Source organism: Schistocerca gregaria, chromosome 6, assembly GCF_023897955.1.
Source record: "Schistocerca gregaria isolate iqSchGreg1 chromosome 6, iqSchGreg1.2, whole genome shotgun sequence".
Taxonomy (NCBI): Eukaryota; Metazoa; Arthropoda; class Insecta; order Orthoptera; family Acrididae; genus Schistocerca; species Schistocerca gregaria.
This window is the reverse complement of record NC_064925.1, coordinates 305,525,179-305,813,536: the sequence shown is the minus strand read 5'-3', so window position 1 is coordinate 305,813,536 and position 288,358 is coordinate 305,525,179. Positions and strand designations below refer to the sequence as shown.

Sequence of the window (288,358 nt, the reverse complement as noted above, 5' to 3'; positions counted from 1 at the left end):
ATGTTGGATTTGCTTTCTGTTGTGTGTAGGACAGGCAACAGTTACTGCTGCATGTGTCGATGTTTCAGCTGTTGGTCCTGCCACTGATGATTCTGCACTTTTGAAGATGCTACTTCTCCCGCTGCTGAGACTGGTACCAAACCGGTACATGGAATTTTGCTGTTGGCTCTCTCTCTGTTCACAATGATTTCATTTATCATTTTACACACGAAGCTTTTTTACTTCGTAATTTAGATGCATTCCATCTTTTGTATGCTGATATCAATCCAATTTGCCTATATCAAGGACGCTATATCAACCAAACAAAGAACACATTTGTTTTATTTTAATGTTGGTTTTTCATATTTCTTTGTTGACACACGAGTGATACATTAGATCATATCCATGTGTGAACTTTGCAACTATTGTATTTCGTTGTTTATTGCGTTCCAGGAACTTTTTTAGTTCCATTAGGCAGTTATTTGCTTCATTTTTTGCAATATCATTTGCACCGCTATACACACGACATGGTCATGTTTCCCCAACATTTTATAGTGTGAGTCGACACCAATAATGTTTTTCGTTGTTGCTCCTGGCTTCACAATACATGTTGCATCGTATTTTTTGCTTTCTTTGAAAAGTCTCATCATGTTTTTGCTGTGACTGTCCGTTAAAAATAATACACTACTTTCGTGTCTGCACTGATCTACATTTTTTTCTATCTCATGCGTTCCATTACTTTGTGCAAGAGATGGCATGCTCATTTTCTCACCGTCACTGTTTGCCTTAATTCTGAACAAGAGCTGGTATCACCATTCTGTTGATAAGGTTTGTTGAAAAGCTCCGGTCCCCTTAAAACTTTATTGTAGCTGTTATTATTTATTTTACAGAGTTACTAAACAGACTACTTCTTGACGATGCAAGAGCACTTTGTTTACTTTTGGAGTTTCTATAATTTATCGTAGATAACCCATCACAGCTGGTATAGGCATGCATATTCAAATATAGAGAGGTGTAAATAGGCAGAATACGGCACTGCGATCGGCAACGTCTAATAAGACAACTAGTGTCTTGTGCAGTTGTTGGATCAGTTACTGCTGCAACAATGGCAGGTTATCAAGATTTAAGTGAGTTTGAATTTGGTGTTATAGTCATCACACGAGCGGTAGGACACATCATCAACGAGGTAGTAGTGAAGTGGGGATTTTCCCATACGAATATTTCACGGGTGTGCCATGAATATCAGTAATCCAGTAAAATGTCAAATCTGTAACATTTCTGCGGTCAGTAAAAGATCCTGCAAGAAAGGGACCAATGACGACTGAAGAGAATCGTGGTATGTGACTCAAGTGCAACCCTTCCCCAAATTGCTGCAGATTTCAGTGCTGGGCCATCAACAAGTGTCAGCATGCAAACCATTCAACAAAACATCATCGATATGGGCTTTTGGAGCTGAAGGCCCACACGTGTCCCCTCGGTGACTGCCTGACACTAAGCTTTATGCATCACCTGGGCCCATCAACATAGACATCACCTCGGCCCATCAACATAGACATTGGACTGTTGATGACTGGAAACATGTTGCCTAGTTGGACAAGTCACGTTTTAAATTGTGTCAAGCAGATGAATGTATATAGGTATGGAGACAATCTCATGAATCCATGGACCCTGTGTGTCAGCAGGGGACTGGTGGAGACTCTGTAATGGTGTGGGGCATGTGCACTTAGAGTGATATGAAACCCCTCATATGTTTAGATACGACTCTGACAGGTGACACATATGTAAGCATCCTGTCTTATCACCTCCATTCATTTATGTCTACTGTTCATTCCAATGGACTTGGGCAGTTCTGGCAGGACAATGCAACACCCCACAATTGCTACAGAATGGCTTCAGAAACACTCTCTGAAGTGCAAACACTTCTGCTGTCCATCAAACTCCCCAGACATGAACATTATTGGGAATTTGTAAAGCATGGCAGTGTAACATTTTTCCTGATAGGCGTTTGCGACCACAGTGACGCAAATTGCCAAGTTGAGAGCTAGTGGCAGAAAAAGGAAAACTCCTGATGTAATTGTGGATGAAGGAAAATCGCTGGTTCGAGATGTTGTGATGCTTGGAGGTGTCAGATTCCTGATGAGCGAGATTCTGATTCTCTACTACGACCACTGTCCTCCGACATACTGTGACAGTATATAGCAGTATGGCTCTCTAGATGGTGGTTCATGCTATATGGGAAGCATACCATTCCCACAGCTCAGCTAAACCTGATTCACCATTAGTATCATTTGGTGTTTTGTTCAATTGGCCACGGGAGTTTTTAAATTAATCATTGGGTTGTAACGGTGTGCAGCAGGGATACAGTAGCCATCCCTCTGCTTGCCTAGCTTGTTAGTTCTCGTCAACAATTAACTCCTTTTCTTTTTTTGTGGAATGCTGAGACAAATACTTTGTAGTTGATTAATACAGTAACTATTCGGTTTATGTTTCATTTGCGTTTTTTATTTGAAGGTGCTTCTAGTTCCTTTCAAGTCAATGATTTATTCTATTTATTGAATGGATAGATATAGTAGGATTATCGCAGTTTCCCACCTTATCTTTCTGTGTTAGGGCTTTTCAAGATAGCAGTACTGTGTGTTATTAACAGCTAACATGGAGTCTTAAGGGGAGTGTGACAGAGACTGGATAGGTCCATTACTCTGGTAGGTCTCAGAGTCTCACACACCACAAGATACTGCATAATTTGGTGACCTCTGCTCATTGTTCATTCTTTGGGAGATTCTGTGATCAGTCTAATGTTTTCTTTTGCTCTTATGCAGTCAGTCAGCTGTTCTAAGGTTTGTTTCATTTAGTTATCCAATTTCACGATTTGTGGCAATATTCCTTCATCGCTTCAGTTTTACATGTGCTGTGCTGACACTGCCATTTGTGTGTGTGTGTGTGTGTGTGTGTGTGTGTGTGTGTGTGTGTGTGTGTGTGTGTGTGTGTAGGCTACTAAGATGGCGATGTTATCATTATTATGTATCTTTTAGGGAATCACTCATTATGTGATACTATTGCATTATGCTTCATGTTTGGCAAACATGTACATTAGTTTTCTGTGTGCATAATTACGTGTGGTAAGGCATGGGAAGAAATTACTGTAATATAAGTGGATGCAATGGCAGATGTAGAGGACAGACAAGCTGAGAGTGTCGCCAACACGGAGGAAAATCGGGCTGTCATTCCTACAGTACAGCCAGTCTCACATAGGATTTCTATCACGCGGCTCAGTGGAATCAGATCCAAGTTGAGGCCGATATCCACCACTGTGGCATTGGCGTAAGAGTGCACAATGATGAGGTCGCATCATGGCCAAATTCATGCACATTCTCACTCAACAGTAGGGTCACAAACGAACAGAGCGGGGACGATTTGTTTTTAAAAAAAATAGAGCAAGGGCAATAGAGTGTGAATGAGAATTTAGGAAATACTAAAAAATGGGATAAGAGAGTCAGACAAAAGCGCAAAACATTGGGAAAAAGAAGCAGAGGACAGGGCAGTGAAGAGAACAACATAGGGCACAAGTAGTGATCGAGAAGATTAAATTGGAAGCCAAAGAAGAAGGCAAAAAGACCCAAACACTGATTGTGCGTGCCTTGAAGGAGGTACAAGGAGCTATACAGTGAGCAATTACAGTAGTCAGAGAGGGGAAGGAGACTCACACAGCGTTCAAGACATTAAGAGAGCAAGGTCGCGATATAAAGCAAGAATTAGGTAACGCGGAAATGAAATGTATCGTCTGTTATGACGAAATTGCGTATGATTTTGCCAAACTGTGGGAGCACATGAAAGAAGTATCACAACCCCCTGCTGGTCTGGGGGTTAGAATAGACCTGAGGTATTCCTGCCTGTCGTAAGAGGCGACGAAAAGGAGTCTCAACAGTTTTGACTTTTCTGTGATGGTCCCATGTAGGGTGTGACCTCCATTCTACAAAATTTGGCCGAAGAGCGAGCCAGTTGGGGAAGGGTGCCTTACATGGCGCATAGCGTCTATCATGCACTGAGATCTTTAGTGTACTTTGTTGTTGTTGATTTACAATTCCGCTCATTCTCCAGCCATTTCCTGGGTGCGTTTTCCTCTATCCACTGTGCTGTGTCGTTTTCTGCACTGATGATGATCATAGACTTGTTTGCACTTGATATACAGCATGGTAGCCAGTCCATTGTAGTGGGGTCGCCATGTACCCTACTGGCTATAGCCCCCTGACTACACAGGTATGGCTCTGCTTTTGCTTGCACTGTTAACTCCCCATGTATGACAACGAGTATATGCCTGTCTGTCTGCGGCACTCCTAGCAATGGCCATCCTGCCATACAGCTCTCCATTTATTTACTGAGTGGGAGCTCCTCAGCGCCCTAGCTCATTGCCCCGGCACAACTCCTAGGCCAAATCGGATCCATGCTCAGATGATTAAACATCTCTCACTACCAGTGACATGTACTCAATATCATCAACAGCATCTGGAGCGATGGCATGTTACCATTGCAATGGTAAGAGAGCACCATTGTTTTAGTGCTCTAACCTGGTAAAAACCTGCTTGATGTGTAAAGCTATCAGCCCATCAGCCTCGCTAATGTTCTTCGTAAGTTGCGAGAATGGAGTTGGCAGTTGTATTGACTGCTGTAGTCATGGGACCTATTGGCTCCATGCCAGGGAGGTTTCCACCAGGGTTGCTGTACCGCTGAAAATTTAGTGTCTGCCATATGAACAGCCTTTTCAAGACGTCACCACCTGGTTGTCGTCTTTCTTGATTTAAGAAAAGCTCACGACATGACCTGGTGACACCATATCCTAGGCACATTATATGAGTCAGGTCTCTGGGGCCCACTCCCAATTTTAATCCAAATTTTCCTTTCGCTCCGTACTTTCTGTATCCAAGTTGGTGTCTCCCATAGTTCCTCCCATACCCAGGAGAGTGGGGTCCCGCAGAGCTCAGTATTGAGTGTTCCCTATTTTTAGTGGCCATTACCATTCTGAAGAGGGGCAGCAGCCTTTTCAGTAGTTGCAGGGGCAACAGTCTGGATGATTGACTGATCTGGCCTTGCAATATTAACCAAAACGGCCTTGCTGTGCTGGTACTGCGAACGGCTGAAAGCAAGGGGAAACTACAGCCGTAATTTTTCCCGAGGACATGCAGCTTTACTGTATGATTAAATGATGATGGCGTCCTCTTGGGTAAAATATTCCGGAGGTAAAATAGTCCCCCATTTGGATCTCTGGGCGGGGACTACTCAAGAGGATGTCGTTATCAGGAGAAAGAAAACTGGCGTTCTACGGATCGGAGTGTGGAATGTCAGATCCCTTAATCGGGCAGGTAGGTTAGAAAATTTAAAAAGGGAAATGCATAGGTTAAAGTTAGGTATAGTGGGAATTAGTGAAGTTCGGTGGCAGGAGGAACAAGACTTCTGGTCAGGTGACTACAGGGTTATAAACACAAAATCAAATAGGGGTAATGCAGGAGTAGGTTTAATAATGAATAGGAAAATGGGAATGCGGGTGAGCTACTACAAATAGCGTAGTGAACACATTATAATGGCCAAGATAGATACGAAGCCCACGTCTCCTACAGTAGTACAAGTTTATATGCCAACTAGCTCTGCAGATGACAAAGAAATTGAAGAAACGTATGATGAAATAAAAGAAATTATTCAGATAGTGAAGGGAGACGAAAATTTAATAGTCGTTGGTGACTGGAATTCGTCAGTAGGAAAAGGGAGAGAAGAAAACGTAGTAGGCGAATATGGATTGGGGGAAAGAAACGAAAGAGGAAGCCGCCTGGTAGAATTTTGCACAGAGCACAACTAAATCGTAACTAACACTTGGTTTAAGAATCTTGAAAGAAGGTTGTATACATGGAAGAACCCTGGAGATACTAAAAGGTATCAGATAGATTATATAATGGTAAGACAGAGATTTAGGAACCAGGTTTTAAGTTCTAAGACATTTCCAGGGGCCGATGTGGACTCTGACCAAAACCTATTGGTTATGACCTGTAGATTAAAACTGAAGAAACTGCAAAAAGGTGGGAATTTAAGGAGATGGGACCTGGATAAACTGAAAGAACCAGAGGTTGTTCAGAGTTTCAGGGAGAGCATAAGGGAACAATTGACAGGAATAGGGGAAAGAAATACAGTAGAAGAAGAATGGCTAGCTCTGAGGGATGAAGTAGTGAAGGCAGCAGAGGATAAAGTAGGTAAAAAGACGAGGGCTGCTAGAAATCCTTGGGTAACAGAAGAAATATTGAATTTAATTGATAAAAGGAGAAAATATAAAAATGCAGTAAATGAAGCAGGCAAAAATGAATACAAACGTCTCAAAAATGAGATCGACAGGAAGTGCAAAATGGCTAAGCAGGGATGGCTAGAGGACAAATATAAGGATGCAGAAGCTTATCTCACTAGGGGTAAGATAGATACTGCCCACAGGAAAATTAGAGAGACCTTTGGAGAGAAGAGAACCACGTGTATGAATATCAAGAGCTCAGATGGCAACCCAGTTCTAAGCAAAGAAGGGAAGGCAGAAAAGTGGAAGGAGTATATAGAAGGTTTATACAAGGGCGATATACTTGAGGACAATATTATGGAAATGGAAGAGGATGTAGATGAAGATGAAATGGGAGATGTGATACTGCGTGAAGAGTTTGATAGAGCACTGAAAGACCTGAGTCGAAACAAGGCCCCGAGAGTAGATAACATTCCTTTAGAACTACTGACGGGCTTGGGAGAGCCAGTCCTGACAAAACTCTACCATTTGGCGAAAAAGATGTATAGATAGGTGAAGTAGCCTCAGACTTCAAGAAGAATATAGTAATTCCAATCCCAAAGATAGCAGGTGCTGACAGATGTGAAAATTACCGAACTATCACAGCTGCAAAATACTAATGCGAATTCTTTACAGACGAATGGAAAAATTGGTAGATGCGGACCTTGGGGACGATCAGTTTGGATTCTGTAGAAATGTTGGAGCACGTGAGGCAATACTGACCTTACGACTTATCTTAGAAGAAAGATTAAGAAAAGGCAAACCTACGTTTCTAGCATTTGTAGACTTAGAGAAAGCTTTTGACAATGTTGACTGGAATACTCTCTTTCTAATTCTAAAGGTGGCAGGGGTAAAATACAGGGAGCGAAAGGCTATTTACAATTTGTACAGAAACCAGATGGCAGTCATAAGAGTCGAGGGGCATGAAAGGGAAGCAGTGGTTGGGAAAGGAGTGAGACATGGTTGTAGCCTCTCCCCGATGTTATTCAATCTGTATATTGAGCAAGCAGTAAAGGAAACAAAAGAAAAATTCAGAGTAGGTATTAAAATTCATAGAGAAGAAGTAAAAACTTTGAGGTTCGCCAATGACTTTGTAATTCTGTCAGAGACAGCAAAGGACCTGGAAGAGCAGTTGAACGGAATGGACAGCATCTTGAAAGGAGGATATAAGATGAACATCAACAAAAGCAAAACAAGGAGAATGGAATGTAGTCAAATTAAATCGGGTGATGCTGAGAGAATTAGATTAGGAAATGAGACACTTAAAGTAGTAAAGGAGTTTTGCTATTTAGGAAGTAAAATAACTGATGATAGTCGAAGTAGAGAGGATATAAAATGTAGACTGGCAATGGCAAGGAAAGCATTTCTGAAGAAGAGAAATTTGTTAACATCGAATATAGATTTATGTATCAGGAAGTCGTTTCTGAAAGTATTTGTATGGAGTGTAGCCATGTATGGAAGTGAAACATGGACAATAACTAGTTTGGACAAGAAGAGAATAGAAGCTTTCAAAATGTGGTGCTACAGAAGAATACTGAAGATAAAGTGGATAGCTCACGTAACTAATTTGGAGGTATTGAATAGGATTGGGGAGAAGAGAAGTTTGTGGCACAACTTGACTAGAAGAAGAGATCCGTTGGTAGGACATGTTTTGAGGCATCAAGGGATCACAAATTTAGCATTGGAGGGCAGTGTGGAAGGTAAAAATCGTAGAGGGAGACCAAGAGCTGAATACACTAAGCAGATTCAGAAGGATGTAGGTTTGAAGTAGGTACTGGGAGATGAAGAAGCTTGCACAAGATAGAGTAGCATGGAGAGCTGCATCAAAGACTGAAGACAACAACAACAACAACATTCTAGCAGCAGCTATGGGGCTGTCTGTCACACCTTCTCTGTATGCAGACGACTTTTGCATTTCCTACTGCTCGTCCAGTGCTGGTGCTGCTGAGCAGCAGTTACAGTGAACCATCCATAGCTTCCAGTTTTAAGCCATGAAGTTGTGTGCCATGCACTTCAGCATCATACCATTCATCTGGAACCAGAACCTTACCTTGATAACGATCCACTGACTGTAGTGGGGACATGTCGATTGTTAGGACTGATTTTCTAGACTTGATTAACCTGGCTTCCTCATATTCATCAGCTTAAGCAGAAGTGCTGGCAGCACCTCAATGTCCTCCACTGCCTGAGCAACACCAACTTGGGTGCAGATTGCTCTACACTGCTGTGGCTCTACAAAGCCCTTGTTCAATCCTGCCTTGACTATGGGAGTCTGGTTTATGGTTCGGTGACGCCCTCAGTGTTGCAGTTACTAGACCCAATGCATCACTGTGGAGTTTGACTAGTGATGGAAGCTTTTAGGACAAGTTCAGTGATCAGTGTACTGGTGGAGGCTTGTATCCCTCCACTGCAGATCAGATGCCGACAACTGCTTGGCAATTATGTCATGTGCACATTTGTAGCTCTCCTGAGCATCCAAATTAGCATCTTCTTCCCCAACCATGGCGGTTCATCTCCTGCATCGGCAACCCTGATCAGGGATTAAGATTGTGGTTCGTGTCCGATCCCTTCTGTCGGAACTAGAGTTGTTTCCTTTACCATCTCTCCTCTGGGTCCATTTGCGTATACCTTCATGCTGTATAGCTAGACAGCAGCTTTGTCTGGACCTTTCACATTGCCCTAAGGACTCAGTTCCTCCTGAGGCTCTCTGCTGTCACTTTCTCTCAATTCTTGATGTGTCCTGCGGTTCTGAAATAGTTTCCACTGACGGCTCAATGGCTGATGATCTTGTTGACTTCTCCTTTGCTCACACAGGACATACTGAACAGCACTCCTTGCCAGATGGGTGCTGTGTTTTCACTGCAGAGCTGGTGGTCATATCTCATGCTCTTGTGCATATCCAGTCATGCTCTGGCGAGTCCTTCCTTGTAGGTAGTGACTCCTTGAGCAGCTTTCATGCTATTGACCAGTGCTACCCTCGCCATCCTTTGGTAGCGACCATCCAGGAGTCCATCTACCCCCTGTAATGGTTTAGTCTTTCAGTTTGGTTTGTCTGGATCCCAGGACATGTCACAATCCCAGGCAGTGAACTTGATGACAGGCTGGCCGAACAGGCTACTTGAAAACCACTTCTGGAAATCAACATCTCTGCAACTGATCTATGCTTGGTATTATGCCACAAGGTTTTTAGGCCCTGGGATATGGAATGGCATAACTGTGGTATGCGCAATAAACTGTGTGCCATAAAGGAGACTATGAATGTGTGGAAGTCTTCTGTGCTGGCTTCTCACAGGGACTTAGTGGTTCTCTGCCACCATTGCAACACCCACACTTTGGTGACCCATGGCTATCATCTACACCACGATGATCCACCTCAGTGTTGGTGCAGCAGCCAGTTGATGGTGGCCCACATTCTGTTACGCTGTCCTACTTTGGATGTCCTGTGACATAATCTTCAGTTACCGGACTTGTTACTGTTAATTTTCACTGACAAAACCTTATTGACTGATCTGGTTTCACGTTTTATACGTGAGTTAGTTTTTTATTGTTCTATCTAAGTATTAGCATGTGCCCTTTGTCACTCTGTGTTCTCTCCCTAGTGCATTTAGGTCAGAGGTTTAAAAGTGTTGCAGAGTGGCTGACTTATCCTTTTTAATTCTCGTGATCAGCCAGTCACGATCATTTGCTCTCATGTTTTAATGCCTTCTACCTGTTTCTTGTCCTATTTTGTCCATTGTAGTGTTTATTGCCCTTCTGCCATTCTTGTGGTCTTTCTTTTCTCTCGGTTTTGTACAGTAAGTCTCGTTTGTTTTATTGTTTCCCTCATGGACTTGTTTTATAGGAACAAGGGACAAATGACCAAGTAGTTTGGTTCCTTTCCCTCTCCCCTTGAACCAACCAACCAACCAAACAACCAACCAACTGACCGACAAGTATTATGAGACCATAGAAAGACAAGTGGTATAAACAACTGCGTACCACTACACAGAACTGAGAGTACACCAGCAATGTGGGGAGTCCTGTACTAAGCAATGCAGGCATCATGAGTTCACAGTCAATACCAAACAGTCTTTCAGGTACATCATTATGCAGACATAAGGACAATAACTTCGATTTCAGAAACTTTGTGTCCATCAGGAAATTTCAGAACTACAGAGACAATGGAAATATCCTACACCTGAAGCTGTTCATTTCTCAGTTTGACCTCTCGCTACTTCCACAGTGGGCTCTCGAGTGCAAATTAGATATTGTATGTGGGTACCTCAAGGGAAGTATCACAGAAAGAATGCATATGATTGTAGCAACATGCTCATCATACAAAGAGTTCAGGGATGCGTTCTTGGCAAACTATTGGTCAACAAAGATGCAGGAATGCATTCAGCATGAAATTATGTTTAGGAAGGATCTAGTCACCTCAGGATTTAAGAGCCCTGTGAAATTCAAGGCGCTAGTAAACAAGAACAGGTTCTTCAATGACCCATGCAGCGATTCCATAATAATCCACTTCTGCCATATGAAGCTCCCACAACACCTCCAACAAATATTGATTGGCAAGTGTGGTAATGATATAGAATCATTCAAATATACCCTGAGTCTGAAATTCACACAGGATGAAAAGAGCGTGGGGGAATGCTGACACAGGCCTGATTCTAGAGACAATAAACATCTGCAACATTATGAAGAAAGGCACGCTAATGGCGATAGAACCACAGGTGATAGAGGACACAACTGCAGCCATCCTCGCCAAACTTGATGGTGGAATGACCAGTTCTACCACCATAATGATAATGGGAGGCAGTGGTGGTGCCAAAATTGCCATCTGACCTCATAATCAGGGTAGATGACTTAAAATAACAAAAGGCTGTACTCGCTCTTGGGAGATGTGTGTTGACATCATATGAGAACTTGATGCAATCATTAGTCACACACTGAAAGAGAGAAGTACAAGCTATGTAAACAATATTTTGGTTGCTGAAAACATGTGGGGGGAGAGTAACAAGGTCCTGAATGAAATATTCTCCACAATAAGGACCCATGGTGTTACTTTCAACATGGAGAAATCACAATTCGAGACATCTGAGGTAGAATTCCTCAGCCACATCATCTCTGGGAAAGGTATTGCTCCTTGCCCAGACAAAGTACACGCAATATCCAAATTTCCAATGCCATTCATGAGAAAGCAGTTAAGATTGTCTCTTGGTCTCATTAACTTCTATAAAAAGTTCATAATGGTTAGGTCACTAGGAAACCCATGGCTATTAGAACTTACTGGCAGAAAGACACTTTGGGTGTGGAATACACTGCAGAGAGTGAGTTCTTAACTTTGAAAGACGCTCCTTTATTGTCACACCCCGATTTTTCACAGGAGTGCTGTATGGCGACTGATAGCTCCAAATCAGTAGTGTGAGTTTGGTCTTTCAACAGTTCAAGGAGAATGGTGTACTAGTGCACTAAACCATTGTTCTCGGTAGTCGAGTTCTTACCAAATGTGAGAGAAACCACTCGATCACAGAATTGGAGGATCTAGCCCTCGCCTGGGGCTTTAAGCAGTTTCGATACTTCATGTACAGTCACAAGACACGTATCTTCACTGATCATAGTGCCCTGGAATTTCTCTTGACTGCCAAGTTAAGCGTGAAAGGCTAATTAGATTGGTGTTAGCGTTGCAGTAGTTCAATATCAAAATTACTTATGTACCAGGAAATACCAACATAATTGCCAAAGCACTCTAGCACTCTCTGACAGGTCTGGTGGGTTAGGTTCATGGTGATTGGAAGAAAATCATTTCAGTGTCTTCTACATCCATAAGGTTTGTATTGGAAAGTGAAATTACCCTAACAATGAGAGGCATTGCAAGGCAATAGGACAAAGGTATAGCTCCTGTAAATTTGAAGAACATGTGAAAAGACAAGAGCAAAGAGCACATCAGGCAGTTTTACCTCCTGACAAAGGGTATTTGTTTTACCACAGGAAAGTGGTTGACTCTATGTATGTACAGTGTATCCCTGACAATCTAATAAACAAGATAATTTGGTACGTGCATCACAGCTGTGTGCATTTCGGTCCATGGAAATGCCTTGTCAAATTAAACACATTGTGCCACTTCAAAAATATGGAGAGGTGCATCAAGAAGGTATTATCTGTATGCAAAGGTGACAGGACACACTGTCTCTGAAGTATTATGCAAAGACTTCCTCCAACACATTGCTCATATCTGACAATGGCCCACAATTCAGTCCCTAGAAGTGGAAGGAGACCTTACAACTCCATAAAATCAATCGAGTCTCCATATCAGTCCATTATCCAACATCACATTGCATGTAATGGATCAAGAAGGTACTGGGAAACTACGCCGGCTCTACTGTGTGAAACAGCACACATCTTGGGACATCTTTCTTAAGGAATTACAAGACGCAATGAGCGAGTCACCACATTGCATGACACTGTTGTCTCCCATTGCTGTGCTCAAGAATCAACATCCACAGAATAAACTGAGAGAGATTGTGTGTTAGCTACCCAGAGCATTACAGTGATATGCTGATAGTGGACCAAGTATAGTGCAGAATCCAGGAAGCATCTCTCGAAAGAAAGGAGCATGTTGACAAGAATGCAAGGATTCAGCTGTATCAAATGGGGAGAAAGTGTTTTGTAAATCCTTCTGCCTTTCCAATCCACAAGAACATGTATGCCACAAATTTTTCCCGGGATACAGTGTTGTGTTATTCATACATGGGTTGTACATCCAAATGTGTATAAAGTGGAGACACTCAAGACTAGGAAATCCATGGGAATTCACCACACCAGCCACCTAAAACCGTTCATCAAGTAGTACAGTGTTGGATTGTAGGAGTATGTAGTATAGCATAATTAGGCTAAGAGGTTTATTGAATGATTTTGCATTGTTTTATATAGCTTTGCATTATTGGATTATTATTAGGTAATCCATGTAAATACAGTTGTGTGGAAACAGAAAAAAAATGTGTGTACATAATTCATGTGTCCATGTGCTTAACATTGAGTTGGCTGTGATGGAGGGTGAACCACCTGATTCTGGGAGAACACTGAAGAAACGTTTGTGTCTACTGCGGGTAACAGGTCCCATTATCAGAAGTATTTTTTGTTTGTTTGCTTTTTTTGTTATTGTTATTTGTTGTGGTTGTCTGTGGCAGTTGAGCATTCTCAGGATGCCACTTTGATTTATGACAAATCCGCATCACTGTTGCATGAATCCATATTTGGAGGGTGGAGATTTTCTTTTATTTTGTGAAGTATGATACCAGGGAGCATTTGCACTTACCACATGGATTAGAACTGGTTTTTATGTCTATTGTAGGTGCATAGAGTATGCAGGATTGTAAGTAATGAGACAAGGCCTACAAGTAGAAATGATAACACCAATGCTTACATCTGCTTCAATTCCAGGAACAGTTCATCCTTTTGTACAACAGCTTAGGTTAAGACATTTACTAACGAGATTTTTAACACACATTCTATTTAGGTTCTTCTGCAATAAAGTCTGAACTAAAGACAAGACACCAACAAGGTTGAAGAAGAAGTAGTAGTAGTAGTAGTAGTGCATTTTTCCGTCTGTAACCATATAACTCTCATTTACAGGGCCACTTTACTATGCCACTTTACTATTTTAATTTGACTGGAAAATAGGTAGTGGCACATTTTTGTTAAGTATTCTAATGGTGTGAATGTGTTGCATGCATAGACATGAAGATGTATTAGGTAGTCACGGCGTAATTAAGGATGTAGTTGTAGAATTAGTAATGACGATTTTGTTTATGTTAATTCTTGTGTCTTGCGTCATGTTGTTGTTCAGCCATGCATAATCGGAATGCATAGCTGTAGTATTATGCAGGTTTTGCCAGACAGCACTGCGATGAGGGCAGTAACCTGAAAGGTGCGCTAATCCGGGTTTCACACACTTGTGGTGGACAGACAATGGACAGAAGCCTGAATGCATGCTGATACTGCACTGGCAGAAAGGACAAATGCTTTTGGCGGCCAACTAATGTAGGTCACCTGACATGCTGCTTGCTGTGTCAAGGGCAGTGTGTCTCTATTGCAGGTGCTGAGGCATGATGCTGGAATTGTGCTGTTGTCTTTCTTCCTTTGGAGAGCATTGTAATAGCCAAGTTGTGGCTCTGCAACTTTGGGCTTTCCAGGGAATTTACTTATTTGTCTGTCCGAGACCTCTACAATGGTTATTTCCAATAACAGTTCCTTAAATGGGATGCACATACGTTTACCCTACTCTACTTCATTTCATTTGTTATTGCTCATGATCTCTCAGCAGTTCTATGTCTCAGTACAGATGATGTAACCCCATAGGTGTTGCCAGCCTGACCAGAGAATTATCCTGATGTCCATGCCGGCTGCCACGACTGACAGATGCAGCTACGCAGGTGCTGCCTGTGATAGTGCTGGCCTAGGATGTGCCCATGGCTGTCCAGCCCTTTGCGTGTAGTACAACATAGTAGAGACTATGGGACTCGCTCCATTACTACATACAGCAGTGCATAACCCTCTGACTCATCAAATGGTGTGAAAGACACACCAAGCTAAGTGTAGTGAACCATGTCCTTAGGTGTGTTCGGGGGGACAGACGCAGAGCTCCAGCTCTAATCTCCTTGATACACTTGACAAATGCCTCAGTGCACATTAGTATGAGGATTGCTCAGAAAGTAATGCTTTGCATTTTTTTCCCTCAACAATTCTTTACTGAACATAATGAGAATCACCACATGAAAGAATGGTGTTTTATCTACACAGCCTATTTTTCCACATAATCTCTATTCCATTCTATGACCTTCCTCCAGCGCAAAACTAGGGTGTGTGTATGCCCTTTCAGTAACTACCCTTGTCCAGATAGCGGGGCCAGTGCTTCGCTGTGTGAATCATCTCCTCATTTCCCTTGTAATGTCTTCCGTGAATGGCATCCTTTAATGAATGACAGCATTAGCTCACTACAACGTGTCAGGTGTGACAGTCATAGATGACTGCTGCAAATTGTGGAGCTTTGCTGAGTTGCCTTCTGATGATCTCACCCTCTGTTCCCAGCAAGTAACTGTATTTCTGTATTTCTGTCGACAAGTGTTTGTGAATATTCCCTACTGGTTTTTTCTCTGTAGTGAGAAATTCAACATGCTGCTTGTAACTTACATCACATACAGATGCTATTTTGGAACTGTCCTGCAACTATGCTATCTGTTGGAAGTGATGGAAACTTGGCACACTCACTCAGGAATCTTCAGATAATACATACTTAATGTTTTATGTTTTGCATTTTTAGAATTGTTATTGGTTCAGAAAAAAATGCAGTGCATTACTTTCTGGGAAATCCTTGTACTTTCATTGTGTTCTCTCTCTTTTTTTTTTTTTTTTACAATAGATTCTGCAAACTGTACAGTTTCCCTTTTATCTAGAGTACTATAATTGCTTTGGCACATTGTTCATAAATGTAGCACATTAGTACATGAGAGTGCTCATGTTGTGACGTTCACCTGCTTTATTTCTTCATTGATTGTCCTAGGTGTCAGCGAACTGTGTTGCTACACTGACTGAAAAATGGGGTTTATAATTTCGACACTGAATACTGTAAATAATGTAGCCGACAGGTGCAGAGTTGCGTTTAACTTTCCATAAGCCTCAGTAATAGTTTGCAGGCAAACATCCACATACTACTACAATAATTTACTGTTGAACATCTATGAGCAGTAAAAACCTGACCAGTCTTTCAAATATTTTGGTACATATTGTACAGACATTGTCATTGTTTTAATGTAGAGCCTAATTTTGTTACACTTATTTCACAGTTAAGTTGATACATTGTTGTTGTTCTAACCAACACAGGTTCTTGTCTGAAACTCGGGACCAAAAATTGGACTCTTATATATCCTCACAATAATAGGTACTGAAACTACACATTGTTCAATGTTAAATTTTTAGAAAGTACAATTGAAACTTAACTCTTTGAATTAACTGAATACATCAAAAAATTGGTTCTTTTTAACAGTTTCTGCCACTGCAAGCATTAAGTCAAATTATTTGTTTAAATGATGGAATTAATATATATAGTTAGGTAAACAATACTTTGAAAAAACTGTGAAATACTTTGGAATTAATAAAGGGCTGGCTTTGCTAACATGTTTCGAATAGAGCCAAATGGATACTTTAAGACTACTAGTAATTCATCTTCCAAATGTTTATAATTACTATAGAATTAATATTTATTTATAAGTCAACAATAGTATTTATGTTACCAAACAATGACTGATTTCACCCTATAATGAAAGTATTAACTAGGAATAATCAAACTAAATTACAAAATCCATTACATACATGAACTAAGCACAAAATTAGATCTGGTGTTATATTATTTTAAACGAGAGCCAACCTTTCTCTTTTATGAAAATGCAAATTATCTCATGTTTGTTAATGTTAATTAGTTAAAAGTTAAAAAATGAATTTAAGGAGGCAGATGGCAAAACAAGAGGGGAAGTAAAAATATCCCAGCTTGCTTCATCACATCACCCCCTCATGGGATTGAGCAGATAGATATTGCAAATAGATAACTGTGCAATACAATGACCGCAAGTGACCCCAGGACAGACACAAAAAAATATTACCTAAGAAATCTTACCAAAACTACAGTACATATATTTACACTTACACGAACTAGCCACATGAAAATCCCCATACAAAATACTTACAATATCCACAAGTTATACTTTTAACAAAAATTATGCATCTGCATCATAAGTGATGTCCTTTTTGGGTAAACAAGAATTACATTTAAAGATACATATCATTTTATACAAGTCCTGTCTTGCTTTAAAAAATAAATCCTCATGGGTTGAAAAAAGTTAAATTACACTGTGCACTTCAGTTCACTTTTTTAGACAGAAAATTTCACTTTCTCAATGTTTAATATTATTGAAAACAGATGTGTGTTCACTGAACACAGACATAGGTTCATTGAAAATGGAAATGGGTTCCCTAAATGAGAAATCTGAAAAATTACAGCTTAACTGGGAAGAACAATTAAATGCTATATTTGAAGAATTTGAAACAAAAATATCCAAGGATATTAATGATTTACATTCTAAAATTAAAGGAAAAGTAAATGAAGTAGACAGTAAATGTAATATTATTTGACAAGGGGATACCGATTTATCAAACAGTCAGTAGTTGAGAAACTAGTTGTCTGAAAACCGGTGTGCAGATCGAAGATCTGTCAGCAAAAATGACAGACTTCGAAAAGGATACATGTAAAGGCATTGATAAGTATTTAAAGGAACAAACTTCAAAATTGGAGGAAGATCTTAAGGAATGGAATGAGGTTAAAAGTAAGGAGGTTGAGGAGAAATTTAATAACACTCTCAAAGTGAAACAGTCCGAATTTATTGAAAGGAAACAGTTGGAACACGACGAACTTGTTAAATTGTTTAGTGCTGAATTTCAGGTAATTAAAGAAAGGAGAACTGCCGAAGGGGCAAAATGACACAAATTTTAAAATGTCTGATTTAGGCTGGAGGTCATCACAAAATGTTTTGACTGATGATAATCATTCAATGGACAAATTGAAAAACAGTAGACACTGTAGTGAGAGTAAATGTAACTGCGGTACCACGGCACCTGATAAATCTTCTGAACGTTATGAGAATGGACATGATCCATTTGTACAGAGAGGGTATCTATCATCTCTAAAAATTAAAACTAGCATATTTAAAAGCAGGCAGTTTCCGACATTTTTGTCAGAGGAAAACATCCATCCCAAAATTTTCGTAAATAACTTCAAGCATATTTTTCCACATAGTTGGTCAGAACATAAGCTTCAGTGCATCGTATGCAAAATTACAGGTGAAGCAGCACTGTGGGCTGCAGAATCAAGTGAGAACTGTAGTACTTGTGCAGAATCTAAGCAGCTTTTCTGTCAAAATACTGGTCAAAGGGCAATCAGGAACAGTTGTGTGAGGAAGTGTACCAACCTGTATATTATAACAGCAAGTAAAGTTCACTGTAACAGTATTTCGAAAAATACGTTGAAGAAACAAGATACTGGAACAAGCCCATTTCACATCGCGAAGTAATATACATTCTAAAGGGAAGATAGCCAATTTATATTCTTGAGAAACTGATAAATGTTCATGATTGTGGTGTGGAATAGTTTTGTCTGTAGCTGGTTCTATAGATCTGATTATGGAGGATGCCAGTATTTGGAATAATAACCAATGGTCCATACATAGCGTAATGATGCCGTTATTAATCGTGGTGATGGTTGTAATGATGACAACAGAGACAAGAATGCTAAACCTACACTAACAGAAGGAAAGCAAATGATGCACTATGACTATGATAAAACTAACAATGAAAGAGATCAATATAAACATGATGCTTGTTACACTAAGAAAACCTATGGCAATAATGGTAATCGTGTAAATTATGTCTACAGAGGAAAGCCTAATCTTAAATGCAGACATGATAGATATTCGGAAAAAGACCCTGATAGGATACAACTGTGGGCAGATTATCGGCAAGGTAATGCCCCAGCATCACAACTGCAAGGACCGATACCACTGAGTGGTAAACCAATACCGAACTCTGAACACAATATTCGTATAGTGGAAGTTCATGAACCAACGATGAAGACATCCACCAAAAGGTTAAACTGAAAACGGTCTCCAAAAGCCTTCCTAGAATGACGGGGGATGGGAAGGAGGGCAGGCATCATTTTTCAGTCAATGTATTGAGATATCTACATTTACATCTACATCCATACTCCGCAAGCCACCTGACGGTGTGTGGCGGAGGGTACCCTGAGTACCTCTATCGGTTCTCCCTTCTATTCCAGTCTCGTATTATTCGTGGGAAGAAGGATTGTCGATATGCTTCTGTGTGGGCTCTAATCTCTCTGATTTTATCCTCATGGAGATATATGTAGGAGGGAGCAATATACTGCTTGACTCTTCGGTGAAGATATGTTCTCGAAACTTTAACAAAAGCCCGTACCGAGCTACTGAGCATCTCTCCTGCAGAGTCTTCCACTGGAGTTTATCTATCATCTCCGTAACGCTTTCGCGATTACTAAATGATCCTGTAACGAAGCGCGCTACTCTCCGTTGGATCTTCTCTATCTCTTCTATCGACCCTATCTGGTACGGATCCCACACTGTTGAGCAGTATTCAAGCAGTGGGCGAACAAGTATATTGTAACTTACTTCCTTTGTTTTCGGATTGCATTTCCTTAGGATTCTTCCAATGAATCTCAGTCTGGCATCTGCTTTACCGACGATCAACTTAATATGATCATTCCATTTTAAATCACTCCGAATGCGTACTCCCAGATAATTTATGGAATTAACTGCTTCCAGTTGCTGACCTGCTATTTTGTAGCTAAATGATAAGGGATCTATCTTTCTATGTATTTGCAGCACATTACATTTGTCTACATTGAGATTCAATTGCCATTCCCTGCACCATGCATCAATTTGCTGCAGATCCTCCTGTATTTCAGTACAATTTTTCATTGTTGCAACCTCTCGATACACCACAGCATCATCTGCAAAAAGCCTCAGTGAACTTCTGATGTCATCCACAAGGACATTTATGTATATTGTGAATAGCTACAGTCCTACGACACTCCCCAGCGGCACACCTGAAATCACTCTTACTTCGGAAGACTTGCCTCTATTGAGAATGACATGCTGCGTTGTGTTATCTAGGAACTCCTCAATCCAATCACACAATTGGTCTGATAGTCCGTATGCTCTTACTTTGTTCATTAAACGACTGTGGGGAACTGTGTCAAATGCCTTGCGAAAGTCAAGAAACACGGCATCTACCTGTGAACCCGTGTCTATGGCCCTCTGAGTCTTGTGGGCGAATAGCGCGAGATGGGTTTCACATGACCGTCTCTTTCGAAACCCATGCTGGTTCCTACAGAGTAGATTTCTAGTCTCCAGAAAAGTCATTATACTCGAACATAATACGTGTTCCAAAATTCTACAACTGATCGACGTTAGAGATACAGGTCTATAGTTCTGCACATCTGTTCAAATGCCCTTCTTGTAAACGGGGATGACCTGTGCCCTTTTCCAATCCTTTGGAATGCTTCGCTCTTCTAGAGACCTACGATACACTGCTGCAAGAAGGGGGGCAAGTTCCTTCGCGTACTCTGTGTAAAATCGAACTGGTATCCTGGAGGCCTTTCCTCTTATGAGCGATTTTAATTGTTTCTCTATAATATAATATAATGATGATTTGTACTTAAGGGAAGAATTGAGTGAAGATGTGTTGAATATTGCCAGTAAATGTGGACAAATGTTACAAGCTGTCATGCAAGCAGTAGTAAATGGTATCGATATTGAGATCTTGATTGACACAGGCTACTATAGATAGTACCTCCCTGATTGTTTCGAAAATGGCCGTACCCTGTGTTTGGGGTCTTGATTTTTTGTGTACATCCAGAGCGATAATTAATTTGAAAGAAGGGACGTGTACTTTGAACTCCAGAAGTGAGATTATGACAATTCCTATGATGAAGAGGCAAGTAGTCACAGAGTAAAGTTGTATAAAGCTAATGGTTAGCTATATTGGTGTTAAGCGCGATTCAGCAAATGAAATTTATTTTATTGAATCTTCTGAAGAAGAGATAGATCAAGATAAGAGAGAGTCTATGAATCCAAATATCTGGTGTCAGATCAGAGGGAAGACTTACTATGTTTGTTAACTAATTATGCACCAGTATTTAGTAAACGTCCAGGAATCATAAAAGAGTTCGAGTTTAATATTCAAACCAATCCTCATGAAGCCTTTTGTCTCACTTCATACTCTATTCCGTGGTCTAAGCGAGAGGCAGTGAAAAAAGAAATCACTAAGATGTTAGAGTGGGGGATATTAGAGCCCTCTAATTCATAATATTCAAGCCCTCTCTTGGCTGTCATAAAATCGAATGGTGATGTAAGATGGTAGAGAAATTAACAAAATTATTATTTCAGTACAAACGAGACTCGAGAATTTAGAACAACTTATTCAGAAGTTTAATGGTGCCCGCTTTTTGACATCTCTGGATATGAGGTGCTCCTATTGGCAGATGAAAATATCACCTGGATCACAGAGGTACACTGCTTTTATCTCTCTTGGGAGGAGGTATCAATTTATGGTTATGCCATTCGTCTTAAGCATCAGTGAAGGAGTATTTATTTCCACATTAGATACCGTACTGGGACCGGTCTCCTTGACAAAGTTACTTTGTACGTAGACGACCTTTTGATCGTCACTACAACGTGGGAGGAGCACCTCGATTTGTTAGAGAAAGTATTAATGAAATTCGCAGAGTACAGAGTTACAGTGAATCTGACAAAGTCAAAATTCACCAAGAATCAAATAAAGTTTCTCGGACATACAATTACGCCAGACGGAATTATGCCCAACCCCAAGAAGATAAACATTATCAAAAAGTGCCCATATCCTCAGAGTAAAAAAGAATTAGTCCTTTTTAGGACTTGCTTCATTCTTAGGCTGGTTTCTACCTGACCAAATAATTAGCCAAGACTGTTAACTATAACTACTGCGAAAGAATGTTACTTGGAAATGGACCAGGAATGCAGCCAAGCATTTGATAAAATCCGGCATGCTCTGATGAATGCACAATTTCTGCACAATCTGAATCTTGAACAAGAGGTATTGCAACGGATGCTTCAGAAACAGGTTTAGGTGCCACATTGTTTAAAATAGATGATCCCCATGACCTGAACACCATCAAAATTAAAGGGTTTGCAAGCAGAGCATTGACCAAATGTGAGAGAGCATATTGTACCACTCGATTAGAGGTTTTAGATGTCATTTGGGCAAACAAGAAGTTCAGATATTTTGTTTATGGCAAGGGGACTGCGATACACTGTGATCATAAGGCTTTATCATTTATCTTGACAGGTCAAATGTTTCTTTCACGGTTAATGACGGGCCGTGTTGTTACAGGAATACAATATTTCGATACAATACATAAGAGGGAAAGACAATGTAATTTCTGATGCTTTATCTCGACTACCAAAAGGGAGAATGAGGATGATAAACTATCTTTAAATTTTAAAGTAATGGACATATCAGTAAATTATCATGAAGAACAAGTTTCAGAGCTATGTCAGAAGCTGCCACAGTTGCAAGAAGACCTACATTGGAAGCCTATTAGGGACAAGATTAAGCACAAAAATCCTACTAATACTAAGTATTAATATACTCTACAATCTGAGGTATTATTTAGGAAAGAATCTACCAATACCAGCTGGAAAGTTTGTGCCCCACAGGGTTATATAGAGCCATTTTGGTATACTCATTTGAAGTGGGGACATTTTTGGCCTTCTAAATGCAAAGCCAAGTTGGGTGAATATTGCTATTATCCGAACTTAGAATGACTAGCGAATAATATGCTGGTGAAAAGCAAAATATGTCAACAGACCAAACCCATAAATTATTGTTGAAGAATCTACTACATCCCATAATTCCTCACCAACCTTTAACACTAATAGCTTACGATATGTGTGGTCCGTGTCTGACTGCATGAGGAAGATTTAAGTATATACTGACTTGTTACAACATTTTTTTCAAAATATGTCAAATTATATCAGTTACATTACTGATTATGGTAAACTGAAAATGATTCTGACTGACAATGCAGCATATTTTACTAGTGGATTGTGGAAAAGGACTATGAAGGAACATAACATCAAACATTTATACATATCCCAGTTTTATCCTTATGGGATAGAGAGGCTATTTCGGGAATTAAACTGCTTTTTATGGGCACATACACCACAGTACAATACTAATGGATTGATTGGTTGCCAGAATTTGGGAGGATCTGCAATAACCTGCCACATGGTTCTGCTGGATATTCGCCAAACCAAATAATGCGTGGAAGAAATGAATTTCAAGATTGGTTAGGGAATTGGCACAGAATTCAAGATGATGATCATATGCAAGGTGATAATCTGCAAAACGCTTATGAGAACCTACAACGTCAAGCTGAACTATGGAAAGCAAAGTTTGACATAAGTGTAAAGAAAGTAATCACATATACAGTTGGTGAGAAAATACTATTAAGAAATCATCCAGAACCATCCAGCAAGAAGAAACTTAACAAAAGGTGGCACTGTTTGTATACCAGGCCTTACAAGATAATTCAAAGACCACATGAAGGAAGTTGCATATTAGCTGATTGTGGCTCAGATACCATAAAGGGGTTGTTTCACCATACAGAAATTAAGAAATACTTTTAGAATTGAAGGACAAGAACATGGAAATAAACTGCAAGAAAGAAAAAGAAAGAAGGAATTTAATACTGAGACACTATGAATGCAATGAAGCCTTATGAATGATACAAAGACATATCATGAATGCTATTGTGTGTTGGTAATATACAGTTAAGAAGAGTATTTTGTTTTTGTTATGAAAATAGTATATGTACATAGTAGGAATAAAAACAAAGGTGCTTTAATTTACCAAACGAGAAAGCATTGGTATGTTGATAGACACAATAAAAAAAACACAAACACACACACAAATATTCAGGCTTTCGCAACCCCTAGTTGCTACACACACACACACACACCCACACACACACACACACACACACACACACACACACACACACACACACACACACACACACTAAATGCAAAGAGCCTGTGTGTGTGTGTGTGTGTGCCCTGTGTGTGTGTGTGTGTGTGTGTGTGTGTGTGTGTGTGTGTGTGTGTGTGTGTGTCTATCAAATTACCAATGCTTTCTCTTTTGGTAAGTTAAAGCATCTTTGTTTTTTATATATATTTTACCCACGTGGAATGTTTCCATATTTATGCAAAGTGCGGATGGATATGTGTGTGAGTGTATACCTGCCCTTCTTTCCCCCCTAAGGTAAGTCTTTCCGCTCCCGGGATTGGAATGACTCCTTGCCCTCTCCCTTAAAACCCACATCCTTTCGTATTTCCCTCTCCTTCCCTCTTTCCTGATGAAGCAACCGTTGGTTGTGAAAGCTTGAATTTTGTGTATATGTTTGTGTTTGTTTGTGTGTCCATCAACCTGCCAGCACTTTCATTTGAGATAATGTAACTTACCAAACCTGCTTGTGTCTTTATATGTGCGGATGGATATGTGTGTGTGTGCGAGTGTTTACCTGTCCCTTTTTCCCCATAAGGTAAGTCTTTCCACTCCCGGGATTGGAATGACTCCTTACCCTCTCCCTTAAAACCCACATCCTTTCATCTTTCCCTCTCTTTCCCTCTTTCCTGATGAAGCGACCGTGGGTTGCGAAATCTTGAATTTTGTGTGTGTGTGTAGTTTCCAAACATGTTATTCAGAGGAATGAAGAATTATTCAAGATATGTAAGTATTTTTCTTACATGTTTTCTGTTATGAAGAATATGTTATTGATAATAGTATTAAGATGAAAAATAAGTTCATGTGTGTGTTTAGTGGGAATGAGAAAGAAAAAGGACAGGACTCGATAAGAAGGAACATGTCTATGGAAAAGGAAAATAGATAATTACCATGGAGAAGATGGCCTGCAACAGATCATATAGGAGAATCCATTGTCAATTAGAGTGAATCTGGACACAAGATATATTTAAAAAATTCTATGCACAAAAAAAATATTACCTAAGAAATTTTACCAAAATTACAGTACATATATTTTTTTCAAATTTATACTTATACAAACTGGCCACATGAAAATCCCCATACAATATATTTACGTATAGTGTATTGTACAATGTCAAAAAATATCCACAAGCTATACTTTTAACAAAAATTATGCATCTGCATCATAAGTGATGTCTTTTTTGGGTAAACAAGAATTACATGTAAAGATACATATCATATTATACAAGTCCTGTCTTGCTTAAAAAATCTTCATGTGTTGAAAAAAGTTAAATTACACTGCGCACTGCAGTTCACTTTTTTAGACAGAAAATTTCACTTGCTCCATGTTTAGTATTTTTCACAAGCACTTTCACACATTTAATGAGCTTTTACACAGTCTCTCACCACGTTGTCCATGCCTACAATAGGTCCAAGTTGAAGCTAGTAAGGAAATGCACTGCTATCAATTCCCTTGGAGGTGATTCTCCTCCACCACATTACATGAAAAAATTAGATAAAATACCCTACTTTAGTACACTTACTTCTACTTCTAACTTAAGCCTAAAAAATTGTACAATACTAATGGTAAATGATAAAAATTACATAATAAATAAATACATTACATAGTTCTCATAAATTTACAATAATTAGCACTAAAATTGACTATAGTATGAAGAGTGGTGACTAGAAAAAATTTAAAATAAACTTCATTGCACTACAATACATTGCTCTAAGTCATAACTGTCTGAAACTGGTTAAACCTGAAAGACTTTTGTTTCTTTCCCATTTCCAAAATTGCGAAAACTCAAGATGTGCAGTAGCATAGATTTACTTATCATTACGTTATGAAAAAAGAATAGTGTCATCATTACATAACTTAATTACTACTCAAATCAAAATTAAGGGGATGGAAGTTGTGCCAAATCCTTGACCTACTTCTCTTCTCAACTCTGCGCACTACTCTCATTCAACCAGAAAATTAAATCCTCACAAAACCAAAAAATATTACCAAATAGTTGACCTGTCAGAAATATTCACATCTGTCTAGCACCACAGTTGTCAGTTCATCAGCAAAATTACTGTTCTTCATCCCATTATTACCAACACAAATAGAAGTTTTGAGATAGCCTATCAATCCAATGATGCAGCATTATATGACTTGTACCTCACTAAAATATTGCTATTTTTGTTAAGCTCTCATTCCCAGCTGCAGTGTCATGAACTACACAATATAAACAGTACCCAATGTTGCCTAGTTCACAAATAGATCATCAACATAGTTACACCACATTTGCTTGTATACAGTTATCTTCTCCATTACTCAGCCATGTCTGTCAGCTTCATCATTTTACTTACATTCCTTACATTGTTGGATAGTGGAGTGCATACTCAAAAAATATTCCTACTGCAAACACAGGCTCCCTAACCATTAAGACCTTGACATTATTCATTAATTTATTATTTCATTATTGCTTCATTAAGTAATAAATAACCACCTGCTCTGCTTATCCAATTCAAAACTGGTTGTACTGAAAAACTCTCCACAGAAACAGGTCCTTATGCGAAGGCAAACTTAACCCTCATTACTGACCAGACAAAATTTTCACTTTGACAAACTATTATTTCACTGTATTCCATTAAATTGCTTGATATTCTAGACTGAAGGGTGATATACATACCAATTGTGCTTTTTCTTTCCACACATATTACTCTACATCTACATCTACACCTACATCCATACTCTGCAAGCCACCTGACGGTGTGTGGCGGAGGGTACCTCAAGTACCTCCATTGGTTCTCTATTCTATACCAGTTTCATATTGTTTGTGGAAAGAAGGATTGTCGGTATGCCTCTACGTGGGTTCTAATCTCTCTGATTTTGTCCTCATGGTCTCTTCGCGAGATATACGTAGGAAAGAGCAATATACTGCTTGACTCCTCAGTGAAGGTATGTTCTCGAAACTTCAACAAAAGCCCATACCGAGATACTGAGCATCTCTCCTTCAGAGTCTTCCACTGGAGTTTATCTATCTTTCATGATTACTAAATGATCCTGTAACGAAGCGCGCTACTCTCCGTTGGATCTTCTCTATCTCTTGTATCAACCCTATCTGCTACGGATCCCACACTGCTGAGCAGTATTCAAGCAGTCAGCGAACAAGCATACTGTAACCTACTTCCTTTGTTTTCAGATTGCATTTCCTTAGTATTCTTCCAATGAATCTCAGTCTGGCATCTGCCCTACCGACGATCAACTTTATACGATCATTCCATTTTAAATCACTCCTAATGCGTACTCCCAGATAATTTATGGAATTAACAGCTTCCAGTTGCTGACCTGCTATTTTGTAGCTAAATGATAAGGGATCTATCTTTCTGTGTATTCACAGCACATTACACTTGTCTACATTGAGATTCAATTGCCATTACCTGCACCATGCGTCAATTTGCTGCGGATCCTCCTGCATTTCAGTGGAATTTTCCATTGTTGCAACCTCTCAATATACCACAGCATCATCCGCAAAAAGCCTCAGTGAACTTCTGATGTCATCCACAAGGTCATTTATGTATATTGTGAATAGCTACGGTCCTACGACACTCCCCAGTGGCACACCTGAAATCACTCTTACTTCGGAAGACTTGCCTCCATTGAGAATGACATGCTGCGTTCTGTTATCTAGGAACTCTTCAATCCAACCACACAATTGGTGTGATAGTCCATATGCTCTTACTTTGTTCATTAAACGACTATGGGGAACTGTATTGAACACCTTGTGGAAGTCAAGAAACACGGCATCTACCTGTGGACGAATAGTGCGAGCTGGATTTCACACAACCGTCATAGTTGACTCCATACAACTATGTTTAGAGTTCTATTTCTTTAATGTTAGAAGAGGCTGTACCATGACACTTCTATGGGTAAATAGTTATCTCAATATACTGACTGCACTCAACACAAACACTTCTATTATACCACAATTTTGAGATGGTATATACTGCATATTATCTCTATCCCCATGAGCTGATTACTTCATATGTTAATTATCGTCCACATATGCCGATACCTTTCACTTTCTGTTTACCTTACCTCTTTGTTTCACAGAAATTCTTGAACCATGATACCAATTTGCTTTCGTCCATGGAGAATCATTTTCTAAAATGTTCTTATACTAAAGAATCCTACTGTACAAAATCATTGAAAGTCAAAGATAGAATGTTTCTGATTCACTTATAAACTACAGATAGTATAGGACAAGAGTTTGACTGTGTCAGGAAACATGAAAATTGAGACAGAGATCTGGGGTAAGCATTATTGCTATATAATGAATCCAACACTGAATGTTGAAGTCCCTACTTGCTTGCCGGTCATACTTCTGGTTCAATGCACACTCCATTCTCCTAACAAAATCAATACTACCCAAGCTAACAAACATTTTAAATGGCTGTGGATAAATATTCAAACATCTAATTGGTGATAGATAGGGTTTCAGGTCAATAATGTTCTTTAACCCAAAAATGCTGTTAGTTTTTGTGTAACTAATTCATAAGAGTTGTCATGTGCAATGTGTATTACTCTGAAAGGACCATGATACACATGCAAAAATTTCTTTATCTCATCATTTACTTTGCTAGATTTTTCTTTGGTTTTAATTAGGACAGATTCATTCCTGCTGCTTTCTTTTTCATCATCTCTTTTGCCAATCTGATCTTTTTGCCCTGTGCTACTTCACTTTTGAGGGAAATCCACTTCTTCTCTGATGATGTTGATGGGTCTCTCATTGAACATAAGCTCACATGGGGCATATCCTGTTGATTTGTTCCGTAAGTTGTTGATAATGTTTTCAAAATGCTTAATGTGAGCCACCCAAGCAGTGTGTTTCTTACTACAATAAGTTCTGCACAGTTGATTAATCTACTTCATAATCCTTTCACTTATGTAACCTTGTGGGAAGTAGATAGAAATCTTCATGTTTCATCTTGTGTATTGCCATACAGGTTCAAACCTCTCTGAAATGAACTGTAGACCATTGTCAGACAAAAGTGATTTTGGTACCCCTATATTGAAAAAGTAATCAGATGTCAACTTCTCAGTTGAGGAACTAGTATTTGCCTTCTTAACTGGAAACAGTTTTACATATTTTGAGAATGTGTCCAAACCAACAAAAATATATTTATAGCCTCCTGTAGATGCAGGCAAAGCTCCTAGAAGGTCCACTGCTCTAGGCTCTTTAGGTTTGCTGGGAAGGACAGAATGCATTAAGCCTTTTGATGGCACACCAGTTGTCTTTACTGGCTAACATTTATCACACCTTTCTAGTCTCTGCTTAACCCTTCTCCAAAAGTTGTTAAATATTACTGTCTCCTGTATTTTAGCTACTATTGTCGTGGTCCCATAGTGCCCGTAACTGTCATGCAAGAGCTCAATAAATTTATCAACATGTTGATCAGAAAGCATAACTTCCAGACTTGACCATTCAAATTTTTCTTCCTAAACAACAGCCTTTGGCATGCTGTCTGAATTGTAATACTGTTTAACTAACCTTAAATTTGGATCCTCATTCTGCTCCCTTCTCATTTTCTTGCAAATCAACCTAATAAGCTTCTCATCCTTCACGTCCTGCAAATAAAACAACCTTACTTGTTCTTCACAGTTTTCAGTACTATCAGTATCCTTCTTCCCTTCTAGCATCCTAGATAATGCATCAGCCACAATATTGTCTTTTCCTTGTACATACATCACATGAAAGTCGAAGCCAGAATGTTTCTGATTCACTTATAAACTACAAATAGTATAGGACAAGAGTTTGACTGTGTCAGGAAACATGAAAATTGAGACAGAGAGCTGGGGTAAGCTCCAGTTCAAATTGTTGCAAATACAAAGCCCACCTAGTTAACCTGGTGTGTTTCAGCCTGAACTTCTGAAGGTGATTCAAAGCCTTATTATCTGTAGACACTATGGTCTTATGTCCAAGCAAATTGTACTTGAACTTTTGAAATCCAAAAATAATTGCCAAAGTCTCTAATTGTGAAATGTAATAGTCCTTTTCATGTGGCTGTAATATTCTACTATCAAAAGCAATAGTTTTGTTTTCAACCTCCATCTCAGTAGGTAATAATTGGAAAATATCTACCCCGAAGCCACAAAAACTTGCATCTGTACTCATACAGAAAGGCAGTGAAAAATTTGTATGTCCTAACATCTTACTATTTACTAATTCTTTTCTCAAACTCTGAAATGCCTCTTCACACTCCTCTGTCCAACTCCACACCACATTCTTCTTCAACAAATTACCAAGGCAAGGACAGTTAAATGACTGATCTGATACAAAATATTGGTAGAAACCAAACAAGCCAAATATAGCTTTAAGATCCTTCTTGTTCTTTGGGGGTGGGAAATCCACAATAGCAGCAAGATTTACTGGATCAGGCTGTATACCTTCCTAATCCTGTGACCCAAAAATGAAATTTCCTTCTTTACAAATTCAGATTTTCTTAATTTTAGTTTCATACCTCATCTACACATAACTCTCACTACTCCATTCAGAATCTTACAGTGCTTGAACCATTCTGCACTCGCTACTAGCATATCATGTACATAGACCGTTTCTTCATTGATTAATATCTCACCTAGCACCTTGTCAATAGCTCTTATAAATGCACATGCAGACAATTTCAGACCAAATGGCACCACACAGTATTGGTAACAATTACCTTCATGTAAAAATGCTGTACATGACCTAGATTCCTTTGCAAACTGATATTCTAATAGCAACATGTCCCATCAAAAGAAGTCAGAAATGTACATCCATGGAACTTTTGCAAAATTTAATCTATCTTAGCAGATCTGTCACCCTCTCCTATTACAATTTCATTCAACTTCCTGGCATTCAGAACTAACCTGACACCATCATTTTTCTTCTTTATACCCACAAGTGGGTTATTATACCTTTTGGTTGACCTTTCTATAATCCCCCATGAGACCATCTTTTGAATTTCTTTCCTCACACTTCCTTTTTTGAAAATGGAATAATATAAGGTTTTCTGAAAAATGGTTCATGATCCTTAAACTTTAATTTGCACTCAAAATCTTTTAACAAATCTGGCCTGTCTGAAAATGCCTTGAAGTTGCTCAGGAGAATACTTTTTAATTCCTCCCTTTGACTATTTGTAATACCTTCAATATCCTCAGCTCTCCGTATTACCTCCAAACTTAGTCTCTCCTCCTCCTCCTCCTCCTCCTCCTCCTCTTCCTCAGTGACCTGCTCCATGGTCAAAACTCTTAATGGCAAATCTAATTCAGTTTCAACACACTTGTCCATATGTTCCAAAAATGATACTTCATACCTACTTCTGTTGTACTTAAAACTAAACTGACCATTAGCAAAATCAATATTTACACCCATTTGCACAAGAAATTAGTTCCAAATATTACATCAATGCTGTGATTAAGAAGCACCAAGAAATTGCACTCCAACAGCTGTCCTGCCAATTCCACAGTTAATAGTACCTCTTGTATCTCTTCAGGCTTTCCTGGTGATCTAATAACATCTTGGGTTGCCGGGTGGTCTGCTGGACCAAAATGACAAAGACTGTACAACAATTAGTTAAGATGTAAACAGGCAATATATTGTAATAGAATCTCTCATCTTCTGCATGGACTGAATGGGAGAGGAACCCATGACACTGCATTAGGCTCTTAGGTAGTCTTCATTTGTCATAAGTTGATGATCGTTGCCATTTGTAGTTGGGATTGTAAAAGGTGTGTAAAGATTTTAATTGTTTCTGTTAAAATATACTTATCTTGTGAAATCTGTTTGTCACAATTACTGCATCATTTGTGCCAGACATTACCCATTTTATTTAATAAATTTTAGCATGTTATTGGACATCGCTGGTGGTGCGGAACTGCGCTGTGAGCGAGCAGTCTGCAGCAGCAGCAGATTTAAATATACAATCACAATACGACCACATCCTAAAAATGGTACAGGTAGAGGTGAAGGAAAATAATAAGTGTTTCATTTCACAGCATTCCAGATGCAGAATAAGAAGAGAGAGTAGATTTTATCTTGTGCATTCACAGGTGGATACAAACTGCAGCGTTTGTAAATTTTCATTCAAAAAAGTGATAAATTCTGAACATATCATAATGCGTATTTAAAAGTGGATAATTTTCATGAGAGCTTAGCAATATAAAAAAGGTAAACATTTTCATGTAGTAAAGATAGTCTTATGCTTCAAAGCTAGTTGGGGTATATTGAGTTAAACAAAAATACACTGCAACGTGAAAATGTTTGCGAAGTTCGATGGACAATAATATTTTCATTCTTGCACAATAAGCTTTAGTACTCGAATAAAAGTAAAACTTGAATCATTATTTTGGAAAATTTAAAAAAATTCATTTTTATTAATCTGCAACAGAATATTTCACACATGTATATGTTAAGTTCAATCTCAACGGTTTCCCAATCATATTAAACACAAAAAGCAATAAAAGTTTGAAACCAGACGGTCAACTCCCAAATAATTAAAACAGACAGAATCTCATTAAAGATCCCACGCTCTACCAAGCTGGTACCCCATGTTGCGATTCATGAGATTGTCAGTTACTTTTATCTCTAGTGACTCCCTTATAACACTGTCCCAAAATCTGGTTGTCTGTGCTAGAATCTTGATTTCATCCAAATTCATGGCATGATCTAGTTCTAGACAGTGTGCAGCAATGGCTGATTTCATCACCACATTGACAAGGTATATTGTAAATGCCTGGTTTCTATAACCCTAAGTCATCTTTAACATTTCACACCAGTCCCTCAATATTGCTGGGTGGACAGAGAAAGCACTTGATGTTGTCGTGAAGGAGAATCCTACTGATTCTGCCAGAAATAGACCAGCATAGATCAGATAGGCCACCCTCTTTGCTTCATCTTGCTCTTTTTCTGGAACCTGCAGTGTAGTGACTGGTTGATGGTATATCTATTTGTTGCAGAACACTGTTTTAAGATGCTCTATTTCCGTTGGTAGACTCTCTTGGTCTGACAGGATACATGCTTTATGGACCAATGTCTTAAGAACCCCATTCTTCTGCACAGGGCAGTGATAGCTGATGGCCTGCAGATATAACTAACTGTGTGTGTGGGTTTTTGATACACACTGTGGCCAATTAAACCATCTGCTTTCCTTTTAACTAGTAAAACCAGAAACAGCAGCTGGGCATTCTTTTCCAGTCCTATGGTGAACATGATATATGGGCGGCAGGAGTTAAGATGTTGAAGGAACTCATTCAGCCTGTCCTTCCCATGAGGCCAGATCACGAAGGTGTCGTCCACATACCTGAAGAAGCATGTGGGTGTATATCTGGCTGTCTCTAATGCCCTCTCCTTAAATCTCTCCATAAACATGTTGGCAACGACAGGAGACAGTGGGCTGCCCATAGCTACACCTTCAGTTTGCTCGTAATATTGGTTCCCATACAGGAAATACATGGATGTTGGTGTATGCCTGAACAGGTCCAACAGAGCACTGCCAATATGTCTGCAATCAATTCTAGCAAGTCTGTCTGTGAGACCTTAGTGAACAGTGATGCCACATCAAAACTAATCATGATGTCCAAATCTGTGATGCGTAGTTGCTTGAGGCATCACAGGAAGTCTTCAGAGTTTCAAATGTGGTGAACACATTTCCCCACTTACGGAGACAGCAGATCTTTTGAGTACTTGGCTGTTACACACATAGGTGCCCCAATATTACTGACAATTGGACATAGGGGCACGCCCTCCTTGTGTATTTTAGGAGTTACCCAGAGTTGTCTGACAATCTTATCAGACATCCCCATCTCCTTCAGAAGAGCCCTGGACTTCTTGTCCATCTTGTCAGTGGGGTCAGACTCCAAGGCTTTATATGCACAGTCCCTCAGAAGTTGGCATATTTTCTCATCATAATCCACCCACTGCAGAATGACTGTAGAATTCCCTTTGTCTGCTGGCAGTATTACACACTGTTGTCTTCCTGGAGCTTCTTGAGTGCACGCCTCTCTTCAGTTGTGATGTTTGATTTTGGTGGCCTGGCATTGGTGAGAGCCCTGCAAATATCTCGACGGACTTCCTCTGCCACATTAGATGGAAGTGTGGCTGCAACTTGCTCTATTGCACTGATGAAACCTGAAATGGGCATATTTCTAAGGGGCATTATGAAGTTGAGACCCTTACTGAATATCTTTAAGGTTGGGTCATCAAACTGTATGCCACTTAGGTTCATCACAGAGTGAGTCTCCTCCATCTGATGTACTTTCCTGCTCATGCAGTAAAACTTTGTAGATTGGCAAGATGAGGCATTCCTTCTGGCACACTCCGCTTAAGACCAGGAGGTGCAGTCTGCCCGGTTCCAGTCCTCCTGTGTTAAGGAGGCTGAAAATCTCATGAACCATGGCATGGGGTACCATCTAAGGAGACCCTCGGATCTTGCTTTGGAATTGTTAAAGGATCAATGGAGACAGCTGCAGCACTCCATGAATAGACGAACTGAAGGCATGTATATAAAAAACGATCCCCAGACAGAGTGCCAGGCTCTCCAGACCAAAGATGGTATGTCCGGGAGCAAGTCTGACAGGCGAAGACTGCAGACAGAACACCCATAATTGCAGCAGACCTGAAATGGAATGGCGACACTCCAGAAGATCACAGCGAGTAGGAGAGGACCAGAGGGAGAATGCCTGGCAACCCAGACAGAGTTCCATATGCACCAGGCCGAAGATCGAACACCCAGGAGCAGGTCTGGTGGTTGTAGACCACAGAGGAAATGCCCAGAACTGCAGCAGATAGAAAACGGAACAGCAGCACTCCAGCAGGTCACAGCAAGTGGGCACATACTGTAGAGGGAATGCCTGCAACCACTGGTGGAGGGGGAAGGCTACAGATATAAATACTGGACCAGGTTCACTTGAGGAGCAGTCTCCGGTTGCACCTGATGGAGGTTGTGAGCTACATTACTGAAATATTGTGCAAGAATTGTGCTGATATCCCACAGAACACCCAACAACCCAAAATATCAGTGGTACCCGTTGTTTCACACTCTTTGATAGCTTACCAGTAGCATTAATGATTTTTATTTCAGAAACATGCATCACTACAATACCCTCTGTGTTCTTAATAGATTCAAAAAATGCCTGTGAAATGCCATTCAAGTCACTACCACTGTTCAGTAAACACTTAACATGTATCCGTTGTAACCTTGCTGCTATTATGGGGTGCTACACTTCCATTTTACTTACCATATGATCTTCATACAACAAATCCTCATTAATCCTTTCCCTGGAAAACTATCATCCTGCTTACCCAAATGATTATCAGACAGTCAAATAACAGATAGCATGCTCCTCATCCTCATTGCCACTCTCATACTCTAACTTTTCATCAGGCCTAACCTTATCTTCCTTTTTTCTTTCTTTGCTTAACACATCTCAATCATCATTAATTATAAATTCAAATACCTCATCCTCATCACTACTGGATTCATCATTGCTATTATAATTACAACTGCTGTCAGAATCAGACCCACTTTCACTTTCTCTATGCTTTAGATTTTGTACGTCTTCCACATTTTTCTCCATTTCAGCCAATTTTGAACCTACATTTTCATTTACTTTTACCAGTTTTTCCTCTACCACTACTGCACACTTGGTTTGTATCCCAGTTTTTAAATAACTTTTAATCTAATCGATTTGGTTCTTAAGTTTAACCCTGTTTCCAGCACAAAATATCCTGGCAGCTTTGACTTCATCTTTACACAGTTTTTCAGAAGCCTCTACCCTCCTACTACAGTCATCACAAAGCTCCTTTCTCTCTTCTACACATTTACTACTCAATAATGTTAATATCTCCTTAGTATTCTGCTCTACTTTCCTTATCTTTTTGTCACAATCTTTAACTACCACTTCAATCTTCTTACTTAATTCTAAAATGTTAGAGCTGACTACCATAATCTCTTTTTTAATTTCTTTCTTCGGTTCATCCTTTAAGTTAACCATGTCAGTTCTAATGCTTTCAGTTTTCTTTTCCACCCTGCTAATGTCTTTTTTCATACTGCTTTCCACCCTACTAATGTCTTCTTTCCTACTACTAATGTCTTCTTTCCTAATACTAATGTCTTCTTTCATAGACATACTACTCAAACTACTCATAATTTGCATTAGCATAGCTTCTGCTTTTTCATGTATCATATAGTTTTGCCCTTGCTGAATTTTGCTACTAGGTTCCTCCTCCTTAACCTTAATGATTTCATCCAATTCAGTACTGTTTTCGTCCATTTTGCCCAAATCACCACACAATGTAGATGACACTTTAATCATTTCATCTACAATAGGACTTTCGTCTCCATCATTCAAAGTTACATTCATGTCTGATTTATAACAAATATCATCTACAGGACCAGTGCCACTTAGGTCTTTATGTTCATTTAACAACTTAACCTTTACAGCTTTGTTCTAAGTCACACTGTCTTGTTCATTAAGGTCACTCATTATGTATCAATACAAAATAGCTTTTGCTATGAAATAACCTTATTTTTAATCACTCATCTCCTCCTGCTGCTGTTGTCATCTCAACTTGTCGTCTGCATGGCTGTTGCAAGTTTTTACTCTCAGCGATGCATCTTGTTTACCCCAGTCACCTGTGTCCACCTGCATACTGCTTGTTTGTTCGTGTACTGAATGACGGGTTCCATAGAATCTGCTCACTGATTGGCTGCTGTCCTACTGTGGCCATGAAACCCCAGTTCTGATTGGCTGTTGCATCTCCTCCACTTAAAACTGTACTGTAAACCACTTGAGTTCACTGTTCAAAGTTCGAGAGTTCTAGTTTATTGTGCCTACATACAATATTCCTAACAGAGGCCACCAAATGTGATGTTCTCCTGCTTTATTTCTTCGTTGATTGTCCTCAGTGTCAATGTACTGCATTGCTACAGTGGCTGAAAAATGGGATTTGTAATTTCGACTCTGGCTACTGTAAATAATGTAGCCAACAGCTACAGAGTTGCGTAGCACAGTTCTTTACTTTCACTGTTCACAACCCCCCTAAAAACATACAGTTATATGGTCAGTGAACTATTGTTTAACTTTCGATAAGCCTCAGTAACAGTTCACAGGCAAACATCCACATACTGCTACAATAGTTTACTGTTTTTATTTATTTATTTATCCCTCTTTAAGCATTTACATGTAATCGATATCATCATGAGTAATGTACAATTCACATATTAAGAAATATAACTATTGTGAGGTATCACACAAAGCTAAAATATACATTTTAAAAGAACATACATAATAAAGGAATACATTTGATACATAAAGATATTCTACATAACTAAACTGTGTATTTTAAAGAATGTGCATAATAAAAGAATACATTTCATACATAAGGATTTCTCCACATGTTTAATAGTTAATTGTAGAATTGCAGAGAGCTACAGAGAGAGAGCGAGAGAGAGAGAGGAAAAAAATACCAAGAAAGCTTAGGAAGAGGTACAAACAGAGTTGTAAGTTGTTTCGTAAGTCAGGTCTAATTTTGAAGAGTTTTAAATTCTTTAACACTCTAAAAAGCTTTGTCTTTCAGCCATTTTTTAGTCTTACTTTTAAAGATATTAAGAGAGACACAATGTGTCTGCACAGGTAATGTCTTGAAAAGCCTTATTCCCATGTATTCATAACTGTCTTGTGTTTTCTTGAGTCGAGTTGTTGGTATGTCTATCTTAAATGTTTGACGAGTGTTATGACTATGAACGGACTGCCTAAGGTTGTAACTGTTAAGGTTTTCTTTTATTTACAAAAGGCAGCTGTATATAAAAAGAGAAGGGACTGTCATTATCTGTAATTCTTTGAAGTATGACCTACATGACATGTTATTTTTGGTAATCCCAGAGAGGCCGGCCAGAGTGGCCGTGCGGTTCTAGGCTTTACAGTCCGAAACCGAGCGACCGCTACGGTCGCAGGTTCGAATCCTGCCTCGGGCATGGATGTGTGTGATGTCCTTAGGTTATTTAGGTTTAATTAGTTCTAGGTTCTAGGTGACTGATGACCTCAGAAGTTAAGTCACATAGTGCTCAGAGCCATTTGAACCATTTTGATTTGAATCCCAGAGATACTCCTTTGAACATCTATAAGCAATAAAAACCTAACCACACATTTCACAGTCTTTCAAATATTATGGAACATATTGAACAGACACTGTCATTGTTTTAACACACAGCCCAATTGTGTTACACTTATTTCACAGTTAAGTTGATACATTGTTGTTGTTCTGACCAACACAGGTTCCTGTCTGAAACTCGCTGTGGACTGACTGTCTCGGGACCAAAAAATCGGGCCCTTATATATCCTCACAATACTAGGTACTGAAACTACACATTGTTCTATGTTTAATTTACAGGAATTACATTTGAAACTTAACTCTTTAAATGAGCTGAATACATCGAAAAATTGGTCCTTTTTAACAGTTTCTTCCACTGCAAGGGTTAAGCCAAATTATTTGTGGAAATTATGGAATTAACATATATAGTTAGGTAAGCAATACTTTTGACGAAACTGTGAAATACTTTGGAATTAATGAATGGCTGGCTTTGCTAACATGTTTTTGAATAGAACCAAATAGATACTTTAAGACTGCTAGTAATTTGTCTTCCAAATGTTTATAATTAGTATAGAATTAATATTTGTTTATATGTCAACAATAGAATTGAAGTTACGAAATAATTACTGATTTCACTCTGTCATGAAAGTATTAACTAGGAATAGTCATACTAAATTATAAAATCAATTACATACATAAAATAAGCACAAAATTATATCTGGTGTTATATTCTTTAAAATTGAGGGCCAATAATTCTCTTTCATGAAAGTGCAAATTATACTTATGTTTGTTAATGTTAATTAGTTAAAAGTGAAAAAAATAAATTTAAGGAGGCAGATGGCAGAACAAGAGGGGAAGTAAAAATATCCCAGCTTGCTTCATCACAATGCCTATAACAAGAATCTTACCAAAATCAACTCTAACCAATGCCCATGATCGATACAATGTGACCATATCATATCCATACTGTAAAACAAAATTTGCTTTAGTGTGGTGCTGATGTCCGTATGTTTTGATGTAACCTAAGATGTCTTTACAATATTAGTTTAATAATGTCTTATTTATCTAAATGAAATCATGTGCACAACATCAATCATCACAGTCACATTTGTGATATTTTTCTGTTACATACTAGATAATTTGCCTAACATCATTTTATGCCCACAACTTAACACTCTTTGATGCAACTGGTATCACATTTTTCTTCATAATGCACTTAACACAAGCCCATTTTGTTTTCCAAGAATTATTGTTCATCATGTGTGTGTAACCAATCCAATAGCCAACTCATTCTTTATGCCTATCATTCCAGTGGCATGAGATTATATAGATCACCTCCTTTAGTAAGCAATAGATCTGACAGCTTATCAGAAAAATTTTCAGTCACTTTTCTACTTGAAAGAGACAGAAATTGTAACTTAATTAAAGAAAAAATTGCTTGGATTATGAAGTCCTGTAAATAGATCATCTGCCACCTTCATATACTATACACATATTTACAAAACAATAAACATACAATAAGGGCAGAGTCCTATTACATTGTGTTGAACTGTAGTACTAAGCAATTACTAATTGCATTGGTTTTGTAGTAACTGTTAAGTCTGCTGGTGCAGCTACTGTGTGCCATCAAAATTAGGCCAGCTTATATTTATTCCAATTGTGAGCAGGAGAGGCCCTGAGGTTGAACATGGAATGTTTATTCTGCTTCCATTCCTTTTACACCATTTCATGCTGCACATTTCAGTGTTTTGGGTGGGTGCCGTGACAAATCTTGGTAGGTGACAGTTTTCTTTTTTTCTTTCAGAAATTTTGCTTGGCGTTGCATGCTACCATGCTTCAGTAGGTCAACTCCTGCCCAAAATTCTATTAAAAGGAGAAGGTTATAGAAGGTTACAAGCCATCTGGCTTGCCATATTCCATGCTTATTGACCTGTGACTGATGACATTCAAGGTTGGGAATTTGTAAAATGTGCCACTGACACGCTGTTGGCAGAAAATAGTAACATTTTTCCTGACTAGCATTTGTGGTTAGTTTGGTGCAAATTTCCAAGGTTACAAGCCATCTGGTTTGCCATCTTCTGTTTATACTAAATTTCTCTGTCCCTTTTAAAGACTGGCACCAGGCAGGACACTTGAATGCATCCACTTAAAGACTCATTATATTGATTTATTACAGGTAACTATATTTTTATAAAAATTTCAGTGGTAGTCAGTAATGGGGCTGATAGTTTCAGTCTGTGAGTACATGAAAAATGTACAGCTTACATTGCTCTAGATGTGACAGGCTTGTCATGGGCACTCAGAGACTCATACTGGATTGCATGTGTCAAGTGGTCATCAATGGAAGCTTACAGAATCTACCAGTCCTTTTCACAAATCCAGGGTTAGTGGCTTGTGGCATGATTCACTTCTTAAGATGGCTGGGGGAAACAGTTCCATGTGCTTGCTGGGACACTACAAACCACAATTTATGACAGAAAAGAACAAGTATGGGAATACTGGAGCAAACCATGGTGAGAACAGGGACCTCGGGAAATTCAGAAGTGTTACACAATGCTCTGACTTGCCCATTGCTGGCTGACATCTTTATTTGAATCTAGATCTTGCTGGCATTATGTTTACTTTTGGAAAGGCAAATGGCAGTGGGTGGTGAGCAGCAAGGTTGTATCAGGAGTCCTATATCCACTGACAACAACCACAGCATTCAATGTTTGCAACAGTGTTTTGCTGTTTGTCTGAGACAGGGTCATTTCAGGAAGCATGAAATCGTGAAGGATGTACATGAAATGTTTGTACACCACACTTGTGAGGCAAATATGATTAACACTGTGGAAGTGAACCACTGTGTCAATATCAGGTAGTTGGCTCACCAGTTCAGGGTAAGCCAGATGACTCTGTGGAACATTCTCTATGACAATTGTTATTATCCTTATCACTTGCAGCATGTGTAGGACTTACTAGTGACAGACTTTACATGTCAGGAACAGCTTTTTCACTGGTTTCTTCGCAAGGCAACCATGATTCCAGAATTTGTGTCATCAATCTTATTAACAGTTGGGGGCAGTTTTACGTGGAGTGGTATATTCAACTTTAATAACAATTATCTGTGGGATAGCATGCAGAACCCCCGTGATATGGTGACAGCAAATAATCGGCATCAGTGCATCCAGAATGTGTGGTGACTGTATTTTGGGACCAGTCTTCCTTCCACATTGCCTAACAGGCTGGAATTGTCAGTGTTTCTTGTGAGTGGCTTTGACTCCCCTGCTGGAAGAAGTTCCATTGATGATTCAAAGGGTTTTTGGCTGCTAAATGATGGTGATCCATCCCACTTCGCCATTAATGTCCAGATGCATCTCAGTTGTGTCTTCCCTGGTCAATGGATTGGATGAGGGGGTCCATTTGCATGACCTGCTCATCACTGGATCTCAACCTGTGCGACTTCTGGTTATGGGGCACCTCAAAAGTATCATGCATGTAGAGCCCGTTTTAGATGTGGAGACACTGAAGCAACATACTCATGGTGCCTTTAACACTGTTTGGATGCAACCTGGACAATGTGGAATGTGTGATAACAGAACACGCATCAGCACATACACCCATGTGTTGTGGCACATGGAAACGATTTTCAACACATACTGTGACTGTGGCTGCATGGTACAGTGCGTATTAGACCACAGTCTTTGTAACTATTTGTGATTGAATAAATGGTCTTTAGCATGGCAACCATGGATTTTCAGACATAAGATCATAAGACCTTTTTTGTTCTGTATCCTCTTAGAGTTTGTACATGGTGAAAAAAATGTACTTGTATATCAGTAGGCAATGTGCCATCTTCAGTCTAAAGAGAATGGTAGGGACAAGAGTAAGAAGTTTTAAAGCAAAGTAGAAATAAAGTACGCTAAGTAGAAGGGGAAGAGAGTCAAATGGATTGAGTTTGGGAAGGCAGTGGTATGAAAGCATACAATGGATTTCTAGTTGCAATCCTGGAAACTAAATGAAGTCTATTCACTGCAGAGCAGGTCTAGTATATCATTACATATTACAAGACCAAAACTTTTTAGTGTTGTATCAGAGATTTTATTCACTCTATAGGAACTTTTACTTTTGAGTCATGGTGATCTTCCTTATTTCAGATGGGGATATGAGACTAATATTTATTTCACTAACTTTCCTTCATATTGCTCCTTCAGTGTGCTGTTCTTTTCTCTTCTGAAGTATTTGCACCAATTTTCTTGCCTATTTTTTTTAAAAGTAATTATTAAAAATATCTGCTGCACCTAAACTGTCTTTTTACAATTCTCTCTTTCTCCTTAGCAGAAGTAATGTCATGTTCTGTAACTTTTGGGGATGCTGTGACACATTAATCTTGCTGCCTATTGATTGTGGTTTTTCATGCAGAGGTTCTTTGGGGACTGGGAGCATGCTTTAGTTCAAACTATGGGCGGCTCCTGAACTGGCATGGTCATGTATTGTGGTTATTCAAGGAATAGAGAAAGTGATATCTCATTTAAGAAAGTATTATCTGTCACCCTGATGCAATCCGGGTGTATGGTACTACATCAGTGACCCACAATGACTGTGACCTGATTAATTTTGATGTCCATTTGTATACTATGCATAGACAAACCCACCATTGTATGCTGCAGTTCACTAGACAACACACTGAAATCAGTGTCATAGTGCACAGTACTCCGCTATTGACTCTTCAGCAACCCACAGTCATTATACGTGAAAGTGACACTCATCAGTGCAGTTCTCCACCAGTAGACAATAATGTCAAAAATGGTATACTACAGAAGACTTACTATATGACTTTGTTGTCACTCCCACTTTACACAATTTCTGGCACTTACTGAGGTAAAGCAGACCAGTCAGTCATATTCATGATCACCTACTCTGGCTGATGCCTTCTGGGCCATATGTGAAATTGTTTGATCTGGTGCTGGTGCAGCCAGCTGCATAGTCTTCGGACACTCCTGCCCCACTGTGCTTTAAACAGCAATGAAGTATCTGTCTGCTGTACCTCTATGGATGTCATCCTGGCAATTGGCATGACTGTCCACCAATGTCATCTCCATCCAATTTAATACACATCCTAAAGAGCCACCATTTCACCCAGACCAATCCACTGTCTGGTTCATGATAGTCCTCACCACATATGACATCACTAATGATGGTGCTAAATTTGTTACACTGCTTAGTTTTTTAGACGAACATGCGGATGTTATAAGTGACATTATCCCCTCCCCCTCCCCCTGCCCCCTCCCCTTCTCATCCTGCAGATAACACGAACAGTGCAGCAAAATTGGCTCTTCTTGAACACCCATCACTGACGCCAGAAGAACAGCTACATTACGTGATTTACAGTGAACAACTGGGCAACACAATTTGTTTTGCACCTTGTAAGTGTTCAGGCTTCCATTTTAAGTGCAACTCGCCATGATCGTCCATGAAGATGAATTGTTCGATAACATGTTCAAATTAGAAAGAATATTCACCATACTCAGACACCAACAATAAATCAAGACTGTTGACAATAATACACTGTACGTGGACCACAGCAACAGCCTCAATGTGCTCGCTTTCTCACTTCCTCGCTGCATCCTAGACCTGCTGACAATGGCCAATCTCCACAGACTGTGACATCATGGCCCCTGCATGGACAGTGACCTTCATGCAAACACAACCACTTCCCAGACAGCTGAAAATTGCAACCCTAGAACCACCATGCAACTGTGTTGGACTTGCACACAGTGTGGCACCACTGTGCATAACTCTCACCCACCTTGTAACTACCGAAAATAGTTGCGTGGCCTGCGATACGTGCACCTGGCTGTGGAGGCTTTTGAACATGCCTCATTTTTCACAACATTAAGCCAGCTGATGCCGCAAAATGGCAGCAAAATTTACATCCTCAACCATTCTTCCCAACAATATTATCTCACTGATGCTGGCTCGATATGAGTTCCACACCCTCATCTCTCCCTCTTACGTCAAGCAGCAGTTCCGTTATACAGCTCCACATGGTGAATGATGCTGTGTTCAGCATGTACAGCTTTGAGCCACATACAGGATTTGGAACTTAAGATGTACTGAAATGAAACTTCCTCATCGTGGAATGAGGATAATGAAATGTTGAGCCAGTGCACCCGGGAAATGTTCACTGGGTTTTAGATTTGGGATCTAGCTTGGCTACTCCAAAAGTTTGATTTTTTTACCTGAAAAGAATTTTTTCGAATGGCCAAAGGTGTGTTTTGAATCATTGTCCTGCTGAAATATTCAATTATGTGGCGTATTCTTTCTCCAATGAACCATTCTTTTTTTTTCAAATCAAATGTTGCCATACAGGAAGTGATCCATTTTGCATGCTGTATGGAGTAGAGGACTAACCTCATGTCTAGTAAAAATCACTATGCCATAGCACTGGCATTACTGAGCTTCATGGTCAGTATCTGGTACTTTTTGCTGTTCCATTCGTTTTTGGTTGACATATATATTGCACACCATCAGAAGAAATACATTAAATTTAATTTCATCATCCCATAAAACCTTAGACCAATCTATAACAGAACATGTTGATGTTTCTTTGCAAACTCTGACCTGGCCTCCCTATTTTTTTGAATTTGTGAGTGGTTTACATGATGGTCATCTGCCATTTAAATCACTTGCTACTGGGCTATGTTTCTCAGTAGAGACATGTAGGTTCATTCCATGATGCTCCTCCAAATCATCCATAATTTGTCAATTTGATTTTCTTAGATTAGCAGCTGACTGCTTACAAATCATTCAATCCTCCCTCCCTGTTGGTTGTTTTTAAATGATGGCCTCACAATGGCTTTTGGCTGCTGTTCATTGCTGTTTTAGCCATTGACTTTGCACAATCATTAGTCCCTGTGATATGCCATAGTCTCTGGCAGTGCTTGACTGCAACTTATTCACAGTACACTGAGGTGGATGCTCGGGTGAGATGAACCAAACAACACCTTATAATCAGGAGTTCATTTATTCAAACCTTCACACAAGAAAGAATTACACGAAACTGGATGGCGGAACTACACAAAGAAAATGTTTTGCTTAGTCCAAAGATGAAACTAATCTTGATACTGGTGTCAATCTCATCGGTGCCACATAGCCCCCCCCCCCCCCACCCAACAGTGTGGAGTACTTCTGAGAGGCCGGAGGGTGGGGGATGACTAAGGCATCGGCAGGGTGGTCCGCGGGAGCCAGACCACAGTCAGCTCGACGACGTCGTCGGAGAGCTATGTGGGTAGATGTCACGAAGGAAGGTCTGGCCACCAAACCTGGAAGTCATTGAAGCGTGCCAGGCATTGTACTGGGTGCGCTGGTCGTGCGGCAACAGCTAGGGCAGCGGTTGGTGAGAGGAACGGAACGACGATGACAGTATGTCTGGTGGGTGTGGGGGACATACGAAGCACGTCCAGGTCAATGTCGGGCGAGAGGGGAACACATTTCACCAGGTGGCAGGGAATGTTGGAGGTAGTGTCATGAGCCACCGGATGAAGGGAAACACACAATGAGCAGTGTGTCATCGTGTAGTATTATAGAGATGTCGTGGATTATGTGGGGACATGTACAAACACCTCGAGTGAGGGCATGTGCAAGATGGGGGGGGGCATGAGAAACCTTGTCAGGGTGAGGCAGGTGACGAGGGAGTCGAAGGGACCAGCAAAGGGGCTGGCGGCGAGGGCGTGATCGTAGGTAAGCTCGACGTGGGGAGCACGTTGTCACTTGATGGAGTGCGTGAAACCAGAGTAGAGGGCGAGGTCAGAGGAGAGTTGGATGATTGGAACTGGAAGTCACTCGACGGAGCGTGTAAGTCTGATGTGGAGGGAGTGGTCGGAGTATCGTGAGCCGCGAGGGTGAGTGGTGTGCTCTTGGCCTGAATGGGGATAGAAGAAGGCTCGACATGAGCAGGCTTAAGCCTGTTGAGAGAAACTGTAACAGCTGAATCTTTCATCTTGGTGTCATAGGTGTTGGCTGAGCACCGGAGAGCTTGGTATGGGCCAGTATATGGGGGTTGGAGGGGACCACAGAGAGTGTCATCTCGGAGAATCACATACTCGCAATTGTTCAGAGATTTCGGGACATGAAGCTTAGGGCGGGAATGGCTAAAGGGCAGAGGGATGTGGAGGTTGATGAAGTGGTGTCTGACATGGTCCACGATACCCATGACTCAACGAATGCTCGAGCAACAGTTTCTGCCATGATATTAGGGAGGGGAACAGTCTTGACCCAGCGAGTTGTTTGGTCAATACACGAGAGAACATAACGAAAGCCGTTAGAGAGGGGGAGAGGGCTGACAATGTCAATGTGAATATGCTGAAAACGCCCAGGAATGATCGAAAAGGTGCCGAGGGGGGGTGAAGTGTGCTTGTGTACTTTGCAGCGGTGGCACACGACGCAGGAGCGTGCACATTGTTGACAGTTCTTATTGAACAGCTAGGGCAGCGGTTGGTGAGAGGAACGGAACGACGATGACAGTATGTCTGGTGGGTGTGGGGGACATACGAAGCACGTCCAGGTCAATGTCGGGCGAGAGGGGAACACATTTCACCAGGTGGCAGGGAATGTTGGAGGTAGTGTCATGAGCCACCGGATGAAGGGAAACACACAATGAGCAGTGTGTCATCGTGTAGTATTATAGAGATGTCGTGGATTATGTGGGGACATGTACAAACACCTCGAGTGAGGGCATGTGCAAGATGGGGGGGGGGGCATGAGAAACCTTGTCAGGGTGAGGCAGGTGACGAGGGAGTCGAAGGGACCGGCAAAGGGGCTGGCGGCGAGGGCGTGATCGTAGGTAAGCTCGACGTGGGGAGCACGTTGTCACTTGATGGAGTGCGTGAAACCAGAGTAGAGGGCGAGGTCAGAGGAGAGTTGGATGATTGGAACTGGAAGTCACTCGACGGAGCGTGTAAGTCTGATGTGGAGGGAGTGGTCGGAGTATCGTGAGCCGCGAGAGTGAGTGGTGTGCTCTTGGCCTGAATGGGGATAGAAGAAGGCTCGACATGAGCAGGCTTAAGCCTGTTGAGAGAAACTGTAACAGCTGAATCTTTCATCTTGGTGTCATAGGTGTTGGCTGAGCACCGGAGAGCTTGGTATGGGCCAGTATATGGGGGTTGGAGGGGACCACAGAGAGTGTCATCTCGGAGAATCACATACTCGCAATTGTTCAGAGATTTCGGGACATGAAGCTTAGGGCGGGAATGGCTAAAGGGCAGAGGGATGTGGAGGTTGATGAAGTGGTGTCTGACATGGTCCACAAAGGAAGGTAAGTCAGACTGAGGGAGAGAAGTGGAAGGGCTCACAAGTTCGCCAGGGAGAACAATGTTCTGAACGTATACAGACTCGGCTATTGTGCCTTTGAGGTCTTAATTATAGACTGCACAAATGCCAAGTACCACAAGGGGAAGGGCCTCCATCCAAAGAGGGTCGTGGCATCAAAGAGCCGCCTTGAAAGTGTGGTGCCAGCACTCAACTAGCCCGTTACTTTGCCGGTGATATGCTGTGGTATGGATGTGCTGGATGCCACAAATGTTACAAATCTTGTTGGACAGGGCCAACTCGAATTGTCTGCCCTGGTCAGTTGTGATGATAGATGGACATCGGAAACACGATACCCATGACTCAACGAATGCTCGAGCAACAGTTTCTGCCATGATATTAGGGAGGGGAACAGTCTTGACCCAGCGAGTTGTTTGGTCAATACACGAGAGAACATAACGAAAGCCGTTAGAGAGGGGGAGAGGGCTGACAATGTCAATGTGAATATGCTGAAAACGCCCAGGAATGATCGAAAAGGTGCCGAGGGGGGGTGAAGTGTGCTTGTGTACTTTGCAGCGGTGGCACACGACGCAGGAGCGTGCACATTGTTGACAGTTCTTATTGACGTTTCTCCACACAAAGCGCTCTGCTACAAGGCGGGCAGACGCACAAACACCAGGGTGGGCTAAATTATGCAGTACGTTGAAGACAGCTGAACAAAGTGTGGTTGGAGGTTAGGCAGTACAGAGAGGTCTAACAGCGAATGTACGGCATTGACTCGTGAAAGGAAATCGGCAACTATATTGTTGGCACCCTTTATGTGTTTGACATAGCTGGTGAACTGAGATATGAAGTCCATGTATCTGAAACGGCAAGGAGGCTGGTCAGCTGGCGGGTTTGAAATGGCCACAGCCAGGGGCTTGTGGTCTGTTGAAACATAGAAAGGGCATCCCTTAACATTGCTCTTAAAATGCTTGATCGCTTTGTAAACCACAAGCAACTCCCTGTCAAACGCGGAATATTTTCGTTGTGCATTGGTGAGCTTGCGCTAGAAGAAAGTTTGTTCATCGACTGTCTGGCTAAGGACAGCGCCAATGGCAGTATCGTTTGCATCTGTGGTGATGAAAAGCTGCGCATTGGGATGAGGATGCGCAATGGTGCAGGCCTTGGCAAGAAGAATTTTGAGGGCAGTGAAAGAGTCAGTCATAACAGGGGTCCATGGAATGAGCCGAGATCTAGAAGTGTTGGTGCCTGCCAAGGCGTCTGTCAGTGGAGCCTGAATCTCTGCAGCGTGAGGTAGATGACAGCAATAATAATTAATCGTCCCCAGAAAGCGCCGGAGCTCTTTGAATGAGGAAGTTCAGGGTAGGTTTAGTATTGTTTGTACTTTGTCAGGGGACAGTGAAATGCCGTCAGCAGAGACCCGAAAAGAAGGTTAAGTGACAGTTGGTTGATGTAGCTGCAATTTGTCCTGGTTGGTCTCAATGCCTGCTGCCATGAGAGTGTCCATAACAGTTTGCACATGTCAAATGTTGTCCTCAATGGAGGAGCTGAACACAAGAATGTCATCAAGATGTGCAAAGCATAATTTTAGTTTGAATAGCACTTCGTTGATGAAGCGTTACCGGGTCTGGGTTGCGTTTTTCAGACCGAAGTGCATGAATCGAAATTGAAATAACCTGATTAGGGTGGTGATTGCTGTATCCTCAATGTTTTCAGGAGCCAGGGGGATCTGGTGGTAGGCCTGTTTGCAATCAATGACAGAGAACGTGGTCGCACCTGCGAGGAAACTGGTAAATTCGGCAATGTTGGGTATGGGATAGGAGTTCATGATTGTTCATGCATTTAGTCGACGGTAGTCTTCGCACATGTGCCAGGAACCGTCTTTCTTGGGTGTCATATGAATAGGTGTAGACCAGCTATTGGCAGAGGGTTCGATGACGCTGGAGCTTAGAAGTTCAGAAATCTGCTTTTTAAGGTCGGAGAGGCACGCGGGACAAAGTCGACGTAGTTTACTGGAGATCAGGAGGCCTGGCATGAGGCGAAGCTTGTGAACTGTGCTGTTTGTGACAGCGTAAATGGTGCCGGTGTCACAGGAGGTGGTTTGTTTACAATGTGCAGCGGGTGGGTCAGGCGAGGCGAGGTCGTGGTGTTCGGAGCCACTTGGCGGATCCAACAGGAGCCGAGGCGGCAAAGGGTCCCAGGAGTCAACATGATTAGAGGGCCGCCAGCGCGAAGCAGTGGCACCGTGGTCAGGTGAGCTCCATAGAGCTTGTGAAGCATTAGTGAGTCTGTTGTCTGAGGGCATGGCCTGTGGCAGCACGGTTGCGGGGGGAAGTGCCAGACACGAGTGTACTCTCTGTGTTGTGAGTGGCAGTCGCACAGTGGCGCGCAGGAGCCTAAGTTGCATAGTTTGAGGTTTCTCTAAGTTAGTTCAATGAGTCTTAATTTGTTGCATCATTGACAATACCATGCAGCCTCCTATGGATGAATGGGTGAAGGCAAAACTCAACTTGTGCTTTTCTCAAATTACATCATCCTGAAACTGATGGATCAAGGCAATAGGGTGAATGCAATATTTCTTGATTGCAAACAGTATTTCACTTCATATCACATTGCCATATATTAGTAAAGCACGATTGTACAGCATATAAACAAAATGTGACTGGATTGGGAGTTTCTCGGTAGGGAACACATTATGTATTATTTTGGATGGAGACTCATCAATAGAAGTAGAAGTAAGAGTCAAACAATGGAAACTCCAGGTAGAAATATCAACAATATAGGAAAAGACAGATTGCTACTTACTGTAAAGAAGACTGACGAGGGCTGTGGCAAAAAACTTTATGTGAGTGTCTTTTAGCTTTTAATTGTGCCTTTCTGCAACCTTGTGTATCTTCTTTACAGTAAGTAGCAATCTGTCCTTTCCTATATTGTTGAAGTAGAAGTAAATTTAGGCATGCCCCTGGAAAATGTGTTGGGGCCTGTGTTGTCCATATTGTATGTTAATGACCTGGCAGACACTCTTAACAGTAATTACACACTTTTGCAGATGATACTGTTATCCATAATCAAGTACTAGCTGAAAAAGTTCCACAAATATTTTCAGATGTTGAAAGGATTTCAGAGATGGTCAACTTTCTTCACCTGTTCATAAATGTAAAACTGTGCACTTCACAAAACATAGAAAAGTAGTATCCTACAACTACAATATCCATACGTCACAACTGGAATCAGAGACCCATACAAATACCTGGGTGTAACAATTTGTAGGGATATAAACATAATCATCATATAAGCTCAGTAATAGGTAAGGGAGTTGGCAGATTTCACTTCATTGACAGGATACTGGGAAAATGCAGTCAGTTTATGATAGGAACTGCTTACATATCATTTGTGTGTTGCAGCTTATGATAGTGCTCAGGTGTGTAGGACCCCATCCAAAATACAACTAACTGCACACATTAAAGTATACAAAAAAGGATGGCATGAGTGGTCACAGGTTTTTTGACTCCTGGGAGAGCATTATGGACTTGTTGAAAAACTTGAAATGTCAGATACTTGAATGGAAGACACCAAAGCCTACGTACACAGTTCTGAGAACCAGAATTCAGTGAACGATTTAGAGATATTTCTCATCTCCCTAGATCTCTTTCCTGCAGGAACTGTAAAGAGAAGATTACATTAATTGTAGCTTGCACAGAGGATTTTAAGCAATCATCCTTCCTGCACTAGTTATGTGATTGCAATGTGTAGAAAACCTAAAATCTGGTATCATGCTAAATACCTTCTGCCACAGACTTCATGGTGGTTTGCCAAGCACATGTAGACTTAGCAGCTTCCTCTTAGCCCTGTTTTTGTATGAATCTTTGCTGTTACTTTATTGAATGGAGACCAAATTATGTTATGACACTATGTCACTACTAGAAATAGAATATAAAAAACAAGACAGCACAAAGGGCATATGACAAAAAATTGTGTATTTGGTACTCACCTTTAAAATCGGTGCATGTTGGACAGTGATTCCTCATTCACTGAGTAAGATTTTAGAATCATTGTACAGACCAAATATCAGTAATAATATACTGTTTTGTAGAAGTATAGAAAGAGCAAATCAGAGGAATGAAATGTGCAAATTGTTCTAGTCTCCCTTCTTAGCTTACATTTTGATAAGGAAATTTAGTCTTTATTATTTCTTATGATCAATGGTCATGACTTACCACTAATATTAAGTATTAGTCTGTTTGTTTTGTGTACAAAAACATTTAATTTGTCTTTAGCAATGTCACTACACATCTTAACACACTGTGATGATCCAGATGTAAAAATTCAAGACAAATATAAAAGGCACATCATAATACATCCTCTTTGTGTAGAGTACAATGGTACTACAGCTGAACTGATGTAAGCACACATCATGTTACACTTTCATCATACTTGCAACTCTCATTCCTAAAGATTTTAATTTACATTTATTGAAAGAACATATCTCAAAATATGACACAAAATTTGAAATCCATGTAATCATATATATTTTACAAGCACAACAATCTATCAACAAGCTAGCTAAAACTGTTTGGTTTAAATATAATTCTCTAGACATTAACTCCCACTGCCACAGCTGTACTGAGGTGGTTTGGGGGTATATTTAACATACATGATAAAACTCTTCTAAACAGCTTCATTATCCCAGTCTTGAAGCACTAGGTACATGAACCTTTCAATAAAGTCATCAACAAAGAGCACAGCTTCTGCATTTGACAGCAGTAAAACAATTCTTTCAATAGATTGGCATAAACAAATGTAATAAATATAATGTATAATAAAACTATTTACAAACTGAATAATGAGTCTCGAAACACTTCCACGTTGGACAAAAGAGGTGATTGGGAAAGTTCAGTCTGTAAATCAAATACTGAAATTAACTGTAACTGTTTGTTTAAACAATAATTCTGCCTGTACAATTGCCTTTGTCTTATAATTTCAATGAAAGAATATAGAGAAATGAGTAAACTAGAACGTCCAAGGATGGCAAATGTTGAAAGAAAGCTAAATTTCATAACAGTGTTGGCTTAGAATGAGTAATGCACTTTATAACAGTACAGAGCATATTAATATGGGTTGTTTGGAAAAATACAATTAAATAATGACTAGGGTAAGATTCTTCCCCTCCCCTTCCTTCAAACCCCAAATTTTTATTAGAAAATTAACAGAAAAAGAGAAATTTACACTTCTGAGTCTTTTCATGCCCAGTACTCAGCAATAATACTTTTGAATTGCCCTTTATCATAAATGTATTTCAATGTTGACTGTAAACAAATAGCAGGAAGATACTAAAGGCTTGGAAAAAAATCTTGATTTTTAAAAAAATTTCATTACGTTTTATTGTGCTCACTAAATCAAATAAGGTCAGTGATAATAGACTAGGTAGAAAACTACAGCCTCGCTGGCTTCAGTGAATCTGGCATGTCCAAACCTTTCTACGTACTGTCTAATGTGTCATGACATATTATCAGTTTTAAAAGTACATGCTAATCATGGCACATACACAGTTCTGTCAATCAGTTGTACTCTGAGATAATAACTACAAACAGAGCACAATGAATTCACCAATGAGATGTATTGTGTTAATGAATGAGGATAGCTGCAAACTGAAAAATAATTATGGAAGCTCACACAAAAGCAATCTTTTGGAACATGAATGGTCATGTCTGAAAACCGATGCACATTATCACAGAAAGTGTCATACTGTGTCCATATAACAACAGAAAAGAATGCAATATACAAAAATGATTCAAATACATGTCCAGTGAACAAATTTTAACAAAACACACATTCACAAAAGTACATTTCACTCACGTATATGCAACAGCATGCATTTTGCACAAATTATTCTGGCTGAGGACAAGGCACCAGAACCTTGACGAACGGCAGCAGCAGAATATGCTAAAAGTATCTGCGATGATTGTGAAACACTACTTTGCACATTCCCACAACAGTCAATACTAATCACAGAAACAGAGCAATGCATCTATCTGTAACTTCCAATACTGGTTCAGCACAACATTCTAAAAAAAGTGACAAGCTTTAGTAAAAATTCACTCATGTAATGTTCCATGTCTACTTATTCACACATCAAACAACTGCAATTACACTGGGAACAAAGCAGTCTTTATATGCATGCCAGGCTGAGTGCACCATTATGCACAAATGAAAATCGGCACATACAAGGCACAATCACCATGTAACTGAATGTATTATGATGAATAGCAACAATTAGTACAAAATATTCATCTGGCTTAAATGGACATCCTTTAAAACATGGTCCACAATGGATACCATTACAGTTATGTAAGAACAGTCTTCAGTAGCCAGTGAACATTTCTCACAAAAAAGAGGCATAGATGCCAATTGTTCATCTCTAGACACATGTAGTGTATAAAGCAATTCAGTTACAATTCCGAGCGTGGCTCTTCTTGCTCAGAAGACAGCATGGGGACAAGAGTTTGCAGAGAGAAGTACCGACTGCGATCGCCCACCTCCACACTTGTGATGTGCTGGAAACAGCAGGGCTGTGAGATGTGTGACTTCGTTGGCAGCGGAGGAGGGGGTGGCTGCGCAGACCGACGCCCTCGTGATGTTTTACTGCGACCTGGAACCAAGTATCATGTAAAGTCATATAACAAAGGTACTACATTACACCAAGTACACAATGCAAGATGAGTAGCCAAATCATTTACTTTCATTAGCATCTCATATAACAGAAGGGTGTGAAACACTACCTTTTATTTATTACTGTAATTATTAGCTATTGCTTAAAACTGTACAATGGACTACTGGTAGATTACTGACCAACAACATTTGAAAACAAATAATCACAACCATAGCACAGTAAAGTTACAAATTACAATTCAGTCACAATCAACTAGGGCAAGATATTATGTTTCAGCGAGTTGTAAGATAGAAATTACTCTTACTTGGCCATAAAACTAAACTCTGCATTTGCACATTTTGTCCATTTTTTTTCAATTGTCATGTATTTCCTGTTTTGATTTAGATGGATACCATTTTTAGATACAATTTTTATAATCTGGACCCAATGTACCTAGGGAGACACCCATCAGAAACCTCATTGTTGACATGACATTGAACACTTATCTCCTTCTCCCTCCATCAGAGAGGATGAGACATAGATTGCTTTTATGACAGTGTTGTAACTACAGATTGTGGTATTTTTGTTGTGTTTGGAAAGCTATTTCCAGTTTTCTGATTCTTGCTTTCAATCTTTCTTTATATGTTCCTTCTGAATCCATTCGATCCATTCGCCCAGACATTTAAAGCTATTTATGTTTTGTTGTTCCACATCTGGTGTTTAACTCGCTTGTATTGTCCATAAATTTGACACTAATTACGCTTCTTCAACAAGCTCCTAATGAACCTGGTTGTGGATTACCCAGCTTGCAGGTCATGCATGATTATTTCAGCAATTTTTGGAAAAAAATTGTAGATTCTACATTATTCATGTCTTTTGGTTAGCTGTGCAGTCTCAGATCTGCATTAATGTGGGAGTTATGTATGTGTGCATCGAAAGGTTGAGGCATCGCACCTGGTGCAGACAGGCTGATGTTCTCCGGCGACGAGGTGAGGCGTTCAACGCGGCCTGCCATTTCATCAGCAGCACGCTCCGAGTCGAAGCTGAGGCCGACGAGTGTGGTGTGGTCAGAGGAAAGGTGCATGGTGTGGAAGGCACGCCCAGCCACACGGTAGTTCGTGAGGTTGTCAATGGTGTCGCGCCACAGTGCAAAGCATGTGCCCCGTTCAGCCAGTACAAGTTGGATGCGGCGCTGAGTGCGCGCGCGTGCCGCCCCCAGGTCCAGCAGCAGCACAGGCACACCTGTGCTCTCGAGTCGCCACTCGTCACCACTGGTAGAGCCCAGGTACAGGTTTGCTAGCGAACCGCAGACGTACACCTGCAACCGACACCAGACCACACCGTCACATGACAAGCTCTGCTAACCTACAGTATAAGTGGCAATGGAAGGAAAGTTGGCAAAAATAAACCAAGTATCACCTTCATTGGGTTGTATACGGACTAGTTCCCAACCTCTGCAGACATGATGGCTCATGCAGAAAACATATGAACTTCAGTCATGGGAAAAGAATCATAACACCATGAATTAATGTAGAGAAATGAAATTTATGGACTATGTTTATATGGGTAACATATGTATGTGATTAACAGTTAAATACCACAGGTTAATGTAAGTGTGAGGTAAGCCATTGCAAATGTGAAATGCTGGTACATTAATAACAAGTGTAACCACTGGAATGTTGAACACAAGCATGCAAATGTGCATGCATTGTGTTGTGCAGGTACTGTATGTCGGTTTGTGGGATGGAGTTTCATGTGTCTTACACAAGGGAGATTAATGCTGCCGGTGGATGATGCTGGAGTTATTGTCTGATGATGTTTCATATGTGCTCGACTGGAGACGTATCTGGTAATCGAGCACACTGTGGCAACATGTAGTTACAACACTGATATCTGGCCAGCATTATCCTGTTGGGAAACACCCCCTGGAATACTGTTCACAAATGGGGGCAGAACATGTCGAATTACGAGACTGACATACAAATTTGCAATCAAGGTTATTCCATAACCCCGAAAGTGCTCCTGCTATCATGCAAAATCCCACCCCAAACCATAATTCCAGGTGTCAGTCCGGTGTGTCTAGCACACAGACAGGTGGGTTTCAGGCCCTCAACTGGTCTCCTTCTAACCAACACAATGGCCATCACTGCCACTGAGGCAGAACCATTGTTCATCAGAAAACACAACAGACTGGCACCCTGCCCTCCAATGACCTTTTGCTTGACACCACATAAGTTTAAAATGGTGGTGGGTTTGGGGTCATTGGAATGCACACTACAGGGTGTCTGGTTCGGATCTGCCCTCGAAGTAAAAAAACTTCTAACTATTTGTTGTGTCACTGTGGTGTCAAATGCTGCTCATATTGCTGCTGCATTGCAGTACAATGTGCCAGAGACGTATGTCGAACACCATTGTCTTCCCTCCTGGTAGTACCACATGGTTGTTCAGAGACTGGTCGTCTTGTGACCGTGGATGCACACAGTCATATGCAATGGCTACATTCCTGCCCAACATTTCTGCAACATCACAGAAGGAACGTCAAGCTTCTCATAGCCCTATTGTATGACCCCGTTCGAACACAGTGAGGTGTTAATAATGGTGTCTTTGTCATCTTAAAGATGTTCTTGACTAACATCAACTCACCACATCCATTCCCAAAGGTAACTAATGCTTAGGATCACTACAGCGTGTATTTAAGGCAAACCTGATTTGCATCCTTGTAGCAGCACTACTTATGCCACTCATGTGATTGGAATTTAATCTGGAGAGTCATCCTCTCACAAACACATCTACCAACTTTTGTTTATGTAGCAAAACTTTTTTTTGGTGCTGCGATTTTTCTTTTTTTTTTCTGTCAGTGTCAATGCAACAAGCATGATATGCAGGGAGATTTTATCAAGTGCTGCTTAGCATATGAATTGATTTGGAATATATAACTACCAGAGCAGCTTAACTTTAATTGTGTTTTACACTATATCATATTTTACAGAGTTATATTATGCCACCATGTATCTTCCTACAGAAACCACTCATGCATGCCATGAATACTTTCAGTGAGGGATAGTGAAATTCTCTCCAGTAGTTACAAACTTTAGCTAACAGGCAACAACATGTTTATTGAGAATAACATGCCAGTAAAAAGATGATCTCAAACTCATTTACAATCAACATTTCAGCAACTCTGCATGGTACTTTTGCTCTCACTGTTGTAGACATCCTAAACACCGAGTTGGCTACAATCAGAAAAGAATCAATACTGGTCAATGTCTTTTGATTTTATGTGTGACTAAGTACTACTGGCCACTGAACCAAGTTCACATGATGATGATGATGATGATGATGATGATGATGATGATGATGATGATGTCTCATACTCCGAGGAGCGTAGGGGACAATGAGGGGGACCCGCACCACTGTACTAGGCAAGGTCCTAATTAAGGTGGTTTGACATTGCCTTCCTCCAACCATAATGGGGATGAGTGATGATGATGACACAACAACACTCAGTCATCTTGAGGTAGGAAAAGTCACTGACCCCACCAGGAATAATCGAACGAGGGACCCCATGCGCAGGAAGTGAGAACGCCGCTGCGAGACCGTGAGCTGTGGACAAGATTCACACAGAACTGCGCAAATATTAATGTCATGATGATGTAGTCTTTCATCCCAACTGTTCAGTTAGTGCATCGATGAAGCAATGATGTAGTAGGATTAACAGTCAGGGTGAAAGGATAGCAATGATAAGATTGGTTGTTGGCATTGCTATTGTCAGTGAGATTGAAGATGTGCAGGAACTGTTGAATGGGATAAACCAGTCTAATGTGCATTGAAAGTAGAATGAAGAGAGACGAAAAACAAAAACTTACATAAAAATTGAAGACTATGAAGTAGCCAAAATACACTCAACTGATAAAAGATATGGGATAATGATATGCACATATACAGATGGCAGTAGAGTCACATGCACAAGGTATAAAAGGGCAGTGCACTGGTAGAGCTGTCATTTGTATTCAGGTGATTCATGTGAAAAAGTTTCTGATGTGATTATGGCCCCACAATAGAAATTAACAGTCTGAATGTGAATGGTAGTCGGAAATAGATGGATGAGACATTCCATTTCAGAAATTGTTAGAGAATTCAATATTCTGAGATGCACAGTGTCGAGAGTGTGCTGAGAATACCACATTTCAGGCATTACCTCTCACCGCAGACAATGTATTGGCCAATGGTCTTCCTTAATGACCGAGAGCAGCGTTGTTTGTGTAGAGTTGTGAGTGCTAACAAGCAAGCAACATGTCATAAGCTAAATCTGCATATCTGTAGTGACGTTTACATATTGAACAAAGTGCGTGCACGCCATAGTTTGTAACTAATTTAAGTTTTTTTTTTCCCCATAGAGTTCAATAATTTTCACGCTGTACGTAAGCGTGAAACTCCCTAAACGTCATCCAAGTCAAAGGTGCAATAACTGTTGTACAGAAATTCGCCAATATATGTGGAGTAAGATATATCGGTAATTACAGAAATGTGCGTGTTTACAGTAAAGTCACCAGAACAAAGCAGCAGCTCGCACATCGCAAACATCGCGCTTAATATGGCATAATACACTAAAAATGTACTTCTTATTTGGAAATTATTTCCGGGAACCCTCGTCCGGCCACTACAAAAAGAAAAAATTTCGACTGGGAGTAGCAAATGTCACTGTATGGCAGAAGACTATATCGTTTAACGTGACGACGTAAAATACTGCGGCTCAGTTTTCAGTTGGCTTCTAATACGGCGGCGCCTCGGCCAGTCTATGTTGTTTATGTAGGTCGTTTTCTCTCGATTGAGGCAAAAAAGTCAGCCGTGAAAAATGGGCTTTGACAGATGAGACTAGTTCAGGAATAAAACACCAGGGGTGCTGCAGTAGGCTCACTTCCCTCGAGTCGATCGTTTCGAGACTCGCGAGGTGACGCACCTGGGTCTTGAGGCTGCGGAAGGCGGCCTCGACCTGGAGGCGCTCCTGCTCGCTGACGGAGGAGTCGTGCTGGCCGTCGTCGGTGTCTGCGCTGCTGGCGCCGCTGGAGGAGGCGGCCTCGCTGCCCGCCACGGAGTCCTTGCGCGAGCGCCGCTGCAGACGCCGGTCGCGGCCCTCCAGCTGCGGGCACGACCCGTACTGCCCGCTGCCAGCGTCAGCCAGCGAGCTCCGCATCCTGCACAGCACACCACACCAGCGACGCGTTGCGGAAATCAGTGCTCCAAACCAACTACAATAATGTAATATGTTTTTAATATTTTAAACGACAGGCCCATTTCGGTTTATTGCCATTATCAAGTACCATCTACAAATGCTGGAACACCAGGGGCGCGAAATGCTAGAACACGTGAGGTAATACAGGCTCTACGACTTATCTTAGAACATAGATTAAGGAAAGGCAAACCTACGTTTCTACCGCTACAGTCGCAGGTTCGAATCCCGCCTCGGGCATGGCTGTGTGTGATGTCCTTACGTTTAAGTAGTTCTAAGTTCTAGGGGACTGATGACCTCAGACGTTAAGTCCCATAGTGCTCAGAGCCATGTGAAGCATGTGAACCTCCGTTTCTAGAATCTGAAGACTCAGTGAAAGCTTTTGACAATGTTGACTGGAATACTCTCTTTCAAATTCTCAAGGTGGCCGGGGTAAAATACAGAGAGCGAAAGGCTATTTACAATTTGTACAGAAACCAGATGGCAGTTATAAGAGTCGAGGGACATGAACGGGGAGGAGTGGCTGGGAAAGGAGTGAGACAAGGTTGTAGCCAATCCCTGATCTTATTCAATCTGTATATTAGGCAAGCAGTAAAGGAAACAAAAGAAAAATTTGGAGTAGGAATTAAAACCCATGGAGGAGAAATAAAAACAATCACCAATGGCATTGTAATTCTGTCAAAGAAAGCAAAGGACCTGGAAGAGCAGCCGAACGGAATGGACAGTGTCTTGAAAGGAGGATATAAGATGAACATCAACAAAAGCAAAACGAGGATAATGGAATGTAGTCGAATTAACTTGGGTGATGCTGAAGGAATTAGATTAGGAAATAAGACACTTATAGTAGTAAAGGAGTTTTGCTATTTCGGGAACAAAATAACTGATGATGGTCGAAGTAGAGAGGATATAAAATATAGACTGGCAATGGCAAGGAAAGCGTTTCTGAAGAAGAGAAATTTGTTAACATCGAGTATAGATTTAAGTGTCAGGAACTCGTTTCTGAAAGTATTTGTATGGAGTGTAGCCATGTATGGAAGTGAAACATGGACGATAAATAGTTTGGACAAGAAGAGAATAGAAGCTTTCGAAATGTGGTGCTGCAGAAGAATGCTGAAGATTCGATGGATAGATCACATAACTAATGAGGAGGTATTGAATAGAACTGGGGAGAAGAGGATTTTGTGGCACAACTTGACAAGATGAAGGGACCGGTTGGTAGGACATGTTCTGAGGCATCAAGGGATCACCAATTTAGTATTGGAGGGCAGCGTAGAGAGTAAAAATCGTAGAGGAAGACCAAGAGATGAATACACTAAACAGATTCAGAAGGATGTAGGTTGCAGTAGGTAGTGGGAGATGAAGTAGCTTGCACAGGATAGAGTAGCATGGAGAGCTGCATCGAACCAGTCTCTGGACTGAAGACCACAACAACAACAACAACTAGTTGGAAGTGATGGCAATATCGATCTATATTTGTGCTGGTGTAAGCTGTTGCATGCACAGTGGTCAGCAAAGATGTAGTGAGAAGATCGATAGTAGGTGCTGGATCAAGCACGCCTGTCACGAGAGAGGCCAGAGACACACCCGCAAGCAACTCGCCACCAACGCCCTCTCTACAGCAAGTATTTAGGCCACCGCTGCTGACCGGAGGACCTCACTGACTCACTCTTCCAGTTTGTTGTCTGTCAGAATATTTGCTGAGCAGGCTCACTTCACGTCACAGGTTACGACAGCATATAGCGACCACATTAGTGACTTTAGCGAGCTTTAAGTTTGTGATATCAAGATTGTCGATATTGTCTGCAAGAGGACTATTACTGATGAGCTTGTGCCACAAGACATGAACTCTATTCAAGTTAAGTATGCAGTACAAGTAAATAAAGAACTGGGTTGATCCAGGTGTGCATTTGTGTTGTGGAAGGATACTGGCCACCGATAGCAACGTCCTCTCTCTTGCTTCCTTGCAGTACAAGACCACCATAAACTCTTTCTGGTACGTCTCAGTAAGTATAACACTTCTTCTAGTTACGAAGCGTAAAAATACCTTTTTGTCAAATATTTTGACAGCTCCTTGCTATGATGCTCCCCTCCTTCGCCGCGCGTTGGGACGGAGCGTCATAAATTAAAAAAAGGGTATAGATTGTTCATAAATATGTTTTCTGAAGAGTTTGATAAGTGGGGCATGTGTCTTCTGGTGTCGGGTGTGCCGGGGTGGACAGCTGCGCCCTAGCGCAGCACTGTTTTGGGAGGGAGGGCATCGAGCCTGGCGTCCTGTGGTGCCTCTCCTGCTCCCACTCGGCGAGCAATCACGTTAAAAAAATATCACCATTAACACTCTGTGGGATTATATGTGATTGCGGGAATAATAACTCTTCACAAAATATGCATTCTTTGTCGCCAGTTACTTGACAACTTTCTCTTTTGTGTGATTATTTAAAGTATATGAAGCATAAAACCAGTAAAGACAAGAGACAACCAAAGACACTACACTTTTCTTCAGTCCTTACGTCCGAGCATTTTTTTCTCTCTAATCTTGCTACAGCTTTAAGGCCGGTTCCCACTAGAGCGCGGCAGCGCGTCGTGCGGCAGCCGCAAGCGTTTTCTACTTTGACGCGACGGCTCACGGAATTGGCGTTCCCATCTGGAAGCGGCAGACGCTAGCGGTAGCCAATGACGGACAGCCACTGAGGTACGGGGCGGGACCCACTCAAACGCCCGGTGCGTTTGATTAACTATATCTTACACCTACATGATGAAAAGACGAAGTTGGCTGAAGACATACCAAATTTTCATTTTCATGTTTTCTCATTCCACCATAAACAGATTTCATGACTACCATTCATGATTGTTCACTATCTCCTAACACATTGAAACAATGTACGACAAAAGAGATTATTCAGATGGTTAAGAGAGACAAAAATGTAAAATGTGATACGGTAGCATGTACAGGGAAACAGTAAGAACACAAAGGCTTGGGGGAAGGGATGAAAGTGGAAACCACCTGATAGAATTTCGCACAGAGCATAATGTGATCATCGCCAGCACCTTGCTTAAGAATCGTGAAAGAATAATATATTTTTGGAACAAAGTTTTCGAAACCAGATTTTAAATTATTATACATATCCTGGTGCAGACGCAAACCTACAATAATTTATTGGTTACGAACTGTGGTTTACAACTTAAGAGACAGTAAACAGTAGCTAATTAAGGAAATGGGACTTGAATAAATCAAGACCCACAGTTTTTCGATAACCTTAAAGTTACCGTAATGCAACGACTGACAGAAACAGAGGAACGAATCCGCTAGAATACGAATGGATATCTTTGAGAGAAGAAGTTGTGAATGCAGCAGAGTATGTGAACAGGAAGAAGGTACAGTAGAAATCGTTAGATAAAACGTGATATATTACATTTGACACGAAGAAAAAATATAAAAAAGTAGCAAGTAAAGTAGGCCGTCGGAAATAGAAATGTCTAAACATGACGTTAACAGAAAGTCCAAAATTGCAATGCGATTTTGCTCTTGGAAAACATAGGGGAATGAAAACGAGAAAGAACAAAGAAAACTTTGCTCAAAGGAGAAGCAACTGTCAAGAACTCATTTGGCAAAGCCAGAACTAAGCAAATGAGAGAAGGCTAGAAAGCGGAAGGAATATATAGAGAGGACAGGGGGAGGGGGAGGGGTTGTAGAAACTAACATAAGCGCAATGTTAGATTCCTGTGAGATGTCTGAACGCGCAAGGCAATACTTATACTACAACTTAGCTAAGTAGACACACTGAAGAACTGCGAAACTGTGTTTATAGCATTTCCATGTTTAGAGAAAGGTTTTGACAATCTTAATTAAAACATTCTGCTTCATAAAACGAAATAGGTCTTTCCAATGTTGCTCCAGTTGTAACACGTGTCCAATAACTGAGACTGTTTTAGCACAAATGGTCATTTTTATGTACCTCAATTACATAAATAACATAAAATTCATTAAGTACCAATATCAAATGCCAAGCCTTCTGTCGCCGAGCAGTGCGTCAGCAGTGCTCAAGTAGCAGCAAATGGCTTATTTAGCGTTCATGTAAGTGTAGTAGTCAAGTTGAAAATTTGTTTGAGTGTTCTTAGCGCACTCGTTTAGTTAAATCCGTCAAATCATTGTGTAGTTTCGTAATTAGCAGGGCAGATTTGCATTTTAATATCTGTGACGTGTAAAGTCGCGTAGTCGTCTGTCATTTGTTTCTTTCTTTCAAATAGTGTTTGTACGTTACTGACCGTATAGTTAGCCTTCTGCCGCCGAGCAGTGTGTCAGCAGTGCGCAAGTAGCAGCACTACTGCATTTACTAGGCAGTCTTGTATTTTAATAACCGTTTAAATTTTGTGTCAAATTGTTTGTGCTCTCTGTAGATTAGTTCAGACGTTCTTTGCACAACAATATTTACCATAGATAGGGACTTCTACTGCTGTGTTCGGATGTTGGCTGAGTTGGCATCCCTTCGCTCTCAGCTTCAGGCAGTGTTGATTTCAGTCACACAGCTTGAGGCTGTTGCCAGTGGGCATCACTGTGGGGGTCCGGATGGGGGTTTGTCGGGGACGGCCAGCTCGTCCCACGCATCCCCTGATCGGACTACGCCTGTGGCTGTCCGGGATACTGACCACATTGAGGCTGATCCCTCATCTGTGGTAGAGTGGGAGGTCGTCTCGAGATGTGGCAGGGGGCGAAAGACAGTCGGGAGGGCTAAACGGAATGCCTCTCCAGTTTGTCCGATGAACCGGTTTCAGGCTCTGTCTCCGGCTGATACTAATCTTCGGCCGGACATGGCTGCTTGGCCTATTCCAGAGGTTGCCCCTCAGTCTGCAAGATCCGGACGGTCGCAAAGGGTGGGCTTACTGGCAGTTGGGAGCTCCAACGTAAGCCCCTTAATGGGGCCCCTTAGAGATATGGCTGCAAGGGAGAGGAAGAAAACCATTGTGTACTCCATGTGCATACCGGGGGGAGTCATTCCAGATGTGGAAAGGGTCCTTCTGGATGCCATGAAGGGTACAGGGTGGACCCATCTGCAGGTGACCACTCATGTCGGCACCAATGATGTGTGTCGATATGGATCGGAGGAAATCCTCTCTGGCTTCCGACGGCTATCTGATTTGGTGAAGACTGCCAGTCTCGCTAGCGGGATGAAAGCAGAGCTCACCATCTGCAGCATCGTCGACAGGACTGACTGTGGACCTTTGGTTCAGAGCCGAGTGGAGGGTCTGAATCAGAGGCTGAGACGCTTCTGCCACTGTGTGGGCTGCAGACTCCTCGACTTGCGCCATAGGGTGGCGGGGTTTCGGGTTCCACTGGATAGGTCAGGAGTTCACTATACACAGCAGGGGCTACACGAGTAGCAGGGGTTGTGTGGCATGGACTGGGCGGTTTTTTTGGCTGATGGCCTCGGGCAAGTACAGAAAGGGCAACAGCCTCAAAGGGTGCGGGGCAAAGTCAGGACATGCGGGGACCAAGCAGCAATCGGTATTGTAATTGTTAACTGTCGAAGCTGCTTTGGTAAAGTACGGGAACTTCAAGCGCTGACAGAAAGCACCGAAGCTGAAATCGTTATAGGTACGGAAAGCTGGTTGAAGGCAGAGATAAATTCTGCGAAATTTTTATGAAGGCACAGACGGTGTTTAGAAAGGATAGATTGCACGCAACCGGTGGTGGCGTGTTTGTCGCTGTTAGTAGTAGTTTATACTGTGGTGAAGTAGAAGTGGATAGTTCCTGTGAATTATTATGGGTGGAGGTTACACTCAACAACCGAGCTAAGTTAATAATTGGCTTCTTTTACCGACCTCCCGACTTAGCAGCATTAGTGGCAGAACAACTGAGAGAAAATCTGAAATACATTTCACATATATTTCCTCAGCATATTATAGTCCTAGGTGGAGATTTCAATTTACCAGATATAGACTGAGACACTCAGATGTTTAGGACAGATGGTAGGGATAGAGCATCGAGTGACATTATACTGAGTGCACTATCCGAAAATTACCTCGAGCAATTAAACAGAGAACCGACACGTGGAGATAACATCTTGGACCTACTGATAACAAACAGACCCGAGCTTTTCGACAGAACAGGGAATCAGTGATCATAAGCCCGTTGCAGCATCCCTAAATATGGAAGTAAATAGGTTCAAATGGCTCTGAGCACTATGGGACTTAACTTCTGAGGTCATCAGTCCCCTAGCATTTAGAACTACTTAAACCTAACTAACCTAAGGACATCACACACATCCATGCCCGAGGCAGGATTCGAACCTGGGACTGTAGCGGTCGAGCGGTTCCAGGCTGTAGCGCATAGAACCGCTCGGCCACTCCGGCCGGCAAGTAAATAGGAACATTAAAAGAAAGGGGGGGGGGGGGGGGAAGAAGGTTTATCTGTTTCGCAAGAGTAATAGGAGGCAGATTTCAGACTACCTAACAGATAAAAACGAAAATTTCTTGGCTGACAATGTTGAGTGTTTATGGAAAAAGTTCAAGGCAACAAGCCGTGCGGGACTAGCCGAGTGGTTTAAGGCGCTACAGTCATGGACTGTGCGGCTGGTCCCGGTGGAGGTTCGAGTCCTCCCTCGGGCATTGGTGTATGTGTGTGTGTGTGTGTGTGTGTGTGTGTGTGTGTGTGTGTGTGTGTGTGTGTTTGTCCTTAGGATAATTTAGGTTAGGTAGTGTGTAAGCTTAGGGACTGATGACCTTAGAAAATAAGTCCCATAAGATTTCACACACATTTTGATCAAGGCAACAAAGTTAGGAAACTACTGCGAAAGCAAAGAGAGCTTCACTCCAAGTTTAAATGCAGCCAAAACCTCTCAGACAAACAGAAGCTAAACGATGTCAAAGTTAGCGTAAGGAGGGTTATGCGTGAATCGTTCAGTGAATTCGAAAGTAAAATTCTATGTACCGACTTGACAGAAAATCCTAGGAAGTTCTGGTCTTACTTTAAATCAGTAAGTGGATCGAAAAAGCATATCCAGACACTCTGGGATGATAATGGCATTGAAACAGAGGATGACGCGCGTAAAGCTGAAATACCAAACACCTTTTTCCAAAGCTGTTTCACAAAGGAAGACCGCACTGCAGTTCCTTCTCTAAATCCTCGCACGAACGAAAAAATGGCTGACATCGAAATAAGTGTTCAAGGAATAGAAAAGCAACTGAAACCACTCAACAGAGGAAAGTTCACTGTACCTGACGGGATACCAATTCGATTCTACACAGAGCACGCGAAAGAACTTTCCCCCCTTCTAACAGTCGTGTACCGCAAGTCTCTAGAGGAACGGAAGCTTCCTAATGATTGGAAAAGAGCACAGGTAGTTCAAGTTTTCAAGAAGGGCCGTCGGAGCAGATGTGCGAAACTATAGGCCTATATCTCTGACATCGGTCTGTTGTAATATTTTAGAACATGTTTTTTGGTCGCGTATCATCTCATTTCTGGAAATCCAGAATCTACTCTGCTGGAATAAACATGGATTCCGGAAACAGCTATCGTGTCAGACCCAACTCGCTTTGTTATCTCAGGAAAGGGAGGTAATGACAGTCGCACGTAAAGTGCCCTCCGCCACACACCGTTGGGTGGCTTGCGGAGTATAAATTTATATGGGTAGAAGCGTATATTGCCGCTGCCGGTGGTTATTTTGAATATAATCTGTGATGGTCAGTTATCTCCTTACTGGTAGCAATCTACATAATTAGAGTATGCACTTGTTTGCTACCACAAGTATTGTACAAGTGTCGGTGTGGGGGCGTTTCAAAATACAATATCTCGTAAACGAAACGCACTGCAATACTGCAACAAACACAACTCACATTATATTTACCCTTATTTTAGTTTGTTAATGTCAGTAGGCACTGTTCCATTTAGAAAGGCTTATGTTTACACAAAAATACCCGTTCTAAGTATTATTACAATCTGTTGGTTAGCTAGCAATACGAGCCCCTGACTACCAATCCATTCTGCGAAAACCGCACATTAATAGTACTTTCATTTCCGCATTATCTACGATTCAAGTTTTAGGGGATTCACCCCGTAAAATTGTAAAATGGTCACATATCTTTGGAAAAACAATCTTTGTACAAATACAAACTCTCGCTGACGCGTGGATTATCTGTTTGAGCCTTAGTTGGATGAGGTTCGCCTAGAAAGTAGAAAGCTGGTTCACAACGAAATATAAATTAAATGTTATTGCGGAACGTCAGTATTGTGTATTTCAGTTTTTAAATTGTTATGTTCCTCATAATACCGACGGAATATTACATAATTAAGAAAAGAGAGATTAATGCACGAACAGATACAGTCATTTTTCTTTCGCTCAGTATTTCGATGGAAGAGAGCATAAAATCGATGATACTGGTATTTATCCTCCGCGTGCGTTGTGCAGTAGCTTGCGTAGGATACACAGGGTCAGTCATGAGAAAAGGTACACGCTTACAGGTAAATGCTATTAGGGGTGATAGTGATTTTGAACAAAAAGCTTCATATTGACATAAGCATTATTCCGCATGGCTTCCAAGATAGAACACATTTAATATAACTTTGTGATTTTTTCTTGAATAAATCGAAAACCACATCCTCCATCGTAAACGTGTTGCAGTACAAAATTAAACTACAGTAAATTTCCTACAAAAAATATCCTATTCATTTTCTTCTAGGACTAATAATTTGCGCGAAGAGAGCGCAAGAGTACTGAAAATCTCGACTGACGGTCATGCGCTGTAGCTTTGGTAGGTTCTGCAGGCCAGTTTGAGGCACTTTCCCGATTGAATAGAACAAAAGTGTCCTGTATCAAATTGTTAGTCTCAACTACATTACTGTAGTACGTGGTAAACAATGACAACGTCTTAATAATACAGAAAATACATAACAATTTACACTGAATGTCTTCTAATTAGGAAAACTTCCAGAACAGGGCGTATTTCCATATGTGATTTTTCGCCGAAAATCTACTATCAACCCCGAGAGCACGTATCTGTCCTCTTGATTCACCCTATATGTAGACAAAGATGAGCTTGTGGCATTCAGAGTGCTCGCCCTAACCATCTGGGTCATACTTCGCACAAACAAGGACTCATTAAAGTTAGAAACACGGCAGAACGCGACCATATTGGAGTTGTGGCTGCGGAGACGCAGATGTGCGACCTTGACGCGAACGGACGTCAGAAGCCCATGTTGGTGCTAAAGCGAATCTCACGCTGAATAGTGCAAATAAACTGCTTTAAGTATACGTGAGGGCGTGACTCATCGTTTGCAGCACCCAGTCCTGCGCGGAAAACCTTTTATGATCACTGGCGACGGCGGAGACACCCGGCGCGCGCACTCATTCACACCAAACATACGCAGTCGGTATAACTCCTCGACAGGCCTCAACAACAGCCGACAACAGCGTGTCTCATTATTAATTTTATTGCTGTTACATGGAACTGTCCATTGACTTTCACGCCTTACTCCATTTTTTGCCCCCTTCGTCTTGAACAATGGTCATCATATTGCGGCCCTCTGGCTGTATGCGACCCTAATCAAGTATTCTCGTGGCCCGCGACTCTCAGCCGTATTTTATAATGATATGCATCTACAGTGAAGCGCCAAAGAAACAGATATAGCCATGCGTATTCAAATAAAGAGATGCGTAAACAGGCAAAATACGGTGCCTCGGTGGGCAAAGCCTGTATAACACAAGTGTCTTTCGCAGTTGTTAAATGGGCTACTGCTACTACAATGGCACGTCATCAAGAGTTAAGTGACTTTGAACTTGGTGTTATAGTCGGCGCACGAGCGATGGGACACAACCTTTCCGAAGCAATGATAAGTGGGGTTCTCCCGTGAGACCAATCCACGAGTGTATTGTGAATATCAGGTCCGGTAAAACATCAAACATCTCTGCGGAAAAAGATCTTGCAAGAATGAAACCAACAACGACTGAAGTGAATCGTTCGACGTGACAGAAGTGCAACCCTTACGCTAACTGCTGCAGATTTCAATGCTGGGGCCATCATCAAGTGTCAGCGTGCGAACCATTCAACAAAACGTAGTCGATATGGGATTTTGGAGCCGAAGGCCCACTCGTGTACCCTTGGTGACTGCACGACGCAAAGCTTTACGCCTCGCCTGGGCCCGTCAACACCGACATTGAACTGTTGATGACTGGAAACATGTTGCCTGGTTGGCCGAGTCTCGTATCAAATTATATCGAGCGATGGACGTGTACGGGTATGGAGACAATCTCATGAATCCATAGACCCTGCATGTCAGTAGGGGATTGTTCAAGCTGGTGGAGTCTCTGTAATGGTGTGGGGCGTGTGCAGTTGGAGTGACATGAGACCCCCGATATGTCTAGATACAACTCTGACAGGTGACACGTACGTAAGCATCCTGTCTGGTCACCTGATCTATTCATGTTCATCGTGCATTCCGACGGACTTGGGCAATTTCAAGAGGTCAGTGCGATATCCCAAACGTCCTGAATTGCTACAGACTGGCTCCAGGTACACTCTATTGAGTTTAAACACTTCCACTGGCCACCATACTCCCCAGACATGATCATTACTGAGCATATCTGAGATGCCTTGCAATGTGCTGTTCAGAAGAGATCTCGACCCCTCGTACTCACACGGATTTATGGAAGCCCTGCAGGATCCACGGTGTCAGTTGGCTCCAGCTCTGCTTCAGACGTTACTCGAGTCCATGCCACGTCGTGTTGCGGCACTTCGACTAGCTCAGCGGGGCATGTCTACCAGTTTCTGTGGCTCTTCAGTGTAGCTTGTTAAGACTATCCAGTAACAAACAACAATACTTAAGAGACAGTAGATTTTACGGTGAGCTTAATTTTAACTGACGTTAAGCTAACTAAAGTTTGTCGCTTATGTCAGGGCGGAGGGGTAAGTAGCGTAGGCGCTGTTGGATTAGAGAATGTGAGGCGGAAAAGTTTTATTGCCTTTAGAACTGACAACTCAGGCGAACGCGACTTGTACCGATCAGCTGCTATGGTATAAATTGCAATCGGAATTAACTTGGATTCGTCAATGCGTTTTATAGAGAAGATCACCTTCAAACGCGGTATATATTTGTATAAAAGATTATGCAGTTAAAAGAAAGCTGTTGCAATATAAGGCATGAGCAGATCACAAACGAATTTTAAAACATTTAGTAAATGTTTGTGATCATGACTCATATTGCAAATGCATTTTATTATAAATACAAGCACTGTTATGAATCAATTAATCATCTGCTCACACAACCAACTAAACAACACTTCGTCAGGTAATTACAGTGTCGCAACTTTGAGGTCGCTGAAGGTGGCAGAATCTGCAACAGAGAATAGTCGTCCAGAAGTGTTCCGAATGGTGCCGACTTTTAACCTTCAGTACTTGGAGGCCAGCGGCCAACTTATCGCGCCATGACTATAGCTAGTCAGTTGGGGGCTCGTAACACACTAATTATTGAGGTTTCCAAATAATATTAAGATCAACACATATCCGACCCGAAGTGCCAGCCTACTCTGCCAGTATTGGCCCTTCAGCAAAATAAGTTTGACGACGATTAGTCAACAGTTTCCTATTTCCAAAACTCCATCACGCGTTCTCTGGCCTAATTTGTTACACGTACAATCCACATCTACACCTCTCAAGAGAATAGTCAATATTCAGGGATATGACAGGAACGATCATTCGAAGCAATAATTTGCAGTAAACATGGGCCCTAAAATGCGTGCCTTAAGATATATGAGCACTTGTTCATCTTAGATACTGTGCAACAAATCTTTTCTATTGCAAGCTCTTTGCTCTCTATATTTTGAGAGGTGGTGGTATGGATGAAAACAAGAAAAAATGTTCAGTAAACATGGGCTCTAAAGTGCTGTAAGTTCTTGTTCATCTTCACTACTGTCCAACACTTCTCTTTTATTGAGCAAGTTCTCACAGCTCTTAAAGTATGCATTTCAGAGCCCTTGTATACTAGATATTTTTTTCTTATTTTGATCCGTGCTGCTTCCTCCCATAATATTGGAATCAATGAACTTGCAGCAGAAGAGATTTGTTTCACAGCATCGTAGATAAAGAATTGCTCATGCATTTTAGAGCCCATGTTTGCCAGATTTTTTTGCTTCGAACGATCGTCCCTGTCATACATCTGGATATTGACCACTGCTCCTGCAACACCCTGTATAAACTCAGTAAGCCACTGTTAGGTGCATGGCGGAGGGTTCATCGTACCGATAGTATCGATTTTCGTGTTTATTCCATTTGTGCATCGGACGAGAAAAAAATGAGTCTATATGCCTCTGCACGACACCTAATCTATCTCCTCTTATTCTCATAATCCCTTCGCGAGATAAATGAGGCTTGCAGCATAGTAGTCGCACATTCTTCTTTGAATAAAACTTCTCCAACTTTACCCAACTGGGTTTCGCTACAAAATTGTCGAGCATTTCTGCTACATCTTCATATGAACTAAACGAATCAGTTACGGTCATTGAATGGCGTATCTGAACTAGTTCGGTGCCAGTTGCTATGCTTGCTCGATAATGACCCAAACGTGACGTCTCCCAGGGGTGATTAATTTTTTTGTGCTCTGTGTTGCTATACTGAAGAGCCGAAACTTTATGACCGCCTGATTAACAGCGTGTTTGTCTATCATTGCGACGAAATATAGTAGCGATCCTGCACGGAAAAATATAGTAGCGATCCTGCACGGAATCGAGTCGACATGTCCTTGGTAGGTCCTTGGTACGTTTCCGGAGGTATGTGGCACCAAATGTTTACGCGTAGCTCACGCGTTTCTCGCTAATTACTGGCCAGGGGTTTGCATGCGTGGAACTGCCGTACAGTTGTATATGTCCCAGAAGTGTTCCATCGGGTTCACATCAAATGAATATCGTGGCCGAGACATCATCGTGAGTGCACTATCATACTCCTCAAAATAATGCAGCACGATTTTGGCCTTACGAGACAGACAGGTATCACGTTGGAGGATGTCATCGCCGTCGGAGAAGACATCAAGCCTGAAAGGATGGACGTTTTTTCTAATCATGTTGCTGTAGTCCACAGCTGTCTTCGTGTCTTCGATTACCATCAGAAATTCCGTAGAAGCCAGGTGAATGTCTCCCACAGCATAATACTGCGCCCATAAACCTGCGACTGTGATGTGATGAATGTTCAGAGAAACCGTTCGCCTGGATGACGCCATACCCGCAAATGATCGCCGACATGGTGTAACAGTAAATGTGGTTCACCCGACCAGGCGACAAGTTGCTGTTCCGCGGTTCACTGTCAGTGATCGCATGCCCGCTGCCGTTTGTGCTTCGTACCAACATTGCATGTTTTCTGTTATGTTTCATTCGGTAAAGAGCGAGGTTAAAAAAGGCTGTCCTTACACGCGCATATCTCTATTATCTTATCCTCGTAATCCGAACATGACGTATAAGATAATGGAAGCATCAAATGTCGCACATTCTTCTCTCCAACAGGGATTCGCAATAACAAACTCATTTTCGTTTGACAGGTCTGTATTTAAGTCTCCTCAGCATCTTTGTTAAACTTTCCTTTAGGGTATTATGAACCTAGCCCCCTATCTCTTAATTTGTTCGATGTCTGTGACACGCATTCTTAATAAAAACTCCGGAAGGTAGGGTAGTATCCTAGAAGAAGTCGTAAGGGCGCATCATATGCGATTTCCTTTACAGGTAGAAGAATACTGTGAAAAGGATAGTTGCTACTCATATAGTGGGGATTCTGAGTCGTAGACAGGCACAACAACAAGACCGTCAGAAACTGAGCTTTCGGCCAACAACGCTTTCGTCGAAAATAGACAGTATACAAACACATACACACTCAAACGCAACTCACACGCACATGATCACAGCCTCTGGCCGCTGAAGCCATCCTGGGTTTTCCAATGTTTGACTTTTCCTTTACAGATGCATTTATTTTTCCCAGAGGCCTTCCAACGAATCTAATTCTTCTTCCGATTTTACGTAAAACACCTATTTTATATCACTTCTTAGTGTTACCTCTAAATATTTTATCGTTGCGTCCGACAACGTGAATTTACTGCTGATTTTGTGATTGGACTCTGTTCTCATAGGTCTTTTTCTCTTTTCAGTTGCATTTATCGCCATTCAAAGGGAGTTCTTATTCATTATGGCACGTAGAAGTTTTGGGAGATCTGCATTTTCCGCGCGAACTCGAAACAGCACGTTTGGATATGGTACTGTATCTAGTTATCATTTATGTGTGAGAAAAATAAATATAATTCTATATGGCTACATGCCGCAGTGCTCACACCGGTTTCCGTGAGATCACCGAAGTTAAGCGCTGTCCGGCGTGGCCGGCACTTGGATGGGTGACCATCCAGGCTGCCATGCGCTGTTGCCATTTTTCGGGGTGCACTCAGCCTCGTGATGCCAATTGAGGAGCTACTCGACCGAATAGTAGCGGCTCCGATCAAAGAAAACCATCATAACGACCGGGAGACCGGTGTGCTGAGCACACGCCCCTCCTATCCGCATCCTCACCTGAGGATGACACGGCGGTCGGATGGTCCCGATGGGCCACTTGTGGCCTGAAGACAGAGTGCTTTAATCTTTAATTCTTTTTATATGGCTATATGTTCTTTCGTAGATGCATGTCCGAAAGAACAGACACCACTGATTCGATCAGGAGCTGTATTCAGGACATGACGAAAGAAATATCCGACATTTAGCTGCAGTGGGGAATTGAGCAGAAGAAATTGGGTTTGTGCGGATGCATATAGACAGTCTTCTTTCCTTCGCTCTCTTTGCGAGTGGAACAAGAAGGGGAGTGCCGTGTAGTGGTACAGGTTACCCTCCGCCACGCACTCTACGTTTGGCTTACGGGGTATGTATGTAAATGTAGGTAGGCGAAGGCGAGTTCGGAGATGATGACGCAGGACCCGCTGGCGCGTATAAGGAGACTTTACAGAGCTCGTTTTTGGTCTCCAGTGGGCAGCCGTTCTAATGGCTGGGCTCGTCAGCGTACGTAAGTAAAGCGCCGCTGTTAAAGAGAGCGCGGAAGTGCAAGTCGTGGAGCACAGCGGCCGGTGGTGCCCCTCCCCTCCCCTCCAGCCCTCCCCCTTCCCAGCGGCCGGTCTCATTGCTCGTGTTTGCCGTCCGGGGCCAGGTCGATCCCCCCTGTTGCAGCGGGGCCCAAAAGGAACGCGACGAGACGGGGAAGCACAGGCCCACAGAACAGTCCCCGGGGGGCGTGCTTCACCTTGGACAGCCCAAACCTACCTCAGCAGCCACGCACGTCCCACGCGCCTCTCTGTCGTCGATCGGCGGAGGAAAAAACTCTGGCGCCTCGCCATGAGCTAGAACAGGACCAGGTTCCTATCACGGTGTGGGCCGCCTCCGTAGCTCCGACGAAGGACTTAGTGACAACAAACAAGCGGGAAACGACAGGGAAAGCGGAAGCACATTCCCTGTTGAGAAAAATACATCTGCGACGCAGACACGAGAACCGACTGAAGAACAGACCGATTGCGATGTCGGTCGAGACCCTCCGATGCCTCCACCTATCGAGATATTCTCGACCGGCGGGCAGCGTACAAAACTGAACGCAGCCAAATGTCACTACACAACGGAAGAAAGACAAGAACAAAGACTCCAAAGGTGTCAATACTGACGCTCACGGAAAGAATACCAGCCTGAAACTCGATGGAGATGGATTGAGACTACGGTCCTTTAGTCAGCATTACTGAACTTCTCTTTATCTCAAACTTAAAAAACACTCACCCTGAATATTAATATAATAAAAACCTAAATTCAAAATCTGCATCTGTGAGGCATTTCGATTGTGACTCAGAAGCTGATACAATTACGTTACAGATTACTATTTTCATTCTATCAACAACTGGTTTTAAAATAATGTCCAACATAGCACCTGTACAGAGTACAACTGCAGCTGTCTTATTAAGAGATTGCAACCATTACACAACATCGAGACTTTAGATTCAGGTCGAGAGATAGGTTGTACTATTTATGATGTCACTTTATGTGGCAACATCAACAACGTAGAGAAATCAACTTTAAACAAAGAAAATATTCCACTGTCGTGTCAATTAATGTAACCACTTCTCAAAGGCCTAAAAACGACCGTTTGCAGCGCAGACTACCGCGAGGAGTGCAGAAAAAGTCAGTGAGGTTCTGAATGGTACCAACAGAGAGGTAGGGCCACGCCCACTCCAGTGCCGTGGTTAGCTCCACTAGGTTTCTCGGTTCTTGCGCGAACAGCCCCATTGAGTGGTCACACATTTTCTCAGTTGGGTTTAGATCCGGGGAGCTTGGTGGCCAGAGGGGTACGACTCATCCTGGTCCTATCTGAACCACACTAGTACACTGCCAAATGGTTCAAATGGCTCTGAGCATTAAGGGACCTAACATCTGAGGTCATCAGTCCCCTAGAACTTAAAACTACTTAAACCTAACTAACCTAAGGACATCACACACATCCATGCCCGAGGCAGGATTCGAACCTGCGACCGTAGCGGTCGCGCGGTTCCAGACTGAAGCACCTAGAACCGCTCGGCGTACACTGCCAGCTGTGCGATATTTTGCCTTGTCTTACTGGTAGTTGCCAGAGTACCGAGGAAAAATGAACTGCATGTACGGAGTCCCTCAAGGATAGATGAATACTTGTTTTCATCCATTGTGCCTTCCAGAAGACATCACCCAGAGAACGCCAAGAAAGTATTCTCCAGACCCTAACGCTCTCTCCTCCTGTCTCGAACCTTCCGAGAATTGTTCCAGGGTGTTTGCTTTCAAGTCCCGTTCACACTAGACCAACGAACAACTATCGACCACTTCTCTGGCCGAAATTTGCTTGGTGTGAACTGACAGCAAAGTGAAGCTAACAAAGCGGTTAGCCTTGGTTACGGTTCGGACTGCCGGCGGTAACATCAAAACGCTGGCGTTGAGTTGGGCTTCCATTTCCTAGATGGAAGGCAGGGTCCAAAGTTCGTTGGTTCAGTAGTGAGTTGCGGTTGTTGAACGGGTATTTATCTATTGAGTCTAAAAATATTGGAGTATTGAGTAGAATACAAAGACAGCAGAAAAGCTGATAGTTTCGTCGTGAACAAAATATTTATGGGGTCCTACGAACTGCGATCGTAAAAAAATTGAGTAGATTAGGCGCTTGGAGGGAAATAAGTGATCTGTTAACAAGTAATGTGTACAATATGGAAGAGGAAATGGAATGCTTATGGGTATGTTTTTACTGTAGATACAGCTCTCCTAAAAGAGATGTCATCTTTGGATATTTTAGGGCCTACAAATTCCAATAACAATTCGAAATCTGTAGTTCTCATTCGCAAAAAATTTATGAAGTCGTCTATATTTCAATTCAGCTTTAGTGTAATACACTAATTTTGTCCCATCATTCTGCTCCCTACTTTTTAAAAGAGAGGTCGACCACCAGGGTCGTTTCTTCTTCTGTTTCTTTTCTGATGATCAGGTTCTTGCAGTAAAATAAATGCAGCACATGCGACGATTGTTAAATCTTCCCTCGTAATATCGGCTGATGAAAGTGTTATTAAAATGCTAGATTATAAGAAAACAGCCGGCCGCTGTGGCCGAGCGGTTCTAGGTCCTTCAGTCCGGAACCGCGCTGCTGCTACGGTCGCAGGTTCGAATCCTGCCTTGGTCATGGATGTGTGTGATGTCCTTAGGTTAGTTAGGTTTAAGTAGTTCTAAGTCTAGGGGACTGATGACCTCAGATGTTAAGTCCTATAGTGCTTAAGCCATTTGACCATATAAGAAGACAACAAAACTAGAGTAGAAATTATTAGAGCCAACTACTATTCCATGTGGCTGAATCCCTTGGTCCGTATGCTTTGCTTTGGAGAGGATAACAGGCCGAACGCCAATGCGTTGGCAACTAATGATCTGTCAAATCTATTGGCCATCGTCAGTTTGCCTTCGTTGGGCTAGTGTGTATGCGCCTTCAGATGTTTCATGCGGTGCACGCCAATGGCCATCTGTCATCTGAAAAGACTAACTGTCGCCATTCGGTGGGTATTTACTTGCGATTTTCGCGTGCAAATTTCAGCTTTCGCCACCGATGGACAGCAGTTCATCTGGTCGGTCAGTTGCTCAACAGTTGCGCGTCTATTAGCCCGTGCACATCTCAGTAGTCGCGTTCAGCCCTGTTGTCAGTGACCCATGCTGCATCACAGTTGCCTTGATGCGGTTTTGGATAACACCATTTTGCGACGCGCCGCTTACTTTAACCACGGCAGCACGCGAACACTTTTAGTGAAGTTAAGTTAAAACTTGAAAGCCTTTAACTATTTAGTATGATTCTCTACTGTTTGTTTCAGTTCAAATGCTCACGTAGTCTTATATTGATGAAAAAAGTGTGGGTGGCATTGTGGGAATGCCACGCTGCCATCCAGGACAAGGTACTAGTGATACTGTTTTTCTGTTTTCTTGTCCGAGCTGTTATGAAGTACCAGGCATTTATATGTTACGCGTTGATCACTGTGATAGTGCTTTGACTGCGTATTATGTCTGTTGTTACGGGTGGAAAAACAGAGAAGAAAGTCCAGTGCTTAAATATAACGTACAGCTCTCGAACAGAACCGCTGGGACGCTGAGTTTAACGGCTCCAGTTAAAGGACGTATCACCCACAAACACATTCCCCTCACTCCCTGCGGTGACGTTTGGAGGTTATGACAGAGCCGCCAGCCTGAACCTGGTGGTCAGGAAGTTTTTCCATGTCCGCTAAACAGTGATGAAACATCCTTCCGCTTCCCAATTCTAATCCTGCGAACCATACGCGATTGGTACAGGAAAGGGAGGTAATGACCGTTGGGTGGCTTGCGGAGTATAAATGTAGATGTAGATCTCTAAGTCAACTTAGAAATTAACAACTTTCAACCTTGTAGAAAGCTGAGAAGCCTCCTCTGAAAACAACACCGGTGTAATAGTTCTGTCGCAGTCATACAGATGGCACTAGCAGCGGCGATTCAGCCAAGTACAGCCTTCTTTACTCCTGACGAGTTTTCGTTTGTCTCCATTTCCGAAGATGATTGAAGTTACGTTCCTCCGCCTTTACAGAAGAATTAAGTAAGGGTGGCGGCTGAAGGACGTGGGTGAGCACGGCGGTAATTGCGACGCAGATGGTCAGACCGGCACTTCTTCTCAGAAAAGCAGACGTCAGCTTTTCCTCGCTTCTCTTCTCCCGACAAACAGTCACGCCCAGCCTAGCACATGCGCACGGTGATGTCATCGTGTTTGTTTCGAGGCAGAGCGCCCACTGCACGTTTCTTCTTCGTCTTGAGACCACCTGCCGAAAGCCGCCTTAAGCCAGCCATGTGCGGCCAAAAGAACAGAACACCAGACAGCCGCAACTGGACTCAGTTCCCAAATAAAGGGAACTAAAGGGGCGGATAAAAATATGGAAACGCCACAAACACGACACATTACCACGCCTAACACGATGCAGGAAAAACTTTCGCATTCCAATCAGCTTCTAGTCGTCTCGGAGTGGATAAATACATGTTCTGTATGATTTCCAAGGGAATCTTATATCATTCTTCCGGCAAAATAGTGGTAACGATGATGGAGGTGGATAGCGATCAAGCACTTCTCTCTCCAAACTAGACCACAAAGGCTTAATCATATTGAGAACCGGTGGATGTGGTGGCCAGGACAGATGGTACAGTTCATTTTCGTCCTGACAAAATTAGTGCTGGGTGATGCGGAGCTATAGTGTCTTGGAACACAGCATCACTATTGGGAACGAACACTGTACCATGAGAACTTATCAGCTTGACTTCAAAATGCTTCAAATGGCTCTGAGCATTATGGGACTTAACATCTGAGGTCATCAGTCTCCTAGAACTTAGAACTACTTAAACCTAACTAACATCCATGCCCGAGACAGGATTCGAACCTGCGACTGTAGCAGTCGCGTAGTTCCGGACTGAAGCGCCTAGAACCGCGCGGCCACCACGGCTGGCAAAAACTTATCAGCTAAAATGGTCACATAATCGTTGGCAGAAATGTGGTCTTGCAGAGCGATCCTGCGGCCCAGTAATGTCATGAATTACCGGTAGTATTGGTAGCTTTGGTAGTGGAAGAAGCATAAGTAAATGTGCGGGAGAAAAACAGGGAGCCGACGCCTTCTCTTTGATTTGTTTGTCTGTTTTCAGTTGAAACTTCCCGCCTGAGAGGCCGTGGTCTATGTATAAAACTTCTACCTAACGTTTCGTCTCCCGCAGATGAAGACGAAAGTTAGGTGGAAGTTTCATACATGGACCACGGCCTCTCTAGCCGGCCAGGTTCGCATCCTGCCTCGGGCACGGTTGTGTGTGACGTCCTTAGGTTGGTTAAGTTTATGTAGTTCTTAGTTCTAGGGGACTGATGACCTCAGAAGTTAAGTCCCGTAGTGCTCAGAGCCCAATTTGACCACGGCTTCTCAGCCCGGAAGTTTCAACTGAAAGCCTACATTGTACATATGTTTTTTTTTTTTTTTTTTGCAATGAATTGCATTTTATAAGTAAATAAAATATTTGACCAGTAACTTCTGCACTTTTACGCATCCAAAGCAATATCTTCTGATGGAGGTACCGTCAACATGCCAAACGTGAAAAAATCTGCAAAATTATTGTTTTTTTTTTTTGTACTCAATAGAAAATTCTTCACCATGATCCAGTGCAAGAGTTTCTTGTTACTATCGATAAATGCAAAAGTTGTTTATGAATGCCAGAAACATGTTTTATATAAGCTCGACGAAGTATTGAAGCAATGTGTGTGATATGCTTTTGTTTTACGTTTTTTAAATTTTACCACTTTTCATGGAAATTCGTTTTCTAGTGCTACATGAAATGATTTTTTACTACAACATCTCTCTGTTTCACGTCACAAATTAACACTGTTCGAATTAAAGCCGAAATAGTATTGACGATTTCAATTTTGCCACACATACTGTTTACTTTTCAGTAATCTGCTGGAGTATAACTATGCAGAGCAAAAATAGTCCTTAGCTTATAAGGATCTTAATTTATACTCATTCAGATTGCAGACGGTTCACCGCTTCCCATTTCTTGGGAATCTAGATACTACTCTCGTCCACCGCAATCGACCCTTACTTATGATATCCTACAGTAGTTTTACAACTCTACTGAGAGCTAAATGCTACCATAAATGGCAGACTAAAAAATCCGTCATCTCAGTGGACTCGATAATGCGAATTTCTGTTTCCACCGGGCGCTGATAACCTCGTTGTTGTGCGCCCTAAAACACTAATCACCATCTTCTGTTTCCATGCCAGCATTGTACCGCGAGACCACCAGGCCTAACGTCTGGAGTTGTGGCGGCTGTTACTTTACTGTTTTTCTTGCCAGACACCACTTCCTCTGTAGCTGATCGGCTCATAGCTGCAATCATTGCCACGAGATGTCACTCCAAACGCCAATTAAATATGGAAAACATAGCAATACATGTATTACACACTGATCTTTACTCAGAGGTAATACATTATTTACATAAACGTTCCTCGTGAATCAGTCTTATGGAAATCCCTGCAGCAGTTTTTGAGATTAGCCTTCGCATACATACAGAAGCAGGAGCATGGGATTTTTAATTTACAACATTTACAGATATTAATATAATTATCTTTCTCAGGAACACTTTTCTTGCTATCACCAGTCGACATTCTATATCCTTCCACTTCGGCCGTTGTCAGTTGTTTTGCCGCCTAAATAACAAAATTCCTCTATTATAATGAGTGTCTCACTTCCCAGTCTATTTCCCTCATCATTGAAACAGTCTGACTACACTCCACTGCAGTTCTTTTAATTTTGTCGATATTCATTTTATAACATTTTTTCTACACTGCATTCCGTTTAGCTGATCTTCCAGATCCTTTACTGTGTCACACAGAATTACAGTGCCGTCGGCAAGTATACTGTATCGAATTTGTTGCAACCTGTTAAGGTCAGGTCTCTAAACGTTCTAGCACTACATCATGGCGCCTGATGTGGCTTCCTGCGTTCTAACGCCACTGTCGTGGTAGGGCTTGCAATTACTTGTTTGTGGAGACGCGGCGGATCCGGTTGAAAGCGACTCTTGTTAAGTGGAAACGTTTCGGGTCGAGACCACGCGTGCTGCGACAGCACGGTTTCCGGTGTCTTCAACGTCCACATTCCTGAGCTCATCAAAGGGATGTAACGTCCGCTGAGGCACTTTTCTTGTCACTTGCTGACTCACTATGACTAGAATGAATCACTTCTTGATGAACAATAATCACTGTACGAGGAAGATTAGAAGCCCATATTTGTGTACTAAATAAGTAAACTCGCTCCTACTGTGATCGACCCTGTACAAAGCATAAGCTGCTACAAAAAAAAAAAAAAAAAAAAAAAAAAAAAGCTACCCTAGACACAATGATCTTTGCCAACGACCAAATTATATTAGTTGGAATTGAAGATGATTTCAGTGTGGACTGTACCTGCTTGTGAAAGTAGAAAATGCAAATACGATGGCATTTAGAGGATGTGAACCAGTTAGGGCGAAAACAGTCATTAATTACCAGCCGGTTAACAAATTCCTGAATACCAGCTGTGATACTTCTTGGATATCGAATAATATGAATAGAAAGCTACAGAAATTCCTGCACCTATGCGGCACAATCAAATGATATTTTAAATGTTACCAGAAGAGATACGTTGCTTAACCTGTATGAGTAGTGGCAAGACCAGTGTTATTAAATGGATGTAAATGTTAAGACACTTACTAGACAATTCAAAGAGATAGAAAACGCAGAGGGGAGATTTCTAGGAGCAGTTACCAGATAAATAGGTACGAGGAAAAAATTAAACACATTTAATCTGAACTGAAAAATAGTGAGGAACTAAAGGAAAAGTCCGTGCCACAAGAATGAAAGAAAGAGAACAACAAAGCCACATTTGAACTGTAAAGCTAAAAGGAAGATGGGTCGACGAAGGAAAAAATGAACAGAGCATAATACTTGAGGGCGAAACAAATTAACAGATGTAGGTAAAGGTGTCCTCGGTTTGTAAGTCGGTTTAAACACTACAATCTTTTTCTAGGCACAGTTCTATTGTAGGTGATATCCCCTTACCTTTCTCTTACCTTTCAACTGAATTATCATCTGACGTTTTAAATTAATTATGCAACAGGTTACAGAACGATTCACAATTTGCCGTGGGCCCCGAACAACAGTCCAACTTATTTTTACCACCAACAAACTATTGCCAGAGATGAGAAAAGCGATAAATGGGAAAAAATCCTTGGACCGACTGTTGACTGAACCTGATATGACTAAATGACCACTTATCGGCTGAGACACGTATTCACATACAACTGTCCAGAAATATGACCTCATAGTTCATACTGAGCCAAATGTTTTCCTGGGGTCAGGAAATACTGCAGCTACCTGTGTTAATTTCTGGAAGTTCGTGCGAGAAAAGCACAATTTAGGTTTTGTATTTTGTATTTTTATTATTTATTTATTTGTTGGAAACCAAACTGGTCGGCATGCAGAATGGCATTTTTTATTCGAAATATCTCATTTAATTTGAGCTCATGATGAGTTCTTGGAAAAAAGGGCAGATAGGCAGGTAAAGGAGATCGTGACTGCCGCGCGACCAGATGAAGTTGCCCTCCTGCGGAGCGGTCAGAACTGTAATTAAGAACAAAGGACTGTCGTTAGCCGCGGTATCGCTGACGCGCCGCCTGTGAGGCGCACGTGCGTCGGCGCTGTCGTGACGGTCGCGGCGAGTATCGATAGTCGCCGGCGCGGCGCGGCGCGGCGCTGTGGGCGGACCGGAGCTCTCAGCTCGCCTCCTCACATCACGCAACGTTGCCAGCCCTGACGCCGCACACGGGGACTTTCCCCCGCCACTCTGTGCTCACCAGCGAGCGGCGTTTTCCTGCTCCCTGGCCGCGTGGATCCCCCGCATTTCCTCCTAGTTTTCCTTGTGGCGGCACAGATTATACCACCAATTACCAACTGCGCTTTCAAAGGACGGTTGAACAAAACAGAATGGAGAGGCAACACATGACCGCTGCCCACAGAGAGGTTCAATGTCGCCTCAAGCAGCTGCAAGTACGCTACGCGGCAAGGAAGGTATGTAAACACTGCGCCGCGTCCACACTGGACGCTCCGCACTCGAGTTGCGCTCTATCAAAACTAAGGTTCGGTAGTTTTGGTATATTACATGAATCACGTAGTAGCCGGTAGTATTGGTAACATTGCTAGGAAAAGAAACATAAATGATTGTGCGAGGGAGAAACCGGGAGCTGACGACCTCTCCTTGCATTCAGTTCTTTTGTTTGTTTGTTTTGCACATAATTAGAACTGCACATCATTATATGTCAGACGGCTGTGCATTTTATATCGTTACAGAATATAAATTACGTTTTATAAATAATAAAAATCAGACGCCGGCCGGGGTGGCCAAGCGATTCTACGCGCTACAGTCTGGAACCGCGCGACCGCTACGGTCGCAGGTTCGAATCCTGCCTCGGGCATTGATGTGTTTGATGTCCTTAGGTTAGTTAGGTTTAAGTAGTTCTAAGTTCTAGGGGACTGATGACCTCAGAAGTTAAGTCCCATAGTGCTCAAATCAGACGATTGCATAACTTCTCACTTATGTGTAACCAAAGCAATTACATTTCATGAAAGTACAGTTTATAAGCACAAATATAAAAAAAGTCTGTATAATCACTATAGTCATTTTGTGCTCAGGATCTTCATTGTAATCAATATTTATAGGTGCGAAAGTCGTTTATGAATAACAGAAGCATCTCTTAAATAAGCTCGACAAACTACTGTAGTGATGTTTGATGTGCTTTTATTTTGCGTTCAATTCTTAGGAAACCGTTTTCTACTGCAACACTCTGCGAATAAAACATGAACTAAACATCGAGTTCTCTATAAATACTGTCTACTTTTAAGTAAAAGAGGGATAACTACGTAAAACAAAAATGTCTCATAAGTGACACGGCCCATTGTATATCATCACTCAATTTCTAGACGGTTTACAGGGGAATCCGCTGATGACCTCGATGTTGAGCGCCCATAAACCCCCCCCCCCCCTCCCCCCTACAGGGGAATCTAGTAAGAGACTGATCGCATACGCAAACAAAGTGATCGAAATGAGGTAGTGCCCGAAAGGTATGCAACATACCTAACGTACCAGTAACACGTTTGCGATCTTAACCGATCAGGACTTGCAGAAAAATTGTAGTAGTCTTCCCTTATTATAAAAGTCTACACAGCCAACGACAATTTTACAACTCTACACCGCACCGCGCTGTGAACAAACGCGCGGCACAGAGCAGCACAGAATGCTCCAGATTATTCGTAGGTGTACGTACAAGAGTTTACGCGCTCGCTCGTCAGTAACAACAGAGGCGCTTCAGTCTGGAACCGCGCGACCGCTACGGTCGCAGGTTCGAATCCCGCCTCGGGTATGGATGTGTATGATGTCCTTAGGTTAGTTAGGTTTAAGTAGTTCTAAGTTCTAGTGGACTGATGAGCTCAGATGTTAAGTCCCTTAGTGCTCAGAGCCATTTGAACCATCCAGTAGGAGTTGGGGTGGGTCATGAAAAAAAGCCCGGACAGGGTGATACCAAAGATTCTCTATTGGGTTTAAATCTAGGGAGTTTGGTGGCCATAGGATTACAGTGAACTCATCCTGGTGACCTTCGAATCTTGTACGTACACTGTTACCTGCGTGACACGCTACATTATACTGCTGGTAGATTCTATTGAGCCGAGGAAGAATAAACTGCATGTCGGGGTGGGCATGGTCCCTCATGGACAGATGCATACTTGTGCTGGCCCAGTGTGCCTTCCAAAATGACGAGATTACACAGGGAATGACACGAAAACATTCCCCAGACGATAACGCATGCAGTGTTCGCTTTCAGATGTTTCACTCCATAGTACACGCCAACAGCCATCTGTTTGGTGGAGCAGAAAACGTGACTCATCTGAAAAGGCCACCTGTCATCACTCAGTGGACGCCCAGTTGCCGTACTGGCGTCAAAATTCCAGCCTTCGACGCCGATGAACAGCAGTCAGCCTGGGTGCGTGAACCTGCTCCGGAGGCCCACACACAGCAACATTTGCTGAACGGTCGTTGAGGAGACACTTTTGGTAGGCCCTTGGGTCGTGTGGGAGATATGTTGCTCAATATTTGTACATCTATTCGCCCGTACACATCACGCAGCCGTCGTTCATCCTTGTCATCTATGGACCGTGCTGCACCACAGTCGTCTCTGCAACGGTTTTGAATAGCGACCTTTTTCCATGTACGGTATAGTTTAATCACGACGGAAGTGAACAGTTTACAAACTGAGCCGAAATAAGGATTTCTACTAGCCCTCGTCTTCTTACCTACTCGATCCTCTGCTGCCCTCACTATTTCATCTTTCAAAGCTACCCATTCTTCTTCTTCTTCTGTATTTCTTTCCCCCGTTCTTTTCAATCGTTCCTTAATGATCTCTCCGAAACTTTCTACAACCTCTGGTTCCATCAGTTTATCCAGTTCCCATCTCTTTACATTCCTACCTTTTTGCAATTTCTTCAACTCTAGTCTACAGTTCATAACCAATAAATTGTGGTCAGAGTCCACATCTACCCCTGAAAATGTCTTTCAATTTAAAACCTGATTCTCTCTTACCATTATATAATCTATCTTAAATCTTCTCGTGTCTCCAAGCCTCTTCCACGCATACAACCTTCTTCTATGATTCTTAAACCAAATGTTAGCTATTGTTAAGTTATGCTCTATGCAAAATTCTACCAGGCGGCTTCCTCTTTCATTCCTTACCCCCATTCCATATTCACCTACTACTTTTCCTTTTCTTCGTTTTCAAAACGAGGATCATGGAATGTAGTCGAATTAAGTCGGATGATGCTGAGGGAATTGGATTAGGAAATGAGACACTTAAAGTAGTAAAAGAGTTTTGCTATTTGGGGAGCAAAATAACTGATGATAGTCGGAGAAGAGAGGATATGAAATGTAGACTGGCAATGGCAAGGAAAGCGTTTCTGAAGAAGAGAAATTTGTTAACATTGGGTGTAGATTTAAGTGTCAGGAAGTCTTTTCTGAAAGTATTTGTATGGAGTGTAGCCATGTATGGAAGTGAAACATGGACGATAAGTAGTTTGGACAAGAAGAGAATAGAAGCTTTTGAAATGTGGTGCTACAGAAGAATGCTGAAGATTAGATGGGTAGATCACATAACTAATGAGGAGGTATTGAATAGAATTGGGGAGAAGAGAAATTTGTGGCACAACTTGACTAGAAGAAGGGAGCGGTTGGTAGGACATGTTCTGAGGCATCAAGGGATCACCAATTTAGTATTGGAGGGCAGTGTGGAGGGTAAAAATCGTAGAGGGAGACCAAAAGGTGCATACACTAAGCAGATTCAGAAGGATGTAGGTTGCAGTAGCTACTGGGCGGTGAAGAAGCTTGCACAAGATAGAGTAGCATGGAGAGCTGCATCAAACCAGTTTCAGGACTAAAGACCACAACAACAACAACAACATGCTGTTTGTAGTAGCTTACCCGCACTCCTACTTTTTTATTCATTATTAAACATACTCCTACATTATCCCTATTTGATTTTGTATTTATAACCCTGTATTCACCTGACCAGAAGTCTTGCTCCTCCTGCCACCGAACTTCACTAATTCCCACTATATCTAACTTTAACCTATCCATTTCCCTTTTTACCCTACCTACCCGATTAAGGGATCTGACATTCCATGTTCCGATCCGTAGAATGCCAGTTTTGTCTCTCCTGATAACGACGTCCTCCAGGGTACTCCCCGCCCAGAGATCCGAATAGGGTTATTTTACCTTCGGAATATTTTACCCAAGAGGACGCCATCATCATTTTAAAGAAATTGATGATATCCTTTTGGACGTCTGATACACCGCTCTTTTACCGCATTACGACTTCGACTGCATTGTTTCCCGCGTCTCGCCCCCCCCCCCCCTCCCTTCCCTTCACTGCTAGTGTTGCCACCTGTTTTCTGCGAATGGTTATTGCACGTTGTTGTGGAACATAGGCGGTGGTCGCAAAAATGTGACTGAATCCTGTACCTCCCAATGATGAAAACTTTGCGCAAGCCTTTTCGCATTTCCTTACCGAACGTCCAGCAACGACAATTTCCTGTAGACAACATCAGCGTCAACGAATAATCTAACTGACGTTTTCAGATACACCGGGTGTCGCAGGGGGAATGGTCAATATTCGAGGATATAACAGTAACGATCATTCGAAGCAAGACATTCTAGTAAAGACACGCTTTAATAGCATACCTTAAGAAGTATGGGCCGTTCATCTTCGGCCCTGTGAGGCACGTCTCTTCTACTGAACAAGTGCTCATAGTTCTTCAGACAGTGCTTCCCAACCTCCACGTGATCACCTGAATGCTATGAGATATCACCCAGCATCATCAACATTAGCGCCTACTGAACTTCAGAATGAGAAACAATGTTATCTCGAAAGTTTAATTTCTAAAATGACGAAAGACAGATGATATTTAGTTTTTCGAGGTGCTTTATTAACCTACGAACCAATGAGTCGGTGAAACATTTGGTTCTATCTGTTTCTAACAATCTTGTTTTTCTAGAATGATAAAGCAATTCTCAGTGTATCTAATAATTGCTGGACTTCTTAACTGGTAGAAATTGGAAGACTTCAGGCTCCAAATGCTTTGTGTCTGACCACTGTCACTATTCATAATAATAATAATAATAATAATAATAATGATACGTAGCTCCTACAACAGGGTAGTAGCCACTGGTTCTTCTGTCCATAAGTTCGTTTATTTGTTGCAAAGTGAAAAATGAAGCAATATCTGCTCCACTGTGGGAACCATCTACAACTCTGAGAAGGCACCTTACATGAGATATTTAAACATAAGTGATGTATATGTCTATAATTTACTGTCACAGATGAGTGATACGAAATACGGAAGCAGGTGTGTAGTGGGTGGACTATGTGAAGAAGATGATATTCATACAATCTTTTCGCAAGCTATAATTTGCATCACGTTGTGCCGAACGTTAATGTTAGCATTTAAAAAAATTCCTATCTTATGTAATCAGAATTATAGCCGTTCGAAATAGTGGTGACAGGAATAATTTCTTAAAAATAATTTAGTTTCGTGAGCGAAACGCAATCGACCCTTTTGGTTTTACAGGTTGGAAAATTACCTTTCACCGCTCAAGGAGTAATTGCCCCGGGTTGGGAACCACTGTCATAAGGGGGTATGCGTTTTAGAGCCAATGTTTACTATACTTTTTTGGTTCGAGTTCCTGTCATAAACCTGAATATTGATCATTCCTCCTGAGACAACTTGTATTGACAACATCAAGAGTTCCTATCACGCTTCCCTAGGACACACACCCAATATTACTTTCATTTATGTTGAACACGGCCGTCCTGTATCGTGTACGGTGTTGTATTAGTGAGAAGTTCATCGAGCCAATCGCATTCACTGAATCTTGGTTATTGTCGACAACAGAGCTAACAGTTCACCTACCTGTATCTCTTCTTGGCAAGAAATCGTGTATCACTAAAGCAAGTTATGTTTTAGACAAGTGGTTTTTCCCGATGCAGCGCTGCAGGCAGAGTGCTTGGTAGCGCCAGGCAAGTAGCGCGGAGGAGTTGGCAGAATTGACTGCCAGTGTCGTATAGCACAGGGGTGGTAAGTGTATAGATGGGCAGGTGACATGTTCTCCGCGCAAACAGTGAGTCACACACACAACACAGTCGGCGTGCAGGTGCCAGCTGCCTGCAAACGAAGCCCGTTATCGCCGAATACATCAAACCGGGTGTTTTAGCGCCTCATGGAAATTATCGTCAGATAAACGAATGAGTCAGACGACTTATCACAGGCGTTATGCGCCATTGCCCAAGTGTTGAAAAGCAGATCCTTGCGCTTCCAGTCCTCTCAAAACAAGTATTTTCATCAGTTACCGCACGAAAAAAATTGAAACAGTACGGATTATGAAGATATACACATAAATAAATGTACATTTCTTCCGCAAAATCGACCAGTAATTGAGGGCCCTGCAAAACCTAACCAAGAGTAATTAAGGTAAAATATCCCTTCCATTCCTTGATCCACTGTGAGAATCGACTTTGTTTTTGTGGTCTTCCATTCGACAACAGGTTTGCTACAGCTCTTCACGCTAACCTATCCTGTGCAACCCTCTTCCGTTCTGCGTAACTGTCGCAACCTACATTAATTTCAACCTGTTAGCTGTAGTCTCTCCTAGGTCTCGCTCTACAATTTTTACGCCCCACATTTCCATCCATTACCAAATTTACAGTTCCTTGATGCTTCAGGATGGTCTCCTGTCAACCGATCCCTTCATTTCCCCAGTTCGATTCGGTAACCCCTCATTGGTTATTTGATATTAACAGTCTAATTTTCATAATTCTCCTGAGGCGCTACATTTCAAGAAGTCCTACTCTCTTCTTGTCTGAACTGCTTGTCGTCCGTTTATTACTTCCGTAGAGGGCTATAATCCAGACAAATACTTTCAGAAGTAGACTCCCTAACACTTAAATTTGTTTTAAATGTTAATTGATTTCTCTCATACACAAATGCTTTTATTGCTATTGCCTGTTTGCATTTTATATCCTATATACATCGACAACCAATACTCATCTACTATTTTTTGCGCCTCATTTTCACATTTTATTTCCTCAGAACTGTCTGATTTAATTCGATTACATTCCATTACATTCGTCGGAGTTCCGTACGTCAACTGGTAAATACGGAAGCCAAATAGGGTAACTTTGTTGTCCGTTCGTCTTTCCGTTTGTTAAGACCCCTGTTTTTCAGGAATGGGTTGACATAATCAAGTTGAAATTTATGTCACATACTAAAGTCTATGGTTCCTACGCGGTGTGAAAAATTGAAGCTTCTAAGTCAATGCCACCAAGAGTTACGGCCATTAAGTCACATATTTTTATGCTCGCAAACTCACATATCAAAACCTATAGTGTACTTCCCGTTGGCCTAGAATCATGACATATTGCAACGTTTTACAGTACGACGAATGGAAAAAATCCGAGAACTGTAAATCTGTAATGTTTCTTTTGACATTTGTTACCCAACGTCAAAATTGAAATTTAAATGTTCTCGAAAATCTTGGAACCCCTGAAATCGATATCTTGCCAGTGTCAATCTCGATAACAGGTATAAATAGTCGTGATTCTCGACTCCCGCACTGGACGAACTGTCTTATATACATAACTAAGTGTGAACAGGACCCTCAGTGCACAAGTCCGATTCACATCTGGCCATTTTTTACTTGATATTCATCTTCCTTCAACTATATTTATAGGTCTTAATTGTAATGCAAACGATTTCGATGTAATCTTAGTCCTACACCGTCACGGGATACCAGTCGATCATAAGGGTACAGTACATTTCTTAGAGGTTACAAGAAATCGATGTTCAGTGTGCTGAGCATGTTGTCCTGTATGTGGCGTGAACGGTAACAAACCGTCAACTGAACGCGAGTCTGAACTTTAACTTCGTTTCCAAATTTCTTCTTGGTTTCCCTTCTTGTTGCTCAATATGCAGACTGGATAACATTGTGGGCAGGATACAGCCCTGCCTCACTCCCTTTCCCACCACTGCGTCCCTTTCACGTCCTTCGACTCTTACAAGTGCACTCTGGTTTCTGTACATCTACATCTACCTACATCTAAATGACTACTCTCCAATTAACACGTAAGTGACTGGCAGAGGGTTCTTCGAACTACTACAGACTGTTTCTCTACCGCTCCAATCTTCAAGAGCGCGTGGGAAAAATGAGCGCTTACATCTTTCCGTATGAGCTCTGATTTCATAACAATGATCATTTCTCCCTATGAAGGACGGCGACAGTAAAATATTTTCACATTCAGAGTTGGTGGTCGAAATGTCATCAAAATATCTCGTCGCAACGCAAAACGCGTTTGTTTTAATGATTGCCACTTCAACTCGCGTATTTATCCATGCACTTTTTCCCGTATTTCGCCCAAATACAAAACGAGCTGCCCTCCTTTGGGCTTTTTCGATGCTCTCCGTCAGTCCCATCTGGTAAGGATCCCATCCGCACAGCAATACTCTAGCAGAGGACGAACAAGCGTACTGTACGCAGTCTCTTTAGTAGACTGTTGCATGTTCTAAGTGTTCTGCCAATAAAACGCAGTCTCTTATTTGCCTTTACCGCGACATTATCAATGTAATCGTTCCAATTTAAGTTGTTCCTTATTATAGTTTCTAGTATTTATTCGATCTGATAGTCTTGAAATTTGTGCGATGTATTGTGTAACAGAAATTTAAAGGATTTATTTTCGTACTCATGTGGATGACCTCGCAAGTTTTCTTATTCACAGACAATTGCCACTTTTCGCATCATGCAGATATCGTGTCTTTTGATGTCACGGTGACTCTATTAGATGGTAAAAGACATCATCGTCTATACAAATTGTAAATAACCTTTGGTTCTAAGCATTTTATCGCTTATACCTTCGAAATTTAAAAAAAAGTCTATTTTCGTACATATTATCAAAGACTTGCTCTAAATCTACAAATGCTGCAAACATACGTTTGCTTTCTTGAACTTATGTTCTAAGATAAGTCGTAGGGCCAGTACTGTCTCGCGTGTTCCTCAATTTCTCCCGAACCCTAACAGATCGTCCATATGTCGTCTTTTACCAGGTGTAAGTATGCTGTTTAGGTTTTTATGTTGGTAACGCCACGTAACGCTCTGTATGAAAATCACTGTCTGTGCTGCGTGCAGTCAGTGGCTGGTTTGCATTGTTGGAATTTTTGCTATTGTAGTGTTTGGCAGTTGGATGTGAACAGCGCGTAGCGTTGCGCAGTTGGAGGTGAGCCGCCAGCAGTGGTGGATGTGGGGAGAGAGAGAGCAGAATTTTGTGAGCGGACGATCTGGACGTGTGTCCATCAGAAAGAGTAAATTTGTAATACTGTATACCATAAACTGGTGTGTGTGTGTGTGTGTGTGTGTGTGTGTGTGTCTGTGTGTCTGTGTGATGACTTTTGAATATTATTAAGGCAAATACATTGTTTGTTCTCTATCAAAATCTCTCATTTGCTAACTATGCCTTATCAGTAGTTAGTGCGTTCAGTAGTTAGAATCTTTTATTTAGCTGGCAGTATTGGCGCTCGCTGTATTGCACTAGTTTGAGTAACGACGATTTTTGTGAGGTAAGTGATTCATGAAAGGTATAGCTAATTGTTAGTCAGGGCCATTCCTTTGTAGAGATTATTGAAAGTCACACGGCGTTGCGATAAAAATATTGTGTGTCAGTTTAATGTTGATCAGAATAAGTAAGGAGAGAAATGTCTGAGTACGTTCAGTTCTGCTCAGCTGTTTGAACATCAAATAACCTAAGAGGCTTATCAGCACAGTAACTCATAAATTTTTCTAAGGGGACGTTTCACAGGTTTTCCAACACTTCTGTAAATTATTCGTGTCTGTCAAAACAACAACAGCAACAGATGTTGAACGCGAGAGACAGCTGGTGTATCGCGTCTGAGGACGACTCCGACCGGAACAGGCGCACGCAGTGTTTTTTCCGGTAAACATTGCACTAGCGGAAACCGCACCGCTTCCGCTGGTGAACTCCGGCCTGCTTTCGCGGCGGAGCAGACTGCACGGCCCCTATGGTCTCGCTGTCAGCGAAGCCGGCAACCCGTTCCTCCCGTACGCAGCGCTGCGCTATGCGTGAGTCACGCACCGCAGGCGTCACGCAGTAGCCAGGAGCTCGCTGCGTACCACCTTCCTGTCCACTGTCCGGGAGGTCATCGGGAGCGGGTGACGCATGCTGCGTGCTGCGTGTCTCCCCACTGCACCTCGCGCAGAGCCGGTCGTCACAGCTTTCACATTCGCTCTCGCTCTCCCGTTGCTGTCTCACATAGTTGCAGCCACGACATGCAGTGGGCAAGGAGCCAACGATAGACATCTGGAGCAGCGAGCCCGTGGAGTTCCCAGTGTGCTCGTAAAGCCGCGGTCACAGGGCCGCCGACATCGGGGCGTTTCGTCGACTACCGACATCCGCCGAAGACGACCGATCTTTTCACACCAGTACGCCAGTACGCGCGCAGTCTCGGTGCAACTCATCTCAGCGCCCAAACATACAGACTTTAGACGACGGTCGGCGGAATTCAAATCAGTTTGTTTTTTCTGTCGAATCGGACCACATACCCACATGCAAAGCAGGAATGCCTACACTTTTAAGTTTAGTATAATAATGGAGTTTGTGGCAGCCTAATAAAAAGAAAAATAAAAGCACGAATATACATTAGTGGCGATTAAAATTGCTACACCAAGAAGAAATGCAGATGATAAACAGTTATTCGTTGGACAAATATATTATACTGGAACTGACATGTGGTTACATTTTCACGCAATTTGGGTGCATAGATCCTGAGAAATCAGTACCTGGAACAACCACCTCTGGCCGTAATAACGGTTTGATACGCCTGGGCATTGAGTCAAACAGGGCTTGGATGGCGTGTATAGGTACAGCTGCCCATGCAACTTCAACACGATACCACAGTTCATCAAGAGTAGTGACTGCCGTATTGTGATGAGCCAGTTGCTCGGCCACCATTGACCAGAAGTTTTCAATTGGTGAGAGATCTGGAGAAAGTGCTGGCCAGGGCAGCAGTCGAGCATTTTCTGTATCCAGAAAGGCCCGTACAGGACCTGCAACATGCGGTCGTTCATTATCCTGCTATTAAGTAGGGATCGCAGGGATCGAATGAAGGGTAGAGCCACGCGTCGTAACACATCTGAAATGTAACGTCCACTGTTCAAAGTGCCGTCAATGCGAACAAGAGGTGACCGAGACGTGTAACCAGTGGCACCCCATACCATCACGCCGAGTGATACGCCAGTACGGCGATGACGAATACACGCTTCCAATGTGCGTTCACCGCGATGTCGCCAAACACGGATGCGACCATCATGATGCTGTAAACAGAACCTGGATTCATCCGAAAAAAGGACGTTTTGCCATTCGTGCACACAGGTTCGTCGTTGAGTACACCATCGTAGGCGCTCCTGTCTGTGATGCAGCGTCAAGGGTAACCGCAGCCATGGTCTCCGAGCTGATAGTCCATGCTGCTGCAGACGTCGTCGAACTGTTCGTGCAGATGGTTGTTGTCTTGCAAACGTCCCCATCTGTTGACTCATGGATCGAGACGTGGCTGCACGATTCGTTACAGCCATGCGTATAAGATGCCTGTCATCTCGACTGCGTGTGATACGAGGCCGTTGGGATCCAGTACGGCGTTCCGTATTACCCTCCTGATCCCACCGATTCCATATTCTGCTAACAGTCATTGGATCTCGACCAACGCAAGCAGCAATGTCGCGATACGGTAAACCGCTATCGCGGTAGGGTACAATCCAACCTTTATCAAAGTCGGAAATGTGATGTTACGGATTTCTCCTCCTTACACGAGGCATCACAACAACGCCGATCAACTGCTGTTTGTGAATGAGAAATCGGATGGAAACTTTCCTCATGTCAGCACGCTGAAGGCGTCGCCACCGGCGCCAACGTTGTGTGAATGCTCTAAAAAGCTAATCATTTGCATATCACAGCATCTTCTTCCTGTCGGTTAAATGTCGCGTATGTAGCACATCAACTTCGTGATGTAGCAATTTTAATGGCCAGTAATGTATCTCGGAATCTGTGACCTGGAATCGCTGCTTTACTGAAAACCAGAAGTTTGGACCAAATTAAAAATTTAATAATAACTAGCTAACAAACTCGGCATTGCCTGGGTCTCCATTTTGCCACTTTTCTATTGGAAACGAAAACAAAACAAACAAAAACTGTATTTGTAAAGTTTTACTGAAAACTTTTCATTTCGATGTATTCGTTAAAACACCTTTAAAATTACGAAACAGTTGTACAACGAATGTATAAGTGCACTATCTCCAACAGTTTTTGTATACTGTGCGCAGCTATCTCGGGTGTCAACAACGCTCTTTTGTAAACGTCTCTAAGACAGGGACTCTTCATAGCTGTAAAGGCGGCTGTTCTTTTTGCCTACAACCATTAGTGCTACAAGGTGTCAGAGATTTCCTAATGTATACTCGACAGTAGGAGTGTTTAGCAGTAAGGAAGAAATATATTAAAAATTCATACATGATGCGACATTTTTTCACTCGTCTCGGTGTTTATGACGTCATACCTGTTGACTATGTGTTGTGCAATGATATATTTGAGCAGGTACATTCAGCGGTATAAATGGTACTGTCTACAAATTGTGTTGCGAATAGTGTTAGTACAAAAGAGTCAAGAATATGAACGTTGTGCACAACATGGCAGTTTTTCACGCATCTCAGAGTTTATGACGTCATATTTCTTGAACTATGTATGGTTCAAATGGCTCTGAGCACTATGGGACTTAACATCTGAGGTCATCAGTCCCCTAGACTTAGAACTACTTACACCTAACTAATCTAAAGACAGCACACACATCCATGATCGAGATAGGATTCGAACCTGCGACCGTAGCAGCAGCGCGGTTCCGGATTGAAGCGCCTGGAAGCTCTCGGTCACAGCGGCCGGCGAACTATGTGTGGTACCATGATATACTTTTGCAGGCGCATGTAGCAGCATATGTGGATATCGCGTGCGAAATTTGTTCCTAACACTGTTAGTAGCACAGAAGTAATAAATTTAAATGTCATGCATGATGCTGCATTTTTCACGCGTCTCATTATTTATGACTTTATATCTCCTGAACTATGATAGGCAGGTCGTCGTTACCCTGGCGGCTGTGGTTGCCTGACAGTAAGGGATATTCGTACCAAGTTTGGCTGAAATCGGTCTAGTGGTCTAGGTAGGGATGTGGAACACACGCACGTACATACATACATTTTTATGACATATTTGAATTTCAATCACTAGATGTGGCATGCGTAATAATTTTCGTCAGATGCTAGTTTCGTGGTGGTTTCTCAGACAAACGTTGATTTCACCGTAGGAGCTAAAGATTGGATTAATAGCATACAATGAAAATCTCTCTCTCACGTACTCATACGCACACATTTTTGGATTAATTGAACGTTACCTTATATTACATCAGACATGTTATGTTCAAAATTTCACCCTCGTGTCTATAGTTACGCAGCATGTCCTCTGCAACACAAGCTAAATCTGTTTCGGAAACTTTGGGCTTACATTGTAGGCTTAAGAAAGAATGTGTACATGTGTGAAATGTCGTATGTCGGCTTTGATGCTTAAAGTTACTGTAGATCTTTTTGTGCTGTGCTAGGTGGGCATTTGCTGCGACGAATTATTATTACTGCTTAATGCTGTGACGGTGATTCTGTTACATGAGGCGGTTTGCAAATATGGCGCATGCGTTCGACTTTCAGTCACTATCTTATTCTAAATTTTATGTTCCTTTTTCAAACATATGCTGAATGATAGGCATAGAAAGTTAATTGCTTTGCTGAATTTATTGCAGTAATGCAGGCTGACTGTAATCTTGTTTTCCAGTCTCACCAAGAATCACCTCGAGTATGTAATACAACGTTTCTCTCTTCATCTCACATATCCGTAAAACGTGTCTGGTTAGTCAGTGACTGATAAAAAAGTGTCCATTGCTCGCCATGTCCTTTTCTACGCAGATTAATCTCTTTCACTTGCATTAGAATAGATTCTAATCACCTTGATCCCGCCAAATGCTGAGGAAGAAGATCGGATACACAGTGACTAAACTGCTGTCGCCCGATGTTATTGAGCTACCGTTGTCGGTGCTACTGTGATCGCAACCCAAAACCCGTTAAAATTGGAGTGCTGTTTGTCAAAACGCCATGACGGCGAAGGAGGAAGCCCTGGGAAACTTAGCAGACCTGGAATTCGCCGTGCTAGTTGAGCTGTTGTCATTTCAAGCTACCAGTTGTTTAATTTTACTAGGAATGTCAGATGGACGGGGTGCCGAAGCTAACAATATAGGGTTTTCCTGACGTTTTCTGTTCACTCTTGTAACTTTTTGGCTCGCAAGTTTATTTTTACACCTCTTATAGTTTCTGAATAGCGGCGTGCTAAAATTATGAAAAGCTGACACATTTCCTTCTCTCATTGTCTCATTTAAGCTATATAAGTTCCATATAAATCTAAACAGCTCATTTACGGGTGAAGATCCGGGCATATCGCAAGATGTTGCATAAGAAAAAGGTTAAATTGCAAGATGGAACATAAAATAAATTTTGATAACAGATTTCGAAAAAGATATTATTTTGTTTAATCGATAGATTTGAATAACATTTCTTATTTACCGAAGCAATATTCCACCAAATTTTAGCATGCGATTATTATGGGTATAATCTTCATAGTCTTTTCGTCTTTGATCCTTTCCTGCTATTTAATCCAGGAGAAGTTGCTTTATTATTTCGAAGTGGTAGGAGGATGAGATAGGAAGCTATATTCGACGTAAAAAATGTTTGTTGGTACTATTTTTAATTTCAGTTAGCGACTGAAAACAATATTTGTAGTCCTGTGTGGATGTACTCTTTGCCCCTGCCTCTGCGGCCGAAAATTGTGATGGTGAAGGAAATGCATGAAAAGTACGTTATGTGGGGTTGCATGAAATTAGGCGAAACTTCGCAGCGTTCACGCATACTTGGTAGAAGACATTACTGTTCTAAGCATCTTTACGTGCTCACTGTGTGTTCAGAACTGAAAATAGCGACGTGATTCGATCGACAGGCATACTAGAGACACTGCCCAACACATCTGTGCAATTTTCTGTCATTTCCATTTCGCGATCTATTGGACCTTATTTTCCGAATAGCCCTCGTATAATTTCCTGTACTGAGCAGTCACGAACTAACTTCATACATTGTGAGTATACCAGGCAAAGATTTTACTCCTAGACAGGCGCTCAAGTAATGAAAAGTGCGGCTATTTTTGATTCTATGATGTCTGTATGCAAGAGTGAAAGAAAATCAAAGATCAAAGTGTGTTGTGCAGTTTTCATTGCAGGTCACTCATAATGACACTTAGCCGATTTTCATTCCGCCACGAATGTCCGCCCGTTGCCACGCTCATGAACTTCTGTGCTCGAGCCGCAAGTTGCTCGCTGCCCCATTTGGAACAGCTGCCAAGGTCGCGAGTAACGAGCGAACTTTATGCGCTTGCTGGTGTCTTATCGCAGGTTGCTGCTCCATCGCTCTTCGTGGCTACGAGATGCGACATTGCAGCTACGAACCTACGGGCTAGACTGAAGTCTGAGATCAGTGTCTCCAGTCGATTCACACCGTCCGTCAAGGAACGCAAAGGGATGGAACAATTAAACATTTCGCAATGCATTTCAAATGGCGATATTCACACAAACTTAAGGGGGTCATTATTTAAAAGCCGCATCAGATTTACAATTTTGAAGATGCGACAACGAAATTTTGTACCATACTTGGCATGAAATTAAAACATTTACTGTTAAGTTACTTTAAACTTTTTTATGGAATTTAAAAATATAAATACCTTTGTTTCAGAAACTATTCGTGAGAGTTCTACAAAATTATCTCTATTTAATCTCTTTGCATGTAGTGAGCTTCTTTTATCAACTTTTTTTAAAAAATATGTAGAATACACCTACGTGATTACTCTGCTATTCACAATAGAGTGCCTGGTAGAGGATTCAATGAACCACCTTCAAGCTGTCTACCGTTCCACTCTCGAACGGCACGGGGGAAAAACGAGCACTTAAATTTTACTGTGCGAGCCCTGATTTCTCTTATTTTATCGTGATAATCATTCCTACCTATGTAGGTCGGTGCCAACAGAATGTTTTCGCAATCGGAGGAGAAAACTGGTGATTGAAATTTCATGAGAAGATCCCGCCACAACGAAAAACGCCTTTGTTTTAATGGTTGCCACTCCAATTCACATATCGTCTCTCTGGTACTATCTCCCCTATTTCGCGATAATACAAAACGAGCTGCCCTTCTTTGTACTTTTTCGATGTCATCCGTCAGTCCCACCTGATGCGGATCCCATACCGCACAGCAATACTCCAGAGTAGGGCGGACAAGCGTGGTGTAAGCAGACTCTTTAGTAGATCTGTTGCACCTTCTAAGTGTTCTGCCAATTAATCGCAGTCTTTGGTTTGCCCTACCCACAATATTATCCATGTGATCGTTCCAATTTAGGTTATTTGTAATTGTAATCCCTAAGTATTTAGTTGAATTTACAGTCTTCAGATTTGTGTGACTTATCGCGTAATCGTAATTTAGCTGATTTCTTTTAGTACTCATGTGAATAACTTCACACCTTTCCTTATTCGGGATCAATTGCCAATTTTCGCACCATACAGATATCTTATCTAAATCATTTTGCAAGTCATATTGATCATCTGATGACTTCACAAGACGGGAGAGGACAGCATCATCTTCAAACAGTCTAAGACGGCTACTCAGATTGTCTCCTATGTCGTTAATATAGATCAGGAACAATAGAAGGCCTCTAACACTTCCTTTGGGAACGCCGGATATTACTTCTGTTTTACTCGATGAAGAGAATTTTAATAATTTTTTATTGTAATTCTGTAAGTATAATATAAAATTCATGGAAAACTCGAAGCACTTTGCACCATATTTGTCAATTTTGCTCTTATCTAGCCACGGATCGCCGGCTGATGTGGCCGTGCGGTTCTAGGCGCTTCAGTCTGGAACCGCGTGACTGCTACGGTCGCAGGTTCGAATCCTGCCTCGGGCATGGATGTGTGTGATGTCCTTAGGTTAGTTAGGTTTAAGTAGTTCTAAGTTCTAGGGGACTGATGACCACAGATGTTAAGTCCCATAGTGCTCAGAGCCATTTGAGCCATTTAGCGACGGACTTGTCAGACAAGCCCGTATACCTATCAACAAAGCGACGGCTGTTAGTGTATGCTGCACGTTGACACTAGTTTCTAGAAATGCAAATGCCATGTGTTTAAAGAAGAAGAAGAAGAAGAAGAAGAAAACAAGTCGCTTGTCCAGGAAATGGTTCAAAACGATAAATATATACAAAATAGCTGTTAAAGAAAATCTTACATTCAGAACTTGGTAATTACATCAACTGTCTACGAATGGACAGTGAAACTTCTAACAAAGTGCTTAGAATTATTTTGTCCTCACACTGAAAACGAAGACAAAAGTATGCGAAAATTTATTCACTTCTACTTGGTCCTCTAATGACACTTAATTAAAATACCACAACTTGGTAATATATAGCTTATATCGTTGGTGGAAGAACCGGATAACTTCGATGATTTTATTTTATTGCACTCTCCCTTGTGCGTTGTGCATAGGTGACATCGCTACCATTTTGATAATTGCCAGTGCTATTTGGTTTTCATACTTGATCATGATTTCCATTGTTGTGGGAACACGCGGTACTGTGGGATACAAAACTATTTTTCACTAAGCATATGCGGCGGAACATCAACACAAACAACACTCGCCTTCTTGTCAAATTTTCCGGCAACAAAATTTCTGGCAAACACGTGCAAGATGCTCTATGTTTGATAAAGTCGTCTAACAGCAATCAAAAATATTTGGCAAACACAGTAAAATTTGACGAATTGTTTGATCGTTTACGTGTGCCAAACACCGCTTAAAATCTCAGCCTGATAGGTAGGCCTGCCCGTCGCATTTCAAGCCAGCTGACCGTTCAAGGACTAGAGTTCCGAAGTTTTCTGCAAACGCAACAGTTGATGCAGAATTTAAAATTAAATCTTATTCTTTACCTAAGAGGGAATGGAAACAGCGTTCAAGAAATTAAACAGGATGTATTCGAATGTAGCGCTCTGGTGCAGAAAGCAAGGGCATCTATATCAGCAAACACCTGAAACAGTCATCTAGCCCAGTTTCAGGTTGCCTGTCTAAAGAACTCCAGGCCCACAGTAATTTGATTTTCTGTATTTCGTTTAACTATTAGGCGAATTTATAAATTTAAACTGATGTCATAATCTATTCATTAAGAGAAAATCCTAAGGTAAAGATTTTACACAACAAGTCAAGTAGTGTTTGAGAATGAGTGCACTTCGTGACTTCCAACAAACTCTACAACTAATTTCAACCCTTTCGAAACTTTTTCTCGCTGAAAGCCCCCAAGAATAATTAAAAGAAAGAAGCTTGTCGTTTTCTACGTTTTCGCTGTTTATGCAATAAAACTTCAGCATCAGACATTACTTCTCAATTTTTAATTTAACAAAATTTCCCGTTAAGGTTACTTTTTCCATGAGCATCAACAAGTTCCAAGGTCAAGGAAAGGACAGAGCGGGAATATTACTGCCAGGGGGGGGGGGGGGGGGGGAGGGGGTCAACGTTGCAGGTAACTTCTGGTTTGGTAGGATGGACCACCGTTCTCGTCTCAAAATGATTTCAGTCTCTATCTTTTCATGTGAAAACTGAGACATCTCGTAAAAGATGATCGCCCGACTGACGGAGATTCTGAGTAGCCAAATCCACGTGTAGCTGTATTATCAATGTGCAGTTGAACGTAAGGAGAAGAGGAAAAATGATTGTTGCTGAGTTTGCCTTTATATATCCTTAAAATCGTCTTCTTCTAGAATGATATGTGATGTAACAGACCAGTACGTAGTACCTAGAGGCTATTAAACTGCTTGTAATACGCTCTTTTATGGCCTGCTTAACAGGTGCTATTAGTACATCTCTCGCTGTAGTTCTGTAACGGACAACGCTTTTTACGACATAAAGAGGCGGTTACAGGATCCTACCTTCTCCTCCATATTACTACTGGCAGCCATAAGCGTAAAACATCCGCTACATAAAGTAGGGTTCTGACATAATGCCTCTGGCTGTATAACACACATTCAGCCAAACCGTCAATTTTTATTACAGTCCTACACTTAACGAAATTAAAACCATAACGGCTGGTTAATGGGTTCTACCAGCATTCTTTTGGAAATCACCGTCATATTTGAGTTTTAAAATTCATAACTTTGCTCGAACTCTTATATTTATAAACGCTCCGCATTGGTTTTAAGAATACGAATGACAACCATCCCAAATATAACGAACAAGTTTTCACACGCGGCAGGGGCTTGTATTTAACAGAACTATTGGCAACACAAAAAACTTATTTATGGCCATAAAAATTAAAGGAAACTAGAACTCACTCTCCTACATAAATAACCGAGAGTTGGCACACTGGTTAGCAAAATGGACTCGTATTCGAGAAGGGCGACAGTCCAAATCCGCGTCGGACCATCCAGATTTAAGTTTCATGAGATTTCCCTACACCACTCCAGGCAAATGCCTGGTTGGTTACTTTGAATGGGCACAGCCGAATTGGCACTTCAGCCTTGAAACGTTTCGAGCTTGTACTTCGTCTCTAATGAACTCGATGTCGATGGGACATTAAACCCTAATCCTCCTTCCCTCACATCATATAGCAAATATTTGTTTAGGTAAATTTGGAATTTCAATCTGTAAAAATCTGGAAATCGCAGAGAAATGTTTTGAAGAGGCGAAGTCGCCACCCTGATTAAGTGATCTAGGCGGCATTGCAGGCACAAAACAAAAGGAGTGTCGTAATATCGCAGACTCATTTAAGGAACTTATTTCTTTAAAATGTATATCAACAAAAGTAAAACTAAGCTAATGGAATATTGCTGATGCAATGACATTAGGTAATGAGACACTTAGTCAATGAATTTTACTGTTTGGGCAGCAAGATAACTGGCGATGGTCTGACTAGAGAGGATATAAAACCCAGATTGGCCATAACAAAGGAAACATTTCTGAAAAAAGAGAACTTGTTAAGTATTTTGAGGACTCTTTTGTATGGAGTGTAATCAAATTGGGGGAAAAAGAAATTAGTGACACAATTTGACTACGGGATCGTTTGACAAGACATCTCCGGAGGCATCAAGGAATCGGCAATTTTGTACTGGAAGGAAGGGTGAAGGGTAAAAATTGTAATGGAAGACCAAGTTTCAGTAAGCAGATTCAAACCAATGCCGATTTACAGAAGTTATGCAGTGATGAAGAGGCTTGCACAATACAGAGTAGCATGAAAAACAGCATCAAACCAGTGTTCGAACTGACAAACTACAACAACAATAACAATATTGGTAAAAGTTTCATAGCTAAGCCACCTTACTGTTTTCGTAGTTTATGTGCGATATATGCAAATTATTTGTACCAAACTACTCGTCACAGACTTAACGATACAAAGATTTTAGGAGGAGGAGGTACTATTACAGATAATATAGCAGGAAAGTTGTAGCTCTGCAAGGTCACTATAGTAAAAAAGGGCGCACAAACAGTCTGAAAATGAGACTACTTAAATTCAAACTGACCCATTGCTCGAGCTGTGGTGAGTGGGTTTGTAGTTTATAGCTACTCTTGCGTATTCCAGACGACAACGTTACTTCCTGCATAAACAACAATTAACGGTTCGGCTGGAGACATATCTAGTGCTCCATCTGTAAACATCGTCACTCTGTCTACACAGCAGCATACCTCTTCCGCTGTCTTGCTTGCTTACATACACAACTAATTATTATCTCTCTCACAACATAGAACGACTCGCGCTCTCTCACGCTCTTGAACGTAAAACACGAGTGACGGTATCAGAACTACACAGTAACAAAGGTGCTGGACATATTCCTTGCGGCCCGGCACTATGTTTTCGCGGTAGGATTGGGTTGGGTTGGGTTGTTTGGGGGAAGAGACCAAACAGCGAGGTTATCGGTCTCATGGATTAGGGAAGGAAGTCGGCCGTGCTCTTTCAAAGGAACCATTTGCCTGGAGCGAATAAGGGAAATCACGGAAAACCTAAATCAGGATGGCCGGACGCGGGATTGAACCGTCGAATGCGGGTCCAGTGTGCTAGCCACTGCGTCACCTCGCTCGGTTTTGCGGTAGGAAGCACTTCCAGTATCTTAATTCAAACTCATGTTTGTACTCCTAGAATATGCCTTTAAATACACTCACGCAACTTCTGCTTCCATTTCCGCAGCTGAACAAAAGACGAACTTCGCCACCTATCGGATCAGATTTGTGAGTGAACAGACAGAATTAAACACGTCCTTCTTAACGGATCAAAATCCAGTACTTGAGCAGCTCAGCAGAAATACTAGTTCTCAACAAAGTAAAATCCTCTCTGTACCAATACACAAAACTGCTATGATCTTCAAATCATTTTCTGTATCAGGAACCCGAGTCTGGAACAGCCCAATTCAAAACATTAAAGAAATTAAAATCCTTTCAAACTTGAAAAGGCAGCTAATGGCCCACCTACTATCACAGTTGTTATCTCTTCCATATAACTGTCTGCAGATCACTCTCGTCAACGCTTTTCTCCCACCATTTTACCCTCCCCTTGTCTACAGAGCTCTCTATTTTGTGTAACGAGCCAACCCCAGATTGTGATTGTGGGACCTGCCAGACAGTAGCTCATATCCTGGTGAAATGCCCATCCTTTTGGTCCTCCATGCTAAGTATGGACTTCCAGACTCATTTCCTCTAATATTGGCGGACGATTCAGGGAGGTTGATCAGCTTCTCAGCTTATTCCGCGAAAGTTGTTTTTGTTCTCATTTAACAAGATTTTAATCTATCTCCAAAGCAGGGGCAGAGTGGTCCGGGGTGGGGGGGTCTCCCGCTGTATGCTACGTCTAGATGATCCTCTATCTTACCTCCTTGATCAGGCCACTCTTGTACCCCTCTTTTAAAATGTCATAATAGCTTTTAGATTCGTTTTGCCTCTTATCTACCGCAACAAGTTTTCTATTCTAGGTGTCGCACTCTGTTGAGTAGTGGACGTTCTTGACTGTAATGGACCACGGGTGGGATAGCCGTGGGTGAGACGTTTCCTATCGCATGCAGAGCCCCGGGGACGCCCACCTGCTCACTTCAGTATTTCCTTCATCTTGTTCTTATTATTGACGGTACAAAAGATGTCCATAACGTTTTCAGCTCTTTCCTTCTACTGTTATGAATCTCGCGGCTGGATCAGACAACGTTCTCGCTGGACGCCTCTACTACTGGATGCCCCTGTGCTCGATCGAAGAACTGGTGACTGTAGTTACGCCCTCCCCTCACCACCACCCCTCCCCATTCAACCAATGAACCAGCGCCTTTCCTAACAGCCCTTGTCACTTTCATTTCTATTTTCTCCCCCTTCATTATCCCTTCCATTTCTTACAATACAAGACAAGGCTTCAAATGTGCTAAACTACTCAGCATCATTGTTAATGCCACCACTATTTATTATTATTATTATTAGTAGTAGTATTACTGTTATAATTATTACCAGTTATTATTTTTCGTAATAATGCAGGTTATTATTATTGAGGTCAAGATCATTCACAATGCCTCCTTTAGTTCATCATTACTATTGATGTTACTATTTTTTATTATTATTGCCAATTACTAAGTTTTTTTTAATAATGTAAATTATTATTATTACGTGACTGTTATGTAATACATTTTGGAATGTGTTGTTTCTGCTCAGATGTAAAAGAGGTGCTCAAGGCTTAATCTGGTCAGGCTAAATAGGCAATAAATAAATAAATAAATGTAAAGGTCATTCTGGGAGTTCCCCACTTGAATATTATAGGGCCTCTTCTACTTGCAATTTACATTAATGATCTAGTGGTGGCGCTGGAGTCTCCGTGACGCTATTCGCGGACGATGCCGATGTCTATAGCAAGATTGTCAGGCTAGAAGATAGTAATGTACGAAGACCTGCATTGGATCGACTATTGGTGCAGGGTCTGACGTTTCACTGTGAACGTACATAAATGTAACCTATTGCGTATAAATGGGCGAAGGAAACCGCTACTGTTTCATTACACTACCGTAGAAAAATCCTTAGAAAAACCACTGTAAAATACGTAGAAGTAACCATCCGGAGCAAGCGAAAGTGAAATGACTGCAGAAAACAAATTGTAAAAAGCCGGTGCCAAATTGACATTCATTGGGAGAATTGTAAGAAAGAAGAGTCTTACAAAACATTCGTAAGACCGATTCTTGAATGCTTTTAATGCCGTCTGGGGCCCTTGACAAGTAGAAGAGATAGAGAAGCTCCATCGAAGAGCGGGATCATTTACTCGGTGCAAGAGCCTTTCGGAAATCCTCAACAAACTCTAATGGCAGACATCCCAAGAGAGGCGTTGTGCATCACAGAGAGGGTTCCTGACGAAATTCCGAGAGTGTACTAACGAGAAGAGTTGGACGTCATATTACTTTCTCTCACATACGTCTCACGAAACGATCACTAGAAAAACAAGAGAAATTGGATGTCATAGCGTTACCGACCATCATTCTTGGAGGAGGAGCTTAAGGGCGCTCAACGCCAAGCTTATCAGCTGACAGTCATTCTTCCTACATTCCATTCGTGAATGGAACAGAAAAGAGTTGGGGGAGGAGGAGAATAACAATGGCAGCAGAAGAACCCTCCGCCACACACCGTGAGGTAGCGTGCGGAGTATAGATGTGTAAGGGGCAGTCAAATGAAAACGGGGCACATGGAGACTAAGTAAACTGTTCATTATTTCAAAAGTAATCATCATAACTGATAATATGTGCATCCCACTGTGAGACAGGGCGGTCAATGCCCTCATACAAAAATGTTTGCCGTTGCCTTCCCGATCACGATTGTAAAAAGACGTGCACCTCTGCTTTCCAAGCAAATCGACAACCACGAATGTTTTTCTCCAGGACTCCAAAAATATGGGAATCATATGGATAGAGGTCAGGAATCTGCAGGATGCGTAAGGGCTTCCCGGAGAAGTTTCTGCAGCTTAGTCGAAACGATCTTGGCGACATGTGGGCCCTCCCACATCCTCTATGCCGGTGGTAGTCAAGCTGGTACCTACCGGCCACTAGTCTGCGCTCCAGCTGTCTTGGTGAGATGTAGCAGGTAAAAGTTTTAAAAATATTTAATTCGATTTCCATAAAAATTTGACACAAACTATTTTGTAAGTACTTACATTTATATGCTTTAACTTTCTGTAACTCTGATTTACGAACATTGTAAAGTAAAATTGCTTACGTATTTTCCGGGTGGGCGGTTCGAAAATTTTAGTACTAACAGAGACGCAAAAGTGGACTGTTGGGAAGAAAGGCTGGCTACCCATGCTTTATGTAGTCCCAATCTATCGCCACGCCATTTCCATATTTATTCGTGGCTATCGATTTTTCTTCGGACTAAGAGGTGCACGCCTGTGTACAATCATATTTCCGTAGGCAATCGCAACCATTTTTCCATGACGGAACTAGTTATCTTGTTTCACAGTGTTATAAATCAGTTAACAGTTATGGCGACTACTTTTGAAATAATGAACAGTTTAATTACTTTTTCCATCCATCTCGTCTGCGTTTGACTGCACCTTACTGAATTATGGTGACTGTCACAGCAACTGGTTATCACAAAAAAGACAGATTGTGTGTAACGTGATAACCAGGAGCTTCGTTGTCACGTCTTTACACGGCAAATATTTGCAAGCTTATCTTAGATAAACAAGTTCGTCGAGACGAAGATAAAGCGCGGGGAATATTTTGAGTTCACACGCTACACGCTGAAATGCATTTTCTGCAGCGTGTTATCTTGCGTTAAGTCTATATTTTGTAAACTGCGAATGTGGGAAAGCCTCACCGAATCAGCAAGTGCATAGTTCTATATACAATTACCGACAGCATTTCTACAAAATACAGGAAAATTGCAAAGCCAGTGCAACCAGAAATGAAGGATTATATTCACACGGCGCTTTTTGATGTTAACATGCAGCAATTGACAATGTTATCTAACGATATGTATTTTTAATTGTAAGTAGAATATCAGCTGATCAGCCTTTTTTTTTAATTGTTGAGCAATATGGAAATAGCCGAGATGCTATGGGCTTAAAATTTCTACTGTTTAATATTATACCAGTAAGGCAATGAGCAATATACTTTAGCTACATTATGGCATAAAATTCTAGAGGAAAACGACAGTATGTAATATAGGTACAGAGTAACTTTCCGAATTAAATCAAGCTATTTATGTCTATGTTCGAACGGATTAATCGCCATGTATATCATCAATCTGGAACAGCTTTATGTTGCTTAATACCGCTAGAGCAGAAATAACGAGTCTCTTAATATACGTCAGTACGACTGTCATAAAATGATCCATCGATATCGAGGTGATTGTAGAGGCAGAACGAGCACAGATGTAGGAAATGGGCCGTATCCTGTCGAGGGAAATATCTTGCTTTTTCCTGGTGTACATCAGACTTGCTGTGATGTGAACTCCATTACTCCCTAATACGAGTCCCGTATCTCATGTTTTTGATCAGACGACCTTGAAAACATCTAGCTAATTGACATCTGTTGGTTAATTCGATTTTTTCCGATCTTACGAAGATGAATTATGGTTCTCAAGTTTCTCCTTAGCTGCTCAGAATGACATTGTTTTGATTTGCACTCTACATTCTCTAAAACAAGAGAACAGTACCCAAATAAATTTGGACCTAATTCAAAAACTCTAAGCTCTCGTCTAATTACAGACAACCCGACACAGCGACGTTTGGGCAACGCAGCGACGTGCACCAATTGCAGTTAACGCGATGGATTTAATTTGCTTGGATGTAGATTATCGTTATTTTCTGAAGAGTGCAGCAAAGAAATTGTGTGGTTGTAATAGGCACGGAGTATGACAATCGTTCTCTGTACCAACAGCTTCTCTTTTCACAACGAGTGCTCGTAGAAAAAAAAAAAAACAGTACAACATGTGAGTCGTTGTGGCAACAGCCGTGTTCAGGTTCTTACGTGGCTCCTTGATTTACAATTTCTGTACGTTAAATATTACTGTTTTGTCATATTTGTCAGAAAATGATGTACTACGCCGAATCATGTAGTAAAATAAAATAATTTAAGGAGGACAACAAAGAATTATACCTGGTAGTGGTCTGTATAAAAACAGTCTACAGATATTAATAAACACTGAAAGTTGAGAGTCGGTCAATATTCCTACGAGGATCAGCTTTAAAGTTGTTTTAAAATTTGTCCATTTGTTATTGTTAATGCAACGATATCTCGAAAACCGGCTGAACAGTTCATTTACAGTGAGCCTTTAATAAATCAAGCATTTGTGAGAAAAATGCTAATATCGTACGAAAGTTTCTGTAGGATGACTTTTTTCAGTGCCTGAAATCACCCCGTTCTACATGTGATAATCAATCTGCTTCAGAACGGACCGCAGTATGTCCACTTTTGCATAAGGATTTAACTGTGACTAGGGCCTGTTGACCAAGGGTATCGTACAGTTGAAAGGAAGATCGAGAACACGCTCGTATCGACAACGACCGAGGAAATACTACATCTGTATACAATACCGTAATGGGAGACGAATTTTGATTGTTATTCATACGAGCCGGAATTAAGAAGGTACCAAGTGTCTAGGTGCTAACAGATGAACCGGAGACCAGCAAAAGTCGTTCGATTGTAGAGCACTCACGAAAATGATCGCATGTTTCTTTAATTACACAGGTCATGTCGCGACCACGTATATGTATTACAGAACAGCTAACCCCGCTCACGGCGCAGATCGCAGTAGCAGGTTGTCTATCCAGTGGCTTTCAGGGGCAACAAAAATATGATTTTCAGCATTTCATATAATTACTGACAGAATTTAAATTGCTGTCATAACCTGCTTATTAAGAGATATAATCTTACGTTAAAAGTTTAACAATGTAAGACAAGTATTACAGTTTATGTGTCTTGGGGCAGCGTTAAGTCACGGCGCGCAGATTACCCGGACTTATTTTGATGCATTGATGCATTGATGCATTATAACAAACTTCATACCTATTCGAATTTTTTCTAGCTGACATCCCACACAAGGGCCAATAATGAAACGAAAAAGTTTACTGCTAACTACATCTTCGTTGTTCATGCAGTAAAACATCAGCTTCAGGCATGATGTTTTAATTTATCACTTCTTGAATTCCTAATCTATTCGCAACACATTTTGCAGATAGTATCCACATATACCATTGCATGTACCTGCAAAATTATAGCGCTGCATTACACTGCAATATTATAGCTTGCACTACAGAGAGTTAAAGAGATTTGGCGTCATAAACATTTAGATGCGTGAGGCAGATGTTTTATACACGGGAGTTCGATTCCTTAAGCAATTGGGGGTGGGTAGATTATTCGTATTTTCAGAATAGGTTAGAACGTGTACGTGTATCACTTCACAATGGCCAAGGAGTGCTTGGCCGAAAGCGCGTGTAGTTTTAAACAATTGACGCGGTTGGAAACCCGAGATCATTTTATTCAATGTTATCGCCGGGAGACTCTGCATTGATATAAAAGTATGAAATTTAAAGACGAATATGTAGAGAAACAATGAAATGATTAGTACCTAGACATATTTATCTTTCGCTGTTTTCTTCTAAACCGTAAAGGGCGTCTGCTTTATGCACAATTTCCGTATACTTCCTATTCCGTTTCAGGCGGATAACACCAGAAGCCTTCAACAGTGCCACAGATAAACAGGCCAGATGTTCCGAGGCTGCCCTCCAGATGAGCGAAGTTGCGTCCCAGCGAAGTCAAGTCGCATCAGTGGTCTACCAATTTAAAGGAAACATGCAAAACGAGAAGCATCTTTCATTGCCCTAGGAGCCGCACGAAACCAGACATTACTGGTCATCAACTGGTTTCTCAGTCTCTTCCGAACAGGACGCTGGAACTGACAGTGACTCATAATACATCCTCTCCCACTGGATGATGTCAGTACAAGCACTCCAGCCTGTCAAGGAGAAGTAAATCGCGGATCAAAACTAGTTATCATTAACGGAGATTTTTCTCTTGCCTACTTTCAAAAACGAGCCAATAGGTGGCTCCATTGCCTCAGTCTCAGGCTGATAAGTCGAAGCGCCAGTTTAGAAGTACATAGCCACTGTTTTCAGTGCCATTGTCATCAATGTATCAGGTCAGCCGAACAATACGTGTGTCTCGGTACTTTAGTGGATGAGTATGAGTCTACAAGTCCAGTGATCTAGGGTTCAATTCCCAGTCACCATTTGTCCACTTCTGACAAAAAATGCCGAGTTGCACTGTCATTCGTGGGTTCTGTTAAACTGTAGGTCCCAACCATAACTGGCTCAATTCAAAGACTGGAATAAAATAATGGCAATAGGACCATGCTTTGTAGGACATTGAGTTGTTCGAAACAACAATCTAATTGCTTTATATAGTAAACAATACACGGTGGCTAATACGGAGCGTCCTAATTCAAGAACATAAGGCAGTTTAAACAATTATGTAATCTATTCGCTGTACATAAAGAGCAAATAATGCTTTTTCACCTGCCTAATCGCCACCTACATTCAACAGATAATATAATCAATGGATCCCATTACATTATCTCAGTCCGATAACATAACATGTTAGTTTATTGTATCACTTTTTTGAACGAGGTTGTTAGTGAATTAGCCACAGTATCTATAAGTAATGCGCAATGTTTTTGAAAACAGTTCTTAAGTTCACGTTAGTGAACATTAATTACGTCTTCACGAAACGTCCACTACTGTTAGTTCTGACAATCTTATGTAAAAGTTACCTAGTGAACCACCTTTCATTTTTCAGAGATCTCGGGTTATCCTAGAAATAAATTGGCCGTCAACTTTTATGCAGGAGCCACTACCACATTCTAGCCAAATTGTGTAAATAACTTGGTTTGCTGCAGCAAAATCGTCGGCGTACTGACGCTCTTGGCATTGAGAATTTTACGCAACTCTTCATCAAAGTCCTACCGTACTACAGATGAAGAATAGTAGAAAAGAGAACAACCTGTTATGTCGTTCCTTTATAATATGTAACTGTATGGCTGTGGAGCTGAATAAAGGGCAGATGGACACGAAACGCTAAGTAGCCATGGAAATGTTGCCATGGAGAAGGCTAACGAAGACGTGTTGGGCAGCACGAAAAACCAATGAAGATTTTTTGGATAGATGAACAGAGGAACCTCACAGCAACTACACAAAAAATGACAAGGAAACCTTTTAGACGCTTATTTAAATGAAACTGAGTTTTAACAAATATACTGGTAAGAAAAAATTTGGGAAAGTAAACCAAGCAGGAAAATGATAGAAACTGTCTTAGAAATTATTAAGTGTCAAAATAAGAAATGAAGAAAATAGTACAAAACTGAGACGTTGTTTCACTTTAAGGTACTGTATACCCTTTAGAAGTTTATCACGGATTGCAGTAAGAGGTAAACTACCCCGAGAAAGCCAACTTACAAAGTTTCGGAAAACCAACCTTAAGAAATGACTTCAGGAGTATAGTACAACCCCTACGTATAGCTCCCGTAGAGATCGTCAGGACAAGATGATCTTAATTACAAAGTGCACGGAGACGTTTAAAAAATGTTTTTTTCTGCGCTCCCTGAGTGAATGGAAAGGGGAAAACCCTAATAACGTCCCCTCTACTATGCACATCACAGTGGCTGGCAAAGTATAGATGTAGATGAGGCTCTCCATCACTGTGCTTCGTATATTCCGTCTTCCGGTGTAGCACTAGCAGGATACTCCGTTTCCCTTTTCTTTATTATATTACGGAAGCACATGCCTCTAATTCCAAGCAGCAACACTTTCTTGTTCTCGAGGTAAACCACTTATTTGGTATTTTTCTGTTTCGTTTCGAATTTTATTGAAGGTGCACACCACACACACTTTCGAAGTGTCACTAAAATCTATGTTTCGGCAACACTAACTTTTTTTAACGATGTTTTGTTTCGTTTCGTTTCATACAATATGCACGCAGCACGACACACACCCAGTCGCTTCCTCGCTGGCACATCCTCACAGCGCCGCAGAACGGGGAAGTCCGCGGCTAACCTACCTTTAACCTTGTCACAAGCTGAGGATGATAGCAGCGCCGAAGTGGCAGTTCCCCGAAGCACAGCCCCGCGCCGAGTGCGTGTCGCGCGGACTGCCTACTACTTTGTGGACAGAGGAGCGCGTCAGCAAATGCACTGCTCCGCACGGCTTCCAGCAGGCAACTGACTGGCCGGAGCGCTGGCGCGCTCTCGCTCCCCACCTCAGCCCTCCACCGCCGCCACGGCTACGTCATCGTGCGCTCAACTGACTCACCGAGCCTGCGATGGACTCCACGCGCGGGCATCACCACAGGTCCTGTGAATTACGTCACGACTGTTTGGGAGTCCTGAGCTGACCCTGAGACTACCATCGAAGACTTTAGGGCCGCTCACGCAGCTGCTGTTTGCCACGGTTGACACTTCTTCTTCTTTCTTGGCTCTACAGCTCATGATGAGCCTTGGCCTCTTCTACAATTTCCTTCCATATCTGTCGGTCCTTTGCCAATACTCTCCAGTTTCCACAGCCCATCTTCCTAAGATCTTCGATTACTCCATCTTCCCATCTGGCTTTTGGTCGACCACGTCCTCTTTGCCCTCCTGGCTTTCCTTGTAATATTCTTTTTGGTACTTCTGTATCATTCATGCGAGCCAAATGTCCCATCCACCTCAGTCTGGATGATTTCACTGTCCTCCTGATGGGTTGGTCTTTGTATATGATATACAACTATCCGCAGCTCGTGGTCGTCTGGTAGCGTTCTCGCTTCCCGCTTGATCCCTCAGGACATGTCCTACCAACCGATCCCTTCTTCTAGTCAAGTTGTGCCACAAACTTCTCCTGTCCCCAATCCAATACCTCCTCATTAGTTACGTGATCTACCCACCTAATGTTCAACATTCTTCTGTAGCACCACATTTCGAAAGCTTCTATTCTCTTCTTGTCCAAACTATTTACTGTCCATGTTTCACTTCCATACATGGCTACACATAGTTAATTTCTTGGTACGAGTAGAAGCCTTGAGGATAAAATTCTTGTTAGGGCAAAATAGGCTCTGTTGGCTAGTATTAATCTCTGCTTCACTTCATAGGAGGTATCATTTAGATGTGTAACTGTCGAGCCCAGATACTTGAAATGTTCAACTCTCTCAAAAGTATAATTGCCCATTGTTATTGCATGTGGCATATTTTCTCTATGTGCTTTTCCAGCCCCTATGTATTTTGTTTTTTGTTCATTAATAATTAACCCCATGTTCCTACTGGCCTGTTCAAGAGCTGTAAATGTCTCTTCCATTGCTTTTGGGTTCTTTCTATTATATCTATGTCATCTGCGTCGGCCAGTATCTGCACTGATTTGTAGAAGATTGTTCCCCTCTTCAGGAGGTTTGCGTTTCTCATCACCTTCTCCAGGGCGGCATTAAAGAGAAGACATGCCAATGCATCCCCTTGTCGCACTCCAATTTTAATACTCAATGTGTTAGACATCATTCCTCCTATTCTTACACTACCTCGTGTTTCGCTCATTGTCATTCTCACCAGCCTTACCAACTTTCTCGAGATTCCCAGTTCATGTAGAGCTTGATATAACTGCTCTCTATTTATGCTATCATTAGCTTCGTTAAAATCTATAAAGAGGTGATGCGTGCCAACTCCTTATTCGTTTGTTTTTTCCAGGATTTGTCTCAAGGTGAATATTTGATCTATAGTTGACTTCTCAGGAAGGAATACGCATTGACACCGCCCCGTCTCCCTCTGTGTGATAGGGAGTATTCTGTCGAATAGTATATTAGAGAGTATTTTATATCCCAAATTAAGTAGTGTGACCCCTCGGTTGACACTACACAAGAACTTTTGCCCAGACAAATTTCTCTTCTTCTTATTCTTCTTCTTCTTTAAGGTTACGCATCTCTTTGATTGGACTGAAGAGATCCTAGCAAATCGAACACAGCATCTCATTAATAACGGAGAAAAATCCTCCGTATTAAAACCATCTTCGGAAGTTCCTCAAGGGCCTGTTCTAGGACCATTCTTCTTCTGTGGCCCTATAGTTCGTTGTGATCTTTCGCCTCTTCAAAGATTTTCCGTCACAAGTCTGGATTCTGCGCTGGTGGTTTCCAGTTCCTGTATCCCATTCTCTTTAGGTCCTTTTTACGCCGTCTACCCACCTGATTTTCGGCTGTCGACGCCCTCTTTGCCACTCTGAATTTCTTTGGCCCTCTGTATAATCTATCCGTCCCATTTTCCTCCCCACCTCAACAGTGCTGACTTTACTATTTTCTGATAGTTCATTTCATATGGCATAAAACAAACGGCTGCACCGCCTACCTCCTTGGCAGCAGATCTGTATTATTCCGCTGAAACACTTTTTCTCAAAGGGATCCTGCATGCTGATATCCCTTACCATTAGTGGCCAAGTTTCAGATCCATATATGAGTACTCGTCTCATAATTGTTTTGTAGATCATTAATTTAGTGGTGCGGGATGCGAACCTCGAAGGAAGTAGCTTTGTTAGGGCAAAATGCGCTCTACTGGATGACACTAGCCGTTGTTTCATTTCGTACGAGGTATCGTTGTTGTTCGTGACGGTCGATCCCAGCTATTTAAACTCCTCGACGTTCTGAAATTCACAACCAGATACAGGTACTGACTTCGAAATGTTTCCTATGTGTGCTCTTTCACAGACCCACATAAACCTAGTCTGACAACTTCAGGAGAAAGTAACCTTCGCATAATGTGTTGCCAAGTATCATAGCTCGATGAAACTTGGACCACACATGGAAAGAAGTGGTACAGTGTAGATACAGAAGGTAACTGTAAGAAATACGGAAAAAGATGGACAGAAATGACACTTTTATTACAATGAAACCACCGCAGTCCTCTGGACATTACAAAAGGCGGGACATGGTTCTTGCAATAACGCGGACGGCTGTGCATGACCTGCAACCTGCTCCCATTCTGACCACAAGGTCGATAAGAGGTTCTTATGATGGGGCTTTACATTCCTCCACCAGTGCGGTTGACAACCGTCGGAAGGTCGTAGGTGCTTGAGGTTCAAAATGGTTCAAATGGCTCTGAGTACTATGCGACTTAACTTCTGAGGTCATAAGTCGCCTAGAACTTAGAACTACTTAAATCTAACTAACCTAAGGACATCACACACATCCATGCCCGAGACAGGATTCGAACCTGCGACCGTAGCGGTCGCTCTGCTCCAGACTGTAGCGCCTAGAGCCGCACGGCCACTCCGACCACACGTCTCGCCTTCGCATCTCTCAGATGCGTATTGAGGTTGAAGTTCATTCGCCGAATATCCTCTCGTCCGCAGAACTCCTCCACCTGCGCTCTTCGATGTGGTCGCGCATTGTCATCCAGGATAATGAAGTCAGGGCTGAAGGCACACCTGAAAAGTCGTACATGGGGAAAGAGTACAGCGACACAATACCGTACACTGATGAGCGTACATGTTCAAAAATTTGGAAATCAGACGCCAACAGAACGAAATGCCTCCCGGCACCATAAAGTGGACCACCAAAATGATCATGTTCGTCAGTGTTCCTGCGTGCATTATATGTTCCCGCGTCTCGTCATATGGAGGTACATCCAACAGCGTCGAACATCATCGTTCTGGTGGAGAGAAAATCTTAGTCGTAAAAATAATTTAGAGCGCACCATAAGACTAAAAAAATGTACTGACACTCTGAATGAATATAAAAGTTTAAAGGCTTGAATTACAGAGGAAAAATGTACTTAATGAATCATGTTCACAAATGTTCAAATTGATGACGGTCATTGTCCAGACAAAGCCGATAATGCGAACCAGTGGATTCACCTACGTCACGACACTGTTCTTTTGGAATTTCTGGACATCATCGTTCAGTTTCTGGTTCCATTGCATCAGTTGTTCTGTGTTTTGTGCAATAAACTCTGTCCGTGAGATATCTCCATAAAAAGAAGTCAATTTGCTTGACGTCTGGGGAACGCGCAGGATATTCAGTGTCACGCCTTCCTCCAATCCACGTGTTTCGAAAAGCTGCATCGAGGTGAGCTCTTACATTGCGATGATAATGGAGAGGTGCTCCATCTTTCTGAAACTAAATCTCGTCATCTCCAAATCTCTCCTCAACGGAAAAAAAGGCCTATGATGCCCAATGCTGGTATTGCCCACCAGGTAAGTTTAAATGATGTTCAAGTGTAACATGGGGATTTACAGCACTCCAGAAGGTACAATTATGGTGATTAAGTATGACATTTAATGTAAAGGTGGCCTTATCGCTCTACGCAACTTTGTATGGAAAGACTACATCTTCTGCACATTTTGCCAGGTACCAGTCACTGAACTGAACTCTCCGGTGTGGATTGTCTTCCTTGAGAGCATGGATTAGTGTTGGTATGTAGCGTTTCCAATGCAGGCGGTTCAAGATGCGGTGAACGCTGTCTTTTGAGATGTGTATCTCCAGAGCCGTTTGTTGCAGGCATTTCTGCTGGGATCGAATGAGAGTTTCCCGCACCTGCTATTCTTTTCTAGGGCTGGTGGATGTCGTGGTCGTCCAGAACTTTTTTTGTTGACGTTGTGAACGGATCCACCTCCATCAGATTTATCTCTGATGCGAGCAATGATCCGATGCGTTGGTGACGGTCTATCGCACTCCCTTCTGAACCGTCTTTGCTCTTCCGTAGCGTTTTCGGTTTTCCAGTAACATAGCTACACCTGAGAAACAAGAGAAGTCAGCACGTTATGGACAGTCAAAGTGTTAGTAGATTTTTCTGAGACACCCTGTAATGTTACAGGACAATTGCCATTCACAATATAGACAAATGGCCTCGTGAATAACGTTAGAAGCTCCGTGAGTTTCAAACATAGCTCTGCAGTCTATTACCATCCCATAAACGAACAGAATAAGACAGACTTCACATGATTTGTGCTTGTGGAAACCATTTTGAGTCCTTAAAGGGAGTTATACAGTTTCGAGAAACGTATCATGACAGTGAAACTGACAGAGTTTCTGTATGATGGGTTACTGTGTAACTACGAATATGAAGATGGGCAGCACTGCCGGTAATCGTGGAACAATTAGCAGCGTACCCAAAGGGAGTGTTATAGAACCGTTATTGTTGACATTATACACGGTCTAGTCACATTAATTAGAATTATATTAATACCTTCAGCTGCTGACGGGAGTTGATTTATACAGACGGGGGAAGGTGAAAACGTGTGCCCCGACCGGAACTCGAAGCCGGGACCTCCTGCTTACATGGCAGACGCTCTATCCATCTCAGCCACCGAGGGCACAGAGGATAGTGCGACTGCAGGGACTATATCGCGGCACGCCTCCCGCGAGACTCACATTCTCACCTTGTATGTCAAATGTGTGTGAAATCTTATGGGACTTAACTGCTAAGGTCATCAGTCACTAAGCTTACACACTACTTAACCTAAATTATCCTAAAGACAAACACACACACCCATGCCTGAGGGAGGACTCGAACCTCTGCCAGGACCAGCCGCACAGTCCATGACTGCAGCGCCTGAGACCGCTCGGCTAATCCCGCGCAGCCCATCTTGTCTGTCCACACACTACATTCGTAGTGTCCCACCGCAACACACTCATTACTCGTGGAAGACATTCTTACCAAGTCCCGTAAGAGTTCGGGGAATATGTATGCATCCACACAGAAGAAGAAGAAGATCATGGCCGGTATACTTATATGGATATGGTGTCTGTTCTTGCGGCCATGTCCGAAAGAACAGACACCATATCCATGTAAGTATATTGTCACATTAATGTGACCACAGCCTATGTTCGACGTCAGCGCCCAATAATCACTCAGAGATGACAGGTGGCACAATTAGGAATGAAGGGTATACAATACGTGCTAGGTGAAAGCGGTAAACAGTGCAGTCGTTGTCGTAATGTGGAAACGGAGCGATTTACATGACGTCGAGACCGAGCGAGGTGGCGCAGTGGTTAGCACACTGGACTCGCATTCGGGAGGACGACCGTTCAACCCCGCGTCCGGCCATCCTGATTTAGGTTTTCCGTGATTTCCCTAAAATCGCTCCAGGCAAATGCCGGGATGGTTCCTTTGAAAGGGCACGGCCGACTTCCTTCCCTAATCCGATGAGACCAATGACCTCGCTGTTTGGTCTCTTCCCCCAAACAACCCAACCCAACCCCCTAGCGTCATTCATGACGTCGGAAAGGACGTGGTCATTGGCTTTCAGCTCAAGTGTGGAAGCATTTCCGAAACAGCTAAGTTCGTAAACTATTCGTTTGCCGCTATGGTTAAAGTAATACCGTGCATGGCAAAATGGCGCTAGTGAAAACTCGCGGAGAGGCAACTGTGTTGCACCACGGGCCCACAGATGATAGGGGTAAACGATGACTACAGAGAAGTGTACGGGCGGATAAACGTGCAAATTTTGACCAACTGACCTCCCAGACGAACTAAGGGTCTTCTCAACAACCGTTCAACGAACGTTGCTGCTTACTGCCCTCCGTGGCAGGCGCCTGGTTCATGCACCCTTGCTGACTGCTGTTTATGGGCGACGCGGGCTAAAATTTGCAATCTGCGAAGGGTCCAGGCCGGAGGGCATTTCCTGGGTCCTCGTCACTCTGGAAGACACAATGGATCAATGAACAAGTATGCACCTATCCTTGAGGATCAAGTCAAAATCTACATGCAGCTGTTTTTCTTCGGCAAAATGGCATCTAACAGAAGGACAACGCAGCGTTCATACGGCTTGGAGTGGACATGTGTGGTTCGAAGAGCACCAGAGTGAGTTTACTGCATTCCTCTAGCTATCAAACCCACAGCAGTTAAACCCTGTTGAATGTCTGTTGGATCACCTCGATTGGTCTGTTCTCGCCATGGATCCTCAACCCAGAAACCTGGCTTACCTCGCCACTGCACTGGAATCGACGTGGTTCCACATCCCTGTCGATACAGAACCTCACTGACACTCTTCCTGCACGTTTCGCAGTTGCCCGTGCTGCAAAAGGTGGTCATTCAAGCTTGTAACAGGTGGTCAAATTAATGAGACTGGACAGTTTATATAAATGGCCCGGGAAGCTACATGAGTCTGTTTGCGGATACTGCTGTTGTACACAGAGAAGGGCAGGGATAAAGAGTTGTGGTGAAAAGCAGAGGGCTCGAATGTTGGCAAAGGGACTCGATGCTGACCACCAGATCGTAATGAAGGGGGAATACTCTGGTATCATTAAACGATTGCCGAACAGTCACTGGAAACAGTAAATGCATTAACTGGGAGTATTTGTACGGAGCGATTTGAAATGGAACGATAACATGACGCTAGCCGCAGGGGAGGGAGGTAACAGCCCTCGCTGGCAGAATTCCTCAGGAAGTGAAAACCGCGGACAAAAAAGGTAGCTTACTAATCTCTGGTTCGTGCACTAGTTGAACACTGCTCGTCAATCAGATATCAGTAGCAAAAAGGACCGACAGAGTAGAGTAGAGAAAAGCAAAGAAGAGCAACGTGTATCGTTACAAGTTTGCCTAGTAAGCGCGAAAGCGTCTCGGAGATGCTCATCCAAGGTCAGTGGCAGACGCTGCAAGGGAGCCCTTGTGCGTCACGGTGTAGTTTGTTCTTATGATTCCGAGAGCGTTCGTGCCTATAAGAGTCACCCAATATTCAGGGCTAGTATAAAGTCTTTCACTGATTGCAAAAATTTGTTTCTAGTTAACTATGGTAGGTACACCTACCCGGTTTTTTTTGCAAACTTTAGCTTAATCCATGGAATTTTTATGGATAGACTTCTAGAAAAGAGTTCCATACTCGGGGTCAAAGGGGATCGTCCCCCCTCCCCAAGCTCTCAGAGAAAGAAAAAAAGAAAATGTACTCATGTGTTTTTCTTTCAAGAAAATAATTTCGAAATTGATTATTACGCAGTTGTTTAACAGGGTCGGAACAGGAAAATGTTTATGGCTTGAGACAAGTCGCCATTCTTCTTTCAAAATATTAAAAATACTCCACAGCTCAAGTCAAGTCCGGCACCCCCCATCCACACATACTACCAGTACCGTATGGCCGCCCTTGCTTCTATATGTGGTCTGACTGCATCTGATTTCGTTTCTCTGTTATCACAGGTAGCGTAATTCAGGGGTGGTGCTGTCACATTGGGGTCTACACAGCGCAACGAGTTGCATGGTTTCACGAAACACGATCGCGAGCTACGGTTCAGCGACAGTTCCGAAGCGGCTATGGTCGAGATCCGGCAGATGTGAAGAACGTCCGATGGTGATGTTTGAAGAGAGTGGCAATAACTGCTGACGTGGCAAGAAGCGCTAAACCTGGAGTGAGTGACGATGCTGTTGATGCCGTGCTTATTGCATTTCAGCACAGTCCGCGGAAACCTACGCGTCGTGTTTCCAGGGAAACAGGCATACCACAGAGTATTGTGTTGAAGTCTACACCAAAGGCTCCATTTTGACGTATACAAAGGGCAACCCTGTAAGCTTTGCAGCCAGATGAGAGGCCCAGACGTTCTGAGTTTGCTAGGAACATGCTACCTTAATAATGTTCGTATTTCGATCAAGTGACTTTTTACATCTCCGGGAAAGTAAACAGTCCACTGGAATCTGGAGATCGGAGAACCTACGTATCGTGGTAAAACAGATACCGGGAGGGCCGAAAGTGGAAGTGTTGTGTGGTTTAATGCAGAATTATTCGAGCGTTCTGTTTGAAGAGCACATCACTAAGGCAACAGCTTTTATAGACGTGTGGGAACTTTATGTTGCACCCCAGTTACAGAAATTTCAACCGTGGGCAATGTCTCAACAAGGTGGCACACCGCAACGCTCGGCGCTATTTGTTCGCCAATTCTTGAATGAAATCTTTCCCGAGAGATGTTCCGGTAGAGATTCATGGCCATCACGTTCACATACATAGCTCTTCTTGACTTTTCTTGTTGCGTTACGTTAAGGATAAAGTGGTCACTTCTCAAGTTCCTTATGTGCAAACTCTAACGGCATGTACGTTGTAGAGGCGGTGATGTATGAGCTGTTGCCAAAGATGTGGACAGAAATTGAGTATCACCCACACTCGCGTTTGTCAACCTTTTTTCCTTTGGGGCACTCGAAAGTACATTTCAAACTTCCGCTACACCCTTACAGGTGATATTCTTCCTAAGTACAAAAAAGCAAACACATAAAGTGCACACCGTACACGTTTTTAGTATGGAACGTCCAATTAGATACAAACTTTACAAATTTATTACTCCAAGAAACTATTTGGCGATAAAATTTGTATGTTCTAAATATTTTACCCGCGGAAGATTAGTAAAGTTAACACTCTCGCAACACATATGACGTGTATTCTCGGCACACCAATGTGTCACGTCAAGGTGGTTGAGAAACGCTGGCTTACAAGTTCTACGGACAGCAAACGGAGCTCACTGGAAACGTACCCATAAAATACTTTATGAGCTAGCTGCCGTTTGCAAAATCTCGCATAGCCGGCCGGAGTGGCCGTGCGGTTCTAGGCGCTACAGTCTGGAACCGAGCGACCGCTACGGTTGCAGGTTCGAATCCTGCCTCGGGCATGGATGTGTGTGATGTCCTTAAGTTAGTTAGGTTTAATTAGTTCTAAGTTCTAGCCTGTCAGACATTTTATGTTACTTGGCAAATGATCAAAGAGTTTTATTGCTACATACTGAAATCCTTTCTGAGCCGCTGACAACATTAATAATGAGTACTAAATGTCATTGTTCACTCTAGTGTAGTAGGTATGTACGTCACTGTTCTTCTCAAACTGTGGCCGAGCGGTTCTAGGGCTTCAGTCTGGAACCGCGCGACTGCTACGGTCGCAGATTCGAATCCTGCCTCGGGCATGGATGTGTGTGATGTCCTTAGGCTAGTTAGGTTTAAGTAGTTCTAAGTTCTAGGGGACTGATGACCTCAGATGTTAAGTCCCATAGTGCTCAGAGTCATTTTTTGCAAAAATTGTCAATTCTGCTTTTTGAGTGTTAAATGGACGGTTATTCACATATAAAACGAAAAAGAGTAGACTCAAAATTGAATCCTGCGTGACTCCCTTCGCGATTTCTCCCCAGTACTTAAATTTTCTACCCTTCCGACATTGTTTGTGGTACACAAACACTTTCCGCGACACACCATAATGTGGCTTGCGGTCTACTGTTAGTTTTACGCTGTAGCCGCGACGAATTTCTATGAAGTGAGACCGGTCTGTACCTTCCGGACATCTGGTGGGAGTTTTGGTGCTGTGTGGTGAAGCCGACGTCGAGTTGTGTGGCAGAAGAGCGGGATGTGGGTCAGGACGACTTCCCACGTACGGACCTGGCTGCTTTAGGAAAGGCGAGACGCGGCTCTCGGCACGCACCACGCACCGCCGCCGCCCACGCCTTCCGTGCAGCCCACGTGGGCGACGGAAGCGCTGCGTTCGCACACCTTCTTTCAGAAACGCACACGACGCAGTCCTGGCCTCAGCCAAGCGATTGCAACTTGCTGGCTACTGATACCTGCATCATTAACGTCCAGCGACTCAACCGCAATGGTACGAGTCTATAGACTATGGGACGAATGATGAGTATTGCCAGCTAATGTGGCCGTAGTAATAGACGGTAAATCATCGAGTAAAACTGAAGTGATATCAGGTGTTCCCCAGGGAAGCGTCCTGGGACCTCTACTGTTCCTGATCTATATAAATGACCTGGGTGACAATCTCAGCAGTTCTCTTAGGTTGTTCGCAGATGATGCTGCAATTTACCGTGTGGTAAGGTCATCCGAAGACAGTATCAGTTGCAAAGCGATTTAGAAAAGATTGCTGTATGGTGTGGCAGGTGGCAGTTGACGCTAAATAACGAAAAGTGTGAGGTGATCCACATGACTTCCAAAAGAAATCCGTTGGGATTCGATTACTCGATAAATAGTACAATTCTCAAGGCTGTCAATTCAACTAAGTACCTGGGTGTAAAAATTACGAACAACTTCAGTTGGAAGGACCACATAGATAATATTGTGGGGAAGGCGAACCAAAGGTTGCGTTTCATTGGCAGGACACTTAGAAAATGCAACAAGTTCACTAAAGAGACAGGTTACACTACACTCGTTCGTCCTCTGTTTGAATATTGCTGCGTGGTCTGGGATCCTTACCAGGTGGGATTGACGGAGGACATGGAAGGGTTCAAAAAATGGCAGCTCGTTTTGTATTATCACGTAACAGGGGAGAGAGTGTGGCAGATATGATACGCGAATTGGGATGGAAGTCATTAAAGCAAAGACGTTTTTCGTCGTGGCGAGATCTATTTACTTTCTCTTCCGAATGCGAAAATATTTTGTTGAGCCCAACCTACATAGGTGGGAATGATCATCAAATTAAAATAAGAGAAATCAGAGCTCGAACAGAAAGGGTTAGGTGTTCGTTTTTCCCGCGTGCTGTAGTACGTTGTATGATTGTGGTTCGATGAACCCTCGGCCAAGCACTTAAATGTGAATTGCAGAGTAATCATGTAGATGTAGATGTAGAAGGAGTTGTCGGATGTAGTGTACGGCCAGGTGCATACGTAGAGTCATGGAGGCCCTGGGGGAAGTTCAGGGGATAGGAAAAATAATGTGAACAGCTATAGTAATGGGATGGTTGTGTTTGACAGTCAACAACGCAGGTAATGCACGTGTCACGCTGGGCTGTGCGTGTTCACTACAGATTGCGCATCAGTGCAGGTTGTTTGCGAGCAATGCACTCTTCGTATTTGCATTCTGAGGCCGAGGTCCACGTGCAATGAAAGACCTAACAGAGTTCCAAAATGGGGCAGATTGCGGGGCCCTGATAAGCTGGAGCATCAGTCACCAAGACAGCCAACTTATTGAATGTTTCGAGAGGTACTGTTTCCACAGTCATGACAGCCTACACAAAACATGGAAAGACCTCATCGTGTAAATGTAATAGTGGGCACAAATCTAAACTAAACCACAGAGATCGTCGTACGCTAACACGAATTGTGTCAAAACAACACAAAACTATGGCTGCTGAATTGACTGCAGAGCTCAACAGCCATCTCCGAGACCCCGTATTTGTCGATAATGTCCGCTGAGAACTCCATAAATGGAATATTCGTGGACAGGCAGCTACACCAAAACCATTAGCGACGACAACTAACGCAAAGAAGCGTAAAACATCGTGTCAGGAGGATAAATCCCAGACGGCTGAATAGTGGAAACACGTCATGTGGTCCGACGAGTCAACGTTTTCGTTATTTCCAGCATCGGTCCGGGTGTACGTCTGGAGAACACCAAAAGAAGTGATTGTATGCTTCTAACAGTTAATCATGGAGGTGGAAGCGTGATGGTGTGGACAGCCGTATCTTGGTGTTATACTGGTCCCATCATTACTCTCAAAGTTATGTGAACATTTTACGTAATAAGGTGCACCCCATGATACAAATGTTGTTGCTCAACTATGCCATATTTCAGGACGATAACGCACCCATTCACACAGCCAGGACAGTACAATCGTGGTATGAGGAGCATGCACCTGAATTGCAGCGTCTTCCCTGGCCAACATAGTCCTCGGACTTTAACATTATCGAACACTTGTGGACGGTATTGGAGCGCAGACTCCGGAGCATATTTCCGCCTCCTTCGGAATTAGAAGAGATTCTGACCGAAGAGTGGCATAACATTTCACTGGAGACTATACAATCGTTATATGCCAGTATACCAAGAAGAATCGCAGCTGTATTATGGGCAAATGGGGTGTCCAACCCCTTATTAATAAACTATTCCCAATTACGTACAGGTGGTCACATTATTATGCATACCCGCTGTATATAAAGTGGGGCTCCTTCCTTCAGGCCTACCCTCATCCCACCCTATTCCTAATTCAACAAAACGTCACCCAAACATCGTCTTTCGAAGTCCCCCCCCCTCCCCCCCCCCCCCGCCTCCACCATTCCCATCACATACATAGACACTACATTGCAACATTACTCCGTGCTCTTCTACCACGTGAGTAAAAAAGTGAAACAATTAAGAAAAACTAAAAGCAAAAACCGTACAAGCGCGTGTCAGATTGAGGTTTCCGGACAAACTTAACTACGCGTAATTTCGTGTGGCTCAGTTCTTTCTATTGGTCGTCACTGCGGCGACTTGCGTATTCCTGACCTACCATGTTTGTCCAACCATGGGAAGCGGACCCATACTTTAAAGTAGAATCCAAACCACGAGTTGTTTCTGGTGACTCCTCACGTCGTTGACAGATGAAGACTGAAAAATCCGTTGTCCGGCCGGGATTAGATCCAACGACTTCACAGTTTGGAGGCACGCACTTAACCGCTAGATCACCTGGCCTAAAACTTGTTTTGATTGTTCGCCTATAGATCTTGGTGAGTAAGTTCGCGAGTACAATCAGATGTGACATACGTCGCCATATCTTTTGATTTTAATGAATTAGAAGCTTAAATGTTTTGCATCGCCAAGACACCATTGATATTAGTATGTGAAGCGAATTGCAACTTGATGCCTATGCCCGTTCCTGAGAGACTGACGGGCAACAAAGTTGTCCTGTAAGGGTTCCGCTTTTACCTGTTGAGCTTCGGAAGCCTAAATAACAATATTTTATTTTAAATGCCTTGGTTGAGATAAACATAATTCATACAGTTTCTCCACGATTTATCCATAAATTAGAAATCTGTTAATCAGTGCATTATTGCACGTAACAGGTACTGCACTCTACCCAAAGTACATTTTAATTGAATACGAGACCAAACTCTTTTCTATGAAAATCTTCATTTAGCTAATAGGACCATCTTCTTGCATTCAGAATAAAAACATAAAAGGCCGACTAGAGAACTGAATATTCTAACAAAAAATAATATCTAACACTGTTCTGCAAAACAAAATTAGAGTGAATAAATAATTTCAAAGAAATCCTTAAGTTTGAATATCCATGTAAAAATATAAACTGCGAACGACATGTATATTCTTAGTGACTTATATTTTTGACTTACTTTCTCCTTTTTTTATATGCACAAAATGGTTCATTACTTTTGAAAAATCAACATTTCGTGCTCGTTTATTTTCTTCGTAACTTAAACAAAGTGTACGGAAATTCCGTTAATACTCCTAAGGTTTGTAGAGAGGAGTGGGTACATAATATTTTGAATAGGAATCCATGTCCTGAAACGTAAAGTTTCCGTTCTACGACGGTTCCAATTCAGATGTTTAATTCATTATTACGCAACAATTCGAAAGAAAACCTAACGAAACATCCATTTGTCATCTAAGCACATTTGTTTGTATTAACACAATTATTATGTGTTTACATTATTTTAAAACAAAAAAGAACGCAGCATACTCTACGTACAGAACGTAATGTTAAAGTGTTAATACAGACAAATGTGCTTAAATGATAATTGGATGCTACATTATGTTTCTTTCTAAATGTTACGTAATAATTTTGCGGCGTCGCGCCTAATTCAATTCTTCAAGCAGAAGTGTATGAGTTAAGCTTTTGAGTTGAAAGCGTCGTAGAACGGAAACGGTACGTTTTCGGACATGGGTTCCTATTCAAAAGATTATGTATTCACTCATCTTCCAAATCCTAGAAATTTGTTACGGGAATTTCCGAACACCCTGTACATCTACATCTTCATCTGTACACGGCTAATAACTCTAAGCCGAATGGCAGAGAATACATTTTACTGAGCTGTACGTTTAAGTCTTTTCCTCTTCCATTCGCAGAAGGAGGGTAGGAAGAATGCATGCTTTTGCATCTCTATGCTAGTCATTATCGTCATAATTTTACCTGCACGACCTCTGCGGGATAGACACGTAGTGCAGAAGGACATTCGTGATTTCTACGCTAATGAGTCATGGCGTTTTCCAAGCACTCCTCGAGAGATGTACGGCGTTCTGTCAGTCATAATTTTGCAACGTTTCTGATACACTCTCTCGCCTGTCAAATAACCCTGCGACAATTCGCGACACCTTACTCCTTTTTATAGTACTTCCAAACCACATAATTATTTCTGACCCATTGTAGTACGTAAATATTTTTTAAAAACATTTGTGGCTTGGAAAAAGTGCGCTCAAGTTTTGCTACAGGCGTGGCTTCTGTTAGATACATCAGGACGGCTTTAAATAATATTCGTATCTCCGTAAGCTGCGCTGGAAACAGAGGAGAAATGTAATGAAAACATGTCTTTGAGAAACCTAAGTGCTTCATTTTTAAAACCTTTGTCACAGGCGGCAGATACATTATGCGTATAAAATATATTTCATTCCTTGAAGCGAGTATTTAAGTTGTGAACAAATGTTGTCAGTCATTGGCTAAAAAAACGTTACATTAATCTCTGTTAGGGGCTCTGGCAGCCTCTCGTCCTCACAATGCTTACAGAGTTTACACTCAAAGGCCCATGTTTCACGGATGGTAAAAGTTTCATTAAGCAATTTGCCGCATGATCGTATGATGCCGGCTATTTCTGAGAGCAACCGAGAGGCATGTCCATCCGTCCATCCTCATTGAGGTTTTCCGTGATTTCTTCAAAAATCACTCGAGGCAAATGCCCTTAAGCTTCCTTTGAAAAGGACAGAGCCGATCTCCTTACCCATCATACTGCTACCCGAGTTGACGCTCCTTCTCTTATGTCCTCGTCATCTACGGCACGTTAAACTCTGTTCTTTCACCTTTGTTTCTGACAGCGCTCTTCCTAAGAAGTCATATGCAGCAGCAATGCCATGCTCTCAGACTATTAATTCTTTTTGATGGTTTGTACTGAATCCTGAAAGAGTGAGATTTTGTTTTCAAGAACTATTGATACACTTTGTTCGTTGCATTTGTTTCTCTTACGAATTATGTTTCTCAGAACCTTAAGAATATCAGGGAATCCCTCAGTGTGTAGATGATTTACTTCCTACTAACCCAACGAAGCTGGAAAAAAAATGGTTCAAATGGCTCTGAGCACTATGAGACTTAACATCTGAGGTCATCAGTCCCCTAGACTTAGAACTACTTAAACCTAACGACATCACATACATCAATCCCCGAAGCAGGATTCGAATCTGCGACCGTAGCAGCAGTTCCGGACTGAAGCGCCGAGAGTCGCTCGGTCACAACGGCCGGCAACGAAGCCTGATTTGGTGTCTTTGGCGTTACATTAAAAGTACTCATGCAACAAGGTTTCAAATCCTACCACTTTAATATGCTACTAGCACAAAATTTGTAGATGCTCTCAACGGTTAGAGATACAGGGCTGTTTCTTTATGAGCCTCGTAGCCCTACAACACTATTAACGACTAAATTTAAATGTGACTTTTTTTCTGGCACACCACTGTAGATGCCACATAAGACGGATCCTCCGTCATAGTTTTGGCCGAATCACTTACTTACATCTAGCCCATTCCGCTCTATATATTCAATTAACTGATGATGTTTTTATCTAATACAGGTTGATCTGGATAAAGGAAGTAAATGATTCGCATAACTGTACGGCAGAATGGTTTCCAAAACAATCTTTTTTTATTTCGACATAGCAGAAGACCTCTCCCGACTGACTGACCACTTTTGCTTCTCACTTAATTTTATCCTTTTATCAATTATTTTTTAAATTCCCGAGGCGCCTTATTCCCGGGGGTATTATCCTGGTCGTGTCAGCCTAGTTGCACCACTGTTATTATCGCTGGATAGTTCCCTTAGTTGTTTGATGATCATTTCCCGCATATCATCTGGGAGTAAGCAGCAAATCGCGGCGTGCCGCAGTTGTCAACAATATGGGGGCCTCTGCAGGCGGCCCACGTCGTTGCTTAGCAATAGTTTGAGGCGAGTCGATTGGAGAGCAGCATTAACGTGTTCATCCCGTCAGCTAAACCTCACCGTCTGACGCAGTAAAAACACGGAGCAACGATAGCTGTCAGAAGGTAAGCGAGCAACAAACATCAACGCAGATCGATTGAACTTGGCCTGCACATGCATAATAGAAATTCTCATAGGCATGTCTATTTAATGGACATGAAGTTTCTTGACACTGCAGTACTCAAGGAAACTTGATTTGGAAACTCGTCAGTTGTACAAACCGTTTATCAAGATTTGTCTGAGGTAGTTTTTACAGGAGGAACATGAATTTTATGAATAGAATTACCGCAAAATCGGAATATTATAAATTACACATTGTCCTAAAAGTTCCATGTTAAGTGATCTCTGCATTCGCTCGTATGGACATTGTTTCTACACGTCGAGTGTGTCTCCATGTGATTTGTACACGCATTTTACATGGACAGATCTTAAGAAATAACACATTTTTCTAACTATTTATGGCGAATATAGAGATATTTCAAACATTAAGCATTTTTTTTTTAATCAGAAAACTAATTCGTGATCATAGATGTGCCATTAATGGAATCAAATGCGACGTGATTACGTGTAATTAGATAAAGCAATCAGCTTTCGTATTTGTGGCAGTGAAGTTCCTATCTTCAGTCCCAATACAGCGCACAAGAATTTTCTTGGCTTTTCGTCTCTCTTTTTCGCTTCCCGAGCACGTGATCCCGAGTTCGATTCCCGGCGGGGTCAGGGATTTTCACCTGCTTCGAAACGACTGGGTGTTGTTGTATCGCCTTCATTATCATCATTGAGCCCCATTACGGTCGGAGGAAGGCAACGGCATACCACCTCCACTGGGACCTCGTCTAGTACGGCGGTGCGGGTCTACCTCACTGTTCCCCTACGCCCTGTTAAGAAGCATGGGTCTCCATTTCCATTTGTCGTCTCTCTAGTACTGAATCGCTAGAGGTCGCTCGAATTCGAGATACTATAGTTTGTCGATTGTTCTCGTTACCAACATTGGCGATTAAACTATACTGTGCGCGATGGACTTCACATTAGAGTTGTCGTTGTCTGATGTGTTTCATTTCGGTGATGAATAATTTGTAGCAGTACTATTTGTATATGACTTCTTAAGTCCCCACCTGATCTGACATAGCAAATATTAATCTTTCGCTCTTAGAAGATTCTCGGAGCGGTGGCTGACTGGAGTAATTGTTTCTTTAGAAGTCAACAACTGTGTGACTTCGTTCCCAGTGGCTATCAGCCTTAGCGTTCAGTATTGTGTGCAAATAATCTATCTATCGAACTAATAAATAAATTTAAACTATTTAATTTTCAATTATATATAACATTTCTGTGAGTTTTATCTCCGCATCTTATGTCTGCATTAGTTTACGAGTACATAGATGTACTGAGCTCGGCGTCATTAGCTAGCCAAAGTTGATTAAATGATTCGCATATCTTTACATCAGAATTATTTCCAAGCCGGCCGCGGTGGCCGTGCGGTTCTGGCGCTTCAGTCCGGAACCACGGACGTGCTACGGTCGCAGGTTCGAATCCTGCCTCGGGCATGGGTGTGTGTGATGTCCTTAGGTTAGTTAGGTTTAAGTAGTTCTAAGTTCTAGGGGACTTATGACCTAAGATGTTGAGTCCCATAGTGCTCAAAGCCATTTGAACCATTTTGAATTATTTTCAAAACTGACTTTATTTTACTGTGGGGTAAGATTTTTTTTTCCAGATGCCAGGGCCCCTCTCCCCTCCTCAGCTGACCTGGCCTATGCCTTGGCCTACCGAGAATAGTTACGTCCCTGTCTACGGCAAATTACAAATCGCACGTTCTAACAGCACAAACTTAAAAATGTGATGTGCAAGTCGTGTGTCTATACATAAATTTATTTGAAGTTACTATCTCTAATAGACAAGGTGATTCAGCTGCCCTACCGTCCGCCCCGATAGCTGGGTGGTCTGCGTGGCGGATTGCCGTCCTAATGGGCCGGGTTCGTTTCCCGGCTGGGTCGGGGATTTTTCTCCGCTCGAGGACCGTGTGTTGTGTTGTCTTCATCATCATTTCATCCACATCCGGCGCACAGGTCGCCACACATGGCGTCGAACGTACATTACTGGCCATTAAAATTGCTATACCACGAAGATGACGTGCTACAGACGCGAAATTTAACCGACAGGAAGAAGAAGCTGCGATATGCACCTGATTAGCTTTTCAGAGCATTCACACAACGTTGGCGCCGGTGGCGACACCTACAACGTGCTGACATGAGGAAAGTTTCCAACCGATTTCTCATACACAAGCAGCAGTTGACCGGCGTTGCTTGGTGCAGCGTTGTTTTGATGCCTCGTGTAAGGAGGAGAAATGCGTACCATCACGTTTCCGACTTTGATAAAGGTCGGATTGTACCCTATCGCGATTGCGGTTTATCGTATCGCGACATTGCTGTTCGCGTTGGTCCAGATCCAATGACTGTTAGCAGAATACAGAATCGGTGGGTTCAGGAGGGTATACGGAACGCCGTGCTGGATCCCAACGGCCTCGTATCACTAGCAGTCGAGATGACAGGCATCTTATGTGCATGGATGTAACGGATCGTGCAGCCACGTCTCGATCCCTGAGTCAACAGATGGGGATGTCTGCAAGACAACAACCATCTGCACGAACAGTTCGACGACGTTTGCAGCAGCATGGACTCTCAGCTCAGAGACCATGACTGCGGTTACCCTTGAAGCTGCATCACAAACAGGAGCGCCTGCGATGGTGTACTCAACGACGAACCTGGGTGCACGAATGTCAAAACGTCATTTTTTCGGATGAATCCAGGTTCTGTTTCCAGCATCATGATGGTCACATCCGTGTTTGGCAACATCGCGTTGAACGCACATTGGAAGCGTGTATTCGTCATCGCCATACTGGCGTATCACTCCGCGTGATGGTTTTGGGTGTCATTGGTCACACGTCTCGGTCACCTCTCGTTCGCATTGACGGCACTTTGAACAGTGGATGTTACATTTCAGATGTTAACTTCCATAGTGCTCAGAGCCATTTGAACCATTTTTAACGTATAGTTAACGTTCTGCGAGCGAGGAAATACGAAAATCTTTCACGTGTTGTTTAAAGGCATTGCGGGTTGCGTAAAACCAAAGGGTAGGAGCGGCTGAATCACACTGTATGAAGTCGTAAAATTTGCTGAAATTTCTTCGAAGTTATTTTTGTTGTAATTCGCAATGAAAATTTAAACATATTCATTGTAAAATGTTTTCATTATTACACCTCCATCTATACATCGCAAGCTACCATACGTTGTGTGGCGGAGCGTACTGTGTGTGCTACTGTTATTTTCGCCTTTCCTCTTACAGACGCGAATGGTCCGGGGAATGAACGACTTTTCGTAACCCTCAGTGTCAGCTCAAGCCTGTCTGATTTTATCCTCACGATATGTTCGCGAAATAAGCGCAGGAGGAAGCAATATGTTAGATGACTCTTCTGGGAAAGCATACTCTCGTAATTTCAACAGTAAACCACATCGTGATCCATTGCACATTTCTTGTAGCATCTGCCACTGGAATTGAATGAGCATCTCCCTGACCCTACCATGCTTATTAACTCAACCTGTGAATAAACTTGTTTCTGTCCTAAGTATCTTTTCGATTTCCTCCGGCAATCCTATATGGTATGAATTCCTGACTGAGGAGCTATTCGTAGGTATGTATATCGAACGAGCATCTTGAAAAGGTACTTCGTTCATTAGGTAACTACACTTTTCAGGATTCTTCCAATGAATCTCTGTCTAGCAACAATTAATGTTGTGTCTTCCACTTTACATCGCTCCAGACGGATATTCGTAGATGTTTTAGCTCTGGTATTATTTCATGTGACTTTTCGACAAAAGTGTGTCTTTCCAGTCTATTTATACACAATACGTTACATTTACTTACTTCCAGATTGGATGTAAAGTCACAAAAGTGGTCAGATATACTCTGCGCCGTTGCAGAGCCATCATGGGAACTCTAGACCTGTCTATTTCTAAACTAGATTTATTAAAAAAATATGCATTTCAGATGCGAGGTGTTTAGCGTCTGTCATCTGACCAGCGATGTTGGGAATTACTATTTTCCATTATGTAGCACTGAGTTGTGGTAAAATTTTCAGCTGCAGTGGAACGCAGCTCCTGTACAGTGGATGAGTGCTGTCAGTCAAGTCTTAAGTCTGTCCCTGGTCACCGTTACAGTCCTTCGTTCCTCGTGTGGCGCAGTTGAGAGCAGATGCAACCTATCTGCTGGAACAGACTTCAATCAACACTTCACCAGCCAGCTGGCCCCATTCAGTGCCCTTCTTTTAATCGAGCGTGGCTGAACTGCATTTAACACACTGGACTCATATCCAGAAGTATCATGGTTCAACGCTCACCCGGACATCCTGAAATAGTTTTCCGCTGCCTTCCTAAATCATTTCTAGAAAAAGTTATGATGATTCCTTCAACAATGTCGTCAGTGACTGTTTAACTCATCCTTTTCAAATCCGAGTTGAAGCCCTGTTTGTATGAACTCGTTGTTAAACTGTAACTTTCCTTATGCCCTTTTTATACTTAGAGTCAATCGAGTGTTTCCTTAAACAGGACAAATACAAAACGCAACAGAAGCTCCACGGAATTGCTACAGGAAAACCTGTTTTTAATCAGAAAGAAAGGAACTACAAGTAAACAAGCTACTTAACATGGAAAGGAAGAAATGGATTCCTAAGACACTGATCTGTGACGTAGCGCTGTATGGTTAAGGAAGCAAGACCATGTGGATCGCAGAAAGGACGTATTTACAACGCATTAAATGTCTCAAGAAAGAAGGTGACTAGTACAAAAGAGGAATTCAATGAAGACATATTGTATTGTGTAAAAGAAATAAAGCAGCCGAATGACTACTGCTCGGTAATGAGAACAAAGAATGTTGGCTACATCTTGAGGAATAGGATTTTGTTAAGAGCATCTGTATGAAAAAAAATAAGTTGAGGCCACGTTACAAGAAAAGAGAAAATATTTGGTAGGTAGGAAAAAGTCAGACGCACCAAGAAGTGAAGAGACCAGCACAAAATGGAAAATAACAGTCAAACTTCTAACACAAGAACATAAATCATTCTGATACTGAAGCATCTATTCTTATCTTGGCCACAAGTTTAGATATCGGACTGGCTGTTGTGATCACTAGAGCCTGTATTTTCTTCAAAATCGAAGTTGCATGCATGTTTTGGCAATTTGAGGAGTAAGTGCATATTTCAAATATTTCATCGATACAACTACTTGAATTTAGGCATTTAGAATGTGTATTATATAATTTTATTAGCCGCGGTGCGTGTATTGTAGTAACTTCCATGATAGCGCCTTTTATTGATGTCGTTTTCATTTGAATTAAATCAGAAGTGTAGAACATTAGTAAATTCGCGAATTTACAGTTACAGTCTGTGGTCATCATAATAACCTCAAGCGCCCTATTTCGGCTCGGTAGATGTCAGTAGAAGGTAGTATTCTTCATGCCAATAAATGTGCATAATAAAGGGCCCTGATGTTGTGAAGCGATGCTTTCCCGTATATGATGGAGACCGGACAAGCAGGTTAAATACTTTATGCTAACCTAAGGCATGTTACATTTTTAGCGCATGCGCTACATTATGTAGTGAAACAGTGCGACTAAAACTCGACAATGTGAATACACTGATATCCTCCACAAATAAGATAAATAGACACACAAAACACAAAGGACATCATTAATTATGTCATACGCTGACTTTTTTCCTGTTGAATGTACAGTATTGTTGGAAGCGCCTGTCGGTGTCGCCGTATTTACAGATATACTGGTAGATTTAGCTCTGCCACCACAACTAATTTTAACCTGGTGGGGTACCTGGAAATATGCTACCATCTTTTACTGTGATAATGTTGATGAAGTTAAGTCGATAAGTGAGCGTGAATTCTAGCAAATGTATATTGCTTCAACTATTGAAAATCCTTAAGTACTGCTCCCTACTTGCTTTTTTCCCGTTTTGGGTCGTAGATATTTTCAAAGCCACTAATGTAGCTTGCATTAAAGACGCGGAAGTGGTATTCAAGATAACAGATTTGAAGCAAGATCTAATATACATCGAATCAAATTTTGTGCATTTGCCTGCCGCAGCAACGAAGTTGGAAGTAACAGGTAACTGACAGAATCTCTGACAATTATTTAAGAGATTGACAAATCTTTGGAAGCGTTCTCTGGAGAAGTGGATATTACAGCCAACGATAAGAGGAACTAAGTTATCGGATCAAATCCTGATTTAAAGTTTATGAAATTCACAATAATTTCTTGTGATAAAAATGTAGAAGATTTTCAACTTGGAACTGATCTGGCCCGCGATTTCTTCACTTAAATATGCATCTCTAACTTCTTGTAGCGCAGAGAGGTGAATTTCTATGTACAAAACTGTTCTGTCTGGTAAGCGCATGAAACTAAGTGAAGCAAATGTGGGTAAATTGGTTGTTGTCTATTGTTTTAGAAGAAAACAGAAACAAATATAGAACTGTATTATGATATCGCATATTTTTATTGATTTGCTGCCTCGTTGTGCATGTGTAGTTGTATCATATTGCACGAATGCAAGCTTGTTTTACGATTTAATAGTGCATGAAAATCCGGGCTCTAGCGATCGCATAATTTACAGAGATGATTCTGTATACGCTGTAGCCTTAATACTATTTACTACTGTTGCGAGTATAAGAAGCCAAGAAGAATGCTTACACACCACCGAGTCTTTGCAGTTTACTTTTATCTTAGTCGCAAAGAACCCTGCCACTTATGCAATAAGCTTATTATCTTAGTGACGTGGAAGAAATGACAAATGCGATAACAGAGCTAGTCGAAGCGAGGATAAAGCGCCCACAGAAGCTTTTCTGCGGAACGAATTCGCAGAAAACTCCACTGATAGGGGGCGGCTGAAGAGTCCTCGTTTCCGGCGGTTTTGTTTATCAGACTTGCTGACCGATAATGGGGAGCCGCCTGCACGGTTTACCGCTGCCTTCAGAGTTATCGTCTTCTGAAAGGGCAAAGCTGGCTGTCTTTCAAAAATACTGCAGGTACGCCACGGCTAATTACCCTGCTTACACGATAACACGGGCAGATAAATGTCAAAAACATCATACGATCAATTTGACATTTCACTGTCGATGGAAGGCAGGGAGATTAGGGTTTAACGTTCCGTCAGGTTATTTGAACTAAGGCGTAGCCAGGATTTTATCAAAAAGCGGGGGGGGGGGGGGGGGGGGCGGTCAGATTTGTTAAATAAGATTTTAGAAAGACTCAAGTTTTTCATTTATTCTCAAAATTGCCAGAAAGAACGATAAACCATTTTATACGACTCAGAACTTTCACCAAGCGGAAATAGAATCTCGTTACTTAGAAGTGCTGTGTTGCCAAACCAGTAAGAAGCGGACAGGCTCCAGTCTTCTTTCACCCTCCAAGATCATTTTACACTACTTCTGCTTTCAGTCGTGATTTGAACTGTGGGACAGGTGCAAATTTTTTGGGTCATCGTGATTGTTACCGTCAGCACTTTCGGAATAGAGAGACCTCTGTTGGACACAGATGCTAGAACAGTTTTTGTTGGTGAAAATGCAAAGGGTTTAGAATTATTCAACGTTACACTTTCCCAAATTTCGTCATTTAAGTATGCATCTGTCACTTCTTGCATTAAAGAATGTCCTGGCAGACGAATGCAGAAGCCCAAATGAGAATAATTTGGATTATTATTTATTCATCCCCCCTCCTCCCCCATGAACCATGGACCTTGCCGTTGGTGGGGAGGCTTGCGTGCCTCAGTGATACAGATAGCCGTACCGTAGGTTCAACCACAACGGAGGGGTATCTGTTGAGAGGCCAGACAAACGAGTGGTTGCTGAAGAGGGGCAGCAGCCTTTTCAGTAGTTGCAACGGCAACAGTCTGGATGATTGACTGATCTGGCCTTGTAACAATAACCAAAACGGCCTTGTTGCGCTGGTACTGCGAAGGGCTGAAAGCAAGGGGAAACTACGGCCGTAATTTTTCCCGAGGGCATGCAGCTTGACTGTATGATTAAATGATGATGGCGTCCTCTTGGGTAAAATATTCCTGAGGTAAAATAGTCCCCCATTCGGATCTCAGGGCGGGGACTACTCGAGAGGACGTCGTTATCAGGAAAAAGAAAACTGGCGTTCTACGGATCGGAGCGTGGAATGTCAGATCCCTTAACCGGGCAGGTAGGTTAGAAAATTTAAAAAGGGAAATGGATAGGTTAAAGTTAGATATAGTGGTAATTAGTGAAGTTCGGTGACAGGATGAACAAGACTTTTGGTCAGGTGACTACAGGATTACAAACACAAAATCATATAGGGTAATGCAGGAGTAGGTTTAATAATGAATAGGGAAATAGGAATGCGGGTAAGCTACTACAAACAGCATAGTGAACGAATTATTGTGGCCAAGATAGACACGAAGCCTACGCCTACCACAGTATTACAAGTTTATATGTCAACTAGCTCTGCAGATGACGAAGAAATTGAAGAAATGTAAGATGAAATAAAAGAAATTATTCAGATAGTGAAGGGAGACGAAAATTTAATAGTCATTGGTGACTGGAATTCGTCAATAGGAAAAGGGAGAGAAGAAAACGTAGTAGGCGAATATGGATTGGGGGTAAGAAACGAAAGAGGAAGCCGCCTGGTAGAATTTTGCACAGGGCACAACTTAATCGTAATTAACACTTGGTTCAAGAATCATAACAGACGGTTGTATACATGGAAGAATCCCGGAGATACTAAAAGGTATCAGATAGATTATATAATGGTAAGACAGAGATTTAGGAACCAGGTTTTAAATTGTAAGACATTTCCAGGGGCAGATGTGGACTCTGACCACAATATATTGTTTATGAACTGTAGATTAAAACTGAAGAAACTGCAAAAAGGTGGGAATTTAAGGAGATGGAATCTGGATAAACTGAAAGAACCAGAGGTTGTGGAGAGTTTCACGGAGAGCATTAGGGAGTGACTGACAAGAGTGGGGTAAAGACATACAGTAGAAGAAGAATGGGTAGCTTTGAGGGATGAAGTAGTGAAGGCAGTAGAGGATCAAGTAGGAAAAACACGATGGCTAGTAGAAATCCTTGGGTAACAGAAGAAATATTAAATTTAACTGATGAAAGGATAAAATATAAAAATGCAGTAAATGAAGCAGACAAAAAGGAATACAAACGTCTCAAAAATGAGATCGAAAGGAAGTGCAAAACGGCTAAGCAGGGATGGATAGAGGACAAATGTAAGGATGCAGAGGCTTATCTCACAAGGGGTCAGATAGATACTGCCTACAGGAAAATTAGAGAGACCTTTGGAGAAAAGAGAACCACTTGTATGAATATCAAGAGCTCTGATGGAAACCCAGTTCTAAGCAAAGAAGGGAAAGCAGAAAGGTGGAAGGAGTATATAGAGGGTCTATACAAGGGCGATGTACTTGAGGACAATACAGGGAGCGAAAAGCTATTTACAATTTGTACAGAAACCAGATGGCAGTTATAAGAGTCGAGGGACATGAAAGGGAAGCAGTGGTTGAGAAGGGAGTGAGACAGGGTTGTAACCTCTCCCCGATGTTATTCAATCTGTATATTGAGCAAGCCGTGAAGGAAACAAAAGAAAAATTCGGAGTAGGTATTAAAATTCATGGAGAAGAAATAAAAACTTTGAGGTTCGCCGATGACATTGTAATTCTGTCAGAGACAGCCACGGACCGACTTGGAAGAGCAGTTGAACGGAATGGATAGTGTCTTGATGGAGGATATAAGATGAACATCAACAAAAGCAAAACGAGGATAATGGAATGTAGTCGAAGTAAGGCTACGTCCTTGAATTGAGGAAAAATGTGAAAAGAAATTAGCTGTGTGCAGTCAAAGGAACCACCTCGGGGTTTGCCCTGTAGTCATTTAGGAAAATCTCGCTACATTCAAATCAGAATGTGTGGAAGGGGATTTACACTCCTATCCTACCGAATACGAGTCTTGTGTCGTTGGTTAGTTTCAAACCATACAGATGAGCAGCCTCAGAAATTGGACAGCTCCTTCGAATCAGTTCTGACTTTATGCTTCGTAATGAAAGGAGAAACCTCGACAGGTTCGTGACATTTGTACACCTAAAGGTTGAAATAAGATTTATCAGAATTATAAAGAGAGGAATGATGAAGTACAGATAAACACTAATAGATTACAGTTTGCAAAGAGATCAATGAATACACCGTGACTAATGAGGAAATGGTTTAGCCGGTAGTCCAGACCGGGTTCTCTGCTTTTCGCCAGCATTTGCCTTAACAGTTGGGCTACCTGAACTAGCGATGTTCGTTGAGAGCACATAAATACGAAATATAACGTTGGAAGTTTAAGAAATAGATGTTTCAGTATCGGTAACGTAATCTTTGAAACATTGTAGTATGATTAGTAACGACAAAATGTCGACTTTCGACGTTTACAAATAAGGCTACTTGTTACGAGTGTGAATTATGTTTTAGTTGTGTAAACAAATCTTTTGTGAACATGTCTCATAACACCAACAGTCCAATATCTTAGCAAGTTGTCAAACATTGCCGTAAATGAAAACGAACTTTAGCGTAACATTGGCTATCTTCATAGCTAGGACACGACTAGTGGCTGTCATTGTTCATTCAGATCATGCTTTCGTGGTATCAGTTACTGTGTGACAGTATCGTTTTTAAATGATTTTTTAAAATTGATAAAAACGATACTTCGAATTAAATATTATATTTTTCGTTTCTGATAGTAAGATTACATTTGAGCCACGCAAATATACAGGGACTGGCCAAAAATAAAGAAACACAGTCAGAGATGCATGCTTGAACATAAATGCAGATAGATACTGGCCAAGCACAAAGGTTGCGCTGTTGTGTATGACCACGAACGACACACGTGCTATGTCGTTAATACGTTCCAAGTGTCAGCCGTGGTTAGAATATCGTTCTGTGTTGTGAGTCCACCATGTCGGAGAAAAGTGAATTCGAACGTGGGTAAAGTGTTGGTGCTCGTGCGGTTGGCGTTTTCGTAACACCCACATCGATACTCCGCGTGCCACAGGCTACCTCCTACCACTACTATTCCTTTCCTTTTCTGCTCCGATCGCAAACAGAACGAGGAAAAAACGACTGTCTGTATGACTCCACATGAGTCCTAATTTAGCGTATCTTATCACAGTGGTCCTTACGCGCAGTGTATGTTGGAGGTAACAGAATCGTTCCGCAGTCCGCATCAAATGCTGATTCTTTAAATTTTTTCAATGGTCTTGTCCGAAAAGAACGTCGCCTTCTCTTCCCGGGTTCCCATTTGAGTTTCCGAAGCATATCCGTAACACTTATGTGTTGTTCAAACCTACCAGCAAGAAATCGAGCAGGCCGCCTCTGAATTTCTTCGATGTCTTCCTTTAATCAGATCTTGGTGCGGATCCCAAACACCCAAGCAATACTCAATAGGTCTCACTAGCATCCTAAAAGTGATCTCCTTTACAGATGAACCGCACTTTCCTAGAATTCTCCCAATAACCCGAAATCGACCATTAGCCTTTCCAGCCATAGTCATCACATGCTCGTTCCATTTCATATCGCTTTACAACGTCACGCCCAGACATTTAAACGGAGTGACTGTGTCAAGCAGGACACTACTAATGCTGTACCCGAACACACGGAGCATCAGCAGCATACAACTGCAGATTGCTGTCCACCCTGTCCGCCAAATCATGCATGTATAGAATCATAGCGGTCCTACCACACTTCCCTGGAGTACTCCTGATGATACTCTTGCCTCTGCTGAACACTCGCCTTTGAGGGCAACATACTTCGTTCTATAAGTTAAGAAGTCTTCCAACCACTAACATATCTGTGAATCTATTCCATAAGCTTGTACCTTCTTTATCGCCTGCAATGGAGCACCGTTTCAAACGCTTTCCGGAAATCTAGAAATAGGAAATCTGCCTGTAGCCCTTCATCGATAGTTCGCAGTATATCACGTGCGAAAAGGGCAAGCGGAGTTTTCGCACAAGCGTTGCTTTCTGAAACCATGCTGATTCGTGGACATAAGCTTTTCTGTTTGAAGGAAATTTGTTATATTTCGAACTGAGAATGTGTTTAAGGATTCTGCAGGAAACCAATTTTAGGGTTATTGGTTTGTAATTTTGCGGGCCCGTCCTCTTGTCCTTCTCATACACATGAGTCAATTGCGCTTTTTTCCAGTCGCTTGGGACAGGGCCTACGTAGCCGAATGGGTTGCTGTTCCAAGAGGCGCCATATTAAGGATTTACACCGCGTACGGGAAAAGCGGAAAAACATCATTCGGTAAGTCACAACGTGGGCTAAAGTGCGTGTTGAGTGATCGTGAAAGACGGTCATTGAAGGAGATTGTGACGAAAAACTTGATGATGACAGCTTTCTGCAGAGTAGAGTGGCCCACTCACGAAGCCTGACAGGACCGAAACAGCGCGAAGAGAGCTCCATAAGTGGTGATCGCAGGGTGAGCACCAATTCCAAAACCACACATTTCTGATGCAAATGCTCGTAACAGGAAAATATGGTTTCGAAATCACAAAACATGAACTGTGGAGCATTGTTGGCAAGTCTTTTCGTCGGATGAAACTTGTTGCTCTCTTTTTCCAATTACTGACCGTGTCTGCTTTCCAAGCGTGAAACTAGGCGGGGCTTCGGTCGATGACGTGGGCGACAATATCATGGTGATCCAAAGACCCCATTTGTAGTCTGCAAGGTCGAATTACTGCCAAGATATTTGTTCCCCCATGGTGATGCTGCTGGGTTCCAAGATGACGAGCCGCTGTTCACACAGCTCGCATAATCTAGGAATGGTTCCGTGAGCACTAGGATGAACTGTCGCATTCTCCTGGATACTCCAACCACCAGACCTCAGTATTACTGTGCCTTAGCGGTGTGCTTTGGAGAGAAGATTGCGTGATCGCTATCCACCTCCATCATCGTTGCCATTTGCAAGAAGAATGGCATAAGATTCCCTTGGAAACCATACACGACCTGTATTTACCCATTTCGAAAGTCGAAGCTGTTTTGTATTGCAACGTTTTTTCTACATCGTATTACGTAGATAAACAATAAATAAATAAAGTCGCATGGCATGAATGGCCGGGAGACACTGAAGGGCAGGTTCAGCCACCTAACTGGAAAGGTTTCTCCGATCCTTCGCACCCACATGCACCTTTCCTTCGCAAATAATGAGAACTGTGTGCGTAAGTTTATCTGTTAGTAGTAAGTGTCTGGAATGGGTGCGTGCTCAATGCAGTATCATCTTTCCGTTGGAGATGATGACTGAAGGGAGGGGGTGAAACCCTGTACCGGCACGTAGCCTACACCACTCGAATATCACCGAGGGGGGCGCCGATCTGAAAGTCTCCATACGACTGACGGACCACCATCAGCATTGTCACATGCCCTCACTTCAGGAGACACTGCGGACGTGTTTGGTACTTAAAACAGGACACTAGCGCAAAGTCTGGTGATCAGAAACCTTACACCACCATCTCTACTTTCCCCTGCCGGCCATACACTGGCAGTGAAAATTTCTTCAACCACCAGGAGAACTACTGACGGCCTTGGGAGAGCCAGTCCTGACAGAACTCTACCATCTGGTGAGCAAGACGTATGAAACAGGCGAAATACTCTCAGACTTCAAGAAGAATATAATAATTCCAATCCCAAAGAAAGCAGGTGTTGACAGATGTGAAAATTACCGAACTATCAGTTTAATAAGTCACAGCTGCAAAATACTGACGTGAATTCTTTACAGACGAATGGAAAAACTGGTAGAAGCAGACCTCGGGGAAGATCAGTTTGGATTCCGTAGAAATGTTGGAACACGTAAGGCAATACTGACCCTACGACTTATCTTAGAAGCTAGATTAAGGAAAGGTAAACCTACGTTTCTAGCATTTGTAGACTTAGAGAAAGCTTTTGACAATGTTGATTGGAATACTCTCTTTCAAATTCTAAAGGTGGCAGGGGTAAAATACAGGGAGCGAAAGGCTATTTACAATTTGTACAGAAACCAGATGGCAGTTATAAGACTCTAGGGGCATGAGAGGGAAGGAGTGGATTGGAAGCGAGTGAGACAGTGTTGTAGCCTCTCCCCGATGTTATTCAATCTGTATATTGAGCAAGCAGTAAAGGAAACAAGAGAAAAATTCGGACCAGGTATTAAAATCCATGTAGAAGAAATAAAAACTTTGAGGTTCGCCCATGACATTGTAATTCTGTCAGAGACAGCAAAGGACAAAGAAGAGCAGTTGAACGGAATGTACAGTGTCTTGAAAGGAGGATATAAGATGAACATCGACAAAATCAAAACGAGGATAATGGACTGTAGTCGAAATAAATCGGGTGATGCTGAGAGAATTAGATTAGGAAATTAGACACTGAAAGTAGTAAAGGAGTTTTGCTATTTGGGGAGCAAAATAACTGATGATGGTCGAAGTAGAGAGGATATAAAATGTAGACTGGCAATGGCAAGGAAAGCGTTTCTGAAGAAGAGAAGTTTGTTATCATCGAGTATAGATTTCAGTATCAGGAAGTCGTTTCTGAAAGTATTTGTATGGAGTGTAGCCATGTATGGAAGTGAAACATGGACGATAAATAGTTCGGACAAGAAGAGAATAGAAGCTTTCGAAATGTGGTGCTACAGAACAATGCTGAAGATTGGATGGGTCGATCACATAACTAATGAGGAGGTATTGAATAGAATTGGGGAGAAGAGGAGTTTGTGGCACAACTTGACAAGAAGAAGGAGCAGGTTGGTAGGACATGTTCTGAGGCATCAAGGGATCATCAGGTTAGTGTTAGAGGGCAGCGTGGAGGGTAAAAATCGTAGAGGGAGACGAAGAGATGAATACACTAAGCAGATTCAGAAGTATGTAGGTTGCATTAACTACAGGGAGATGAAGAAGCTTGGACAGGATAGAGTAGCATGGAGAGCTGCGTCAAACTAGTCTCAGAACTGAAGACTACAACAACAACAACAACAACCAAGATTTGAACCTGCTTACCTCAGGGTCGAGAGCCACCAAACAGACGTGCATTAGCGGGTACGCATGGTAAAATGATGTGTTTTACTGTTTACATATTCTTGACAAGCCCTTCTAAGTACTTACCTGAAGGAAACCGCAATACCCACAATTGAGGATTTTTAGAGTTTGTGATTTGTCAGTTCACGATCAGTTTTACTCTTCCCGTTTCTTACTTTGAAAGATAGTTGTTACGAATAAGATATACTATAAAGATCCTTTAATTGTCACGTGGCCTATGCTCACGAGGAAGATAATTAAGATATGATAGGGAAGTGTAGGAACAACGTATTCACCGATGATCAATGTCAGCGATTGTTGATATTTTATTGATTTTACACTCACATTTTAACGAAACGCACTGCAAAAATGAAAAAGAATTCCACGTTGCGTTTATGTAGATAGAGGCGTAGGAATCAGTTTGTATCTGGAAGATTTATGGAACCAGCAACAGGTAAAAAAAAGCGTTACAGTCTGTATCCAAAGAGTACTCGAATATGTAATGTTATCTGTCGCTGTATTTATTGCTCAATAATTATGGTATTAAATGTATTTGTATGTTGCTTTTTAGAGCAGTCTAAGTATTTATCATTTGGCATCGATCTTAAAACACCGAAATTTTGCAGTCGATTATTATTGACCATCGATGTTTAGATATCGATGATGAGATCGAAGACACTATTTACGATTTGACATCATATCGTATCCCTAATCGCAATGGAAGAGAGACTGAAATTGAGATATGTTCATTGGATTTATCGACCTGGAAAAAGCGTTCGACAATATAAAATGGGGCAAGATGCTCTAAATTCTGAAAAAAGTAGGGGTAAACTATTGGAAAAGGCGGGTACCATATGGCCGAGCGGTTCTAGGCGCTACAGTCTGGAACCGCGCAGCCGCTACGGTGGCAGGTTCGAGTCCTGCCTCGGGCATGGATGTGTGTGATGTCCTTAAGTTAGTTAGGTTTAACTGGTTCTAAGTTCTATGGTCTGATGATCTCAGACGTTAAGTCCCATAGTGCTCAGAGCCATTTGAACCATTTGAACGAATAGCATACAATATGCACAAGAACAAAGCGGGAACAATAACACTGAGAGACCAAGAAGGAAGAGCTCCGATTAAAAAGGATTTAAGCCAAAGATTCAGTCTTTCGCCTCTACTGTTTAGTCATCCGAGAAGCAATGAGGGAAATAAAATAAACTCGCAAGAGTGAGATTAAAATTCAGGCTAAATGATATCAATCATAAGAGTCGCTAGTGACACTGATATCATCAGTGAAAGTGAAGAAGAATTACAGGTTGTGTTGAATGGAATGAACAGTCAGATGAGTGCAGAATACGGACTGAGAGCAAATCGAAGAAAGACGAAAGTAGTGCGAAGTAACAGAAACGAGAACAGCGAGAAACTTAACATTAGAATTGATGGTCACGAAGCAGACAAGTTAAGGAATTTTGCCACATAGACAGCAAAATAACCCGTGACGTCCGCAGCAAGGAGGACATAAAAACAGGCTAACGCTGGTGAAAAGGACATTCCTGGCCAACAGAAGTCTGCTAGTATCAAGCATGGGTCTTAATATGAGGAAGAAATTCCTGAGAATGTACGTTTGGAGCACAGAATTGTATGGTGGTGAGACATGGACTGTGGGGAAACTGGAACAGAAGAGAATCGAAGGCTTTGAGATGTGGTGCTACAGACGAATGTTGAAAATTAGGTGGACTGATAAGGTAAGGAACGAGGAAGTTCTCATCAGAATCAGCAAGGAAAGGTACACATAGAAAACACTAACAAGAAGAAGGGACAGGATGATACATATGTTAAGACATCACTTCCATTGTGCTAGAGGTACCTGTAGATCTGTAGAGGAAGACAGAGATTGGAATACGTGGAAGAAATACCTGAGCGTTAGGTTGCAATTCCAACTCGCTTCAACGCCTGAGTAAAACTTTCATTGCGTCTGATGCTTCCATCTATGACTTCCGTACATTACTACCGGAGGTGCTCCAAGAGGGTGTGCAGGGATATTATCACTCGAGAAACGGAACACCTTTGAGAACTTCAGTTTGATAGTGATGAAGCGGTGCGAGCAGAGGTGAGATTGTGGCTCCATCAACAAAGTCAAACATTCTAGAGAGACGATACCATCAAACTGGTCTCTCGTTAGAAGAAATGTGTTCGTCGCCATGGTTACTATGTCCAAAATGGCTCTAAACACTATGGAACTTAACATCTGAGGTCATCAGTCCCCTAGACGTCTAACTACTTAAACCTAACTAACCTAAGAACATCACTCACATCCATGCCCGAAGCAGGATTCGAACCTGCGACCGTAGCAGCAGCGCGGTTCCGGACTGAAGCGCCTAGAACCGCTCAGGCACAGTGGCCGGCTACCATGTCCAGAAATAAATATGTAGACATGAATAATATAGAATGTTAATAAAGTCTGTTTCATCTAAAAAGATTCAAGAGTTTTCACATAAAAATTAGGAAGCATTCCTTTTCAGAGTGCCCTCGTAGAAGGTGAGGTGAGCAGAAGGCTTCAGTTTGTTGGGAAGTTTCTGCCAAAGCGCAGTTAATTTAGGAAAGAGACCTTCTACAGAAGTGTAACGTATTCGACAGACTGTTCAGACAAGAAGAGAACAGAGCATTTTGAAATTTGCTGCTGCAGAAGAATGATGAATGTTAGATGGGCAGTTCGAACCAATATCATTGAGATACTGAGTAGAATTTGGGAGAAGGGAGATTTATGGCACAAACTGACTACAAGGAGGGGTCAGAACCGCTCAGGAGATGCTGAAGCAAAACAGAGTCGTCGGTTTGGTGGTAGACACAGGTATGGGGGTTGCGGGGGGGGGGGGGGGGGGTGAGTGAAAAATGTAGACGAATACCAAGAGATGGATACAGTGAGAAGACTGAAATGGATGTAGGTTGCAGTAGTGATGCAGAAATGAAGTAGCTTGTGCGGGATAGACTAATGTGGAGAGCTACATCAGACCAACTTTTGGAATAGAAGTCTGAAACCAGAACGACCCACTGTACTGTCACAGTTCATTGATATTATTTTAATTATTATCGTATGCATCAGTTAAAACTAAAAAATTGTTTTGTACATATTTAACCAAAGAAATTAGTATGTGCAACCAATTCCAGTGCACAGGTTGTAAGGGTATGATTGCAGACATTTCTATTGGTGACCGAGGACGGGTACGGAACAACATTATATCAGTAACTACACCATTTGTAGACCAATAATTATAAACATTACAAACAGTGTGTTTTTAATTTATTTAGTACCTCCAAGTACATCTGGCAAGAGCAAGCCATTAATGCCTGTTTTCCCCTGAGCACCAGGTCAGATGTTGAAGTATGGACACGTGGTCGCAAAACGGTTAGTCTGTATAGGCAGATGTAGTCTACATGGTACTGTAGTAGAATAAAGCAGATAACATCGGGTCGTAAAGTTTGTTGCGTGTTTGTGGGAAGACTTCGACGCAGAGAAAAACAACCAACACACGTATTATGGTATCACATTCAAAAATATCTCCACTTACACGCTTAACACCCTTTTGTAGCCATTCAATAGCCACGAATGTCAGAAAACTCAATCGATTCGAGCGCTTGGACGGATGCTTCAGGTAGACTCTTGCTACCACCACGGAAAAGTTTGGCAGGGCACTCATGTACATTGTGGCTCATAGTCTGAATATCCCTAAAATCACACATACTCTCAGTGAAAAAGCCTCCTTGTGCACGTTGTATTTATGCATACCTTCTCGGGTCCATAATGTGTTGAGCTGTACCCACACCTCACTAGGATGTTGAACGCCTGGAACTGTAACAACTGGGTTGTTACTAAGTTCGCGATTCCGTGTTTTTGTAGCATGCCACTTATGTTTGCGTCTAGCGTCCCGATGAATCTAGTAGAGACCGTTTGGACTCCTACTCATGTGCAGATCTTCTGGATTTGAGGCATACCCTAGACAGTGAAAGTAAATGAAGAGGAACTGTTTCATTTTTAGAAACTTCGCGATAACGGTTGTAGAGAGCCTCCTTTCGATGAAGATGAGATGGACAGATATTCGATAGTATTGGTTGCTAGCACTTAGGTGTAAATCTCACTGTGTCACGATTTTCGTAGCTGCATTGAAATGAACATCAACTTTCTTCACATGAGTGCTGCGGAACCAAACTGGCGCACAGTTTCCTGTCACGGAGTATACCTACGCAAGGGATGCTCTGTGGGCAACTGATGTAATAGCACCTCCCGTACTTACCCTCAGTTCACTCACTAGGTTCACTCGTGTTTGTACTTTCTTAGATGTGATGGCAAGGTGTCACGGTATTCCAGCGTCCTGTCCGCTGAGGCTCAAAGTTATTTTGACTTATCGTTGCATTTGAGTAAGCCAAGAGGACTGAATCGTGGGATGATTTTTGCTGACGTTAGACAATTAGAAAGGAGGAAAAGACGTAGTTCTTTTTTTAGAAACATTAGCTATAAGTCGTCATGTCTTAAAACATTCATGAAGTTTAGTGAGGCTGTGTGTTAGGTGTTCTTCAAATCCAGAGAGATATTCACTCTAATATAAAATCGGTACCTGGGCAACTAGACTGTGCAGTCACATTAATGTGAAAACCTGTCAATAGCCTGAATAACCACTTTTTTCAGCGCGGCAAAAAGTGTAGAAAGAGAGCCACCGAGCTTCCGGAAAGTACTGAGAGAGAACTGGAGACATGCCGACTACAGTGCTATGCCCAGATGCGCTAGGTTTCTCGGGTCCATGACGCGAACAACCCAATCAGGGTCATCCCACATATTTTCGATTATGTTTTAATCTGAGGAGTCTGGAGGGTGGAGGAATATGATAAACTCGTCCTGATGCTCTTCGAACTACGAAAGTACATCGCGAGGTGTGTGACACGTTGCATTGTCCAGATGGTAGATGCCAATATGCGGAGGAAGAAAACAAACTGCATGTAGGCTTGGACACCGTCCCAGGGGCAGATGCAAACTTGTGTTGCATCCACCGTGCCTTCTAGAATTACGAGATAATCCAAAGAACCCCACGGAAACATTCTCCAAACCATAAGACCCCCTTCTGACGTTTGTTGTAGGGCTGTACGCTCCAAAGGTTATCTGTCGGATGGAGCATAAACCGTGATTCATCTGAAAATCCTATCTGTCGCTATTAGTAGAAGTCCAACTGCGATACTGCAGTGAAAAGCCCAGCCTTTGTCGCAGATGAACAGCAGTCAGCCTGGGTGCATGATATAAGTGCCTGATGCGGAAACCCATATGCACCAACTTTCGCTGAATGGTCGTTAGGGAGAGTGTATTGATAGACCCTTGGTGCATCTCGACGGCCACCTGTTCAACAGTCGCACGTCTATTCATACGTACACGTCTCCGCAGCCATCACCATTCCCCATCATCTATGGCCCGCGGTACACCACAGTTGCCTCGGCGCGAGTTTCGGATAGCCACATTTTGCCATGAACGGTATAGTGTAACCACGGTCGCTTGGGAGCAGTTCACAAAGCGTGAAGCGACTCTTCCTTGGTCCGAAAGCCAATGATCATGACCTTTTGGATGCCAAATCAATTATTCCGTTTCCGCATTATGAAAACGACTCCATTGTTGTCCCCCCCTCCCGATACGCTGTATATGCGCACCAATGCTAGGGCTGCCACCTGCTGTCTGTGAGTGGTTACTCCCCGTTGGCGTCGAGTGGAGGCGGTGGTCACGTTAATGTGATGGACAGTCTAATCGATCATCTTCAATTAGGCTTGCTTTTACAGAAGGCATTTCAGATATAATTTCAAAATGGAACACAAAATACCTGCCAATATGACTTTTTATGCAAACGGTATTTTTCACAGCCAACCTGAAACTGTGCTTAGACTTTGGCAAATTTTCTAATGTATGGGGATTGGGTTGTTTGTTGTTTGGGGGGGGGGGGGGCGAAGAGACCAAACTGCGAGGTCATCGGTCTCATGGGATTAAGGAAGGAAGAGGAAGGAAGTCGGCCGTGCCCTTTCAAAGGAACCATCCCGTTAATTACCTGGAGCGATTTAGGGAAATCGCGGAAAACCTAAATCACGATGGCCGGACGCGGGATTGAGCCGTCGTCCTCCCGAATGTGCGTCCAGTGTGCTAACAACTGCGCCATCACGCTCGGTCTCTAGTGTATGGATTACTAACCGGTCTGACTGAAGATGCCGAAGTAATAAATAGAGGCGCCGTCAGCAGAGTAAGAACTCGGTGTGGAGCATGTGATAATTAAACAAAGATGTTCAGGAAACTTAACTATGAGTCGCTGGAAGATGGCGCTGTTGCACTCACTACAACAAGTGCGAAATACTTAGACCAGCGATACTGAGGTAGACCGTATAACAATTCTCTTGCTCCATACCGAGCAAGATGGCGTAGTTGTTAAAACTGGACTCGGAATCGGATGGACTGCGGTTCAAACTAGCCTCATCCCCAAAGATAAAGATTCAGGTTTCACGTGGCTTCTCTAAATCGCTTAAGGCAGGTGTCAGAATGGTTCCTTTGTGTGAGACTCTGTCATCTTCCTGTCGTATTCTTCACCAATCCTAGCTTGTACTAATGAACTCGCCGTGGACAAAATTTTAAACTCTAAACTTCCCTCCTTTCTTACCTATACCGTGCACATTGGGCAAGTATGCAGGCGATTAAGGGGATGGTGGCATCGTATGAAGCTGTGGAAGACACTTTACCTTGATGTCGTCCATTACCTGGTAGTATCTTCTTACTCTTCTCTTGTTTCAGTATTTTTATCATTTACCCCGTGTAACACAACGTTGTTTCTTATTTTATCTGTCCACTTAACAAATTACATTCATCTCGAAATCCATATCTCAGAAACGTCTTAGCATTTCTCCTCCCTTCGTCTCGTGTCCACGTTTCGGCGCCATACAAAAGACTGCACAAATTTTTTCTGAATAAATAAGACAAGAGATCCGGTATCATTTAACTCCGTATATGAAATGGATCCTGAACATCTCGGAGTCTCTGCACGGATGATTTAATGTGGAATCAGCTCATGAATATTGCGGTAGAGATGGCAGAAAATGGAGTGATATTTATTGGAAGAATCCAAAAGAAATGTAAGTCACGAACGAAAAATGGGATAGTAAACAATCTTATTAAAATTAGACTATCCGGAAAGCTATTAGGGGACATTAAAATGGGGTGTGGCCACCCCTCCCCTCGGCTTGATCTCTGTTGTATACACTTTCAATATGAGTGGAGAAATGGCAGCCCACTCTTGTTCCAAGACCCAAAACGAGAGTAGGTTGGATAGTGGGGTCATGACCGAAATCAAAGTTCTGACTTATCCCAGAGGTGTTCCATTGGGTTCAGGTCGGTACTCTGGGCACGCCAGTCCATTTCAGGCATGTTATTGACCGCAAACCATTTCCTCACGGATCTGCTATATGATAGGATGCGTCGCCGTGTCGATAATAACAGCCATAGCCCCTACTGTATGTAGTACGCAGTGCTGTAAAATGTGAGCATATTCTTCCGCAATAAGGATCACACCACATCCATGAAAAACACCCTTAGACCGTGAAACATCCCCTTAGAAAAATTGTTGAATAACTGCGCTGATAAACCTCTTACGTTATTTGATTTTCAAACAGCTGAGCAGAACTCAACGTACTCAGACATTTCTCTCTTTACTTGTTCTGATCAACACTAAACTGACACACAATATTTTTAGCGCAACGCAATCTGACTTTCAATAATACCTACAAAAGAATGACCCTGACTAACAATAACCTATACCTTTCATGATTCAGTTACCACACAAAAATCTTCGTTACTCGAACTACTGCAATACAGCGAGCGCCACTACTGCCAGCTATATAAAAGATTCAAACTACGGAAGGCACTAACTACTGATAGGCATAGTTAGCAAATGAAAGATTGTGATAGAGAACAAAAAATGTATTTCCCTTAATAATGTTCAAACTCATATACCAGTTCATGATCTACAGTATTACAAATTTACTCTTTCTGATGGACACACGTCCAGATCGTCCGCCCTCAAAATTCTGCCATATCTCTCCCCTCATTCACCACTGCTGGCGGCTCACCTCCAACTACGCAACGCTAACCGCTGTTCACATCCAACTGCCCAACACTACAATAGCAAATATTCCAACAATGCAAACTAGCCACAGACTGCACACAGCACATTCAGTGATTTTCATACAGAGCGCTACGTGGCGTTACCAACATAAAAACCTAAACAGCCTACTTACAATCGTAGCACCACCTCCTCTGTGCTTCAACTCTTGGCATTACACACGACGTCAGGTAACGTTCTCCAGGCATTCGTCAAACCCATCCACTCCAATCCACTTACGAGATGGTATAGTGTAGTTGATCACTCCAAATTATTCGTTTCCAGTCAGCCACTGCCCAGTGGCGTCACTCTTTAATCCTCCTCAAGCGTCACTTAGCAGTGACTAACGAAAAATACGATTTATGAGGAGCTGCTTGACCATTATACCCCATCTATTTAACTCCCTATACACAGTCATTGTGCTAGATGGACTGTTTGTAACACTTTGGAACTTCCAGAATGAGAATTGGTAGAGCACGCGAAAGGCAAAGGTCCCGAGTTCGAGTCTCGGTCCGGCACATAGTTTTAATCTGGCAGGAAGTTTCACTTTGGAACTTGTTTTCTTCCACTGATTTAATGCGATTTGCCACAACAACCCCCCGCAATGCTCGATGATCCCTGTCCGGCAGTACATGAGGTCGGTCTGGACTTGGTTTAACTGTGGCCGTTCCTACGAGTTTCCACAGTCAAATCACCAACAGTCGTCTTTAGCAGCTTTATAAGGATTGAAATTTCCCTGATGATCTGTCACTCAGATGACATCCAATAACTAGTCCACTTTCGGAGTCAGTGAACTCTCCTGACGGACGCGTTCTACTGATAACACAATATTCCCCACCTCTGTTTATATTGGCGGGTCCGCCCCTTGTGACATCTAACACTCAACACTCAACTCCGCATTACGTAGGAGTGTTCGGACACTTTTGATCAGGTAGTGTTTGTACACTCTGTAAGACGCCTTAAGGGGATATGCAGAACGCAGAAGTGCCTATAGATGAACTTCGACATATTTTTATGCTTTGCCAGCAAACCCTGCAATGCTTCACAGTTATCAAATATCCATTACTAACTCCCCTCCCCCCTCCCCCGATTCCTATATATCTCTTGTCCCATACTCTCTTCTCTTCCCTCATTTCCCTTCCCTCAGACCGGCCGCTGTGGCCGAGCGGTTCTAGGCGCTTCAGTCCGGAACCGCGCTGATGCTACGGTCGCAGGTTCGAATCTTGCCTCGGGCATGGATGTGTGTGATGTCCTTAGGTTAGTTCAGTTTCAGTAGTTCTAGGGGACTGATGACATCAGTTATGCCCCACAGTGCTTAGAGCCATTTGAGCCCTTCCCTCATCCCCCTTCCCCTTCTTTATATCCATTTCCTCCCCCCTTCTCTGACCTCTCCAGTTAATGGATTAACCATCGTACCTGTTAATGGGTGAATCACCTTGATCAACAAATGATATCCATCTTCTTCTCGACAAGATATAAGCAGGTATTGTACTGCTCACACCAACGATCGGTTTCGCAGTGACGCTGAAGGTTATCACCGTTACGCCGTCGAACCAGAATGTCGCGAGTCACCAAATCTCACCAACAACTGCAATGGCAACTTCATTCAACGTCGGTACACTGAAGCGTCTTTCATGTTCGCCTGCTGGGCATTTGTCTGCTCTGATCACTACTTTATGATCATTTGAACACATCATTTCTAGTCTAGTCTTGAACAATCTGAGCAATTGTTTGCGTTCACGTGACAGCAGCAGTTGCGCAATAATATTTCGCTTAACTGCACAGCTGATGGCACAACGCTGATTGATTTCATCATCAGAATTTCTGAGGAAATAAATCAGTAGAAACTTGTGAGCGGCATTCACTGGCAGCAATAATGCTCCTGCACCATGGTGAATTTGTCCAAGAGTCTGTAAAAATGCAGAAGTGCTTCGTTGAAACTTTGTATATCGGTGATGTTTGCTGGAGTGTCGTGTGCACGTGATGTGTGATGCAGTCGAAAAAATGTTTACTTTAAAAGTTGGGGTAAAAACTCGTTATTCGGTAATACCCGTCCCAAATGATGCCATTTGGAAAGCACTGCTGTAATTTGTGTGTATTCTACAAGAAATTCTTCGATCAAGATTCTTAGCCAGAAAGCGATTATGCCAGTAGCTTTGTTGACGGTGTCAGTTGTGTTAATTTGACCTTTCCACTGGCACATTATAATCCTGGCGGTTTGTGTGCAAACCAAAAAGCATTGCAATATTGTTCATTGTTCCGAAGTCGACCATAACATCCGCGGCGTAATCCACTGTTGGACCATATCCGAACACCAAACGTTCAGTTCGAATTGTCACGTTTGGCCGTCTGTTTTGTCGACATTCCGGTGTTCCAAACTATTTTGTGCGTAAACTCGAAACGAGCTAGTCGAACTCGACCTTAGCCGTTGTTTCGGAGGCATAATGGACCGCACTTCAGAAATTACGGAGACAACTCAAAAGTAGAAAACATTCAGACTCTCACTTCTTTAAGGCCCAAACGCTGTCTACTCTCTTCGTAAGACTCATTCACTCGACGATCATGTAGTTGATTTGCGCTGCGCGCTCGCCGACAGATATTTCGATGCGTCACACCTGGTATTTTTTTCCCAAGATATAAACCACGAACAGACATCAATGAAATGTTTGCTCACACCAAATTATTGCGAGATGACATCAATTCAATCTTTTCAACAGTCCGAAGATTTGATTATCACCATAACATACTGAAATATCGCCTTCAATTATATTCAAAAAATCTCAACGTTCAATGCGGAATTTATTGCTGTAGCTAATGAAAACACGTGACAACAGAACTGTCAAACCGATCGTCATACTTCTTATTGCTTTTATTGAGATTTTCTTACAAAAATAGCTTCCAAATTTCAGATTTTTCCTGTGGATTTTCCAAATATATATATATAAGGTAAATCTGTTGAGTCCTTCTCAAGTGATGATCTTTCATACATGTGGCAATTGATTTTTATTTATATAGATTAATTCAAAATATGGACTACGGTGTGGCTGCATTATTAATTCTGTGCTGAACTTGCTTTACTCAGAACTTACAGTTCACGTTCTATGTTCCTATTGGTAACCCTGAGGGCGCTGGTGTCATTGCCGCTGATCGATTCCGAACGCCGATGCTGTTACTTCCTGCGCTGGCTAATCTCAACCTTAGAGAAGCGAGAGTCACAATGTTTTCTACTTTTCCTTTGTCTCTATAATGGCGGTAGAATGACAAGTTTAACAAGGTGGGTAGGAAGAAGATTGGCAGTTCTTAACCTGCGGGCCCTGACCGAGGGTAATTTGCGGTGATGAGTGGTCGTAGGTAGTGGAAACTTTCTCTTGCTGGCTAACGGCATGCACAGATTCATTCCATCGAACGGAAAACAGGCTACAATTACAGTGATATTCTCGTTATCTGGCTGGTGGAAAGGACGCACAGAAAGTAGGGTTATTTCATCCAGTTGCTTTTCCCTGGCGTGCCACGGGGCGTGCTGTGTGTGATTGCTGAGAGTGCCTATCGCAAAGTAATTTACCTCAAAGTCTTCCCGCCACACTTATAATTATGCAGACTGTGCGCTGCATCTCATCCAAGCCTAAAGCAACACCATGGTCTTCATTAAAGTTGAATACAGTTCCTGCATAACAATATGTTTCATTTTCCTTTCCTTCAAGTTATATTTACGTGGAGAATGAAGGATATTTGAGATTAATTCTCCAAGAAAGAGTTAAAAAAGATGTTGATATTTAATAGTTTCATAGCGTTAAGGGATACAACAATTACTGGGATTGACTCAGGTCCCGGTCGGTGTTCAGGAATAAATGTGATGCGTTACACAAAAATGTTTATGCAAACAAGGTTTCGGCCGCTGCTTCTCTGTTTTGATTGTTGAATCAATTGGCGACATAGAACGCTGTTCAAGTGAGCTTCGTGAGGAATAACAAAAAGTCTGAGTGAGATTTCGAGTGATGGTGTCAGTGTTGTGTGTTTGTGTGTGTGTGTGTGTGTGAGTGTGTGTGTGTGTGTGTGTGTGTGTGCGTGTGTAGTAAGGAATAAGGAATAAGGTCTTCATTGATTTTATATCTATCAAAGACAAAAATCTGTTCCATTTTGCAGGAGCTACATTCTGCGAATTGTTAACGTCCTCAAAAATGACCTGTCAGAAAATTATCAAAAGATGAATAAATGTTATTACTGTTCTTTATTTGTTTTCTTGTAATTTATTAGGTTTCAAAGTAATAAACATCTAAGCCATACCCTATCGCTGCCACCATTTTATCTATTTTGTGCTTCTGTGACCATCTGCCATAATCTCCCTTCGTCATTTGTAACAAATCTTTTCTCCAGTAAATATTGTTTACTAGGAAGCCGTTGTGTCTCAATCAACAATCAAAAAATTTTAGCTCCTTCTTCTGAATGGTACTCTTTAGGATCCTCCCCTCTCACATTTCCTTTGAAACTTCTTTCTTGGACTTCCCGTTTGTACAGACGATCTTCGTTAATCTTTTCCGTAGCCACACCTCCTTCACCAGTAAACGATTGTTTTCTGGAATCCACACACAGTGTCTACTTTCTACAGCCACACAGGGGTACACCGCAGGTGACTGTCTTGACAACCTGCTTCTTCCTACACACGGTAAGCGACTTCATTACTTGTAGCAGACATCTCTTCGTAAAGACAAGATGTGCTGTTTCAATTCGTACTCTTTCCCTAACTTATTTCTTTATCGCCTCTTAATTAAGGCGGATAAAATACTAACTTTGAAGCCGGTATTCGCATTTTCTTTGTTTGTATCTGTAATAAGATGGTTTAGGTTATATCGATCTTAAGCTTATATTTTTTAGTTGTATATTTCTTTAATGTATGCTGCATATAAAATGTATCCTGGCAATGGCAAGGAAAGCATTTCTGAAGAAGAGAAATTTGTTAACATCGAGTATAGGTTTAAGTGTCAGGAAGTCGTTTCTGAAAGTATTTGTATGGAGTGTAGCCATGTATGGAAGTGAAACATGGACGATAACTAGTTTGGACAAGAAGAGAATAGAAGCTTTCGAAATGTGATGCTACAGAAGAACGCTGAAGATTAGATGGGTAGATCACATAACTAATGAGGAAGTATTGAACAGGACTGGGGAGAAGAGAAGTTTGTGGCACAACTTGACTAGAAGAAGGGATCAGTTGATAGGACATGTTCTGAGGCATCAAGGGATCACCAGTTTAGTGTTGTAGGGCAGCATGGAGGCCAAAAATCGTAGAGGGAGACCAAGAGATGAATACACTAAGCAGATTCAGAAGGATGTAGGTTGTAGTAGCTACTGGGAGATGAAGAAGCTTGCACAGGATAGAGTAGCGTGGAGAGCTGCATCAAACCAGTCTCAGGACTGAAGACCACAACATGCTGCATTTGTTATTATTGCCGCTATTATTCTGTCAGACAAGGCAAAATACTTGGAAGAACAGTTGAACAGATTGGGTAGTGTTTCCAAAAGAGGAGGATTTTTAAAATGACCTTCAGTTAATGTAAAACACGTATAATACAGCCTACTCGAGGTAAGCCAGGTGATGTTAAGGAGCTGGAATAGAGATGAGATGGTGAAAATAGAAGACATGTTTTACTATTTGAGTAGAACAATAACTAAATTGAGCGGATATAAAGTGTAGAACAGCAACAATAAAAAACTATTTTCTGAAAAAGAGAAGTATGGTAACAACAAATATTAATGTGTTAACAAGCCTTTTCTGAAAGTGTTTATCTCGATTGTAGCCTTCTATGGATGCCACCTGCGGACGAAAAAATGTCGACAGAAAGAGAACAGATGTTTTTTAATTACGATACTATAGGACAAGGTTGAAGATTTCATGGGTAAATCGGATGAATTATGCTGAGGTATAGAACAGAAGTGAGGAGAAAAGAAATTTGCGCCACAAATTGACAGAAGAATAAGAGCATTAGGTGGGTAGGCTGGATAACTAATGCAGCGGTGCTGAATCAAAGCGGGGACAAAAGAGAATTGCAGCAGTAAAAGTAAAATTAAAACAATTATCTGTGTCAGTGACTTTTAGTTTCTCCCGCGACGCGTTTCGAGAGCTTACAGCCTCATCTTCAGGTGGATCAGTTGATTATATTACATTTTTGCCTGGTGACTGTAACCAGTTGTCTTCATTTAAAAGATGTTCCGACAGCAATAACCCTCATGTTCCCCAATCTCTGTATTGTGTGTTGCTTCGTGTTTGTGTGCCGTCTAATGATAAAAATGTATATTATAACGAACCTCAGGGGTCTTTATTTTGGAATATCTTCGAAATAAAATTCAAAAGAGACTGCTGGCTACATCTAGCAGACAAAAATGTTACGTAATACATTGATGCACGTGAAGATGAGGATGTAAGCCCTCAAACCACGTCGTAGGAAAAAATAAATATGACTGACCCAAATAATTGTTTTAATATCACTCGTCATAAACAGCCCAACAAAGATGACATAAGATTATAGCACCAACTAACTAAAAGAAGGGTTGGTAGTACACATCCTGAAGCATTAAGAAGTAGAAATTGTCTAGTGCAGGGAAGTGGAGGGGGTGGTGGTGGTGGGGGTGGGGGTGCGGGGACATTGCAGAGGAAGATTAACGCTTGTCTACATTAAGCAGGTTGTGATAGTGGGAATCAAGGTTCGTAGTATATACACTTTCAGAATTGATAAAATCTCCAGTAACGTGCTGGTTTATTTCTAATTCACTCACCATGTCAGACAACGTTGTCCAACAGTGGTTATCACAATCTGCCAGGGGTAAGCCCTATACAATGCCCTTCTTGACACTGCTACAGGATACTTAATTTTTGTTTAGTTTGATCTACATCATGAGCTACTAATCACACCGCTGACTTTGTAAAGAATAGCTCAAAATAATCCAAGATTTGGCACTCAATATTTAAAATAATAACAGCTAATACGCCTTGTTCAGAGTAGTTCACAATTTTGAATACGGCGTGAGTGACTACATAAAGATTATAATTATGTTAAGAACGTATAAACACAACGATTTTCATACCATACCGAGTGAGGTGACACAGGTGTTAGCACACTGGGCTCGCATTCTGGAGGAAGACGGTTCAAACCCGCGTCCGGTCATCCTGATTGTTTTTCCGTGATTTCCCTAAATCGCTTCAGGCAAATGCCGGTATGGTTGATGTGAAAGGGCACACCGAATTCCTTCCCCATCCTTCTCTAATCCGGTGAGACCGATGACCTCGCTGTTTGTTCCCCTTCCCCGAATGAACCAACTAACCAATCAACCAACCATATATGTGCATATATACAGGATAAACATTAATAAAACTGTAGGGACGGATTTCTGACTGGAAATGGGGGAAACAAGGTCCCATGAACATATGTCTGGGAATGCATCGTTGCCACGGTAAGTGACGCTGACGAATGAAAGTTCCGTGTGTGTTGCACGCTGCGTGATTGACGCAGCGTGCTATAAGCAGCAGAATGGTCCAGTATTCATGTCGGGAACAAGCCGAGATGGTATTTGCGTACTTCCAAGCAGATGACAGCGCGACTATACCAAAACAAGTACGCTCACAGACATCAACCACATCAGACAGCATTTCAAGTCCTTTTTGGCCGTTTGTGTGATCATAGCTCTTTTCAGACAGACGAACATGTAGAGAGGTGATGGACTGTGCGTAACCAGATCTGGAGGACTGGGTTCTACAGGATACTGAGACGAACCCTAGTACAATCTGAGGCAAGCGACCCGTCAACTTGGTGTGAGCCAAAGTATGATTATGTGTGCCTGGATGATAGCCACTATTATCCCTATCACCTGATACGAGTGTAAGGATTATCAGCAGTGGATTTCCCTCTTCGGGAAGGATTTTATTGATGGTTTTTGCACCAGACCATCACGATTACCAGATTTCTGTCGTCAGTCCTGTTTACCGACAAGCAGCCTTTACCAGAACTGGTATCTTTAACCTGCATAATCGTCATGTGTGAGCTACAGACAGTCCTCAGAGAATGGTTGAGGCGTCTCATCAGCATCGGTTCAACCTCAGTGTGTGGGCAGGGATTCTTGGCGACCACATAGTTGGATCGGTTATTGTTCCACAACGTCTCGACGGAGAAACGGACTTCCTGTGGAATACTCTGTCTGGGCTGCTTGAGAATGTGTCTTTGGCAATACAACAGGTTATGTGGGTCCCGCGTGACGGAGCACTACCACACTTAGGCATTACAGTTCGCTGATACCTCAACACCTTCCCCGGCATCGGTCCCTAAGCCTACTCACTACTTAATCTAAATTAAACTAACTTATGCTAAGGACAACACACACACCCATGCCCAAGGGAGGACTCGAACCTCCGACTGGGGAGCCGCACGGACCGCCTCAGACCGCCTCAGACCGCGCTCACTGAAGAGGCATGAACTCAGCATTGAAATGAACAGAATTTGTGCACGTAATTCTGTTAAGATGAAAGGCACCATTTTCTTTAATAGAAGTTTCTAGTTTACCACTTTGTGTTTCTGATGCTTAAATCGCGTTGATACGTGAAGTGCCTGTCTTCTGTCACTCAGAATTTCTGACAACACTAAAGGCAACCACCAAGTAACAGCTATTTCAGAGATATCACGAACCTTCGTAATCTGTCTCTGCGTACTAAAGTGACTTGAATGGAGTAGTACTCTTTTTTTTTAAAAAAAAAAATCAGCTTTTTAAGCAAAATCTGATTTATCGATATTCTGGAAGACTTTTAGCGTTTAACCATTAGGTTTTAATAGTCCTCAAGTAATTCTCTCTCTCACTATAACTCAACATTCAGTTCTCGTTTCCTCTCAAAGCAATACAAGTATTTTTATTTTAGAGATCACTTAGTTATGTATCAATTCGGTAACAGAAGTTGACTTTTTAATAACTGAATACGAGAACCTTTCTTCCTTGAAATACTGCTTTAAGCATTAAAATTGGAATTATGCACGCTTGCTGTAATGTATTTTATTAGGTGCCTGTTCATCGTAAAATCGGTTATTCTCTTTTAATATAGAAGGAGTGGACTGGGATACAGTTTATCTTCGTTATTGGCATCACAGCAGCCACGGGGATTTCGGAGCGAATGCTTACGTGAGCAACATGTAGCTTCGATCCGATGGCATCTGGAAAGGCATCCAGCCACAGAATAAAAACGGAGTAATTTCCAAACGGGGTATTCCTCCAAACATATGGCACCATTTTGTAAGCTGGTCTGTTCTCGAATCGAAGCTCGTGAAGGTGCGTAAAACGCAGCACAGTGCGGGTTCTAGCGAAGCGCGGCGAGCAGCCTGCTCTTTGGCTTCTTGAGAATCTGGAGCACTTTTCACGTGTAACACCGCCTCGGTGGAGAAACTAGTTCTCATAACTCTGTTGCGACCTACTGGCAGTCTGTTCCGTTCCCAAGGACTCCAGGAAGGCAGGTATCTCAACGTGGGGCTCCATAGCGAAGCAGTCAGTGGTAGTGTATGAAGGGAAACTTTCGCATGCCCAGTGAAGATGGGCAGAAACGCGGGCAAGCATTTACGAAAAACTGACAGCGGTCTGCAGCGTTCCCCCGAAATACGGTGGAGGCGAAATGTTTTCGTTCCAGGTGAGTTCCACGTAATGAATACGGCAATTACGACTGCGCCCTTTTCCCTCGCCTGGCGTTTGTCTTGCTCCAGTTACAACAGCACATGTCACCGCCTTCGCCACGGCGGTGGGGACTTTCGCTCTCATTAGAACAACGAGAACTGCAAATAAGGTCTTTCGTAACGCTTTTTACTATCTGCATCTCCAAATGTAACAGCAGCTAGCTTTCTCGTTCGTGTCTTGTGACACAGAAGTGCGTTCTCAGCTAGGTACTGGTTTAGTACATCAGTAGCTATTATTTTTTAAGAACATTTCGCGGTTATTCCACATAAGTGAAACGCAGTTCTGCTAAGACGTATCATTCTTAACGGAGAGAAATCTTCAGACATGAAAGAAACTTCAAGTGTGCCCTAAGAGAGTTTTATAAGACCATTACTTTTCATAGTAAACATACAAGGTGTCAATTATTGAACTAAATGTTAAAACGACAATTAGTTACAAAATACAGCGTGCAGACACTGTATTCAACATGTAAACGTCTCTAAGATCGTCGGATTTAGGTTAAAAAAAAATGGCTCTGAGCACTATGGGACTTAACATCTGAGGTCATCAGTACCCTAGAACTTAAAACTACTTAAACCAACTAACGTAAGGGCATCACACACATCCATGCCCGAGGCAGTATTCGAACCTGCGACCGTAGCAGTCGCGCGGTTCCGGACTGAAGCGCCTAGAACCGCTCGGCCATCGCGGCCGGCTTCGGATTTAGGTTATGACATGTTCGATATGCCTGCCACCATTGACGTTGATGTGGCGCAGACGAATAGCGAAATTCCGCATGACCCGCTGAAGTGTCGGAACATCGATGCTGTCGATGACCTCCTGAATGGCTATTCTCAGCTCAGCAGTGGTTTTGGAATTATTGCTGTAGACCTTGTCTTTAATACAGCCTCAGAAAAAGGGGCCGCCTGGATTCAGATACGGAGAATATGGCGGCCAATCAAGGTCCATGCCAGTAGCCTCTCGCTACCCCAGAGCCAGTATGCGGACCCCAAAGTACTATTCTAGGACATCAAACACTCTGCTACTTCGATGGGATCGAGCTCTGTCTTTCATGAGCTTTCATCTTTTCGAAATCAGTGTCACTTTGGATAACGAAGATGAAATCATCTTCCCAAACCTTTACGTAACGTTCGGTAGCAACCGTGCCATCGAGGAATGTCGCACCGATTATTTCGTGAATGGACACTGCACACCATACTGTCGCCCGTTGAGGGTGAAGAGACTTCTCCATCGCGGAATGGATTCTCAGTTCCCAAAATGCACCAGTTTTGCTTATTGACGAATCCATCTAAATGAAAGTGGGCTTAGTCGCTAAACCAAACCCTACAGCGCAAACGAATTCCCATTTTGCCCCGCGGCCAACCGTTCAGTTTGAACGTCCTAATGCAAACCGTTCAGAAGTTATGACGATTTTATTTCATATAGTTTAACAATTGTCACCCTCTAAATGAGAAATGATGCAATTTACAAAACTGTGGCGACATTCAGGGAGACCTGCTGTGGATCGACATTTCTTGAAAGGATTAGCTGTTGACACTTGACAAAAGTAAATGTAACGTATTCTGCACAAATAAGAGGAAAGAATCATTATTGTATGATTACACGAATGCTGAACAATTGCTGTTGTTAAATATTTGGAAGTATGCATATGGTGGTATGTGAAGTAGAATGACGATGTGAATCTAATTGCAGGTAAGGCATACATTGGAAAAATCCCCAGGCAAATTAGACAGTCTATGAAGGAGGTAGCTTACAAAAGGCCGTCCGACCGATATTTGAACATTACTCGTCAGTGTGGAGTCCCGGCCGACGAAAGCTGTGCGACTAGGAGCCCTGACGTCTTGCAACACAGCATCACCATTTGGGAACAAACATTGTACCATGGGATGGACCTGATAAGCCAAAATGCTACCTTGAACACTAAGCATGGGGACTATGGATTACCACGATATGGCTACCCAAATCATCACCGAATCCTAAGCATGGTTCACTGTCAGGGCGTAAACTCGGCCAGAAGTTGGAAACAGTGTGCAAGAAGACTCATCCGACCAAATGATGGTTTCGCATTTCCTGTTCGCCCTGTAATTAGCTTCACTCGTGTTGTTTTTTTGCTGACAGGGTTCGTGAGTGCGGCATTCAGTTCTGCAGTGACTTTGCACATGTTGTCCTCTTCTTTTTGTCACAGTCCTCTTCGACGAACATCTGTCACGATCACTGAACACAGTTTCTTCGCGTTGCGTCTTGGTCGATGATGTTTTTCCGCTTTTCTTGGTCTTGAAACACCACACACCTCGGCTGTTTGCTTACGAAAGCACCCATAATTGGAGCATCAACAATTTGCCCTCTTCCGACTTCCCCTATCTGGCGTAATACGCTCTCAAGTATACAGAACGCTGTTCTAATCTCGACTGACACTTGCAGCGCATTGAGAACATTGCACAGGTGCCGTTGTCGGTCAATGCAATAGCGCAATCGGCAAGGCAGATAGCGTCAGCATTCATGTTCAAGCACGCATTTATCGCGGTGTTTCCATACTTCTGTACAACCCCCGTAACATCGATAGATCACATAGAGAAGATCCAAAGAAGAGCAGCGCGTTTCATCAGGTATGTTTAGTCTGCTCGAGAGAGCGTTACTGCGATGCTCGATAAAGCCTGGTGGCAGACGCTACAGCTGAGGTATTACGCATCATGGAGGTGTTTGCGATTTCCGAGAGCTTATGTTCCAAGAAGAGTTGGGGAACATACAGTTTTCTCCCAAGTGCGGGTCGTGATATTACCACGATGAGAAAATCAGAGAAACTGGACCCCAAGGGGAGGTTTGCCGACAATTGTTCTCCCCGCACGCCCTTTGCGAGTGGAACAGGTAAGGGAGGGAAATGATAAGTTGTTCCAGAAGTACCCTCCATCACCCGCTACAAAGTGGAGCGTGAAGTAGTGATGTACAGTGTTTGGTTGTCTTTGGCCACGAGCGGCACCTTGTAAGAGGTCCATAATTAAAGAATTTGTTGCTAGCGCAATCGAGCTGATGTAATTTCGATGTATTGCTCACGCACTGCCTGCGATATGTAAGCTAGAAGAGAATCTGAGACCAAAGAGCAGTATTGACTGCAGTAAGAACTGCGTAGCAGTAGCAGTTAGTTGTTGCTACCGAGCAGTCGTGTCTGGTGTATCGTGTTGGCTGGGCCGGTCGTGTCCACCGATGGCAGAGAATATGCTAATGCGAATAATGAAGTTTTTCTTTGTAGGTGATTATAATGATGAAGTGATGATGAATAATGAAGTTTTTCTTTGCAGATGATGATAATGATGAAGTTTATATATTTACTATTAGTTAAGAGATGCTATGTAGTTATTTAAGTATTTATTGCAGTTCCTTCTGACAGTATGTCTTATGTCGCATAGTATAATGATTGAATGTTTTGGAAAAGACAGCTAGAGTACATACATATTAAGTACACGTTTCATTACCTGTTAATTCGAAGTTCACTATTTTTCAGCATAATATGCATTTCTTCTTTCAGCTCAATAATCCATTTTGTATTTTTTCCAGGAGAAGCTTTTCGTGACATAATATGCTATAAGTAGTTAGTTATTAAACCTGTACTAATACTTGCATTTTTTACCCAGTTGTGTCTATCATTTATGCATGTGATCACATATAGTGTGCTTGTTTCATAACCTCGCTACAGCTAACTCATGACGAATGACGTTAATAATCCTTATTTCCACCAATAAGTCAAAAGCAAATATTTTCATGCTGCAGCAATTAATTATCGATCCCAGTGCAATGCATTGCTAAAAAAAGTTATTACGAATCCCAACTATTACCAGTATACAACTAAATAATGCTACCAGTTTAAGATATATTTTTAGTCCTAAAGATAATGCAAATTTTCTGTGTATTGATTCCATTATGTATATGTATTATTGGACTACCGACCTTGAGTAATAGTTCCAATGTCTTACATTTTAAATTTGTCTTATGTCACTTACATAATATCGTATATAAAGACCAGTAACTTGATGCTACACTCAATAACTCCTGTTTTAAATGATGACTTGTGAATAACACTGAATAATGTTTTGTAACTAGCCAATGAATGTCAGTAATTCAATAGCTCCTGTTTTAAATGATGACTTGTGTATAACACTGAATAATGTTTTGTAACACTATATGAATACTTTGTAAGTGGCCAATGAGTGCCAATACACTATATGAATACTTGTAACTAGCCAATGAATGTCAATAATTCAATAGCTCCTGTTTTAAATGATGACTTGTGAATAACACTGAATAATGTTTTGTAACACTATATGAATACTTTGTAACTGGCCAATGAATGCCACTGATTGACTTGTGAATAACACTGAATAATGTTTTGTAACACTATATGAATACTTTGTAACTGGCCAATGAATGCCACTGATTTAGTCAGATGAGTTATGAATAGTGTTTCATAATACTCAGTATTGTTCATATCGGTTGATACACTAGTGTAATTCTATGATGACTAGCATAAGACTTGATGTGTCCTTCACCTTCTGACCTAATTACTGCAATATCCGTTTATCCTGTCCATCCTCATGATCATGGAGCACTATATTGGTTTTTGCATTAATTCTACGTTGCTGTAAGAGTATGGATTCTACAAGAATATGGTATTCTACATTTTTTGCTACTACATTACGATACTGTGTGTACATTTTTTGCACTTGGAAACTGAATATGTTTTTGACCTAATGCGTTTTCTGTCATGCTATGCAGTATGCTTAATTATATCACTAGAAACAAGTTTTTATTTATTTTGACTATTCTAGATTTTTTGCTACTACATTATGATACTGTGTGTACATTTTAGCACTTGGAAACTATGTTTTTGACCTAATACGTTTTCTGTTATGCTATGCTGTATGCTTAATTATATTGCTAGAAACAAGTTTTTATTTAATGGGTTACTGAATTAAATGCAAGATATTAATCCATATTCATCATTTTTCGGAAAGCAAAACCGTGTAAAAGAAATTAATTAAACAACCACAGTGGTTTACTGTGAAATGGAAATTTTACCATCAAAATGAAGGAAAGAAAATGCAATATCTTGTCATGAAGCGTAAATGGATCAGAATTAACAAGCATTAACCAGAATATACTATACACATTGTATGATAGCAGTCTTGACTAATTATTTTTCTTTCAGAATACGAGACGATTATTGAAGGCTGTCAGACAGAACTACACATGTTAATTTTAGTGATGAAATATGCTAGAAGTAAGAAACTCTATACTATATGAAGTAATGAATGATAATGAATAGTTGTATGAAGTAAATGGTAATATGAATGTGCATAATGAAGTGTCTATTTTTTGAAAATGATAATAAATGATGATGAATAGTTATATGAAGAAAATGCAAATGTGAATAATGAAGTTTTTCTTTTCAGGTGATGATAGTGATGAAGTTATGATAATATGACTAATGAAGTTTTTCTTTGCAGATGATGATAATATTTACTGTTAGTTAAGAAATGCTATGTAGTTATTTAAGTATTTGTTGCAGTTCCTTTTGACAGTATGTCTTATGTCGCATAGTATAATGACTGAGTGTTTTGGGAAAGACAGCTAGAGTACATGCATATTAAGTACACGTTTCATTACCTGTTAATTCGAAGTTCACTAATTTGCAGCATAACATGCATTTCTTCTTTCAGCTCAATAATCCACTTTGTATTTTTTCCAGGAGAAGCTTTTCATGATACTTACTAAACCTGTTACTTATTAAACCTGTTCTAGTACTTGCATTATTTTACCCAGTTGTGTCTATCATTTATGAATGTGATCACATATACTGTACTTGTTTCATAACCTTGCTACAGCTGACTCATGACGAATGACGTTAATAATCCTTATTTCCAGCAATAAGTCAAAAGCAAATATTTTCATGCCCCAGCAATTAATTATCGATCCCAGTGTAATGCATTGCCAAAAAAAAAAAATTACGAGTCCCAACTATTACCAGTATACAACTAAATAATGCTACCAGTTTAAGATATATTTTTAGTCCTAAAGATAATGCAAATTTTCTGTGTATTGATTCTATTATGTCTATGTATTATTGGACTACCGACCTTGAGTAATAGTTCCGATGTCTTACATTTTAAATATGTTTTATGTCACTTACATGATATCATATATAAACTCCAGTAGCTTGATGCTATACTCAATAACTCCTGTTTAAATGATGACTTGTGAATAACACTGAATAATGTTTTGTAACACTCTATGAATACTTTGTAACTGGCCAATGAATGCCACTGATTTAGTCAGATGAGTTATGAATAGTGTTTCGTAATACTCAATATTGTTCATATCGGTTGATACACTAGTGTAATTCTATGATGAATAGCATAAGACTTAATGTGTCCTTCACCTTCTGACCTAATTACTGCAATATCCGTTTATCCTGTCCATCCTCATGATCATGGAGCACTATATTGGTTTTTGCATTAATTCTACGTTGCTGTAAGAGTATGGATTCTACAGGAATATGGTGTTGACATATCAAGCTGTCCACCACCTTGAACGATGGAGATGTTATAATGGTCCCACTGTTTGGTGCACCTAATGTACTACCAAAATGATAACATTGAATATTAATACAACATTTCAGTGTCTAGGCTACACTGATAAATACTTCAGGGAAGAGAACTTCAGATTGTCTCACTTGGTGTTGTGCTTCTGTAGAAAGATTTGGACTTTCAGTGCAGCTACGTGCAACCTACTGTGCTACAACCATGATGCAATCCTTCCCATTCCTTTCCTAGTTCCTGTAAAATAGTAAAGGCTTATACAGTGCATTTAAATTCTTGTAAAATGATAGAACCTTTTACTGTGCGTGTGCACTCTAATTTGTTAATATATTTTGTACTCATTGCGTATATACTTTGTCATTTCTGAATATGTTTTGTACTCAGTGCGTGTGCACTCTATTTTGTTAATATATTTTGTACTCATTGCGTATATACTTTGTCATTTCTGAATATGTTTTGTACTCAGTGCGTGTGCACTCTATTTTGTTAATATATATTGTACTCACTGCGTATATACTTTGTCATTTCTGAAAATGATGTATATACTCTGTGATTGTAGCCTTAGTAAACTAAATAGATTATAGAAAAATTTGTTGCTCATGGCAAGTCCAATTGACTCACCATCGCTGCCAAATTTTTGCCCCCCAGTGGAGGGTTATGTAAGAGGTCCATAATTAAAGAATTTGTTGCTAGCGCAATCGAGCTGATGTAATTTCGATGTATTGTTCACGCGCTGCCTGCGATATGTAAGCTAGAAGAGAATCTGAGACCAATGAGCAGTATTGACTGCAGTAAGAACTGCGTAGCAGTAGCGGTTAGTTGTTGCTACCGAGCAGTCGTGTCTGGTGTATCGTGTTGGCTGGGCCGGTCGTGTGCAACGATGGCAGAGCCTGAGCGTTGTAGGATAAGGTAAAAGCAGCCTCGCGCATATGTAGTATTGTTAATCAAGTCCCATGTAAATGTTTAAAAAAAAGAAGATCTGTTAATAATAATCTTTCTCATAAAAAGTAACTTTTGACATTAATCTCAATTCAAACAATTCAATAATTTCTCCAATCCTTGGCCATCCCGATAATTGAAAAGAAAAATCAGTTCTTCCCTTTTATATAAGACAAATCCATCGGCCAGCATTGCACTTAGCTGCGCCAGGAAAAATTTGTTATAGGAGCAGATATATACGCGTTATCCGGCGACCTAATTAAGGTAAGATTTTTCAGCTTATTCAGAATGATGTATCAGGCCCATGACGCAGCATTGCTGACGTCCAAGATTTACCAGGTTAACTTGACTGTCAATTATTGAAAGGTTATAGGTTTGTCACATTGTATTATATTTTCACTGTTGGGTAGTTACGCTAAATGAGAGCATTATTCATATTATTATTATTTTATATTTTGTGGGGAGGTTACAACCTGTGTAATGTCCTGAATATGTTACTCGTGGTCTGAACAGCGTCCTGTTTAGATGTGAGTGCAGTATGTCGCAGATAACTAAATTCGAACATGGGTAAACTGTTGGTGCTCGACCAAGTGAGTCGTAGTGTTTGGTGTCACAAGAGGAGCCGTATCGAATATTTATACCGCATATAGAGAATGAAAAGAACGCCCTCCGCTAAAGCACAATGCTGACGGAAGCGTGTTGATTGATAGACGGTCATTTAAGAGAATTGTGACGAAAAATAAAGAGGATGACAACTACAAATGTCACTGCAGAGCGGAATGTCGCTAGCGTGAACTCTGTCAGCACCAAAGCAACATGGAGGGAGCTCCACAAGCGGGGAACTGCAGGGCGAGCTATAATTCCAAACCCACTCATCAGTAATGCAAACACCCGTAACGGGAAAATGTGGTGCCGAAGCCATAAACCAAGGACTATGCAGCAATGAAAGAACGTGATCTTATCGGATAAGTCTTGTTTGAAACTGTTTCCAACTTCTGGCCCAGTTCACGTCCCAAGAAAGAAGCGTGGCGGGGAGTACGGTGATGACCTGGGCAGCCATATCGTGGTATTCCATGGGCCCCATGGTTACTTAGCAAGATCGTATTACTGCTAAGAATTATGTAACCATTTTGCCTAATCAGGTCCATCACAGCGTGCAATATTTGTCTCCCATTGATGACGCTGTGTTGCAGGACGACATGGCTCCTTTTCACACAGCTCGCATCGTCCAGGGCTGATTTTATAAGCATGAGTATGAATTTTCACACCTCCCCTAGTTACCACAGTCTCCAGATCTCAATATTATTGAGCCTATGTGGTCTTCCCTCGAGAGAGGGGTGCATTATCGCTATTCACCTCCATCATCGTTACCTGAAATTGCCACTATTTTTCAGGAGAAATGGTACGCGACTCCCTTGAAAACCATGAAGGATGTGTTTATCTATTCCGAAACAACTAGAAGCTGTTTTGAATGCCAAAAGTTTACCTGCACCGTATTGGGCATGGTAATGTTTCTGATATTTCCATATTTCTGTCCATCCCCTGTAAATGACGTTGTAAAACAGGTGGAAGACTTCCGCCTATTGGTAGGTCACTGGGAACAGTACTCAGTCTTCATAGGAGATTGATAACAAAACAGCCGTGCTACTGATCTCAGCATATTGTTCAAGTGCATGAGACCGATTTCAAGTAGGACTAAAAGGGAGACTGAATGTATATTTGTTTCTTCACGGGAGAGCACCAAGTAAATGCTGGAAAACTGAATTTGTAGACGCTTGTAGAAAGACGCGATCTATTCCACGAAAGGCTGCTTACGTATATTCAGCAACCAGTATCAACTGATGCACCTGGGAATATAGAAGAGCGCCTTACAAGATTAATTACAGTGTGTACAGAGTAATTTTGGTATTCAGTCTTCTCCATTTGCGGATGGAACAGGAAGAAGTCATAATGGATGGAACAATTGAAAGTATCCTTCGCCCTGCACTTCAAAGTCGTTTGCAAAGTATGGATTCAGATACACATTACCGGTCAAAAGTTTTCGATCAATATCACAACTATGGATTGATGGTTAAAACAGTGATTTGGTGTCGAATATCCACAACAACAATGACGTGCCTTTACCTCAGGCGATTCCATCCGAATAGGCCTCATCCCTTCAGCTGTCTGTGTAGCAACCAGTTCGCTTTGGTTTACAGTATAATGTGTGCATCTAGCAGTGTGATTGTATACCTGATGAGATTCATACGATATTACTTCCTAATGGGATTGAAGCAGGAGATTGGGACTGAAGAACGTACTGTAATTGTAGCTCTGCATCAAGAAGGCTATTCTAGTAGGGCAATAGCAACAGAAGTTGGCGCAGCCCAATCTACACTGGTGTACACATTGCAGCGGTTCAAGCAAAGTGGTACCAACACAAGCGTTTCGCTATCTGGAAGACCCCGACTAACATCGCACATATAAGAACACTTCATATGTGTATAGAGTAAACGCCAGAGGCCCCGAACTGCAGCTCCAGTCTCTGTCTCAACAGTGCAACGCCGTTTTCACGAACAAGGATTAAAGGGGTGCGTAGCGGAAAAAAACCCTTATTAGGTGAAAAGATAGCGATGTACCCAACGACACAAAAACTGAAACGTGTAGCAGTGGTCCAAGGTATTTTTCGAGGATGAATCTAAGTTTTAAGTATTTGGGAGGCATAGTCGAATCTTTGTTCGACGAGTTCGTGGGGAACGTATGAAGAGTCAGTGTGTGGAGGCAATGGTGAACCACGGTGCAGGGTCGGTCATGATTTGGGGATGTTTTGCAAATGATAAATTCAGTGATCCAGTGAGAAGTAATGGAACATCACAGAAGGAAAGATAGCACAGGACAGTGATCAACAATGCAGTTCCTTCTAGCAAGAGGGTGGGTTTACTCTGCATCAGGACAATGATCCTATTCATGCTTCCAAATTATGCAAAGGGTTGTTGTTGTTGTTGTGGTCTTCAGTCCTGAGATTGGTTTGATGCAGCTCTCCATGCTAATCTATCCTGTGCAAGCTCCTTCATCTCTCAGTACCTACTGCAACCTACATCCTTCGGCAGAGGGTATCCAGTAGAAAAGAGGAATGTGGGGAACTGAAGAATATGATTCGCACACATCAGTCACCTGACTTAAATCCCATTGAATTGTTATCGAATGAAGTTGACAAGGGGGGGGGGGGGTCATCTGGTGCTGACGAATTAAGAAATACGAGTAATTAACAGAAGTGTTGGGTTGCAATACCCAAAAACGTTACAAAATCTTATCTCCAGAATGCCAACAGTTTGTGCAGATGTTCCGAGAAGAAAGAGTGGAAACAATGAAGAGGCTATAATCTAAACCATACTGTACTGCACTTAATAACACAGAGACAAAATTTATTTTGTTGATCTATTTCATTTGTACGATGTGTTTGCACATTAGAATGAAGTATATACTTTTTGTCATGGATGATCGTAAACTTTTGACCGGTAGTGTAGATGCAGACAGCTACTCGGCTGTGGATGGTCTGGAGGGAGAAAAGACGACAGCGTGGCTGCTCAATCGTTGAATCGACATCAGTGACAAATGGAATTAATCCTTTATTGCCTTAGTCCTCAGCTTCGATAAAGCTAATTAAGTGACAAATCCAATTACTTGGCCAGTCAGCATTGTTTGCCGATCAAAGCAGAAAAGAGGGTCAGGGGAGGGGTGGGGGGAAGTTGGAGGTCGTGGAGGGGCGGAGCTTTTAGCTTCTTTGTAACGACTGATTGCCTCTAATCTTTACTGACCGGATTGGCGTTTCATTTCAACTACTATGGCTTTTTTTTGCGACTGCGAGCTGGGTGACAAAGCTAAAAGGTCATGGCATGAGCACTACAAACATGGAGAGAGAACAAAGACAGAGAGAGAGAGAGAGAGAGAGACAGTGCTCTGAAGCAATAGTCGTACGAGCTACAGGGACGCCCTCCCGATCTCCCTCTCGCTCTGTGTGTGTGTACATGTGTCTGTGTTTCACTGGACACTGCAAAGCTGCTGTTAATGTGTCACACTGTGCGGAATTATCGCACCGGAGACAGGGAGATCATACTCCACATGCAAGACGCAACAATGAGGTTAGCGATACATGGCCTCCACTTCACAGAATGGAAAATTTTGAATGTTTTTACCAGCTTCTTCTCATAAGGGAGGATACTGGACGAGACACGATTCGTTGTCGAGACGTAATTTCATTTCATATGATTGGTCAGTTCCTTGTTACATGTACGGTTAGTGTAACCTACCCGATTCTAATCTGGACGTCTGCTAGGTTTGGAATCGACTATCTGTTTGTTTACGTATGCGCAACTCTTCCCTTTCCCACTCTGTGCACTGTGCCATACCGAAGCTTTTCCTCTCTGCAGACAGGATGACAGAGGTACATTTAGCCAGTTGCATCAGCGCCTTAGAGAAACTACAAGTTTCGCACACCATTTACGAAAAGGTCAGCCCTGATCCATAACACCCGATGTTGAGAAAGAGTTACGCATTGAACACGGAAATCCGAGTGCTTCAACGGAGCATTGCTACCCGAGAGCGTATCTTGAGCCATAGCAATGTGTGGCGGATTTTACATCGACAAGCACTCTATCCATATCATCTGCAGCGAGTACAAACTCTCAACACTGCAGACTTCCCGCCTAGAGAGAATTTCTGCCAAAGGGTGCAACAATGTACTATGAATTCATTGTTTGTAAGCAGTATTCTGTTCAAGGATGAGGCTGGATTTACCCATGACGGTATTATTAACTACCATAACTGTCACATTTGGGCCGACGTTAATCCCAGTGCAACACTCATGTCACAACATCAGCAGCTTTATTTGTTGAACCTTTTGGGTAAGACTGCTTGGTGCCCGCATAATTGGACCCCACACTGCCAATCACAGAGACTAACCGGACAGCAGTACATGCGGTTTCTGCGGACTGTACTTTCAGATGCACATGATGATGCCCCAGTGAACCAACGCCTGAGCATGTGGTTCATGCAGGATGGTGCTCCAGCACAGTTTCATTTATGAGTGCACCAGCTCTAACTCGGACGTATGTTCTACATTGGCTAACTGGAGGAGGGCCTATGCCATGGCCTCGAAGGTCCCCGGATTTTAATCCCTTGGATTTCTGTGTGGGGGGTCATGTCAAAAGCCTGGTCTACGCTACCGAGGTCAACTCTCTCGAGGAATTACTCTTGTCGATTGAAGCAGCCTTCCAGCATTTGCGGTTTTCCCAGGACTGCCTGAGAGGATTCGCAACTTATTCCAGAGACGAGTTAATTGTTGCATTCAGAAGCATGGACGACATTTCGAACACCTGATTTAACGTTTAGAGTTGTTAACGTAACAACCGCACATTTACTTTCTTTATTAACTTTACCCCTTTTCAGAATTAATTTCCACCAATTTCATTTACATTTTTCCTTTCATTTAGATGTAACCCTTTCCTCCCTCTTTACCGACAGATTAACTTCGGTGACGATTGCTTTTCCCAAATTTCCATTAGGTACACGCGGTATAATTTTTCACTGTCATTAAGGTCGATAAGTGAGGGGGAGGTTACACGTGTTCATAGACACTCTTGAACCGCAACAGAAAATGTGTTGTGTCTCGACAACGGTTGATGTGTGGGCCCATGTTTATTGGAGCTTTTTAATACTTTTGACCTGCACTTTCCATGTGTGACTTATTGACCATCACTTCTGAAACACCGTGTATAAAGCATGCAATTTCGAATAAAAGGTACTGATATGTATTACATTGATTAATTATTCCAATCTAATGGTCTTTATATTATGATTTTGTATTGCTTTCGAGACAGCTTTTGAAACAACAGTTGCGGAACAATGGGCATTTAACAAACGAACTGCCCTTCAAGACAAACCTCCTTCCTTTCAAGGTTTGGAAGTCTGGGGAAAGGTATCGTTGTTGAGCCTCAGCGAACACTTCTTCGTCGACAAAATATTGACGACAGGTGTGTACTTAGCCATGTGCGACGCTACCATAACAATGAAAACGTCACATAGCACTGCTGGCTGGGATACCCCACCAAGTAGGTTCATCTGTCTGTCGGGAAGAGTGTTCTTTCTCCATGCACACTGGCCCCCTTCCTTGTGGATATGTAAGAGGTATGTTGTATGTGTATGTGTAAAGTGTAGCTGAGTGTAGTGGATGCATGTATATAGTAGTACTACATTTCTGCTGTATAATGACAGTGATTATGAGAGAAGGGAGAGGGTGAAACCCGGTGCTGGCACATAATATAGTCCTCTCAAATTACACCAAGGGGGCCATCTAGCTCAACATCCTCATCTCATGCACAGATCACCATCACCTGTGTCACATGCCCTCACTTCGTGAGACACTGTGGAAAGGCATGGAATTTAATACAGACCATCGATGCAAAGACTGTTGATCAGGAACTTCACGCACCCACCTCTCACCACATTGCCGATGAAATACTAGCAGTGACAATTTCATCCACCACAAGGATTCGAACTGGCTTGTCTCCAAGTTGAGTCATACCACACAGGTGTACGTTAGTGTTCTCGGCTATGGAGGTGTGTCAATCAGGTGGATGAAAGGGAAATTTTGCGAGGATTACTTTTCAGGAGAAACCTCATATCGTTCAGATGTTGGAAACCTTGGGTCCAGTACCGTGGATGGACCTTAGTGGCCTGTGTTCATCGACTAAATAGTGATGCGGATGTTTAACTATACAGGGTGTCCGTAGAATAATGTGCCCGTTATAAAATTTAATAATATCAACTATAAAGGTTGTAGAGTATTGGTTCAAGGTCACAATTAATGAGTAACTCAAACAGTTTTAGGTAAGTGCATGCGGGAGCGCAGCGCCACGTGCACCACGTACACACAATGGCGACTCCTGATTATAAAGCGTTTTGTGTTTTGCAGTTTGCTAAGAGTTAATCTGTAACTTCAATTCAATGTAGATTTCGCTTTAAGTTTATTTATGATCCTAAACTTAGCAAAAATACCCGCCGATGGTATAATCACTTCGAATCGACTGGATGTGCATGTAAAGGGAAAAGCACAGAACAACCAAAAGTGTCTGACGAAGATATTAATAGTATCAGAGCATCTTACCTTAACGGTCATAACACATAGGTGCAGAAAACAAGTCTTGAACGTCACTTGGCAAAGACGACAGTTTGGAAGGTTTTAAGAAAACTTTTACTCATGTATAGATGGCTGTTGCAACTGGTACATGCTTTACAGCCAGATGACTACAGTGTATTTTACAACTTTTCAAGTGAAGTGTGACAGCAGGAAGGTAACTTGCTTGATCGCGTGATATTCAATGATGAGTCAACTTTTCATCTAAGTGGAAATGTCATGTCTGGGATCAGAACATCCTTGTGAAATTGTCAATATCAAAGACACCCCCCAAAATTATACTTTTCCTGCACTGTGTCTCGACGGACTATTTGTCTTTTCGCTGAAGCTGTCGTAACATGTGTAGTTTATTTGGATGTGTTGCAAGAATGACTCTTTCCCTAATTAGAAGGCGAACCTGAAAAGGATATTTGGCAAAATAAAATAGAGCTTCTCCTGATTGGCACCTGTTTGTACAACAGTGGCTGAACTACCAAATCCCTCACCGTAGGACTGGTTGTAGTGGTCAATGTGACAGAGCTGTTTCCCGTTGACTCCACGTTAACCTGAGCTCAAGCCACACATTTGTTTCCTTTGGGGCTTTATAAAAGCTCGTGTCTACGTTTCGCCACTATCTAATGATTTGCCGGAGTCCAGACACAGAACTGAAGAGGCTATTGCTTCAATTACTCCGGACTTGTTAACGAAAGCAGTGGAAGGAATTGGATTATAGTTTAATTGTCTGCCGTATAACTAAAGATGCACTGACTGAAAATTGTAAGAAAAACTGTGTTAGTGTTACAATATACCATCGAAAGGGGGACGTATTATGGACACAGTGTACATGTTCCATGTTGCTGCCAGTTAACGGGACGATCGTGATCAGTTTTCAAGATGAATTTCCTTAGGGTCAAAAGTTGGATTTATAATTATACACCGAGCCTTGGCATTAATGACCACATATCCATATATAAAATCATGGCATCAGACCTATGATTAAACTGTTCGACTTTCCAGCTAGTCAGCTGGACGACAAGAAGTTTAATCAGGGTTAGCCTGCCGTGACGAAACTTGTTATGATTTCACACGCAGCATGTCGAAAACACAGGAATACAATGTCTTTTTGGAGTATTCTCACCCTTCATGTTTCTCCTCTCGCTAGACATTTTCCCACGATGTAAGCCTAAATGAAGACGCATAGGATGAAATCTAGCATACCGAACAGGAACTAAAGTGATTTCTGTTTATAAGCTCGTCGACAAATTATGTATAATTACCTGGAAGTAGCAAGGGTGGCTCTTAAGTGAACACTGATATTTCCGTTTTGGGTAGAGTTACTTAAGTTTCTAGAGGCTTCCACCGCAAAAATAACGCTGCATAGCTTTGTTCAAATGTGTGTGCATTCACACTTTCACTAGCGAAAAGAGCGCCTCTTCTACCCACGATGTTTAAGAGCAAATCGAATTATTTACCATTTGTAGCAATTAGAACTAAGACCGTTTTGATACGGAAAAACAATAGCTCGCTGTTGTTACATGGATAACTGACAGTGAAGACGTAAATATCGTGGCATTGTTTCTTCCATTATTAAAAAAATTGCAAGTCTCCTAATATACAGCCGTGCAAAACACGCCACACCATATCTAATACTTTTCATATGATGGACTCTTTATTTTTCCTGTTTTTGGATCATCATCCGATAAACTTCGACCTCAGATTTAAGTCCCATAGTGCTTAGAGCCATTTGAACTATTTGATCAGGCGTTGCCTTTCAGTCAACTTCTGCATGCTAAATATGCCGTTGATATCCCTAGTTTTTCAAAAAACAACTATAATGTTCATCGGGCCGGAAGAATAGGTGACTGGTTTTCTGAACACTCCCCCATCCTATACATCTCAACTGACTTGAACACCACTGAAAATACATGGAACATTTTGAGACAGCAGTTTAAACATCACACTGGCGTCCCCGTAATTTGGTGGAATGGCGCTATCGAATGTCCGCCAGTAGCTTAACCTGTATGCACCATACCTTCACAACCTTGTGGACTCACTTCCTAACCGAATCCAGGTGGTTAACAAGTCCTGGGGCGGAATTCTACTGTCATGCACACTTACCAGCTAGAAAATTATGACCACCGAGCTATTATGTATATAAACCTGTCCAGGCGATAGCAGCGTCACCTGACAAGGAATGACTGCCAGTCAGACACACATGGTGCATGTAGTGTTAGTGAGCGTGCTGTCCGTGTGAAATGAGGGAAGCGCGCCATGTATCTGAGTTTGACCGATGGCGGACTGTAATGGCCCGGAGACTCGGCACGAGCATTTCGGAAACTGCACGACTTGTCGGGTGTTCGAGGAGGGCTGTGGTGATTGTCTTTAATGCGTAACAATACCGAGGTGAAACCACACCCAGACGTCGTGAAGTTGGGCGGCTACCCGTCATTATACAGGGTGTTACAAAAACGTACGGCCAAACTTTCAGGAAACATTCCTCACACACAAATAAAGAAAAGATGTTATGTGGTCATGTGTCCGGAAACGCTTAATTTCCATGTTAGAGCTCATTTTAGTTTCGTCAGTATGTACTGTACTTCCTCGATTCCCCGGCAGTTGGCCCAATTGAAGGAAGGTAATGTTGACTTCGGTGCTTGTGTTGACATGCGACTCGTTGCTCTACAGTACTAGCATCAAGCACATCAGTACGTAGCATCAACAGGTTAGTGTTAATCACGAACGTGATTTGCAGTCAGTGCAATATTTACAAATGCGGAGTTGGCAGATACCCATTTCATGTATGGATTAGCACGGGGCAATAGCCGTGGCGCGGTACGTTTGTATCGAGACAGATTTCCAGAACGAAGGTGTCCCGACAGGAAGACGTTCGAAGCAATTGATCGGCGTCTTACGGAGTAAGGAACATTCCAGCCTATGACTTGCAACTGGGGAAGACCTAGAACGACAAGGACACTTGCAATGGACGAGGCAATTCATCGTGCAGTTGACGATAACCCTAATGTCAGCGTCAGAGAAGTTGCTGCTGTACAAGGTAACGACCACGTCACTGTATGGAGAGTGCTACGGGAGAACCAGTTGTTTCCGTACCATGTACAGCGTGCGCAGGCACTATCAGCAGCTGATTGCCCTCCACGGGTACACTTCTGCGAATGGTTAATCCAACAATGTGTCAATCCTCATTTCAATGCAGATGTTCTCATTACGGATGAGACTTCATTCCAAAGTGATCAAATTGCAAATTATCACAATCAACATGTGTGGGCTGACGAGAATCCGCACGCAACTGAGCAATCACGTCATCAACACAGATTTTCTGTGAACGTTTGGGCAGGCATTGTTGTTGATGCCTTGATTGGGCCCCATGTTCTTCCACCAATGCTCAATGGAGCACGCAATCATGATTTCATACGGGATACTCTACCTGTGCTCCTAGAACATGTGCCTTTACAAGTACGACACAACATGTGATTCATGCACTATGGAGGTCCTGCACATTTCAGCCGAAGTGTTCATATGCTTCTCAACAACAGATTCGGTGACCGATGGATTGCTAGAGGCGGACCAATTCCATGGCCTCCAAGCTCTCCTTACCTCAACCCTCTTGTCTTTCATTTATAGGGGCATTTGAAAGCTCTTGTCTACGCAACCCCAGTACCAAATGTAGAGGCTCTTCGTGCTCGTATTGTGGACGGCTGTGATACAATACGCCATTCTCCAGGGCTGCATCAGCGCATCAGGGATTCAATGCGACGGAGGGTGGATGTATGTATCCTCACTAACGGAGGACATCTTGAACATTTCATGTAACAAAGTGTTTGAAGTCATGCTGGTAGGTTCTGTTGCTGTGTGTTTCCATTCCATGATTAATGTGATTTGAAGAGAAGTAATAAAATGAGCTCTAACATGGAAAGTAAACCTTTCGGACAAATGTCCACATAACATATTTTCTTTCTTTGTGTGTGAGGAATATTTCCTGAAAGTTTGGCAGTACCTTTTTGTAACACCCTGTAGATGTCGGATATCGTAGGCTGGGCAGACTGGTAAACAGACGGAATTAACATAAGACTTTAACGCTTGGGAAAGCACAAGTGTGTCTAGACACACAGCGCGCCGAACACTGTAACGATGGGCCCCCACAACCGTTGACCCATGCATGTGCCAATGTTAACACCACAACATCGGCAACTACGACTGAAATGGGCACCTGATCATCGGCACTGGACGTTGGCGCAGTGGCGGAGCATTGCGTGGTATGAAGACTCCCGATACCTTCTTCACCATACCAATGAGAGGGCGCGAATCCGTCGTCTTCCAGGGGAACAGCTCCTGGCAGCTGTAGCGGTGATGGAGACAAGCTGGAGGCGGCTCCATTATGTTCTGGGGAACAATCACGTGGGCATCCATGGGACCAATGGAGCTCGCGCAAGGCACCATGACGGCCAAGGAATATCATACACTAGTTGCGTATTATGTACATCCGTTGATGACGAACTTGTTTCTCGTTGGCAGTGGCATTTTTCAACAAGGTAATGCGCCATGTCACAAGGCCAGGGCAACCCTCCCGCGTGCGCATATTGTGCCACAGGTTGGGCGGACACAGTGGCGAGTTCCAGTCGATTTACTGCTCCCCACTAGCCAGATGTCAAACTCATCGAACACGTCTGGTATCTGATTGAACGTCAGAGATCCCGGAATTTATAGAAATTAGGAGACTTGGTTGTGCAAATGTAGTGCCAACTCCCTCCAGCGACCTACCAAGAGCTCATTGCTTCCACGCCACGGTGCGTCGTCGTTGTTATCCGTGCCAAAGGTGGACATACCATCTATTAGGTAGGTGGTCATGGTGTTCTACCTGATGAGTGCATACACAATATTCCTATGTTATAGACATCGTTCTGTATATTTGACCTCTGTATCAGGCGCCACTCATTATGGGCTATATACCCGAATATCGGTCTGGCAGTTGTACACGTATTTGCATGCAACATTAGTGTACAGTAAGGCGTCTTTTAACAAATACTGACGAGCTGAGAGCACGAAGCACACAAGACACCTACTCTGTAGTCGTTAGAAGTTCACTTGGGTCCACCAGCGAGGAATCGTAATCAACAAAACTCCGACGTCCTCTAATGGTACATTCACGCAACCCTCCCGCGTGCGGATATTGTGCCACATTTGAGGGAACTCGGCGCGGGAAGTTAGTGCGCGGCTCGCGGGACCCCACGAGAAAACCACCGAGGCTTTTCCCGCTCGGTGAATCACCAGTGGTGGGGCACCAGGTGGTAAAATGACGAGGGTGGAGTTGTGGTCATTGTTCCACGAGCCGGCCGCTTGCGTGTGTCATTCCGACAGTCTAAACAGCGCGGCCCCACTCGCGTGCCGTGATTCACTCTTCAGAATGCCTCTCCACGCCACCGCCGCGTAGCTCGCCTCGCTTCCTTCCTACGTGACAGCGCTATCAAAAGGCTGGCCCAACAGCGCCTGAACAGCGGATGCGTCACAGTTTGAGTCTCAACCTCAGACACAAATAAACTGCAACACAATGTTGCTTCTGGTCTGTTTTGAGGTCAACAAGGATGGCGACAACATTCCTGGAGAGCTACGTACTTACCCGGTGTTCCTAAAAGTTTCGTTGTCGCTGCATTCTGCAGGCACTATTACAGATTGTATTTACGCCGGCACGTTCTACTTGTAGAGGAGAACTTCGAATTTTGTGCAAGGTGTATTTCGAGAGGACGGCATCAGAGCAGAACAAAAGTCACGTCTTGAGGTTCAGCGAGAAATGGCTGAACACTGAACACGAATTGAATAGGTGCGAGTTCATTTCCCTGTAGGGTGTCCAGATATAGATTTCTACTAGTAACGCGCCCTCCCTGCATCTCCCCAACCTCTTCTTCCCCCCCCCCCCCCCCCGATCCTTTTAATAATAAACTCCCATGTATAGAACAGCTTCAGACGTCGAATTTATTTACAAGTGTCTTAATGTGATAAGCGTTCGATTTCAAGCATGTAAAACTTTTGTGGTTCAAGAACAATAGCCATAATTACATTGGTTTTGTTAGACGTGGATTATTCGTTCATAGTCTAACGAAGATTTAGGCGCTTAGTAAGTTTTAAGGAAAGCCAGTTTTTCACAATTCTCAATGTTTATGACCTCACATCTCCAGAATTAAATGTCGTACAATGGATAGTGGATACTGTCTGCAAAATGTGTCGCGAATAGAGTTAGCAGTAAAGAAGCAGTAAAACAAAAGGTCATGCCTGATGCTGAAATTATCCTTTATGAGCAGCAGTTGAGTTGACTTGTTTCTGGGAGGAGACCAGACAGCGACGTCATCGGTCTCATTGGACTAGGGAAGGACGGGGGACGAAGTCGGCCGTGCCCTGTCAAAGGAACCATCCTATGAACAGCAGAAATGTAGTAAGCGATAAACGTTTTTAGTTTCATAGTTTTGCGAGAGAAATTTCGAAAAGGTTTGAAATTACGTATGAAGTGTGTCAGTAATCCCGAAGTATACTTCATGTTATCAAACAACATGAATATAGTCTGTGTAATTTGTGCGCCGTGGGTTAAATACTTGACTAATTGTGTGAAACTTTTTATGTAAGATTATACCTATTAATAAGTATATTAAGACGTTTTTTAAATTTTCGAAAAGAGTCAAGTTCAGATCACGATATTTTTGTTAGCCCTGGAAACCGTTACATAGGCGATCCACATATTGCCAAAGTTGTTTCGGCTACGCTGCAGAAGTTTTGCAGCAAAGCCCTTATACATCCTCCATACAGTACCGATCTCTCCCCATGCGATTTCCATGTTTTTGGAGCTCTGAACAAAAGCTGTCGGTTTGCTGAGGACAAAGAGGTGCACGCCTTAGTTCAATCATAATTACGTAGGCAGCGGCAAACAGTTTTCTATGAAGGCACTGTCCGTCTTGCCTCACGATGTCATAAGTGTATTAACAGTTATGACGATTCCATCTGACACAATAAAAAAATCGGTAAATGATCACGCCGACCCTGCGCTGATGCGGCACAAAGTGACAAGAAAAAGAAGAAGAAACCTTTTTCCTTCACTTATTATTTAGCAAGTTAAAAGAAAAACGCCCTGTCTGGAACGCACTGTGTGTGTGTGTATCCTGTCTGCGGGTGATACGGTTACTGAAGCCTACACTGAGATGACAAAAGCCACGGGGTACCTCCTAACAGCGTGTCGGATCTCATTTTGCCCGTCGTAGTGCAGTGACTCGACGTGGCGTGGAGTCAACAAGCCGTCTGAGGTACTGTGCAAAAATACGGAGACATGATGCGTCTACAGCCGTCCATAATAATAAGTGTTGCTGGAGCAAGATTTTGCACACGATCTGACCTCTCGATACGTCCCATAAATGCTCGATGGAATTCATGACGGACGATCTGTGTGGCCAAATCGTACGCTCGATTTGTCCCCAATGTTCTTCAAACCAATCGCAAACAACGCCCGGTGACATGGCGCACCGTTGTTTGGTAACATGAAGTCCATGAACACTAAAAATGGTCTCCAATTAGCCGCACGTAATCATTTCCAGTCGATGAAAGGTTCAGTTGGACCGAGAACCTAGTCCATTCCATGTAAACACAGCCCACACGATCATGTAGTCACCACCAGCTTGCATGGTGCGTCGTTGAGAACTTGGGTCCATGGCTTCGTGATTGCTGCGCCACTCTCGAACCCTACCATCAGCACTTACCAACTGAAATCTGGATTCATTTGACCGGACCACGCGTTTACAGTCGTCTAGGGTCCAGCCCATATGGCCAAGAGCCCAGGAGGGGCGCTGCAGGCGATGTCGTGCTGTTAGCAAAGTCGCTCTCGTCGGTCTTTGGTGCCATAGGCCGTTAAATTCAGATTTCACCGCACTGTCGTAACGGATATGTTCGTCGTACGTTCCACATTGTTTCCTGCGGTTATTTCACCCAGTGGTGCTTGTCTGTTAGCTTTGATAATTCTGTGCGTATGCTCTCGGTCGTTAAGTGAAGGCCGTCGGCCACTGAGTTGTCCGTGGTGAGAGGGAATGCCGGAAATTTGACAGGTGTCTCTTGAAATATTGAATTTCCTAACGATATCAGAAATGGAATGTCGCACATGTCTATATCCAACTACCATTTCGCCTTCAGAGTCTTTTATTCCCAGCCATTGTCAAATCGGAAACCAGTTCACACGCATTACCGGAGTGCAAATGACTGCTCCGCCAATGCACTGCCCTTTTATACCTTGTGTACGCCATACTATCGACATCTGTATACATGCATATAACTGTCCCATGACTTTGGTGACCTCAGTGTACTTGGGATATTGCAGTGCTTGTGTTATTCCGAATTACGAATCAAAGTTCCTGCATGCATGCACGTCCGAAGGAGCTTTCCATCGTAATTTGCAACGACACAGGCACTGCAATATCGTATTTATCCACCGACAAAGGGCAAGCGACTTTTAAGCAAAGTGTCCCCCCTGTATAGCAATATACATAATAGATGTACGAGTACAGATTGTAGACACGTGATCCACGACATATGGAAGTTTGGGTATGGCTGTGACTTGTGCTCGGATAGTCAAATGGTTAGGAGATTGCTCTCGATAAGCAGGAAATCCAGCTCCGAGTCTGGTTCGTCACAAATTTTCATTGTCGTCTATCCATTCTGCAGCTGATGTTGGTCCATATTCGGAACAATGAATGACAACAAGCCACATTGTTGGCTCCGACTTGCTGTCGGCACAGACTAAGTAAACCTCTGTCCAATAATTTGGCTGGTTGTCATTTGTTGGCCTTCAATTAATTTTCTAGGCCTAACCATAACCTATCGAAACAACCAACATTGCTGGTTGCAGTTCGGACTGCAGGCGGTAATGCCAAAATGTTGGCGGTGGGGTGGTCTTGGGGCACCTCCCCTAGTGTGCCCGCTAGATCGAATGGTCTTTGGCACAGTAGCGATTTGCTGTGTGTTGAACGAATACGTAACGACAAAGAAAGACTAACAAAACTGTTTTGATATCATGAAGGTGTAGATTAAGCTGGCATGCGAATTCCCAGTAGCTAATATCTCGGAGCGACCATGAAGTGGCGGTTTCCACACAGAGCACCGTGTTCCTATTGTGCTTCCACTGTGTTCCCGTGTTTCGTCGCGTATATTTCCACATAACTTACCGTGTGCGACCTGTGTTCTGTTACCAATGGAGCAAAAAGACTAGGCTATTGTTATTTCTCTACCTACAACGTGCTGACATGAGAAAAAATTTCCAACAAATTTCTCATACACAGACAGCAGTTGACCGGCGTTGCCTGGTGAAACGTCGTTGTGATGCTTCGTGTAAGAAGTTGAAATGCGTACCATCACGTTTCCGACTTTGATAAAGGTCGGATTGTAGCCTATCGCCATTGCGGTTTATCGTATCGCGACATTGCTGCTCGCGTTGGTCGAGATCCAATGACTGTTAGCAATATATAGAGTCGGTGGTTCAGGAGCGTAATACTCAACGACGAACCTGGGTGCACAAACGGCAAAACATTTTTTTCGGATGAATCCAGGTTCTATTTACAGCATCATGATGGTCGCATCCATGTTTGGCGACATCGCGTTGAACGCACATTGGAAGCGTGTACTCGTCATCGCCATACTGGCGTATCACCAGGCGTGACGATATTGGGTGCCATTGGTTACACGTCTCGGTGACCTCTTGTTCGCACTGACGGCACTTTGAACAGTGGACGTTACATTTCAGATGTGTTACGACGCGTGCCTCTACCCTTCATTCGATCCCTGCGAAACCCTACATTTCAGCAGGATAAGGCACGACCGCATGTTGCAGGTCCTGTACATGCCTTTGGGAGGAGGAGATTCTGCGTGTGTGTACTACAAGGAGAGAGACAGAGAGAGAGAGAGAGAGAGAGAGAGAGAGAGAGAGTGTTGTGTAGGTGTGCCAATGTGGGCAATGTGGCAGAAGAGAGAGATAGAGAGAAAGAGAGAGAGAGAGAGAGAGAGAGAGAGAGAGAGAGAGAGATATGTTCTTTTTTATGAGTTATTTAACTTTTCAAGTGCAAAGATTCTCTGAAATTTTGGGAGATTGGGTTATTTGCTATAACTGAACCTGATGTAAAGACCAAAAAATTAAAAGTTTTAAAAACAGTAGCCCACAAAAATACTTATGACAAATTAGATGAAAAGATAAAAACCAGACAGCATCAACAACACAGCACTTAATAGCAGAAGAAACTAAATTATCTCCATTCCATTTCTTGGTAACATCTCAAACTAACTTCCAAAACTTTTAAACAACATAGAGTCAAAATAAGTTACCATACAACCAACAAAACACAAGACAAAATAATTCATAACACCAAAACAGCCAAGCCTCCTGAAAGATATATGTTGTTGTTGTGGTCTTCAGTCCTGAGACTGGTTTGATGCAGCTCTCCATGCTACTCTATCCTGTGCAAGCTTCTTCATCTCCCAGTACCTACTGCAACCTACATCCTTCTGAATCTGCTTAGTGTACTCATCTCTCGGTCTCCCTCTACGATTTTTACCCTCCACACTGCCCTCCAATGCTAAATTTGTGATCCCTTGATGCCGCAAAACATGTCCTACCAACCGATCCCTTCTTCTAGTCAAGTTGTGCCACAAACTTCTCTTCTCCCCAATCCTATTCAATACCTCCTCATTAGTTACGTGATCTATCCACCTTATCTTCAGTATTCTTCTGTAGCACCACATTTCGAAAGCTTCTATTCTCTTCTTGTCCAAACTAGTTATCGTCCATGTTTCACTTCCATACATGGCTACACTCCAAACAAATATTTTCAGAAATGACTTCCTGACACTTAAATCTATATTCGATGTTAACAAATTTCTCTTCTTCAGAAACGCTTTCCTTGCCATTGCCAGTCTACATATTATATCCTCTCTTCTTCGACCATCATCAGTTATTTTGCTACCCAAATAGCAAAACTCCTTTACTACTTTAAGTGTCTCATTTCCTAATCTAATTCCCTCAGCATCACCCGATTTAATTGGACTACATTCCATTATCCTCGTTTTGCTTTTGTTGATGTTCATCTTATATCCTCCTTTCAAGACACTGTCCATTCCGTTCAACTGCTCTTCCAAGTCCTTTGCCGTCTCTGACAGAATTACAATGTCATCGGCGAACCTCAAAGTTTTTACTTCGTCTCCATGAATTTTAATACCTACTCCAAATTTTTCTTTTGTTTCCTTTACTGCTTGCTCAATATACAGATTGAATAACATCGGGGAGAGGCTACAACCCTGTCTCACTCCTTTCCCAACCACTGCTTCCCTTTCATGCCCCTCGACTCTTATAACTGCCATCTGCTTTCTGTACAAATTGTAAATAGCCTTTCGCTCCCTGTATTTTACCCCTGCCACCTTTAGAATTTGAAAAAGAGTATTCCAGTCAACATTGTCAAAAGCTTTCTCTAAGTCTACAAATGCTAGAAACGTAGGTTTGCCTTTTCTTAATCTTTCTTCTAAGATAAGTCGTAAGGTCAGTATTGCCTCACGTGTTCCAACATTTCGACGGAATCCAAACTGATCCTCCCCGAGGTCCGCATCTACCAGTTTTTCCATTCGTCTGTAAAGAATTCGCGTTAGTATTTTGCAGTTGTGACTTATTAAACTGATAGTTCGGTAATTTTCACATCTGTCAGCACCTGCTTTCTTTGGGATTGGAATTATTATATTCTTCTTGAAGTCTGAGGGTATTTCCCTGTCTCATACATCTTGCTCACCAGCTGGTAGAGTTTTGTCATGACTGGCTCTCCCAAGGCCGTCAGTAGTTCTAATGGAATGTTGTCTACTCCGGGGGCCTTGTTTCGACTCATGTCTTTCAACGCTCTGTCAAACTCTTCACGCAGTATCGTATCTCCCATTTCGTCTTCATCTACATCCTCTTCCATTTCCATAATATTGTCCTCAAGCACATCACCCTTGTATAAACCTTCTATATACTCCTTCCACCTTTCTGCCTTCCCTTCTTTGCTTAGAACTGGGTTGCCATCTGAGCTCTTGATATTCATACACGTGGTTCTCTTCTCTCCAAAGGTCTCTTTAATTTTCCTGTAGGCAGTATCTATCTTACCCCTAGTGAGATAAGCTTCTACATCCTTACATTTGTCCTCTAGCCATCCCTGTTTAGCCATTTTGCACTTCCTGTCGATCTCATTTTTGAGACGTTTGTATTCCTTTTTGCCTGCTTCATTTACTGCATTTTTATATTTTCTCCTTTCATCAATTAAATTCAATATTTCTTCTGTTACCCAAGGATTTCTAGCAGCCCTCGTCTTTTTACCTACTTTATCCTCTGCTGCCTTCACTACTTCATCCCTCAGAGCTACCCATTCTTCTTCGACTGTATTTCTTTCCCCTATTCCTGTCAATTGTTCCCTTATGCTCTCCCTGAAACTCTGTACAATCTCTGGTTCTTTCAGTTTATCCAGGTCCCATCTCCTTAATTTCCCACATTTTTGCAGTTTCTTCAGTTTTAATCTACAGGTCATAACCAATAGATTGTGGTCAGAGTCCACATCTGCCCCTGGAAATGTCTTACAACTTAAAACCTGGTTCCTAAATCTCTGTCTTACCATTATATAATCTATCTGATACCTTTTAGTATCTCCAGGGTTCTTCCACGTATACAACCTTCTTTCATGATTCTTAAACCAAGTGTTACCTATGATTAAGTTGTGCTCTGTACAAAATTCTACTAGGCGGCTTCCTCTTTCATTTCTTAGCCCCAATCCATATTCACCTACTATGTTTCCTTCTCTCCCTTTTCCTACACTCGAATTCCAGTCACCCATTACTATTAAATTTTCGTCTCCCTTCACTATCTGAATAATTTCTTTTATTTCATCGTACATTTCTTCAATTTCTTCGTCATCTGCAGAGCTAGTTGGCATATAAACTTGTACTACTGTAGTAGGTGTGGGCTTCGTATCTATCTTGGCCACAATAATGCGTTCACTATGCTGTTTGTAGTAGCTTACCCGCATTCCTATTTTCCTATTCATTATTAAACATACTCCTGCATTACCCCTATTTGATTTTGTGTTTATAACCCTGTAGTCACCTGACCAGAAGTCTTGTTCCTCCTGTCACCGAACTTCACTAATTCCCACTATATCTAACTTTAACCTATCCATTTCCCTTTTTAAATTTTCTAACCTACCTGCCCGATTAAGGGATCTGACATTCCACGCTCCGATCCGTAGAACGCCAGTTTTCTTTCTCCTGATAACGACATCCTCCTGAGTAGTCCCCGCCCGGAGATCCGAATGGGGGACTATTTTACCTCCGGAATATTTTACCCAAGAGGATGCCATAATCATTTAATCATACAGTAAAGCTGCATGTCCTCGGGAAAAATTACGGCTGTAGTTTCCCCTTGCTTTCAGCCGTTCGCAGTACCAGCACAGCAAGGCCGTTTTGGTTAATGTTGCAAGGACAGATCAGTCAATAATCCAGATTGTTGCCCCTGCAACTACTGAAAAGGCTGCTGCCCCTCTTCAGGAACCACACGTTTGTCTGGCCTCTCAACAGATACCCCTCCGTTGAGGTTGTACCTACGGTACGGCCATCTGTATCGCTGAGGCACGCAAGCCTCCCCACCAACGGCAAGGTCCATGGTTCATGGGGGGGGGGGGGGGAAATATATATATATATATATATATATATATATATATATATATATATTAACCTGCGACAGCTGCTTTGCTATTGCATAGGGCAAGCAGGAGAAAACTTTGAAATTTGGTACAAAGAACACACAGATGCTCGACGTTGAAAGAATTTAAGTAAATCTAGTTTTGCAACCCACCTAGCACGAAACACCCATTCAGTTACAAACATCAAAACAAACCTCCATATCCTACACATTGCAGGCAAAGGAATAGAAATGGATTTTCTGGAACAATTAGAGATTTTCGCTCGTAAGAATAAGTCTCCCCACACCATCTTAAATGAAGAAACAGATTTAGCAAATAACCTATTCTTCCAAAATGTCAAAGAATCATTTCACTTGAAAAACTAAATAACTTACAAAAAATATCAGCCTCCCTCTCTTTCTCTCACTCTCTCATATTGGCACACCTACAACACACACTCTCTCTCTCTCCTTCTAGTACACACACACACACACACACACACACACACACACACACACACACACACATAATCTTCTCCTCTCACATACCACCCAGCTTAACAGTTCATTATTCTTTTTAAAAAAATTATGCTGTGATGATTATTGTTAATTTCGTAATTGTTGATCAATGTTAGTTAAACAAAAGCAAATGGAATGTCAATCGAAACTGCAGTACAAACTCGTTGTTTAATATATAAATAGCATATGTCACATTTGCTATATTACTACATGTTACCTTTGCGACAGCGAAATAGATACATACTGACGCCAGTGTGTTTTACAAAAGCTGAAGAAAGAGACCCTTTGCCCTAACACAATCTCTTTGACATAAATTTAGTCACACTCTTCGGTTTATTTACGTTTTGTAAAGTATGTAGAACGTGTTATCTGTTGTTAAGTGTGTAAAGTGCAGTACAATTAACGTCACTGGAAAATATTCATTATGCTTTCCAGAATACTATATGCACCAACATCCAACTAGCAGATACTAATAACTGTAAGTAAAGCAACGAAACCTATCTCATAATGTGAATAATTTTCGCCACTCATAATGCTTACAGGTTTCGTTTATACATCTTGCCACAGCTACACTATTCCCATACTGCCACAGACAATCAATGAATATGTACCATCTGATGATGAATCACTAGGCGCTTCGAAACTGGTAATGGTATAGTAAGAAATTGAAGAACAAAACAAAAGGCAATTGGTTGCAGTAATTTCAAGAAACCTCCATTTTTGAATGAGTTTCACGAACTTCGAGAATTTATTGCTATCGCTTCTTCCTAAGCTACAGAAAATACACACGTAATTCAGAAAGCGTATTTCAACTGAGGAAAGACTGACACAGCCAGTCTTTCTAAGATTAAGATAAAAACTTCCAACTGTGCTTACGATTAATTTTGTACATTATTATGTATTATCTATTTACGCATTTGTCATTTCTTTTCTTTGGCGCGAGGTGATTGCCGGATCTCACTCCTGGCTCTCACAAAATCAGTCAATTCAGTTTCCAGATTGTTATCAACAATTCCATGCGAGAGTGTTGATCACAAAATATTGCTCCAGAAGTTGGACCATTACGGAATACGGGGAGTAGCTCACAATTGGTTCACCTCTTACTTTAGCAACAGACAGCATGTGTTGAGAATGGTTGTGGTGTGGGATCTGAGTGGGGTACGGTCAAATGAGGGATGACCCAGGGATCAGTGTTGGGCCCACTCCCTTTCCTTATTTGTATAAATGATATTCCAGCTAGTATTACAGGTCACTCTAAAATATTTCTGTTTGCTGATGACACTAGCTTGGCAGTAAAATATGTTGTGTGCAACATGGTTCGGTTTCAATTAGTGTAGCACATGACATACGTTCATGGCTTGTAGAAAATAAACTAAGGCTAAATCACAGTAAGACTCAGTTTTTACAGTTTCTAACACACAGTTCAACAAAACCTGACGCTTTAATCTCACAGAATGGGCATATGATTAGTAAAACTGAACAGTTCAAATTTCTAAGTGTCCAGATTGATAGTAAACAGTCGTGGAAAGCCCACGATCAGGATCTTGTTCAAAGTCTTAATTCTGCCATTTTTAATATGCGAAAGGTATCTGAAGTAAGTGATCGTTCGAGACGAAAATTGGTATACTTTGCTTACTTTCATTTGCTAATGTCGTATGGTATTATTTTTTGGGGTAACTCTTCTCATTCTAAAAGTATATTTTTGGCTCAGAAACGGGCGGTTCAGGTGATAAGTGATGTAAGTTCAAGAAACTCTTGTCGACCCCTGTTCACGAGTCTGGGTATTCTGACATTGGGCTCTCAATATATATATATTCCTTACAGTAATTTCTTGTTAACAATATTAGCTTATTCCCAAGAAAAAGCAGCTTTCACTCAGTTGATTCTCGGCAGAAATCCAATCTGCATTTGAATCGCACTTCCTTAACTCTTGTGCAGAAAGGTGATCATTTACTGCTGCATCCATTTTCAGTAACATACCACAAGAATTGAAAAATCTTAGCAGTAATCGAAACTGAAGAGTTACCTCGTGGGTCACTCCTTATATTCCGTCGCCGAGTTCCTTGAAAAATTAAGCTGATTCTTATTGTAATCTTGATTGCGTTTACTTAAACTTATGGCTTGAGTTTTTTCGGGTTCATAAACATTTTATTTTTATCTGTTATTACTTTTATGTTGTAATTTCATGTACTGACACGTTCCATTACCTTGGAGATTTGCTCCTCAATTTGGTCCTACGGAACTTGACGTGTAAATAATAAAAAAATAAGTAAAATAATAAAGTAAGGAGACTCATCGTTTTGAAGAAATGGAATTAAAAATACATTTCATCTTCGTGTCTTCATTTCCTTATCTTTTTTGCAGCCTGGCCGAGTGTGGTGTTGTGCCTAGCACGAGCTAGGGTAAAATGTGACCTCAGTAGCGCCCATTTTCTTGTGCTTTCGTCACCTACAGTCATCACCTACAAAGAAGCAGAATTATGAATGTACTAGTGGACCTGACAGACGTTGTCCTGCATTTTTTTGTTTCATATTTAAATGATACCCATCTTCTCCTTCTTCCCAAAATATCAATGAATATTGCTAAGTGTCGTAAGAGCGATGACTGTCTTCAATGGTATGCACTGTGTTATCTCTGCATTGGATTCGTATATCTCGACGTTCAAATGCGTCACCAACCATAGCAACTGCAACTTCATTAATGGTCGGTGTATTATATCGGCCCGCGTGCTGCCCAGATGATACTTTGTCTGCTGTATAGTTGTCGTTTTGCAGTCTGTTTGAAACGGCATTGAACAACTGGACCAACTGGTTGTGATTCTGTAAAAACGGTTCTAAAATACCCTCAGTTTCTCGCTCCTCCATCTGCTCGATATGGTTGTACTGGCAGCGTGCGTTTATTTGCTGCTCCTCATCACCCATGAAGTAGATTTGCAGAAATTTTGAATCGGTATCGGGCATCGGCATTAAAGAACCAATTTGATGATACACTTGACCCTGAATGTTAAACGCTGAGTGAAAATTACGACCATCCTCATTCTGAACGATTTTTGTTGCTCCAAATGATGTCACTTGCAAGCGTGAATTGAATGGTTCCGGCGGCGAATTCAATGGTTGCAATACAACTTTTCCAGACGCGCAGCAGAAACCGGCCAATCCACCTCCGTATTTGAGTGCATGACAGTGTTGGCATTGTTTGTTCATAGCACTGATTACAATTTGTGAATGTGACGAATAGTCGATGTCCGACTCATATTCAAATGCAAGGCGAAGAAGTGATGCACGTGTCAATACGCGATACACTTGCAAACGCTGTTGTTCACGTGTTCTGAATGTGTCGGTGACTCGTTGCTCTTGACTTTCATTAGCAAGTCTGATTGCAGCCTGGTTTCTTAAATTTTCATCGTCCGTCAATTGATCTTCTGCCGATCTATTTAACCGACGGCTCTGGACTAATTGTGAATTCCGAGTCCGTAGACCAATATTTCCTCCTCGTCCACGAAGACATGGCATTGTTTTATGTACGTAACTTATATGTGGATATAATACACTTAATATTCACTGAAATGCGACACCTGAAATATCAAAAGACACCGTAAAAAATGAAAATGTCAAAATAATGAAACACACATAATGTAATACACTTAAATTAAAATGTCGAAAAATAAACGAAATCCTATGCACGTAACTCATATCTGAATCTAATACGCTCAATATTGCACACAAAAATGCAACGCCACCTACTGTGCTGATTAAAGAATGTAAATTTTCCAGGCCCCCACTTGAATGCATACACAAAAATTCATGCAAGTAAATCCAACCGTTTAGTTGCGGTATGAATAAATAACCTAAATACTGACTGCAGCACCACCTGCCGGGAAGATTTGTGAATCTAAATCATCCAGGCCCCGAATGCATTCACAAAAATTCATTCAAATCAATCCAGCCGTTTCGTTGCAGTATAGATTAGATACCGACTGCAGCGCCATCTGGCGGGATCATTTGTGAATCTAAACCATCCAGGGAGCCACCCAAACGCATACAAAAAAAAATTCATTCAAATCGGTCCAGCCGTTTAAGAGGAGTTCAGTGACATACACACGTAATATATATATATATATATATATATTTGTTGCCTTCAGCAATTACAACAGAAGGTAACACGAAGGGGGAAACAAATCCTACTAAAACTAAACTCCTTCCGAACAGGCCCTGGAAGGGAGCAATCTCGAAAGTTATCAGTGCTAGCTGCGATTCCACACTGCCGAATCCCTTACTCCCTTGGTTTGATGAGGATAAGAGGTCGATCGCCAGTGTGTTGGCGACTAACGTTCGGCCGAATCCGTCCGACGGCTTCCCTTGGCCTAGTGTTTACGCGCCTTTAAGGGGAGCATTTGGTGAGGCTGGAAGAAGCAGCAAGGCTGGCGCGTCGGTTGAGGCGGCGCCAAGGCCGCATTCGGCGCACGTCCTGTTTCGCGGCGACCTCCGGCGCTGCCCTGAGCTCGCAGCGGGCGGCTGCACGCTCCGTTTGACACGAGGGTCGCGCGACGCACGCGTCGCGGTCGTTGGCCCGCTAAGTGCTGACTGGCGGACGCAGCGCCCCAGACCTCCCTGCGTCAGCCACACACATGGAAACCTACTGTCCTCAAACGGACGTCTCTCTGCTGCGTCTACGTCTAATTCGTTATGACCATCGGGTCATCTCAGGGTCCTGTTGACATGATGAACGACATCCTTCCAAGCACTCCAGGCCGTTGTTCTGGTCCTCCGTTCTTCCAGATCTATTCCGCTTGTTCCTTTGATGTCCCCTATACAACTGCTCGTTGGTTTTTCTCTACAGGTCTTTGACCTTCTGTTCTTCCGAGCAGCACAGCTCTTCCTTACTGTATCTTCTGCTCTCATGTTACTGCATGCCCGAAGTACTTTAGTTTCACCAGCATCATTTTGCCCTCCAAAGATATTTTTAGTTTTATTTTTTACCTTTTTCAAAACAGTAAAATCCGATGGTGCTCCTCACCCACACTTCATAAGAAAGAATTTTCTTGCGCTCCACGGTTATCACTGTGCACGTCTCACATTTGTACAAAACTTTGGGGAAGATCAATGTTTCAGACATTTTTACGTTGGTCAGTAGTGACAGCCGGTCGCGGTGGCCGTGCGGTTCTAGGCACTTCAGTTCGGAACCGAGTGACTGCTACGGTCGCAGGTTCGAATCCTGCCTCGGGCATGGATGTGTGTGATGTCCTTAGGTTAGTTAGGTTTAAGTAGTTCTAAGTTCTAGGAGACTGATGACCTCTGATGTTGAGTCCCATAGTGCTCGGAGTCATTTTTCAATTGTGACAGTACCCCTTCTTTTAGAAACTTGACCAACTTGCTTAATGTAATTGTAGAGGCTTTTCCAAATGGTACCTCTCTTCTCATTTTCTCAGTAGAGGAGTTGCATTTTTGCTCTCCTAGATCCTAATATGCAATGTGTCTCGAAAGGTACGTACAGCTTCGTTGTCTTATAACTCGACTTGTAACTAAGATAGAGAAAAAAAGTGAAGTGTGTCTGATGCACCTACTGAAAAAAAATTTGGTATCCAGGTGACAAGAGTAACAAATCTGTAACAAATGTGTTTTTTTTCGTTGTCACAGGATTGTTGGAGCACTTTAAATGACTCTAAGAATTAAGTCTGCACAGAAAAGAGCACAGTGTGTGACTTGATTTGTTGAAAAGAAGTCGGACACCCAAGTTCAGAGAAGTTTCAGAAACTGATACGGGAAACCACGAACCTCAGGCTCACGCGGAGGATCTGAGTTCAGCCCCATGTACTGACAGGGAGGACTGGATTGAGGTGCACTCGGCATCGAGATGCCTAAAGAGTGGGAAGTAGTGGCTCTGAGATATGGCAAGCTGACAACGCTTGGCGAGTGACTCCATTCGCATGGGATGACATGGCTTCTAGTGGACATGGCACAGACTTAAGAGTTTAATAGCAGAGTGTAGTATTAGTTTTTTTTTCGACGCTAGGGTCATGTAAGAACTTTAATTCCTCTTCTGTCTTTCTTTCCTTTTTCCTATTTTTCCGGTACTTCTTCACCTTCTACCCAAGCAGTTTAGTAATTTCTTCTGTCCGTGCTGTTACCGATTTCTTATTTCTTCCACCCAGAAACCTTTCTAAATTTGATACTTTTTCTTAAACAGGAACCTTTCTCCCATATCCGATTCTTTGAGGTTATTTCAATGTAGCTCTTTTCTTATTTATGTAACAGATGCTATTATCATCTTCTATTTGCAGAAATATGAAAATATTTGTTTCAATAGCCTCTCCTCATTCATTCGCTAGAGGTGTCCACTTTTGCATTACTCCTGATATTTTCTGTATAATTTCGTAGATTTCCTCGCTACTCCTCATTTTCCAACCATCTGTATATTGTATTGCACTGATTGTTTTTCTAATAACCCGTCAATTAAGTACCTCCAGTCTATCCATCATATAGTTTATCATTATTCATTTACAAACATGAAAAACATTCCGGTCTTACCTCTTTGGTATAGTGTTTTAGTTTTGATTTACTAGGTATGCATTTCTTGTTATAGATACGCTCTTTCCATTTTGTCAAGACTTACATCATTGCAATTTCTTCTAGTCCATTCTGTTGTACAGTTCTTCCGGGATATTTAAATTTATTGACTCACTGTACTTTACCTATTTTTGCTTCTCTCTGATTTGCTGCATTTTTTGTATTTGCTTTGAATTTAGTTTTTTTTTCAGCCGCAATTTTGTGAACAGCTCTATTCGCTATTTTTTTCCAGAAGACTTATTTCAATAACTGATTCTGTCAGATTTTCTTAAAGTAATGCCACATGTCCTATAAAAGCAAGACTGTTTGTCTTAAACACATCTGTTTTCTTCCCAGAATTATTGCTTCAATACCGCAATTTTTTTAGCTTGAAATTTCAGATCCCTACAATTATTCATTGGGTATTCCTGTCTCCGTCTTCCCTTGCAGTATTTGCCCTCTACAGCGCCACCAAGTGCCGTGGAATTAATTCCCTGTTGTGTTAACATATACGATGGGGAAACTTAAAGCTTTATTTGTCACCCACAAAAAGTAAAGTTCCGTAATTAATTTTTTGTTTGGTCGCAGTTAAACGTCTCCATTCCTGGTATAAACTAAAAGCCTGCACCACAATACCGTAGCAATCGTGCGTTGATAATGTGGAGCATCGACCGGTAATTCCGTTTTCGGCAGCAGCGGAAATGTTGCAACTGTGTTACGCTAATTCAGATAACTTCTTTAGCTGTCTGGATTGGCGTGACACAGGTGCAAAATTTCCGCTGCTGGCGAACACTAAATAAACTCTCGATATTCCACTTTACAAATGGGTTCGCCTATCTCTGTTTTGTTTGTCTAGTGGCGTGGTACGGTACTGCAGCGCGAGTTTTCAGTGTGTACCAGGACTCCTGACATACATACAAAATTTGATAATGGAACTTTATTTTTTCGAGGAGATAAATAGAACGTTATGAGTAACTCTCGCATTCACCTTGCTGTTTTATTCCTCATCATTTCATCATCGTCCTCATCCTTCGTGGTTGTGGCTGGATTGGACTATGAAAAAAATTGAAGTGCGAAAAAATTGGAACTTGGTCTGGGCGCTGATGGCCTCGCAGTTGAGCGCCCCACAAACCAAAACATCATCATGATGTTGTTTGGTGCTCTAGTTATTGTTTCAAAAAAATGTTCAAATGTGTGTGAAATCTTATGGGACTTAACTACCAAGGTCATCAGTCCCTAAGCTTACACACTACTTAACCTAAATTATCCTAAAGACACACACACACACACACACACACACACACACACACACATGCCCGAGGGAGGACTATCGGCCAGTGTGGCCGAGCGGTTCTAGGCGCTTCAGTCTGGAACCGCGCGATCGCTACGTTCGCAGGTTCGAATCCAGCCTCGGGCATGGATGTGTGATGTCCTTAGGTTAGTTAGGTTTAAGTAGTTCTAAGTTCTAGGGGACTGATGACCTCAGATTTTAAGTTCCATAGTGCTCAGAGCCATTTGAACCATTTTGAGGGAGGACTCGAACCTCCGCCGGGACCAGCCGCACAGTGCATGACTGCAGCGCCCTAGACCGCTCGGTTAATCCCGCGCGGCAGTTATTGTTTCACTCAAAATCCTGTCCTGTCATACTCTTTGTATAAGATGGTAATTGACAGTCAAATAAAAACAAGCCGGATGAAAAAATAGTAAGTAAACTGCTTTTTTATTTCAAAAGTCATCGCCATAACTGTTAGTACGTTTATCCCATTGGGAGATAATTCTGTCAGGTCTTCATGCAAACATGTTTGTGATTATCTTAGGGGCCTTGATTGTACCCAGGCATGTGGGTTGTCGAACATGCACGGCAGTCCTGGGTCCGCGGATAAATCACGAAAATCCACCTATTTTCTCTCACATCCTATCGGAAGCGCAGAGCTAGATCCCACGAGCGGGGACTGCACACTAGTGGGAAACGACGTGACTCGGACTGACGGGCCAGATCCGTCTAAGATACCTGCAGTTCTGGCCCGTGGTGGAAATCTGTTCGTGTGTGGAAATCGCATTGGGAGAGATTGGGACCGTATGGAGGATGTGTAAGAGCTTCACAGTGAAACTTCTGCAGCATAGTCAAAACAACAGGCACGCAATCTCTAGGAAAGTCATGACGAGCTCTTTTTATGACTGCAAGGACCCGCTGGTCACTGACATACTGAAACACGGCACCACATTTACTGCACAGCGGTACGTGGCCACTTTGTAAATTGGCATCACAGGATAAAGTCCAACGGGTTTAAGTCAGAGGAGCTTTGGAGCCAAGCAATTGGCCCTCCTCTTCCTGTCCAGCAATAAGCATAAGGACGAGTCAGATACTGGCGGGCGAGAATGCAAAATTAAGCGGCTGCACCATCGTGCATGAAGTAGATCTATTACCAGAATTCTAATGAAAGATTCTCTAACATAGGAGGAAACATTCTGGGAAAAAAAGACCGTTTGTACCGCCACCCGTTCAGGTGGTAGAGAAGTACGTAGAAATCCTCAGTAACCCGTACTGAGACGTCGATGGCGAATCTTTGTTGATGGGCCACTTCAACAGTTTCATGTGGACAGAAATTTTGGATGCCATCGTGCGTGAATATTGCTTCAACCGCTCACAACACCACTGCTGGAACAGCAGGTCCTATACTGCGTTGTTGGATAAATCGCCGAAAAAACGTAAGCCTTGCAGGAAAATCCACAGAATCAATGCCTGAATCCGTTGAAGGAGATACGGATACAGCCGCTGTTCACGCTGACATCGCCAGATAGTGTTGTGAGGTACATCCAGATTGAGCTGGTGCGTTTCTGGCGTCAGTTTCCATCGATCGTCATTTTGATTTTTGAGTCGACTTCGATGCTGTTTTGTCTTCTGCTCATCTGGACAAGTAATTCACGGAGGCTAATTTGTTTCTATTCAGTTGTATTGATCACCTGTTCTCTAGATAAGATTGTGTAGTTTATGTTCATGTGTGTTGTGTTACAGATAATTGGCAGCGGTCGACGGGAGCATACTGGGAGCAGAGCACTACGGGGGCAGAGAGATATTTAAGGCCCTGTCGTCTCCTTTACATCTTGCGTTATGTTGTCACTGTTGCGTGATTCCATCTTTTCAGTGGAGAATTGTGGCATGTGAAGTTCAATTGCAGTGCCAAGTTGAGTACATTTCTGTGTCATTTCCTGTGTCGTGGATCTCTCGTATTGATTTGAATCCTTGGTCTGCTCGCGTATATGGCTAATTCAAACGCAATAGTGAAGGAACCTCATGTTAGTGATATTGTCATATGGTCATGTTCTAATGGTAATCATTCTAAAAATGTTGTTCATTAATCAATTGAGTAAGTAAATTTGAAGATTTGTTTAGTTGAAATTAAAGCACCTCTCTCATTGTTTTAGTCATTTGTATATAGCGTTGTTTAGGAAAATTAGCTAGCCAAACTTTAAAAGATCTGTGTGCTTACCCTTAATCTGTTCAAATGGTTCAAATGTCTCTGAGCACTATGGGACTTAACTTCTAAAGTCATCAGTCACCTAGAGCTTAGAACTACTTAAACCTAACTAACTTAAGGACATCACACACATCCATGCCCGAGGCAGGATTCGAACCTGCGACCGTAGCGGTCGCGCTGTTTCAGACTGTAGCGCCTAGAACCGCTCGGCCACCCCGGCCGGCCCTTAGTCTGTTCCTCAGCTGATTGGAAGTAATGAGAGTTCTGATGGGAATTGTACGGACATTTGTACTATTTAAGTAAAGCTTTATCTGAGTATATTCACCTAGTCATATGCAAGTTTCAAGTTTTATGGGTCTTGTTCCGGTTAAAGAAATTTATTTATTATTTGTCAAAGTGATCTGGCCTCGTAAGGCCGTCTCCTGTATTATTGTGATTGTGATTTTATAATGCTTTTGTTTGTTATAAAATATGTAACAACTACAACGGATTACTATCGTGATTTTGCTGTGTCACCACCATTACCGAATTTCACAGCTGACGATCCAAGCGCCGAGGGCTGATGTGCGAATTCTGTTCAACAGCATCAACAACAGCGTCCTTAGTAACAGGCGTGGTGCGTCGTGGGCGTTCTCTCATTCCAGGTAAAGGCGTGAAACTACTATGCTCACATGAGCGGCAGCGGAATTCTCGGAATGTCTTCCTGTCAGGGCACTGGCGGTCTGGATATCGTTCGTGATACAAACGACAGGCTTCCACAGCACTGCCATCCGCCAATCCATACTTGCAATGCGTGTGTGTACACTCAACATTTAAATACATCACTGTCTAAAACAATACGAACAGGAAAATCAGCTGTCACAATACAATATTCCAACAGCGCATAACCTGTACCTGGAGAAACTCACCCTACGGCAACAGCGGGGGTGCACGTGCTAACGTGGTTGTACCGTCATGTCCGAAAGAGCAGTCTATAGAACCCGCCACGAAGTCCAGTAATTCCGATCAGGCCATGGTTCGTAGAGACTGCCTTCACGCCACTGTATCGTCGCGTGGGACTGAGAGACCGCTATGTCAAGTTCGTAGGGCATGTTAGTAATGCCCGCGGTAACTGATGTCCATGTCCGATATCTCAGTAAATATCCATTTCCGGGCCCACATTCATTTGACGTTCTTTTATCTCCCGCATCTGCTGAATCTCACCCTGAAATATTTTAGATGCCCGCTTAACCGCTGAGCAGAAAAAGTAATTAGGATTGTGGAAAGGGCCAAATAAGGTTGGGGTCAGTTTCACCTTCTAATTTATTGTAATTTAATAACACGTTCACAACCAAAGCGACACATAGCCGAACCTTTACCAATTGCAAGTCTTTCACGGCTGAAGGCCTCCAAACAAGAAATGTTAAAAATCGACAAGATAAAACTGCAGTTAAAATAGCAAATAAAATAATTAAAAAACATCTCAGCTAACTTGGGTCAGACAGGTGGTGAGCTCAACTACACTTGATCCGTCGGAACCCAACCAGGGGACAGCCACGGATCTACCGACACAACGACTTGCTTGCCATCAATCAGTACATGAGGACTCAAACACAAAAGGTTACGAACGTGATAATCCACAATGGAGAATGTATTAGCTGCCAAAATTACACGCCATGCTGGACAGCGACAACAGGTGAGGAAAGGACGCTGCCTGAAATTACGTTAGTGACCAGGGCAGGTAGCCGGAACACTAACGGCCACAAGGCAGAAAATTCCACTGGTACACTTGAACTGGAAATATGGTTATATAGGTAACTTCACTCAAAAAGAACATTGCCTGAATTTACGTCAGTGGCCAGTGCAGGTAACCAGAACACTAACGGCCACAAGGCAGAAAATTCCGCTGGTGCACTCGAATTGTAGTCAACCAATATAGTTAATTTGCACCGCATGGCGACTAAATTTCAGCAATAGAAACACTCGGTGTTGCTCACAGGAAAACCGCCCCAACAGCGAACCTTCGAAACGAACCACCACAACATGAATGGACGTGGCTTGGGTAGTTGAAACCACTACTCGACTTTGACGTCCTGGGTCGGTGAACCACGAAGCTAGCAGCAATCGGACAGCTCCACACACGCTCCGACACTGTGCAGGGACCGCCACCGGACCCAGCCGACTGCACCGCGCGGAGATAACTTCCCTGGTCCGCAGCAACCGACCGACAGCCCTCACAATGCCGACAACGTCTAAAATAGTCGACAGTGGAAATAGCGCGAACCACACACACAACCTGACAAACACTTGCACGATGACCTGAACGATACCCAACAGTAACTAAGCACACATGAAGACAAATTGGGAGTCGGTGCACACACACACAGCCGACTTATGAACGATCGGCGAGCCAAAATACGTCGTCCGGTAGGGCGACCGACCGACGATCCACCAAGAGCGTGGCCCGGCTCAAGTGATGCGTGGCGGCAATGGTCGGTCGAGCCATGTCGACGCAGACCTCACAGCTCCAACTCGACTGTGCTAGTGCCGCGTTGCAACTCCCCGACTGGGAGGTCCGGACTGCGCTCCAGACGTGTTCCAACTGACTGGCAGCCCGAACTCGCGACCCGAACTCCCTTACGACAGAGAACGACCAGGAAGTAATAGCAGTCGAGCCAAGATACTACAAGAGGGGTTATATCGATACGCGCTGCTGGCGCCGGTCACGGTCATGCAAAGCAGCAACTCGGTGACAATAGTAATTTAAATTAACGTAGTGAGGTGGAAGTACGTTAAACACAGGGTGTAAAATACGTGCTGGTGGGAACACGAGCCACGTACGGCTCAATATTGCCTTGTAATTTTGGAACAGCCTTGTTCTGGAGCCTCATATTGAGAGATAAGCCGGTATCAAGCTCACGTTGCAGTTCGGAGCTGCCTGCGGGAGTCAGCGGATGCATTTGCCTAATTGTCTACTCAAACAGCGTCAGTCTGGCACCGAACTAACCACTGTTTATACACACATGAGGGGGCAACGTCTACCGAGCACGGGACTCCGCATGACAAAGGAGGATGTGCCTCGTGCTCTGTCCCAAATATGGTAAGATTCACGCAAGTGACCCCTATGTACGTCAGAGGAAATATTCCAGAACGTTGTAAGTGCTACGAAGGGAGGCCCACCACGAGTAAGAGGAAAACGCAGTTCTGTGGTCGTCTGGTTTGGTACCTCTGTGTCGGTCATCGCCAGGTCGCGGACGTAGGGTAGTGGGAGAGTGTTGGCAAACTGTCATTACTGAGGAGACATACCCAAGTTCGCGAGGTCGAAGACAGCTAACTAGTACTGCAGCCTAAGCCAAAGACAGTGATAGCGTTCAGTGATTAGTGTAATACCACTCGAAAGTTCCAAGAGCGCAGTTCATTGCAACTAAGTTATTCTGAGCTTCATTGCCCCTGAGTTACCTTGAGGATTATACAGAATTCTGCGTTTCTGAACACCTTTCCGGGGTATAGCATCTTTGCAGATTCGAATCATGCTAGCTGTCCACCAGACAATCTCTCATCGATTGCACCAGTCGAGGTAAGCCTTTGTCTGTTATTACGCGTCCTTCTGTCTCCCTCTCAGGACATGACAGCCGGTAATTTTCTTACCGCTTCACATACCGCAACGCCACCAGACAGCATTCAGTCACACAGTGGACAGTGGTCGTAATGTTTGGCTTGTCATTGTGTAAGGTGTCAGGCAAATCCAACACCTTCCATGAAAACCCTGACATGATAAGCAAATCCTGTAGTATGTCACATAGCTCCGAATAAATCGTGACATTAAATTAACCAAAGTAATACCAGTAACGAGTGAGCAAATGGAATATCACAGACTAACACAAGAATGCCTAAATGCATGTCATACCTTCCCACCGCGAGACAGACGCAGTTCCGAGGGGAGAAACGAGAACAGAAGCCGAGAGCAGAACCGTGTTAACCTAGAAGGCCCTACGATAAGGGACGGGCTGGACACCTATGTCGCCAGCTAACTATTAGGACGACACCACCCGCATGCTTTAGCGTGAGACTTTTTCGCGTCTCTGTTACGTTGCAAACTTTAAAAACATTGCCCCACCACGAAAAGTATAACGTTAGGGGAGTAGTTCCTTCCGAGACGGCGAGGTGAGCGGAGCTGTGCCGGCCGCCGCTCCCTGACGAACACCGACGAGGTAATGAACGCACGCGATGCCGCATAACAGCGCATAAAGCTTCACTCAGAACTGCAGAAGTCTCATCTGTTACACCCCCTTTTTGCGCAATACTAGTGTCGATCGTAAATTAAAGCTCATGGTGTTCACATTTGCCACTTGAAGTAAAAATCCGAAACGCGACGATTTTTCTGTTATATAGTTATTGAGAAACCACATCAGCCACTGTAATTTACGACAAGTTAGATAAGTAATTAAAGATAATTGAGGGTCACTGTAGACCATTTTGATAGTTTGCTCTTTTGTGAAACTTAATTTAAACCTAGATTATAGATGTGATATCGCATAGGTCATCCTTCGATCCATTGTAGAACTTGGAAACCCATTCAGGGAATATTTGTTCAAATTTTTGTTGAACGCAGTTGGTTTTTACCATCCTGTATTAAAACATTTCCTTTTATCAATAGTGCAATTTATAAACGATGTTTTGTGACTAGAATAAAATTACCAATGGTAAACTTAACTACTTTTTCGACGTTATTTTACCAGCTAACTAAAAATAGAAAAGCCTTGAACCCCTTCCACTAAATTTAGTTAGTATTAAGATTCTTTTACAGGGAGTGCAGTGGAGCTGACGCTGAAATCATTAAGTATTTGGTTATATCATCGCTAGTCTCACTGAACTCTTCTGAATTCTACATGTCATGTGTGGTCTGGCGTCTCCTTACCAGCAACAGGTACCAGATTCAAACTAGTCAATTCACTAAAAAACACGCTCAGAGCGTCGTTGCGCGCAAGTGGTAGGGAGGCACGATATAGAACAATCAGACACCACTATGAATGTTTAGAATTATACAAGGTGATTTTCTTTCACCGTGTACAAACTCTAGACATTGATCGATGCAGAATACGGAACAAAAAAGATCTAATGAACGTATGTCACGAAATGGATGGTTTCCGTGCTAGAGACCATTTATTCAGTCATACTCTGCCACAGAGACTGCGGCCTAATACACGCTGTACCATGCAGCTACAGTTACAGCATACATGGTTTTCTCCTAGAGGGTGGTACTGTTTCTCATACGTCATGCGCTAGCGCCCTCGCCTACTATAGTAATTGGCAATGTTGTGTCCGATTCAGTCCTTTATCTGAATCAGCTTGTAGTGGATGCCATAGAGCGCTGTACACAATGGGTCCATATTCGAATCGATAGCTTGCCGACATGGTGTTTACTTACGGAAAGGCAAATATCAACGGGCGGCGGGCAGCAAGGTTGTAGCAACAGTCAAACCCCAACCGACAGCACCATGTTTGAAACAGCGTTTCGCCGTTTGTCTGTGCCAGGGTCGGTTTCAGGAAGCAGGACATCATGAAGGACGTTCCCTAAATGTTCTAGATTTGGAGGAAAATGTGATTAACACTGCGGAAGGCGACCACCATGTCAGTACCAGGCCCACCAGAACAGGATGAGCAAGACGACCGTGATGAACATTCTCCATGACAACTGTTACTACCTTTATCACCTACAGTGTGTGCAGGGCTTGCTAGAGACAGACTTTTCACACCGGGAGCAGTTTTGTCACTGATTTCTTCAGCAGGCAACCACTATTCCGGGATTTGTGTCATCCATGCTATTCACAGATGAGGCTATCTTTACATGGAGTAGTGTCTTCAACTTCCATAACAGTCATCTGCGGGATAGTATGCACAATCCCCCATGGTATGGAGCCAGCGAATCATCAGCATCGGCGCACCCAGAATGTGTGGACCAGGATAACTGGCGACCGTATTTTGGGTCCATTCTTCCAGCCGCATAGCCTAACAGGCTGGAATTATCGGCGTTGCTTGCGGATGTCTTTACCTCCACTGCTGGAAGACGTGCCATTGATGATTCGAAGGGTTATGTGGGTGCTACATGATAGTGCTCCAGCCCAATTAGCCGTTAACGACCGGACGCATCTCAATCGTGTCTTCCCTGGTCGGGGGATCGGACGAGGGCGTCCAGTTGCATAGCCTGCTCGTTTACCGGATCTCAACCCGTGTGATTTCTGGTTATGGGGCCATCTCAAAAGTATCGTGTATGCAGAGTTCATTCGATATGTGGAGACACTGGAACAGCATATTCATGCTGCCTTTGACATTGTTCAGATGGAGCCTTGCTGATGTGAATGTGTCATGGTTCAAATGGCTCTAAGCACTATGGGACTTAACATCTCAGGTCATTAATCCGCTAGACTTAGAACTACTTAAACCTAACTAACCTAAGGACATCACAGACATCCATGCACGAGAAAGGATTCGAACCTGAGACCGTAGCAGCAGCGCGGTTCCCGACTGAAGCGCCTAGAACCGCTCGACCACAGCGCCCGGCGTGATTGTGTGACACAGAACATGCTACGGCGTGTACAAACATGCTTTGGGGCACATGGAAACCGTTTTCAACACATACTCTAGCTGTGGCGTATTAGACAGCAGCCTTGTAACAATGTATTATTGAATAGCATGGAAACCATGTATTTCCGGACATAAGTTCATAAGGATATTTTTTCTTTCTTGTCCTCTCATCGATCAATTTCTAGAGTTTGTACGCGGGAGAAAAATCACCCTGTAGATAAAACTGGAGGGAAGGCTTAGTTTGCTTCTGGAAACAGTCGTTGGACAGTAAGGAGTTATTTCCTCGACACAGAAATTAGGTCAGCTGCAGAGGCGGGGGGACTAAACGCTTATTCTGCGAAGCAAGGAAAAGAACAGCTGGAGTAAAGGGGAAAGCGCAGGTTGCAGCGTCCATTCTCGGCTGTGTTTTTGTCGTGTCGCGGGCTGTGCGTGCGGGTGGGGAACAGGTTTGAGGTCGGCGCTCGCTGGCGGCACCTGTCACGCGGCGCCGGCGGACAAAAAGCCGAAGCCGGCGGGAATGCGCTTAAACGGCCGGCGTAAATGCCGCGCCGGACACAAATGTCACGGCGACTCGGCGCAGCCACCTGCCACCCTGCCCCGCGACCGCCTCTGAAGCGCGCGCTCCTCACCATCCTGTTTCCGGATCTGCTGCTACAAGCAGTCACTAACACTGAGCCGGCCGCTGTGCTCGAGCGGTTCTAGGCGCTTCAGTCTGGAACCGCGCTGCTGCTACGGTCGCAGGTTCGAATCCTGCCTCGGTCATGGATGTGTGTGCTGTCTTTAGGTTAGTTAGGTTTAAGTAGTTAGAAGTCTAGGGGGCTGATGGCCTCAGGTGTTAAGTCCCACAGTGCTTACAGCCATTTGAACCATTTTAAACTAACACCGAGTAGTCCGCCTCGGTAGTTGCACGGTGAACGCGGCGGATTGCTAAGCGAAGGAGCCCATGTTCGGTTCTCGGCCGGGTCGGCGATTTTCTCCGCTTGCGGACTGGGTGTTGTGCTGTCCTTACAACTGAATCGTCATGTAGCTCTAAATGTGGAAAAATGTAAGTTAACGCGGATGGTTAAGAAAAACAACGTGTGCTGTTCGAATACGGTTTTTGTCCTGCTTGACACAGTCAAGTCATTTAAATGCCTGGGAGTAACGTTGCAAAGCGGTATGAAATGGAACGATCATGTGAGAACTGTGCTAGGGAAGGCGAGTGATCGACTTCGGTTCTTTGGGAGAACTTTAGGAAAGTGTGGTTCACATGTAAAGGAGGCCGCATATAGGACGCTGGTGCGACCTGTTCTTTAGTACTTCTCGAGTGTTTGGGATCCGTTCCAGGTCGGATCGAAGGAAAACATCGAAACAATTCAGAGGCGGGCTGTTAGATTTGTTACCGGTAGGTTTCGAACAACACATAAATGTTACTGAGATATTTCGGGAACTCAAATGGGGATCCCTGAGGGAAAGCGACATTCTTTTCGAGGAACACAAGAGAGAAAATTTAGAGGACCGGCATTTGGAGATGACTGCAGAACGATTCTACTTGCGCGAACATACAGTGCGCGAAAGGAGCGAGAGGATAAGATACAAGAAATTATGGCTCATACTGAGGCATATAGATAGTCGTTTTTCCCCCGCTCTACTTGCGAGTGGAAAAGCAGAGGGAATGGCTTATAGTGATACATGATACCACCGTGAGGGCTCACGGAGTATCTATGTACATGTAAACGCCTTTATGGGCACATCTCGAAAGCCAATAAAAAGCGGGTAAAAAGCAGTCGATCAGTAACTCGGAAATTAGTCCGGACTTCAGTGCGAGCTGCTTTTAATAGCTGCATCAACGAAAATCTGTCTCTAAATCTGACAGAAAACTCAAAGATACTTTGATCTTATGTAAAGGACACCAGCGGCAACACACAATCAACACCTTCATTGCGCTTTACCAATGGTAATATTTCTGATGACAGCACCACAAAAGACCGCCGCACACCTTATTTGTTCAATATGAGCACCGGTGACGTCGACGAGATGCTGCATCTGTAAAATGACCTGATCAACTGTTGCTCGCAGCAATTCTCGTGGAATCTGAACAATGTTTTCCTGTATACTGGCCTTCAGATCAGGTAGAGATCGAACGTGTACCTGGTAAACGCGTTCTCTTCGATATCCCCAGAGCCAACGTCACGTGGATTCCGATCAGGTGATCTTCCAAGTCATGTATCTGGAAAACTTCTGTAGACATCACGTTCGTGGAAGACTGCATTAAACAGACATTCCACTGGGCGATCTACATGAGGTGTTGCCCCATCTTGCATGAAAACGGCGGTTTTCACATAGTTGAGCTCTTCCAGAGCAGGAATCACACGCTGTAGAGGGAGGTCTAGATAACGATATACCTGAAGGCTCTTTGGCTGTAGTCTATCCATGAAGAAAGGACCGAGAATAGAGGTGCTTGTGAGATTACACTACACACTCACATACGCCGAGTGCAATGGCTCTATGCGTACAACACGCAGTTTAAAATTCTCACGAATTCGGTAGTTCTTCAAATTACTGCCCCATGTAGTATAAAATACACCTAGTCACACCATGTATGTAAGTAGGCTGTTTAGGTTTTTATGTTGGTAACGCCACGTAGCGCTCTGTATGAAAATCACTCACTGACTGTGCTGTGTGCGGTCTGTGGCTGTTTGGCATTGTTGGAATATTCGCTATTGTAGTGTTGGGCAGTTGGATGTGAACAGCGCATAGCGTTGCGTAGTTGGAGGTGAGCCGCCAGCAGTGGTGGATGGGGGGAGAGAGAAGCCAGAGTTTTGAGATGTTAATATGTATTGCAGTAGTTCGAGTAACGAAGATTTTTGTGAGGTAAGTGATTCATGAAAGGTATAGGTTATTGTTAGTCAGGGCCATTCTTTTGTGGGGATTACTGAAAGTCAGATTGTGTTGCGCTAAAAATATTGTGTGACAGCTTAGTGTTGATCAGAATAAGTAAAGAGAGAAATGCCTGAGTATTTTCAGTTTTCAAATGGTTCAAATGGCTCTGAGCACTATGGGACTTAAGATCTGAGGTCATCAGTCCCCTAGAACTTAGAACTACTTAAACCTAACTAACCTAAGGACCTCACACATATCCATGCCCGAGGTAGGATTCGAACCTGGCACCGTAGCGATCGCGCGGTTCCAGACTGAAGCGCTTAGAACCGCACCGCTCGGCCTCACCGGCCGTCTGTTCTGTTTTGCTCAGCTGTTTGAAAATCAAATAACGCAAGATGTTTACCAGCACAGTCATTCATAAATTTTTCTAAGGGGATGTTTCATATAATATTGTCCGTTCACATGTCACCAACTTCGATCCGTGCCAGAAACCAAAGAGCAAACTCAGATCACTGCTACGAATTATCTAGTATTCAGTAGCTGCACTGTATGGGTCTTGTACGGGTACCACAGTAAAATAAACCGCAAAATTTTTCCGTGCTGTTGGTATAGACAATTGTCGTGACATTGCAGGAACACTAGCACTACCAACAGCACGTGGTACATGGTAAATTACGATACAAGAGAAAGGAAATAGGAGTGAACCGCTGAATTACAGGCCCATATCACTATCGTCGATTTGCGGTGGGATTTTAGAACTACTCTGTGTCAGGACGGTAGAAATTACTTCTATTAACACACAGGCAGCACGGATTTAAAAAAATGCTCTTGTGGAAAACAGCTGTCTCTTTGTGTGCACGAAGTAATGAGTGCTATAGACAGAAGATCTCAAATTGATTCTAATTTCTGGAATTCCCAAAGGCTTTCGATACCGTTTCTCACAAACAGCTTATGATCATATTGTGTGCCTAAGAGTATCGTCTCAGTTGTGCGACTGGATTCGTGATTTCTTGTCAGGAAGGACACAGTACGTAGTAATGCACAGAGAATCATCGAATAAAACAGGCGTGACATCTGGTGTTCCACAAGGAAGTGCCTAGACCTTCTGCCACTTCCAGATCTGTATAAACGATTTAGGAAAGAATTTGAGGAGCCTTCTCAGTTGTTTACAGCTGATGCTGTCTGTCATTTAGAGTCTTATAAAGCCGTTAGAACGAACCGGAAAATGAGTTACGATATCTGTACGATGCTAAAAGTGGAAATTGACTCTAAATAAGGAAAAGTGTGCGGTCATGCACATTTACACTAAAAGGAATCCGTTATATTTAAGTTACACGATAAATCACACAATTCTAAAGCCTGTCAGTTCAGCTAAATACCTCAAAGTTATAATTAAAAACAACATAAACTGGAACGATCATATAGATAATGTTGTGGGGAAGGTAAACCAAAGACTACATGTTACTGGGAGAACAGTTAGAATATGCAACAGGTCTATTAAAGAGACTCCGTACACTAGGCTTGTTCATCCTTTGCTAGAGTATTGTTGTGCAACGGGGTTCTTACCAGATAGGACTGATGGAGGACATCGAAACAGTCGAAGTACAAGGCAGCTCGTTTTGTACTATCGGGAAGTAGGGGAGAAAGTGACGCGGATATGATAACCGATTTGTTAAAATAAAGGTGCTTTGCATTACACAAGATCTTTTCAACGAATTTCTATCACCTACTTTTTCTTCTGAATATGAAAATACTTTACAGTCGCGAACCTACATAGGAAGAAACGATCATCATAATAAAATAAGAGAAATTAGAGCTCGTACAGAAAGATTTAAGTGTTCATTTTTCCCATTCGAGAGGGTGGAACGGTAGAGAAATAGCCTGATGGTGTTTCGAAGAATCCTCTGTCAGGCACTTAAGTGTGAATTTTAGAGTAGTAACGTAGATGTAAATGGGGCTGGCGAAACATTTAGTGGTATGTAAAGTTACTGCACTGTTGTATAAAGCAATTTGGGTTCACATGACTCATCAAAACTGTGTAAAACCTCGAGCTTTCGGCGAAATCCTCCGTCGTCTTCGTCAGGAGCAATTACTGACTGTCGTGGCCGCCACTGTGGCGACCATTTTAGTCCATAAACACCTTGTGATTCGTCGGCGTTCGTCATCATTAGGTAATACTGCAACAGACTGTGTCCGTGCCTGCACTAGTGGTGCCAGCACTCTCGTAAGAACCTAAACTACTACTTCTACTTTTGCCTTCTCTCGCGCCTATACGAGGTCGTCATGTTTATTACCGGACGTGGCATTTTTTATGTTAAAGGAGTCCAATGTGCTTCCTTTCTTCACCCCCTTACCAAACGGGATGGACTGGCTGCATCTAGTGTTATATCATGTGAAAAAGTGCGAACGTTCTGTAAGTGTTTGCACATCATTTCACGGAGGCGGGACGTGGATACCAGCCTGGTATTCGCCTAGTCGGCTGTGGGAAACCTCCTAAAAACGACATCCAGGCCTCCCCGCACACCGGCCCTCGCCTTTAATCCGCCGGGCGTCTGTCAGAATCCCAGAAGCGGCCTGCTTACAAGGCCGGATACCGCGTAGAAATGTGAACAACTCCGCGCATTTCTGAGTTCTTTTCAGCGTCGATAGCTCGACTGACCGTTGTCGCAGCATCCGGACTCAGAAAACTAAGGATGCGATACTAATATCGATCGTTATAGTACATTTTTGCATGTCACAGCTTCTCTCCAGCGCACTCATCCCTAGGGATGGTAGGGGTATACTGCCCCGACAACATTTTTATACAAATTATCATACAAGAAATTATACAAATATTAGGTCACGTTTGCAGTTCAGTCGCGTTAATGGAACCACCACCAATGTTCGACGTAAACGTACAATAACCCACTCACAGAGGGCTGTTGGCAGCACTTAGAGGGTACATACAGCTTGGTGTTTGGGGGGAGGAAAACAGTGCACTCGTTGTAATATGGAACTGGAGCAATTATCTGACGTCCAAAAGGAACTTGATCATTGGCTTTCGGGCGAAGGGTGGAGTCATTTCCGAAAAGGCTAAGTTTGTAAATGGATGCGTGCCACTTTGGTCAAAGTATATCGTGCATGGCAAAATAGCGGCATACACCCAGGCAACTGTGGTGCACCACGGGCCACTGCTGTTCATCGACGACGAAGGCTGGGATTTTCACGACAATACCGCAACCGGACATCCGCTAGGTGCCGACAGCTGGCCTTTTCAGATGAGTCACATTTTATGCTCCATCGAACAGATGGCCGTTGATGTAACGATGCGAAACAGCTGAAAGCAAACACGCTGCAACAATCGTTGGAAAGGTCGAGGCCGGAGGAGAGAGCGTTGTAGTCTGGGGAATGTTATCTTCTCGTTCGGTGGGTGGTCTCATCCTTCTGGAAGCCACGTAAGTACGCACCTAACTTGCGGAACCATGTACACCCCTAAATGCAGTTTTTTTTCCTCTGCACGATGGCATGTAGCCGGCCTGTGTGGCGGAGCGGTTCTAGGCGCTATAGTCTGGAACCGCGCGACTGCTACGGTCGCAGGTTCGAATCCTGCCTCGGGGATGGATGTGTGTGATGTCCTTAGGTTCGTTAGGTTTAAAAAGTTCTAAGTTCTAGGGGAAATCGACAGGGTAGCAAAGAGACAAGACACGGCAGTTTTTCTTCGGACGCTGCCAGGACAGGACACAAGTGTAAAAAAGCTACAAGAACTTTTAACTACCACAATAGATCCTGTAAAGGACAAAATAAGAATCAAGAAAGTTAAACCCAGCAAGAACTCTGTAATAGTAGAAGTAGCCTCAGAAGAAGATAAGGAAAAACTACTAAAAAACCAAAAACTGAATGCAGTAATGAAATGTGAACCTCCACGGAAAAGGAATCCTTTGGTGATATTGTATGACGTGCCAACTATAATGACTAACGACGAGTTAAGCGAGACAATAAGGGGACAAAATTTTGAAAGCATGAACGCGGAAGAATTCAATAATAAATTCAAACTCAAATTCAAAACAGGACCCCGTGATCGGGACGTTGTCCATCACGTGGCCGAGGTAAATCCACAAATGTGGAAGCAAATTACCGGAATGGGCAGACTATATGTCGGGTTTCATGCAATTAATGTAAGGGATTACATCGTGGTACCTCGTTGCCACAATTGTGGGGACTTGGACCACATTCTCAGGCACTGCACCAGGGGGTCGGCGTGCTCCAAGTGCGGTGACAATGGACACGTACGAAAGGACTGCAAGGCTGCCAGTGTTTGTATTCCCTGTAAGAGCAGAGGGAAAAAACCATGTGGAGCTACAGGACGGAGTTGCCCTACATACAGGATGTTAGAACAACGCCTAATATCCAGAATTGATTATGGTTGAGTCTGACACAACCTACAGGATGCCAAAGCGAAAATCCCCGAGCAAGAGAAGGAGGGATGCTATGAGGGCTCACAAATTCAGGGAATTTTTGAGATCGCTTTCGAGCTCAGAAGTCGAAACAGCAGACACTGCTGTCCAGACAGAGGCATTCATGGTAGACAAAGGACAGCAAACTGAATTTCCCATGCCACTCATGGCTCCCTCCCCTCGAAGCCGGGGATCTGAGCCGAAAACAGACCATCCACGGCAAGGGCATCCTGTGGTAGTGGCAACCCCCAAGGAGAAAATTGAAAAACCATCCATACAGGAAAATATAGTCACAAGTTCGAGTGTGGGTTGCACCACTGATACATCAATTGTCAGGCTTCCGCCTGTCGATCCGGTGAGGGTGTACCCAAACCTCGAATTTACGATGCAGCTGGCAAGACTGGAGCAGCCGGCAACCCTGACCACTGCCTTGAGACATGTGGTCCGAATTGGACATGAGAACGGTAGAAAGGTAACCTTCTCGGTGATGGAGGCTGTAGATAGAATACAGCTAAAGTCGGTGAATCTCCCCACGGACTTCGGAGCCCTGCGTGACCTGCTAAAGAAACTGTTTGAAAGACGAGGAGAGAAATTTGACTTAGAGGATATATACGTCCAATCAGTGTTGGCAAATGGAAGAATAACTTTCGATCCGAACAAGACCTGGCCATATGACCGAGTACACACATATTATCCATGACGACTAGGACATCTGTCGGCCAACTAAATACGCACAACAGTCGACTTGTGATGCAGGAACTCCGTAGGGAAGTGGAGGAGAGGAGACTGGATGTACTCTGTTTGCAGGAGCCTTACTCTCAGGCTGGCAAAATTGCTTTTGTGGCCACCACATGGCAAGTCATCAGCTGTGGGGATGCCCCCAAAGCAGCTGTGGTAATCACCAACAAAAAACTGCAGGCAACCTTACTTTCGCAGTACTCAAACAGTCACTGCAACGTCATAGAACTGCAATCTCCAGCAGGCACTATAATACTCATTAACATGTATTTTCAATATGGAGATGATATCGACATACATTTAGACCACCTAACAAGAGTAGCTATGGCGTTGCAGGGACGAAGAGTTGTCATAACTGCGGACATAAATGCGAAGTCCCCCCTATGGTACAGTGGCACAAGGGACGAAAATGGTGGAAAGGTGGAAGAAGTGATTATGTCGTTGCAGCTTGTGGTGGCAAACAAACCGGGAAACTCTCCCACCTATGCGGCGGGAGGGGGGCAAGGCACAAACATCGACGTGACCTTGGTCACGCCAAATGCGGCAAACCTAATACAGAACTGGAAGGTGATAGAAAGTGCCACCACAAGCGATCACAACCTTATCACTTTTACCTTAGGGAGCAGGGAGTGCCACTGGGCCATGGGGTGGGAGGTGCAGTTGAACTTCAGGAAAGCCAACTGGGAACGCTTAGCCAGAGAGTGTGACATTCCTCCGTTACCGGATGGTGACAGACAAATTGACATTGACAACAGAGCTGAGGAACTGGTGTGTGCAGTGACTAGAGCGATGAAGGCGGCCGTGCCAACTAGGAGGAGGGCCATGGCGGCCTCGCCGACACCATGGTCTCCTGAGCTGCAGGAGCTGCGTCAGTCTGTCAGAAGGCTGCGGAGGCACTACCAGCGCAGTGTCGTCTGGTGGGAGAAGCAGAGATGGTTACTGCTATACCGGGAGGCAAAGGAAAGATTTCAAAAAGAATTAAAAGCGGTCCGAGTTAGAAGCTGGGAGACATTCGTGACCAATCAGCTGGCCTTGGATCCATGGGGGATTCCGTATAAACTAGTAAGAGAAAAGATCCGCTCCCCTATGATGCTGTCCACAGTCAGGCATGGGGATGGGATGACGGACTCATGGCAGGAGACTGCTGAGGTCCTACTCCGATCCCTGTTGCCTGACGACGACAGAACAGAGGATACTGAGGAACAGCGACGGTTGCGGGATTTAGATCTGGGCGACTATACAAATGATGAGGCAGTCCTCCCCTTCTCGGAGGAAGAGGTCGCTGCCCTCATAAAGACAATAAAGAGAGGGAAAGCCCCCGGGCCAGACGGCATTGTGGCGGAGGTGGTGCAGTTCTTGGCCCCACAACTGGTCGCTCCTTTAACCCAGCTGTACAACGAGTGCCTTCGGCAAGGCAAATTCCCGAGGATCTGGAAGGCAGCAAACGTTGTAATCATTAAGAAAGGCCCCGATAAAGATCCAGCTGAGGCAAAGTCTTACAGACCCATCTGCCTTCTGGATGTGCTCGGGAAAATCCTTGAAAAGCTGCTTGCTGATAGGCTGACTGCCCACCGAGTGCTGCACGGGATGAGCGACAGACAGTTTGGCTTCAGGCCTGGGCGTTCCGCATCTGATGCGATCGCCCTGGCGGCCGAGGTCTGTGGTTCGGCCCCGTGCAAGTACATCGTCGGCATCATGGTGGACATTAGTGGCGCCTTTGACAACCTGTGGTGGCCTTCGCTCTTCTCCTGCTTGCGGGAGAAAGAGTGCCCAGGGCCGCTATACGGTTGCCTTAGGAGCTATTGTGTAGATCGGGAGGTCTGGCTATCATCCCCTAGCGGGAGGATTGGAAAACCCATAACAAAGGGATGTCCCCAGGGTTCCGTCTTAGGTCCCCTATTTTGGGATATCCACATGGAGCCACTCTTAAATGCATTGCAACAAAATGAAGATGTGCTAGAAGTGATAGCCTACGCTGATGACCTCCTTCTACTGGTTGGCGGCCGAAGTCGCGAGGATATTGAACCAAAAATAGACAGAGCCATGACGCAACTACTATCATGGTGCCGTAATACCAAGATGACCATCTCACCGACCAAATCAACCTATCTATTACTAAAGGGACAGTTAATAAGAAACCCGACTGTAAGAATTGAGGGCACACCAGTACTCCGACGACGAGAGGGACGATACTTAGGGATCATCATCGATGAAAGGTGGAACTTCGGAAAGCACATTGAAACCGTGACACAAAGAGCTCTGCAAATTCTCAATAACCTCATCACCATAGGTCATAAAAGATTTCATCTCCCCCCTCACCTTATCAAATTGTATCATAATAGCATACTAACATCAATAGTGGGTTACGGCGCGGGAGTCTGGGCACACAGGCTCACGAGGGTTGTGCCCGCCATGTCGGTGAGAAGGGTTCAAAGGAACATGATATTAAGATCTGTGGGGGCATACAGAACATCTCCGGGAGGGGCCCTATTAGTAATAATGGGGCTTTGTCCTCTGGATATCAAAATCAGGGAACAGGGTGCTTGGTATTGGGCAAAGAAAGGGGACATAGAAAAAGTAGAAGACATCTTGGGAGTTAGGGTTAGGGATAAGGGCGAGATACGGAAGAGGGGTGAAGAGCTATGGCAAGAAGTTTGGGAGGCAGAGGAATCCGGCAGAAGAACTTTCAGCTTCCTGCCGAATGTGAGGGAAAGAATGAGCATGGGTTATTTTGAACCAACTAGGGGTTTGTTCCACTTTCTCACTGGACATGGGCCTTACCCGACGTATCTATGTCGGTTTGGGAAGAGGGCAACGCCTACGTGTGACTGTGGTGCATCGGAGGGAACTCCCGACCATGTGGTCTACGAGTGCCCCCTTTTCGATGATGTAGCAACTACACTTAGACAGCAACTACCCAACTATGACACTTATATGTTATTAAGACAAGACGAGACCTTTCGACTGCTAAATCAGTTGGCAAATGAGGTATCACGAAAGGTCCTAACACAATATCTGAGAGAGCTTTAAGACTTAAAAAATTAACATACTAGGTCAATACCCCAATCCCGTACCGCCTGTGCGTGGACTGGTCGACTGGTAAAGTTGGAATCCGCCACGTGCAGGATAGGGGGAGAGGGGCGACCATACCGGATTTGACAACGCACCGATTCTGACTTAGAATAGTTCATTAGGTTAGGAAATTAGAATAGGAATTAAGATAGAAACCTGCAGCGAATAAAAGTATTGGCCTGCCCTGTGCCAGGGCGCGTTCACCGGGGTTAGCTCGGTGAGCAAGGCACACAAGTAGGATTGTATATTTACTGGCATGTTTGTAACGCTGCAGGCAGTAGAGACTAGTGTAAGTAGTAATATTAGGAGTAGCAGATTTGTTAATTAGTAGGTCTGCCCATTCAACTAACACACTGTCTGTAGATTAGAATTAGAAATGTATAAGCTGTACCTAAGTAATGTATTATATCATGACCCACTAATTCATAAGGTGGTGGGTTTTATTGTATAAAATATTTTGTAAGTTCTAGGGGACTGATGACCTCAGATGTTGAGTCCCATAGTGCTCAGAGCCATTTCAGCCACTATTTGCGACCGTAGCGGTCGCGCGGTTCCAGGCTGAAGCGCCTAGAACCCCTCGGCCACTGTGGCTGGCAATGCTCATTCCATGACATCTATGTGTACTCGTCTGCAGAATTTCAGGACAAATGTGACTTTCACGTGATGTGTCATAGCCAACTAACACAGCTCGATAAAACTTTAATTACGCATACAAAGAATTGCTACAGTATAACACAGAAAGTGGTTGAAATAAGTACAGAATGAGGTGAGCAGAAATGACACCTCTATTCAAAGAAAATAATTACACTCACTGCGATTTATGACGGACCCCTGCATTTTACGAAACGCGGGCAAACTTCTTATCAGGGTGTGTCATAACTATGGACGACAATAAATGCTCCGCAAAGTGTTTCCTCGCTGGCCACAAGGTTAGTAAGGACTTGTTGTGGCAGTGCGTTCCATTTCTTTACTAGCGCCGTTGACAAGTGCTGGACGGTCTTTGGTGCATGTGTGAGTGCTGCAACACGTCACGCCAACGCATCCCATACGAACTCGATGGGATTTAAGGGAGGGGGGGGGGGGGGGCAGGCCAATCCATTCGCCGAATATTCTTTCGTCCCAACCGCTCCTCCACCTGTGCGCAGCCGCTCGTAGTGGGCGCGCGGCGTACGGCGTCCTGTCACGGACTCTGCGGCCCCTCCCGCCGGAGGTTCGAGTCCTTCCTCGGGCATGGGTGCGTGTCTTTGTCCTTAGCATAAGTCAGTTTAAGCTAGTTTCAGTAGTGTGTAAGCCTAGAGAACTATGACCTACGCCGTTTGGTCCCTTAGGAATTCACACACATTTGAACATTTTTTGCCCGATACGGCGCCCCATAAAAATGAAGTTAGGGCCGTATGCACACCTAAAAACTTGCACGTGCGGAAGGAGTACAGTATCACAATAACGATCACCGGTGAGTGCACCGTGGTCAAAGATATCGAGGTCACTACGTGCAATCAAAATTATGGCTTCCCAAAACATAACAGTTGGGCCACCAAAACGGTCATGTCCGACAATGCTGGACGTTTTTTCATATGCCGAGAGGTGTGAACATGTAACGCACCCACCAACACTGCCGTACATGATCGTTTTGGTTTGTGTGTGTGTGTGTGTGTGTGTGTGTGTGTGTGTGTGTAGAGAGAGGAGGGGGAAGGGCACAATGGTGCAGGGGCGTACTGACTTCCAAACACAGTAGATTAACCCAGGAACGTTGTTGCGACACTCTACCCCATCCCCATGTGCGTCTTTCAGTGGTGCAGTGGTTACTGCAGCACGTCCGTTTGCACCGTCACACAGCAGTTGTCAGCCGCGCTGGTGGAGGTATGGAACACCCTGACACAAAAACCCTTTAGCAACCATGTGGCCAGCGTGGAAGCGCTTTGCCGGGCATGCACTGCTGTCCGCGATGATCACGTAGCCTATTAAGTACCATGTCAAGCCTTTTCTAATGTCCAGGGCAGCATCATAAAGTCTTCAGTGTAATTATATCTTTTGAAAAACGTTCATCCCTGTTCGTCTCATTCCGTGTTTATTTCAGCTGTTTTCTGTACTGTACTGTAGCAGCTCTTTATTGTGGTGTAACTTTCATGTTGTTATGTTACTTGCCAGAGACACATCATGCAAAGTTACTTTCGTCTTCAAGTTTTGCACACCAGTTACTACCAAATACAATCACGTAAGTTGTGTGTCTGAGGTTCTGACCTCCGCTTTAATGCATTGCAATTGGTGTTCATGAACTTGTTTTCATTCTATGATAGATGTGACAGGTGATAAATAAAATACTGATGCAGTCGTATGGCGTTTCTGAAGATATGCCATTCAACAAATATCAGTGATGGAATGTGACGTAGTTATGTAACTTTAACTAGAAACCATTTCAACGAGCGTTGTTATTATTATTGTTGTTGTTTTTGTGGTCTTAATTCTGAAGTTTAGTTTGAGGCAACTCTCCTCGCTGCTGCGAATCTCAAAGTATCTTCATTTCCATCCGACTATGTACATTATACTAACAGAATCATATTCTAATTGCAAGTTGAACTTTGAAACTCTCGTTAAATGCATAAGACAACTATCACACAGGTAGATAATTTCGTGAAAGGTGTAAGGTAACTTTGTAAGTGAACCAGGTCAGTAGAATGAAGCTGATGAAAAACTGTAGGTATTCCAGAAATATCTCGCTGCTGATCTGCCACTTTGCAGAAATTTTCACCACTGCTGAACAATTCCGTCTTACGAGTCCATCAACTAAAATGCTATTCTCAACGTGATTTCCCTTCGTAATATGGTTCGTTTGGCCGCGCGTTGTCTAGGGGGTCTTGTCGCGGCCCGCGCGGCTCCCCCCGTCGGAGGCTCGAGTCCTCCCTTCGGCATAGATGTGTGTGTTGTGCTAGAGTGAGTTAGTTTATGTTAGAATAAGTAGTGCGTAGGCTTAGGGACCGATGACCTCAGCAGTTTCGTCCCATAAGAGCTTACCAAAAATTGTGGCCCGTCTGAAAACACGTGCTTCTTTCGTGTCTACTTAACTTGACATATCGCTTGTGTTTTTATGCGAAATAAAACGTGAGGGCTGAAAAACAGAAACAAATGTTTTTACACGAATAGAAAAGATTCGAAAAGTAACCCAAGTCCTGCAAAAACTCTTCGATTGGTAAGCAGAAGCCAGTTAATTTTGTCAAAATGAAAGTATTTCGAAATCGGCGAAAAAAGACGCCAACTGTACGATTCTGGCATTGCCGTTTAAGGTTCGTTCAATTTCAGTGTTAAAAACACAACCTGAAACTTTAAACGCTTCTATTTTCAAAACGACATTTTCCGAGATAGTGGGAGCAATAACACATGAAATATATATGCAGTTACGTTATACCTATTTGTAACTTGTAAGTCAGCGTTTTTTCTGTTGTAGTACGTAGGATTTTTGCGATATATTTTAATTCTCATTTTTGGTTCATGTTTTATAATGACTTTTTCTCAAAAAAAATTGACTTGTGTTTCAGACTGTCACAATTTGCTAGAAACTGTTTTTTAAACGTCCCTATATACCACATAAACAGTATCATCAGTTTCAAAGCAGATTTTGAAATTTTGTTCTACACTGAAAATTATGGCATTCAGAGCTCCGAGCAACCACCCTCGCACTCCACGAAGTCCTTTCATCTATTTCGTTATGTATCCTCGGGGTGCAAGTTAATTACTTTAAAATAATACAGAATACACTTTAAGGATGTACAATAAAGGTCTAAAGAGGGTTTTGTAATTTGTCTCTCATTTTATTGAAAATATTTACGAATATCGGTTTCAAAATCGAGCGTCACCCTGAGGTACCTCGTTAATCGAACATTTAATAGAAAATTATTACACTTGGTAACCATGTGTCTTTTGCACGGGTATATCCGACTAGAATACGAGTTTCTCGTCGTTAGATTTTTTCAAATTGTGTTATGTTAATGCTGATGGTATTAGTGAGGTTTCACGGTGAGTGGAACAAAGTGTGAATCACGTTAAATTTGCAATGTGTTTTGAGGTGAATAAAATGGCGCCATGGCTGTAGGTTTCCGTTTGTTTATTGTACTCTGACAACGTTACTCCTACGGTCTGGGAATCCTGTGTGTAAATATAGTGGTATACCGAATGGATGGGCGGCGAGAAAAAAACGAAGGCAGCAGTAATTCGACAACTTTCGAAGTGGCGTGAAAGGTGTTGGGATGTTTGGGGGCGTTGAGAAAAAGGGACGGTTATGGTGCGCGGCTGGCGAAAGCGTTTGTTGGGAGAAAGGTCTGAGTCGTGGATTCACAAAACACAATCCGTGTGCGGGCGCCCGCATGTCTGGCGGAGCAGTGAAAGCTGCAGCTGTGGGCTGAGGCGTCCACTGGCTGGGGTCGCGGGGACACAGGTTGCGGTTTAAACGCCCGCCCACGTCGACATTACGACAAACGGAGCACTAGCTTGCAATACGCCGGCTGGTTATAAGTAAAGAGCAACTGCTCACACAGGTCCAGCGTTAGATGTAATCATCCCATGGCAGCGAATCTTGATAGACATTCCAATACGTTATTGCAGAATCGAAGTAAGTTGGAAAAAATTAGTTCCAATTTTGGCCATCTGGTGCAAATATGGCACCGTGAATGTAAGAAGCGCGCAGTCCGGAACAGCGCGACTGCTACGGTCGCAGGTTCGAATCCTGCCTGGGGCATGGATGTGGGTGATGTCCTTAGGTTAGTTAGGTTTAATTAGTTCTAAGTTCTAGGCGACTGATGACCTGAGAAGTTTAGTCGCATTATGCTCAGAGCCATTTGAACCATTTGAATGTAAGAAAAGCGTATAGAAATGTTTCCATTGTTATGGCTTATGAACGGGACGTGGGCAGAGCAGACCCAAGTGAGAAAGGCATAGCGTTGATTTTGTTATTAACCGCCAGTTGCGCAATTTGACTTCGAAGAGATGCTGCATCCGCAAAACAACATGATCAACAACTGCTCACCGGCCTCTGTGGCCGAGTGGTTCTAGGCGGTTCAGTCCGGAACCGCACTGCTGCTACGGTCGCAGGTTCGAATCCTGCCTCGGGCATGGATGTGTGTGATGTCCTTAGGTTAGTTAGGTTTGAGAAGTTCTAAGTCTAGGGGAATGATGACCTCAGATGAAGTCCCACAGTGCTCAGAGCCATTTGAACCATTTGAACAGTTGCTCGCGGCAGTTCCGGTGGAATTTGAGCAATGTGTTTCTGTACACTGACCTTCAGATCAGGTCGAGGCCGAACGTGTCGCTGGTAAACGCGTTCTCTTAGATATCGCCAGAGCTAAAAATCACATGGGTTCAAATTAGATAATCTTGCAGGCCATTAAGCTGGAAAAACTTAGCAGACAATACGTTCGTGGAGAATAGCATTAAACAGACATTGCACTGGGCGAACGACAGGAGGTGTTGCCCCGTCTTGCATGAAAACAGTGTTTTCCACACAGCTGTCCTCTTCCAAAGCATCAGTCTCTTACCCTTCTTACATTATCTGATCAAAAGTATCGGAACAGCTATTAATGATATTAATATAGGGCGTGTCTTCTTGTCAGCTTCATGATGTCTTGAAATCTGCTGGGGGCACTGAATTGTAGCCCATTTTTCCTCAAGAGCCGAAACCAGAGTATGATTCAAATGGCTGTGAGTACTATGGGACTTAACTTCTGAGGACATCAGTCCCCTAGAACTTAGAACTACTTAAACCTAACTAACCTAAGGACAGCACACACATCCATGCCCGAGGCAGGACTCGAACCTGTGACCGTAGCGGTCACGCGGTTCAAGACTGCAGCGCCTAGAACCGCTCGGCCACTCCGGCCGTTGAAACCAGAGTAGTTAGTGATGTTGGACGCTGCGGTCGGTAACGAAGTCAACGTTCTAACTCATCCCAAAGATGTTCTGCTGGGTTCAGTTTGGGGCTCTAGGCATTTCAGAAATGTTATTGTCCACAAAAACATTATCTCATAGATAACGCTTTACAACAGGTACATGCTGATACAAACAATAATCGTTTTCGAACTATTTTCTTTAATGTACACAGTACTTTAAAATATGTTAATATCTTTCCACATTTAGCGTTTTCTTAAGTGCAATATGGGGACCACATGCTAACCGCGAAAAAAAACCCGAACCGTAACACCATAACCGTAACACCATGTCCTCTGCGCTTCACTTTTGGCGCTACACACGATGGCAGGTGGCGTCGTCGAGGCATTGGCCAAACGCAAACCTCTCCATCGGATTGCCACAGGGTATAGATTGATACATGATTACAGATCACTCGTTTCCAGTCATCCCCTGTCAGTGGCGTCGCTCTTTACACAAACGCGTGCGCTGTTTAACACTGACCACAGAAACCTGTGGCTTATGAGGAGTTGCTCGACAATTTTAACCCATTCTTTTTAACTCCTTACGCGCAGTCATTGTGCTAGCTGGAAAGCTGGTAGCACTTTGGAACTCACGATTCCTTGAACTGATTTAACAACCCTCGATGGTCCCTGTCCATTGATAGATAGTACCTGCCTCAGTTTGACTGTCGATGTTACTTCTGGTTGAAATGTACATGATGGACTTATTACTCAGATGGCAGCCAATGGCTAGCTCATTTTCGAAGTCAATGATCTCTCCTGAGCGACTCATTCTGCTATTACTGCTTCTCTGCTGACAAAACAATACTCCCAGTTCCATTTTATACTGCAGGCTCGCCTCTCGCGACATTTTGTGGTCAATTCCGCATTACATAGTGGTGCCTGGATACAGTTATTTGTGCAGTCTACATACAGCACCCTACATCAGGGTATGTCAGACTAGGGTCTGAACTATGGATTGAGGTGGCGCAGTGTAAGGACAGTGAACTTATCTTCCATAATGAATTATAAGGAAGTATATGTTTATCACTTCATCACATTTTTTGTATTAACACTTAAATATTACGTGTTTACGTTATTCCAGAACAAAAGACATTCCTTACAGAACAGAACTGACGCATTACAGCACCATATAACTGTCTGACGAAGTACTCGTCACCCTGTATACTCTACTGGATACCAGAGCGGGCAACTATGAGACTTCTTTTTTCCTGAGCGGAGGTGGACACTTTTCACATCAGAGCTGAAACCGCCGTAGAACGGAAACAGTACTTTCCAGATATGGGTTCCTGTTCTTAATATTACGCACTCACTCACCTGTACAAGTCCCAGATGTTTGTAACGGGAATTTCCGAACATCCTGTAGAAACACAGCCCTAGCGTCTGCTGCTTCGCTAGTGTGGATTGTAACACTTTCATTGCCGAATATACGATTCTGGTAGCTGCAATCTGAGGCTTTTGTTGAGCTTGTCTTTTGAGATCTTGCGATGATATTTTCATTGAAACTTTCATCGCCTAACACATATTTCTTTATTTTTAACCGAGAACTAAAATACTAATTTTCAGATACAATATTTAGCAACAAAAACGCTGAAGTAGTTCCTTAATAATCATCTATTTTCAAAAAACCTTTATTCCATTGTAATACCACTTAGGCGTTCAATTTTGCAAAAACCATAACACTTTTTTTTAAAATTTATGAGTGAGGGACCAAACAACGATTTTCAGAGTTCCAGCTTCGAAATTACCTTTTTAAGACAAATTGAAGAAAAATTTAATCCCCTATTTCATCCGCTTAGGGGTAGAACTTCGAAATATCCCTCCTTGCTCGATGCATACGGTATAAGACCAACACCCTCACGAAATTTAAGTTTCTGTGCCTAGGGGTTTGGACTGAGCGATGATGAGTCAGTGAATCAGTAAGGACATTTTCCTCCTATATATAAGGTGGTCAAGAACAGTCTGGAAAGCCTTTAAGCTTGTTGCGGGGTAGACTGAGCTGAGAAATAATTGTTAAGAAAAATATCGATACGTCCGAGTTAATTAGCATTGAAGTTATGGCCCATAAGGGCGTTGCCAGCGCAGTTTGAAACGGAAGCCAGATACAATTACGAAGTGTCAGTTTCTCTCACAACGTAGAAGATACCGCACGATGAGACTGCTCAGCCTTTGGCTCAGGTTCGATCCTTACTACCGACCAATGTCCAGTTTTTGTATAGCTCTCTCGTTCGGTTTTAGGAAACCAAACGAAGCACACGTTTGGAGAGACCGTCTCCGGCGTGTCGCTTGAATTTGCACACGCAACGGCCTGATTGGCTAATTTCAGTACTAATTAACTTGGAAACGGCGCGACGTATCTAACTTTTTCCTTAACAATTATTTCTCAGTAAAACCTATGCCGGAAAAACCTTACAAGCTTTACAGACTGTCTCTGACCACCTTGCATAGAGATGCAGAAGCTTGCCTCGCTTGCCGGAGCTCGGGGTGAAACGGTGATGTCATAGAAGATTTGTCTAAGCAGTAAAATGGCAGTTATTTCGTAGTGCAGGTACTTGATACGTAATAGTACATCCTACACATTTGAGAGCACAATTTAAAACAATTTGCACGTTTTGTAACTTATAAAATTTTGTATTCTTGGTGGTCCGCAGTTTGTAAATGTTCTTTAAAAGACATCTTGCTGAATACTACGAGCTGTGTGTAAAGTGTTGTTACGTTATATGAGGATACTTCTAGTATATGATACTGTTATCCAGCTTAGTCACCCACCCTCTGTAAACAACAGTAGGAACTTTCTACCAATCGTTCAAGTCTTCGACGATGGAAATACGATCCATGGTCATGGAATCATTCGAGAACCGCTGCGCAAACATCTTCATCGTCGAAAAATCTGCGATTGCTACGAGTCAGATCCGTGATTGCCTGGACAGTCGGCTGTTGTCGATGTCGATGCTCTTCCTTCGTGATCAGTATCAAATACGTCTGTGCACACTTAGTCAAATTGTTGGCACCATTTCACTAGAAATGGACGTGATGATGAACTGGGTTCACATATCGCCAGAATTTCAAGATGAATCTGTGAGAAATTTGGATGTTAGGTCTATAGCAAACATGCTGTGCCGTGAACCTAAACTTTGGTGCATGTTTCCACCAGCATGCTTCTACATTCTCACACTGTAATACATTTGTTACCAGTACCGCAACAGAATTATGTCTATAGGAAACGCGTAACATGCACACTCTGTTGACAACGTGGCAGTCTTGTGCAATGGTCTTAGCATGGGACGACATGTGTAACTTGCTTTTTGACTCCCCTATGTAGCTATATGCGTGCATTTGTTTGTTTGTGCTTTGTACCAGATGCCAATGACGATAGGCTCTATGCGCGACTGTCAGCCTCATAATTAAATAATGAAATTGTTTGCGCTAAGTTTTACATGCATCTCATGGTGTACAGCAAGGAATCTAATAACTTCTAAGGGATTATCAAATAGTTTCCGTTTGAGGATGTATGCAACGTAGTGCAACTCCTATGCTGGTACACAAGCACCAGTAGCCCTCGTACCTTTCCGACATGCGTAGTGTAAATGCGGAAACATGAGCTATGGCGATGTTGCTACCAAATGTGTCAAAACAGGACAATTGTGCAGTTGTTCTTTTCTTGACTGCAGAAGGGTAAACACCAGCAGACATTCATTGGAGTATGAGGAATGTGTTGAGAGGTTGCATGCCACTTTCTCACTTTAACGACATTCTCAGTCAGATTAACTTTCATATTTTAGGCCATGATTTCGGTGTTCCCCAGCACTACATCTGGTATGTGTGGGTTACGACTTTTTTACTTGCGGATATGGTGGGCAGAATGTTCTTATAACTGCGTGTGTAAGCTTTAGAGAACTTGTACCCTAGGGGCAGTAGTGTAGGCAACAGAGAACAGGGAGATAGTGCAGCGACCTGACCATGTGAGTGATTTTGGAAAGCAGCGCTCAGTGGACCTTACGTGCAGAGGGACTTTTGGCCGATGCTCTCTCCTCCTTTTGGTTAGGGTCAGACAGAACGGAGCCAGTTTGCAAAACATTTTACGTGGGCCAGGCGGCAGTGCATCGCGAAGGAGGCTGGATGGCGGAAAGTGAGTAGAGGAGGCCGTTTAAGGGACACTGCTGGTAACTGAGCCTTTGTGAAAACTGTAGGAAGTTCATAAAGCACTGTGCGTTCTCATTTTAGAAGTTGGGACGATACGGACAGAGGGGTCGGTGTACTTGTATAATGGAGGTAAGACTATAACCCCCCCCCCCTCCCCGCCGCACCCCCCACCCCCCTCTCCCCCGCTGACGCCAGAGAATCGACACGTTCTTTTAGCGAGCGCCGAAAACGTGTATTTCACGGGAACGACTGTCTGGGAAGCTTAACAACCTTCATTAATAAATTGGAAATGGTTGGCCCGAAAAGATTAGATCTCTCCGTAAATGAGAGCTGTGGTCCTGTCTACGTAGATGTTTTTCGCCAAAACATGGTCCTGCTTACCGTGAGAACTACGCCTTCCTAGTCTAAAATCTTCTTCTTTTAGACAAGAGAGATTTGAAGTCGCTGATTGGCTCCTCTCAGGATATGCAAAGTGGAGGCTTGCTTCCCCAAGTGTGCGAAACCTAGCGCTGTGTCTGGATGGGCTACCAGGCCCTCAGAACAGTCAAGAAGGGAGATTCAGTTAGTAGACAATAGACCGACTGATGTGTACAATGTCAGGCGGTTTCGTTTTGGCTAATTCTCCTCGAGTACCGAGGCTTGGTGGAAATTAGTTGTGTTTCTTTGCCTTCTTCGTCTTCTGGTCCTCCTCTGGTGGAGAACTTCAGGTCTTTCCCTAGTGCATGAGAGTTGTGGTCTGTGACTTGTGGTGGACTATTATATAGTGGCAGTTTCCAGCTGCACCGGCAGTGGAACTGCATATCATATCGGACATCGTGTGTCATGAGGGTGAACTTATTCGTCCTGAGACGGCCGTCCGACGTCTGACAATTCCATCACGCCTGTGAGTCAATTTGTTTTGGCCAGACACGCAAATAGACGCACCTTACACTGAAATCTGCCGGGATTCCCGCGTTCTGATAATCAGAACGCCAGACCGCATAGTTCGGAAATTCTTGTGGATGCGTCAGAACATTACAGCTCCTCGTCCACAGTGCGCCGTTTCTTGCTGCCCCCTGTATCTAGGTGGAAGGGTGAAATACTGCTAGACCGGCGTGGGATTGCTAAACGATATTCACTGCTCCCAGTTCTCATGTGAACCATAGTTTGTGAAATACTTGGCTGTCGGTGATTTCATTTGAATAGAGTCGGGCTTCACAGTGGATTCATGTAAACAAAGTCAGATTGCGTTTTAAAATGGATTAATGCACGGGGAGGGGGGGGGGGATTTTTATAGCTTCCACACCAATGTATCCTTTTCCAATCAAACCCAATTCCTTTTCTGATTTCTGTTTATCATTTTTGTGTAAGATTTACTAGATAGTTTTAGCTGGAAAAGGATTAATAAAACTTGTCATTATTTTGTAAAGTTAAATACGCCACTGTTCCCGTTTATACTCCCTGTACCACCCACTGTCTTCATTTTACTGTGGTGGTGCATGGATACACCAGCAGTTTAAGGTTCAATCTCATTAAATTAGTTAATCTGACTATTAATTCGAGTTCTGGGCGTAATAACAGACATAAGGAAACAAAAGTGCCATGAGTAAGTTCACTAATTCATATACAAAAATTAAGGGTATAGTACACGATTTGAAGGTTTTGAGAAGATAATCGTTTTCTTTATGTACAGACACTCGTAATAACATTTACCATCACTCAGACACGTAGGTTCGAGTAAACAAAGCGTTGGCTTGCGATGTATGGGGTAGCATGTCTCTCGTAAACCACTTTGTGGAATGTTGCGCCACGTTCTGTGCTGGTCGGGATTCGACACAAGACACAGGTCGATCTGGGAGCCCAGCTTCGTAAGTCGGAGACACTCGAGCACGAGTTCTGCAGTCTGAATCTCTCCCCATGCGATCATCATACCTGCGGTCCCTTAGAAAAGACCTTGATGGGCCGACGATTCCTGTCAGCGGAGGATGTGCAGCAGTCAGTTATAGACTTCTCCAAGCAGCAGGACGCGGTGTCTTATTAAATGGGTGTTTTCAATCTGGTGTGGCGATAGGATGATTGCCTCTATTCTCAACAGCGATTTTGCCTGATTTACATACCGGCCTTCGAACGGCAACTTTTTAGTCCCTCCATATATATCCGTATACATCAGCCGGGCCACGCTAACAGAGCCAAGTGCTTGAACAGCCGTTGTGTCGTAAGAAATGAGTGTGAAAGTATCGTGCTGTGTATTATGTAGTGACCTTGAACTATCATTGCGATATTTACAAGCGATTTAAGTAATTACTGCAATTGAGAGAACTTGATAATGATCGTGAGAGAGCAGTTGATAGACTTGTGTGGTTTGGCTGTGAAAGTGATTCCGATTTATGTACGAGAAGAGCGTGTGACCTGTGTAGCCCTGTCAAAGGACTGTTTTCGGAATAGTCTTGATATTACCAGAATTTTGTTATCCTAATTGGTGTAGCAGCACTCATTCCCTGCTTGTCGAACTTTTGTTTTGCTAGGACATTTCAGGACTCGACGAACGACGATATCACACAGCAAGGAACAGCAAGCTCTGAAGCTTCAGGGAGGTGGCTTAGGCCACGGTCGTTAAATAAACTTTCCTGCCGCCTAGCCTCCCGCACATTCTTCCAACCGGGACTCTTACAACTGGGGAAGTTTCCATTACGGCTTGTGATGGACTTTAGGCACCGTGTACACCTTGTGCAATCTGTGAACAACGATTTTTTTTAAAGAAAGGGAAGGGCAGGGTGTACATCATAGTACTCTTGACGCCTCTGCATTTCTTTCTAATGTTCTTTCATGCGTTAATGCGGCCTAGCTTGAAGTTCTGGGATGTCGGCGGATGCACTGAATTATGCAAGTGCCCGTAGTGCGTTGCGTACTTTACGAGGAAGTTCACGCACGAAATTTCCACATGTTTTAAGCGTTCTGAGGAAGTTGCAATTCGGTGTCGGGCAGTGTGATGTGTCGTAATTTGACACTGTTGAGCCACTTAGAGTGTAGCAAAGTGAAGGCCTCTTAACCGAACGTCCCTGTTCCATGTACGTCCAGTATCAATCAGCTTCAGTATATCTACATGATTACACTGCTATTTACACTAAGCAGAGGGTTCATAGAACCGCTTTCAGACTGTAACTCGACCGTTCGATTCACGGACAGCATTCGGGAAAAGCGATTCCTCTTATTATATTATGACGATCATTTCTCCCTACGTAGGTGGGAGTCAGAAATATATTTTGGCATTCGGAGGAGAACGTTGGCGCCGGTCGGGGTGGCCGAGCTGTTTTAGGCGCTACAGTCTGAACCGCGCGACCGCTAAGGTCGCAGGTTCGAAACCATGGAAGTTCTAGGGGACTGATGACCTGAGAAGTTAAGTCCCATAGTGCTCACAGCCATTTGAACCATTTCTGAGAACGTCGGCGATTTAAATTTTGTGAAAACTGTCTTTAGTAACGGCCGCTACAACTCGTTTAGCATATTCGTGAAACTCTCTCTGTGCCGCGGTAATACAAGGGGCTTTGAATAAGTAATGTAACACTTTTTTCTTGGCCAATTTGGTTGAAAAAAATCGGTACTTGCTGCGGGACATCGTGAAATATTCGCAATTTAGACCTTATAGTGTCAATAAGTTCCGATTGGTGGCTCCACTAAACGTAGCCTTCAAAATGGCGTCTGTAACAGATGTGCGTTCAAATGGTTCAAATGGCTCTGAGCACTATGGGACTTAATATCTATGGTCATCAGTCCCCTAGAACTTAGAACTACTTAAACCTAACTAACCTAAGGACATCACACAACACCCAGCCATCACGAGGCAGAGAAAATCCCTGACCCCGCCGGGAATCGAACCCGGGAACCCGGGCGTGGGACAGAGGTGCGTTCTAAGCAGGGAGTTGTCATTGAGTTTCTTTTGTCGGAAAACCAGAGCATCGCAGATATTCATAGGCGCTTGCAGAATGTCTACGGGGCCAGACAATGAATAAAAGCACGGTGAGTCGTAGGGCGAGGCGTCTATCATCATCGCAACAAGGTCCATCAAACCTGTGTAATCTCTTGCTTGCCGGCCGGCCGCACTCAGCTATGACTCCTGAAATCAACGCGCACGCACACTCATTCGAGCTGATCGACGGATTACAGTCAAACACCTTGCTGCACAACTGGAGGTCTCTGTTGGTAGTGTTGACACACTCGTCCACCATTTGGGGTATTCAGTGGGGTGTGATCCCTGGGTTCCTAGCCGCCTAACAGAAGACCATAAAAAGCAACGAAGGACCACCTGTTAGGACTTGTGTTTCTCGGGAAGCAGTACGTGGGTGACTGGGAGGTTACTGCTACAGCAAGACGTTGGCTTCGACGTCAACCGGTAGAGTGGTAGTATCCTGGCGTACAGGTCCTTCCAGTAAGGTGACGTATTGCCGTCGCACTGAACGGAGATTATGTTGAAAAATAGGGTTTTGTAGCATAAGGAGTGGAGAATAAAAAGGTGTACTGGAATCATGAATGAAACCATCCCGCCTTCAGAAAGAATTGTGTTGCGGTACTTATTGAACTTCCCTCTTAGAAAATGAACGGCCCTTTTTTGAACTTTTTCGTTATCCTCCGTAAATTATGTTTAATTACGATCTCATAACGCGCGTCTGTGGATCGCCTTCCTCGCATCATTTTCTATGTCATGGTTCGAACTCAAGTCGTTCTCAATTATCACCTCTAGGCATTTAGCAAAATCGACAACAGGTATTTAACTGAATCGACAATCTTTAAAATTGTGTGATTTATTATGTAATCGAAATTTAACGGAGTTTTATTTAGTATTGATGCGGAGGACCTCAGAACATTTATTGTATACTATTAATTACCACTTTCCGCGCTATACACCTATCTTGTCTAAATCATTTTTCCAATCGTTTTGGTTTTCTAATTTTACTAGATGATAAACATCAGCTCTGCCACCAAACAATCCAAGAGGGCTGCTGGGATTGTCTCCTAAATCGTTTGTGTATATTAAGAACAGCAGATGGGGAGCCCCAGACATTACTAGGTCACTTCCCTCAATTACTACGAGCTATGACCTTTCTGACAAGAAACCACGAATCCAGTAGCACAACTGAGACGGTAGTCTATAGGCGAGCAATTCGATGCTGAGCTCTTTCTTTGTAAACAAATAAAATGACTAGGGCAGAGTGCGCGTCGGTGTGCAGGGTGTCCCTGGACGAATGGTCAGTATTCAGCGGTATGACGAGAACGGCTATTAAAGCGAAACAGTCCTTAAACAATGGCTCTAAACGCATACCTTAAGAGCTACGAGAACTTCTTCATCTTCGATGCTGTGCAACAAATCTGTCCTACTGCAGGTTCTTTGCTTCCAGTATTTTGGAAGGAGATTCTGCGGACCAAATAAAGAAATACACTCCTGAAAATTGAAATAAGAACACCGTGAATTCATTGTCCCAGGAAGGGGAAACTTTATTGACACATTCCTGGGGTCAGATACATCACATGATCACACTGACAGAACCACAGGCACATAGACACAGGCAACAGAGCACGCACAATCTCGGCACTAGTACAGTGTATATCCACCTTTCGCAGCAATGCAGGCTGCTATTCTCCCATGCAGACGATCGTAGATATGCTGGATGTAGTCCTGTGAAACGGCTTGCCATGCCATTTCCACCTGGCGCCTCAGTTGGACCAGCGTTCGTGCTGGACGTGCAGACCGCGTGAGACGACGCTTCATCCAGTCCCAAACATGCTCAATGGGGGACAGATCCGGAGATCTTGCTGGCCAGGGTAGTTGACTTACACCTTCTAGAGCATGTTGGGTGGCACGGGATACATGCGGACGTGCATTGTCCTGTTGGAACAGCAAGTTCCCTTGCCGGTCTATGAATGGTAGAACGATGGGTTCGATGACGGTTTGGATGTACCGTGCACTATTCAGTGTCCCCTCGACGGTCACCAGAGGTGTACGGCCAGTTTAGGAGATCGCTCCCCACACCATGATGCCGGGTGTTGGCCCTGTGTGCCTCGGTCGTATGCAGTCCTGATTGTGGCGCTCACCTGCACGGCGCCAAACACGCATACGACCATCATTGGCACCAAGGCAGAAGCGACTCTCATCGCTGAAGACGACGCGTCTCCATTCGTCCCTCCATTCACGCCTGTCGCGACACCACTGGAGGCGGGCTGCACGATGTTGGGGCGTGAGCGGAAGACGGCCTAACGGTGTGCGGGACCGTAGCCCAGCTTCATGGAGACGGTTGCGAATGGTCCTCGCCGATACCTCAGGAGCAACAGTGTCCCTAATTTGCTGGGAAGTGGCGGTGCGGTCCCCTACGGCTCTACGTAGGATCCTACGGTCTTGGCGTGCATCCGTGCGTCGCTGCGGTCCGGTCCCAGGTCGACGGGCACGTGCACCTTCCGCCGACCACTGGCGACAACATCGATGTATTATGGAGACCTCACGCCCCACGTGTTGAGCAATTGGCGGTACGTCCACCCGGCCTCCCGCATGCCCACTATACGCCCTCGCTCAAAGTCCGTCAACTGCACATACGGTTCACGTCCACGCTGTCGCGGCATGCTACCAGTGTTAAAGACTGCGATGGAGCTCCGTATGCCACGGCAAACTGGCTGACACTGACGGCGGCGGTGCACAAATGCTGCGCAGCTAGCGCCATTCGACGGCCAACACCGCGGTTCCTGGTGTGTCCGCTGTGCCGTGCGCGTGATCATTCCTTGTACAGCCCTCTCGCAGTGTCCGGAGCAAGTATGGTGAGTCTGACACACCGGTGTCAATGTGTTCTTTTTTCCATTTCCAGGAGTGTAATTGTCTAGTAAATACGGGCACTAAATTGAATACCCGAAGATCTATGAGCACTAGGTCAATAAAAAAAGATGTATTTCATAGTAAAGAAAATGACCATGTGCTCATAGGTCTTAAGGTATCCAGTTTAGAGCCCCTGTTTAATGGACATTTTTTTCTTATTTCTATCCATCCTAGCAGGTCTCAAAAGGTGGAAAGGAATGGAATTGCAATAGAAGAGATTTGTTTCAAACTACGGAAGGTGAAGAAGTCCTCATAGCTCTTAAGGTATGCGTTTGAGAGGTCACGTTTACTAGGATTTTGGCTTCGAATAATCGTTTTTTGTCATCCTCTGTTATACTGCTAAGTCGAAACAGTTTGTTTCCAGTGACTTTTCGTAAAAAACAACTGACGCTCGGATAACTGATAACCGATCGGGTTAGCAAAATCACCTGAACGCGACAGCGAGAATCGGATTCCGATATTCGATTTTCGATTTCCGCGTGTCGCACGTGAACACGGTAATTCTGGCGATGCGAGGCGGCCGGCGTTCGCAGGCCCCTGGCTTGGGACGCACTTTCGCCGTTGTCGGCGATCGCGGAGTCGACGAGCGTCGCTAATCGGAAGGCATGAGCGCCGTTGCGTAACAGCAGAGGGGGGCGGGCGGTTTTCTCCTCTGCGTAATCGGCCGCCGGCAGCGGCTAAGTGCCGGACGTGGTCAGCAAGCGCGGTGCACAGCCGAGATGCGTCGGCCACGCTCCGTGACGCGTGACTCGGTACCGTACGGGTCGCAGTGGCGACAGGGCTCAGCTGCTTTCTCTGCGACCAACGCGTCCCCTCCACAACTCACGCGACCTGTGAGGACACTTGCTGGACACTACGAAAGTTAAAATACTCGTACACTGGATGAATAAAAAGTGAAGCGCCCAGACGACATCGTCGAATACAAATGTGACTTTGAACGCGTACACGCCATCAGCGGATATGTGAATGATTAGAGATGCAATTCTCTGTGACAGACGGAATGACCATCAGTGTTGTCACCAGGCCTTGTAAGAAGTACAGGGCACTTCAGCTGCCCCTGCCTATGGGTTTTATGCAATCCACAACGCCTTCAAAAACCGCACACGAGATTTCCATACTCCTTAACACGCTTCGCGCAAAGTGTTTGTCCTGTATGAAAATGAACAGGAACTTTTTGTAGGAAATTTAACGTAGTTAAATTTTCTACTAGGAAACGTTTTCGCTGCCCAAGGTGTCAGACAAATAACACACCTTCCATTGAATTCCTGCAACAATTCCGCTTAAATCGATATGTCACGTGACATTGTTACATGAAAATGTACGTATTTTATTGATATGCAAATCGAATAAACAAGCCAACATCTCGTGAATATAGACCACTAAAACTCACTCTAAGAATTTGCATGCAAGTAATTTCCTAAAACCGAGCTACGAGATGCACTTCTGAGCAAAAGAGAATTTTACGATGGCAACGCCCATACCATGTTCGGCCGAAACCTTCATAGCGGACACAATGCGACGCCGCAGCCACTGCCCAGGCCGTCGGCAAAAGCCGCCTTTGTCCCTGCTTTTAACGACCACCCTTTGGAAAGACTTTCTGCAGGAACACGGCTGGAGATGGCACATAAAGGTCCGGATAAATACAACTCAAAACAATGGTGACTTACCGTGGCCACCTGCATAAAAACCCGTGTGGAAGAAAGCTGTTTGTCTCAGTATTACTTAGCGGAAGGTGTACTCTGCACTACGAAGGAAACGACACCTTTGATAGGCTACAGAAACTCGATTGGGTGGCGTTATAACAAGTACAAATGCTCTGATTGGCCAGAAAGAAAAAGCGTGGCCACCAGCTTTGATATAGGCAAAATGCAGACAGAAAAATTCACTCTTCTCTTACAGCAAATCGTCGGGCGTTTGAGCAAGGCGACTCGTGCCGCGCTGAGATTGCTATTACGAGAGTAATTATGTGAACACTTGTTCACAGGCTCATCTTAAGTCTGCAAAGTCTTCTAGTACGGAGAATTGCACCGAGCACTGACAGCTAACGCTTGCAAGCGATTTGAGGGCAATGACGTACACGCTATTCCAGCAAAATAGCGTGTACCATGCTAATAACTTAGGTAGGGAATAACTAGGAATCTCGGCTTCACCTAAGACGTAGGTAATGTATCCGACTGATGTTTAACAGTCAAGAGATATTTACAATAGATTCTCAGGTTCACAGCCCTCGTCGACAGCAGCTACTGCCGCCGCCGACGAAAGGTAAACACAAGCGCTCGTGGTACGAAAAATGGTTCAAATGGCTCTGAGCACTATGTGACTAAACTTATAAGGTCACCAGTCCCCTAGAACTTAGAACTACTTAAACCTAACTAACCTAAAGACATCACATACATCCATGTCCGAGGCAGGATTCGAACCTGCGACCGTAGCGGTCGCGCGGTTCCAGACTGTAGCGCCTAGAACCGCTCGGCCACCCCGGCCGGCGCTCGCAGTAAGCCTGGAAGTGATATTCAGTTGACGCTCAGAACTGCGGTCGTCTCTGTCTCTGCTATTTTTTTCCTACATCCAACCATGACCTGTAGCTAAACATATTCATGTGACTCTTCAGTTTCTCCCGGCGTATTTATTGGTCGAAGAGTCCACCGGTGTTCTGCCCGTTCATAGTGTCCAATAGGCACAATATTTTGGCGAGCAGACACGTCGCCATTGTCAGATAGGCTGACGAACTGAGCTCCTGAGGCCGGGTGACCAGCTTCTATATACACACATCAAAAAAAGGTTTGTATCACCTCAGTTCTGAGATTACACGAACCTGTACAGAAAATTAGAATAGAGATCAACATAAACATAGTTTCCGCCCTTTTTATTGCTCATGAAAACCATACATTGCATGTTGTACCACCATACAGCGAGACCTTCAGAGATGGTGGTCCAGATTGCTGTACACACCGGGCCGGTCTGTGTGGTCGAGCGGTTCTAGGCGCTACAGTCTGGAACCGCGAGTCCGCTACGGTCGCAGTTTCGAATCCTGCCTCGGGCATGGATGTATGTGATGTTCTTAGGTTAGTTAGGTTTAAGTAGTTCTTAGTTCTAGGGGACTGATGACCTAAGAAGTTAAGTCCCGTAGTGCTCAGAGCCATTTGAACCATTTGTACACACCGGTACCTCTAATACCCAGTAGCACGTCCTCTTGCATTGATGCATGCCTGTATTCGTCGTGGCATACTATCCACAAGTTCATCAAGGCCCTGTTGGTCCAAATTGTCTCACTCCTCGACAGCGACTTGGCGTAGATCCCTCAGAGTGGTTAGTGGGTCACGTCGTCCATAAACAGCCCTTGTCAATCTGTCCCAGGCACGTTCGATAGGTTTCATTTCTGGACAACATGCTGGCCACTCTAGTTGAGTGATGTTGTTATCCTGAAGGTAGTCACTCATGAGATGTGCACGATGGGGCGCGAATTGTCGTCCATGAAGACGAATGCTTCGCAAATACGCTGCCGATATGGTTGCACTATAGGTCGGAGGATGGCATTCACGTATCATACAGCCATTACGGCGCCGTCCATGACCACCAGCGGCGTAAATCGGCCTCACATAATGCCACCCCAAAACATCAGGGAACCTCCACCTTGCTGCACTTTCTGCACTATGTGTCCAAGGCGTTCAGCCTGACCGGGTTACCTCCACACACGTCTGCAACGATTGTGTGGTTGATGGCATATGCGACACTGGTTGGTGAAGAGAACGTGATGCCAATCCTGAGCGGTCCATTCAGCATGTTGTTGGGCCCATCTGTAACGGACTGCATGGTGTCGTGGTTGCAAAGAGAACCTCGCCATGGACATAAGGAGTGAAGATGCGGATCATGCAGCCTATTGCGCACAGTTTGAGTCGTATCACGTCCTGTGACTGCAAAAAATTCAACGTGGTGGTGTTGCTGTCAGAGTTCCTCTGAGCCATAGCGGTCATCCACTGCAGTAGTAGCCCTTGAGTGGCCTGAGCGAGGCATGTCATCGACAGATCCTGTCTCTCTGTATCTCCTCCATGTCAGAACGACATCGCTTTGGTTCACTCCTATACGCCTGGACACTTCCCATGTTGAGAGACCTTTCTGGCGCAAAGTGACTATGCGGACGCGATCGAACCGTGGTATTGACCGTCAAGGCATGGTTGAACTACAGACAACACGAGCCGTGTACCTACTTTCCCGTGGAATGATTGGAACTGATCGGCTGTCGGACCCCCTACATCTAATAAGCGTTGCTCATGCATGGATGTTTACATCCATGGGCAGGTTTTGTGACATCTCTGTGCAGTCGAAGGGACTGTGTCTTTGATAGAATATCCACAGTCAATGTCTATCTGCAGGAGTTCTGGGAACCGGGTTGATGCAGAACTTTTTTTTGATGTGTGTATATACAGTGTGCATAAAAAACGATGGCCCAAACTTACACGGCTGAAAATATACGATAATAGAAGCACAAATGTCAAGTTCATCTTGGGTACTTTGGAACACAACTCTTCTAATGAATAAGTGCTCATAACTTTTAAGGTATGCATTTTAGAGCACTTATTTACTGGACTTTTTTTCTTGTTTTGGTCCATACTACCACTTTCCAAAGTATGGAGAGCAATGAGCTTCCAGTAGAAGAGATTTGTTTCACAATATTGAAAATAAAGAATATCTCATAACTCTTAAGGTATATGTTTTAGAGCCCATATTTACTTGACATTTGAGCTTCTATTATCGTGTACTTTCAACCGGGTAAGTTTGCGCCATCCTTTTTGATACACACTGTTTATAAGGATATATGGCGTCCACCAACCCTCTGGAGCTCAGTTTGTCAGCACACCTGACGATGGCGACATGTCTGATCGCCGAAATATTGTGCCCGTTGGACGCTCTGAATCGGCAGTACGCCCCGGGCCTCTTCGATAAACATATTCATGATTGCCAAGCTTAATTGAAAGGAAAACATATGATACATCCGATTTATTGAAAAGGATTGATCTGCGACTGCAGAGTGCTTTATACCTTAAAGTTAATGAATGTGCACTTATATTAGCAGTGATATTTACATACCCTATACAGACCCATTCATTTTTGGACATTTTCATTGTACATTGACCTGCTGAATTCGTGAAAGTCTTTCTTTTGAACGAATCATCCAATTTTCCGAAATTGTAATGATTTGTTTGTTCGTACATGTGCATTGATATCTCTGGCTCCAGTTATATTTAATCGTTTGTATTTTATCGAACCCCAGACATGGTCATCAACCATTATACTATTAAAGAACCTTAGAACAGTTCAGAATTACGCTTTACAGTTGTGAACACCCAGTATCAATGTTTTACGATCCTGAACGTATTATAATTAGGATTGCTATGTCATGAAGACGTACGTGAGTAAAAATAAACCTTAATAACGAAAATCTAAGATTTTTATTTTTTGCTTAGTTACGCCTGAACCTGTACACTAATTTCTGCTAGCAATAACGTTTCCTTTACAGGGAGTGTAGTGGATCCACATTGAGATCGTTGATTACAGCACTGTTCGTACTGCTGCACTCTTCTGAACTCTATATATGAGAGATAGTATCTTCCTACATCAGTAACCATGAAAACGTATGTATGTATCCACATAACGTTTCTCAACAACTGTGCCAAATTTAGTTACATTGCCTTGGAAATATGGGAGTTTGTAAGGTTTTCTTCAAAGTATTGCAACTGTGGATACGTACTGCCGTAACGTGGCCAACAGCCAGACGTTGGTTACCCCCGATAAAAAGCTAGCAGCAGGTACTGGTCGGCATCACTGGTACTCGGATCTAAGTTCGGCACCTTTCATCGAGTAACTACTGATACTATGGTATACCATTTACTTTTGTAATTGAATCATCAACTGAACTCATCCTTTTCTTTCAAACATACTTCATCATAAACTTCAAGTACGTATACTCTAAGACAAAAGAATCGAACCATTAAGAAATTATCCGAATGGGATAGAAATCGGTAGTTGCGATGCACATGTACGAACAAACAAATCATTACAATTTCAGAAAAATTGGGTGATTCGTTCAAGACAAAGACTTTCACGAATTCAGAAAGTTAATAACGTGTTAGTCCACCTCTGGCCCTTATGAAAGCAGTTATTCGTCACGGTATTGATTGATAGAGTTGTCCTCCAGAGGGATATTGACGCGTTAGATGGTCAAAATTCGGAGCTGGATGGAAGATCCCACTCCTAACGTCCAAAGATTCTCAGTTGGGGAGAGACCTTGCGGCCACGCTGGCCGAGGTAGCATTTGGCAGGCACCTAGACAAGCAGTGGAAACGCTCGACGTGCGCACGAGGGCTGAAATGTAAGCCCAGGATAGCTTGCTATGAAGGGCAGCAAGTCACGGCGTACAATATCGTCGATTTCCCGCTGTGCTGTAAGGGTGCCGCAGATGACAACGTCGTGGGTCCTGTTGTAGAGAGAAAGTGCACCACAGACCATCATTCCCAGTTGTTGGACCGTGCGGAGGGTGATAGATTATCCTCCCAATGTCTTCACTGGTCGTCAGGGCTCATTTTGAAGCGGGACTCATCACTGAAGACAACTGTGCTCTAGTTAATGAGATTACAGGCCGAAGATCTCCCTGGAAACACCTCGCAAAGCTGTCGAATTGCAACCTGACAGTCGTCCGGTAATCAGGAGTGACGGTCCGGGGTGTCAGTTCGTTCCACAGTAGGACCTCCTTGGTTGTTATTTGCGGCACCCTTCTGCACAGCGGTGGTAGTCGACGATACTGTACCCCCCTGCCTTTGTGTTGCCCTTCATGGTAAGCTATCCATGTCTTATATTTCAGCAAGATAATGGCCACGTACAAACACGGTGAGAGTTTCTACTGCTTGTCTTCGTGCTCGATAAACCCTTCCTCGGATATCTCCACAGTTGAGTGCCTGGGGCGTTATGGACAAGGCCGCCCAGCAGGCTCGCGATCTAACGAGACAGTTGGACAGAATATGGCACGAAATCGCTCAGGAGGACATCCAACAATTTTAGCAATCTATGCCAAGCCGAATAACCTCTTACATAGGGGCTAGTTGTCGACCAAAACGTTAAGCATTTTCTCAACTTGTGAAGCTAATTCTCTTGAATAACCTCCTCAGTCCGTAGTTCAACATATGTGGACTACGTGGTTTTATGTCGTAAAGTTTATGAACAGTTTCTATCGACTAAAGACCTCTAGTACATGTTTGTGGAATTTTCTTAGTTTCAGGTCATGGCACTAGATAGCACCACAATCTGCTTGCAGCTGGCCGGAGTGGCCGTGCGGTTCTAGGCGCTTCAGTCTGGAACCGCGCGACCGCTACGGTCGCAGGTTCGAATCCTGCCTCGCTCATGGATGTGTGTGATGTCTTGAGGTTAGTTAGGTTTAAGTACTTCTAAGTTCTAGGGGACTGATGACCTCAGATGTTAAGTCCCATAGCGCTCAGAGCCATTTGTACCAATCTGCTTGCAGTGCCCACTGTGATGTTTTGAAGATATGGATCGGTGAAACGGCTACACACGGCGCGCGCACTTACGGTAGTTCAAAATAATACCTTATTCTATATGCTAAATTAGCTTTCTTTTTTTTGCTTTACATATGTAAAAATAGTGACAAATGTGACTGATATAAGTTTTTTTTCAAAATTATCTCATTGTGAATACAGTGGGCATCGAAAGTCGAAGTACAAGTATGACTACTTCTGATAACAGCCTCAAAGTTTTTCCTGTTTGCTTTTTCAGTGTGAAGTTTTAGTTGTTATGGTACTGTGTGAGGAAATCCTCATAATTATCCAATTGTTGTGGCAAAATGTAATATAGTTTTTAGAAAGTCGATTGTTTAAACACCAGCAATTTATGGCGTTATTTTCAGCAATCAACTATGAAGAAATACTTCGGATGCTGGAGGAGAGTGACTTCAGTTAGCTTTCAGACAATGAGAGTCAACAATGAGGAGGCTGTCCCTACCACTAAACACGCAGAAATCGAAATAGAAAATCCTACGCCTGACCGGTCGCAGGAGAATGGACGTAAACGTAAGTTACAATGGACTTGCTCAAAAATGGAACACAAGGAACCAGGTGAAGATGATTTCGAAGCTCTGACGCATGTGTGTTAAGGGATCCTGCTGAATACTATTTTTAATATTATGATAAGAATTTTTGGAATTTGTTGCAGAACAAACAAATCTACATCATGTGCAAAGCGATAGTCAAAGGCTCAGAAAAGAAGTCCCACAACCAACTATTCTGAAGAGTTGTAACTGTAACATGGGTGGTATTGACCTTTGTGACATACCAGTACAAGAAAATGAACAATCAGACTATTTAACCATTTTACAGATTTAGCTATTATTAATTGGGGGATTACGTACAAAAGAACCTAAGGAAAAGAAGAAGTACCTATGTGTAACAGACTGTCCGTAGTAAACTTCAGACTGAATTTGGCTAATGTAGTGATAAAGTGTTCTGATGTCAGAAGTTCCTCATAACTCTCCAAAGAAATAACACTGGGTGAACAGGAGATCACTGACAGTTCAGTAGGAGATGACGACAATAAACCCAAAAGAAGAAAAGTTGTTTCCAAACCAAGGAAGCCAACCCGATGTGACTGGATTGATCATCTTCCCCAATACATAGAAACAAAAAAATGCTTCTAAATGTCACTTTCAAGGCTGAAAATCCCGCACAAGAATATTGTAATGTTTATTTATGTGTGATTAAAAACAACTGTTTCCTAAAATTTCATCATCAAAAACTTTAATACGTTTTTCACTCTGTTATTTGTTTATCTGTTCTGAAGTCCACGTATGTGTACCTCAAATATTTTAGAGTGTACAAAAAATAAAAATACAAATACCTTAATCCTGAATGTAATTACATGTAAGAGTAATAAAAATTACTCTGAAAACTATTTTCCTTGCTTATTTTTCCTTCGGGTCTCAAGAGGATAAATCATCCAGTTTTTCTGAAGTTATAGTCATTTGTTTGTCTGTAAATACAGGGTGTTTCAGGAAACATTTCTCACACACCAATAAAGAAAAGATGTTATGTGGACATGTGTCCGGAAACGCTTAATTTCCATGTTAGAACTCATTTTAGTTTCGTCATTATGTACTGTGCTTCCTCGATTCACCGCCAGTTGGCCCAATTGAAGGAAGGAAATGTTGACTTCGGTGCTTGTGCTGACATGCGACTCATTGCCCTACAGTACTAGCATCAAGCACGTCACTATGTGGCATCTACAGGTTAGTGTTCATCACGAACGTGGTTTTGCAGTCAGTGCAATGTTTACAAATGCGGAGTTGGCAGATGACCATTTGATGTATGGATTAGCACGGGGCAATAACCGTGGCGCGGTACATTTGCATTTAGACATTTCCAGAAACGAGGGTGTCCCGACAGGAAGACGTTCGAAGCAATTGATCGACGTCTTAGGGAGCACGGAACATTTCAGCCTATGACTCGCGACTGAGAAAGACCTAGAACGACGAGGACACCTGCAATGGACGAGGAAATTCTTCGTGCAGTTGACGATAACCCTAATGTTAGCGTCAGAGAAGTTGGTGCTGTACAAGGTAACGTTGACCACGTCACTATATGGAGAGTGCTACGGGAGAACCAGTTGTTTCCGGACCATGTACAGCGTGTGCATACACTATTAGCAGCTGATTGGCCTCCACGGGTACACTTCTGCGAATGGTTCATCCAACAATGTGTCAATCATCATTTCAGTGCAAATGTTCTCTTTACGGATGAGGCTTCATTCCAACGTCATCAAATTGTAAATTTTCACAATCAACATGTGTGGGATGACGAGAATCCGCACGCAATTGTGCAATCACGTCATCAACACAGATTTTCTGTGAACGTTTGTGCAGGCATTGTTGGTGATGTCTTGATTGGGCCCATGTTCTTCCACCTACGCTCAATGGGAGCACGTTATCATGATTTCATACGGGATACTCTACCTGTGCTGCTAGAACGTGTACCTTTGCAAGTACGACACATGTGGTTGATGCACGATGGAGCTCCTGTCGAAGTGTTCGTACGCTTCTCAACAACAGATTCGGTGACCGATGAATTGGTAGAGGTGGGCCAATTCCATAGCCTCCACGCTCTCCTGACCTCAACCCTCTCGACTTTCATTTATGGGGGCATTTGAAAGCTCTTGTCTACGCAACCCCGGTACCAAATGTAGAGACCCTTCGTGCTCGTATTGTGGACGGCTGTGATACAATACGCCATTCTCCATGGCTGCATCAGCGCATCAGGGATTCCATGCGACGGAAGGTGGACGCATGTATCCTCGCTAACGGAGGACATTTTGAACATTTCCTGTAACAAAGTGTTTGATGTCACGCTGGTACGTTCTGTTGCTGTGTGTTTCCATTCCATGATTAATGTGATTTGAAGAGCAGTAATAAAATGAGCTCTAACATGGAAAGTAAGCATTTCCGGACACATGTCCACATAACATATTTTCTTTCTTTGTGTGTGAGGAATATTTCCTGACAGTTTGGCCGTACCTTTTTAAAACACAATGTATGTACAGCGCATCTAATGGTTTCCACCCCTTTCGAAATATTCCTTCGTAGCACGAATTTTGTCACTTTGTTTCATAATATTATTTTTGCATACTGCACTAAATCCACGTATGCTAATGCTAAATAAATGAACACCATATGGCGATTGCGTCGCTCGCCTTTCAATACAGTTGACGTCTAGTGTGAACGGGCCTCACCATGAAAAGTCTCAGCCTGGACGTAGGAGTTGTTGTTCTTGTGGTCTTCAGTCCTGAGACTGGTTTGATGCAGCTCTCCATGCTACTCTATCCTGTGCAAGCTTCTTCATCTCCCAGTACCTACTGCAGCCTACATCCTTCTGAATCTGTTTAGTGTATTCATCTCTTGGTCTCCCTCTACGATTTTTACCCTCCACGCTGCCCTCCAGTACTAAATTGGTGATCCCTTGATGCCTCAGAACATCTCCTACTAACCGATCCCTTCTGCTGGTCAAGTTGTGCCACAAACTCCTCCCCAATCCTATTCAGTACCTCCTCATTAGTTATGTAATCTACCCATCTAATCTTCAGCATTCTTCTGTAGCACCACATTTCGAAAGCTTCTATTCTCTTCTTGTCCAAACTATTTATCGTCCATGTTTCACTTCCATACATGGCTACACTCCATACAAATACTTTCAGAAACTAGTTCCTGACACTTAAATCAATACTCGATGTTAAATTTCTCTTCTTCAGAAACGCTTTCCTTGCCATTGCCAGGTTACATTTTATATCCTCACTACTTAGACCATCATCAGTTATTTTTCTCCCCAAGTAGCAAAACTCCTTTACTGCTTTAAGTGTCTCATTTACTATTCCAATTCCCTCAGCATCACCCGACTCAATTCGACTACATTCCATTATCCTCGTTTTGCTTTTGTTGATGTTCATCTTATACCCTTCTTTCAAGACACTGTCCATTCCGTTCAACTGCTCTTGCAAGTCCTTTGCTGTCTCTGACAGAATTACAAAGTCATCGGCGAACCTCAAAGTTTTTATTTCTTCTCCATGGATTTTAATGCCTACTCCGAATTTTCTTTTGTTTCCTTTACTGCTTTCTCAATATACAGATTTAATAGCATCGGGGAGACGCTACAACCCTGTCACACTCCCTTCCCCACCAGTGCTTCCCTTTCATGCCCCTCGACTCTTATAACTGATAACTGCCATCTGCTTTCTGTGCAAATTGTAAATAGTCTTTCGCTCCCTGTATTTTACCCCCACCACCTTCAGAATTTGTAAGAGAGTATTCCAGTCAACATTGTCAAAAGCTTTCTCTAAGCCTACAAGTGCTAGAAACGTAGGTTTGCCTTTCCTTAATCTTTCTTCTAAGATAAGTCGTAGGGTCAGTACTGCCTCACGTGTTCCAACATTTCTACGGAATCTAAATTGATCTTCCCCGAGGTCGGCTTCTACCAGTTATTCCATTCGTGTGTAAGGAATTCGCGTTAGTATTTTGCAGCCGTGGCTTATTAAACTGATAGTTCTGTAATTTTCACATCTGTCAACTCTTGCTTTCTTTGGGATAGGTATTATTATATTCTTCTTGAAGTCTGAGGGTATTTCGCCTGTCTCATACATCTTGCTCACCAGATGATAGAGTTTTGTCAGGACTGGCAATCCCAAGGCTGTCAGTAGTTGTAATGGAATATTGTCTACTCCCGGGGCCTTGTTTCGACTCAGGTCTTTCAGTGCTCTGTCAAACTGTTCACGCAGTATCATATCTCCCATTTCATCTTCATCTACATTCTCTTCCATTTATATAATATCGCCTTCAAGAACGTCGCCCTTGTATAGATCCGCTGTATACTCCTTCCACCTTTCTGGTTGTTTGCTTAGAACTGAGTTTCCATCTGAGCTCTTGATATTCATTCTAGTGGTTCTCTTTTCTCCAAAGGTCTCTTTAATTTTCCTGTGGGCAGGAGTACGCGGAAGGAATTAAAAGCGATGCCTGTAGGAGAAACTGGTGCTGGCCGGAACAGTAGCGCAGAGGCGGTTCTGGCGGCAAAGCGAGCGCGGCCTTACGTTTCTTTCCGCGTGGCTGGCCGGACGCTTTCAGGCCGCCGACGCTTGCCGGTGCGACGTGTCGCGAACAAAGGCGCGGCACGGGCTGTCGTTCTGATCCTTCCAGAGAAGCGGCGCCGCGGCTCGCTTCCGGCTGTTTCCCAACCTTTTGTCGGGAAAGCCGTCACCGCGCGGCAGATAAAGAAACCCGTCCTGAGGCCACCCAGCCACGCGCATACGCACTTCCGTAGCCGAACCGGCTTCCCGCCTCGCGCACGACGCGTCTTCAAACAAAACAACTCAACCTGCGTCTGTACCTGCGGCCCTGTCTAGAGATCAAGCGTCAAGGCAGAAGTCACATCTACACACGTCGGACAAAATAAAACAATGCTGGCCGTTAAAATCGCAACACAATTTAGGGCGCATACAACAAAACTCCGACGTAGGACTGACAGAGCATTGAAATACCAAAGTCGAAACAAGCTACCAGGAGTAGCAACGTTACGTCAGAACTACTGATAGATCTGGAAGAGCCAGCCATGACAAAAGTCTTCCATCTGGTGTGCAAGATGAATGAGACAGGCGAAATACCCTCAGACTCCAAGAAGAGTGTAACAATTCCAATTCCAAAGATAGGAAGTACTGAAAGGTGTGAATATTACAGAATTATCTGTTTAATAAGACATGGATACAGAATACTAACACGAATTATTTGCAGAAGAGCTGGCCGGTGTGGCCTAGTGGTTCTAGGCGCTTCAGTCTGGAACCGCGAAACCGCTACGGTCGCAGGTTGGAATCCTGCCTCGGGCATGGATGTGTGTGATGTCGTTAGATTAGTTAGGTTTAAGTAGTTCTAAGTTCTAGGGGACTGATGACCTCAGATGTTAAGTCCCATAGTGCTCAGAGCGATTTGAACCATTTGGAGAAGAAGGGAAAAAAAGATCTCCTCAAGCAGTCTTTTCTTTGCTTGTCCTCTTAGGTTAACCTGGTATTCTTTTATTTATTTATTGTATGGCAATACAAATACCGAGACTACAAAACTACTACACGTCAAAATTTAAGCACAGATACCCAGCCCAAAATAACACAAATGGCAACATTGAGTACAACAATGTCAGATGAACCACTTCTGCTGCTATCGATTTCCTTCAATATCGACAGTGTGAAAACTCCTGGACCAAATCCTAGCCTCTGTAGAGAGCATAACCTGCCAAGACTAGTACAATTAAACAGTAAACAAGCATCATACGCTGCAGCTTCATCGGCAGTTGTGGAGACAAATGTTGTCTTGGGGTATAGTTTTTCTATCAGGGAGCTTTAACTTTCATTAGGATTTTAAGTTTTTCCATGCACACACTTTTTTAGAAGTTCTGGATGTGCTAAACAACGCCGGCCGGTGTGGCCGAGCGGTTCTGGGTGCTTTGAAACCGCGCGACCGCTACGGTTGCAGGTTCGAATCCTGCCTCGGGCATGGATGTGTCTGATGACCTTACGTTGTATTGTATTGTATTGTATGTTAACCGGGGACTTACAAACGACGGAGAGGCTCCGTCCCCGCCGCAGCCGCAGTGGTCCACAACCCCACGACGACTACCGCAGTCCATTTCACCACTTTGCCGTCCCACAATCGGACCCAGGGTTATTATGCGGTTCGGCACCCGGCGGTTCCCCCAGGGAACGTCCCACGCCAGACGAGTGTAACCCCTATGTTTGCGTGGTAGAGTAATGGTGGTGTACGCGTACGTGGAGAACTTTTTTGCGCAGCAATCGCCGATGTAGTGTAACTGAGGCGGAATAAGGGGAACCAGCCCGCATTCGCCGAGGCAGATGGAAAACCGCCTAAAAACCATCCACAGACTGGCCGGTTCACCGGACCTCGACACAAATCCGCCGGGCAGTTTCGTTCCGGGGACCAGGCGCTCTTTCCCGCCCGGAAAGCCGTGCGTTAGACCGCTCGGCCAACCGGGCGTGCTTGTCCTTAGGTTAGTTGGGTTTAAGTAGTTATAAGTTCTAGGAGACTGATGACCTCAGATGTTAAGTCCCATATTGCTCAGAGCCATTTGAACCATTTTTTTCTGCTAAACACCGAAATATTCTCCACATTGTGACAGCATAAAACTGGAAGGAAACACCGCAGGGATATGTAATATGAGTTAATAAGGCAACGAAGGGGAGTGGACCTCGTAGGCTTTTGTTAATTATTATTTTTATGACGCCCAGGGGTGGAATATGAGCGTAATACTGAGGAACTGAAATTTCAGTTCCGTGTACTAATTGAAGATCCAGTAAAAAAAATTTCACAGTTTTGGTCGCCTTCGCAACGTGAACCCCCAGTTTGTGGCAAAACACCCGGTTTGCCACAGGAGTGCTGCAGAGGGGACGAGGTAAGCAGGGGCCAGGGCGGTTGCTGTCCTTAGACTGGCCGCCCTTGGTGGACGTGACTGTGCCGTGCGACGCCAAGCGCCGTCTCGCGGTGTTCCCCTGTTGCTGCTGCTGCTGCTGCGGCCACGCGCCTTCCTTCCGCCGCCGCACGCACAGGATCGCGGCGGTGCGGCCGGCGTCGGCAATGACCTCTGACGTCACGCCTGGTTTGAATCCACTGCCGCCTGTAACGAACGTCGTCTGGCGGAGAGCCAGCACGGGCGCCTTGCTACATAGCTCTCAGGCCCGAGTTCGCACCAGCAGCACTTTCTCCGAAGCACCTGCTGAGGTGGCGCAGCAGGTAAAGCACTGGACTCTAGCTGAGAGGGGGCGGGGTTGAATTCCCTACATCGTCAGCCTGTTGTAGGTCATCGCGTAAAGCTGTCTGCAGACGGACTGTGCATTCGAAAGTCAACGTTGAGCGCGTCGTATTTCTGATGCCACAGCGTGGAAAAAGCAGGTTGGGTAATTTTTTGGAACTTGCAGAGATCTTCTCCAAAGTATACGATATTCATACCTGTTTACGTAATAATCACGATGCGACTGGAGATTTTTAATTAACTGTATTGATGAATTCATGGTAAATATGGGTGCCGGCTCAGCTGTGAACTGTCCGTCCCTGGTAACTGAGTGGTGGCGATGGCCCACAGACTGCAAGCAGCGTTTGGATATTACCTTACCGCCGGACACCTATTCAAAGTCCGGTAAGAAACACTAACTCTCCCTCCACGTGATGGCGGACTGGGACTTATAAATGTACGAGCGAGAGCTACAGCGTTATACCTGTGCACAATGATGAAATTGCGGACCCACAAAGATGCTTCCCTTACGGGACGTCTGTTAGAGGAATTGCTGCCGGCGTCTCTTCTGCCACCTGTCACGGTTGCGCACATTACACCCTCACTTTCGTACCTCTCGGTATTTATTCTTGAGTATAGTTACGTGCTCACAGACCTTCCCAACACTCGCACTCCCAAGGCGAGAGACGTTTACAGACTGCTGCTAAGGTCCATCCCTCGGAATGTGATTGAGAGGAAGAGCCCTACGACCCTATGGCCTGCAGTGTGGAGAGCGGTCCAGAAGCCTTTCCTCCAACGCGGGTACGAGCCGCGTGGAACCAGGTGGTGAACGGGAAGGTTGTAACACGACAAAGGCTGCACGCCATTGGGACGACGGATTCCCCCCTTTGCCCACGCTGCCACCACATGGATACTGACGAACACCGTTTAACATGTGGATCGGCGTTAGAGGTGCAGCAGATCCTCGCCTGCTACCTGCGTATCGCGCCTCGCACAATTGAGCCACGGCTCCTCCTTTGTCCAGAGGATACTTATTTCCCACCTGCGAAGACTCACGCTCTCACATGGTTTAAAGGCATGTCCATATACTACCTCTTTCGAGATGATGAAAAGATGGTACTTGATTACTGGCAATTTTTCCAAGACAACCATAGCACGCTTGAGTGTACACCCCGATACCGACAACTATTTGCGAACTATTTGCGCAGTGTCTTCGATAACCTCCCTTCCAGTTGGGGAGCACCGGCCAGAGGATGACCGCCGCCATGGAGCTCCAAACGCTGCGAAATGTTGAACCAATTTGGAACACGGAATCTGTATGCAGATGGGCCATGCACATGGAATGGCGTGCGGGATTTGGTTACAATTTCTTTCTTTATTCTCTATCGTCACACTATTAGTTTCAAATTCTATTTCATAGTTTAGGAGGAACTCTTTTTCTGTTGTTGCTACGGATGTACATTCTAATTTTGTTTCTCGTAACTGAAAGACGCTTTTTTCCATATAAAACAAAAAGTTGGCAGAGAAAATAATTTACAACTTAAAAAAAATGGTTAAGGCACTGGGTTTTATGCCAGAGGTCTCGGGTTCGATTCGTCGTCTGGCACTTTTTGGTTTTCTTCTGTTTCATTTTCTTTAGTTATTCCGCCAATTATTCCAAAAGTTTCGCAAACCTACATTACTTTTAAAACATTATTTTAGCTCAAGAAAGTAAAGTTTTTCATTCACAGAAAAATATTCATGCTAAAAAAAATAAAAGAAGTTGGTAGAGAAAAAAAGAGGTGGTCAGCGCGACACAATGTCAATGCTAAGGGCCCGGGTTCGATTCCCGACTGTGTCGGAGATTTCCTCCGCTCAGGGACTAGGACGCGCAAGTCGCCGGAGTGGCGTCAGTTCGAAAGACCTGCACCCAGCGAACGGTCTACCCGACTGGAGGCCCTAGTCACACAACATACACATTTTTAGCCGGGAACTGCACTACCTATTGCAAACTATGGGACCAAACTGCAGAGGTCATCGGTCCCTAAGCTTACACACTACTTAATCTAACTCTAACTTACGCTAAGTATAACATACACACCCATGCCCGAGGGAGGGCTTGAACCACCGACGCGGGGAGCCGCACGAACCGTGACAAGGCGCCCTTGACCGCGCGGTGACAACGAGCGGCTTCCCTGACGCGTCGTACATTGTCCATCCGGACAGATAGCCCTATACCGCGGTACTGCTTTACGGCATTTCTTTTACAGTACCTTATAAAAGTAGTATGCTCAGTCTCTCCTCGTTGATATACAAGTCTGCACGAAAAGAATGTTGAGGTGGAAATGAGCGGCCTGCAGCACAGACAAATAAACAGGCAAATATTTTGACATTTTGACACAGCGTAGCGCGAGAGCACTGCATGGCGGTGTTAGCACCGTTACTGCCGATTCTGGTCACCATTCTAGGACATTGCTCGATTTTTTTATGACAGCTTTCAAATGTTCAAAATCAAATGTTCAAATCTCTCTGAGCACTATGGGACTTAACATCTGAGGCCATCAGTCCCTCAGAACTTTTTTTTTTTGTCGTGAGTCTACTGACTGGTTTGATGCGGCCCGCCACTAATTCCTTTCCTGTGCTAACCTCTTCATCTCAGAGTAGCACTTGCAACCTACGTCCTCAATTATTTGCTTGACGTATTCCAATCTCTGTCTTCCTCTACAGTTTTTGCCCTCTACAGTTCCCTCTAGTACCATGGAAGTCATTCCCTCAGGTCTTAGCAGATGTCCTATCATCCTGTCCCTTCTCCTTATCAGTGTTTTCCACATATTCCTTTCCTCTCCGATTCTGCGTACAACCTCCTCATTCCTTACCTTATCAGTGCACCTAATTTTCAACATTCGTCTATAGCACCACATCTCAAATGCTTCGATTCTCTTCCGTTCCGGTTTTCCCACAGTCCATGTTTCACTACCATACAATGCTGTACTCCAGACGTACATCCTCAGAAATTTCTTCCTCAAATTAAGGCCGGTATTTGATATTAGTAGACTTCTCTTGGCCAGAAATGCCTTTTTTGCCATACCTAGTCTAGTTTTGATGTCTTCCTTGCTCCGTCCGTCATTGGTTATTTTACTGCCTAGGTAGCAGAATTCCTTAACTTCATTGACTTCGTGACCATCAATCCTGATGTTAAGTTTCTCGCTGTTCTCATTTCTACTACTTCTCATTACCTTCGTCTCTCTCCGATTTACTCTCAAACCATACTGTGTACTCATTAGACTGTTCATTCCGTTCAGCAGATCATTTAATTCTTCTTCACTTTCACTCAGGATAGCAATGTCATCAGCGAATCGTATCATTGATATCCTTTCACCTTGTATTTTAATTCCACTCCTGAACCTTTCTTTTATTTCCATCATTGCTTCCTCGATGTACAGATTGAAGAGTAGGGGGGAAAGGCTACAGCCTTGTCTTACACCCTTCTTAATACGAGCACTTCGTTCTTGATCGTCCACTCTTATTATTCCCTCTTGGTTGTTGTACATATTGTGTATGACCCGTCTCTCCCTATAGCTTACCCCTACTTTTTTTCAGAATCTCGAACAGCTTGCACCATTTTATATTGTCGAACGCTTTTTCCAGGTCGACAAATCCTATGAACGTGTCTTGATTTATCTTTAGCCTTGCTTCCATTGTTAGCCGTAACGTCAGAATTGCCTCTCTCGTGCCTTTACTTTTCCTAAAACCAAACTGATCGTCACCTAGCGCATTCTCAATTTTCTTTTCCATTCTTCTGTATATTATTCTCGTAAGCAGCTTCGATGCATGAGCTGTTAAGCTGATTGTGCGATAATTCTCGCACTTGTCAGCTCTTGCCGTCTTCGGAATTGTGTGGATGATGTTTTTCCGAAAGTAAGATGGTATGTCGCCAGACTCATATATTCTACACACCAACGTGAACAGTGTGTCTTGTTGCCACTTCCCCTAATGATTTTAGAAATTCTGATGGAATGTTATCTATCCCTTCTGCCTTATTTGACCGTAAGTCCTCCAAAGCTCTTTTAAATTCCGATTCTAATACTGGATCCCCTATCTCTTAGAAGAGACTCCTGTTTCTTCTTCTATCACATCAGACAAATCTTCACCCTCATAGAGGCTTTCAATGTATTCTTTCCACCTATCTGCTCTCTCCTCTGCATTTAACAGTGGAATTCCCGTTGCACGCTTAATGTCACCACCGTTGCTTTTAATGTCACCAAAGGTTGTTTTGACTTTCCTGTATGCTGAGTCTGTCCTTCCGACAATCATATCTTTTTCGACGTCTTCACATTTTTCCTGCAGCCATTTCGTCTTAGCTTCCCTGCACTTCCTATTTATTTCATTCCTCAGCGACTTGTATTTCTGTATTTCTGATTTTTCCGGAACATGTTTGTACTTCCTCCTTTCATCAATCAACTGAAGTATTTCTTCTGTTACCCATGGTTTCTTCGCAGCTACCTTCTTTGTACCTATGTTTTCCTTCCCAACTTCTGTGATGGCACTTTTTAGAGATGTCCATTCCTCTTCAGCTGTACTGCCTACTGCGCTATTCCTTATTGCTGTATCTACAGAGTTAGAGAACTTCAAACGTATCTCGTCATTCCTTAGAACTTCCGTATCCCACTTCTTTGCGTATTGATTCTTCCTGACTAATGTCTTGAACTTCAGCCTACTCTTCATCACTGCTATATTGTGATCTGAGTCTATATCGGCTCCTGGGTACCCCTTACAATCCAATATCTGATTTCGGAATCTCTGTCTGACCATGATGTAATCTAACTGAAATCTTCCCGTATCTCCTCTTGTGATTCTTGAACAGGGTATTCGCTATTACTAGCTGAAACTTATTACAGAACTCAATTAGTCTTTCTCCTCTTTCATTCCTTGTCCCAAGCCCATATTCTCCTGTAACCTTTTCTTCTACTCCTTCCCCTACAACTGAATTCCAGTCGCCCATGACTATTAGATTATCGTCCCCCTTTACATACTGCATTACCATTTCAATATCCTCATACACTTTCTCTATCTGTTCATCTTCAGCTTGCGACGTCGGCATGTATACCTCAGCTATCGTTGTCGGTGTTAGTCTTCTGTCGATTCTGATTAGAACAACCCGGTCACTGAACTGTTCACAGTAACACACCCTCTGCCCTACTTTCCTATTCATAACGAATCCTACACCTGTTATACCATTTTCTGCTGTTGATATTACCCGATACTCATCTGACCAGAAATCCTTGTCTTCCTTCCACTTCACTTCACTGACCCCTACTATATCTAGATTGAGCCTATGCATTTTCCTTTTCAGATTTTCTAGTTTCCCTACCACGTTCAAGCTTCAGACATTCCACGCCCCGACTCGTAGAACGTTATCGTTTCGTTGATTATTCAATCTTTTTCTCATGGTAACCTCCCCCTGGCAGTCCCCTCCCGGAAATCCAAATGGGGGACTATTCCGGAATCTTTTGCCAATGGAGAGATCATCATGACACTTCTTCAACTACAGGCCACATGTCCTGTGGATACACGTCGTTGTTGTTGTTATTGTCTTCAGTCCTGAGACTGGTTTGATGCAGCTCTCCATGCTACTCTATCCTGTGCAAGCTTCGTCATCTCCCAGTACCTACTGCAACCTACATCCTTCTGAATCTGCTTAGTGTATTCATCTCTTGGTCTCCCTCTACGATTTTTACCGTCCACGCTGCCCTCCAATGCTAAATTTATGATCCCTTGATGCCTCAAAACATGTCCTACCAACCGATCCCTTCTTTTAGTCAAGTTGTGCCACAAACTTCTCTTCTCCCCAATCCTACTCAATACCTCCTCATTAGTTATGTGATCTATCCACCTTATCTTCAGCATTCTTCTGTAGCACCACATTTCGAAAGCTTCTATTCTCTTCTTGTCCAAACTAGTTATCGTCCATGTTTCACTTCCATACATGGCTACACTCCAAACAAATACTTTCAGAAACGACTTCCTGATACATAAATCTATATTCGATGTTAACAAATTTCTCTTCTTCAGAAACGCTTTCCTTGCCATTGCCAGTACATTTTATATCCTCTCTACTTCGACCATCATCAGTTATTTTGCTCCCCAAATAGCAAAACTCCTTTACTGCTTTAAGTGTCTCATTTCCTAATCTAATTCCCACAGCATCACCCGATTTAATTTGACTACATTCCATTATCCTAGTTTTGCTTTTGTTGATGTTCATCTTATACCCTCCTTTCAAGACACTGTCCATTCCGTTCAACTGCTCTTGCAAGTCCTTTGCTGTCTCTGACAGAATTACAAAGTCATCGGCGAACCTCAAAGTTTTTACTTCTTCTCCATGAATTTTAATACCTACTCCGAATTTTTCTTTTGTTTCCTTTACTGGTTGCTCAATATACAGATTGAATAACATCGGGGAGAGGCTACAACCCTGCCTCACTCCTTTCCCAACCACTGCTTCCCTTTCGTGCCCCTCGACTCTTATGACTGCCATCTGGTTTCTGTACAAATTGTAAATAGCCTTTCGCTCCCTGTATTTTACTGATTGAATTCAGAAACGTAGGTTTGCCTTTTCTTAATCTTTCTTCTAAGATAAGTCGTAAGGTCAGTATTGCCTCATGTGCTCCAACATGGAATCCAAACTGATCGTCCCCGAGGTCTGCATCTAGCAGTTTTTCCATTCGTCTGTAAAGAATTCGCGTTAGTATTTTGCAGCTCTGACTTATTAAACTGATAGTTCGGTAATTTTCACATTTATCAGCACCTGCTTTCTTTGGGATTGGAATTATTATATTCTTCTTGAAGTCTGAGGGTATTTCGCCTGTCTCATACATCTTGCTCACCAGCTGGTAGAGTTTTGTCATGACTGGCTCTCCCAAGGCCGTCAGTAGTTCTAATGGAATATTGTCTATTCCGGGGGCCTTGTTTCGACTCAGGTCTTTCAGTGCTCTGTCAAACTCTTCATGCAGTATCACATCTCCCATTTCGTCTTCATCTACATCCTCTTCCATTTCCATAATATTGTCCTCAAGTACATCGCCCTTGTATAAACCTTCTGTATATTCCTTCCACCTTTCTGCCTTCCCTTCTTTGCTTAGAACTGGGTTGCCATCTGAGCTCTTGATATTCATACACGTGGTTCTCTTCTCTCCAAAGGTCTCTCTAATTTTCCTGTAGGCAGTATCTATCTTACCCCTAGTGAGATAAGCTTCTATATCCTTACATTTGTCCTCTAGCCATCCCTGCTTAGCCATTTTGCACTTCCTGTCGATCTCATTTTTGAGACGTTTGTATTCCTTTTTGCCTGCTTCATTTACTGCATTTTCTCCTTTCATCAATTAAATTCAACATTTCTTCTGTTACCCAAGGATTTATAGCAGCCCTCGTCTTTTTACCAACTTTATCCTCTGCTGCCTTCACTACTTCATCCCTCAGAGCTACTCATTCTTCTTCTACTGTATTTCTTTACCCTATTCTTGTCAATTGTTCCCTTATGCTCTCCCTGAAACTCTGTACAACCTCTGGTTCTTTCAGTTTATCCAGGTCTCATCTCCTTAAATTCCCACCTTTTTGCAGTTTCTTCAGTTTTAATCTACAGGTCATAACCAATAGGTTTTGGTCAGAGTCCACATCGGCCCCTGGAAATGTCTTACAACTTAAAACCTGGTTCCTAAATCTCTGTCTTACCATTATATAATCTATCTGATACCTTTTAGTATCTCCAGGATTCTTCCATGTATACAACCTTTTTTTATGATTCTTGAACCAAGTGTTAGCAATGATTAAGTTATGCTCTGTGCAAAATTCTACCAAGCGGCTTCCTCTCTGATTTCTTAGCCCCAATCCATAATCACCTACTATGTTTCCTTCTCTCCCTTTTCCTACTGAGGAATTCCCGTCACCCATGACTATTAAATTTTCGTCTCCCTTCACTACCTGAATAATTTCTTTTATCTCATCATACATTTCATCAATTTCTTCACCATCTGCAGAGCTAGTTGGCATATAAACTTGTACTACTGTAGTAGGCATGGGCTTTGTGTCTATCTTGGCCACAATAATGCGTTCACTATGCTGTTTGTAGTAGCTTACCCGCACTCCTATTTCTATATTCGTTATCGAACCTACTCCTGCATTACCCCTATTTGATTTTGTATTTATAACCCTGTATTCACCTGACCAGAAGTCTTGTTCATCCTGCCACCGAACTTCACTAATTCCCACTATATCTAACTTTAACTTATCCATTTCTCTTGTTAAATTTTCTAACCTACCTTCCCGATTAAGGGATCTGACATTCCATGCTCCGATCCGTAGAGCGCCAGTTTTCTTTCTCCTGATAACGACATCCTCCTGAGTAGTCCCCACCCGGAGATCCGAATGGGGGACTATTTTACCTCCGGAATATTTTACCCAAGAGGACGCCATCATCATTTAATCATACAGTAAAGCTGCATGTCCTCGGGAAAAATTACGGCTGTAGTTTCCTCTTGCTTTCAGCCGTTCGCAGTACCAGCACAGCAAGGGCAGATCAGTCAATCTTCCAGACTGTTGCCCCTGCAACTACTTAAAAGGGTGCTGCCCCTCTTCAGGAACCACATGTTTGTCTGGCCTTTCAGCAGATACCCCTCCGTTGTGGTTGCACATACGGTATGGCTATCTGTATCGCTGAGGCACGCAAGCCTCCCCACCAACGGCAAGGTCCATGGTTCATGGGGTTACGTGTATTTAATGCAGTGGTTTCCATTGCCTTCTGCATCCTCATGTCGTTGATCATTGCTGATTATTCCGCCTTTAGGGGCAATTTCCCACCCCTTGGACAAGAGAGTGTCCTGAACCTCTATCCGCTCCTCCACCCTCTTTGACAAGGCCGTTTGCAGAATGAGGCTGACTTCTTATACCGGATGTCTTCGGCCGCCAATGCTGATTATTTATCAAAATTTAGGCAGTGGCAGGGATTGAACCTTGGACCGAAGACATTTTTGATTATGAATCAAAGACGCTATCCCTTTTTTTTTTACTGCCTCTCAAAATTAATATAAATTAAATCATGTGACCAGTGATGAAAAAATATAGGTTCAACAATTAGTGTTAGTTGGATTCGAACCGTCCCGTTGCCCACGACACTCTCGTAAAGCGCGAACACTAAACACTTTTTTTTTTTTTTTTGGCAACTGTCAAGACTACAGAAAGAGAAACGACATTTCAATCATTGGGCGGACAATTTATAATACTGTGAAAAAAAATTAAAAAGTAGTGGGAATTTTGAACCCTGCTCGCTCATTTTTTTTTTGAGAATTTATAAAAAAAAAACAAGGCAGCCATGCGCAAAAAGTTGCCAATAAAGTGAACTAAAAAGGGCCATCTTGCTCGCCGCGGTCACATTGCTAGGCGGGCGGCCAGGAACGGGCGGTGGTCATTACATTGGACATCACCAGCCACCAATCGTTGGAGCGCCCGGGGCCGCTGCACACAGTCAGAGACTGTTTCTGTTACCATAGGGGAATCGTGGAAAGATCACATCTACAAGTTAATGTCTTCTCACACCCGGCACACCCCAGCTGGGTGGTGGGTCCATGAATGACGAACCCAAATAGTTCGCTAAAAGGTTCCGGTAATCCTGTCTGTTCGTTAAGACCAGAAACTCGTCGATCATATAGTACCATAATTCGAGGACGTCTTTGTCTCCATCGCGGTATATGTAGTGTATCGCCATTCCTCGTACCCAATTAACCGCATTCATCCGGGTCATAGGGAAATAGACAGCGTCGGGATGAAAGAGTTCTTGGGGTAAAATCGAAACGTAGGGGCGGCGGAGCAGGAAAGCCAGGATCTGGCGGATCAGTTTCCAGCACTCACGCGCGGGGCCACAGTTCAGTCTATGTTCGTCCGTGTCTAACGTCGTGCAACGGGGGCACACAGGGTCGTCAATTAGGTGAATGGCATGCAGCCGTTGTCGGGTTGGAAGTTTCTCGTTAACAACCACATACCACGTCGACCGCACGAAAGTAGACAGGAACGGCGCGTGGATGGCTCGCCATACCCGTGGCCAGTCGACCGTAGGGTGGCGCCGTACAACGTCGTTATCCGGAGTCCAGTGCTGGAGAGCACTATAATAAGTCTTCGCTGTCGGATTCCGTGTCTCCGATATAACCCGCAACACATAGCTATGCTCTACGAAAAACGTTCTAATATGTGACAGCGAGGGCGATAAATGTCCAACTGGTACCGGTGGGTACAGCGTACCTGGGGCCACTTCTTCAATCAGTAGGCCGGGGAGACTGGCTGTTGGTGAAAGCCAGAGTCGCCTCATGGAACGGAGATACAGTGCCAGCGCTCTGTGCTTGACGTGAGTGAGTCCAACACCGCCTTTGTCGAAGGGTAAAGTAAGCGTAACAAAACGGATCTTGAAAACAGCACCATCGTTCACCACGTGTCCAAACACTGCCTGTGTCCTGGAAGCCATTGTGTCCGTTATCGGCAGTACATGAGCGTAATGGTTAAGGTGAGAAGCCATGTACACATTGACGTATTGGGCGCGTTGCAAAATGTTCAATGATCTGAATTTATTGAGACGAGCCTCTAAACGGAGTCGTCGTAAGACCATACGATACGTAAAGGCCGCCGTGCGTTGTATTTGTCGATGGAGTGATATCCCTAAACACTTGAGCATCGGGACCTTTGTCAGAGGTACGGCCAGACCTGCAGGCATTCCTCGTCCTACCTCCATGTAGCGTGATTTCCGAAGGTTGAGCACACTGCCTGCCACCGCCCCATACTGGTGGAGCCAGGAAAACGCCGTGTGTATTTCGTCACCAGACCGTGCTAAGAACATCACATCGTCGGCGTATGCACCACATCAAAAGGTTACGGAACGGAGGGTAAGTCCTTCTAAGCGTCGCCGTAGTCCGTGAAGAGCTGGTTCGAGGGCAACGGCGAAGAGCATGGCAGAAAGAGGACAACCCTGCCGGACGGACCTGTTGACACGGACGGGGGCGGACCGACAGCCGTTGATCATAATCCTCGTGACAGCCCCATGGATCAATCGAAGCACAACAGACGTCGTCAGACGCGGGACACCGATGTGTTCCATAACAGCACGCAGGAAACCATGGTTAACGCGGTCGAAAGCATGGTCGAAGTCCAGCGCAACAAGAGCGCCTTGGAGGCGGCAAGTTTGCATGAGCGCCACCACGTCTCTATAGGTGCTTAAAGTCGTAAACACATTAGTGTCGCCCCCGAGGCAGGTTTGATCAGTGTGAATGGCCGCCATTACCGTAGGTTTGAGCCTCTCACGGATCATGCGTGTCAACAGCTTATAGTCAGTGTTTAGCATTGTCAACGGGCGAAAATCAAGAGGGCGACGGCCTCCGCCGGGTTTGGGCACAGGGATCAAGAGACCCTCAGTAAAGTCAGATGGTACCTGAAAATCGGCGTCCAGGAGTTCACTGTACATCCTGACCCACATTGGGCCCATGAGATCAAAGAACCGCTTGTAAAATTCAAGAGGGAGGCCGTCAGGGCCAGGCGTTTTGTTGGGAGAGCCACGCAACAGAGCCTCTCGCAGTTCTTCCAAAGTCACCGCCGACAAGAGCGTAGCATCATCTTGTAGGTTCCGAGAGACTGGTAGGTCAGATAGGACTTCCCTGACCCCTACATTCATGTCGGACTCCCTCTCGTAAAGAAGTTTATATGACTGTGTGAACGCTCGGACGATATCCATTTGTGCGTCAACGCGTCGCCCATCCTCCGTCTCAACCTCGGTAATGAGCTGCCTCTTGCGTCTTCGGCGTTCTTGAATGATATGGTGGAGGGAAGGTCGTTCACCACGAACATCATCAGTCGTCCTCGCTCGCACCCGCACACCCGCAAGACGTACGGCGTTGATACGAAGCAATTGTGCCTTGACGCGTTGTACTGCTGATTGTCGCTCTGGCGACGCCGGTTGTATAGCCAGTTCTCGGAGCGCAGTATAGTAAAAATCAGTAGTCGCAGTATACCAGCGCGCTCGGTCGCGTCCATAGCTGACTAATGTTCGGCACAGTGCGGGTTTTGCACACCGTAACCACCATTGAAGTACAGAACGGTAGGCGGGTAAACGCCGGTGGCAATTGCTCCATGTGGACTCGACTGCGTGTCTGCAATTTATCTCATCAAGAAGGACCACATTGAGGCGCCACGGACCCCTACTTCGGCGGACGCGCTGGCGGGGAAGGGTGAGGGTACACACATATGCGAGGTGATCCGTGAACGCTGCCGGCCACATCTCAGCGTCGACAACGGCCGATCGTAGGCCGCGGGTGACGTAGACTCGATCCAAACGGCTCGCGGAGTGACTAGTAAAGTAGGTGTGTGCTCGACGGTCGCCGTGTTGGATGATCCAGGTGTCCAACAAGGCCAAGTCCTGTACAAGTGCCTGGAGTGCCGGGCAGGTGGTATAGTGTGGCTCCTGGTCGGAGCACACAATTAAAATCGCCGCCTACTACCAAGTGGTCGGTATTGCCCTGGAAGAGCGGGGCTATATCTTCGGCAAAAAAGGTGCGCCGTTCTCTCCTTTTGCCGGTGCCTGAAGGAGCATATAAGTTCACCAGACGTACTGTACCAATCGTGAGTGCGACCCCCCGGGCCGACGGTAAATAGGAGACATCAGTGGCCATTATCCCTTCCCGCAGTAGAATCGCCGTACCTCCGCATCTGCAGGCATAGTGTAGGCGTCATATCCGTAGGCATCGAGACAGAGTCCTGATCGGACTTCTTGAAGGAAAACAACGTCCAGATCCGCAGCGCGTAACGTATCCTTCAGCATACGGGTCTTGACATCAGATGTAATGCCATTGACGTTGATCGTGGCGAGGCGGTATGCCTGGTCCATCAAGTCTCGGGAGGTGACCATGGTATGACAGGAGGGCAGTAGTCGTGACGTGGAGCGCCGGTCTTGCGAAGTGCTAGGCAGCGACGAGAGGTGCTCATGCCGCCCTAGGCGTCTGTCGCCGGCCGCGTAGACGCTGCCATCGGCATCGGTGCATCGTCTTGGTCCTGAAACGCATCCTGCAACTCCATCTCCTGCGTCCAGTCGCCCAGGGACGTTGACACCACTGGATCTCGAGAGGCAGACGGAGGCAAGGGTGCATCCCCGGTGTCGGAGCTGCGGTGATCTCCCGCATCCCCATGTGGTCCAGACCCAGCGGTAGTGGGAGAAGACGTCGAACCGTGTGAGACGGTAGGGTCGCCTGTGTCGGCGCGGTGGAGCGGTTGAGGCACCTCGTCATCCAGCGGTGTCGCCTCGGGCTGTTTGTTCTACGTCGTCGGTTGTCTTGCGCCGCTTCTTATGACGCTTGGGTGATTTCTGCTTACGCTGCCGCGCCTCTGTTTCCGACGTAGGGCAAGGGGAGGACGCTGCATCCTGTGCTTCAACTTCCATCGCACCGTCGGCGAGCCGTTGTGACGGTGCGCCGGGGTTCGACGAAAGGACATCAGTAGCATCAGCACTGAAAGACGCTACTGCAGGGTCCTCCAAAGCTCGCACCAATACAGTGGGGTCGTCATATGCAGCTGGCGTCTCCCGTCTCGCCGCCGCAACATACGTAATCGGCAGAGAGGTCGGTGTCGACGGACGAATCTGGTCGGTCGAGGGTGTCTGCACGAGACGGCGTTGCAGGCATTCGGTACGCATGTGTCCCGTCTGGCCACAACCGGAGCAGGTTCTCGGCTGACCGTCGTAAATAATTACTGCCCTGCAACCAGCGATCGTGAGATACGAAGGAATATGGCGATGCAGGTCAATACGGACTTGTCGCACCCCGTTAAGGACAGGGTAGGTGTCGAAGGTCTTCCATTTTTCGGCCGTGTGGCCGAGAACTGTTCCATAGGGTCGAAGAGCAAGGGTGACCAAATCCGCTGGAACTTCAAAAGGGAGCTCAAACACGCGCACATTTTGGATTCCCAATCCAGCACGTTCAAGCGTCACCACACCCACGTTTCCGTCTGAGTGGCAGAACCGATAACCTGCCGTCGAGCGTCTGAGAAGTTTGTCACATGCTTCGTCGTCAGTGAACTTAAGATATACGACGCTGGAGACAATAGATAAGTGGATACCGATCAGCTCGTTAGGATCAACATGTACCACATCGCGTAAAAAACGCTCTACTTCGTGGGCCTTGGGTCTAGAGTACGTAGTGTCGAACTGCAGCTTGATCGTGGCTTTCCGATACGAAAGAGCCATCGTGTGTCAGGAACGTGACGGCAATACGTAACACTAGCGCGCCGGCGCGGTAAACAACAACACACCCGGAAACGCGACACGGAGCGGCCGGGACGTACCGCACCGCTCCACAGTTAAAGGCCGACTGACCCTAGACCACGGGTGCATCCTCAGAACTTCGAACTACTTAAACCTAACTGCCGCCGGCCAGAGTGGCCGTGCGGTTCTAGGCGCTACAGTCTGGAACCGAGCGACGGCTACGGTCGCTAGTTCGAATCCTGCCTCGGGCATGGATGTGTGTGACGTCCTTAGGTTAGTTAGGTTTAATTAGTTCTAAGTTCTAGGCGACTGATGACCTCAGAAGTTAAGTCGCATGGTGCTCAGAGCCAATTGAACCATTTGAACCTAACTGACTCAAGGACATCACACACATCCATGCCCAAGGCAGGATTCGAACCTGCGACCGTAGCCGTCGCGCGGTTCCAGACTGAAGCGCCTAGAACTAAGCGCCTAGAACCGCTAGGCCACCGCTAGGCATGTCAGGTTTCAACATTAACAAACGCTACTTCACTGTAATTCTCTTCTCAAAAGCTTTCGAATGCAGTTATAAAAAGTATGCCATTCCATTAAAAAAAAAAAGGTACTAGCTTCAGTATCTCCGTTGATGTTGTTATCGTTGTGGTCTTCAGTTGAGAGACTGGTTCGATGCAGCCCTCCATGCTACTCTATCCTGTGCAAGCTTCTTCATCTCCGAGTAACGTCTGCAACTTATATTCTCTTGAATCTGCTTAGCGTACTGATCTCTTGGTCTCCCTCTACGATTTTTAACCTCCATGCTTCCCTCCAGTACTAAATTGGTGATCCCTTGGTGCCTCAGAACGTGTTCTACCAACCGATCCCTCCTAGTCACGTTGTGCCACAAATTCCTCTTCTCCCCAATTCTATTCAGTACCTCCTCATTAGTTATGTGATCTACCGATCTAATCTTCAGCATTCTTCTGTAGCACTACATTTCTAAAGCTTCTATTCTCTTCTTGTCTATAATATTCATCGTCCATGTTTCACTTCCATACATGCCTACACTCCATACATATATTTTCAGAAACTACTTCCTGACACTTAAATCTACAGTCGAGGTCAAAAAATTTCTCTTCTTCAGGAACTTGCCATAGCTGTGTAAGTAGGTTGTTTAGGTTTTTTTTTTATATTGGTAACGCCACGTAGCGCTCTGTATGAAAATCACTGGCTGTGCTGTGTGCAGTCTGTGATTGGTTTGCATTGTTGTTACCTATTGTAGTGTTGGGCAGTTGGCTGTTAACAGCGCATAGCGCTGCGCAGTTGGAGGTGAGCCGCCAGCAGTGGTGGATGTGGGGAGAGAAATGGCGGAGTTTGGAAATTTGTAAGACTGGATGCCATGAACTGCTATATATGTTATGACTATTAAGGTAAATACATTGTTTGTTCTCTATTAAAATCTGTCATTTGCTAACTATGCCAGCCAGTAGTTAGTGCCTTCAGTAGTTTGAATCGTTTATTTAACTGACAGTAGTGGCGCTCGCTGTATTGCAGTAGTTCGAGTAACGAAGATTTCTGTGAGGTAAGTGATTTGCGAAAGGTATAGGTTAATGTTAGTCAGGGCCATTCTTTTGTAGGGATTATTGAAAGTCAGATTGCGCTGCGCTAAAAAAATATTGTGTGTCAGTTTAAGCAGAGTCGCGTATAATTTTTTTAAGGGGACGTTTCATATGTCGACCCTTAGCCGAGGATACCCTGCTGGAATCTTCTGATTTTTTCTTGTAGTTTGTGTAATTTGTGTAGATTTTGTTTATTGCTAGCGCGTAATTGTAGAAAGAATCTCCTTTGTAGTTGCAGTCTTTCATTGTTGTACAGTAAAAAAGGTGTGGCACGCATGTAAATTTACACCAAGTATTTCGCAGCTGCTCTTGCAGCTAACTAGATATTATTTTCAGTGCTATGTTAATGTGTTCTCTTATTTTTGCTCTTCAAATTGTGTTTTTCTGTGTTATCGTGTGAAATATTGTGACAGTTATGGCTTGTGAAAAACGTAATACTAGGCTCCAAAGTAAACTGAGAAATGACAGTGAAGACGAAAGCAGTGTGTTAGCGCCACCATGTAATGAATTAACTAATGTTCAAAGTAGTAATTTGGTAATTGTGCATAGGGAAATGGAGCGGGCGGCAAATAATGGTGTAGGCAGTGAAACAGTTAGTGAACAGGGAAGCATTATCGATCGATCGGTCGGCAACAGCTCGCGTCAGGAATCCGAAACGACAGGACACAATATTGCAAATACTGTAGATTCAGGTTTTGCGTCCTCACCGTTTTCTCAAATAAGTCAAGACACATTTCCTGCTTATCAAAACGTGAATGTTGCCGGTGCAAATGCACTGCCGAAAAGCATAGAGGAACCGATTCCAGACACTAATACATTATTATTGCAATTAATGCAACAAATGAAACAAAATAAGAGACAAACACAGCAAAAGTTTCAAAAGTTAGACACAATGGAACAAAATCTTCAAAAGTAATACACAATGGAACAACACCAGAGACAAACACAGCAACAGTTAGAAGCAATGGAACAAAAGCTTCAAAAGTTAGACTCAGTGGAACATACGCTTGAACAAACACGTGAAGATTTAACTACAGAGTTACATAAAATCGAATCGAAATGTCAAAAAGTCTGTAATGACGTAAAAACGCAAATTTGTGAGCATTATCAACCTATTTTTTCGCGGCATGAAAATGCATTACAGAATCACGAAGCAGCCATAAAAGAACTGCAAACTATCGTTCATGAAAATCATGAGACCTTGCAAGCTAAAACTGACTCAGTTGCATCTAACGATTCGGTTACGCAACTTGCAAAAACTCAGGAAAACTTAAAGGACACAGTAGATACGATTTCAACACAAATGGGCACTCTGAAACTTGGTTCAGAAAAACACACAGAGGAAATAATTTCACTATCTGATAAAGTAGCTGAACTTTCAGATCAGTTCACTAACTTATCTACAAAGGTAGATGATGATCTGAATGACACAAAACCTATAGCCTTCACTGACACTGAAGAGTATGAACAAATTAGAAAATTCAAACAGAATCAAAATCAAATCAACACACAGCACAAAAGAGAAATCCGGTAAGTACAAGATCAGTTGACGCATGTAATACAAAAATTACATATTTCAGAGGACACTCGCGCTCCAACACGGGAAGACGAAATTAGAAATACGGAAAAGCCACAAAATAATAACGCAGGGCATTTCGGAAATCATGAAAGAAATTGGCAAGGTGCACCGAATTTTGAGATGGAACCGCCGACACGACGTAACAATAACTGATATGCTACTCGCCGACACGATGATTTTGACTATAAGCTATTCATTACTACACGTAAATTCAAAACATTTAAGAATTCTGGCAACGACATTCATTCACGAGCATGGCTTCATCAATTCTCTCATTGTTTTCCTCCCAACTGGTCACTGCAGCACAGATTAGAATTTATGTGTGGCTACTTAGAGAATGAACCAGCTGTAAGAATGCGATCGGTCATTCAAGGTTGTCACAGTGAAGGGGAATTTTGTCATGCCTTCCTCTCAGCATATTGCTCCCAAGCTACACAAGACCGAGTAAAACATAGCGTCATAATGATGAAGCATTCAGGCAAATCCAACACCTTACATGAAAACCCCGACATAATAAGCAAATCTACTAGTATGTCACATAGCTCCGAATAAATCGTGACATTAAATTAACCAAAGTAATACAAGTAACGAGTGAGCAAATGGAATGCCACAGACTAACACAAGAATGCCTAAATGCATGTCGTACCTTCCCACCGTGAGACCGACGCAGTTCCGAGGGGAGAAACGAGGACAGAAGCCGAGAGCAGAACCGTGTTAAGCTAGATAAGGGAGGGGCTGGGCATCCACGCCGCGAGCCTACCTGTACGACTATACAACCCGCACGTTTTAGCGTGAGGCTTTTTCGCGTCTCAGGTACGTCAAGGATCACACCCAGCCCATGTTAAAAGCTAGAGCCCTCCAGAAAAGCAGTATAGATCTTACGATAACACAAAAAGGGCCACTACCACCAGCAAGTTTTAGCGTGAGACTTTTTCGCGTGTCTGTTACATTAGGATCACTCCCCAGCCCATGTTAAAAGATAGAGCCCTCCAGAAGAGCAGTATAGATCTTACGATAACGCTAAAAGGACCACACTAGCTGCAGGTTTTAGCGTGAGACTTTTTAGCGTCTCTGTTACGTTGCAAACTTTAAAAACGTTGCCCCACCACGAAAAGTATAACGTTTCTCATTGGATAGACAGAATTTTTGTAGGTGGAGCTTAAGGTTAACATTGAGACCCTGATTGGTCAGATTAAAACACAGCCAAATAGTTTTTTTAAACTAACTTCGGTAAATTGTAGTAAGGAGAAGTTACGAGAGAGTTGGTTCCGAGACGGCGAGCTGGATGGCTGCTGCGCCGGCCGATGCCGCCCTGACGCTGCCTAAACACCGACAAGGTAATGAACGCACGCGATGCCGCATTTTTGAGCGCATAAGGCTTCACTCAGAACTGCAGAAGACTCATCTGTTACACCCTCTTTTTGCGTAATACTAGTGTCGATCGTTAATTAAAACTCATGGTGTTCACATTTGCCACTTGAAGTAAAGATCTGAAACGCGATGATTTTTCTATTTTATAGTTATTGAGAAGCCACATCAGCCACTGTAACTTACGACAGGTTAGATAAGTAATTAAAAATAATTGAGGGTCACTGTAGACCATTTTTATAGTTTTCTCTTTTGTGAAACTTAATTTAAACCTAGATTATAGATGTGATATGGCATAGGTCATCCTTCGATCGATTGTAGAACTTGGAAACCCAATTAGGGAATATTCGTTCACATTTTTGTTGAACGCAGTTGGTTTTTACCATCCTGTATTAAAACATTTCCTGTTATCTATATTTAAATTTATAAACGATGTTTTGTGAGTAGAATAAAATTTCCAATGGTAAACTTAACTGCTTTTCCGACGTTATTTTACCAGCTAACTAAAATTAGGAAAGCCTTGAACCCTTTCCACTAAATTTAGTTAGTATTAAGAGTCTTTTACAGGGAGTGCAGTGGAGCTGACGCTGAGATCATTTAGTATTTGGTTATATCATCGCTAGTCTCACTGAACTCTTCTGAATTCTACATGTCATGTGTGGTCTGGCGTCTCCTTATCAGCAGCAGGTCCCAGGTTCAAACTAGTTAATTCCCTAAAAAACACGCTCAGAGCGTCGTTGCGCGAAAGTGGTAGGGAGACACGATATAGTACAAACAGACACCACCATGAATGGTTAGAACATTTCGAACAATCTGAATTCTCCAGTCTTGTGAAATATTTTGAAGACAAGTTGCACAAGAATTAGTACCTGTCAAACCCATACAGCTCCTCAGAACTCATCTGCATTTGCTTAATCAAATTACCTGAACATTTACGACATATTATTTTGGCAGGATGTTGCAAAGATGATATTGAAGCTTTTCAGTGACTCTTACAAGAATTGGAAATTGACACTGACAATCGCGGAACGCGAAAACAGGAACACAACAATTACAGGTCACATCCGTCGCAATTCTGCGATGAAAGAAATAATAACTGGACACGACAAGGCTATTCTCACAACACAAATCGTGACCAAAACAGACACCACCCGTATGACAACCGTTGGCAGAGTAGTAGTAATTACAGGGAAAGATCACCTCTCCACGGTAGTGACTATCACAGAGACAATCAGAGAAACAGACAATATGGGAACCAAAATAATTATTATTAAGGGAGACTGAATAACTTTAGACGCAACGGTCCAGCGCGAAGTTACGATTCAGGGAGAAATTCTCCACCACGTGACCGACAAGAAAGAAACTATGGAATCTACCGACATGACGACAGACGGTATGATCGTAACGACAGACCTGAATTGCATCAGAACTGGCGGGATTTAATTAGGGCAGGTTCCTCTCGACAAGGTGAATTTGTAGAAGTTAGGTCTCCAAATCCCAATAACGACGCACCGCAGGCAGCCACGTGCGCCGGCTGCCTCAGAGCAAAATAACATAGACGCCAACCGTGAGAAAAATTCCCGTATTCAGGATAATTGCGTTCAAGTTGAAACTCTGCATACTAGGAAGAGTAAAGGTTTATACCACATTTCGCATGTAAAACCGTTTATTGAAAGATAATCTGCTTTTTTAACATAGTCTTTGCCACAAAGTTTTTCACTTCACGCTTCTAGTATGCTTTGTCAGACTTAGAAACTGTTAACATGCAACAATGTTTTGAAGTTCACTATCCAGTCTAGAACCTAGGGAACATATTTAGGCAGTATTTACGAGTGCGTTGTTATAGTGAACAGACGACACAGTGTTATTGTGTGTGTACATTTTTGCTCGTTAATTGCACGATTATGTAACGACTATAAGGCTTACATACTTTGAACATATACTGCTAATGAGATTTTAATGCAACATTTTGGTTTACTTGAAAAGATACTCTTTATTTGAAGTACATTCGGTGAGATTAAAGATGAGTTAGCATTTGGTTTCTTTGATAGCTACACGATTATATGACGACGCTACTAATATGTGACACAATTTACATTGTTGCTTTTGCGATGTATCTGTTTTAAATCTGCACAGTTTTTCTGAATTCTTCTGGAAAGTAAAACATGTTTTAATAGTAACTTTTGTGGTAAAGCTACAATGAGAGAGCCTTTTCCGTAACACAACAATACATTACAGTATAGTACTTTCATGATCAAGGTAAGGTACGTAATAACTACGATATCTATGCACAAAGCATTTCACTTTCGTTTATGATAAGGTAAGTACATTGACTTCAGCAGAACTCTGATTACAGAGGACGATAACTACGCCCGCATCTCGTGGTCGTGCGGTAGCGTTCTCGCTTCCCACGCCCGGGTTCCCGGTTTCGATTCCCGGCGGGGTCAGGGATTTTCTAACTAACCTAAGGACATCACACACATCCATGCCCGAGGCAGGATTCGAACCTGTGACCGTAGCGGTCGCGCGGTTCCGACTGAGGCGCCTAGAACCGCTCGGCCACACCAGCCGGTATGTAATGTGTGGTTTTCATGAGCAACAAAAAATGTAATCACATGTTAGTTCTAGTATAATATATTTGGCCAATGAATATCCGTTTATCATCTGCATTTCTTCTTAGTGTAGCAGTTTTAATGGCCAGCAGTGTAAGAAATACTGAAAATGAATAAATTTTTGTTGGTCGTAGAATTCGTTAGATAGGCAACGTGGGACTGAAATCGGATGACCTAGTGTCTTCTACGACTGTTTTAACCATTTAGTTTGTATGTAAGGCAGTTAACACCAAAAATTTGGTTCAGCTAATTTTTAACGTCAGTGTAGGTATAAAAGATCACCACTGGACGCATTCTCCGTGATTAATGTCGTTTTTATACTCGAGGACGTTCTGCTGCTTAGTTTTAGTGAAGTCACACACAGCTATAGCGTAAAATCATGACTTTTTTTCAAAAATTCTTATGGTTTTGTGGCTCATTAGCGAGCGTAGCGTACGAACAGTCAAGGGAAGCAACAGCATAGCAACAAGTCGAGGATCCGCTCACTGGCTTCCAGCGTTTACGTGCTGAAGGACGTAGGAAATCTGTTCTCATCCTCAAAGGTCTCTACTTCAAGAATGGTCATATCAGGCTGGTCTAACAGAGGACATGCAAAGAAGAGTAATTTTAATGGTCAAAGACTTTGTAAGTAGGCTGTTTAGGTTTTCTTATTGGTAACGCCGCTTAGCGCTCGGTATGAAAAATCACTGGCTGTGCTGTGCGCAGTCTGTGTTTAGTTTGCATTGTTGTCTGCCATTGTACTGTTGAGCAGCGGCAGCTGGATGCTAACAGCGGGTAGCGTTGCGCAGTTGGAGGTGAGCCGCCAGCAGTGGTGGACGTGGGGAGAGATATGGCGGAGTTTTGTAATTTGTAAGACTGGATGTCATGAACTATCATATATATTTTGACTATTAAGGTAAATACACTGTTTGTTCTCTATTAAAATCTTTCATTTGCTAACTATACCTATCAGTAGTTAGTGCCTTCCGTAGTTTGAATCTTTTATTTAGCTGGCAGTAGTGGCGCTTGCTGTATTGCAGTAGCTCGAGTAACGAAGATTTTTGTGAGGTAAGTGATTTGTGAAAGGTATAGGTTAATATTAGTCAGGGCCATTCTTTTGTAGGGATTATGGTAAGTCAGGTTGCGTTGTGCTAAAGAAATATTGTGTGTCAGCTTAAGCACACTCATGTATAATTTTTTTTAAGGGGCGTTTTAGCTAGTCTACATTTTATGTCCTCTCTACTTCGACCATCATCTGTTATTTTGCTCCCCAAATAGCAAAACTCATCTAGTATCTGATTTCCTAATGTAATTCCCTCAGCATCAGCTGATTTAATTCGACTATATTCCATTATCCGAAATTAAACCTGTCAACAAGAGAAATGTAGCTGTTCTTGATAACTGATGAAGCTTCTTCAAATGAAAACTATTTACAAATTCAGACAAGATTAAATCGCCAATTCAGTTGCAATTTTGGAGGAATGCTGCAACTCATCCTATTTTTAATAGTGAACGACTGGAAAGGAAAGTTACTGAAGGATTTTCTCCCTGTTTTTCATCTGAGAAACATGAAAATATTTCTCACCAAACAGTGTATAATATTCCTGTTCCTATCCCCAATCAGAGCGAAGTGGGAACTTCTCCCCCATAACTATCGTTTAATGTGCCAAAGACAGATTAAATATAATCTATTTCAACCTTAATGAGTAGTTTCAAGTGTTTCATAAAGTAATCAAACGATATAATTTTTAAGGGCCACCGATAGGTGGTGAAACAAGATTTGCTACGGGTTTTGCAACAACAGATTAATCCGATCATTTGCAAACTCGCTAGCTGTAGCTTAGAAATTACGTGAGATGTATGTCTGTGCGTAGGCTCCTCTAAATAAAATACTGCTACCCGCTACAAGCAGGGTGTCACATATCAAATTCAACGGTTGTAAAAGGCTGATACACTAAAACCGCGACAACCAGAAAGTGGCGGACAGTATCCCTCCAACAACATCGCCGTGACCACTCTGCACAGCAATATCACGAATCCGGTTGTGTTCCTATGAATAAAGGTTCATAAACAACTAGAAGCGCTTCCCTTGTCAAATATTGATAGGAATAACTGCAGACTTTTCAATCACAATAGCGTTGCATAAAACCATATGTGCCCGGTTACGAAAAACTTTCCCTGCAGCTATGGAGTGCAGAGACTGCAGCTCCATGCTACGTAGTGAAGAGAGAGCAACGACAATGCTGGAAGTGCTCAGGTCATCCGGCAACCGACAACTGATGCGGCCGCCCCTTTGAAACGATGGGACAGACTCGTCCAACGCTCACGGCGAGAACGCCTTTCTGCGTCGTTGACACGTATCTTCCGTGAAATCTACCTAACTATTACCGTTCAGTGAAAACAAAGAGAGCCGATGCTCTGGTCAGTTTGTCAGTGCCAGTGCTTTTGTTACAGTTACACAGTTTTCATTTAGAACATGTTCTTACAAGCTAAAACTAGAGTAAATATGTTTTTTTTTACCTAGAATCTACTGCTGGTGTATCGTGCATCTTCAATCTCTCTCTATCTAATTTATCGTATGAGTACGTTTCTTTTGCCCTTTTTTTCGTGTTCATCAATCTGTAATATCCTTCTTAAGATTTCTTCTTTCCATAACGTTTCCCAATTACCATCTGCCATGAGAAACGCTCATGAGTCGATAAATACGTGCCTAGCGGGGCACTAACTGAGTGGGTGTGCGCGGAACGGCCGTGTATCGACTGGCCTACCCCGACCAAGTCAGGTGATGCCGCTCTACCAAACAGATGAGTGCTAATGCGTCACGTGTAAGCTATAGGAACCCTCGCCAGCATCGAAATAATTTTAACAGATTTATTTTGTCAAAACACATTTTGTCTCATTAAAACCAGTTTTAATGGACAATTTCTGACCAACAATAAATTCTAGTTCTAAAAATGGTTCAAATGGCTCTGTGCACTATGGGACTTAACATCTGAGGTCATCAGTCCCCTACAACTTAGAACTACTTAAACCTAACTAACCTAAGGACACCACACACATCCATGCCCGAGGCAGAATTCGAACCTGCGACCGTGACAGTCTCACTGTTCGGGACTGCAGCGCCTAGAACCGCTCGGCCACCGCGGCTGGCGAAAGGTATTTAGTATAATCTAGTTTTAACTAGTAAGAACCTGTGACCCATTGCTTTGTAATCTGGGGAGAAGACTCATCTGTTCATGGTATCAGGTGCGGTATATTGCAGTAAGTCACATTTCAATGGAGTGCATTTTATGTTGTGTGAAGAGGGCTCTTGTTAATTAAAGTGCGGACCTGACCTGGCTTACTGCTCCTGCTATAACTGGTGGCAAGATGTGTGTGACACCAGTTTATTTTTTTGTGTTATCTGGACTTGATCCAAAAATTTTATGTTGTAGATTGTGTGCTGTGTTGAGCGGTTGGCTATTTTTCGTTACATCATCAAAGCACCACATTTTTATGCTGTAGCCCCTTAACTATATCTCGACTAAACTTCTCATTTCATGGCATTCTTTTTTATCCAGCTTCAAAACACTACTTCGTGTGGTGTGTATGTGTGTGTGTGTGTGTGTGTGTGTGTGTGTGTGTGTGTGTGTGTGTGAGAGAGAGAGAGAGAGAGAGACAGAGAGATAGAGAAAGAGACGGAGAGACAGACAGACACACAAACATACACCACACACACACACACACACACACACACACACACACACACACACAGAGGGAGAGAGAGAGAGAGAGAGAGAGAGAGAGACACTACGCAGTTTTGATGACTGTTGACAGTGAAAATATTTGTAATGTTTTATAACTTTTTATCTCAGTGGCAGAGTGGTAAAGTCTCAGCCACTGTATTCAAAGGTCTTGGGTTTGATCTTCGGTCAGTCCAACAGTCTTTATCTGTCGCTTTGCACTTCTTTCAAACTGTGGCAGGCTTTGTTAATGAGAAAAATTCCGAGATGCAGTGTGATACAGAACCAATCTAAGCTTTAGGTTCCAAGACTGGAGCCGGCCGCGGTGGTCTCGCGGTTCTAGGCGCGCAGTCCGGAACCGTGCGACTGCTACAGTCGCAGGTTCTAATCCTGCCTCGGGCATGTATGGTGTGATGTCCTTAGGTTAGTTAGGTTTAAGTAGTTCTAAGTTCTGGGGGACTGATGACCACAGCAGTTGAGACCCATAGTGCTCAGAGCCATTTGAACCATTTTTTCCAAGACTGGAGCTAGGCAAGGGCATACAATATCGAATAGTACCATATCTAGTAAAACACTGCGGTGTTCAAATCAAGCATCAGGTTGAAAGTTGACTATTACATTAGCACCTTTCACTATTTAATCTGCAACTTCCACTATTCAATTACACTGAAGCACCAAAGAAACTGGTATAGGCATTCGTATTCAGATACAGAGCTATGCACCCATTCATGTCCACTGTGCATTCAGACGAACTTGAGAAATTCTAGTAGAACAATGCGACATACTACACGTCAATAATTGCTGCTACAGAGTGTCTCCAGGAACACTCTTCTGAGTCAAAACACTTCCGCTGGTCACCAAACATCCCAGACATGAATATTATTGAGCATATCTGGGATGCTTTGCAACATGCTGTTCAGAAGAGATCTCCAACCCCTCGTACTCTTACAGATTTATGGACAACTCTGCAGGACTCATGGTGTCAGTACCTTCCAGCACTACTTCAGACATTAGCCGAGTTCATGCCACGTTGTGTTATGGCACTTCTGCGTTCTCGCGGGGGCGCTACACGATATTAGGCAGGTGTACCACTTTCTTTGGTTCTTAAGTGTATAATGTCTATGTAACAAAGTTATCAAAAACGTAACCTTACCTTTACTAGCACCATTTCAATGGCTGACTTTTGAGATGCGCCTTGCACAATCCTGTGACTGCAGAATCGGGACAAACGTTACAAAGAGCGTATGGACGTCCTCCTACTCAAAACCTTACACGAGTCCAGCTTCGCGTCACACATCGCCCTTCATGAACACTCTGTTTGTGACATCAATGGCAAATTTTCTGTGTCACAAATTGCTGACAAATGATCACAGGTGGTTATCGCTGAACAGTTAGAGATTTACACTGACAAGCTAAAACTACCTTATAGATCCTTAACGAATCCACAACCTTTGCTTCCAGCACGTTTGAGAGATTCTGGCAACGAAACAAATTTCAAATTAAACTCTAATGATATATATTCATCTTTCTGGGGAACTTTTTATTGCACCAACACGCAAGTAATTATTAAACCCGTGTACATTCCGTTTTCAGGAGCGTTGACGATGATATTTGGCTTGTGGGGCGCTCAATTGCATGGTTACCAGCGCCCATGCAAAGTCCCAATCTTTGCACTGTCCAGCCTCACCATTTTCCCGTATGGTAACGAACTAATGAAGACAACACAAACACCCAGCACCTGCGCGGTGAAAATCTCCGACCCGGCAGGTTATTGAGCCCGGGACCCCGTGATCCAAAGGCAGCAACACTAACTACAAGACCACGAGCTGCGGACGTTTTCAGGAACGATCGTAGGTCTGATGCAGATGATTATAGGCCTATATCGTTGATGTCAAGCTGTTGTAGAATCATGGAAAACGTTTTATGCTCAAGAGTTACAACGTTTTTTGAAGTCGAAAATCTCATCTATAAAAATCAACATGAATTCTGCAATAAGAGATATTGCGAAACTCAGTTTACTCTGTTCCTCCATGAAATCCACAGCACTATAGACTACGGCGCTCATGTTGACACTGTGTTCCTTGACTTCAGAAAGACATCCGACACCAGCCCCCACTGCTATTGAGTGAAAAAAATACGACGTTTACGAATATCGGACGAAATTCCTGACTGGATTTAAGACTTCCTTGCAGATAGAACTCCACACGTCGCTCTTTAAGGAACAAAATCGACAGATGTAAGGATAATTTGCGAAGCGTCCCAAGGGATTGTGATGGTTCTGTTGCCGTTTACAGTGATAAAAATGATCTAATGAAATCGTCAGAAGGCGTTTTACATTGTTCGTAGATGATGTGTTTGCAAGCAGCAACGCCAGAAGACAGTATCGATTTGCTGAATTACTTGCAGAGGATTGATGAACGGAGCAGATGCTGACAGCTGGACCTGAACGTGAATAAAAGTAACATATTGCGCATACATAGGAGAAGAAAGCCACTACTTCGCTATTGATAGCAAATTTCTCGACACAATACCTACTGTAAAATGTCCAGAAGCAACTATCCAGAGTGACTTTAGTGGAATGGCAACAAAAAACGAAAGTAGGAAAAACTGATGCCGGAATGAGATTCGTAGGAAGAATCTTCAGGAAATGTAACTCATCCACGAAGGAAGGTGCTTGGTCGACCGACTCTTAAGTGTTGGTTCAAATGGTTCAAATGGGTCTGAGCACTATGGAACTTAACATCTTAGGTCATCAGTCCCCTAGAACTTAAAACTACTTAACCGTAACTAACCTAAGGACATCACACTCATCCATGCCCGAGGCAGGATTCGAACCTGTGACCGTAGCAGTCCCGCGGTTCCGGACTGTAGCGCCTAGAACCGCACGGCCACCACGGCCGGCTCCGAGTGATGAATTCGTGGACGGTGTGACATATGTAAGTTTCAGTCAGTCCTGGAAGCACGGTCGGATAGCTGAAATTGTTAAGGCAACTGCTACCGAAAAGCTGGAAATCGTAGTTCGAATCCGGGACTCGCACAAACAGCTAATATCTTCATTCCTAATGCAAATAACGTCAGAGAAATCAATTAAGAATAAATTTTGTAAATGTACTTGAGCTGCAACATCGTCGCCAACATCTGTTTCTTCAGACATTGCCAAAATTGCAATCTGACCACGTTCGAAGTGAGTGAGTTCCGTGGAGCGTCCCATTCTGCTCTCTCACGATAACCAGTAACTACTGAAGTCGCTGATATGGAGTACCTGGCAGTAGGTGGCAGCACAATACACCTAAAATGAAAAACGTATGTTTTTGTGGGGTGTCGAAATAGTTTTGATCACAAAGTGTATATTACATGTACGAGTATGTTGTCAACAGAGGTAATCACCTGTAACTTATAATGTTCACTTCTGTTCATTGTCTTGTAAATATTTAATTCTACAATTTAATCTATTTCATGACAACGATAGCGATATGGCAAAGTGCCATATCTACAGGGTGTTTCAAAAATGACCGGTATATTTGAAACGGCAATACAAACTAAACGAGCAGCGATAGAAATACACCGTTTGTTGCAATATGCTTGGGACAATAGTACATTTTCAGGCAGACAAACTTTCGAAATTACAGTAGTTACAATTGTCAACAACAGATGGCGCTGCAGTCTGGGAAACTCTATAGTACGATATTTTCCACATATCCACCATGCGTAGCAATAATATGGCGTAGTCTCTGAATGAAATTACCCGAAACCTTTGACAACGTGTCTGGCGGAATGGCTTCACATGCAGATGAGATGTACTGCTTCAGCTGTTCAATTGTTTCTGGATTCTGGCGGTACACCTGGTCTTTCAAGTGTCCCCACAGAAAGAAGTCACAGGGGTTCATGTCTGGCGAATAGGGAGGCAAATCAACGCCGCCTCCTGTATGTTTCGGATAACCCAAAGCAATCACACGATCATCGAAATATTCATTCAATAAAACTAAAGACGTCGGCCGTCCGATGTGGCCGGCCACCATCTTGCATAAACCACGAGGCGTTCGCAGTGTCGTCTAAGGCAGTTTGTACCGCCACAAATTCACGAAGAATGTCCAGATAGCGTGATGCAGTAATCGTTTCGGATCGGAAAAATGGGCGAATGATTCCTTTGGAAGAAATGGCGGCCCAGACCAGTACTTTTTGAGGATGCAGGGACGATGGGACTGCAACATGGGGCTTTTCGGTTCCCCATATGCGCCAGTTCTGTTTATTGACGAAGCCGTCCAGGTAAAAATAAGCTTCGTCAGTAAACCAAATGCTGCCCACATGCATATCGCCGTCATCAATCCTGTGCACTATATCGTTAGCGAATGTCTCTCGTGCAGCAATGGTAGCGGCGCTGAGGGGTTGCCGCGTTTGAATTTTGTATGGATAGAGGTGTAAACTCTGGCGCATGAGACGATACGTGGATGTTGGCGTCATTTGGACCGCAGCTGCAACACGGCGAACGGAAACTCGAGGCCGCTGTTGGATCACCTGCTGCACTAGCTGCGCGTTGCCCTCTGTGGTTGCCGTACGCGGTCGCCCTACCTTTCCAGCACGTTCATCCGTCACGTTCCCAGTCTGTTGAAATTTTTCAAACAGATCCTTTATTGTATCGCTTTTCGGTCCTTTGGTTACATTAAACCTCCGTTGAAAACTTCGTCTTGTTGCAACAACACTGTGTTCTAGGCGGTGGAATTCCAATACCAGAAAAATCCTCTGTTCTAAGGAATAAACCATGTTGTCCACAGCACACTTGCACGTTGTGAACAGCACACGCTTACAGCAGAAAGACGACGTACAGAATGGCGCACCCACAGACTGCGTTGTCTTCTATATCTTTCACATCACTTGCAGCGTCATCTGTTGTTGAAAATTGTAACTACTGTAATTTCGAAAGTTTGTCCGCCTGAAAATGTACTGTTGTCCCAAGCATATTGCAACAGACGGTGTATTTCTATCGCTTCTCGTTTAGTTTTTATTGCCGTTTCAAATATACCGGTCATTTTTGAAACACCCTGTAGTATCTTCACGTTCTTTGCACTTGCGTTCAGTGCTAGTTTACCGTGAAACTAAGTGCACCTAAATAGTGTGTGTGTGTCGTTAACTAAATTTCCTTTATTTTCGCCAGTACCACGATCCTAGCGTCCGAATATAACTTTTTTCTAACACCTCAATCTGTTGATGACCCTGCAATGGCTTGAAAGTGGTTAAGGGTACAATAAATTGTATCAGATTCCGAATGCGACTGGTCTACCTGCATAAACCTAAATGTTATGTTTACTGCGAGACTGATTTCATGAATTTTTCTGCTTTATAAATTCCAGGGAAGTTTATAAAATTAGCCTTAAACGATAGCACGAGAGTGGAATGTTCTTTCAAGATTACCACTTGCTCTTGGATCAGGCACAATCGCTTATGATCGTCGTACGGGATGGAAACAAGCCACACGTCGATTCCTCCGGTCCACTTCCTGGACCTTCATCTCTGGCTACTTTGACATTAGCTACACGTGACTCCGTGAGACAGTGTATCCTTCTGTTTGTGTAAGCGAAGAAGCAGGGCCCGCCCCAGTCAAAGCACACCCAGAGAGAACAGTGCGCTGTACAGTGTTTACAGTGACGCTATTACTAAAGGTGACGGTGGCAGGTGTGGAAGAGGTGGCGGATACGGTGGGTTTTTCAGTTAACACCTAAAGCGCACTTACGAGCTTGGGCGTAGGACTCCGTATTTTCGGGGGAACACTGGCTTTAGAGATCAAAGTGTCTACTGTTTAGGAATCATTAGCAAAAATTAAAAATTTACCCACGAAAACATTTATGCGATGTGCCACACCTGTAAGAACACAGTAGAAACTTTGTTTCGGCGATGAGAGAACCGCCTATGTCTACATCTTCATAAATGCATTCTTGCTCACTCTGCAGTGAGTGGTGGAGCGTACTTCGAAGCAATATTAGAGTCTTATACCTTTTCCGTGTGGAACAAGAAAAAAAATCACCGTCAATATATATCAGTGTGGACTTCAATCTCTCTTATCTGACTCGCGTGATCCTATGCGAGATATACGATGAAAGCCGAAGGACTGTGGCGCAATTTACCTGACAGTGTTTCACGAGACCAACGCCACCCTTTCTCCAAACATAAATGATGACTAACAGAAACCCTCAGCTGCCGACAGGTGTTGTTATATACCTCGATGTGGACAGCTGAAAATGTGTGCCCCGACCGGGACTCGAACCCGGGATCACATGCTTTCATGGCAGACTCTCTATCCATCTGAGCCACCGAGGACACAGATGAATAGCGCGACTGCAGGGACTTATCCCTTGCACGCTTCCCGCGAGACTCACATTCCCAACTGTCCACAATTCTACATATGTGAAGCACCTTATAGAAATTTCTCTAAACATTCCCATTTATGTTTCTAGAGATTCACAGTTACTGTACTTACGGAGAAAACCATAAAAAACAAGTTGTTATCCGTTTTCGCATTATGAACCGCAGTTATCTAAGTAACTCATCACATGAAATGGCTCGAATTTTGACTGTAAATTCTACCAAAATTCATCTGGAAACGCTATTTTCCAGTTCTGAAAATCTGTGTCCGTTATAAAATACTCTCGAAAAAATATGATTTTTGGGTACCAAAAGTACCAATTGTTACTTCTATAACTTCTATTCATAGCAAATCCCGCCAGCCGCTGTGACAAGCGGTTCTAGACGCTTTAGTCCGAAATCGCGCTGCTGCTACGGTCGCAGGTTCGAATCCTGCCTCGGGCATGGATCTGTGTGATGTACTTTAGTTAGTTTGGTTTAAGTAGTTCCAAGTCTAGGAGACTGATGACCTCAGGTGTTAAGTGCCATATGCTGAGAGCCATTTGAACCATGGTAAATTGTCTACATTTTCGCCGTATAATCTTAAGATGACGTTCTCGGGGTACTTAAAGTTTTTTCGATATCATTATCCGTTAGCGAGATACAGAGTTTCAAAGTGGTCGTACTTAAGCTCGTAAAATATGCCTCTAATATGACGTAAATGTACTTTTGACTGATATAATGAGCAAATGGCTAGAGTTACAGGATCATCGCAAAGACTCTGAAGTCACCAGACTGTTTTTTAGTCAGCATTGTTTCATCAGCAGAGTTTTATAACGCACTGTCTCTCCATAATGAGCATTTCACATTTGTACAAACATGCCCAGATTGATACTGCTACGACAAAAAATTGAGCTGAAAAAACGTCTTAACATGCCTCAAAAGAACTTAAAATTAGTCCAAAGAATTATGTAGTTCTGGAAAGACTGCAAAATCAGCAAAATTTTTATAATATTTTTACTCTTTTAAGATACAAATCATGAGTCGCGCTTTCGATGAATTGCGATCGATGAGCTTAGTACCCAGCAAAAAATGTAAAGCAAAGGATTTTGTGTTAACCTTACATCATGCATACTTATTTGATGTTCTTATGTGTCAAAGTATATAAATTAATCGAAACATATTTGTCAAAAGTTTACTAAAATTTGTCTTATATCAGCAGCACACCCTTCTTACCGGGGAAAAGAAGGGAACCACCCAAGAAACGCTCCTCTCGGAGTACAAAAAAGGCGAATATGTTCCTCTTTAAAATATTCTGACAGAAAAAGTGGGGAGCGAGCTACTTCAATCCTCATTCCGCCTTCCTCACCAAAAATTTTGGCGGGTGAACTTATTAGCGTTTTTTGTGCTGAACAAGAGTAGGAGAGACAACGACGGCGAAAGAGAGAGGAGACAATGCCAGTAGAAGAGAAAGAGAGAGGAGACAATGATGGCGAGAAGGAGAAAGTGGCAGCGAAAGAGAAACAGAGACGGTAGAAGACAATAGCGGTGGGAGCCAAATAAAGGAAACACTGGCGGTCACTGAGAGACGGTGGCAGTAAAAAAAAGAAAGAGAGATGGAAGGAGACAGAAGCAGTAGGAGGAAAAGATAGAGGAGACAGTAAAAATAAAAAATACAGTCGAGTGGAGACCGACCATATGTTTTCGGGGTCTAGACCTTTCGAAACCGGTAAAGTTTAATACCTAACTATAGGTAGGAGCGCATTTTGGACCGAAACTTTAAACGTGGGTACAGGGGAAAAGATACATTAGATCCCGACATTTTTGAGCTGTCGATGTATAGTAGAGACAGTGGCAGTGGGAAAGAAAGACGAAAGGAGGCAGTGTAAGTGAGAGAGGAGACAGTGGCAGTGTGATATACTGTGAATTAATGGGAGAAAAAAGAGACAGTCAGAGAAAGACAAATAAATTATAGACAGTTGCAGTGAGATAGGGGCTAGTTAGGAAGGCTCCCTTAAAAAGAGAGACTCGGTGTAGGGTTTAGATTGTTCTGTGTTAAAATAGCGCGAGTATGTTCACATGCTGAGGTTTTTGGTGAGGAAGGCGCAATGAGGATTGAGGCAGCTGGTTCTCTACTTACGTCATACTCTTCTACAGCGAAACATATTCATCTTTTTTGTGTTCCGTCAGGAGCATTTTTCCGCTGGTAACTGTTGATCGATTTTTTAAAATTTCCGATTTCCTAATATACTAATTAAGAGGTATAAGCTTACGTTAAAAGTATAATACAGTAAGTTAAATATTAAAGTTATATGTCCTGGGGCAGCGTAACTCATAGCGCGTAAATTACCCAGACCATATTCATCCAGTGTTTGATAAAGAGAGCTCGTCGCTAATTCCAACAAACTTTAAACTTAATTTCAAATATTCTCTAAACGTTTGCTGCCTTAAAGTTCTACAAAAAACAGTTTTGTGTTTCGCTTTTTCATTAGCGTGTGGGCGAATAATAAGAAACGAACATAATTAGGTATTTTGCAACTTCAACCTTAAAGGTTTTACAAGCTTAACGTCAAACATTTAACACTTTAACTAATGTGTAAAGTACAGTAGACAGACGTTTGAAGTTTTTTGTTATGTACATGAAAAACTCGAGTCTTTAAAGAATCGTTGGTGGGTGTTACTAGTTTATTACAAAAATAAAAAAAATTCGGTTCGCGTTGTTTTGCAGTCCCTACGATTATCTATGGGCGATACATTCAAGTAGTCCGACTGCAGTATACGGATTCGATTCCCGCTGCTGCTAGGGACTTTTACTTGGTGGGGGGACTGGTACGAGGTCCACTGAATCTCGTGGAGTCAATTGAGGAGATACTTGGAGATACTTGACCGTGTAGTAGCGGCTCCACCGTCTGAATAGTCTGCAAATCGACCGGGACCACATGCCCCTCCATACCGCATCCGCATGGCGCCGCAAGGCAGAGGATGCCACGGCGGCTGCTGGACGGCCCTTGGGTCTACACGGCCTAGACGAGCAGCTCGTAGATAGCGAGTGTATGTGATTAAAGTGCAGCTACTCACAGGGGTCCAGTATGGCCTGTAATTATCGTACGGCAACCAAACTTAGCTAATATGCTAATACGGTAATGAGGAACTAATTATTGTACAGCAACAAAAATTAGCTAATATGCTAATATGTCAATGAGGAACCGATTTACACTGGAAAAAAGTTTGTTGTAATTTTGGCCACCAGGCGCAAAATATACAGGGTGGTCCATTGATAGTGGCCGGGCCAAATATCTCACCAAATAAGCATTAGACAAAAAAATTACAAAAACGAAACTCGTCTACATTGAAGGGGGAAACTAGAGGGGGCTATGGTTCGCACGCTAGATGGCGCTGCCATAAGTCAAACGGATATCAACTGCGTTTTTAAAAATAGGGACACCCATTTTTAATACATATTCGTGTAATACGTAAAGAAATATGAATGTTTTAGTTGGACCACTTATTTCGCTTTGTGATAGATGGCTCTGTAATAGTCACAAACATATGGCTCACAATTTTAGACGAACAGTTGGTAACAGGTAGGTTTTTTTAAATTAAAATACAGAACGTAGGTATGTTTGAAAATTTTATCTCAGTTGTTCCAATGTGATACATGTACCTTTGTGAACTTATGATTTCGGAGAACGCATGCTGTTACAGCATGTTTACTTGTAAATACTATATTAATGCAATAAATGCTCGACATGAAGTCAACCTCAGTGTATTTGGCAATACGTGTAACGACATTCCTGTTCATCTCCGGCTGAGTCCGCAAGGTTACCGCCCTTCGATTGTGCAATTTCCGCACTACTCGAAGCGCTAGGGATTCAGTTGCCAGCCAGCCAGCCAGCCAGCCAACCAGCAGAGCAGCAGCAGTCCAGCCGTGCAGCAGCAGCCCAGCCGTGCAGCAGCAGCAGCGGTCCCGGCCAGCAGTAGCGGTCCAGCCGGCAGCAGCCAGCCAGCCCTCCAGCAGCAGCAGCAGCAGCAGCGGCCCCGGCCCCGTCTGTGGCAGCAGCAGCAACTGCGGCGGCATTCCTGCCAGCCGTCGTCGGCGTCAGTGTCAGCGCCAGAGCCAGCAGCTTGGGACTCTTCTCATCCGTCTTCGTCTTCATCCGTCTTCGTCTTCTTCCATCTACGTCTTCATCTCCGTCTGTCCCCAGTTTTTTTCTTTTTTTTTTGTTCCCCCCCCCCCTTTCCTTTCCGTCCTGTGCATTTTGTTTATCCTTGTCGTCATGTCAGCCCCCACCACCACTACCACCACAGCCATAGTTTACACTTCCCCCTCTGCCGTGACCCCCACCATTACATGGTGTGCCCAGTCACACCCCCTCTTTCCATCCCTCCTCTTCTCACTCTCCCTTCGCCCTCGCTCTTTGTCGCCCCCTCTCCAGCTTCTTTCTCCCACTCTTCTCCCTCTAATCCTTTCCCCCCACTCCCCCAGTCTGTCACTGCCGCTCCAGCTAGGGTGGTGGCCTGTCGGGCCACTGCCCATGCCCCGCTCTCCCCATCGCCTTCGCCATCACCACCGCCGCTGTCGCCGTCGCTGTTGCCTTCACCGTCACCATCTCTGGCGCCGACTGCTGCATCCATTCCGGGACCGGCCCCTACCCGCCACGTCCCTATAGCTCCCGTCCCTCATATCACCACCCACCCTTCTGCCGCCGTTAAGTGCCTTAGTGGCACCACCACCTCCTCTGCACCCAAAAAGGCCCTACCCCATCCTCCTCCCCCCCCCCAAGGATGCCGTGGATGTCTCCCCTCCTGGCCCTGCTCCCTCCACCTCCTCTTCCTCCTCCTCCTCCCCCCTCTTTATACAAATACCTCCTGTCTTGTCCTGATCCTTCCCTTCTTGAGGCCCGGAATCTCTCCCTCCTCCTCCGCCAACACTTCCCTGGTGCTCCCATCTCTTTCCTCACTCCCAGACGGGATTCTGTTCTCATTTCCTCTCCCAGCGCTACCCTCCATACTGACATCCTCTCCCAGCTCCCCATCACCCGTTTTGGCCCCAGTGCTTCCCTCAGCCATGCTCCTTTTCCATCTCCAACCCGCCAACCCCAACCACCGCATCGGTCGCCGACCCTCACTGCCGTGATCACTCAACTCAGTCCGTTGATCACGTAGGAGG

At 43.1% G+C, this 288,358-nt stretch overlaps 2 protein-coding genes across 2 annotated transcripts; one reads left to right on the top strand and one right to left on the bottom strand.

Moving 5' to 3' along the window:
- Positions 1-51,580: 51,580 nt before the first annotated feature.
- LOC126278212 (uncharacterized) lies at positions 51,581-113,323 on the bottom strand. Its single transcript, XM_049978146.1, has 4 exons — positions 113,152-113,323; positions 58,950-59,184; positions 54,944-55,307; positions 51,581-53,989 (listed from the first exon to the last, which is right to left on the bottom strand). The coding sequence occupies exons 2-4, from the start codon at positions 59,181-59,183 to the stop codon at positions 53,790-53,792; spliced, it is 798 nt and encodes a 265-aa protein (XP_049834103.1). The 5' UTR covers position 59,184; positions 113,152-113,323; the 3' UTR covers positions 51,581-53,789.
- LOC126278213 (uncharacterized) lies at positions 83,152-245,360 on the top strand. Its single transcript, XM_049978147.1, has 3 exons — positions 83,152-83,346; positions 244,321-244,528; positions 244,626-245,360. Exons 1-3 carry the CDS (start codon positions 83,263-83,265, stop codon positions 244,793-244,795), a joined length of 462 nt encoding a protein of 153 aa, XP_049834104.1. The 5' UTR covers positions 83,152-83,262; the 3' UTR covers positions 244,796-245,360.
- The last annotated feature ends 42,998 nt before the right edge of the window (positions 245,361-288,358 follow it).

Bases quoted from the DNA above. Each gene is read 5' to 3' on its own strand.
- LOC126278212 (XM_049978146.1), bottom strand. From the start codon at position 59,183: ATGCGGAGCTCGCTGGCTGACGCTGGCAGCGGGCAGTACGGGTCGTGC. The intron at 55,308-58,949 runs GTGCGTCACCTC...TGTCGGTTGCAG, and splicing joins TCCGCAGCCTCAAGACCCAG to GTGTACGTCTGCGGTTCGCT. The intron at 53,990-54,943 runs GTGCGATGCCTC...ACTTGGTTCCAG, and splicing joins CATCAGCCTGTCTGCACCAG to GTCGCAGTAAAACATCACGA.
- LOC126278213 (XM_049978147.1), top strand. From the start codon at position 83,263: ATGGAGAGGCAACACATGACCGCTGCCCACAGAGAGGTTCAATGTCGC. The intron at 83,347-244,320 runs GTATGTAAACAC...CGTTATTTTCAG, and splicing joins TACGCTACGCGGCAAGGAAG to CAATCAACTATGAAGAAATA. The intron at 244,529-244,625 runs GTGAAGATGATT...AATTTGTTGCAG, and splicing joins AATGGAACACAAGGAACCAG to AACAAACAAATCTACATCAT.